The following is a 288,358-nucleotide window of genomic DNA, read 5'->3' as shown; positions in this document are numbered from 1 at the left end:
GCGTCAAAAAACCAATCCCATTACCATGTTTCATCTCTTTTTTCATATTTGGTACAGAATTCTGGCATTTTTTTCATTTTTCGTAATTTTCGATATCGGAAAAGTGGGCGTGGTCATAGTCGGATTTCGGCCATATTTTATACCAAGATAAAGTGAGTTCAGATAAGTACGTGAACTAAGTTTAGTGAAGATATATCGTTTTTTCCGCAAGTTATCGTGTTAACGGCCGAGCGGAAGGACAGACGGTCGACTGTGTATAAAAACGGGGCTTGGCTTCAACCGATTTCGCCCATTTTCACAGAAAACAGTTATCGTCATAGAATCTATGTCCCTATCAAATTTCACAAGGATTGATAAATTTTTGTTCGACTTATGGCATTAAAAGTATTCTAGACGAATTTAATGAAAAAGGGCAGAGTTACGCCCATTTTGAAATTTTCTTTTATCTTTATATTTTGTTGCACCATATCATTACTGGAGTCGAATGTTGACATAATTTACTTTTAAATTGTAAATATATTAAATTTTTTGTTAAAATTAGACTTTAAAAAAAATTGTTTAAAAGTGGGCGTGTTGTCATCCGATTTCGCTAATTTTTATTTAGCACATATATAGTAATAGGAGTAACGTGCCTACCAAATTTCATCATGATATCTTCAACGACTGCGAAATTACAGCTTGCAAAACTTTTAAATTACCTTCTTTTAAAAGTGGGCGGTGCCCCGCCCATTGTCCAAAATTTTTCTAATTTTCTATTTTGCGTCATTAGGTCAACGCACCTACCAAGTTTCATCGCTTTATCCGTCTTTGGTAATGAATTATCGCACTTTTTCGGGTTTTCGAAATTTTTGATATCGGAAAAGTGGGCGTGGTTGTAGTCCGATTTCGTTCATTTTTAATAGCGATGTGAGATGAGCACCCTGGAAACTACGTACCAAATTTCATCAAGATACCTCAAAATTTACTCAACTTATCGTAAAAAATTATTATTAAAAATCAAATTTTGGGGAACTCGATCATTATCAATTTGTAAGCGAAACAAGTTTTTAAAATTTAGATTAAATATTTTTAAATTTTCAAAATTTCCGAAATTCAAGGATTCAATATTTTTTACTTAAAATTTACTGGCAATATTTTTGAGTGTGTAAATATTTCACGGAAACAACTTGTCGGAATGTATTATAAAAATTATTTTTAAAAGTCAAGTATTGGAGCATTAGATCATAAGAAATTCTAAGACGAAAAAAGTTTTTAAAATTTTAATTAAGTATATCAAAATTTCTGAAATTTAAAAATGCATAATTTTTAACTGAATATTCAATCATTGAATCAAATTTTGATACCGAAAACTTCGCTAGTTCGGAAATTTTCAATTGTATATCACTGCAATTTTTAAATTATTTTTAAAATCAATTTTCCGAGAACTTACAATTACCAATTTTAAAGTAAAAAAAATTTGGGAAGTTTTAAAAATTTTAATTATAATTTGAAAATTTTCAAAATTTGAAAATTCAATATTTTTTACAGAAAATTCAAAATAGGCTGGCAAATCTTTTGAGTTTTACGAATATTTTAAAAATTTAACTAAAAAAAAAATTAGCTAAAAATCTTAAATCAAAATTTTTAAGTTAAACAGGCAATGCTTTTTAGTTCTGATGTGTCGCAATGTATTTTAAAAATTATTATTAAAAATCAAATTTTGGGGAACTCGATCAATATCAATTTTTAAGCGAAGCAAGTTTTTAAAATTTATATTAAATATTTTTAAATTTTCAAAATTTCCGAAATTCGAGGATTCAATATTTTTTACTTAAAATTTACCTGGCAATATTTTTGAGTGTGTAAATATTTCACGGAAACAACTTGTCGGAATGCATTATAAAAATTATTTTTAAAAATCAAGTATTGGAACATTATATCATAAGAAATTCGAAGACGAAAGAAGTTTTTAAAATTTTAATTAAGTATTTCAAAATTTCTGAAATTTAAAAATGTATAATTTTTTACTGAAAATGTAGGCCATTTATATGCAAACATTGAATAAAATTTTGATACCGAAAACTAATTCTAAAATTTTCAATTTCTTACAGCTTGCAATTGCATATCAATGTAATTTTAAAATTATTTCTAAAAATCAAGTCTCCGAGAACATGAGAATTACCAATTTTAAAGCAAACAAAGAATTTGGGAAGTTTTAAAAATTTTAATTATAAAATCTTAAAGCTAAATTTTTTAGTTAAACTGGCAGTGCTTCTGAGTTATATATATCGCAATTTATTTAAAAAAATTTATTAAAAATCAAATTTTGGGGAATTCGATCATTCCAAATTTGTAAGCGAAACAAGTTTTTAAAATTTAAATAAAATATTTGAAAATTTTAAATAACTAGAATTTTAAAATTCATAATTTTTTACTGAAAAGTCAAGCCATTTAAATGATATCATTGAAATCTGAACTTTTCATTTTCTTGCAACTTGTAACTTTTTTGCTTTAGATTTTAATAAATTTACAAATTTAGAATTTTCAAATCGGCCCACATTTTATTAAAAAAAAATTGTGTGTTCGTAGAATTTTAAAATTTTAAAATTAAAAAATTTATAAATTTACAAATTTAGAATTTTCAAATCGGTCCACGTTTTATTAAAAAAAATTGTGTGTTCGTAGAATTTTAAAATTTTAAAATTCATATTTTAAAAAATGTTTACCATATAAAAAATTTAATTACAAACGTTTAGATGACTAGAAATTTTCGCAAGACAGTTACGCGTACAAAAAAAAAAAAAAACAAAAAAAACAAAAAAAACCAAATAAAATTCATGTTAAGCATATAAAACGAAAAAGGTAATTTTGAGATTAGAGAAGTTTGTAACTGTTATCATACATTAAGTTAGCGGAAATGACACCAAAAAACGCAGCACGCGCACCTTTGACTCTTGATACCTGTTACAAAAGCTGAGGGCAAAAATTTCTCACATTAACTTTTATAAAAGAAAAAGGAGACCAATATCGCTTTCAACACACATTTAAGTGTGCGTTTTGGTATTGTCACCACTACATATGTACATATACTTATGCGCGATTCCTTTTTCTTTGTGCTTGGTAGCACTCATTTGTGACATTAAATTTAATTATGCACTTTTTCAATGACTACAAGGCATTTGCTTTTCCCTATTACACACACAACCTGGCGACCCTTAACAGAAGTCCGCATGGCTACTGTGTATTTAGGTATGCAGTAAAGAAAATTGATTGACATGGCGTATGAGCAACAAGTACAGGAAATTACTGAATTTTTTGACGTAGAATGCGACTTAGGTTAGGTTAGGTTCAACTGGTCGATCAATAAAGGCCTCACTTAGACTAAATGTGTCTACGGGAACCAGGACTTATGTTAGAAAATAAGTCCGTCCTCGTGGAAAACACTAGAAGGTTTCTACGACCGAGCTTAATTGCTTCCTCGAGATCTAGCAACTATGCAGCCTCAAGCAGCAGGAGCCTTAACATATATTTTAACAATAACTTATAAGCATGTGACGCCGGAAGGCAGTGTCTAGTTAATATGCCCATTGTGAGCCTTAACTCTTATCTCTTTAGAGATATGAGCAACTCTGTGAGTAAAGCATATTATTTTCACATTATCTTAGCAATTTTGTAACCCCAAACTTCTGTGAGCGATTTTTCCGCTTGATGAATCATATGCAACCCTTGTCACCCTTTTATTTCTCCCAAATGGATTGTGACACCTACCGTTGATTTATCGAGCCAACTCATCGGTCTTTTCGTTCCATTCTATGCTTTTATGACCGGAAATCTAGTTTATATGTATGGGTCGGCCTGAGCAAACTCTCTCCACTTACTTTTTTATATACCCGGACTCTTCTTGATGAAGTACTATTTTGAGATTATCGCACTAGGGTCCGCCTTACTTTCAATGTATATATATTGACGCGACTGTAGCTTAAGCACGCTTCCTACGAAATTTCTGCATCTTTCTTCACAGCCTTTCCGCCTTAACAATACTGCAGCGACCTGGTAGCTTGTAGTATCTACTTATTTGTGGATCGACATCGTAAACCGCAGATGCGACACCTTGTATTTGCATCTGCCCTTTTCACATCTTTGCGCTAATCCTAAGCTCTATTATGCTCAAAATATCTTTTTGGAAGGTCGTACACGGCAGCATATAGTTCATGGCGCTATACTGCTATGACCATACGGCTTGCACTTAAGCTGCCCTGGGGCCTTAAGCCTCGTTGAGGTTGCTAATCTGCATACTACCTCAAGTGTTTGTGTGACGGTTCATCAACCTAGCACCCCATAGTGAAGTATGGGTTTGCCAGTTGCCGTTGGCTTTTTCCTCCAAATGGAGTTTTCACGTCAACTTACTATCTTGTACCATTCCTATATATTTGTGCTGTATTTTTCTTGTAGAGGTACCCGTCCAAGCTTTTTACTCCAATTAGGGAGCTGGTGTTAATTTGTCAATAATACTGCAACATTTTTTCCGCGTTGGCAATTAACCTAACTCCAGATGCCCAGGCATGTACATCCCGCAGCGCCTGATATATCAGAGAGCTGATTGCTGATAGACAACTGTTCCTTATAATGACTGAAACGTCATTTGTATACGCTGGGGTTCAGACTAGGCCTCTGTCGAACCGCGCAAGCCATGAGTGCACAGCATTGGCGATAATACCAACCCTGCGTCGTTTCTTTGCTAACAGATTTGGTGGTCTCGCATAGGCCTTATTGCGACGTAATCATTCTGCAGCGCAACATGGAGCCGATCCAATTTGTTAAAGCCACATGAACCTCAGTTTAGGCTGCCCATGATTGATCTTTCGAGACATTGTTGAAAGCTCCGGCAAGGTTCAGAAAAACACCTATGGCATATTCCTGGTGTTCCAGTGCTTTCTCTATATTTATGACCACCCTACGCAATGCAGTATGGACTGGCTCGCCTTTTGTGTAAGCATGTTGTGCTATAGAGAATTATTCCTCATTTATATTTGGTTTTATATACGAGTATATACCTGTTAATATCTCTAGGTAGAAAAGGTGTCATACCAATAGGTCTGTAGTCTTTCGGTTACAGACTACTGGTACTTCCCTCTTCCGGTAAGAAGGCTACTCGAGCAGTTCTCCAAATTACGGGACTAGTTTAAGTTTCATGCAACCATCGAAAATTTCTCTAGGCGATTTCAAAATTGCTACACGTGCCATCTGTGACATAGCAGACAAAATCCTATTTTGAGCCTGGCGAATTGAACTTGCCAAAAGTTTTTATCACCCATTCAATTTTGGCATTTGTCACCAAGCGTTTTGCTTTAGCTTGTGTCATTATTGACGTAAATCGTAACTGCAGTCCGGTTTAAAGAATTTGTTAGCCCGCAATTGCATTCATTTTCGATTCATATAACTTGAAGCTTAGCACGTATACTGTCCTTAAGTTTAACTGCCGTATGACCGACACAGCACACAGACCAAGCCAAAACCGCAGGACAAAAATTTTTTTTTCGCACAAGCAGCTTAGGTAGCCTAATTTCCCTTTTGTTTTCAATGTCAGCACACTGCCCGTGAATTTTGCTTTTTGTTTTTGTTGCTCTTTTACTAGCGCTACCCTTTGTTAAGTTTATTACAGCAAAGTATTTGTGAGTTTTTCTCTTTAAATTTTTCTACTTTCCATTGTGGCTTGAAAATGTTGCGTATACGCCATGGCGCATAAGCAAGCCGGCACTTTACTTGGCCATTTATTGTTGAGGGCACATTATGGGCTGCATATGCATGAAAATGAAAGCGTATACTAAATGTAGGCAATTAAGGCGCTTGTTTTCCATCGCCTTCAGAATATTGCCTGTTAAAGTAGCCATAAATATTAAACAAGACATTGTTTCTAAGTGAGTAATGAAATAAGTTTATAGAATATGCTGCTAAATAGGATCTCATTAAAGTTCAATACCAAAGTAGATTGTTCGTTGTATTATCCGAAGGCATTGAAGCAATGCTTGCATACTACTTTATCGCATGTTATATTTAATTATATGTTTCACTTCATTAATTACATTAAAAAAAAAATTAAGACTGACTTTTTACTTGGAACTTATTTGCTCTAGTTTTGTTAAGACTCTTCACTATTCCTAACTGCAATAGGAAATAATGTCATTAAAAGCAATTGAATTCTTGTTAATGTAATTTTGTAGGGACTTTGGAAATTTCTCTTCAGTTGAAATTGTTTCTTTAATGGTATGCGCTTACATACTTTTAGGCGCAAGTGTTTAATTATTAACGTGTTTCTTCAAAATACTGCTGCATACTTTTGGGCGGTCTAAGCAATGCAGAGAATAAGTTTTCATTTCAAATATCCCCTGTATTTTAATCTATTAGATTACACTTACATAGGTGAACTTTCTCACAGTTCCGACCTCTATCAGATCAATTGCGAAGATCGCAGCATGTGATGCTCTAGTTTTGTTAAGATTCTTCGCTATCGCTAACTGCAATAGGAAATAATGTCATTAAAAGCAATTGAATTCTTTTTAATGTAATTTTGTAGGGACTTTGGAAATTTCTCTTCAGTTGAAATTGTTTCTTTAATGGTATGCGCTTACATACTTTTAGACGTGTTTAATTATTAACGTGCTCCTCTGAAATATTCTTGCATACTTTTAGGCGGTTTAAGCAATGCAGATAATAAGTTTTCAAATCAAATATCCCCTGTATTTCAATCTATTAGATTACACTTAGGTTAACTTTCTCACAGTCCCGACCTCTATTCCATCACTTGCGAATATCGTAGCATGTAATTCCAGGCTGACAGTTTAAACATTTTCTTGGTTTCTCCATGACAGGAAAATTCTTGTGTTTCTTGCGCTTAGTTCCATGTCATTATACTGCAAGAAAAAACTGCCAAATGATAGAGACGCCGCTACCAAAAGTAGTATGAATGGAGGAGGAGTCCCTGCAAAAAAAACTTACAGTAGCTGGCGTTCTTATGTATGGACGGCGTCTTCAACAACGGGAGGGCTGAAGCGATAGACAGATATTTGGACAGCTGAAAACAGCAAGATATCGTCTCTACTTCTTAACCGTAATATATGCGCTGAGATCTGGCTCGTTTCTATAAATGACATCTTTGTAAAACAGATTGTAGGACGAATTAAATATCTGGTCTCCTCCCGCAACTAACACCATCACTTATCCCAGTGGTCTACGACTAACAATCAATTGTTAAAATATATGTTGGTAGAAGGCATGCCAAATACTATCTTAAAGGAAGGGAGTTCATATGAGCAAATTATACATGGTATTTCTATTACTGTGGAAATATATCACCCTCTGATACTGCATCGGTCTTTATATTGTAGCTACTATTAAACGCAAAAATCAGACGTAATGTCATGCTCCCAAAGCCTAAATCAAAGCTCTTTATCTACTTTTAAAACTTTTTGCACCCTTTTGTGGAAACCTTGGGATGGGAAACTAAGGGAAGCGTATAGAAGGTGGACGATGAGAGGTAACGATTTTTTTGGATTTCTAATAGCCTTGCATTTTACGTATTTCCAAAAGGCATAAGACCAATTGGCTTGTCCTTGTCCTTAAAATACTATATTGTTTGTTTAATATTTACATATAGAACAAAATTCGTCGAGAGCAATTTTTGGTATTTCAAGACGACCATTATCAAAGCAGTTCGACGGAAACAGCTCTTTATTCGGTTGTCCCAACTTAAAAAGGTTTCCCACAAGAGCAAAGAATTTGTTCTGAATACTATTCTGAACATCCGAAGGGGCGTAACAATGTCTTACCACCGGCAATTTTAATGGAATAACCAGACTGTCGAAAGATGGGGATAAGCTTCCAGCCCTAGCAAAACGAAGCTCGTTTTGTTTATGCGGATGTTGAAGATGCCTGAGTTATGATCACGGGTTTCCAAAAATTGTAAGTGATTGCCTTTTCGCATACGCAATGAGAGCACAAATGGAGTATGGTATGCTGACCCCCTGAATAAAATCACCTTCTATTGACAGAGTACGGCTGATGTAGTTTGACAGGGTTCAGTACCTTAGGATTGTTCTCGGAATTAAGGTGCCATGGAAGCTTAATATGATGGACAAGACTAGGAAGGCTTCATTTGCCTTAACTTTACTAGTGTCAAAGGCAATTGGCAAGTCAAATTTATGCTATTGCGTTCTGTTCTGTTGGAGAGTACTAGACTCACTTGGTACTTAACGTAATACTGGATTCAAAATGGAACAGTTGAGATACTATCCGCCGTTTTTTCTATGCGGGAATTTAAAAGTTTTCCTGCGTGACGTCGAGGGCTATGTGGGATTGTCCTTGTCCTAAGGCATAAGTATATTCCTGTCAACTTCTAGGCTGTTATCTTAGCCAAAGTAGCAAAACGTGACTGGCAGTGGAGACTTTGGGAATCCCCTGGCCATTTGCTTTCCGTTTCTAAATAGGTCGGGTTCTAGCTAGTTACGCAAATGCATGGCCAGTTATTTACTTCAAGCCCTCGGGTCATTAGATTTTACAACAACTCTATTGTCAATGATTATTGCAGCGTAAATAGTGCACGACCCAATGGGAGTTCATGTGCCTCGCTTAAAATACTAGACATCCCCAGCTGTGTTAACGGTATGAAGGACGACGAAGTGAAGTCATCCAACCGATCCCTTGCGAGCTGTAAACATCTCGGTTGAGACGTATTCCACTCTTCGGAGCAAATTTCAAAAGTCTATTGCCTGTGCTAAGCAGCGATTCTCTAAATACACAATGGAATAATACATTTCTTTGGTAATTTTCGATTCTAATATGGATTTGTGTGGGCGCAAAGTCCATGAGCCCAATGAACTTCAGTGTTTGGTCCCAATCAGAGTCAGTAAAGGCAACAGAAAAGATATGAAAACACAGCTTTTCTTTGGGTTTATGGACATTGAGCCATTAAAAAATCAAATTTATACATTTTTTTTATCCAATTTTCTTTTAGCATACTTTTAGGCAGCAGCCAAAATAAAATGGCTATAGATACATTTGTCGAATAAATTTAAACTGAAAATTGTTTTTGTTAGCTGATTATTTGTGACAAGGTCTTGTGCTTGCACAACAACTCATGAGTTGGTAAAGCAGGCAGTCGGTAATAAATAAGCATACTTCAAGGCTATGAGCTAGTCATTTTATTGGCACGTTCAGTTATAAATATCTCATTTCCCACTTCTAATTTCATTTGTAAATGTTTTATAATACAATTTAATTTCAATTTTGAGCATACGACTTGAATAGATCCAAATTTAGCACTCTTTTAGATTGTAAGTTAGTAGCATAATTTTTGGCACTGTTATCGTACTTCTTAAACCCCCTTAATTTTACACAATAACATTACATACTTTTGGAGGTTTGATATTTTCTCTTAAAACATATATATGCTCCCGAAAAAATTTAGTTAGGATATGCTCCAAACGCAGGGATTAAGAATAATATTGTAACGAATTTATTTGCAAATCCTCTTATTTGCAATCCTCTGCTAAGTTCGAATCACTAAACTGTTGAATAAATAACTCCAATTTGTAATAATGCAAAATGGCCTTTATTAAAGTACTGCACAATAACAACTGTGCAACGAATAGCTTGCTTAATAACCACACTGATTGATAGCTCAATGAAACTCTACTATTCAAAATAACACTGCTATTGCTCGCTAGATATCGTCTTAATCAAACTGCTCGACAACTCAAATCAAACTGAATTACTTCTTACTCTCCTGCCCCGCTTTTATAGTTTACGATGCATACTTCAAGGCTCTTCGATTTCCAGAACTTACTAGTTACTTTCGGCTACAAAATCGCCAGCCACAACTACGTGCACAAATTATTGCTCTCTCTTGTGACAACTCAGATAAGATATATGCATGTGTTTGTGCATTGCCGCTCCGCTGCTCGTATACGTACATGGTACATATATGTAGACGCAGTTATTGTTTCGTTTATGTAGATACATAATGATTGAATTATTGATGTGCATTCACGTCACTGGTTAGCATCGGCTTAGAGACGATAGCATCGCTCATTGCTGCTAACATTCGTTACACTGCCCTCCACCTAAGTCTGATCGTCCCGATCAGACAAATCTCTCGATCTAAACGTTGCTAGCCTTTCCAAATGGACCACCTTCATTTTGGTTCGTGGTTTACCGATGGTTTGTATGCGGTACACTACATCGTTGATCCGTTTTACAACTTTGTATGGCCCTTCCCAATTACACTGCAATTTCGGGGACAAACCTTTTTTACGTTGTGGGTTGTATAACAGCACTAAATCTCCTTCCTGAAAACCTTCTGAATTAATTGCTTTATCATATCTGGCTTTCATCTTGTCACTCATAATCTTTGTTCGTTGCCTTATCAGATCATGTATTTCTCTTAGCTCTTCTTCCAAATCACTAGTGGATTTCCTGACATTTCTCTCCGCATTGGCATCTATCCCAAACTTCAAATCAGCTGGCAGTCTAAGGTCATTGCCAAAAATTACTTTTGCAGGGGTTTGGCCCGTTGTCTCATGCACTGCTGATCGGTAAGCCATCAAGAATAATGGTATGCGGGTATCCCATTCTTTATGGTACTTGTCCACTACTTTCCTTAAGTGCTCCTCCAATGTTCTATTGAATCGTTCTACCATACCATCGGATTGAGGATGCAATGCAGTTGTCCGTGTTTTTCGAATGCCCAATGACTTACACATTTCCTGGAATACAGCTGATTCGAAATTCCTGCCTTGGTCAGAATGTAACTCCATTGGTACACCATACCTTGCAAACCAAATGTTTATAAACACTTCTGCTACCGTTTCCGCTTCTTGATTTGGGATTGGGTATACCTCTGGCCATTTGCTGAAATAATCCATAACTACCAGTACATATTTGTTTCCGCCGTTGCTAGTAGGAAATGGACCGGCGACATTCATAGCGATCCTTTCAAATGGCGCACCTGAGTTATATTGCTTCATCTGGCCATGACTTCGTGTTCTGGGCCCTTTCGCTCTGCTGCAAACCTCGCAGTTCGCAATCCACTCAGTGATCGACTGACGGCAACCAACCCAATAGAATCTCTGTTTAATCTTCTCGAGCGTCTTCGTGATTCCAAGATGACCTCCGCTTGGACCATTATGCAGCTCGCTGAGCACATCAGGAATCCTCTTTCTGGGAACAACTATCAGTTTATTCTTGTATTTACCATCCTCACTCTCCCATACTCGATGAAGGCAACCGGATATCAATTCTAAACTGTTCCACTGTGCCCAATATGACTTCGCAATGGGACTCTCTGCTGACATCTCTTCTCTGTTTGGTCTTTCATTTCGTTCGAGCCCTTGCATAACACGTGACAGATCTGCATCTTCTAGCTGGCACTTTCTTAGCTGTTCCTTGTCCCATTCATCTGTACATGTTATAGTCATTAGCCGGACATCTATAATGTCTTCTTTAGCCTCGGCTTTTGAACAGCGCTTGCATTCCAAACTACATGGTCTTCGTGACATTGCATCGGCATTTCCATGGGTACTACCTTTTCGATGCTCAATGGAAAAGTCATAGCTTTGTAGCCGCTCGATCCACCGTGCCAATTGTCCTTCCGGATTACGGAACTGCAGTAGCCATTTTAAAGCTGCGTGATCTGTCCTGACACAGAATCGCTGGCCGTAGAGGTATTTGTGAAAATGTTTAACGCACTCTACCAATGCCAACAGCTCTCTCCGCGTAACGCAGTAGTTCCTCTCTGGTTTTCCAATCGAACGGCTGTAATATGCAACTACCTTCTCCTGTCCATCGACCAGTTGTGATAACACGCCTCCTATAGCATATCCACTCGCATCTGTATCTAGAATAAATGTTGCTCCTGGAATCGGATATGCTAACATTAGGGCAGTGCACAAACGCTCCTTCAATGTTTGGAAAGCCACTTCTTGCTCCTTCTTCCATTCAAAAGCTTTATTTTTTCTTGTAAGCTCATGGAGGCTATGGGCTACGCTGGAAAAATTTTGTACAAATCGGCGGTAAAATGTGCACAGCCCAAGGAAACTTCTCAATTCATGCAGATTATGTGGTCTTGGCCAATCCTTTACTGCCTCTATCTTTTCATTCGCTGTACAGACACCTTCTGTCGTTACCTTGTGGCCCAAATAATTTACTTCCTTTTTAAACAGCGTACACTTTTTGGGACTTAACTTCAGACCAGCGCCAGCTATTCTCTGGAAAACTTCCTCCAAGTTCTTAAGATGTTCATCAAAACTCTTGCCCAATACGATGATGTCATCCAGGTACACCAAGCATGTTTTCCAATGTAGTCCTTTCAGTACCTGGTCCATGAGTCTCTCAAAAGTAGCTGGTGCATTACAAAGTCCAAAAGGCATCACTGTAAATTGCCAAAGACCATCACCGACACTGAAGGCTGTTTTCTCTTTATCTTTCTCCTTCACCTCAACTTGCCAGTAGCCGCTTTTCTAGTCCAGTGTGGAAAACCATTTCGTACCAGATAGCGAGTCCAGAGTGTCGTCAATTCTTGGTAACGGGTAGCTATCCTTTTTCGTAACGTCATTCAACTTCCGGTAGTCCACGCAAAACCTCATTTTTCCATCCTTCTTCTTTACAAGTACTACCGGTGAGCTCCATGGACTAGCTGATGGTTCGATGACGCCGCTGTCACTCATTTCTTGTATGATTTGACTCACAACTTCCCGCTTCGCCAGTGGAACACTACGTGGAGCTTGACGGATCGGCCTCGCATCTCCAGTGTCAATTTGATGTTTCACAACATTGGTGCGGCCTGGTTTGGAACCATCCTGATCAAATATGTTCGCGTATTTTATGAGCAGTTGTTTTGCCTTACTCTGATAGGCTTCCTCTAGCCCATGCGTCCATGCCGTGATATCATTTGAAAGATCAGTATTTCCAGATGAAACGTGTTCCTGGAGCTGTTCACAGTTAATAACTACTTCGGCCTCTTGGCATCTTCCCAAAATATCTCCTTTGGTCAAATTGAATGGTGACTTGAACTCATTGAGTACTCTTACCGGAATACGTCCATCTTGTTTTGTCATAGCCAGGGTTTTTCCTACAAGTATGTTCAGTGCTGATTTATTTGCTGCTTCGACAACCCACAATTTGTTTGTCCCACAATCTCCATCAATCTTAGCCCAGATGACTGCTTCTGATTTTGGTGGTATTTGCTGACTCTCTTCCACCAGCACTCGTTTACTGCTGTAGCCTCTCTCGTAGCCGAAATTAAGTGGCACATCCATGTTCTTATATCGCATCGTCTTGCTTTGCATATCGATCCTGATGCCTTGGTTGATTAAAAAGTCCACTCCAATTATGATTTCATCAACAATACCTGCCACTATAAAATTGTGTACTACCGTGACGTTCCCAATTGCGACTTCACATTCTACTTCTCCAATTACCTGGGTGTCCTCTCCCGTGGCTGTACGTAATCTTGCTCCAAGCAATGGTCTTATCTTTTTGTTGACTAAACCCGCTCGAATGATGGAATGAGATGCACCCGTATCTACAGTCAGTAACCGTTCCTTTCCGTCCACATGTCTTCCAACAGTAAGATTGCTCGATCTTCTTCCAATCTGCGAGATAGAGATTATGGGGCATTCAATTGCGGGAGCCAGCTGTCGCCCCTTGCGGCTGACTCGATTTAGTTTAACGATTGAGTGGTCTTGGATATTTGCTCATCACCTTCTGCTCTGCGTTTACGACCACCCACATTGTTGGAGCTATTGGGACCATTGCTGCAATGTCGTGCAATATGACCTGGGTTGCCGCACTTGAAACATTTAATAACTCCGGCATTTTTCTGTTGTGATCCCTTCAGTGCTTCCAAAATAGTGTCTACCCAATCTGGTCTTTCCACTTCTACACGATGAGCTTTGTATGCTGGTTTACTCAATAGTGAGGCCGTTTCCTGAGTCAATGCATGTGATACCGTTTCAGCAAATGTCAGCTTTGGGTTTGCGTATGTAGCTCGCTTCGTTTCCACGTCCCGTATGCCATTTATGAAACTCTGGATTTTTACCCTTTCAGTGTATTCCACGGGTGCGTCCGCATTTGCAAGATGAGCCAATCTTTCAATATCTGAAGCAAACTCCTGCAATGTCTCATTTGCTTTTTGGTAGCGGTTTTGCAATTCTATTTGAAATATCTGTTTCCTGTGTTCGCTTCCGTATCGCCGTTCTACAGCAGCCATCAATGAGTCATAACTGTTCCGTTCGTACTCTGGAATAGTCTTTAAGATTTCGGCAGCTGGTCCTTTCAATGCTACATAACAGTGCAGCAACTTTATCTTCCACATTCCAGTTGTTCACTGCTGCGGTCTTCTCAAACTGTAGCTTAAAGACCTGGAAAGGAACAGAACCGTCAATGGTGTTTTTACCTTTGGATTACTCGCTGAAACTGCTGGACGATTTAATTGTAACTGCTGAATCCGATCTTTCAAAGCATCCATCTCAGCTTCCATTTTATCTTGTCGTTCACTAAAACCCTCCAACTGCGATGATATGCGATCCTCTTGCGCTTTCAACTGCTGAGCCAACTGAGATATCATATATGTCTTCTGTTCTTCCAGTTGCGATGCCATATATGTCTTCTGTTCTTCCAGTTGAGATGACATTTGCGACGACATTTCTGAAATACGCGTTTCTTGTGCTTCAATTTTCGATGTAATCTGTGTCGACATTTCTGAAATACGCATTTCTTGTGATTCCATTTGTGATGACATATACGTTTTCTGTTCTTCTAGTTGAGATGACAGATGAGATGTTATATCTGTCTTTTGCGATTCCAGTTGAGAAGCCACTGTCGATGTTTGAGCAGATATTGCAGCCAAAATCATGTTCAAGTCTGTGCTGGTAACCGTCTGCGATGTTTCGTTTTTCTCTTCAATTTTTGTTGTCTCCTCGCCATCAAGGTGAAAGACATACTCTTCCACATCAATTCCTTCTGCTTCCATTGCCTCTCGTAGCCGTGCCTGAAGTTCGAGTTTACCGCCGCTTGTATTCAATCCACGGCTCTCCAACTCCTTCTTCAGTTGCTGGATCTTTAATTCACTGAACTTTGCCATATCCTTGTTGTTTTCTGGAATTTATTCAACAATTCCTCTTCTGACACCAATTGTAACGAATTTATTTGCAAATCCTCTTATTTGCAATCCTCTGCTAAGTTCGAATCACTAAACTGTTGAATAAATAACTCCAATTTGTAATAATGCAAAATGGCCTTTATTAAAGTACTGCACAATAACAACTGTGCAACGAATAGCTTGCTTAATAACCACACTGATTGATAGCTCAATGAAACTCTACTATTCAAAATAACACTGCTATTGCTCGCTAGATATCGTCTTAATCAAACTGCTCGACAACTCAAATCAAACTGAATTACTTTTTACTCTCCTGCCCCGCTTTTATAGTTTACGATGCATACTTCAAGGCTCTTCGATTTCCAGAACTTACTAGTTACTTTCGGCTACAAAATCGCCAGCCACAACTACGTGCACAAATTATTGCTCTCTCTTGTGACAACTCAGATAAGATATATGCATGTGTTTGTGCATTGCCGCTCCGCTGCTCGTATACGTACATGGTACATATATGTAGACGCAGTTATTGTTTCGTTTATGTAGATACATAATGATTGAATTATTGATGTGCATTCACGTCACTGGTTAGCATCGGCTTAGAGACGATAGCATCGCTCAGTGCTGCTAACATTCGTTACAATATGCTACTTTCGCGCATGTGATATATGTGAGTATGTGCGCCTAATTTTAGACCATATGATCATAAAATTGATATGCCGGTAAGTTTCTTATATTAGAAGTGTGATATACTTTTCTATTCTATATAATAGATACCAACATTCACCTCAATTGAAAATTTGAATTTCTTCTTTATGATTGTTCTGACCAAAATTCTTCAAAGTTTATTGCCTGCTTTCTTCTGTGAATCTTTGTGATCGTTTCACTTTATAACAACGCTAATTTACTGAATCTAATTGCATAATTACTTGTCTGCTAAATAAGCGTTCATCATACCTCAGACGCCAAATAATTATTCAGCTTTATTGTTTGACTTGCTAAATAACAAATTGGACTCATTAAAAATAAAGCTAGCATACATTTAGGGTTGCTATGTAAATGTAGCTACAGTTGGTATAAATTTAAGCATTATTCTGACTTACCGTTTTGACCTCAAAATATTAATGCTATATTTTTTTGAATATTACCATCGTTACAAATTAGCGCATAAGCAGCCAATGTATTAATTTAGTTTGAATTTAACTAATTGCATACTTTTTGGCTTAAACAATACACAAATTATTCGCAGCATGACAAGACAAAACTTTATTTTAAACATGTTTGCGAAACTAATGGCAATGAATATTTATTTTCAGCTACTAACTTTTAAGCAGTATTACTTCACAGCTCATAAAAGTATGTTATGTTATTTGGTAGCATATACACAGTTTTTTATCTTTCGCCTGAAAGTATGCATTACTTTATTTAATATGCTCTGAAATAAATAAAATTGTCAATACTCATTTATTTTTTGTTAACAAATATCTCTAAGACGGATCGAAATATTATTTTATCTATGCGGCATGAATTTACTTTATTAAGGAATTTACCTAATTTTTCAAATAGTTAATATATGGCGCATGAAATCATATTATTATACTACTTCGAAGCATTTCAAGTTAAGATATTTATTCGCTACCCATTGCAAAAATTTCACTATTTTTATACTCAGTTGAGCAGAGCTCACAGAGTATATTAACTTTGATTGCATAACGGTTGGTTGTACAGGTATAAAGTAATCGAGATAGATATAGACTTCCATATATCAAAATAATCAGGATCGAAAAAAAATTTGATTGAGCCATGTCCGTCCGTCCGTCCGTCCGTCCGTCCGTTAACACGATAACTTGAGTAAATTTTGAGGTAACTTGATGAAATTTGGTACGTAGGTTCCTGGGCACTCATCTCAGATCGCTATTTAAAATGAATGATATCGGACAATAACCACGCCCACTTTTTTGATATCGAAAATTTCGAAAAATCGAAAAAGTGCGATAATTCATTACCAAATACGCATTAAGCGATGAAACTTGGTAGGTGAGTTGAGCTTATGACGCAGAATAGAAAACTAGTAAAATTTTGGACAACGGGCGTGGCACCGCCCACTTTTAAATGAAGGTAATTTAGAAGTTTTGCAAGCTGTAATTTGGCAGTCGTTGAAGATATCATGATGAAATTTGGCAGGAACGATACTCTTATTACTTTATGTCTGCTTAATAAAAATTAGCAAAATCAGAGAACGACCACGCCCACTTTTTAAAAAAAATTTTTTTTAAATTCAAATTTTAAAAGAAAAGTTAATATCTTTACAGCATATAAGTAAATTATGCCAACATTCAACTCCAGTAAGGATATGGTGCAACAAAATACAAAAATAAAAGAAAATTTCAAAATGGGCGTGGCTCCGCCCTTTTTCATTTAATTTGTCTAGGATGCTTGTAATGCCATAAGTCGAACAAAAATTAACCAATCCTTGTGAAATTTGGTAGAGGCTTAGCTTCTAGGACGATAACTGTTTTCTGTGAAAAAGGGCGAAATCGGTTTGAAGCCACGCCCAGTTTTTATACACAGTCGACCGTCTGTCCTTCCGCTCGGTCGTTAACATGATAACTTGAGCAAAAATCGATATATCTTTACTAAACTCAGTTCACGTAATTATCAGAACTCACTTTGTATTGGTATAAAAAATGGCCGAAATCCGACTATGACCACGCCCACTTTTTCGATATCGAAAATTACGAATAATGAAAAAAATGCCATAATTATATACCAAATACGAAAAAATGGATGAAACATGGTAATTGTATTGGTCTATTGACGCAAAATATAACTTTAGAAAAAAACTTGGTAAAATGGGTGTGACACCTACCATATTAAGTAGAAGAAAATGAAAAAGTTTTGCAGGGCGAAATTAAAAGCCCTTGGAATCTTGGAAGGAATACTGTACGTGGTATTACATATATAAATAAACTAGCGGTACCAGACAGATGATGTTCTGGATCACCCTGGTCCACATTTTGGTAGATATCTCGAAAACGCCTTCACATATACAACTAAGGGCCACTCCCTTTTAAAACCCTCATTAATACCTTTAATTTGATACCCATATCGTACAAACACATTCTAGAGTCACCCGTGGTCCACGTTTATGGCGATATCTCGAAAAGGCGTTCACATATAGAACTAAGGCCCACTCCTTTTTAAAATACTCATTAACACCTTTCATTTGATACCCATATCGTACAAACAAATTCTAGAGTCACCCCTGGTCCACCTTTATGTCGATATCTCGAAAAGGCGTCTACCTATAGAACTAAGGCCCACGCCTTTTTAAAATACTCATTAACACCTTTCATTTGAAACCCATATCGTGCAAAAAAATTCTAGAGTCACCCCTGGCCCACCTTTATGGCGATATCTCGAAAAGGCATCCACCTATAGAACTAAGACCCACACCCTTTTAAAATACTCATTAACACCTTTCATTTGATACCCATATCGTACAAACAAATTCTAGAGTCACCCCTGGTCCACCTTTATGGCGATATCTCGAAAAGGCGTCCACCTATAGAACTAAGGCCCACACCCTTTTAAAATACTCATTAGCACCTTTCATTTGATACCCATATTGTACAAACGCATTCTAGAGTCACCCCTGGTCCACGTTTATGGCGATATCCCGAAAAGGCGTCCACCCATAGAACAAAGGCCCACTCTCTTTTAAAACATTTATTACACTTTTCGTTTGACACCCATATTGTACAAACGCATTCTAGAGTCAACCCAGGTCCACTTTTATAACGATATTCCGAAAAGGCGTCCACCTATAGAACTAAGGCCCACTCCCTTTTAAAATACTCATTAACACCTTTCATTTGATACCCATATAGTACAAACAAATTTTAGAGTCACCCCTGGTCCACGTTTATGGCGATATCTCGCAAAGGCGTCAACATATAGAACTAAGGCCTACGCCCTCTTAAAATACTCATTAACACCTTTCATTTGATACTCATATCGCACAGACAAATTCTAGAGTCACTCCTGGTCCATCTTTATGGCGATATCTCGAAAAGGCGTCCATCTATAGAACTTAGGCTCACGCTCTTTTAAAATACTCATTAATACCTTTTATTTGATACCCATATCGTACAAAATAAATTCTAGAGTCACCCCTGGTCCACCTTTATGGCGGTATCTCGAAAAGACGTCCACCTATAGAACTTAGGCCCACTCCCTTTTAAAATTATCATTAACACATTTCATTTGATACCCATATCGTACAAACAAATTCTTAAGTCAGGCCTGGTCCACCTTTATGGCGATATCCCTAAATGGCGTCCATCTATATATCTATGGCCCACTTCCTCTTAAAATACTCTTTAATACCTTCCATTTGATACACATGTCATACAAACACATTCCAGGGTTACCCTAGGTTCCTTTTCGATATCGCCGTAGCAAGAATAAAGGAATGGCTGACCAATACAGGACTGGAGTTGGCTAGCCAAAAGACGGAAGTGTTATTAGTAAGCTCCAAACGGTCGGCGAACGAGTTAGTCTTAACTGTCGGGGATCATCAAATCACCTCAAAGGATTCCTTAAAATACTTAGGAGTGCACATTGACTCTAAGTTAACTTTCAAAGAGCACTTCAGAGCGGTGGGGGAGAAAATTACCAAAGTTAATGGATCACTTATGCGAATAATGCCTAACATTGGTGGTCCGAGCGAAGCTATACGTCAGCTATTGTCCACAGTAACCAGCTCAATAATACTATACGCAGCACCAGTGTGGTATGGATCTAAACAGACCCATCAAAAATATATATTAGCAGCGTACCGACTTGCTTCTTTAAGAATAGCAAGTGCTTATCGGACGGTGTCCGACGACGCGATCCTGGTTCTAACCCGGAAAATCCCAGTGGACTTACTGGCAAGCGAAATGGCCGATCTGTATAACACTAATATCGAGCGACCATCTGAAGAAGACAAGAAAAGAGCAAGGACACAAACAATAGCTAAGTGGCAAGAACGGTGGGAGGCCTCGAGTAAAGGGCGTTGGACTTTCACACTAGTTTGGAACGTAGCTCAATGGAATGAGCGGAAGCACGGCGAACTGAACTACCATCTCACGCAAATAATGAGTGGACATGGCGGTTTCAAAGAGTATTTATGGAAGCGTAGGATAGAGGAAGATCCTCATTGCCCAATGTGTACCACAGAGTTAGAAAACGCAGAACACGTCATGTTCTACTGCCCCCGTTTCCACGAAGAAAGACTCACCTTGCATGGAGTCTTTGGGGAGGAACCTACCACGAGAAATTTAGTTTCACATATGTGCAGCAGGAAAGAATGCTGGACTGCAGTGAGCAAAATGGCATTTATAGTAATGACACGCCTGATGGATGTTGAGAGGGAGCGCAGAGAAATGCGCATGCGAAGCAGTGGTGATTAAATGGACACTCAGAGCAAATAGCGGGAACCTGGACGCAGGGACAACAGTAGGCTCTTAAAAAATGAGAAATATGGAACGCCACCCTGAAGTAATGCGAAAGTGGTGCCGGGGTGGGCGACGGTTCCAGAACGGGGCTGTTTTTTAGTCTACGGACACACGGTTGCTGCGACGGCAGCAATTATGGTGCATTAGGCATTTTTCAGCCTCCCCGCAAAAAAAAAAAAAAAAAAAAAAAAAAAAAAAAAAAAAAAAAAAAGGTTCCTTTTACAACATGGTGATTTCCCTTACTTTGTCTCCACAGCTCTCAACTGAGTATGTAATGTTCGGTTACACCCGAACTTAGCCTTTCTTACTTGTTAAACATCGCCTTAAAGTATGCATCATTTATGGTATTAGTTGGAAAATCAGTATAAAAGTCAGAGCTTACGTTAATTTATGTTAAATAACGTATTTGTGTTGACTGCTGCGTTCAGATATAGCGCGCATAAAGCGCCTGGGGTCTTTGTAGTAAAATATGGTGGCAATTATGAATGTATTCTGCTGCCATAACAACAACAACAACCTGAATGTATATAATCATTGGCAAAGGAATTTAAAAATTTTAGGCCGAGCTTGTCTTCCAATTTGCGTTGTTATCTTTCTCGATGTCACCCTAGTCTCGGAAGATGCGGAGGAGTTGGTCAGAAACTGGAGGATCCTTAAGGACCACTCATTCCATGACTATCGTTACATCCAATTCGACCTAGACTTGGTGAAAAAGCAGAGTGCTGCCACCAGAAATATTAGAAACACAAACTGGCAAGAACACAATAGGGAAATTGTTAGGATAGTGCCACTAGAAAGCGTACCCGATACGCCAGGTAGCATACCAGAACTGGAAAGACTGGTAAATAGCTTCACGAGGGCATGTCGTAAGGCACTGGATAAAGTATGTCCCAAGAAAATTCAAAGGGGTAAAAAGAAGCCACCATGGTGGAAGTGACAAATCGAAAACCTTCGCAGGTTAAATAGGACTGCTTTCAATGTAGCTATAGCCTCTGGCGTTGAGCAGCATTGGATAGGTTACAAACAACATATTAGAAATTATAAGTTTGAGTTAACGAAAGCCAAAAGATGTTCCAGGCGAGATTTCTGTAGCAGCATGGAAACAGTGTCTGAAGGGGGGAGACTCAGGGGAGACTCTCCAGATCGGCTAACACGACCCAGGATGCTTGCAAAGGTCTGATGGTTCGTTGACCGAAACTGGGGAGGAAACCCTGGACTTACTGCTGAATACACATTTTCTAGGTGTAACTAGGAATGAAGCAGGGGATACACAAAGCTCGACACAAGTAACAGTGCAACCTATACTGCACAAGCCAATTAAAAGAGATAAGATATCTTGGGCCATCCAATCTTTTGAACCATTCAAAACTCCAGGGCCAGACGGAGTTACACCTATACAACTGCAGCAATCACTGGAATGCAGCACTAACTAGCTATATGCTATAATAGGAGGTGTTGTAACACTGAACCACATCCCACGTATATGGCAAAGATGTAAAGTGGTATTTATTCCCAAGGCAGACAAAGCGTGCCACGCGAAATCTAAAGACTTCAGACTTCAGCCTATCTCCGTTTCAATTAAAGGTGATGGAGAAACTGATGCAAACATATATCAGAGAGGCAGTGAACGACCAACTCTCCGAAGCACAACACGCCTATATGAAGGGGAAATCAACGGAAATGGCATTGCACGAAATTACATCGTGCAAAGAGAGATCGTTCTCCTTCAAGGAATACTGCCTGGCAGCCTTCCTAGAAATAGAAGGAGCGTTCAATAACATCAAACCTGACACAATCACTAAGGTACTGACTGTTCTAGGTATCGAATCTCAGCTGGTGGAGCTTGTGCAGCAATTGCTGATATGCAGGGTAGCACAGGAAGACCTTGCAGGGGTATCGGGGAGCAGGTTCGTCAATAGGGGAACTCCACAAGGTGGAGTCCTATTCCCCCTACTGTGGGTCTTGGCGGTGAATCAGCTGCTAAGGGACATGGAGGAGGGGAGCGGCTGTAAAGCTGTAGCGTATGCTGACGACCTTGCCTTGGTGATAAGTAGGAAGTTTCCACAAACTCTGCGATATGATGCAGGTGGAACTCGATAGTTCCAAAAACGATTCGTTTTTTTGACAACTTTAAATGTTTTTTTTTTTAAATCTAAAGTGATGGGTCCAGCTGGACGTCCAGCTAGACCCCCCCCCCCCCCTCGTAAGCACTAGGCCAAACAAAACAATTTAAATGTGGGAATTATGTGCTATTTACGTGCTCAATAGTGCCAAAAAGAATTCGGTTTTTTGAGAACTTTTAATGATTTTTTTAAAACTTCAAAAGTAGGGGTCTAGCTGGACGTCCACCTAGAGCCCCCCCCCCCCTCCCCCCATATAAGCACTAGGTCAATTCTTTTTGGCACTATTGAGCACGTAAATAGCACATAATTCCCACATTTAAATTTTTTTTATTTGACCTAGTGCTTATGAGGTGGACGTCCAGCTAGACCCCCCACTTTTGAAGTTTTCAAAAAAATAATTAAAAGTTGTCAAATAACAGAATTCTTTTTGGCACTATTGAGCACGTAAATAGCACATAATTCCCACATTTAAATTTTTTTATTTGACCTAGTGCTTATGAGGTGGACGTCCAGCTAGACCCCCCACTTTTGAAGTTTTAAAAAAATCATTAAAAGTTGTCAAAAAACCGAATTCTTTTTGGCACTATTGAGCACGTAAATAGCACATAATTCCCACATTTAAATTTTTTTATTTGACCTAGTGCTTATGAGGTGGACGTCCAGCTAGACCCCCCACTTTGGAAGTTTTCAAAAAAATAATTAAAAGTTGTCAAATAACAGAATTCTTTTTGGCACTATTGAGCACGTAAATAGCACATATTTCCCACATTTAAATTTTTTTATTTGACCTAGTGCTTATGAGGTGGACGTCCAGCTAGACCCCCCACTTTTGAAGTTTTCAAAAAAATAATTAAAAGTTGTCAAATAACAGAATTCTTTTTGGCACTATTGAGCACGTAAATAGCACATAATTCCCACATTTAAATTTTTTTATTTGACCTAGTGCTTATGAGGTGAACGTCCAGCTAGACCCCCCACTTTTGAAGTTTTAAAAAAATCATTAAAAGTTGTCAAAAAACCGAATTCTTTTTGGCACTATTGAGCACGTAAGTAGCACATAATTCCCACATTTAAATTTTTTTGTTTGACCTAGTGCTTATTAGGGGGTTTAGCTGGACGTCCAGCTGGACCCACCACTTTTGAAGTTTTAAAAAAATCATTAAAAGTTGTCAAATAACAGAATTCTTTTTGGCACTATTGAGCACGTAAATAGCACATAATTCCCACATTTAAATTTTTTTATTTGACCTAGTGCTTATGAGGTGGACGTCCAGCTAGACCCCCCACTTTTGAAGTTTTAAAAAAATCATTAAAAGTTGTCAAAAAACCGAATTTTTTTGGCACTATTGAGCACGTAAATAGCACATAATTTCCACATTTAAATTTTTTTATTTGACCTAGTGCCTATGAGGTGGACGTCCAGCTGGACCCCCCACTTTTGAAGTTTTAAAAAAATCATTAAAAGTTGTCAAATAACAGAATTCTTTTTGGCACTATTGAGCACGTAAATAGCACATAATTCCCACATTTAAATTTTTTTATTTGACCTAGTGCTTATTAGGGGGTTTAGCTGGACGTCCAGCTGGACCCCCCACTTTTGAAGTTTTAAAAAAATCATTAAAAGTTCTCAAATAACAGAATTCTTTTTGGCACTATTGAGCACGTAAATAGCACATAATTCCCACATTTAAATTTTTTTATTTGACCTAGTGCCTATGAGGTGGACGTCCAGCTGGACCCCCCACTTTTGAAGTTTTAAAAAAATCATTAAAAGTTGTCAAATAACAGAATTCTTTTTGGCACTATTGAGCACGTAAATAGCACATAATTCCCACATTTAAATTTTTTTGTTTGACCTAGTGCTTATGACGGGGGGGGGGGGGGGTCTAGCTGAACCCCCCACTTTTGAAGTTTTAAAAAAATCATTAAAAGTTGTCAAAAAACCGAATTCGTTTTGGCACTATTGAGCACGTAAATAGCACATAATTCCCACATTTAAATTTTTTTGTTTGACCTAGTGCTTAAGAGGGGGGGGGGGGGGGGGTCTAGCTGGACGTCCAGCTGGACCCCTACTTTTGAAGTTTTAAAAAAATCATTAAAAGTTCTCAAAAAACCGAATTCTTTTTGGCACTTTTGAGCACGTAAATAGCACATAATTCCCACATTTGAATTTTTTTATTTGACCTAGTGCTTATCAGGGGGACGTCCAGCTAGACCGCCACTTTTGAAGCTTTAAAAAAATCAATAAAAATTGTCAAAAAACCGAATTCTTTTTTGCACTATTGATCACGTAAATAGCACATAATTCCCACATTTAAATAGTTTTGTTTGGCCTAGTGCTTACGAGGGGGGGTCTAGCTGGACGTCCAGCTGGACCAACCACTTTTGATGTTTTAAAAAAAACATTAAAAGTTGTCAAAAAAACGAATCGTTTTTGGAATTATCGAGCCCATAAATAGCACAAAATTCTGCACCTATCCCGTTTCGATTTTTCCGTCTGGGGTTATATGCCCCCGCTCCCCCCTTGTCACCCCTCTGTTTTTCTGGACAGACCGTAGCTTTTGTTGGAGCACATAAATAGCACATAATTCCCAAATTTAAATTTTTTTGTTTGACCTAGTGTTTATGAGGTGGACGTCCAGCTGTACCCCCCATTTTGAGGTTAAAAAAAAGTACTTAAATTTTGAGCACAAAATTTTTTATTTGGGGAACAAAATAGCATATAAATAGCACATAATACCTGGCCTACCAAATTTCGCATCCATCGTGGGGGGGTCCAGCTTGACGGACCCTAATAATTCCTTCATATTTATTTGATTTTGAGTTGTTTTTAGCTTATATTTCCAAATAGTTTCTATATACTACCTCTAATATGGTTGCAGCGCCTAAAAGCATGCAATATGTTTAAAGAAAATCTATACTTTATTGAATACACAAATCATGTTGGATAAAGTCTACACCTCCGTCGAAGCCATTAAAAGGTTTTGCTTCTAAATAATTGCAGCTAATTATTCAGAGAGAGCCTTATATGAATTAATTCATTGAATAAATTAACCAATACCCTAAAGGCAATCATTTCTTTAATCTGCAGACATGAATTTATTTATGTAAACGATATAGTCATTCAGTTACAGGTACCGATACAACTTTTGACATTGTGTGTGTAATAATATCCGGCTTGTGTACTCACGCTCTGACAACGGTTATATTTCCGGCGTATGTGTGGCATATATATATATATTTTTTTTGTCAGCCAACTTGAAATTTTCACCTGAAATATGATAAGCGAAAAATTTAACAGCAACAACAAACAGTTGCCTGATTTAATGAGCTGTCCTAAATTTAACAAAAAAAAAAACCAATTATTTTTTATCTGCAACGTTGTCAATGTAAGGTACAGGACATAAATAGGAGCGCCTAAAAGCATGTCACAAAAACTGATTTACTCTCACTGCATTGCAAGTTTGAATGACTTGAACTTGGTGTGCAATTTAAGAGCTGTTTTTCATTACTCTTTTTTTTAGGCATTAATCTACAATCTACCACAACAACAAAACGAAACTTTAAATTGTGCTTGAATGAAGATTGAATACTCTCACATCAATACAGTTATACGCAAACACTCATCATTGTTTGATCAAAGTTAAAGTGCTTATTAGATTACCCTGCGGGTAGCAACAATAAAAATTCACAATGGCTTTCCTTTTCCAGCCGCTTCAAGCTGACAATAAGTATCTGCGTGAATTTCTATCTCATCTTTATCTGAGTTGCATCATACGCTATCAGAATGAGACCAGCTTGGGGACAAATGAAACAGATGATGATGGTAAGTTAAAATTACATAAATTAAGATTTAGTAATAAACGCAAATGAGTGTCACGGTGTATGAAAGACGTAATGGAAATGCCGTAGCATATACGAAATACGATATTTATTCCATGAGTAATATAATTTACGATATATGTGAAATGTGAGATGTCGTGCAATATACAAGGCTCAGTATACGATATACACTATTTAATATCTTTCAGACAATACATAATTCAAAGTGCGAAACCTTAAAACGATACACAAAATACGATATGCGTAATACGATATGCAATGTTCTATAAATGAGCAACGAAATATCACAATGGGGTGGGATATAATATCTACGATATATGCAAGCAAACTATTCATTGTACGTTGTTCAATATACGATATATGATATATGGCAAACCAAATACGATAAGCTACATACGATATTTGATGTTCCGATGTACGATTTTTGAACTAAGAAAAGCTACAGCGGTATAAGTTGAACTATATGTATGCACTAGTCCAGTACAAGTTATATTGTACGACATGTATGATATTAGTTAGGTTAGGTTAGGTAAGAGGGCTTGGGTGGGTATTTCCCACACTTGCACTCGGAGATTTTTCAGTGAGTGCCGAGTGGCGGCGCATTTTTACCAGATTACTTCATGGTTCTTCCTAATCTCATATTCCTCGATATTACTCAGGGGATAACCTAGCGGTGGTCGTACAGAGCTGTCCATCTCTCATATATCCATTTCGAAACCTTTTGACACAATAAAGTGAGAAATTTACGAGCCTAATAGATTCCAGATAGGCTCGACACCTCCGCCAGCTGTGCTCGACACCTCTGGATGATATTCGACTTTATCGCTTTGAATCCTAATACCTTTAAAGGGGCCTAGCTGGCAACAAAGATGCTGTAGTTATGTCTGGGCCGCACTATCCAGGAGCAGTCTGTTTGCTCGCTCTATGGCATAGACCTCCACTTGAAAAACACTGCATAAGTCAGGAAGTCGGCCCGACTATTTACCTACAGATGCTTTGCAACAAAGACGTTGCATTTATGTCTGGGACCGCACTATCCAGGAGCAGTCTCGTTGCTCTCTCTATGGCATAGACCTCCACTTGAGAAACACTGCATGAGTCAGGAAGTCGGTACGATTATTCACCCACAAATGCTTTGTGTATATTTCAGCTCCTTTTCTATTTTTCGAGCCGTCTGGGTAGATTGTAATGCCGCTACCACTATCTGAGACCTTCGCGACCAATCCCAGTACGAACAATTTAAGAGACATCAACTAAAAAAATTACATTTAACTTTTTTTGAGGTGCGCTGTTCACTGCGCCTGACATACCCAGGCATGCTAGCCTTTTTTTCCTTCCCGGTCCTATGTTGGTTGCTCTTTTTATCTAGCGCCTTCCACCAGACAAGTGCTCCATACGTAAATATCGGTCGTATGACTGTTTTGTACATGGCATGGATGATATGTGGTGACAGACCCAATTCCTTCCGAGATCCCTGCCTATCGCGAAATGCCGAAAGAGCGGTATCCATGGGATCGCTAACTTTGGCAGGAATTAAACTGTGATCGCAATCACTCGTCGTGAGCGTATGCAACTATCCTCGTTGAGGGATGACTCTGGTAGCCATTTTACAAACTGAGCTAGCTCCCAAAGTCACATTGATGACCCTGCTCCTGATCATAGGATCGATCCATGAGTTTTGGGTTTCATGTCGTATAAATATCTGGCAAATGACCTGAGTTTGAATGTTATTGAAGACACCCTCAATGTCGAGAAAGGCTACTAATTAAGTTGTATTCTTTATACTTCAATAGTTTCTCGATGACGCTAACTACTTCATGAAAGGCGTTTTAAATTGATTTGCCTTTCCGGTATGAGTGCTGAGCTGCGTCCATCTTGCAGAAATTTGCTTTGTATCCTTTATGCGGGACGAAAAGTCTCTCCAGTGCTTTAAGAATAAAAGAGGAGAGGTTTATTGACCTATAGTCCTTACGTTTCGAGGTTTGGTTTCCCTGTTTTAGGAATAAAAACCACCCGTTCATGTCTCCAGGCTTCGGTTACATAGCCTTCATGTGGGCATCTTGTAAAGATGTCATGTCGCTAGGGTAGCACCACTGGACTTACGACGTATGTATGTACGGCAATCTTAAGATGGTATCACGTACGATATAACATTAGATAAGAAAATTTTAAAATTCCATATACGGTATAATTTATACGAATACGAGTTATGAATAAACCTTTAAAATTTTCAAAATTGTTCACTCTCACTGCTCAGTCTATGTCTTTTCTTCTTTTTTTCCTATCGCAGCCACATATGTAGGCGTTCCACGCTATCTCGAAGAGGCTGTACTCAACGAAGGCAATATTGACCTAACAAATGTCAATGAAGCGCAAGCAGAGAAGAATGAATTATACGCTCACATTACCAGGCATAGGTTGCATACAACAACAACAACAACAACAGGAGATGACAAGACAAGCAGCTATAACATAAATAATTTAAGTTTTCGCAACAGTCGCTTTGCAAAACAAATAACAAACAATATGACAACAACTCCGTCAACATTTTCCGCCATTACAACTTTGTCCACTTCCACAAACAGCAGCGCTGAGTTGCGTTTTTGTCCTTTACGATTCGATGGATATCTCTGTTGGCCACGCACACCAGCTGGCACTGTCCTGAGTCAATATTGTCCAGATTTTGTAGAAGGCTTTAACCACAAATTTCTAGCGCATAAAACGTAAGTGCAATTCAATTTTCAAAAATCAACAAAAATTTATTTTCACTTGATTTGAACTTTATTGCTTCGTTCTGATTTTTTGTGCAAGAAACTGCGTGATATGCACTTGAAGAAATGTGATTTATTTTGAGAGTGCACAAAATTTAGATGTGCAAGAAATTTTATTTATCTATATTTTTTGTTAAGGGTGTTTCAATTTGAAAACTTGTGCAGCGTGATTGGACTTTTATGATAAACAATGTTTGATTCTGCGGCATAAGGGTTGAGCATATGTTAAGGGTATAACGGCTAAACTTGAACTTGGGATGAGTTGATATGAAACAAGTTTTTTAAAGTCGAGTAGTAGAGTAAGCTCGATTCAAACATATCGTAACGAATTTACTGCAATTCCTCTTATTTGCAACCTTCTACTAACGTTCGTATCACTAAACTGTTGAATAAATAACTCCACTATTCAACAATCCAAAATGGCCTTTATTAAAGTTCTTCACAATAACACTGCTATTGCTCGCCAAATAGCGTCTTAAATGAAACTGATTGTCGCGCCTCTACTGTTGCTGCTTTTACACTATGTGGTTTCCTCGTTCACATATTTCTAGGCGCTTCCATTTCCAGAACTTACTAGTTAGTGCTATATAATTATAACTACAGATGCACGTGTATAGCTTCTCATATGCGCGTGTATTTGTGAGCGACACTTCCACAATTATAATTGCATACTTTTAGGAGCATCTCAGATAAGATATTTGCATGTGTTTTTGCGTCTCTTCTATAGTTATGGTTCGAATCACTGAGCTTCGACAGCTAATCAAACATTCTGTATGCAAAATGCTTGTTTTTTGCAGCTTCACTATAAGAATAGCATCTCACAATTAAATTTTTCGCATACTACAATTACAACGTGGTAAAATGAAGTGAGTGGCCATCACTTGGACTGCTTGCTGCTTTTGTAGTACTTAGCTACCTCGTTCGCCCAATTCTGCCAGAGTCTAGACTCTTCGCGAACAGCCTTCTCGATTAGTTACTTATTTGTTTCTCTAATTTCTCTGCATCTCATATTCCCTATTATCTACTATGCATATGTGTGTGGTTGAACTAATTTCATATGTGCTCTTAGTTGCTGTGTACATGTGTGTGTACCTGTTTTTGTTGTTGTTGCAGCGATAAGGACACTCCCCTAAGGCCTTGGGGAGTGTTAACGATGTCGATGGTCCTTCGCCAGATGCAGATCCGGTACGCTCCTGGACCAAGCCCGACCATCTCGGAAACGATTTGTTATGACCACATGCGACCTTCCAGGCCATAACGCCATCCCACCCCCTAGATCCGTGAGGAGTTCGGGGTTGCCAAAGCCCCGGTTATTAATGAAATAGGATTCGCCACGGATAGGTAAGGTTGATAATTTCGTTTGGAGAAGATATATATTGCGCTGGCAACCTGTAAGGGTTGCGCTACACAACCCCTTGAATCTGTTTAGTATTTTAGTCGCCTCATACGACAGGCATATCTACCGGGGGTATATTCTAACCACCTAACCCGCTGGGGATGTGTGTAACTGTTCGTTGTGTCATCTTCTTATATTGCATTGTTATTGTGCAGCACTTATTTACTACTGGAATAGTGATGTGTCGAAATAGCTAATTCGCAACAATCCCGATCAGACCAATTTCTTGATCCAAACGCTGCTATACTCTTCAAATAAACTACTTTCATTTTGTTACGTTGTTTGTCAATGGTTTGTATGCCGTAAGCTACATCGTTGATCCAGTTCATAGCCTTTTACAGACCTTCCCAGTTATACTGAAATTGCTGGCACAAAACTTTCTTTCGCTGTAGGTTGTATAACTTGTTACTAATAACCCTGGTTTATTTTGTCACACGATCGTGTATTTCCAGCATTACTTCTACCAAGCCACCAATGGATTTTCTGGCATATCTTGCCGCATTGGCATCCATCCCAAACTTGAAGACAGCTAGCAATCTTAAGTCATTGCGAAAAACTACCATTGCGCTGCTTATCCTCTTGCACTGCTTTACGGTATGTCTGTGTTCCAATCTTTATGGAAATTGTCTACTATATTTCCTAAAAGCTCTTCCAAGGTCCTATTGTAACGTTCCACTATACCTCCGGAATGAGGATGTGTGTGTCCCAATCTTTATGTAACTACTTTTCTTAAGTGATCTTCCAAGGTTCTATTGAATAGCTCCAACATACCATAGGATCGAGAAGGAAATGCAGTTGTCTGAGTTTTACGACTGAACAACGTTTTAAACATTTCTTGGAACACAGCTGCCTTGGTCAGAATCTAACTACACCATCAAGTTCATTGTGCGAGATCTTGCATTACATGTGCCGAATTTGTGTCTTTTTGCTGATTCTTCCTTAGTTTTTCTATACCCCCATTAATTCGTTGATGTCATTAGGTGAACATCTCGAATGTCTTCTTTGGACTCAGTTTTTTGAGCAGTGCTTGAATTTTAATTACATGGATTTCATGACATTCCATCAGCATTGCTATGGGTGTTATTCTTGCGATGTTCAATGGTAAATTCGTAGCTTTGCAGCCGCTCGATCCACTGTGTCAATTGACCCTTCGGTTCTCAGAGCCCTGAAGCCATTTCAATACTGCACGATATATCCTCACTTAGAATCGCTACCCGTAGAGGTACTTGTGAAAATGTTTAGTGCACCCTACCAATGCCCACAGCTGCCACCGTGTAACGCAATATTTCCTCTATAGTAGTCCAATTGATCAGCTATAGTAGGCAACTACCTTCCCCAGTCCATCGACCACTCTCTCCTGTGTCTAGAATAAACGTGGCGATGCGACTTGCATTGTGAGGAGTATCAATGAAGCATATTTATGGGTGGTTGTTTTTTTCTACGGGCTCAGTTCAGATTTCTCTCAGTTGCACTGCTAACTCACATTAAAGTTTAGCAAGCGTACTTCTGACAATGACTGTTTTTTTTTTTTGTATGTGAAACTTTTCGTACAAAATTGTGTACTACAATTATGCTCTCTTCATCCTTCTAACAGCTAATTCGAAATAGTCAAGTGCGTTATTTCGCTGGAAGTTTTTTTTTTTTTTTTTTTTGCAATTATTTTCACAACTTTTCTTTGACTCCAGACTGCAGTTCTTGTTCAAAAACTATTCAATAAAACTTTCTTAGTTTTTCCCATGTTGTCAGTGCGAAAAAATTTCTTTTTGGCTTAAAGCAATATATAAATATACTTTGTATAACACAAAAAAAAATACCTGGCAACAAACAAAAATACAAAATAAATACGGCGAAGAACTTTATAGACAAAATATTATCTATCAGCCATCAAAGTTTTCATGACGCAAATATTAGGAAAATTAAATTGACGCTTAAAAAGAATAATTATCCAGACCATAACATATCAAATTTAATAAATCAGAAACAAATGGAAATAGAAAATATAGCCCAAAAAACACAGTCTTCAGATACAAATAACCAGACAAAGCGATACTTCAGTGTCACTTACATTCCTAGGCTCACAGAAAATTTCACACATGACTTGACAAAAACATCAAACACAAACACTACACTAGCATACAGGTCAAACTGCACTTTGGCAACGTGCTTTACAAAAACAAAAACACCCATAGATCTCCAACAACGTAGCAATGTAGCTTACGAAATTCATTGTAAAGGGAATAAAGAAGATAGCTGCAATAAGGTCTACATTGCGACCACAAAGCGGGCGCTCGGCACGCGGGTAGCTGAGCACGAAGCAGATATACGTAAACAAAAACAAAGCACAGCTTTGGCACAGCATGCAATAGAAAACAAACACACAGCTGATTTTGAAAACATAAAAATAATAGACACCGAAAGGAGAGAAAAAGCGCGTTACACCTTAGAAAGCCTAAGAATTTTGCAGAAAAGAGGAAACACAATAAACAAAAAAGAAGATACAGACAATATCGCCGCCGCGTACCTATTATGTTTGTAATTTAATTTTTAGTATGACAAGTTTACCGCATGTAGGTGGTATCGATTTTTTGTACTTTATTAACTTTCCGCAATTTTTTAATATTCAAATGTTTTAAATGTTTAAATGTTTTAGTAAAAATTGTGTTTTTCGTTAATCATTGTAAGTAAGAAAAATTTTGTGCAATCAATATTTATTTGCAATATTTTAAATTTCAAATCTATATGTATCTGATTGTGTTCTTTGTTGTTTTATTAAATAAATACAGTGTCACGCTCCTGAAGATGCCAAGGAAATTTGGCGAAACGTCGAGCTGAAAAGTGGAATAATCTTTATTCTTATTTTTATTTGCACCCAACACAATAGATCTGCGTAGCTTAAAATATACATAAACAAAAATCGACTTATTTAATTTTCGATAAAAAATATCGCTAAACGATTTGCAAATGTTATCCCACTTCCAGCTGCTTGGAAAACGGCACTTGGTATCATCATCCAGTTAGCGGTCGTGAGTGGTCCAATTACACAAATTGCATTGACTATGATGATTTGGAGGTAAGTGAATATTAAACTACTATTAACCCATTAGCAGCCATATCATGCTCAAAACGTGCACATTGCGTAAAGTATGGCTGAGTGTTTTAGGCTGCCTATTGCAGACTTTTAATACAAATATCCAATACTTAAAACATGGAATGAAATCCATCATGCAGTTTTATAATAAAATGAAAAATATGAAAAAATTTCTTACGAATAATGAAAACGTGACGTCACATTTTTTTTCCCACGAAAATAATACACAATTTGGGAAACATATTAAATAAGAAATCTTTTACACAGAGTTGCTAAAAGATCAGTGACTAGCTGTGGAAGCGCGGTCATACTATCAGCTTCGATACTCACGAAAAATTCTTGTTGTTGGGTTAAGAGTGCTCGCCATCAAAGTCCTTCTATGGGAGTATATGGATGCTAGCTGTTTCAAAAGGCTTAGGTCATAGGAATAATGCTCTTAGAGGCGTAGGTTCCACATTATAATTGGAAAGATGGGAGGAACAGATGTGTCATTTAGGCCACAGCGAATTAAAAGGCAGCCGCTACGCTGGCTAGGCCATGTTATGCGAATGAAAGATGATCAGGTGGAAAAAGATTTAAACCTTCTATGTCTTGGGGTAGCGTGTAATAGTTGACTGTACCGACAGCTTCTGGTCAAGCGCCACGAGCATCGTGTTATGATGGGGATGTCGCTGGTTTAGTCAGTAATTTATTTGTGTGTTTATGGCGTTCGGCGCGCTGGTAGTGCTATGCATTTTGCAGAGGACATGCTGATGGCTGGCTTAGCGAAGATTTGCAGTTAAATGGGGGCGCAGTTTGTATCCAAATGCTACTGTCAAGAGGAGTGATATCTTTCGATATGACTCACCTTCGTTAACTTGTTTCAAAGGCTTTAGAAGTGAAATTATTCTTGCCGTTTTTCAGCGTTTGGGAATAACGTGAAGATCCAACGCCCTTTACTCGAGGCCTCCCACCGTTCTTGCCACTTAGCTAATGTTTGTGTCCTTGCCCTTTTCTTGGCGTCTTCAGATGGTCGCCCGATATTAGTATTATACAGATCAGCCACTTCGCTTGCCAGTAAGTCCACTGGGAATTCCCAGGACCAGGATCGCGTCGTCGGACACCGTCCGATAACCACTTGCTATTATATGCTAAAATATATTTTTGATAGGTCCGTTTAGATCCGAACCACACTGGTGCTGCGTATAGTATAATGGACCTGGTTACTGTGGACAATAGCTGACGGGTAGCTTCGCTCGGACCACCAATGTTAGGAGAGAGCTTCGACTGGGGGTGGTGGTAATGAGCGGCACGTCTTGTTTGTGTTTATGTGCAAGTGTGTTTGCATGACGTTTAGCATTTTCTACTGAAAGACGCATTAGAAATTGCCGACAGAAAGTGCTAGCACATTTTTTTGAGTTCCTTCTTTCGCGAAAAATTGTCTGACAACTTATGGACTTTCATCTATTATTTTGATGAGCTTCTGGGTTGAAAGAGCGGCTAAGTATTTCTGACTTCAGGCGTTACATATAACGCACTTTTGAAGTAATTTTATATGATAAGTTCAGGTTACCTACTTTAAGTGAATATTTTTCTCTCCCCCCCCCCCCCCCCCCAAAAAATTAAAAATTTAGTCAATACACTTCACTGTCTTCTTCTTTTCTCTTTCTTTTCCTCCTTTTTTAATCCACTTAATAGTTTCGCAGCTTTGTAAATGAATTGTATGTCCAAGGATATGCTGTTTCCTTAGTCGCATTAGTGCTCTCACTTATCATATTTCTTGGCTTCAAGTAAGTATATCACATAAATATGTATATTTAACAAATTTAACAGTTATAAAGATCAAGTTAACTTTTACTTAAATTTGTGTATAAATATTTAAGTCAATCTAGTAATTTTTTCTTTACAACGCACATAATTGTAAAGCTTTCATTTACGCTTTATCCTCTTTTACTCTTCCTCTCATTTATAAACTTTTAAAATATGTAAAAACCTTTCACCGTAGATCCTTACGTTGCACTCGCATACGTATTCACGTACATTTATTTGCCTCATTGGCATTCACGTGCACTGCTTGGTTGTTCTGGTATAAATTTGTGGTCGAGCAGCCAGATTTAATAGGCAATAATCCGGTGAGTAATAATGAGATTAGAATATGAGCACAAATTCGCTGGTTTCTTTATTAAAACAATTTTATACATTGAGCATAAATTTGCGTTTATAATCAAATCACGGCATTTGCCCTTATGCATAATTTAATTTTTTTGTTTGGTTTTTTTCAAATAAATAATTAAAAAAAAAAAATTTCTCCCCGCAGCCCTGGTGCATAATACTTCACTTAATAGTGCATTATTTTATGTTGGTGAATTACTTTTGGATGTTTTGTGAGGGCTTGCACTTACATTTGGTGCTCGTTGTGGTAAGATTAAATTCTTAAAATAAGAAAATGTATGTATGTATATGTGATATGATGAATTTCATTGGTCGCCATTAACAAATTAAATTTCATTCGTGATATGCAAGATATCGAAAGCAAAGTGTTGATACGGTACTTACTTCAAGTATCGATATACAAATTTCAGGTACCTGATAGTGTCCAAGTAAAAACACCCGATACACAAGTAAACGAAATGGGGCGAACATATAAAGTATTCTAACCTCTCTGCTTACTAACTTAATTGGCACTTATTCATTTAACGGTCTGAAATCCACCGAAGAATTAGTCATCGTACAGCAGCATGGACCATGACAACATCAGATGTAGCGTCTCTTTTAGCGTTTGAGAGAAAAGTGTTTCGAAAGATTTACAGACCTCTACGCATTGGCGATGGCGAGTACCGGAGAAGATTTAATGAATCTGTTTAAGCTTTACGCAGATATCAACATTAAAACGTAACGCCTACGCTGACTAGGCCATGTTATACGAATGAAAGATGATGCTGCGGTTAAGAAAGATTTTTTGTCGTAACCCGCCTATGAAAGCAGTGGAAGGGGGCGGTCCCCACTACGCTGGAAGGGACCATGTGGAAAACGATTCAAATTCACTTGGTATGACCAATTTGCGCCAGTTTTCAGAGCGAAGAAGCGACTGGCGCACCTTGTTGGACGCCAATAACCGTTTCAACGGTTAAGCGCCAATTAAGTAAGTTTGCGCGCGCCTGAATATATGCAACAATGAAAAAGCAAAAGTTTGATTAGCATTAAGTGCCGGAACAAGAAATTCGTAACAAAAAAGCCCAACACAAATACGAGCACAATAAAAACGAAATACAAATTTAAAATAGGCCGGAAGCTAGAAATATGAAAGAGAATAAATTAGCATGAATTAGTAAACTAAATAAAGAACAAACGCGTAAAGAATAGAATTTTTAAGCGAATTAATATTATCGTAAAAAACAGCCTCGTTAAGTATGGCAACAAAATTGTAGAGGTAATAAAAGCAAAATAACATAAAATATGAAGCATGAAGGAAAAATAAATACCGGCCTAGAATAGTGAAAGTTAGTGACAGCTTATTCTGTTAGGCAGTTTATACCATAAGTCATAAAAATGCTATGCTGGAATTTTACTACGAATATCGGGGAATATTTCATGGCATTCATCATAGCTCTAAGTGACGAATTGTTGAATTCGAATTTATTTATAGTCACGAAAAAAAATAATGCAATACCAAAATGCTGAGAGCATATATATATATATATATTTGTTTGTTTTTTTTAACATTTCGCTAACTTCTACATATTTTACAAAATACGATAAAAAAAGAAAAAGTAGTCTCGATGTTATGAAAAAATATTCATATAACAAACTAAGTTTTTGAGAAATCCGGTAACAAAAATTTAACAAAGATAAGACGAGTATAGACAAGGGCCAGACGATTGGGGCAGGCTACTGTCGAACAAGGAACAGAACAAGCCCCTGAAGGCCGCTATTAGTAACAGCAAGAAGCGGAAATGGGAGGAGCTTCAAGAAGATGTCAACAGAGAAACTTGGGGCATGGGTTACGAAATAGTACTAAAAAAGATTCGAGCCAGAATACTGATACCGAAGCTAGATACAGCTGAAAGGGATAAGACAAATGCTCGACACAGCCGAAAAACTTTTCAAAGGCTTCTAAAGCCACGTATCGCGATAATACATAAGATTGACTTAAACGCATCTATATGAAAAACTGTTTATGTAACGGGGCTTTCAGACTATACACTTTTATTTTTCTTCTCCTCTAGGTATTCGTTAAGGACACTGTAGTGATGCGCTATTTCAAATTGTTTGCGTGGATGTCACCAATACTGGTCCTTTTGGTTTACAGCTTGGCACGTTTTTTTCATGTCGACGATAATGCACAGTAAGAAATTGTAATATTAAACAAATTATATTTTATTTTCTACTTTTTATTGACAATTTTCATTCGGGAAAAATCTTGTACAGAAATTAAATTACTAACGGGACAACTGAGATTTCTTCTTCCACCCACTTCTCCCAATTTAGGATGTCGATAGGAGCACTTCTTCGGGCTCTAGCGCCTTCGTGCAACATAACGTTTTTAATGCTGGTTCCCAAATAGATGCACTTCTTCACACTCCCGAACTTATAACTTGTCAAGGCGCAACTGTTCTTGTTGTTCCTTGAATGACAGTAGCGTACTTCGCTTTGTACTCATTCGCCACAAGACCCACTTTTTTGACTCTTTTCAAATCCACAGATATATTAGTATGAGCGGAACTATTTACTGATTAACTGGAAGTAGAGTTTACCAACGTTGGTCGCAGTATTAATATAAATAATTTTGTGAGATATTGCTTCGAAAGAATTTGTTTTCCATTTTGAGGTGCACTAGTTTTAGATATTTCCTAGAAATTGGTGCAACCTACAATTTCTATTCCATCTCGCCTAATGTGCTTAAGCAGGTGAGTTTTTCCTGAGAGGCTATTCATTTGAGCAGTACATCAGAGGTTTTGGAAAAACAACATCGCTGAAGGGCGACACTTTGGAACTGAGGATGAGAAGCTAAAGCAACATATTGCACGGTACCCGGACATTGTGTGTTAAGAAAGACAATTTTGTGAAACATATAAAATAAATAAATGTAAGTCACCTCCGAGGAGATTCTAGGCCAAGCTACTCTTCCAATTTTTCCTACATTTTTCCTACGGGACGTGACCTACATATTTTATGCTGACTCCGAACGGCATCTGCAAGGCAGATGGGTTTTCACTGAGAAGCTTTTCATGACAGAAATCACTCGGAGTGCTTGCCAAATCACTGCCGAAGGGTGACCCCGCTTATAAAAACTTTCTTCTAATTGAAAAAATTTGTTTCTAAAATTTTGATGTCGCTTTGCCCAGCGTGTGCATCCCGGATCTTCGCGGCGCAGCACGCTACCAACACACCACGGCGGCCGCCAGCGGAACATATAGAGTTTCAGGAGTCAACTTAGTTTTCGGAGGATATTGGTCACCCACCCTGTGCTGGCTTTTAATATATACCCGCTAACAACGTCCCGAGTAAAAGTTAAATTTTAATTAATAGTTTCAAACTGTTACCTCTTTTCTTAAAATTATATTTTCTTTTTCTAAAAATAGTTGCTGGATGGACGACAGTTATTTGCTTTGGATCCTCTCCGTACCTATTTGTGCATCATTGTTGGCGAGCTTTGGTAAATATATTGTCGTTACACACCCAATAACAATTCTTCATATGAATATATTTCCTTCGCAGTTTTTCTAATCAACGTTTTACGTGTCATTGTTCGTAAATTGCATCCACAATCAGCGCAACCCGCACCACTGGCCATAAGGAAAGCTGTACGAGCCACCATAATATTGGTAAGTTGAACGAAATGGATAAAGGAATTTCTATGCGCAGGTACAGTCAATGTCATGATTTAATGTAAAAATGATTGACAGGAAATTTGCAAAATGTTTCAAAGTGCAAAAAGCAACTGTCAAATGCACAAAGAGAGCTAAAATATGTGATAGGAAGACAAAACCTCATTTCAATACTAAAAAATGTCATGAACTTTGCAATATAATAACAATACAGAAGCAATTTCGAAAGTTACTACGCTGGTTCAGCAGTTTGTGCTGTCACTAAAAGCCACATCACAAAGCATCGACCCTTAGAGCTTTCGCTTCAAACTCTCACAAGCTTTTATAGAATACTACCATTGGTCAAGTGTAGTACAATGTCATTTTCATGTAGTAGATCTTCTATTAGGTGGAATACTGTCAAACTCGTAAGTGCGTTTTCTACAAAATGTAAACTGTTGAAGATTTGATGCACGACACCCTAGGTATTTTTGAAAAACTCCAGTTCAATTTTAGATATCAGAAGCACTTCTTAGCATTTCTAACTACCAGGAACAATATCGTCATTCTTGAACATATTTTCCCCATTATTAAGAAAATCCGGTGATCGAAAAATGGTCATAACCAGCACTAGGTAAAGATATACATGAAGCTGAAGCTATATGGCTAGGCGCCGATCGAAATACATGTTACTATATCGATTACGTTGTGATAGGTGGACGGCATGTGACGAGTGTTTTCGCACGATTCGATGACGTAACATCGACTCGGATCACTGTCTCGAAGAAGCCAAAATACGCGCACGTCTTTGCGCGCCTAAAAGCACATGCCTGCTTTATGAAAGCACTAGTCAGCCCAAGGATGCTGTTTACAGTGCTACTTGTAAAGATAACGCAACAAGAAGAGTAGGTGAACGCTTTGCGAGTTCAAAAAACAAAAAAGAGCAATGGGGAATCTTGCAAACAACTTTTGTGTAACTTTCCGGGACTAAAAGTCTTGAAACTTGAAGCATACGTCAGAACCTAATGACAATTTAATTTTGTTAAGTGGTGCAGGAATAGTGAAAATTTAAAAAATCGTCCGTTATTGGAAATTTTGCGTTCGAGTTTTAAGGAACTTCCCGCTAACTTAGAGACCTGAAACTTTGAGTTTGAGCCGATAGAATAACCTACATAAATACAACGAATGCAACGTTATATAAGTCACTTCCTCGTTACATTTTCACGGCAGCCGCTGCGATGTGGTGATAGCGTGCTCCATCTACCCATTGTGTACAGTACCAGTGTGTCAACTAAGCGATAAATGTCAAAATTACAAACAGCCTCGCTCACCTGATGCAAATCTCAGGTCTAGAGTTGCATTTTTGGTACCTAAGAGTACTTTAAGCTGAGTTGCATTTGATAATTTAATAAAACTTTGTAGTATTTACATATGAAATAGTTGCATATATTTCCGCGGAAATAAGAATACTAGAAGATTTGTAGCCTGCAACAATGCGGAAACATACGGAAAGCAAAATTTATATAAATTAGAGTCAAAATATAGAGCGCCACACGTTTAACATAGAAAAATTTCACTTCTAAAGCTGTTTACACAAATGCATAACGGCAAAATTACATAAACGCTTTGGTCGCTTCAAAGCAAAGATAACGTACGGCGTTTCATTGTTTTTCGTATGGCGTTGTCAAAGCGTAGGCACGCAACCAAAGCATTTATGTAAATTTTTCGATACTTCGCCCGACAGATGAATTTATGAATGCAACACAACCAAAGCGTCTGTGTAAATCCGCCTTATTATAAGCTTTTATTTAGTTTCACTTTTGTTGTCTGTAATGGAATCTTGCAAGTTAAATTTGATACACTTCCCGGTGTCCGATTGAGCTGAAATTTTGCAGACATGTATAAATCCGATGACAATGCAATATTACTTTGTTAGAATTCGATAAATTAATCGATAACACAGTTATCGGTAAAGATTTGTATTTACTTTGGCATAACAGCCTAAGTCCCATACAAACCCGCCGGTACCTATCCGTGGATTGTGATATTTGGACGTGGTGAATCACGCGTATCACGCGTGGTGAATCTCAACGCTTTCGAAAAGCGGAGACACAACACTCTGTTGTATTTCTGTGTATAACCAACATAGCTGAATTTTTAAGGCTGTTTAACTCTGTAATCTTTTCTGTAATTTATTTTGCTTTTGAAAAAATTACCTATTTGAAAAAAGCTGGCTGAAAAATATTGGCATAACAGCTTAAGTTAAATCAAGAATGGAAAATCTTGGAAAATCTTGGAAAATTTGAGCAGATGTGGCAATTTCGCGCGTCCGTTGAAGGAAATATTGACAATCTGCTGATCATCGCTAGGAAAATAGCGACATTCCATCAACTAAGCAGCACTTTAGCAATACTACTGTTATTATTTGGCCGCTCAAACACACACATATTAATTGTGCATTAAATCTAAAATATACAAATACACCATAATAATTTACACGGCCAAAGCCATAATAGTTTACACGGGTCATCATTTCTTTCTCTGATTCAAAATCTGAACTACCAGCGCTACCGTCAACAGCTCAGTGTCATCATTGCCAGTAGCGCCAATAACACCAAACTCGTGCCTGACACACAAAAGTCGTTTCACTCAATAGCGCAAGTAAAATGTACTACGCACTCACTACTAAGTAGCGTCAAAAATTCGCTTGGAGTCATTTCGTCAATGAGCTACCATTGAGCTGGCACCGCATTGGCGCTGGCGCCATGCAATTTACATCACTAAAATTGCGCGAATGCCCAGGCTCATGACTTTGTTAATCCAGATGGTGAAAACGAACACTCAAAGGAATGCAACCTTGCAAACAACAGCCGTCATTTTTAAAGTGTAAAAATTCTGTGATACAACGAACGCTAACGCGGTTATACTGTTTTCACACAGAAGGAACTACTCGATTAGTATGAAGGATGAGACAGACAATCATGGCGGAACGATACAAGGTGGGAGCATGGTGACATACCTACAAACAAAAAAAATTCCATGTATTTGTAAATTCGATGGACAAATGTCAAAATCGTACTGCGCCGGTAGTTGATGTATCAAATCAAATAAAAAAGGTTATAATCAGCTGTTCGATGCGACCACCTTGTATCGTTCCGCCATGCAGACAATGACATTTGCTTCGAAAACTAAGAAGCGGAAACGGAAGCGGAACGCTGCCAACAGAGTTGCATTGTGCTTTTGATTTCATTAGGCATTCGATTAGCTACTAATGAAATAATAATAGATTCGAATTTTGTAGGGAAGATTGAGCTCAATAAGCGTCTTAATGTAGAAAACTGCCTTTATTATTCAATAAGCCGTCTGTGTGAAAACAGTATTAGCCTCTTATCGGTAAGTGTTGCATACTTTTCTGCGCACTTGATTTTGTTTTACAGATTTTTGGCGATGGAATTTTAGCTAAGCGAAAGTTGGAATATTAGCCGTGTTTTTTTATACACGCGTATAGGTTTACGTTTGCGCGTGAAAAAAAACGCCTATCGCTTACATAATGCTTAGGAGACCCATCTAGCGGCAGTGGTTAAACAACTAGCTACGGCTACAGCGTGTACCGAAAAGCGGAGACACGACCCTCTGTTGTATGCCTGTGTATAACATATAGCTAAATCAGTTGCGATGAATTGTGGACACACATAGAATACATAGAATTAGTGTAGGGGGTGAAACAAAAACACATATTTCAGTTACATCTGCGTATAATGCGTTTTGGAATATATTAGTACACATTTTATGCGCAGCAACTTCAGAGGTGTATTTAAAGTTTGGCGCTAAGCAGTCCATATAAATTATAAGCGTATAGATGTTTACGTGTAAAAAAAAAATTCGGCTATTATTTTAAAAAAGATTTAACACGCAGAGCAGAGATCTGCAATGAGTAGTTGTAAACTGAATGCCACATAGACCAAGTCACAATAAAATATGATTTTAAGTTAGTTGACACTGTTTGACACAATTTTATATGTGCTCTCTGTCAAAAGCCGAGTTAGGTCTTTAGCAGGTATTCGAATCGAAGAACTTGACTGTTCAAAGTTGACTTCGAAGAAACGCTGTAATGTTGATGCATTAAAAGAAATGTATAGAATGAGAAACGTTACAAATAACTAAGTAAAGTTTACGTAACTAATTTAAACAATATTTTACCCTATTAAATTAAAAAAAAAAATTTATATTTAAATTAAATTTAAGAAAAAGGCTTTTCTAAGAACAAGCTTCTATTACTTGTTAATAAAACGAACTAAAAAGTAAAAAATAAAATTAAAGAAAAAAAAAACCTTTTTTAAAAATAAGCTTTTATTATTTTGGTTAATAAAATTAACTAAAAAGTAAACAATAAATTGACTCTAAAGAAATATAACACTTTATAAGTTCATTGTAAGCTTAAACGATAATTAGGCTTTTTCGTCTGCGACAAAAAAATTCTATATTGTACATAATTTTATATTTTAACATTAAAACTTTACACCTAAATTATTAAATCTTACGGTTTATATCCCAGTCCCAATTGATCTAATAAAAGCGTGTTACACTGTGATAGCAAGAAAAGGAGGTCCTAAATGTTCTTAATTATACCATCAAAATTTAACACGTTTTTTATTAGAACAATTTGGACTGGGATATAAACTGCAAGATTTAATAATTTAGGTGTAAAGTTTTAATGTTAAAATATATAATTATGTACAATATAGAATTTTTTTGTCGCAGACGAAAAAGCCTAATTATCGTTTAAGCTTACAATGAACTTATAAAGTGTTATATTTCTTTAGAGTCAATTTATTGTTTACTTTTTAGTTAATTTTATTAACCAAAATAATAAAAGCTTATTTTTAAAAAAGTTTTTTTTTTTCTTTAATTTTATTTTTCTTGTATTTTCTGTTATATTTTTTGTCGAGGGAGCCAATAAGGTTTCATTACTGGTGTAAGTGTATGTATGTATTGTATTTATTTGAAAATTTTTTCCTAGCACAACAATTTTGACAAATTATTTAACAGTGCTAGTCATGAATAGCTGAGTGTGTGAAATATATTTAAAAAAACTAACAAAATACAAGAAAAATACAATTTAGTTCATTAAAAATAAACAAGCCAGTTTGTATTTCGATAGGGTTTTTTGAAATTAGGCCGTTTTTTCTTAATTTTTTCTGACAAATGAAAATTTTGTTTTTAGTTTCAAAATTTTGTGCATAAAAACACAACTAAATTCAAAGTGTAAATTGTGTATGCAAATGAGTTTTCAATAAGTGTACATTTTTCAGTTTTTCATAGTTAAGGAATTGACCTCCAGATTCTTGTGTTACACAAATATAGTGAACTTGGGTACAGAAATTCAAATTAAAAAGTTTTTCACAACAATTTGAAAAACTCTACGTTTTATCTGCTTTTCACACTTAAAGGAGTAACCCTCCGTAATAAATTAAACTTTTAATGAAAATCAATAACTCTGAACTGAACACTTTTCGCCATGATATAAAATTAAAATGTTGTAGACAAGGAGCAACACTTTTGTGACTACATAAACCCTGTTTCAATCTGTTACGTCTCTGCACAGAGCCCTAATTGACCGTTTTCAACCGAAACAACAATGGCAACCCAGATTTTCCCGTTATGCTCACTTAAGGGAGTGCCTGTCAGAAAGAAGTCAACACACTTGTACTTGTACACTATGCATCAACCCCACCGAAGGTGCTGGGTTCAAGTTCCGATCAAAGGAAAATCGAAAATTAAAAAAAAAAAAATATGGCATTTCTATTTGAAAACAGTTTATCTAAGCATGGTTGCGCTCGGCGTTGGTTCTCACTGAAAACTCATCTACCTTGCAGATGCTGTTCGCGGTTGGCATAAAACAAGTACCGTTCCCTCAATTTATAGGAAAAACAAGTAAGGAAGGTTAAGTTCGGGTGTAACTGAATATTAAATACTCAGTTGAGAGCTATGGTGACAACATAAGGGAAAATAACCATGTAGGAAAATGAACCGAGGGAAACCCTGGAATGTGTTTGTATGACATGCGTATCAAATGAAAGGCATTAAAGAGTATTTTATGAGGGAGTGGGCCATAGTTCTATAGGTGGACGCCATTTAGGGATATAGCCATAAAGGTGGATCAGGGTTGACTCCAGAATGCGTTTGTACGATATGGGTATCAAATGAAAGGTGTTAATGAGTATTTTAAAAGGGAGTAATCCTTAGTTCCATAGGTGGACGCCGTTTCGAGATATCATTATAAAGGTAAACCAGAGGTGACCCTAGAATTTGTTTGTACGATATGGGTATCAAAAGAAAGGTGTTAATGAGTATTTTAAAAGGGAGTAATCCTTAGTTCCATAGGTGGACGCCGTTTCGAGATATCTCCTTAAAGGTGGACCAGGGGTGACCATAGAATTTGTTTGTACGATATGGGTATCAAGAGAAAGGTGTTAATGAGTATTTTAAAAGGGAATGATCCTTAGTTCCATAGGTGGACGCCGTTTCGAGATATCTCCTTAAAGGTGGACCAGGGGTGACCATAGAATTTGTTTGTACAATATGGGTATCAAAAGAAAGGTGTTAATGAGTATTTTAAAAGGGAGTGATCCTTAGTTCCATAGGTGGACGCCGTTTCGAGATATCGCCATAAGGGTGGACCAGAGGTGACCCTAGAATTTGTTTGTACGATATGAGTATCAAATTAAAGGTATTAATGAGGGTTTTAAAAGGGAGTGGTGGTAGTTGTATAGGTAGTCGCCTTTTCGAGATAACGCCATAAAGGTGGACCAACAGGGGTGACTCTAGAATGCGTTTGTACAATATGGGTATCAAACGAAAGGTGTTAATGAGTATTTTAAAAGGGAGTGGTCCTTAGTTCTATAGATGGACGCCTTTTCGAGGTATCGCAATAAAGGTGGACCAGGGGTGACTCTAGACTTTGTCTGTACGATATGGGTATCAAATGAAAGGTGTTAATGAGTATTTTTAAAAGGGAGTGGGCCTTCGTTCTATAGGTGGTCGCCTTTCCGAGATATCGCCATAAAGGTGGACCGCGGGTGACTCTAGAATATGTTTGTACGATATGGGTATCAAATGAAAGGTGTTAATGAGTATTTTAAAAGAGCGTGGGGCTTAGTTCTATAGGTGGACGCCTTTTCGAAATAGCGCCATAAAAGGGGACCAGGGGTGACTCTAGAATGTGTTTGTACGATATCGGTATCAAATTAAAGGTATTAATGAGGGTTTTAAAAGGGAGTGGTGGTAGTTGTATAGATGGTCGCCTTTTCGAGATATCGCCATAAAGGTGGACCAGGCGTGACTCCAGAATGCGTTTGTACGATATGGGTATCAAATGAAAGGTGTTAATGAGTATTTTAAAAGGGAGTAATCCTTAGTTCCATAGGTGGACGCCTTTTCGATATATCGCCATAAAGGTGGACCAGGGGTGACTCTAGAACCTGTTTGTACGACATTAGTATCAAATTAAAGGTAATAATGAGAGTTTTAAAAGGAAGTGGTGGTAGTTGTATATGTGAAGGCGTTTTCCAGATATCGACCAAAATGTGGACCAGGGTGACCCAGGACATCATCTGTTGGATACCACTAATTTATTTATGTATGTAATACCTGCCAAGATTTCAAGGGTTTTTTATTTCGCCCTGCAGAACTTTTCCATTTTCTTCTACATGATATGGTAGGTGTCACAACCATTTTACAGAGTTTTTTCTAAAGTTATACTTCGCGTCAATAAACCAATCCAATTACCATGTTTCATCCCTTTTTTCGTATTTGGTATATAATTATGGCATTTTTTCATTTTTCGTAATTTTCGATATCGAAAAAGTGGGCGTGGTCATAGTCGGATTTCGTTCATTTTTCATACCAAGATAAAGTGAGTTCAAGTAAGCACGTGAACTAAGTTCATTAAAGATATGTCGATTTTTGCTCAAATTATCGTGTTAACGGCCATGCGGAAGGACAGACGGACGACTGTGTATAAAAACTGGGCGTGGCATCAACCGATTTCGCCCATTTTTACAGAAAAGAGTTATCGTCATAAAATCTATGGCCCTACCAAATTTCAAAAGGATTGGTTAATTTTTGTTCGACTTTTGGCGTTAAAAGTATCCTAGACAAATTAAATGAAAAAGGGCGGAGCCACGCCCATTTTGAAATTTTCTTTTATTTTTGTATTTTGTTGCACCATATCATTACTGAAGTTGAATGTTGACATAATTTACTTATATACTGTAAAGATATTAAATTTTTTGTTAAAATTTTACTTTAAAAAAATTTTTTTTTTAAAAGTGGGCGTGGTCCTTCTCCGATTTTGATAATTTTTATTAGGCGTACATACAGTAATAGGAGTAACGTTTCTGCCAAATTTCATCATGATATCTTCAACGACTGCCAAATTACAGCTTGCAAAACTTTTAAATTACCTTCTTTTAAAAGTGGGCGGTGCCACGCCCATTGTCCAAAATTTTACTAATTTTCTATTCTGCGTCATAAGTTCAACTTATCTACCAAGTTTCGTCGCTTTAGCTGTCTTTTGTAATGAATTATCGCACTTTTTCGGTTTTTCGAAATTTTCGATATCGAAAAAGTGGGCGTGGTTATAGTCCGATATCGTTCGTTTTAAATAGCGCTCTGAGATGAGTGCTCAGGAACCTACATACCAAATTTCATCAAGATACCTCAAAATTTACTCAAGTTATCGTGTTAATTGACGGACGGACGGACGGACGGACGGACATGGCTCAATCAAATTTTTTTTCGATCCTGATTATTTTGATATATGGAAGTCTATATCTATCTCGATTCCTTTATATATGTACAACCAACCGTTATCCAATCAAACTTAATATACTCTGTGAGCTCTGCTCAACTGAGTATAATAAAAATGAAGTGTGACGATAATTGGAAGGGAAGCTCAACCTAACTCTCCGCCAAGTATTTATTTCTCTAAACAAATAATGCATGCTTGCTGTAAGGACTAATTGTCTATGAACTTAACTACTTACCTTACTTTCTTAAGTAAAAAACGTCTTTCCTTAAATGCGTACCCTTTTCCACTTCTTAAATTTTGAACAATAAACCTTTGCTTCTTTCGATAATTCCATACGACAGCATGACATTCTTAATAGAAACGCATCCGAATCGGAAATTAAAAATTTTGCTTCTAACAAGAAATATTGGCAAAAAGAATTCTAGAAAGGAACTATTTTGCGTGGTTATAATTTTGGGTCTACAACCCATTACACCCACATATGGTAATTTTTTGTAGGTTCGGCCCGAGGCGGCCAATTCAAAAATATGTTTACCATGGATCCCATCGCCCCGACATAATTTTCCGGATTGTTGGTAATATCTTTTGAAATGTTTAATATACGATTTCGGATTCGCGACATTGCATTCAAAACACGTCTTTTGATACCACCACTCCCGATACTGGACGTTCGTTGGGAGCAGAGCTGCTCAACCCCTATACACTTGTAATACTTTTGTTTTTGTTTTGCCCTGAATCATAGGCACTGATTCAAATTCACACTTTGAATGTAAAAAAAAATTTCATAGCACTCGCATATGCCCTCCCATATAATTTCGAGTCATATGAAAATGCTTGAATTTCTTATGAACGTGCCGTATTAGTTCGTTAATAGCTTGGTTTTCAGTTATAAAATCGACAAAAAACTGCTAAGAGCTTTAACGAGCTGCGGCTACATATGAGTATGCTTCTTTCTCAACACTATTCCGCCAGTACGTAACTATTGAAAAAGTGCCAAAAAGAAATTTGTATACAATTACGAACTAGTGAAAAGTTAAAGCAGCAGGCACATTTTCCACCGCCTAGGACACCACCTAGGAATTCGCCAATTGAAAATATGTAAAAGAGATAGATAGCGAACTATTAGTGGTTCAGAATGGAGTGGAAATGCACTTATTTGGAACTAGAGATTCTCCGTACGGGGTAGTTTCAGTGGCTTTTTATTTCAATTCGGTATATTATTGTTCTTTGTTATGAGACATTTTTTGGCTGGAAGTGGAGGGAACCGTAAAGGAACCATGCCTATCATTTACTTGTTAAACATCTTATTAAATTCAAATGGTATTTCAGCACCTCAGTAATATCTGTTGCTAATATATTTATGTAAATTTAAACACAAATTTAAAACAAACCACGCGGAGCCTTCTAATTAACCATTTCAAAAGTTTTCAAATTCATTTCCAATGCAACATTCACGGAAATCTCTACATTCACTTTTAGTATGATTATTGAAAACCAAATTCCGACAAAATAAGTGTGCAGAATATGTTCCCACAAAACTTGAGGTTAGAGGTCAATGTAATTTTTCGCTATTTTGAGAATTAAATTTATTGGCTCTTGTATGTTGGTGATATAACTATTGACGTAATATTTTAAGCAAATATTTTGTAACTTGAAACCAAATATTCAACTTTTTCCGACCTCAAACAATTAAAATTTTTTAAATATATTTTTTTAAATACAAAAAAAGTTTCAGTGCACATACAATTTTGTGCATGTATTGTGATTTGCACATCCATATAAAAAATTCTGAGCAGCACTCGTTAAGAGAATCATGCTGCCGTATATGATTACCATTCTTTCCAGCCACTTCATCTATGCACACTAACATTGACATTTCACTGGCTTTACACTTTAAAGCGGAGGCAATGGTGCCGTTTGTCGTATCGCTGTAGTCGTATCCCTAACGTAACCCTATACGATACATTGTTATTGATTAATGGTGCCTTAACCTAAAAATCGTGAAAATTTCATAAAAATGAAGAAAACGCAGAAAATTACAATTCCACAAAAAATTAATCTCCTAGTCATAACGTATCCAAAACAATGAATAGAATCTACAAAAAGTTATTAAATTCACCAACTCAAATATTTTGAGGTTATGTATGTATATGGCGAAAAACCAAAAACCAATTGGTTGGCTACGATACGGTTACGATCTTAGCGTTACGTTATGGCACCCATAATCGATTACATTGATTCCCATAAGGTTGGTCGAATCAGCTGTTATAAGATTATCGATACGGTTACCGATAACGCACCAATGTCTGCAGCTTTAAACGGCATTCGGCATTCCAACATTTTTATATACAAACACACAAGTAGGCACATTAGATTGTTTCCTAAGACTATTTTCGGTTAAAGACAGCAAAATCAAAAGCAAAAAATTAGTAGCTCACAAAGCTTCAGCTGTTAAAAAAACGACTACAAGGAAGAACAAGTAAGGACGGGACTGCTTTCGGCTGTGCCGAAGGCTTCATACCTTTCATGGATGGGGCTGAACAATAATCTTATCCCGTTCGTAATCTCCAAATAATCGGATGTATAAGATAAGAAATATATAGTGAACAGATGTACATACCTAAACGATTTTTAAGATAAATATAAAATAAAAAATAGCAAAAAACCCCTTATCTGAACGATCGGTTGTATGGGATATATATTATATATAGCTCCGATCGAAATGATTTTTACAGGAAATCTTCTATGATATTGTAACGAATTTACGGCAAATCCTCTTATTTGCCCGTTTTGCTAAGTTCGTATCACTAAACTGTTGAATAAATAACTCCAATATTGAATAGTGGAAAAATGGCCTTTATTAAAGTACTTCACAATAACACTTATACTTTGCAACTAGCTGGCTTAATAACCAAACTCATAGCTTAAATGAAACTGACTTTCAAAATAATGCTGCTATTTCTCGCTAGATAGCGTCTTAATCGAAACTGCTTGACAGCTCAAATCAAACTGAATTCCAGCGCCTCTACAATTGCCGCCTTTTATACTCTCTGATTTCAACGTTCACATCTTCTAGGCGCTTCCAGAATCTACTAGTCCATCAGCTCTCAAACTTCTCAGCTGTGACTACAATTGTACGATTTATAGCGTCTCTCATTGCATACTTTCAGGAGTATCTCAGATATATGCATGTGTTTGTGCATTGATTCTCCGCCGCTCGTATACGTACATGGTACATATGTGTAGACGCAATTATTGTTTCGTTTATGTAGATACATAATGATTGAATTATTGATGTGAATTCACGTCACTGCTTAGCATCGGCGTAGAGATGGCAGCACTCCTTAGTTTTGCTAATATTCGTAACACTGCCCTCCACCTAAGTCTGATCGTCCCGATTAGACAAATCTCCTGATCTAAACGTTGTCAGCCTTTCCAAATGGACCACTTTCATTTTGGTTCGTGGGTTACCGATGGTTTGTATACGGTACACTACATCGTTGATCCGTTTTAAAACTTTGTATGGGCCTTCTCAATTACACTGCAATTTCGGGGACAAACCTTTTTTACGTTGTGGGTTGTATAACAGCACCAAATCTCCTTCCTGAAAACCTTCTGAGTTAATTGCTTTATCGTATCTGGCTTTCCTCTTGTCACTCATAATCTTTGTTCGTTGCCTTATCAGATCATGTATTTCTCTTAGCTCTTCTTCCAAATCACTAGTGGATTTCTTGTCATTTCTCTCCGCATTGGCATCTATCCCAAACTTCAAATCAGCTGGCAGTCTAAGGCCATTGCCAAAAATTACTTTTGCAGGGGTTTGACCCGTTGTCTCATGCACTGCTGATCGGTAAGCCATCAAGAATAATGGTATGCGGGTATCCCACTCTTTATGGTACTTGTCTACTACTTTCCTTAAGTGCTCCTCCAATGTTCTATTGAATCGTTCTACCATACCATCGGATTAAGGATGCAATGAAGTTGTCCTTGTTTTTCGAATGCCCAATGATTTACACATTTCCTGGAACACAGCTGATTCGAAATTCCTGCCTTGGTCAGAATGTAACTCCATTGGTAGACCATACCTTGCAACCCAATTGTTTATAAACACTTCTGCTACCGTTTCCGATTCTTGATGGGGGATTGGGTATACCTCTGGCCATTTGCTGAAATAATCCATAACTACCAGTACATATTTGTTTCCGCCGTTGCTAGTAAGAAATGGACCGGCGACATCCATAGCGATCCTTTCAAATGGCGCACCTGAATTGTATTGCTTCATCTGGCCATGACTTCGGGTTCTGGGCCCTTTCGCTCTGCTGCAAACGTCGCAGTTCGCAATCCACTCAGTGACCGACTGACGGCAACCAACCCAATAGAATATCTGTTAAGTCTTCTCGCGCGTCTTCGTGATTCCAAGATGACCTCCGCTTGGACCATTATGCAGCTCGCTGAGCACGTCAGGGATCCTCTTTCTGGGAACAACTATCAGTTTCTTCTTGCATTTACCATCCTCACTCTCCCATACTCGATGGAGGCAACCGGATATCAATTCTAAACTGTTCCACTGTGCCCAATATGACTTCGCAATGGGACTATCTGCTGACATCTCTTCTCTGTTTGGTCTTTCGTTTCGTTGGAGACCTTGCATAACACGTGACAGATCTGTATCTTCTAGCTGACACTTTCTTAGCTGTTCCTTGTCCCATTCATCTGTACATGTTATAGTCATTAGCCGGACATCTATAATGTCTTCTTTAGCCTCGGCTTTTGAACAGTGCTTGCATTCCAAACTACATGATCTTCGTGACATTGGTACTACCTTTTCGATGCTCAATGGAAAAGTCATAGCTTTGTAGTTACTCGATCCACCGTGCCAATTGTCCTTCCAGATAACGGAACTGCAGAAGCCATTTTAAAGCTGCGTGATCTGTCCTGACATGGAATCGCTGGCCGTAGAGGTATTTGTGAATACATTTAATGCACTCTACCAATGCCAACAGCTCTCTCCGCGTAACGCAGTAGTTCCACTCTGGTTTTCCAATCGAACGGCTGTAATATGCCACTACCTTATCCTGTTCATCGACCAGTTGTGATAACACGCCTCCTATAGCATATCCACTCGCATCTGTATCTAGAATAAATGTTGCTCCTGGAATCGGATATGCTAAAATTGGGGCAGTGCACAAACGCTCCTTCAATGTTTGGAAAGCCACTTCTTGCTCCTTCTTCCATTCAAAAGCTTTATTTTTTCTGTAAGCTCATGGAGGCTATGGGCTACGCTGGAAAAATTTGGTACAAATCGGCGGTAATATGTGCACAGCCCAAGGAAACTTCTTAATTCATGTAGGTTCTGTGGTCTTGGCCAATCCTTTACAGCCTCTATCTTTTCGTTCGTACTGCAGATCCCCTCTGTCGTTACCTTGTGACCCAAATAATTTACTGCCTTTTTAAACAGCGCACACTTTTTGGGACTTAACTTCAGACCAGCGCCAGCTATTCTTTGGAAAACTTCCTCCAAGTTTTTAAGATGTTCATCAAAATTCTTGCCCAATACGATGATGTCGTCCAGGTACACCAAGCATGTTTTCCAATGTAGTCCTTTCAGTACCTGGTCCATGAGTCTCTCAAAAGTAGCTGGTGCATTACAAAGTCCAAAAGGCATCACTGTAAATTGCCAAAGACCATTACCGACACTGAAGGCTGTTTTCTCTTTATCTTCCTCCTTCACCTCCACTTGCCAGTAGCCGCTTTTCAAGTCCAGCGTGGAAAACCATTTCGTATCAGATAGCGAGTCCAGAGTGTCGTCAATTCTTGGCAATGGGTAGCTATCCTTTTTCGTTACGTCATTCAACTTCCGGTAGTCCACGCAAAACCTCATTTTTCCACCCTTCTTCTTTACAAGTACTACCGGTGAGCTCCATGGACTAGCTAATGGTTCGATGACGCCGCTGTCGCTCATTTCTTGTAATTTGACTCACAACTTCCCGCTTCGCCAGTGGAACACTACGTGGAGCTTGGCGGATCGGCCTCGCATCTCCAGTGTCAATTTGATGTTTCACAACATTGGTGCGGCCTGGTTTGGAACCATCCTGGTCAAATATGTTCGCGTACTTTAGGAGCAGTTGTTTTGCCTTACTCTGATAGGCTTCCTCTATCCCCTGCGTCCATGCCGTGATGTCATTTGAAAGATCAGTATTACTAGATGAAACGTGCAGCTCCAGGACTGTTCACAGTTAATAACTACTTCAGCCTCTTGGCATCTTCCCAAAATAGCTCCTTTAGTCATTTTGAGTGTGACTTGAACTCATTCAGTACTCTCACCGGAATACGTCCATCTGGTTTTGTCATAGCCAGGGTTTTTCCTACAAGTATGTTCAGTGCTGATTTGTTTGCTGCTTCGACAACCCACAATTTGTTTGTCCCACAATCTCCATCAACCATTGCCCAGATGACTGCTTCGGATTTTGGTGGTATTTGCTGACTCTCTTCCACCAGCACTCGTTTACTTCTGTAGCCTCTCTCGTAGCCGAAATTAAGTGGTACATCCATGTTTTTATATCGCATCGTCTTGCTTTGCATATCGATCCTGATGCCCTGGTCGATTAAGAAGTACACTCAAATTATGATTTCATCAACAATTTCTGCCACTATAAATTTGTGTACTACCGTGACGTTCCCAATTGCGTTTTCACATAATACTTCTCCTAGAACCGTGCTGTCTTCTCCAGTGGCTGTACGCAATATTGCTCCATGCAATGGTCTTATCTTCTTGTTGACTAAATCCGCTCGAATGATGGAATGAGATGCACCCGTATCTACAGTCAGTAAACGTTCCTTTCCATCCACATGTCCTCCGACAGTAAGATTGCTCGACCTTCTTCCAATTTGTGAGATATAGATTATAGGGCATTCAATTGAGGGAGTCAGCTTACGCCCCTTGCTGCTGACTCGCTTTAGTTTAGCGATTGATTTGTCTTGGAGATTTGCTCATCTTCTGCTCTGCGTTTACGACCACCCACATTGTTGGAACTGTTAGGGTTGGTGTTGCAATAACGCGCAATATGCTCTGGCTTTCCACACTTAAAGCATTTGACTGCATCATTATTCTTCTGCTGCATCCCATTAAATGCTTCCAAAATTGCGTCTACCCAGTCTGGCTTTTCCACTTCCACGCGATGAGCTTTGTACGCTGGCTTACTCAAAAGTGAGGCTGTTTCCTCAGTCAGTGCATGCGATACCGTTTCAGCAAATATTAGTTTTGGATTCGCATATGTAGCCCGCTTCGTTTCCACATCTCGAATGCCATTTATGAAGCTCTGGATTTTTACCCTTTCAGTGTATTCCACGGGTGCGTCCGCATTTGCAAGATGAGCCAATCTTTCAATATCTGAAGCAAACTCCTGCAATGTCTCATTTGCTTTTTGGTAGCGGTTTTGAAACTCAATTTGGAATATCTGTTTCCTATGCTCGCTTCCGTAACGTCTCCCTAAAGCGCTCATCAATGTTTCGTAGTTGTTCCGCTCGTACTCTGGGATGGTCTGTAAGATTTCCGCAGCTGGTCCTTTTAAAGCTACGAACAATGCAACAACTTTATCTTCAGAATTCCAGTTGTTCACTGTTGCGGTCTTCTCAAATTGTAGCTTAAAGACCTGGAAACGAACAGAACCGTCAAAGGATGGTGTTTTTACCTTTGGATTACTCGTTGAAACTGCTGGGCAATTTAGTTGCAACTGCTCGATACGTCCTCTCAAAGCATCCACCTCGGCCTCGATTTTTTCTTCAAACTGTAAAATTTTTGTATCTCGCGCCTCCAACTTCGAGGAAATACGTCCTTCTTGCTCTTCCGACATTTCGGATATCCGTGCCTCTTGTGCTTCAATCTTCGCTGTTATACGGTTCTCCTGCGATTCCAGCTGAGATGACATTTGCGACAACATTTCGGATATACGCGTTTCTTGTGCTTCCATCTTCGATGTAATCTGTGTCGGCATTTCTGACATACGCGTTTCTCGTGCTTCAATCTTCGATGTTATTCGTGTCTCTTGGGATTCCATCTGTGATGACATATACGTTTTCTGTTCTTCTAGTTGAGATGACATTGTCGATGTTTGAGCAGATATTGCAGCCAAAATCATGTTCAAGTCTGTGCTTGTAACTGTCTGCGATGTTTCGTTTTTCTCTTCAATTTTTGTTGTTGTCTCATCCCCATCAGGATAAAAGACATACTCGTCCACATCAATTCCTTCTGCTTCCATTGCCTCTCGTAGCCGTGCCTGAAGTTCTAGTTTACCGCCGCTTGTATTCAATCCACGGCTCTCCAACTCCTTCTTCAGTTGCTGGATCTTCAATTCACTGAACTTTGCCATGTCCTTGTTGTCCTCCGGAATTTATTCAACAATTCCTCTTCTGACACCAATTGTAGCGAATTTACTGCAAATCCTCTTATTTGCCCTTTTTGTTAAGTTCGTATCACTAAACTGTTCAATAAATAACTCCAATATTAAATAATGGAAAAATGGCCTTTATTAAAGTACTTCACAATAACAATTATACTTTGCAACTAGCTGGCTTAATAACCAAACTGATAGCTTAAATGAAACTGACTTTCAAAATAATACTGCTCTTGCTCGGTAGATAGCGTCTTAATCGAAACTGCTTGACAGCTCAAATCAAACTGAATTAAAGCGCCCCTACAGTTGCCGCCTTTTATACTCTCTGATTTCAACGTTCGCATCTTCTAGGCGCTTCCAGAATCTACTAGTCCATCAGCTCTCAAACTTCTCAGCTGTAAATGCAATTGTACGATGTATAGCTTCTCTCATTGCATAGTTTCAGGAGTATCTCAGATATATGCATGTGTTTGTGCATTGATTTTCCGCTGCTCGTATACGTACATGGTACATATGTGTAGAGTTTATGTAGATACATAATGATTGATCTATGGATGTGAATTCACGTCACTGCTTAGCAGCGGCTTAGAGATGGCAGCACTCCTTAGTTTTGCTAATATTCGTAACAATATATTAAAATATATATCACCGAGTTTCACGTCTATACTTTCAAAATTGCGGCAGGAATGACCAAAATCGTCTTATCTGAACGAGCGGTTGTATGGGAGATATATGTTATAGTGGTCCAATCCTACCGGATCCGACAAATGTCTTATATAATACAAAAATACATCCTTGTGCCAAATTTCATTGAGATATCTCAAAATTTGAGGGACTAGTTTGCGTTCAAACAAACAGACGGACGGACGGACAGACATACATGGCTATATCAACTCAGTTCGTCGCCCTGATCAATTCGATATACTTAATGGTGAGTCTATCTTCTATATTTCTCAACGTTACAAACATCGGACCAAAGTTAATATACCATTACATGTTCATGAAAGGTAGAAAAAGGAGTACGACGCACATCGGAAGAGAAGCTCGACCAATATCCGCCAAGTATTTATTTCTCTAAAAAATACCTACATAGATGCCGTTAGGTCCAAATATCTAAAACCTTAAATACTTACCTTTCTTTATTACGTAGAATTATCTTTTCTTGAATGCGTATCTTCCACTTCTTAAATTTTGAACAAAAAACTGTTGCTTCTTTCGATAATTATATACGACAGTATGACATTGGGATTCAAGGGGTTGTGTAGCGCAATATATAGCTTCTCCAACCCAATTGTCAACCTCACCTTCGAGCGGCGAATCCCGTTTCACTAACAGACGAGGCTCTGGCGACCCCAAGCTCCTCATGGAACTTGGGGGTGGGGAGGGAGTTATGGCCTGAAGGTTTAATGTGGCCATATAAATCGTTCCCGAGATGGTCGGGCCAGCACCTTAATGGTGCTGTGTTACCGGAGCGTATCGGATATGTATCCGACAAAGCACCATCACATCGAAAACACTCCCCAAAGCCTTCGGGGAGTAACCTAATCGCTACAACAACAACAACAACAACAGCATGACATTCTTAATGGAAGCGTATTCTAGTCGGGGTTTCAAAATTTTCCTTCTGTCGGGAAATATGTATTTGCAAAAGATAAAAATAGTGTAGAAAGCTTCCTAGTATGCTCGATTATAGTTTTAAAGCTCTACCGAAGGCCGCCAGTGCAGAAAGGTGTTTTGCGCAAAACTACCATTAATACCATCGTCCGACATAATTTTTCAGATTGTTGGAAATATCTTTCCAAATGTTTAATGTACGATTTGGGATTCGCGACCTTGCATTCAAGACACGTCTTTCGACACCACTACTCCCGATATTGGACATTCGTTAAGAGTATCATACTGTCGTATATAATTTTCATTCTTTCTAGCCACCCAACACTTTTATATGCAAACACAGTGGTAGGCACATTAGATTGTTTCCTAAGACTATATTCTATTAAGGCAGCAAAATCAAAAGCAAAAAATTGCTGGCTCATAAGCTTGAGCTGTTTAAAAAAAAAAGTACTACAAAGAAGGAAAATAGCGGACATTTTCAATAATAATAATATTACTTACGAAACAGTCTAATGCACCCGCATACATATGTACATACATACTCAACACGTATGCATGTACATTTAATTTTTCAGCACTTCTCACTCGTTCTTTTTCAACGAGTACACTTTCAGCCATCGCGGCTTATTCACATTCAATTTGCATAAATAAATACACGTAAACTTTTTACACCCATTTCAAATTGATAATTTTATACTTTTAATCATTCTTTTATAATATTTTACATCTTTTCACAACAATCACACTAATTCATGTAGCTAGAAATTTACTAATCACTTGCCGCAAAAAAAAATTACTCGCGCACACGTGTTTAAAGTTTCGCGACGCAACAAGAACTGGCAATTGCGGAAAAGAGCTTCACGAATATTGCACTGCATTGTTTTTTTTTTTTTTTTTTATTGAACTTGCTATGAGCGCTACAGATCCTATAAAATAGTTTGGTTTAGTTTTAAATTTGCATACTTTTAGGCCAATAGTTATTTTAAATTGCAAATTTTAAGCATTCTTCGGACTTCCGCCGCCAGCCCCAGATTCCAAACTTCGTTAACGCTAAAACTCCATCGCTAAAAATTTCTAAACAGTATCAAGTGCGCAGAAAATTATGCAACAAAAAAGCCTTACTTTTTTACCTTTACATAGGACTTGGTTGGTTATTCCTTATAACCATAATATGTGACCCGGCCTATGAAAAGGTGGCTTATGACTCAAAAAAGAAATTGCGAGAAACAGCTGTTAAAGATAAACAATGCATTTCTTCAGTTTCTTAGTAGTTTTTCTTTTGCATTATGAACAGTCATGCCCAAAAGGCAACCAAAAAAGGTAAAAGTGCATAAATGAGATAAGATCGTGTGTGTATATAAAGAGCGGTGTTTTTTTCAATGCAAAGCACAAACTAATTTCTGACCGAAAAGAAATCGTGTGAGTACTCAGATTTAAAAGCAATGCTGAACGAGTGTGTCGCTTGTGAATAATGTCTTTCGAAGAAGAATTTAGCGAGGCTCTTCAAACACATTTCTGTGAAAACGAAGAAAATGATGATGATTCTTTCGATGATGTTGGTATCAATTACGAGGACGCACTACAAGCACTGTTTCAAGCTGAAGGTCAAATGGAAGTGGATCAAAAGATTTTTACAGTGGACTTGTGTATTACAGATAACAAAGAAAAGGAATTGGTAAAAAAATACAGTTGGTAATTTTATAGCTCCTAACTAACTAGTAAATTCTGGAAATAGAACCGCCTAGAAATATATCAACGAGGAAATCAAACACTATAAAAGCAGCAACAGTTGAGGCACGAAAAATCAGTTTCATTTAAGCAAGCTATCAGTTGCGAAGTATAAGTGTTATTGTGAAGAACTTTAATATAGGCCATTTTGCATTATTGAATAGTGGAGTTATTTATTCAACAGTTTAGTGATTCGAACGTTAGTAGGAGGTTGCAAATAAGAGCAATTGCAGTATATTGGGGTCAGAAGAGGAATTGTTGAATAAAATCTGGAGATTTTGAATACAACTTGGACATGGCAAAGTTAAGTGAATTAAGGATCCAGCAAATGAAAAAGGAGTTGGAGAACCGTGGATTGAATACACCCGGCAATAAGATCGAACTTCAAGCACGGCTACGAGAGGTATTGGAGTTGGAAGGAATTAACGTGGACGAGTATGTCTTTTATCCTGATGTGGAAAAATCAACAACAAAAATTTAAGAGAAGAACGAAAAATCGCAGACAGTTACAAGCACAGACTTGAACATGATATTGGCTGCAATATCTGCACAAACATCGACAGTACCATCAATGTCCTTTCAAATTTCATCTCAACTGGAAGAACAGAAGACATATATGGCATTACAATTCGAAATACAGGAGGCACGCATTTCAGAAATATCATCACAAATGTCATCTCAACTGGCATCGCAAGAGACACGCACAACATCCATGATGGAATCACAACAAGCGCGTATTTCAGAAATGTCGACACAGATTACATACAAGATGGAAGCACAAGGGGAGCGCTTATCATTGCAGGTGGCACAAATGTCTTCGCACTTATAATCACAGGAAGCAAGGGACACAATTGATGCCGAGATAGAAGCTTTGAGAGGTCGTATACAGGGTTTGCAAATAAATCGTCCTGCAGTTTCAGCGAGTAATCCAAAGGTAAAGACACCATACTTTGACGGTTCTGTTCCTTTCCAGGTCTTTAAGTTACAGTTTGAGAAGACGTCAGCATTGAGCAACTGGAATCCGGATGATAAAGTTGATGCATTGCTCGTGACGTTGAAAGGGCCTGCAGCTGAAATCTTACAGACTATTCCAGAGTACGAACGGAGCAACTATGAAAAATTGATGAACGCTCTAGAGAGGCGATACGGAAGCGAACACAGGAAACAAATATGCCAAATTAAGTTGCAAAACCGTTACCAAAAAGCCAATGAGACTTTGCAAGAGTTTGCTTCGGATGTTGAAAGGTTGGCTCATTTGGCAAATGCGGACGCACCCGTGGAATACACCAAGAGGGTAAAAATCCAGAGTTTTATAAAAGAGTTGTATAAATGGCATACGGGACGTGAAACGAAGCGAGCGACATATGCAAACCTAAAACCCCTATAATTATGCAGTCAAATGCTTTAAGTGTGGAAAGCCATGGCACATTGCGCGTTATTGCAACACCAACCCTAACAGTTCCAACAATGTGGGTGGTCGTAAACGCAGAGCTGAAGGACATGAGCAAATCTCCAAGACCAATCAATCGTTATACTAAAGCGAGTCAGTCGCAAGGGGCGACAGCTTGCTCCCTCAATTGAATGCCCGATAATCTCTATCTCACAAATTGGAAGAAACTGGAGCAGTCTTACCGTCAAAGGAAATGTGGATGGCAAAGAACGTGTACTGACTGTAGATACGAACGCATCTCATTCCTTGATCCGATCTGATTTGGTCAACAGGAAAGTAAAGGCATTACCTATAGCAATGTTGCGTACGGTCACTGGCGAGTATAACCAAGTCCAGGGAGAAGTGATATGTGAAGTCCTAATTGGTAAGGTCACGGTTCTATACAAATTCGTTGTGGCAGAGATCGTTGATGAAGTCATATTTGGAGTGGACTTCTTAGTTGCCCATAACATCAGGATCGATATGCAGAGAAGGATTATGCGTTATAAGAACAGGAATAAGTGGCACTTCAGTTTGGAAAAAGGGTTCAGCATTAATCGAGTACTGGTGAGAGGACTCGACAAAGACCACGAAAGTCAAAGGTAAAGGAACGAATGGGCCAAACAAATCAAAGATATCTGCGAGAGAAACACTGGCATTGACAAACCCAAATGGACGCACTAAAACGAAGGAAAGAATTTCGCAGAAAGTGTGCAAGGGTGGTTTCAAGTCAGGGCACATTACTGTTATAAAACGTCGGAACGATACTGATTATGCAAAGCCAATCCGTCAAGCGCAAGCTCTTCGAAGTAGTTCATTGGCCAAAGAACAGACTGTGAGGGAACGGCCCAGAGTAATGAATAGTAAGATGAAACACAGGTACGACGAGAGCAAAAATTCGGAAGGTTTTGTGGAGGGAGATTTGGTACTGTTATACAATCCTCACCGGCGGAAAGGTGTTCCATCTAAATTTCGGTGCAGTTGGAAAGGCCCCCACAAAGTTGTGAAGAGGATCAGTGATACCATCTACCGCATACAAACCATTGGGAAACCACGAAATAGAAGTGTGGTTCATTTGGAGAGGCTAGCCGCGGTTAGATAGAGGGATTTGTCTCATCGGGACGATCAGACTTAGGTGGAGGGCAGTGTGACGAATATTAGCAACACTAAGGGATAATATCATCTCTAAGCCGATACTAAGCAGTCACTTGTATGTACTTAAACAAATCAATCATTATGTATGCACATATGTGCATACAAGCAGCGGAGACACACGCATATGGCTATGCGAGAGACTATAAACTACAAATTCGCATGCATATATCTGAGATACTCACAAAAGTATGCAATCATCGGTGGAAGTATTACTCACTTATACACGCGAATATGGCTATGCGAGAGTATATAAACGTGCATATGTAGTTTATAGCTAGTAAGTTTATAGCTGGTAACTAATTAGTAAATTCTAGAAGAAGAAACCCCTAGAAGTATGCAAAAGAGACAGCAGAGAGTATAAAAGGAGCGAAAGCTGAGTAAGCAGAGCCAGGTTGATTTAAGCACGCTATCAGTTGCGAAGTATAAGTAGTCTAATGAAGCCCATTTTGCATTATTGAATATTGGAGTTATTTATTCAACAATTTAGCGATACGAACATTAGTATAAGGTGGGAAATAAACGAAGTTTCCTTAAATTTCTTATGAAAGTGCGAAAAAAAAGAACTCCCGTATGAAGCTCAGGCACTTGTGTATGATAAAAAAATGTACACTAACAATTTGACAACTAAAACTTTCCTCACTTACCTTACCCTCAAGGAAAGTCAGTAACTAGTGATACAAAATTCTGGTGCGGAACTATACCTTACGTGCCGATTAAGTACTAGTTCGTTAAAGCTTGATTTTCAGTTATAAAATCCACAAAAAAACTGCTACCAGCTTTAACGAGCTGCGGCTACATATGAGTATGCATCTTTCTCAACACTATTCCGCCAGTACGTAACTATCGAAAAAGTGCCAAAAAGAAATTTGTATACAATTACGAACTAGTGAAAAGTTAAAGCAGCAGGCACATTTTCCACCGCCTAGGACACCGCCTAGGAATTCGCCAATTGAAAACATGTAAAAAAGATAGATGGCGAACTATTCAGTGGTTCAGAATGCAGTGGAAATGCACTTATTTTGAACTGGAGCTTCTCCATACGGGGTAGTTTCAGTGGCCTTTTATTTCAATTCGGTATATTATTGTTCTTGGTTATGAGACATTTTTTGGCTGGAAGTGGGGGGAACCGTAAAGGTACCATGCCTATCATTTACTTGTTAAACATCTTATTAAATTCAAATGGTATTTCAGGACCTCAGTAATATATTTATGTAAATATGAACACAAATTTAAAACAAACCACGCGGAGCCTTCTAATTAAGCATTTCAAAAGTTTTCAAATTCATTTCCAATGCAACATTCACGGAAATCTCTACATTCACTTTTAGTATGATTATTGAAAACCAAATTCCGACAATATAAGTGTGCAGAATATGTTCCCATAAAACTTGAGGTTAGAGGTCAATGTAATTTTTCGCTATTTTGAGAATTAAATTTATTGGCTCTTGTATGTTGGTGAATTAAAGCGCCCCTACAGTTGCCGCCTTTTATACTCTCTGATTTCAACGTTCGCATCTTCTAGGCGCTTCCAGAATCTACTAGTCCATCAGCTCTCAAACTTCTCAGCTGTAAATGCAATTGTACGATGTATAGCTTCTCTCATTGCATAGTTTCAGGAGTATCTCAGATATATGCATGTGTTTGTGCATTGATTTTCCGCTGCTCGTATACGTACATGGTACATATGTGTAGAGTTTATGTAGATACATAATGATTGATCTATGGATGTGAATTCACGTCACTGCTTAGCAGCGGCTTAGAGATGGCAGCACTCCTTTGTTTTGCTAATATTCGTAACAATATATTAAAATATATATCACCGAGTTTCACGTCTATACTTTCAAAATTGCGGCAGGAATGACCAAAATCGTTTTATCTGAACGAGCGGTTGTATGGGAGATATATGTTATAGTGGTCCAATCCTACCGGATCCGACAAATGTCTTATATAATACAAAAATACATCCTTGTGCCAAATTTCATTGAGATATCTCAAAATTTGAGGGACTAGTTTGCGTTCAAACAAACAGACGGACGGACGGACAGACATTCATGGCTATATCAACTCAGTTCGTCGCCCTGATCAATTCGATATACCTTATGGTGAGTCTATCTTCTATATTTCTCAACGTTACAAACATCGGACCAAAGTTAATATACCATTACATGTTCATGAAAGGTAGAAAAAGGAGTACGACGCACATCGGAAGAGAAGCTCGACCAATATCCGCCAAGTATTTATTTCTCTAAAAAATACCTACATAGATGCCGTTAGGTCCAAATATCTAAAACCTTAAATACTTACCTTTCTTTATTACGTAGAATTATCTTTTCTTGAATGCGTATCTTCCACTTCTTAAATTTTGAACAAAAAACTGTTGCTTCTTTCGATAATTATATACGACAGTATGACATTGGGATTCAAGGGGTTGTGTAGCGCAATATATAGCTTCTCCAACCCAATTGTCAACCTCACCTTCGAGCGGCGAATCCCGTTTCACTAACAGACGAGGCTCTGGCGACCCCAAGCTCCTCATGGAACTTGGGGGTGGGGAGGGAGTTATGGCCTGAAGGTTTAATGTGGCCATATAAATCGTTCCCGAGATGGTCGGGCCAGCACCTTAATGGTGCTGTGTTACCGGAGCGTATCGGATATGTATCCGACAAAGCACCATCACATCGAAAACACTCCCCAAAGCCTTCGGGGAGTAACCTAATCGCTACAACAACAACAACAACAACAGCATGACATTCTTAATGGAAGCGTATTCTAGTCGGGGTTTCAAAATTTTCCTTCTGTCGGGAAATATGTATTTGCAAAAGATAAAAATAGTGTAGAAAGCTTCCTAGTATGCTCGATTATAGTTTTAAAGCTCTACCGAAGGCCGCCAGTGCAGAAAGGTGTTTTGCGCAAAACTACCATTAATACCATCGTCCGACATAATTTTTCAGATTGTTGGAAATATCTTTCCAAATGTTTAATGTACGATTTGGGATTCGCGACCTTGCATTCAAGACACGTCTTTCGACACCACTACTCCCGATATTGGACATTCGTTAAGAGTATCATACTGTCGTATATAATTTTCATTCTTTCTAGCCACCCAACACTTTTATATGCAAACACAGTGGTAGGCACATTAGATTGTTTCCTAAGACTATATTCTATTAAGGCAGCAAAATCAAAAGCAAAAAATTGCTGGCTCATAAAGCTTGAGCTGTTTAAAAAAAAAAGTACTACAAAGAAGGAAAATAGCGGACATTTTCAATAATAATAATATTACTTACGAAACAGTCTAATGCACCCGCATACATATGTACATACATACTCAACACGTATGCATGTACATTTAATTTTTCAGCACTTCTCACTCGTTCTTTTTCAACGAGTACACTTTCAGCCATCGCGGCTTATTCACATTCAATTTGCATAAATAAATACACGTAAACTTTTTACACCCATTTCAAATTGATAATTTTATACTTTTAATCATTCTTTTATAATATTTTACATCTTTTCACAACAATCACACTAATTCATGTAGCTAGAAATTTACTAATCACTTGCCGCAAAAAAAATTACTCGCGCACACGTGTTTAAAGTTTCGCGACGCAACAAGAACTGGCAATTGCGGAAAAGAGCTTCACGAATATTGCACTGCATTGTTTTTTTTTTTTTTTTTTATTGAACTTGCTATGAGCGCTACAGATCCTATAAAATAGTTTGGTTTAGTTTTAAATTTGCATACTTTTAGGCCAATAGTTATTTTAAATTGCAAATTTTAAGCATTCTTCGGACTTCCGCCGCCAGCCCCAGATTCCAAACTTCGTTAACGCTAAAACTCCATCGCTAAAAATTTCTAAACAGTATCAAGTGCGCAGAAAATTATGCAACAAAAAAGCCTTACTTTTTTACCTTTACATAGGACTTGGTTGGTTATTCCTTATAACCATAATATGTGACCCGGCCTATGAAAAGGTGGCTTATGACTCAAAAAAGAAATTGCGAGAAACAGCTGTTAAAGATAAACAATGCATTTCTTCAGTTTCTTAGTAGTTTTTCTTTTGCATTATGAACAGTCATGCCCAAAAGGCAACCAAAAAAGGTAAAAGTGCATAAATGAGATAAGATCGTGTGTGTATATAAAGAGCGATGTTTTTTTCAATGCAAAGCACAAACTAATTTCTGACCGAAAAGAAATCGTGTGAGTACTCAGATTTAAAAGCAATGCTGAACGAGTGTGTCGCTTGTGAATAATGTCTTTCGAAGAAGAATTTAGCGAGGCTCTTCAAACACATTTCTGTGAAAACGAAGAAAATGATGATGATTCTTTCGATGATGTTGGTATCAATTACGAGGACGAACTACAAGCACTGTTTCAAGCTGAAGGTCAAATGGAAGTGGATCAAAAGATTTTTACAGTGGACTTGTGTATTACAGATAACGAAGAAAAGGAATTGGTAAAAAAATACAGTTGGTAATTTTATAGCTCCTAACTAACTAGTAAATTCTGGAAATAGAACCGCCTAGAAATATATCAACGAGGAAATCAAACACTATAAAAGCAGCAACAGTTGAGGCACGAAAAATCAGTTTCATTTAAGCAAGCTATCAGTTGCGAAGTATAAGTGTTATTGTGAAGAACTTTAATATAGGCCATTTTGCATTATTGAATAGTGGAGTTATTTATTCAACAGTTTAGTGATTCGAACGTTAGTAGGAGGTTGCAAATAAGAGCAATTGCAGTATATTGGGGTCAGAAGAAGAATTGTTGAATAAAATCTGGAGATTTTGAATACAACTTGGACATGGCAAAGTTAAGTGAATTAAGGATCCAGCAAATGAAAAAGGAGTTGGAGAACCGTGGATTGAATACACCCGGCAATAAGATCGAACTTCAAGCACGGCTACGAGAGGTATTGGAGTTGGAAGGAATTAACGTGGACGAGTATGTCTTTTATCCTGATGTGGAAAAATCAACAACAAAAATTTAAGAGAAGAACGAAAAATCGCAGACAGTTACAAGCACAGACTTGAACATGATATTGGCTGCAATATCTGCACAAACATCGACAGTACCATCAATGTCCTCTCAAATTTCATCTCAACTGGAAGAACAGAAGACATATATGGCATTACAATTCGAAATACAGGAGGCACGCATTTCAGAAATATCATCACAAATGTCATCTCAACTGGCATCGCAAGAGACACGCACAACATCCATGATGGAATCACAACAAGCGCGTATTTCAGAAATGTCGACACAGATTACATACAAGATGGAAGCACAAGGGGAGCGCTTATCATTGCAGGTGGCACAAATGTCTTCGCACTTATAATCACAGGAAGCAAGGGACACAATTGATGCCGAGATAGAAGCTTTGAGAGGTCGTATACAGGGTTTGCAAATAAATCGTCCTGCAGTTTCAGCGAGTAATCCAAAGGTAAAGACACCATACTTTGACGGTTCTGTTCCTTTCCAGGTCTTTAAGTTACAGTTTGAGAAGACGTCAGCATTGAGCAACTGGAATCCGGATGATAAAGTTGATGCATTGCTCGTGACGTTGAAAGGGCCTGCAGCTGAAATCTTACAGACTATTCCAGAGTACGAACGGAGCAACTATGAAAAATTGATGAACGCTCTAGAGAGGCGATACGGAAGCGAACACAGGAAACAAATATGCCAAATTAAGTTGCAAAACCGTTACCAAAAAGCCAATGAGACTTTGCAAGAGTTTGCTTCGGATGTTGAAAGGTTGGCTCATTTGGCAAATGCGGACGCACCCGTGGAATACACCGAGAGGGTAAAAATCCAGAGTTTTATAAAAGAGTTGTATAAATGGCATACGGGACGTGAAACGAAGCGAGCGACATATGCAAACCTAAAACCCCTATAATTATGCAGTCAAATGCTTTAAGTGTGGAAAGCCAGGGCACATTGCGCGTTATTGCAACACCAACCCTAACAGTTCCAACAATGTGGGTGGTCGTAAACGCAGAGCTGAAGGACATGAGCAAATCTCCAAGACCAATCAATCGTTATACTAAAGCGAGTCAGTCGCAAGGGGCGACAGCTTGCTCCCTCAATTGAATGCCCGATAATCTCTATCTCACAAATTGGAAGAAACTGGAGCAGTCTTACCGTCAAAGGAAATGTGGATGGCAAAGAACGTGTACTGACTGTAGATACGAACGCATCTCATTCCTTGATCCGATCTGATTTGGTCAACAGGAAAGTAAAGGCATTACCTATAGCAATGTTGCGTACGGTCACTGGCGAGTATAACCAAGTCCAGGGAGAAGTGATATGTGAAGTCCTAATTGGTAAGGTCACGGTTCTATACAAATTCGTTGTGGCAGAGATCGTTGATGAAGTCATATTTGGAGTGGACTTCTTAGTTGCCCATAACATCAGGATCGATATGCAGAGAAGGATTATGCGTTATAAGAACAGGAATAAGTGGCACTTCAGTTTGGAAAAAGGGTTCAGCATTAATCGAGTACTGGTGAGAGGACTCGACAAAGACCACGAAAGTCAAAGGTAAAGGAACGAATGGGCCAAACAAATCAAAGATATCTGCGAGAGAAACACTGGCATTGACAAACCCAAATGGACGCACTAAAACGAAGGAAAGAATTTCGCAGAAAGTGTGCAAGGGTGGTTTCAAGTCAGGGCACATTACTGTTATAAAACGTCGGAACGATACTGATTATGCAAAGCCAATCCGTCAAGCGCAAGCTCTTCGAAGTAGTTCATTGGCCAAAGAACAGACTGTGAGGGAACGGCCCAGAGTAATGAATAGTAAGATGAAACACAGGTACGACGAGAGCAAAAATTCGGAAGGTTTTGTGGAGGGAGATTTGGTACTGTTATACAATCCTCACCGGCGGAAAGGTGTTCCATCTAAATTTCGGTGCAGTTGGAAAGGCCCCCACAAAGTTGTGAAGAGGATCAGTGATACCAACTACCGCATACAAACCATTGGGAAACCACGAAATAGAAGTGTGGTTCATTTGGAGAGGTTAGCCGCGGTTAGATAGAGGGATTTGTCTCATCGGGACGATCAGACTTAGGTGGAGGGCAGTGTGACGAATATTAGCAACACTAAGGGATAATATCATCTCTAAGCCGATACTAAGCAGTCACTTGTATGTACTTAAACAAATCAATCATTATGTATGCACATATGTGCATACAAGCAGCGGAGACACACGCATATGGCTATGCGAGAGACTATAAACTACAAATTCGCATGCATATATCTGAGATACTCACAAAAGTATGCAATCATCGGTGGAAGTATTACTCACTTATACACGCGAATATGGCTATGCGAGAGTATATAAACGTGCATATGTAGTTCATAGCTAGTAAGTTTATAGCTGGTAACTAATTAGTAAATTCTAGAAGAAGAAACCCCTAGAAGTATGCAAAAGAGACAGCAGAGAGTATAAAAGGAGCGAAAGCGGAGTAAGCAGAGCCAGGTTGATTTAAGCACGCTATCAGTTGCGAAGTATAAGTAGTCTAATGAAGCCCATTTTGCATTATTGAATATTGGAGTTATTTATTCAACAATTTAGCGATACGAACGTTAGTATAAGGTGGGAAATAAACGAAGTTTCCTTAAATTTCTTATGAAAGTGCGAAAAAAAAGAACTCCCGTATGAAGCTCAGGCACTTGTGTATGATAAAAAAATGTACACTAACAATTTGACAACTAAAACTTTCCTCACTTACCTTACCCTCAAGGAAAGTCAGTAACTAGTGATACAAAATTCTGGTGCGGAACTATACCTTACGTGCCGATTAAGTACTAGTTCGTTAAAGCTTGATTTTCAGTTATAAAATCCACAAAAAAACTGCTACCAGCTTTAACGAGCTGCGGCTACATATGAGTATGCATCTTTCTCAACACTATTCCGCCAGTACGTAACTATCGAAAAAGTGCCAAAAAGAAATTTGTATACAATTACGAACTAGTGAAAAGTTAAAGCAGCAGGCACATTTTCCACCGCCTAGGACACCGCCTAGGAATTCGCCAATTGAAAACATGTAAAAAAGATAGATGACGAACTATTAGTGGTTCAGAATGCAGTGGAAATGCACTTATTTTGAACTGGAGCTTCTCCATACGGGGTAGTTTCAGTGGCCTTTTATTTCAATTCGGTATATTATTGTTCTTGGTTATGAGACATTTTTTGGCTGGAAGTGGGGGGAACCGTAAAGGTACCATGCCTATCATTTACTTGTTAAACATCTTATTAAATTCAAATGGTATTTCAGGACCTCAGTAATATATTTATGTAAATATGAACACAAATTTAAAACAAACCACGCGGAGCCTTCTAATTAAGCATTTCAAAAGTTTTCAAATTCATTTCCAATGCAACATTCACGGAAATCTCTACATTCACTTTTAGTATGATTATTGAAAACCAAATTCCGACAATATAAGTGTGCAGAATATGTTCCCATAAAACTTGAGGTTAGAGGTCAATGTAATTTTTCGCTATTTTGAGAATTAAATTTATTGGCTCTTGTATGTTGGTGATATAACTATTGACGTAATATTTTAAGCAAATATTTTGTAACTTGAAACCAAATATTCAACTTTTTCCGACCTCAAACAAATAAAATTTTTTAAATATATTTTTTTAAATACAAAAAAAGTTTCAGTGCACATACAATTTTGTGCATGTATTGTGATTCGCACATCGATATAAAAAATTCTGAGCAGCACTCGTTAAGAGAATCATGCTGCCGTATATGATTACCATTCTTTCCAGCCACTTCATTTATGCACACTAACATTGACATTTCACTGGCTTTACACTTTAAAGCGGAGGCATTGGTGCCGTTTGTCGTATCGCTGTAGTCGTATCCCTAACGTAACCCTATACGATACATTGTTATCGATTAATGGTGCCTTAACCTAAAAATCGTGAAAATTTCATAAAAATGAAGAAAACGCAGAAAATTGCAATTCCACAAAAAATAAGTCTCCAAGTCATAACGTATGCAAAACAATTAATAGAATCTACAAAAAGTTATTAAATTCACCAACTCAAATATTTTGAGGTTATGTATATGGCGAAAAACCAAAAACCAATTGGTTGGCTACGATACGGTTACGATCTTAGCGTTACGATATGGCACCCATAATCGATTATATTGATTCCCATAAAGTTGGTCCAATCAGCTGTTATAAGGTTACCGATACGGTTACCGATAACGCACCAATGTCTGCAGCTTTAAACGGCATTCGGTAGTGATTTTTTCAGAAAATATTCTATGATATATTAAAATATATATCACCGAGTTTCACGTCTATACTTTCAAAATTGCGGCAGGAATGACCAAAATCGTCTTATCTGAACGATCGGTTGTATGGGAAATATATGTTATAGTGGTCCAATCCTACCGGATCCGACAAATGTCTAATATAATACAAAAATACATCCTTGTGCCAAATTTCATTGAGATATCTCAAAATTTGAGGGACTAGTTTGCGTTCAAACAGACAGACGGACGGACAGACGGACATGGCTATATCAACTCAGTTCGTCGCCCTGATCAATTCGATATACTTAATGGTGAGTCTATCTTCTATATTTCTCAACGTTACAAACATCGGACCAAAGTTAATATACCATTTCATGTTCATGAAAGGTTTAAAAAGGAGTACGACGCACATCGGAAGAGAAGCTCGACCAATATCCGCCAAGTATTTATTTCTCTAAAAAATACCTACATAGATGCCGTTAGGTCCAAATATCTAAAACCTTAAATACTTACCTTTCTTTATTACGTAGAATTCTCTTTTCTTCAAAGCGTATCTTCCACTTCTTAAATTTTGAACAAAAAACTGTTGCTTCTTTCGATAATTCTATACGACAGCATGACATTCTTAATGGAAGCGTATTCTAGTCGGGGTTTCAAAATTTTTCTTCTGTCGGGAAATATGTATTTGCAAAAGATAAAAATAGTGTAGAAAGCTTCCTATTATGCGCGGTTATAGTTTTGAACTACAAACCGGGAGTGGGCCCACATAGGGTAATTTTTTGTAAGCTCCACCGAAGGCCGCCAGTGCAGAAAGGTGTTTTGCGCAAAACTACCATTAATACCATCGTCCGACATAATTTTTCAGATTGTTGGAAATATCTTTCCAAATGTTTAATGTACGATTTTGGATTCGCAACCTTGCATTCAAGACACGTCTTTCGACACCACTACTCCCGATATTGGACATTCGTTAAGAGTATCATACTGTCGTATATAATTTTCATTCTTTCTAGCCACTCAACACTTTTATATGCAAACACAGTGGTAGGCACATTAGATTGTTTCCTAAGACTATATTCTATTTAGGGCAGCAAAATGAAAAGCAAAAGCTTGCTGGCTCATAAAGCTTGAGCTGTTTAAAAAAAAAAGTACTACAAAGAAGGAAAATAGCAGACATTTTCAATAATAATAATATTACTTACGAAACAGTCTAATGCACCCGCATACATATGTACATACATACTCGACACGTATGCATGTACATTTAATTTTTCAGCACTTCTCACTCGTTCTTTTTCAACGAGTACACTTTCAACCATCGCGGCTTATTCACATTCAATTTGCATAAATAAATACACGTAAACTTTTTGCACCCATTTCAAATTGATAATTTTATGCTTTTAATCATTCTTTTATAATATTTTACATCTTTCCACAACAATCACACTAATTTATGTAGCTAGAAATTTATTAATCACTTGCGGCAAAAAAAATTACTCGCGCACACGTGTTTAAAGTTTCGCGACACAACAAGAACTGGCAATTGCGGAAAAGAGCTTCACGAATATTGCCCTGCATTGTTTTTCTTATTCTTATTGAGCGCTACAGATCCTAAAAAATAGATTGGTTTAGTTTTAGATTTGCATACTTTTAGGCCAATAGTTATTTTAAATTGCAAATTTTAAGCAGTCTTCGGACTTCCACCGCCAGCCCACAGATTCCAAACTTCGCTAACGCTAAAACTCCATCGCTAAAAATTTCTAAACAGTATCAAGTGCGCAGAAAAGTATGCAACAAAAAAGCCTTACTTCTATACTTTTACATAGGACTTGGTTGGTTATTCCTTATAACCATAATATGTGACCCGGCCTATGAAAAGGTGGCTTATGACTCAAAAACAGAAATTGCGAGAAACAGCTGTTAAAGATAAACAATGCATTTCTTCAGTTTTTTAATAGTTTTTCTTTTGCATTATGAACAGTCATGCCCAAAAGGCAACCAAAAAAGGCAAAAGTGCATAAATGCGATAAGTTCGTGTGTGTATATAAAGAGCGATGTGTTTTTCAATGCAAAGCACAAACCAGTTTCTGACCGAAAAGAAATCGTGTGAGTTCTCAGATTTAAAAGCAATGCTGAACGAGTTTGTCGCTTGTGAATAATGTCTGTCGAAGAAGAATTTATCGAGGCTTTTCAAACATATTTCTTTGAAAACGAAGAAAATGATGATGATTCTTTCGATGATGTTGGTATCAATTACGAGGACGAACTACAAGCACTGTTTCAGGCTGAAGGTCAAATGGAAGTGGATCAAAAGATTTTTACAGTGGACTTGTGTATTACAGATAACGAAGAAAAGGAATTGGTCCCCCCAGCGGGTAAGGGGTAAGAATATACCCGCGATAGGTATGCCTGTCGTAAGAGGCGACTAAAATACCAGATTCAAGGGGTGTGTAGCGCAACCACTCAGGTTGCCAGCGCAATATATAGCTTCTCCAAACCTAATTGTCAACCTCACCTATCCGCGGCGAATCCTGTTTCACTAACAGACGAGGCTCTGGCGACCCCAAGCTCCTCATGAAACTTGGGGATGGGGAGGGAGGGGATGGCCTGAAGGTTTAATGTGGCCACATAAATCGTTCCCGAGATGGTCGTGCTAGCACCTAAATGGTGCTGTGGTACCGGAGCGTACCGGATCTGTATCCGGCAAAGGACCATCACATCGATAACACTCCCCAAAGCCTTCGGGGAGCAACCTTATCGCTACAACAACAACAACAAAAGGAATTGGTAAAAAAATGTATTTCGCAAGATTGATACATTATTATTTGGAAACGTGTTGCAGTTTTTCGGTTTTTTCAAGGCCAGGTATGATATCACTAATATGGGATTTAAGGGGTTGTGTAGCGCAATATATAGCTTCTCCAACCCAATTGTCAACCTCACCTTCGAGCGGCAAATCCCGTTTCACTAACAGACGAGGCTCTGGCGACCCCAAGCTCCTCATGGAACTTGGTGGTGGGGAGGGAGGGATGGCCTGAAGGTTTAATGTGGCCATATAAATCGTTCCCGAGATGGTCGGGCCAGCACCTTAATGGTGCTGTGTTACCGGAGCGTATCGGATCTGTATCCGACAAAGGACCATCACATCGATAACACTCCCCAAAGCCTTCGGGGAGTAACTAATCGCTACAACAACAACAACAACATATCACTAATATTGATACATATTGTGACGAATATTCGTGACACTAAGTGAAACTCACATCACTAGTCTGATGCTAAGTAAATGAAGCCACAACAACAATAAAGCAGGCAGTCACTTGTATCTACATAAGCGAATCAATAATTATGTCTACACATATGTACGTACACGAGGGAAAACGCACAAACACATGCATATATCTTATCTGATATGCGCTCAAAAGTAGACAATAATTTGTGCAAGTATCACTCACATATACTCGCGCATATGAGAAGCCATAAACGTAGTTACAGTTGGTAATTTTATAGCTCCTAACTAACTAGTAAATTCTGGAAATAGAACCGCCTAGAAATATATCAACGAGGAAATCAAACACTATAAAAGCAGCAACAGTTGAGGCACGAAAAATCAGTTTCATTTAAGCAAGCTATCAGTTGCGAAGTATAAGTGTTATTGTGAAGAACTTTAATATAGGCCATTTTGCATTATTGAATAGTGGAGTTATTTATTCAACAGTTTAGTGATTCGAACATTAGTAGGAGGTTGCAAATAAGAGGAATTGCAGTATATTGGTGTCAGAAGAGGAATTGTTGAATAAAATCTGGAGATTTTGAATACAACTTGGACATGGCAAAGTTAAGTGAATTAATGATCCAGCAAATGAAAAAGGAGTTGGAGAACCGTGGATTGAATACACCCGGCAATAAGATCGAACTTCAAGCACGGCTACGACAGGTATTGGAGTTGGAAGGAATTAACGTGGACGAGTATGTCTTTTATCCTGATGTGGAAGAATCAACAACAGAAATTTAAGAGAAGAACGAAACATCGCAGACAGTTACAAGCACAGACTTGAACATGATATTGGCTGCAATATCTGCACAAACATCGACAGTACCATCAATGTCCTCTCAAATTTCATCTCAACTGGAAGAACAGAAGACATATATGGCATTACAATTCGAAATACAGGAGGCACGCATTTCAAAAATATCATCACAAATGTCATCTCAACTGGCATCGCAAGAGACACGCACAACATCCATGATGGAATCACAACAAGCGTGTATTTCAGAAATGTCGACACAGATTACATACAAGATGGAAGCACAAGGGGAGCGCTTATCATTGCAGGTGGCACAAATGTCTTCGCACTTATAATCACAGGAAGCAAGGGACACAATTGATGCCGAGATAGAAGCTTTGAGAGGTCGTATACAGGGTTTGCAAATAAATCGTCCTGCAGTTTCAGCGAGTAATCCAAAGGTAAAGACACCATACTTTGACGGTTCTGTTCCTTTCCAGGTCTTTAAGTTACAGTTTGAGAAGACGTCAGCATTGAGCAACTGGAATCCGGATGATAAAGTTGATGCATTGCTCGTGACGTTGAAAGGGCCTGCAGCTGAAATCTTACAGACTATTCCAGAGTACGAACGGAGCAACTATGAAAAATTGATGAACGCTCTAGAGAGGCGATACGGAAGCGAACACAGGAAACAAATATGCCAAATTAAGTTGCAAAACCGTTACCAAAAAGCCAATGAGACTTTGCAAGAGTTTGCTTCGGATGTTGAAAGGTTGGCTCATTTGGCAAATGCGGACGCACCCGTGGAATACACCGAGAGGGTAAAAATCCAGAGTTTTATAAAAGAGTTGTATAAATGGCATACGGGACGTGAAACGAAGCGAGCGACATATGCAAACCTAAAACCCCTATAATTATGCAGTCAAATGCTTTAAGTGTGGAAAGCCAGGGCACATTGCGCGTTATTGCAACACCAACCCTAACAGTTCCAACAATGTGGGTGGTCGTAAACGCAGAGCTGAAGGACATGAGCAAATCTCCAAGACCAATCAATCGTTATACTAAAGCGAGTCAGCCGCAAGGGGCGACAGCTTGCTCCCTCAATTGAATGCCCGATAATCCGTATCTCACAAATTGGAAGAAACTGGAGCAGTCTTACCGTCAAAAGAAATGTGGATGGCAAAGAACGTGTACTGACTGTGGATACGGGCGCATCTCATTCCTTGATCCGATCTGATTTGGTCAACAGGAGAGTAAAGCCATTACCTGTAGCAATGTTGCGTACGGTCACTAACGAGTATAACCAAGTCCAGGGAGAAGTGGTATGTGAAGTCTTAATTGGTAAGGTCACGATTCTATACAAATTCGTTGTGGCAGAGATCTTTGATGAAGTCATATTTGGAGTGGACTTCTTAGTTGACCATAACATCAGGATCGATATGCAGAGAAGGATTATGCGTTATAAGAACAAGAATAAGTGGCACTTCAGTTTGGAGAAAAAGTTCAGCAGTAATCGAGTACTGCTGGAAAGACTCGACAAAGACCACGAAAGTCAAAGGTAAAGGTTGATGGAACGAATGGGCCAAACAAAGCAAAATCAAAGATATCTGCGAGAGAAACACTGGCATTGACAAACCCAAATGGATGCACTAAAACGAAGGAAAGAATTTCGCAGAAAGAATGCAAGGGTCGTTTCAAGCCAGGGCACACTACTGTTATGAAACGTCGGAACGATACTGATTATGCAAAGCCAATCCGCCAAGCGCAAGCTCTGCGAAGTAGTTCATTGGCCAAAGAACAGACTGTGAGGGAACGGCCCAGAGTAATGAGTAGTAAGATGAAACACAGGTACGACGAGAGCAAAAATTCGGAAGGTTTTTTGGAGGGAGATTTGGTACTGTTATACAACCCTCACCGGCGGAAAGGTGTTCCATTCAAATTTCGGCGCAGTTGGGAAGGCTCACACAAAGTTGTGAAGAGGATCAGTGATACCATCTACCGCATACAAACCATTGGGAAACCACGAAATAGAAGGGTGGTTCATTTGGAGATGCTAGCCGCGGTTAGATAGAGGGATTTGTCTCATTGGGACGATCATACTTAGGTGGAGGGCAGTGTGATGAATATTAGCAACACTAAAGGATACTATCATCTCTAAGCCGATACTAAGCAGTCACTTGTATGTACTTAAACAAATCAATCATTATGTATACACATATGTGCATACAAGCAGGGGAGACACACGCATATGGCTATGCGAGAGACTATAAACTACAAATTCGCATGCATATATCTGAGATACTCACAAAAGTATGCAATCATCGGTGGAAGTATTACTCACATATACACGCGCATATGGCTATGCGAGAGGCTATAAACGTGCATCTGTAGTTTATAGCTAGTAAGTTTATAGCTGGTAACTAATTAGTAAATTCTAGAAGAATAAGCGCCTAGAAGTATGCGAAAGAGACAGCAGAGGGTATAAAAGGCGCGAAAGCTGAGTAAGCAGATTCAGTTTGATTTAAGCACGCTATCAGTTGCGAAGTATAAGTAGTCTAATGAAGCCCATTTTGCATTACTGAATATTGGAGTTATTTATTCAACAATTTAGCGATACGAACGTTAGTATAAGGTGGGAAATAAACGAAGTTTCCTTAAATTTCTTATGAAAGTGCGAAAAAAAGAACTCCCGTATGAAGCTCAGGCACTTGTGTATGATAAAAAAATGTACACTAACAATTTGACAACTAAAACTTTCCTCACTTACCTTACCCTCAAGGAAAGTCAGTAACTAGTGATACAAAATTCTGGTGCGGAACTATACCTTACGTGCCGATTAAGTACTAGTTCGTTAATAGCTTGATTTTCAGTTATAAAATCGACAAAAAAACTGCTACCAGCTTTAATGAGTATGCATCTTTCTCAACACTATTCCGCCAGTACGTAACTATCGAAAAAGTGCCAAAAAGAAATTTGTATACAATTACGAACTAGTGAAAAGTTAAAGCAGCAGGCACATTTTCCACCGCCTAGGACACCGCCTAGGAATTCGCCAATTGAAAACATGTAAAAAAGATAGATGGCGAACTATTAGTGGTTCAGAATGCAGTGCAAATGCACTTATTTTGAACAAGAGCTTCTCCATACGGGGTAGTTTCAGTGGCTTTTTATTTCAATTCGGTATATTATTGTTCTTGGTTATGAGACATATTTTGGCTGGAAGTGGGGGGAACCGTAAAGGTACCATGCCTATCACTTACTTGTTAAACATCTTATTAAATTCAAATGGTATTTCAGGACCTCAGTAATATATTTATGTAAATATGAACACAAATTTAAAACAAACCACGCGGAGCCCTCTAATTAAGCATTTCAAAAGTTTTCAAATTCATTTCCAATGCAACATTCACGGAAATCTCTACATTCACTTTTAGTATGATTATTGAAAACCAAATTCCGACAATATAAGTATGTAGAATATGTTCCCACAAAACTTGAGGCTAGAGGTCAATGTAATTTTTCGCTATTTTGAGAATTAAATTTATTGGCTCTTGTATGTTGGTGATATAACTATTGACGTAATATTTTAAGCAAATATTTTGTAACTTGAAACCAAATATTCAACTTTTTCCGACCTCAAACAAATAAAATTTTTTAAATATATTTTTTTAAATACAAAAAAAGTTTCAGTGCACATACAATTTTGTACATGTATTGTGATTCGCACATCGATATAAAAAATTCTGAGCAGCACTCGTTAAGAGAATCATGCTGCCGTATATGATTACCATTCTTTCCAGCCACTTCATCTATGCACACTAACATTGACATTTCACTGGCTTTACACTTTAAAGCGGAGTCATTGGTGCCGTTTGTCGTATCGCTGTAGTCGTATCCCTAACGTAACCCTATACGATACATTGTTATCGATTAATGGTGCCTTAACCTAAAAATCGTGAAAATTTCATAAAAATGAAGAAAACGCAGAAAATTGCAATTCCACAAAAAATAAGTCTCCTAGTCATAACGTATCCAAAACAATGAATAGAATCTACAAAAAGTTATTAAATTCACCAACTCAAATATTTTGAGGTTATGTATATGGCGAAAAACCAAAAACCAATTGGTTGGCTACGATACGGTTACGATCTTAGCGTTACGATATGGCACCCATAATCGATTACATTGATTCCCATAAAGTTGGTCGAATCAGCTTTTAGCCGGAGTCATTGGTGCCGTATGTCGTATTGCTGTATCCGTATCCCTAACGTAATCAGCTGTTTATGGTTACGACGGTAAACCAAAACCCAATTGATTGGCTACGATACGGTTACGACCTTAGCGGCACCAATAATCGATTGCATTGATTCTCATAAGGTTGGTCGAATCAGCTGTTAAAAGGTTACCGATACGGTTACCGATAAAGCACCAATGTCTCCAGCTTTTATAAGGTTACCGATACGGTTACCGATAACGCACCAATGTCTGCAGCTTTAAACGGCATTCGGTAGTGATTTATTCAGAAAATATTCTATGATTTATTAAAATATATATAACCAAGTTTCACGTCTATACTTTCAAAATTGAGGCAGGAATGACCAAAATCGTCTTATCTGAACGATCGGTTGTATGGGAGATATATGTTATAGTGGTCCAATCCTACCGACAGACAAATGTCTAATATAATAGAAAAATACATCCTTGTGCCAAATTTCATTGAGATATCTCAAAATTTGAGGGACTAGTTTGCGTTCAAACAGACAGACGGACGGACAGACATACATGGCTATATCAACTCAGTTCGTCGCCTTGATCAATTCGATATACTTAATGGTGAGTCTATCTTCTATATTTCTCAACGTTACAAACATCGGACCAAAGTTAATATACCATTTCATGTTCATGAAAGGTTTAAAAAGGAGTACGACGCACATCGGAAGAGAAGCTCGACCAATATCCGCCAAGTATTTATTTCTCTAAAAAATACCTACATAGATGCCGTTAGGTCCAAATATCTAAAACCTTAAATACTTACCTTTCTTTATTACGTAGAATTCTCTTTTCTTCAAAGCGTATCTTCCACTTCTTAAATTTTGAACAAAAAACTGTTGCTTCTTTCGATAATTCTATACGACAGCATGACATTCTTAATGGAAGCGTATTCTAGTCGGGGTTTCAAAATTTTTCTTCTGTCGGGAAATATGTATTTGCAAAAGATAAAAATAGTGTAGAAAGCTTCCTATTATGCGCGGTTATAGTTTTGAACTACAAACCGGGAGTGGGCCCACATAGGGTAATTTTTTGTAAGCTCCACCGAAGGCCGCCAGTGCAGAAAGGTGTTTTGCGCAAAACTACCATTAATACCATCGTCCGACATAATTTTTCAGATTGTTGGAAATATCTTTCCAAATGTTTAATGTACGATTTTGGATTCGCAACCTTGCATTCAAGACACGTCTTTCGACACCACTACTCCCGATATTGGACATTCGTTAAGAGTATCATACTGTCGTATATAATTTTCATTCTTTCTAGCCACTCAACACTTTTATATGCAAACACAGTGGTAGGCACATTAGATTGTTTCCTAAGACTATATTCTATTTAGGGCAGCAAAATGAAAAGCAAAAACTTGCTGGCTCATAAAGCTTGAGCTGTTTAAAAAAAAAAGTACTACAAAGAAGGAAAATAGCAGACATTTTCAATAATAATAATATTACTTACGAAACAGTCTAATGCACCCGCATACATATGTACATACATACTCGACACGTATGCATGTACATTTAATTTTTCAGCACTTCTCACTCGTTCTTTTTCAACGAGTACACTTTCAACCATCGCGGCTTATTCACATTCAATTTGCATAAATAAATACACGTAAACTTTTTGCACCCATTTCAAATTGATAATTTTATGCTTTTAATCATTCTTTTATAATATTTTACATCTTTTCACAACAATCACACTAATTTATGTAGCTAGAAATTTATTAATCACTTGCGGCAAAAAAAATTACTCGCGCACACGTGTTTAAAGTTTCGCGACACAACAAGAACTGGCAATTGCGGAAAGAGCTACACGAATATTGCCCTGCATTGTTTTTCTTATTCTTATTGAATTTGCTATAAGCGCTACAGATCTTATAAAATAGTTTGGTTTAGTTTTAGATTTGCATATTTTTAGGCCAATAGTTATTTTAAATTGCAAATTTTAAGCAGTCTTCGGACTTCCAACCTTAGACTAACACAGTTGCTTCTATCATTAAAAAGAGAGGACTGTAGACTCATGACGGGTATTCTGACTGGACACTGCCTTCTGGCGTCACATGCCTTTAAATTAGGCTTGGTCAGTGATAGCAGATGTAGGAAGTGCGGGTTGGAGGAGGAAACGATTGAGCATGTTCTGTGCTCGTGCCCTGCACTTGCCAGGCTAAGACTCCAGCTATTAGGAGTGATACAGCTGTCAGATCTAGAAGCACCAAGTGGCTTAAGTCCTAGGAAGCTCCTAGTATTTGCCAAGAGGACGGAGTTATTTTATAACATAGGTCCTGGTTTTTGATAGGGTTTTTCAGTTTGGTCGTTAAAACAAACTTCTGGTAACACTACGGACTCAATCAGTCTATGTGAGGACCTCATGGACCGGCCAGTTCAACCTACCTACCTTCGGACTTCCACCGCCAGCCACCAGATTCCAAACATGGCTAACGCTAAAACTCCATCGCTAAAAATTTCTAAACAGTATCAAGTGCGCAGAAAAGTATGCAACAAAAAAGCCTTACTTCTATACTTTTACATAGGACTTGGTTCGTTATTCCTTATAACCATATGTGACCCGGCCTATGAAAAGTTGGCTTATGACTCAAAAACAGAAATTGCGAGAAACAGCTGTTAAAGATAAACAATGCATTTCTTCAGTTTTTTTAATAGTTTTTCTTTTGCATTATGAACAGTCATGCCCAAAAGGCAACCAAAAAAGGCAAAAGAGCATAAATGAGATAAGATCGTGTGTGTATATAAAGAGCGATGTTTTTTTTAATGCAAAGCACAAACCAGTTTCTGACCGAAAAGAAATCGTGTGAGTGCTCAGATTTAAAAGCAATGCTTAACGAGTGTGTCGCTTGTGAATAATGTCTGTCGAAGAAGAATTTAGCGAGGTTTTTCAAACATATTTCTGTGAAAACGAAGAGAATGATGATGATTCTTTCGATAATGTTGGTATCAATTACGAGGACGAACTACAAGCATTTTTTCAAGCTGAAGGTCAAATGGAAGTGGATGAAAATATTTTTACAGTGAACCTGTGTATTGCAGATAACGAAGAAAAGGAATTGGTAAATAAATTTATTTCGCAAGATTGCTACATTATCATTTGGAAACGTATTGCAAAAATGTCCAAACAATTGTACTTTTCTGCGGTAATTGTGTTGGACAAAATAAGAATAATGTCATGATATCATATCTGCAATGGCGGCTGGTTCGAGGACTCAACACTACCATTTTATTAAATTTCCAATTGACGGGGCATACTAAGTTTGCCCCAGATCGGTTTTTCGGTATTTTCAAGGCCAGGTGTGCTATTACTAATATTGATACATATGAAGAGTTGCTGCAGTGCGTCGTACAATCGTCACCAGGTGGCCATAATACAGCTGTTTCGTCGAAAAAAGTCGTTTGGTATGAATGGGATAGTTATTTTAAACCATTCTACAAGCCACTTAAAGGTATTACACAATTCCAACATTTTACATAATGGGCAAAAATTCTTTGAAAACCAAAAAATTTGCTGACAGTAAAGATGTTGAATCATTTCAACTGTCATTAATACCAGTTGGTGACACCATGCCGAAATTATTCAACCAGTCCGTTTATCTCTACAGCGTCAGTGATACATTTATCAGAATCTAAGAAGCTTGGTTTCAGACGCCACGAATGCGGATATTTTAGCTCCATTGCCATCGAAAAAAATGCTATCAAAAGTATCTGAGGATGCTTCACCAGCCACCAAAGTGGTATCGAAGGAATCAAAGGCTTCATCGTCAAAACCTAAACCGAAGAAGTCTGTAGCTTCATCTTCAAATCAAGATCCAAAAAAGAAAGAACTGGAGAAACCTGCGACTTCAGCTGCAATAAAAAAATCAAGAAAACGTAAGGCCTCATCTCCAGAACACTTCTAAGCAAGTTAGGACTTTCTAGTTTTCACCACGTGAAAGAGCGTCTCAAAAACTATCGGAACCAGAAAAAAAGCGGAACAATTTTTTTTGAGTCAAAAGCCACCTTTTCACAGGCCGGGTGACATATAGTACTTGAGGTTGGAATTTGAAGGCTGATCTATCAAATCGGTATTAATAATGAGGCCTTCTTAAGTTCGAGAACAATTTTTGTAAAAAGATTTTGGTCCACGCTTACTTACCTATGAGATTCAATCCCTTCAACAGAAACGTAGTAGAGTATCTTCAACTGAGTGCAATGCATATATCACAAATAAGGTGGCGGGTACCTTGTTATAAAGGATAGAGTATTGGTGTCATATACAAGTGGCCCCATTAGGAACATAGCGCCATACAATGTCAAGCAATTTCAATCAATTGGTCGAATAACTCTGCACGCTGCAAAGCGCTTCCTATAAAAGCATTAACTGAAAGGGGACTCGCCTTACAACGCGAGCTCATTACGCTTTATCGATCAAACCGTATTTTATTACTAACTCCCTTCATTTTTCTTCCACAGATTCCGCTCTTTGGCCTCCAACATTTTCTTTTACCATATCGTCCAGATAGCGGCACTACTCTAGAGCGCTTATACCAAATACTCTCCGTTATCTTTGTGAGCCTACAAGGATTTGTGGTTTCATTTCTCTTTTGCTTCGCCAATCATGATGTCATATTTGCCATACACAACCTACTGAATCGTTTAATGCCGAAATTGATACCACCACCGCCACCAGGTACTCATACAGGGCAAATGGCTACAACAACACCGAGTCGTGAGCTGGGAGTTTGAGGAAATTAAGGACGTTGAACAGATAGCAGAGGCGTGCGTACTTTGAGGCAAACGGAGCGTTCAAAGAAGCTTGTGGATAGACTATTATATGTAAGAGTGGGTTAAGATAATAGAAGTAAGAAAAAGATAAGGATGCTGTAAGTTAAAGAAAAGCCTTTTTGTACATTGTCAACTTTATTTTAGATTCCATAGATAGAAGTTTACGCTATGTTGTTATTAAGTTCCATCATTAACCCTTCAAGGAAAAAATTTGAATTTATCGGTACACAAATGACCCAGCACCTAAATTGCCCTATATCCCTTTAACCGAGTAAGATTTACCAAACTACTATTTAGCATTATATAGTCACCTGTTTGGAGACTAATCAACAATTTGATTTCGAAAATCTTGCTCGGTTCAGGAAGCATAGGGCAATTAAGTGTTGGGTAATTTGTGTACCGATAAATTCAAATTTTTGCCTTGAAGCTTGAAGGGTACATACATATGGTAAAAACAAAAACTTTGTCATTTAGATTGCTTCAAGCGATATACAAAAATCGACAGTAGTTATCGATAAAGCAATTAGCCCCGCAACGCCTTGACTGTTTATTTAACCAAACAAGTTCAAATCAGTATGTCTTTCTGATGTTACATTAGCAAACTTAATAAATCAACCAGCGAAATTAAATTATTTTTTACTTTTTTTTTTACTTTGATTTTTAAGGTTTTTTTCAATACCTACCCACATATGTATAACCTGTCCGACCCAAAAAATTATATTTATTTATATTTATTTATTTATTTACCAACGTAGTACAGGCCAAGACCAGATATAGTCTTTTAGAAGTACTTCAACTATGTTATTAAACATAAAACAGTGCAAATATGTATATCCTAACTTAAATCTAAGTAAAAAATTTAGAATACATCAAACCTTAACGAAAGAAAAGATAGTCAATATCAAAGTGAGAAAAGGGGAAAGAAAAGAGAAGTAGGGATCTTAAACACCCTTACAATGTTTTTGCATTGTTTTTATACAGCTTTGAAGTACTTGAGTATTACATCCTTGTAGTTTAATCTATTTAGTCCAGCCTTCACATTATCTGGGATTGAATTCCATAATTTAACCGCGCTAATGAAAAATAGTCTAGATGAGGTTAAGTAATTATGCGATGGTACGACCAGACTCTGATGTCTCAGTGATCTCACTGGTCTCAACCTTTCGAAAAAGTAATTTGGTGTCTTCCACAATAATAATTTGTATATAAAGATACAATTCCTGGCGGCTAGATAATTTTCAAGGCTCCACCCAAGAATTTTCGTTCGCCAGGCAGATATGTGATCATATCTACCTATCCCGTAAACGTATCTCGTAGCATTGTTAAACGCTACAGCAACTTTGTTGTATGACACTGAGTCCATTTTACCATATACTGTATTAGCGTACGTTATAAGTGGCATAATTAACTGCAGCACAAGTTTTCGCCTGGTTTCAACGGGTGTGAATGGGCTGAAACTCTTAACTTCCGTAATATGGCATAAACATTGGTAACTACCCTGTTGACATGGTCACTACAAGTAAGTTTAGAGTTCACAATAAAACCTAGACTTTTTACTTTGTCAACAAATTTAAGTGGACTAGTTCCAATATACAACGCAGGAAGGTCAATATTATATACAACACTATGACATATAGGCAAAACATAAGACTTGGATGCATTCAAACTCAACGAATTTTCACTAGCCCAAACAGAGATTGCAGACAGATCATTATTGATTTTGAAACATAAATCTTCAACAAGACCGATACGACTTGACAAATATAATTGCATGTCATCGGCATATGCATGAATATTGTCATAATGGCACACATCGAAAATATCATTCACAAAGAGACTAAACAGAAGTGGACCAAGGACCGGCCCTTGCGGTACGCCAGCATACACAGGTTTAGACTGCGACAAAGAATTTCCTGATTTAAATTTCTGCGTTCTACCCTTAAGATAACTGGCAATAAGCTTGACTGAGCTATCCTCAAATCCGAAGAAATACTTCAGCTTCGGACATAGCAGCTTATGATTCACAGAATCAAATTGGAGAAATCCAGTAAACAAAGAAGTGTTAGGTCGCCACTATCAAAACTAGTTCTTATATCATCCAATACTTTAACCATTGCTGTAGAGCAGCTGTGCTTTGGTCTGAAGCCTGATTGCAACGGACTGAGTAATTTATTTTGCTGGATAAAGTAAGAAATTTGTACTGCCATTAAATTTTCATATACCTTCGAAAATGTAGGCAATATGCTGATAAGCCTATAATCACCTGCACACGTAGCATTAGTTTTTTTTTGCAATAGGAAGAATAATTGCTTTCTTCCACATCGTGGGAAACATGAAGAGCTGAAGCAGAAATGTATTATGTGTGTAAGCGGACTTAGTATATACTCTATTACGATCTTAATAAATCTTAGAGAGATTCCATCCTCCCCCAAAGAATTCGATTTTATACTTAATAAAGGCTTCAAAACATCAACCTGCCTGATAATAGCTGTTGTTTCATTTCGCACTTCTTTGTATCGACACCAGGAAATATTTGTCCTATTTTTACGCCACTTACCATAGTATTTTTGATGTTTCTTAATAGCCGATCGAACTCTCGAATTGTACCAGGGACACGAACTGTTAATAACACTTGTGCAACAAATAGGCACATGCACATTAAACAATCTGGTCAAGGTATTATTAAGAGAATCTAGCTTGGTATCAACCGTGTTAGCACTATTGACAACACATAGACCTGCTGTTGCAAGCTGGTCAAGTAGTTTACTACTGTAGGAATCATTAACAAGTAGGTTCACATTAAAATCACCACAAATCAAAATACGTTCATAATCAATCACAAATTCGAACTAATCAACAAAAAATTATTTTAATGAAAAATTTTTTTTGGGGTTGTAAAGACATATTACCATAATTTTATTTACTCCATCAGACAGTTCAGTGAAAATATATTCAACATCGAAGGAATAAGAAGTTTTTAACAGTCTAGATTTGAGTGTTTTTTTTACAGTACATAGCAACTCCCCCTCCTTTTTTGTACCTACGATCATTCCGAAATAGATTGTACCCAGTAATCGAAAAGTTGAGATCAGGAATCTCACTGCAGAACCATGTTTAAGAAACACAAATCACATCCACCGCAGAATGCTCAAAAACATACCTAACAAAATCAAGTTTGTCATGGCTAAGGCTACGTGCGTTAAAGTGTACTGCATTGAAGCCACGATTTTGCTTACAAAAAATATTGTAACGAATTTACTTGCAAATCCTCTTATTTGCAATCCTCTGCTAAGTTCGAATCACTAAACTGTTGAATAAATAACTCCAATTTGTAATAATGCAAAATGGCCTTTATTAAAGCACTTCACAATAACACTCATACTTTGCAATTAGCTTGCTTAATAACCAAACTGATAGCTTAAATGAAACTGACTTTCAAAATAATACTGCTATTGCTCGCTAGATATCGCCTTAATCGAAACTGCTTGACAACTCAAATCAAACTGAATTCCAGCGCCTCTACAATTGCCACCTTTTATACTCTTTGATTTCAACCTTCGCATCTTCTAGGCGCTTCCATAATCTACTAGTCCAGCAGCTCTCAAACTTCTCAGCTGTAACTACAATTGCTCAATGTCATAGTTTTTCTCATTGCATACTTATAGGAGTATCTCAGATATATGCATGTGTTTGTGCATTGACTCTCCGCCGCTCGTATACGTACATGGTACATATGTATGTGTAGACGCAATTATTGTTTCGTTTATGTAGATACATAGTGATTGATCTATGGATGTGAATTCACGTCACTGCTTAGCATCGGCTTAGAGACGATAGCATTGCTCAGTGCTGCTAACATTCGTTACACTACCCTCCACCTAAGTCTGATCGTCCCGATCAGACAAATCTTTCGATCTAAACGTTACCAGCCTTTCCAAATGGACCATTTTCATTTTGGTTCGTGGTTTACCGATGGTTTGTATGCGGTACACTACATCGTTGATCCGTTTTACAACTTTGTATGGGCCTTCCCAATTACACTGCAATTTCGGGGACAAACCTTTTTTACGTTGTGGGTTGTATAACAGTACCAAATCTCCGGCCAAGAAACCTTCCGAATTAAAGTCCTTGTCATTCCAGTGTTTCATCTTACTACTCATTACCCTGGGCCGTTCCTTCACACTCTGTTGTTTGGCTAATGAACTACTTTGTAGAGCTTGCGCTTGACGGATTTGCTTTGCATAATCTGTATCGTTCCGACGCTTCACGAGAGTAGTGTGCCTTGGCTTGAAACCACCCTTGCATTCTTTCTGCGAAATCCTTTCCTCCGTTTTAGTACGTCCGTTAGGGCTTTTCAATGCCATTGTTTCTCTCACAGGTACCTTCGGTTTTGATTTGTTTGGCCCATTTGTTCCAATTTACTTGCAAATCCTCTTATTTGCAATCCTCTGCTAAGTTCGAATCACTAAACTGTTGAATAAATAACTCCAATTTGTAATAATGCAAAATGGCCTTTATTAAAGTACTTCACAATAACACTCATACTTTGCAATTAGCTGGCTTAATAACCAAACTGATAGCTTAAATGAAACTGACTTTCAAAATAATACTGCTATTGCTCGCTAGATATCGTCTTAATCGAAACTGCTTGACAACTCAAATCAAACTGAATTCCAGCGCCTCTACAATTGCCGCCTCTTATACTCTTTGATTTCAACCTTTGCATCTTCTAGGCGCTTCCAGAATCTACTAGTCCAGCAGCTCTCAAACTTCTCAGCTGTAACTACAATTGCACAATTTTATAGCTTTTCTCATTGCATACTTATAGGAGTATCTCAGATATATACATGTGTTTGTGCATTGACTCTCCGCTGCTCGTATGCGTACATGGTACATATGTGTAGACGCAATTATTGTTTCGTTTATGTAGATACATAATGATTGATCTATGGATGTCAATTCACGTCACTGCTTAGCATCGACTTAGAGACGATAGCATTGCTCAGTGCTGCTAACATTCGTTACAATATCAATCAAAATTCTTTCATTTTCATTAGCGCCAGGGCGAGATCTATGGAATGACCCCATACACATAAAGCTGAACCAAAACAGAACGAACCAAAGGCAGGCAAGCAACACGCGTGTGTGTACAAAAGACCATGGCAAAAACAGTAGAGGAATGACAAGATAAAGAAAGACAGACAATTAAACATATGATTGAAAAATAGAACGAAAAACGGTTGTGACAACAATTAAACATATTGTGACGAATATCAGTGACACTAAGTGATACTCCCATCACTAATCTGATACTAAGTAAATAAAGCCACAACACAATGAAGCAAACTGCTACACTTGTATGTACGTAAACAAATTAATCATTATGTCTGCACACATACATGCGGGGCAACAGAGAGAGATACTCACAAGCGCATGTCATCATCAGCCGCGCACATATACACACGCATATGGATACAAATTGCAAATATACGTGTATATAGCTATACCTTACGAGAAATGGGTGAACGAGGAAACCGAAGAGTATAAAAGCGGCACAGACTGAGGCATGAAGAATGAGTTTAATTTGTGCTATCAATCAATTTGGTTGTTAAGCAAGCTAGTTGCAAAGTATAAGTGTTATTGTGAAGTACTTTAATAAAGGCCATTTTTCCATTATTCAATATTGGAGTTATTTATTCAACAGTTTAGTGATTCGAACTTAGGAGAAGGGCAAATAAGAGGATTTGCAAATAAATTCATTACAATATGATAGGATGAGAGTGTAGGAGGACAGTAGAATGTTTGAAAAAGATTAGAGAAAAAATAAAGAGAATATATAATATCAGATACACTTAACATTAATCATACATAATCAGGTGTCTGCAGCAACAACACGCTCAATACTCTTGATATCAGTCACTTTGACAGCTTTACAATTTGGACGTACACGAACATACACATATCCACGAATTGAGAAAGCAGCAACGAGCTTTTTCTCTCTTCCCAACTGCAATGCAAAATGGATTAGCTCACGATTGTTTTTGGTTAGGCACTCATGTATGTGTATTTTCCCGTCCGAATTTATTCCTACATCACGATGCATTAGTGGACGCTTATTCTCTTTGGAAAAACGGGCCACTGCTTTGAAGAGTGTAGACCGATTATCAGAAGAGCTCAGTCGTACAATGACATATGCAGGTGTTTTGCTGTTGTTTTTGTTAGCACACGAAACGCCGAGGAAATAGGCAATGCTGGCACCTTCACTGATTGGCACATTTTGTTAACAGTGCCTTTAATGTTTTCACCATCACTGAACGGGAGGCCATTAATTATTATGTCATTGGAGACAGATTTGTTTTGGCATTCATTTAACTCTTTTTTTAGCAGCACAATTTCCTTTCGCAGTTGTTCATTGCATTCAACTTGGGCTTCTGCTTTAACCACTCTTTCCTCCATTTTGCTTAGCGCCTTCTTTAGGTTTGACATTTCAGCCATAAGCCGATCTGCAATCTCTTCAATGATGGCCGTTCTCTGCATCTCCAATTTGTCTTCAATAAGCTCAATCCAAGATGAAGGTAACGAGCTCTCTTTTAAACCAGATCTGCCGACTGCACTCGCATTTTTGTTGGGAGTAAATACCACTTGGCGGGAAGCTCTAGTATCGGGCATCTTCGATAAATTTGTTGTTTGTTATATTGTTGTTGTTTGTTATATTGTTTGCAATTAGGAAAAAATAAATACTATACACAAAGAGCAGAATAGCTTCGTATCGAGTGATTGAGTAAAAAAACAATTAAAATCAATACGCAAAACCCGCAAACGCCAAAAAAGCAAGTACAATGACAAAATAGATAACTAAATAGACAATAACTGCAGCGCACCAAAAAACACGTCTACTCGCGTTGAAGACACATACTCTCACAAAAATGTTGTCGATAACAGTTAAAAAAAAAAAACAATATGTTTGGGTCGGACAGGGTATACATGAAAATTTTACACTCAAATGAAAATTTTTTTTAGTAGGTCATGAAAAAAAACTTTAAAAATCAAAGTCGAAAAGAAGTCAAAAAAGTAAATTTCGCAGGCTCGAAAATTATTTTTTTGGGTATGCGTAGTGGAGTCTAATGTGTATGTATATATTTTTAAAATCCTTTGTAAAATATTTTTATGAAAAAAAATAAATTTAAAAAAACTGTTATACCTAAAATTTAGATATTAGATTCCATAAGCAAAACATTCAAAAACATAATAAAAAAATAAAAATTAATGTCCATTAAAAATTATCTGTATTATTAATTTACTAGCGGACCCGACAAACTATTGTTTTTCTCTGTTGTTATTCTGTATTCTGCTACATTTACAAAATGGGTCTTCTAACCGAAGTTACAACCTGGAACCAGGAGCCATGCGCTCGTTCAGCAAAAGTTTTATGTTGCATCGAATGCCACTTCCTTTAAACATAATCGCGTGGTGGCATATATTTTCCATCCCGAGATATTGGCATGTCGTATTCGACACTCCTGCATTCGCCGTATTTCTGGTAGAATTTGCGAGTAGGTCGCGCTTATTAGTTCAATCAGTTTGTTGACTATGGGCTTCAGTCTTTCGCACAGTACGCCAGATAGAACTTAATTCCTGATATTAAGCAGGCTGATTCCGCGCTAATTGGCGCAGTTTGCGGTATAACCTTTGTTGTGGATTAGGTAGACCACACTTAAATACCAATCTGAAGGGATGCGCTCATCCGACCATATTTTGCACAGGAGTTGATGGATGCTCTTTACCGACCCTTCGCCAACGTGTTTGAACACCCGTCTCACTTCGCCATAGTAGTGTGCGGGAACGATTTTCCCGTTATCGGCGAGTAAATTATGTGATTTCTCTTCTCCTCCACAACTTAAACACTCTCTGTACCACAGTCACCATATTTTGGTAGAATTTTCGGGCATTATTCCTATCACCCATCATCTGAAGCTCCTCGCACTTAGTTTTTATACTCAGCTGAGCAGAGCTCACAGAGTATATTCATTTTGTTCGCATAACGGTACCCTGTAACGGCGTAAAGTAATCGAGATAGATATACTTCTATATATCAAAATGATCTGGGCGAAAAAAGAAATTCATTTAGCCATGTCCGTCCGTCCGTCTGCCCGTAAACACTATAACTTGAGTAAATTTTGAGGTATCTTAAGGAAATGTAATGTATGTAAGTTTCAGGGCACTCATCTCAGATCGCTATTTAAAATGAGCAAAATCGGACTACAACCACGCCCACTTTTCGATATCGAGAATTTCGAAAAACCGAAAAAGTGCGATAATTCATTACCAAAGACGAATAAAGCGATGAAACTTGGTAGGTGAGTTGATCTTTTGACGCAGAAAAGAAAATTTGCAAAATTTTGGACAAATGGGCGTGGCACCGCCCACTTTTAAAAGAAGGTAATTTAAAAGATTTGCAGGCTGTAATTTGGCAGCTGAGTATGTAATGTTCGGTTACACCCGAACTTAGCCTTCCCTACTTGTTTCTGCCTCATTTTTATTTCTTCTAAATATGCGTTTCTCTTTCTTCTGCGCCTTACGACAACTCTTTAATATACCGGCAGCGTCCTTCTTTTCCGAGGCAGCGCAACATTGCTCATCGTCCTAGTTGTTTTTGCGGGTTCGCTGGAAACCTATGTTGTTAGCAGCAGACCCCACTGCACGGCTACATCGTTAGGTCGAAGATTGCTCCCAGTACGCTGGTATGAGAGCCGAGTGGAGTAAGCAACTTTTCGTGTTCCCTTACCCTTGTATTAAAACAACTTTTTAACCTTCTAGGTTTCTTTTTTTTTTTTAATTTTTTTTTTATATATGAAAGAGCAAAAGATTGTAGAACAAAAGTAATACATAAAATACAAATACATAATAATTATACATTTATATAATTTATATATTTGTATATATATTGTAAAATTTTGTTAATAATATTATATGTAATCAAATGTGTATATATGCATATATATACCAGAATACACATATATATATACGTCATATTCATGAATGGTCGAATTAGAGTGATTTCTACGCTCTTTTTTTTACTTTTTCACGTTAGTTGTATATAAAATTAAGTACATATGTACTTGTTTTGTGTAAAAGTGTATATGGTATGTATTTGTATAAATTTTGTATTTGTATGTGTTTATGTATGTAATGTTTTTTTTTTTTTATGTATTTTGTATGCTATATTTATGCGTTAATTTTACTCACAACTTTATTTTACTTGTTTGGGTATTTTTTTAAGTGACTTACATACGAACATTTGTCACTGTGCGAAACACATGTTTTTTTTGTGCGACAGAGTGTGTGAACAATAGAGTGTGTGAGAAAGTGAGCGTATGCACATGTGGGAAAGGTTGGAGAAAATTAGAAGTAGGGTAGGAAGTGGTAGTTATAATTTTAGTGCCATTTTGGCAGATCATAGAAGTTGTCACTTTGCAGTTGTCATGTCAAGCTTTTAACGCTCGTCACTTTCGAACGTTACTAAACTAAATGCATGCGCTCACCTTACACGCATTTTCACATTCTTGCGCACTCTTTGTACGCGCTCTGCTACACAAAAAGCAACCATGCGTTTCTACAATTAGTACGTTTGATTTTTTTGAGATTTTTTTTTTTTTTTTTTTGTTGTTAGATGTTTTTGCAGCTTACGAATTTTTTTTGTATTTGTATTTGTTTCTTTTGGAACTTTTCTTATCTTTTGCTGTTGTTGTTGCAATTTATTTATTCTAGCACTTTTTTTACGCCGGCAGTTTTGTCACAATGTTTGCAATGTTATTGATTTTTTTTAAGTCATACTTCAAGCTATTATCTACTACTTATTTGTTTAGATTGGGTTCACATTTATTTCAACAATAAACATTTATATATATATATATATTTATTTATATAGTTATTTAGCATTACTTGTTGTTTTATTTTATTGTTGTAACTAATTATATTTTGCTGCTATTTTTATTTTCAAATATTTTGCTTTTGTATATTGTTTTCTGATTAGTTATACATACCTGTTTGTTTTATTATTGAAAGTAATTATTAAGTAATGCAATTAGTAATCAATAGCTTTAAGTAAATACAATATATAAATCCTTAAATACACAGCAAGTTTTTAAAAATTAATTTCATACTAATGCATAAATGTTTACATAAATATATTTTTGTGTATTTCAAAGCATTACAAATTATATTAGAAGTAATGCAACTGCTTTAGCATTACAGTTTGCCAGCAAAGGTTGTTCATCATTTTGTGTGAAGGTATATTGGTGCGTTATGATGTTGCGCATGCCTATTCACTAAAAACATTATAAATTATATTAAAAGTAATGCAATTGCCTTAGCATTACATCCTAGCAGCAAGAGTTATTAACATCGTTTTTGTGTGCATGTAGAATGTGCGTTATGTTGTTGCACACGTCTTTGCAGTTATAATACGTTTAGTATTTGGTAAATGAAATATTGCATTACTTGCTAAAGTGTTAAAATTACTTTGCATTACTGTTTTAATAAATATGCTTAAGAAAATTATGTTTTGCTTGCTTTTTACTGCAGTCATTTACTTAACTAATCAATATGTAGAGTTATATCATGCATTAATATATGTGTGTACTTAAATTAAACGGTCATTATAATCAATTATATAAGTATGCTGTTATGTACGTAAATATGTGTAATTAAAGTAAATATGTATTTACTTGCGTAATCAATTACCATTAAGTATATATGCGTATGTTTGTTGTGTTTATTTTTATAAGCATAAAATCTAAACACAAATAATTCATTTTATTTTTAATTACTACTTTTATTTAATTACTTACTTAATATATAAGTATATGTATGTATAAATAATTGTTTCATAAAACTGCTGAAGTACACAGTTTTCAACAGGTCAAGCCAACAGACGTTAAATATATAATTTTGTTTAAAACGTAAATGCTTCAAATTTTTTTTGTTGATGTTTTGTCTAATTGAAGTAATTACGCAATTATTTAAGTGCAAACGTTTTGCAAAGTTGGAATGAGATATAAATTAAACTTACAGCATATATGTATATTTTTTTTTTTTTTTTTTTTCAAGCTTATAACTAATACTTTCATTATTTTACGTTTTTTTACGCTTAACTGCTTTGCTTTCGTGCATTCATATTTATATGATATTGTTACTTTTTCAATGTTTTTACTTGTCATACTTCATACACATTCCGTACGTCACTACCTTGTCTGCTATTACACAATCTAACGCTCTCTTATATTACGCTCACTTTATCTTTCTTTATTTGTTCTCACTCTTTCTCTTAGACAGTCATTTCAGAGCGTATTAGCTTAATAAATACTGAAATTCAATTTTCTAAGCACCCGTTTACTTAAATTTTTTCGTTTTTTCGATAGAACACAAACGCGTACGAGTACCGTTATACGTAAATATGTATCATATATATTTAAGTATATATATATATATATATTTTTTATCTATTGCACACACAATTTCTATATATGCATATTGTATATTTCGTTCACCTGTTTTTTTGCATTACCTTTGCATTACTTCTGGTTTGTTGTTGTTTGTATTGCATTTATTTAATTTTTGCATTATTTGCTTTATGTGTTTTTTTAACATTTAAGAGAAACATGAAACTGTTTTTTTATTATTGTTAAGTATATATGTTGTAGCGAGTAAATTATATAGAATTTTATAGTAAATATATATTTATTGATGTATATAAATTTGATTTTTTGTATGCATATTTCATTTTACTACACACTATTTTGTTCTTGTTTTTCATTCTTATTTGGTTTTCGTTATTTTCTTAAAATAAAATAGTTTGCGCCGTTTTTTTGCAACGCACGCCACTGTGCGCACGTCATGCGCTACAGGGTGGCTCATTGGCGCTTAAAAACTACAAATAGATAATTTTATTATGACTACGCTATATATATATATTACTTTTTGTATAGATATATTTATATATATGTATATATAAATTAATAAGTATATAAATTTATGTTTTCTCTTTGTTTTGGTCTCTCATTTGGTTTTTTATTTTTCTGTTACATATCGCACATTTAATATATATATATATATATATATATGCTAATTTAAAAAAAATATATATATATATTTATATATGTATTTTAATTAATAAAAATCTACAAATATATATATGAAAAAAAAAAAAAACAAAACATATGTGCAAATTGCAAACTGTAGATACCATTTTCTTGTTTTTTTTTTTTTCTTTTTTTGAAAAACAACTAAAACTTAAATGTTTGCGCTTCATTGCTGAATTTCTACCACATATACGATTTGTTAATTTTCTTCGTCTAATAATAATAAACACTTATGCTGCTAAAATCTAATAAATTATTTAATTGGAAGCTGCATTAATTTTCGAATTTTTGTGACTTTACTGAATTTTGGGTTAAAACTTTTTTTTTTAATTTATTTGACTCCTGCTTTTGCTTGTAATATATGCTACGCTTTTGCAGTTTCCTCTATTTACTTGTCTTTGAATTATGATTTTTATTATTACTTCAAATTGGTTTAGTTCTTTTTTTTTAACTTTTAAACTTTTTATGCTATTTTCTCATATTTCACAGTTTTGTTGTAAATTTTTGCTAAGTGGGATTTTTTGGTGTCAATTTCAGTACAGTTTTTGTATTTTTTGGTATGGTTTATTTTAAGTTTTTTGGGATATGGAAATGCTTATTCAGTACTCGCTCTTCGTTTTATTTAAAATTTGTTTGCATGCTTTTTTGTATTCTTTTCTCTTCTTCTTTTTTTTTTTGTATGTATGGTAGCGCTTGGATTACTTTTGTTGGCCTACGGGGTTTTTGTGTCTTCTGTAAATATCAATTTTCGTTTTTTATTTTGTTTATTTCATAAATGCATTTTAGTGGTTTTACTTCTTACACTTTTCACTATTTTTTTCTAGCTCATTTGTTTGCTCTTTTGAGTCACCCTATTTGTGCAGGTTGCAGTTGAATTATGGTTTGTGTCGAGGATTGTGCATAGACTTAACTTAATGCAGGTAGCGCGAAGAGGGCCAATGCCCCGTGCATAATCATTTATGTTTACCCAATTTTTTTTATAACGGTCAGCATTGTTTGACAATTTTAATTTTTTTTTTTTTTTAGGAGTGAAATTCTGGTATTAGTTGGAATAAATACATTGATTCCCATACCAGCTTTTGAAAAAGTTCAGAAATTCTTAATACCAGTGATTCATGAGAAACATGTCCTAAAACATATCGACTGCTGAATGGAATATTACCCTATCCCAGCGGCCGTTTCGAAAACGCCCTATTCCAGAAAAGTTTGAATAACGCTTTCTTTTAGAATTTGTTGCAAATACGCCCTATCTCAGACCTCGGCAGAACAACGCCCTAACTCAAAATCTTGTTCCTAAACGCTATTGGTAATGTCAAGCTGCATTGAGCTTGAGCTCAGATAGGTCGTTTTTGAAACAAATTATAAGATCGGGCACTTTTCAACCGAATTCTGAGAGTGGGCGTTTTTGAAACAGATTCTGAAATATGCTTTCTGAGATAGAGCGTTTTTGAAACGGCAGCCGTTATAGGATAATATTCCACTAAGCGGTCCATATTTTTACGAGAGTGAGGAAAGGGGTTTTTATGACGAAAAAAATTCATCTATTTTGCTTATCAAAGCACGACAATCCACATCTTCTCTTGTGCATGTGTCCCAAGATAGCTAACGCGCTCTCTCTCTCTCTCTCTCTGTATAATCGTTTTCAAAAAGCTTTTTTTATCGACCCTTAGCAGCAATGTCAAAAAATAAAGAAAACTCCACTGAGAGCACGGCTCCAGTTTTCCAAGTCATCCTATCGTTCAATTGCTGGCCAAACTGATTCCATATGTACCTATTACTTTTCTGTAGAGTTGTGTTTAAAAAATTGTATTGCCTACTATCAGTTTTATTATAAAAAAATATATAGTATTTATGTATCCGATAGATCGCAACACAGCTTTTTAAAGTTCACTCCACTGAGAGTTCGATTTTTGAATCAAAATTTGTTCAACTCACTCCCGTCACTTAACTCTTCAATCAAACTGACTAGCCTACCTCTTTGTAGAGTCGTTTTCAAAAAAACGGTTTTGTTGCCTATTAGCTTCAATATCAAAAAAACATATTCTTTACCTCGCTAATAGGCCACATATTTTGAAAATTGTTCCAGTAAAAGCGACAATCACTTTGATCGAAATTTTTTTGCTTCAAGTTTCAATGACTAAAATTTGAACAACTCTCTTCTGGCTTAAAGTGCTTGTGCGCACGAAGCTCACTGAAAATGTCAAAACCGTATACCAGTAAACGATAGCTACTTTTATTGTGTTTCGAGATGCCTAAAAGAGCAATTTTATACAACAATACGGGGTGTTTACCACTCGCTAGCCTTCATTGTGTATAAAATGTATATGTATGTTATACATCTGTAAATTTTGTGGAAAAGCTTTTAAGTAATCGCCTTATTCCTTTTCTTACACTTTTCTTTATTTTTTTCTAGCTCATTTGTTTGCTCTTTTGAGTCACCCTATTTGTGCAGGTTGCAGTTGAATTATGGTTTGTGTCGAGGATTGTGCATAGACTTATGTAACTTAATGCAGGTAGCGCGAAGAGGGCCAATGCCCCGTGCATAATCATTTATGTTTACCCAAATTTTTTTATAACGGTCAGCATTGTTTGACAATTTTAATTTTTTTTTTTAGGAGTGAAATTCTGGTATTAGTTGGAATAAATACATTGATTCCCATACCAGCTTTTGAAAAAGTTCAGAAATTCTTAATACCAGTGATTCATGAGAAACATGTCCTAAAACATATCGACTGCTGAATGGAATATTACCCTATCCCAGCGGCCGTTTCGAAAACGCCCTATTCCAGAAAAGTTTGAATAACGCTTTCTTTTAGAATTTGTTGCAAATACGCCCTATCTCAGACCTCGGCAGAACAACGCCCTAACTCAAAATCTTGTTCCTAAACGCTATTGGTAATGTCAAGCTGCATTGAGCTTGAGCTCAGATAGGTCGTTTTTGAAACAAATTATAAGATCGGGCACTTTTCAACCGAATTCTGAGAGTGGGCGTTTTTGAAACAGATTCTGAAATATGCTTTCTGAGATAGAGCGTTTTTGAAACGGCAGCCGTTATAGGATAATATTCCACTAAGCGGTCCATATTTTTACGAGAGTGAGGAAAGGGGTTTTTATGACGAAAAAAATTCATCTATTTTGTTTATCAAAGCACGACAATCCACATCTTCTCCTGTGCATGTGTCCCAAGATAGCTAACGCTCTCTCTATCTCTCTCTCTCTGTATAATCGTTTTCAAAAAGCTTTTTTTATCGACCCTTAGCAGCAATGTCAAAAAATAAAGAAAACTCCACTGAGAGCACGGCTCCAGTTTTCCAAGTCATCCTATCGTTCAATTGCTGGCCAAACTGATTCCATATGTACCTATTACTTTTCTGTAGAGTTGTGTTTAAAAAATTGTATTGCCTACTATCAGTTTTATTATAAAAAAATATATAGTATTTATGTATCCGATAGATCGCAACACAGCTTTTTAAAGTTCACTCCACTGAGAGTTCGATTTTTGAATCAAAATTTGTTCAACTCACTCCCGTCACTTAACTCTTCAATCAAACTGACTAGCCTACCTCTTTGTAGAGTCGTTTTCAAAAAAATGGTTTTGTTGCCTATTAGCTTCAATATCAAAAAAACATATTCTTTACCTCGCTAATAGGCCACATATTTTGAAAATTGTTCCAGTAAAAGCGACAATCACTTTGATCGAAATTTTTTTGCTTCAAGTTTCAATGACTAAAATTTGAACAACTCTCTTCTGGCTTAAAGTGCTTGTGCGCACGAAGCTCACTGAAAATGTCAAAACCGTATACCAGTAAACGATAGCTACTTTTATTGTGTTTCGAGATGCCTAAAAGAGCAATTTTATACAACAATACGGGGTGTTTACCACTCGCTAGCCTTCATTGTGTGTGACGGCCTTGCTACGCCACTGTGCGCATATACTGCTCGGGTTGTGTCTTTGCTAAAAAACAGTGAAGTGAAATATTAATGCAGTAAAACTTATGTCCATACAAAGAATTTAAAAACAATGTAAGTCCGACCGCAAGGCTTTCCCGCCTATAAAAACTCATTCAATAACGTGCAAGATAAAGTGAGGGCGTAAAAGTCGTCATGCTCACTCACGCTCTGCTTTTTTTTTTTTTCTTGGTTAGCGTATTAGCATATTTAAATTTTTTATTTGTATACAAATTTTTTGTGAATATTTAAACTCATTTGAATTCTTTGTCATCTGATATCTCTTACATAAGCATAGCACTCACGTAATCTTAAAAATTATATGCAATATTATATGTAAGTATATTATTGGTAGATTTTCGTTTACCTCAAAGATCATGCTGAAACCGTTTCTTGTTTTAAATTAGCTCTAATATCAAGCTTCTTGACATTTAAACTCATCTTCTCTTGCTTACTTTTTTTTCGTTTCGAAGCATTCTCTTTCTAGCTTATATTTGGCCGTCCTATTTTTCATAACTTCAACTCTTCACACCTGTCTTCATCACTACCTAATATTCTTCTTCCATCTCAATGGAACTGAAAATTCATCTACTTCAAGTCCTATTACTAACTCATTTTAATGTTGTGTTTTGTTTTGTTTTTTTTTTTTTGTCATAAAAGAGCGCCTACTTTAACGACAATTGGAAAGATCCAACTGTCAAAAAGCACGCCTCTTTTTATTCGTTACACTTTGTTTCTATCGTCAATGTATTGAGTTGTCCTTGTTTTCTTGGTAAGTTCGGTTTTTTCACTTTCCACTTTTTAAATTTTTTTAAATTTGTATTTTTAATTGCGTAGTTTTTTTTTTTCATTGAATTACCGCAGTTTCACTTATATGAATTTTTTAAATACATATATAAAATGTATATGTATGTTATACATCTGTAAATTTTGTGGAAAAGCTTTTAAGTAATCGCCTTATTCCTTTTCTTTTGTTTCGTTTTGTTTCGTATTGTTTTCTTTTTAGAGTTTTCTCTTCTATTCCTTCTGCTGTTGCTTTTTTTTGGTTTATTAACTACATTTTGTCATTGCCCCATGATCTTCGTTGAGCAAAATCTTTGTTGTTTTAATGAAATATATTTCATTTTTTTTTGTCATTGCCCCATGATCTTCGTTTAGCAATATCTTTTCTTTTTTTTTTGTTTTAATTTATATTTATTCATGATCTTCGTTGAGCAAAATCTAGTTTTTTTAGTTTGTTTGTTCTAGTTTCCATCCTTTTTGCTTTTCTGTTGTTGTCTCCTTCATTTTGTTATCTTTATCTTAAACTTATCAGCTTCACCGTTTACTTTTTAAATTGCTTAAATTGTATTTTCAATTGCCTACTTTTTTTTCAGTGAACTACTGCAAAGTTTTCTTATATGAATTTTTTAAATACATACATATATACAATGTATATGTATGTTATACATTTGTATATTTTGTGGAAAAGCTTTTAAGTAATCGCCTTATTCCTTTCCTCTCAAGTTTTGTTTCGTATTGTTTTTTTTTTAGGGTTTTCTCTTCTATTCCTTCTTCTGTTGCTTTTTTAGTTTGTTTGTTCTATTTGTCATCCTTTCTGCTTTTTCCGTTGTTGTCTCCTTCATTTTGTTATCTTTATCTTATACTTATCCGCTCTTGTTTGTCATAATTTTTTTTTCTATCGTCATTGTATTGAGATATCTTTGTTTTCTTGGTAAGTTTGGTTTGTTACTTTCTACTTTTTAAATTTTTTAAATTTGTATTTTTACTTGAGTAGTTTATTTTAATAGAACTACTGCAAAGTTTTAGTTATATGAAGTTTTTAAATATATACAATATATGTATATTATACATATGTATCTTGTGGGGGAAAAGTTTTTAGGTAGTCAGTCGACTTATTCCTTTCCTCTTATTTTTTTCTTACTGTTGATTTTTTATCTTATTAACTATATTTAATCTTTGCCCCATGATCTTCGTTGAGCAAAATCTTATTCCTATTCTAAAATCTATATTTATCCATTACCCAATGATCTTCGTTGAGCAAAATCTGGGTTGTGTTAATAAAATATATTTCTTTTTTTATGGTTTTTTTCTTTTATTTTTTATTTTTTTTTTGAAACTATATTTATTAATGATCTTCGTTGAGCAAAATCTTTTTTGTTTTATGTAGATTGTATTCTTTTGGTTTCCATTGCCCCATGATCCTCGTTGAGCAAAATCTTTTTTGTTTTATGTAGATTGTGCCCTTTGTGTTTTCATTGCTCCATGATCTTCGTTGAGCAAAATCAAAGTTGTTATTCCTTGGTTTTTGTTTTAAATATGTAGCTTTATTTTCTCATTGTCCCATGATCTTTGTTTAGCAATATCTTTGTTGTTTATTTATGTATATAGGATGACATAGCATTGTTTTTTTATCTTTTGTATTGTTTTTTACTCTTGTAATTTAATGTTAAAATAGTTTTTTTTTTACTTTGTAGAACAGTTGTTTTGGTTGTAGTTCCGTTTTTGTTCGTTATTGTTTTTCATTTGTTGTTGGTTTTTGTCTATTGTTTTTTTCTTTTAGTTTATTGTTGTTTTTGCTTTATTGTTGTTATCTTAATTTTTATTTTTTTATTGTTGTTGTTTTTTTTAAATGCCCCTTTGAATTCCTTGCCGATCACAATTTTTTATATTTTTTGTTTTTTTGTTCTTTTTAGCACATTATTTGTACTGTTTGTTTTATTCATATAATCTTGTTGATTTTTTATTGTTTCAATAAAACTGTTCATAGTTCTTAGTAGCACAGTATTTTTATTGTTTTTTCTTCTTCTTTTTTTTATGCATCAGCATTGAAGTTATACCATATATATGTATACCGTTGTTGTTGTATAACATATCCAGCAGCCTCTTTATTTGTTCACATTTTTTGTTCTAACTTGTATGTCCAGTAAACTTAAATACTAATAGTCTCTTTTAAGTGTTTCCTAAGCTGATTATGTTATATGTCAAAGTTATTCAGCGTCTTTTATTGATCTATGTAGTCAACGCATATTTTATATAGCTGAAATCATAAAATCTTAACTTTTCTACTTCTTGTTGTTACCTACATATTTCTCCTCAGCATGATTAACAAACTACTCGCATATTCTGCTTTTCATCCTTTCTCTTTCAACTGTCTTCAAGCTTCACTTAACTTCATCAACATAATATTCTCTTTCTCAGCATAACTTCCTTTAGCTTCGCCATTAATATTAATAACCGCTTTTTTTCTACGTTCTTACCTTCTTCCTGTTCTTTCATATAACTTTCCTTACATCCTCTCCACTTTTCCTCTCATTCTCACATTCATCATCGAAACACTCTTCAGCTCCATTTTTCTTCCCTTTATCAGTTTCAACTCTTTGCAATCACCTCCTCTAAACTTCTTTCACCTACCGCTGTACCTTCACTGCATTGCTCTCATTGGAATGTTCACACCTTAATAGCCCCTTCTAAAAGCTTAAGCGCTAACCTCGAAAATATGCAAGTACTTCCAATAGAGTTGTCAGACACGGAAATATCTAGACACGCAAAGTCAGCACCTTTTAATATTCGACAAAGTAGTATCAAATCTCTTTCTGATAACCATATTTTCCGATATTTCCGCGTATGACCACTTTTTTCTTATTCTAGGCTGCAGTTTGTTTGCTCATTTGTCACGACTTTTGGTGTGGCCCTATTGAGAGTGCTTAATCTAGACCAGGCGCTGTACTCAGTAAGTGTTAGTTTTGAAAGTAGATTTTTCATTCATACAATTAATATGAAAAAAGTGTACATTTTGAAACCAACTTAATTTACTCCCAGCGGTCTGCCTTTGTTACAATTTTTTAGACCCATGGTCTACATAAACTATGCTCTAGTTAAGAATTTTGCAAATACCCGCCTATTATGTAGTTGGTAGCGCTTGTCGCATTAGCTCGTTAATCTTTATGCTTATTTTGCATACTCGTACACTCAATATTCTCAGTTTGAAGCACCCATTATGTTGTTAAATTTCTTTTTTCGTCATACTTTCTTCTTTCTTGTTCTTCTCGCACAGTGCGTGAAAAATAATGGTTTATGTTAACACAATTTATAACGAGTACGAGCTGTGAGTCCACCATTACTTTCTCTAATCTTCCTCATTCACTGCTTACAGATAATCTCATTTCCTTTTCCATATTTCCTCCTCCCTTTACGGTCTTTTCCCATTCCTTCAAAACTTTGTCACATTCTCCACAAGCTTTCCCTGGTGCTCTGTCTTCTTCCTCTGCCTCTAATTTATCTCAGTTTTCTACCGTTTACTTTTCCTTCTCGACTCTTTATCATCTTCTCCCACTGTCGCTTTCATAACTTTGACATTTTCTCCACAAGCTTTACTTGAAGTTTTGTTTGCTTCCTCTGACTCTACTTCATCTCAGTTCTCGCTCGTTTCCTTTTCCTTCTCTACTTACATATATCGCTCTCTTCAGTTTTATTTTCCTTTCCTCTCTGTCACACATCCCCACGTATCATTATCTCACTTCAGTTACATATATGTATTTATAACTACCAAACATTCTCCTCAAACTAACCTTCAACATCGCTTTCTTCTTCTCCCTCTAAGTTTTTCCATTTGCTTCTCTTCCTTCAATCTGATTTTTATCTACTTATCTTTAAGCTTCCATTCTTCATTACCCTCCTTTTTAATCACCCTCATCAGACAAATCTTCAACACCGCTTTCTTCTTCTTGCTCTAAGTTTTTCCATTTGCTTTTCTACCGTCAATGTGATTTTTATCTACTTATCATTAAGCTTCCATTCTTCATTACCCTCCTTCATTACCCTCCTTTCTTCTACTTATATTTACGCTTTCGTGCTTCATTGTAATCCTTTCCTCGATCACTTTCATCGGTTTCATACTCTCTCTTTCTCGTTCTTTATTCTTACCCACTTTTTCCCGTTTTTCTTTCTTTTTCTTTCTCAATTATTTTCTCTAACTTGCATCGCGCCTCGTCCTTCGCTTGCCAATCATCTTTCATTTTCCCCCCATGTTGGCCATTCTGCCCATACTTTACATCTCTCTTTTATAAATCTCTTAATATTTTGACATTTCTGTCATTGCCTGCCGGTTTATTTACATTTTATCCCCCACCCAACATCGTTCTGCACTCTTAACTCAACTCAAATGACTTACGTTTCTTCGCCTTCAAGCAGTTTCTTTGCTGCTCTATGCATACCTATTCAGCTTATACGCTCTCCTTTTTTAGCACGCGTACACCTTTTTCTCTTTCAGTTGCTCTCTCACATTCTTGCACGTTTGCCGCTTAACTGTCGCATTAACCCTGCATTGCTGCAAGCACAATCCAAGACAAACACCTTTTTAAATTTATTTTTATTGCATTTGGATTTGAGTTTGTTTTGAGTTATTTTACGTTACGGTTGTACATTTTCACACAGTGTTGTGCAAAATATTTGTAGCTATGTTCATTTATTTATGCTTTGTTGCCTATTTTCACCATTTTTTTTTTTTCATATGAGTAGCAGCATCCGACTAATTAATGTGGTTTGTTTCTTTTATGTTTTTTCTTTTAAACAGCAGCCTCTTTTGTACGATCTCCATTTCTTTCTATTGCATAACTTTTTATATATTCTGTCTCTCGTTTCATAGTTTACTGGGTTTATTTCAAGGTAATGGACAATGGTAATGTTTCGTTTTATTTTTGTTTGCATTGTGATTTCGTGTCGTTATTAGAATATAGCGGCGTAAATATTTAACATGTATTATGTAATTATGTTAAGTTAATTAATTTTATAAATTCTGTTTATATTTCTTTTTGCAAATTATTTGTAATGTTTAATGATTACTTTCATTTTGTGCGTATATATGTATATGTATGATTTGAATAATGATAAATATATAATGAACAATGAATGTGTTGAGCATTTTCCATGTCAAATTGTTGTTGTTTCTTTATTAGAACACTTCTTATACAAAAATATTTGCTTACATAACTATAAACCTATATGACATATGTGTAGTGGCTTAATTTGAAAAAAAAAATCGCATCTAATATGCGTAATTCGTAAATATTTTTGTTTTGTTGATTACTAAGCTAAATTTGCAACTGTTTATGTATGATTTGAATAAATATTTAGTAAATGTATTTAAGTTGTACGTAAAGAATTTATAGAGAATAGATAAAATTTCAATTTCAGCACAGTTTCAAACCGCCTGGGAGCAAAGTCAGCCACTTACAGGAACAAAAACAAACTGGCTCTCGCATAGCGCATCGGTTTGAAACTGTGCTTAAACTTTGTTTACTGTAATTGCGTTTGCTAAAAATGTTACATATTACTCATGTGGTTAAGAAAATCTGGCGCAGAAGCAACATCACGGCCGTTGTCTCACTCTATCAATTTCTATGTTGAAGCAAAGATCATTCGGTGCTTAAGCCATACCTGCAATGCTCTCAATTCAATACTCGCATTGTACTCACTTCGAGCTAGTATGTCTGACAAAACAACAAAGCCATTGTGTTAAACTTAAGAGCTAATGTTCCCTTGCATTGATTCAACGTCGAAAACTTGCCGAAACAATGGTTAAGAAAATTAGCTGAAGCATCAGCACGTTCGTTGTCTAACAGAGCATTAGGTGCTTAAGCCATACTTGGAGTGCTCTCTAAACAATACTCGCATTGCACCCACTGGAACTAGATTGGCGAACGAAATAGAAAGGCTGTTGTGTGTTAGCCTAAAGAACTAATGTTTCTTAGCCTTGCTTTTACGTCGAAAACTTGGCGAAACGGCACTATGCAGTGCACTCACTTTTAATGCTTTTTACGACTCGCTTGCAGTCTACATCAGTAGTCAACAAAATTGTGCTCTGATTGCGTATGCGAGAGGGCAATCACATAACATTTTTGAAGATCCAGGCTCTAGATCAGACGTCGGCAAAATGAAAATCCAGATGTGTTAGTGAGAGCGCGATGATCGCGCACATAACTTGATGCATCATATGAACAACATTCGTCAATATTGCGAGCGACGCACACAATCGATGTCACTGCGCCAAATGATCAGCGACTACAAAACGACAGAAAATAAGAATATGTGTGAATTGAGTGCGAACAGTTGTTTCAGTGTTAGCCGACGTTTGCTCTAGATCAAAACTCTGTCAAATCTGCATAAGTATAACCCACTGCTTACTGTCTTCTCAATATTCGAATTGCACCTATTTTTAACGCTGCTCTTCTCATTACTCATAGCTGTAAAATTTGCTGAAATACCATAGACGTTGCGTGTTGAGATCATGCGCTCCCATTTTTTTTCATGCACTATTCTCAGCAGTTGAATTAAACTAGAGAGCTCTGCATTCCATAGCACAATTGTGATCTTATTGCGTATGCTAACTTTTGGTGACCCATGAATTAAACACACTTGCCACGTTTCTCTTTCCCACTACCTAAAATATTTGTCGGAATAGCATAACCGCTGCATGTTCGAAGTTAAGTGCTCGCATTTCTTGACATACATTTGTACAATATTCTCAACACTGCCATTGCTCGTAAAAATGTACCATATCAACATATCATTCCGATAAGTGTGGAAGAGATCTTAGGGTTATTGACACACTCGCGCTGCTATTTTGGCCGCGCTCGAATTGCTCTTATTTTCAGTGCGGCTCTTGATCACTCTTTATTGAGATCTCTGGAAAGTTTACTGGAACATAGCTATCTCGGTAGCTTTCACAAAAATGGCGAACTTTTGGATCCGGTCTTAGAATGCAGAGGTTTGCGCCCTACTTTATACCCGCATTTGCAACTCAAAGCTTATCGGAGAATCATCCTTTTCTATTTCAATTCACTTTTGCGGGATTCCGTGCAAAATTTCGGACATCAGTTCTCCATATATGTACGGAAAACTCGATTATTTTTACTATTTATAATTCTATTCAGCAATCGCTTTTAGTGGTTCAAGTGGTTTTTGCATCTCTGCTACTCCTTTCCCACTAGTTGCTTGCTATTGCAAACTGATTGATGCCTTGTTGCCAAATTTCTCTACACAATAGCATGTGTGTCAGTTTTCAGCTTATAATTTTGCATCGCAAAGAATTCTTTTCTTATATTTTCGGCTTAAGAAGTTACACTTCTACTTTTTCAGTAGTGGTTCAAATTTTTATCCAGTTGTTCAACTCCTTTCCCACCGGATTTTTCCTATTGGATACTGTCTTGTTGCCATATTTCTCTGCTCTTCGGCATGGCTACCAATTTTCAGTTGCCAGCTTATGATTTTGCGTCGTAATGAATTCTTAGATTCATTTTATTCAGCGCTCGCGTAGTTCTAACTTATACTATAATGCTATGTTGCCATGCTGGTTTCACCATTAAAGCATTGTTGCTGAATTTATCTTCGCTTCGTTGGTGCCTTTATATATACATACATATATATACAGTTACTTCAGCGCCGTTATTCGTGCGAGACACTTAAGCAATGCTACCACATTTCAGTTAACTGCAGCCTTGTTGCAAATTTGCCGCTTTTGCCATTATAATGCTATTTTCCATGTCTGAAGGTAAGACTTATTATGAGACATTGCTGACAGCTTTTGGCGCTTATACTCCAATTCAGTAGTGGCTTTCTTCGTTGTTATATCTTGCTGACAAGCTATGTTACTACATTGCTGTGTATAGCAGCATAACACTGCTCTGTTGCCAAATTTCACCTTGCTGCCAAATCTCACTATTTTGGCTGTTTTGTTAAAAATTGTTGTTCAGAATTCTCTCATCTTTTCATCTCTTATACTACATAGCTACTAAGTATGCAATGATGGCATGTGTGTTGTAGTAAATTTACTAATGCATTGTTGCCAAATTTCACTTTGTTAGAGCTTTGTTGCTTACAGTACAGTTACTTTTTGTAAGCACTTAGGCTAGTTGTTTTTGTTGCTGATGGTCTTTTGCAATTTTTGTTCTATTACTGCATTTTTTTATTTAAATTTTTTTATTTTCAGTCAGTAGTTACTTGGCTCTCTTTAGCTAATTGTTTTTTTTTTTTTTTTTGTGAGTGTAGATAAATATATATTAAAGAAATTCTTCAACATCCAAAAATATTACCTTTAAATTTTTTGGTATGAATTTTTTTTGTTTTTTGTTTTTTGTATTGCAGTTTCCCGACTGAATTTATAAGTTTAATTTTTTTACACTCTTACTACTGGGTATCAATTTGTATTTTACTTTACGCTCTTTACCCACGACGTCTTTTTACTCTACACATTTTTGCTCCTTCCATTACTTTCTTCAATCTCTTCGCTTATTGCTTTATTCAAACCAGCTAACTTTTCTCATTCTCTATGCTCTCTTGTTAAATTATTGCTTTTCACATCTCCATTCTTCATTCTCTCTCTTTGGTCAAATTCTCTTCTACAACATCTCCATTCTTCATTCTACATATATTACTTTAGTAATCACTTTTCTATTTCCTCTCCTTCTTTCGAAGTCATCGTACTTCACTCTTGCCAACCCTTGCTCTTTGCTTTCTCTTTTACCTACCAGTCCTTCTCTTTTTCTCATTAGTTATAAAAAAAATTTTTCTAGCTTGGCATTTTTAAAACGTTTTCACGTTTGTTGTATTTTGGATTCTTGCACGAAAATCGCTGCGCTCTTCAGTACTTTTGTTTCCATAACTTCTTATGCTCTACGTCTCCCTTATGCTTGACTTCTCTTTTTAGCTAAGCGCTTACTTCCATTGTGAATTCATACAAGTGAAAAATCTTTCTATTCCTTCATTGCCATACCTACCAACTGAGAGGAGAATGACTGTCGCGTATGGCCAGAGAATGGAAAAAGGTTTGTTTTTTGCTCACGGTAAATAAATTGAATTGACATGAACTCCCCATTTTTGTTTCAAACAAACTTTTTTTTTAAAAGTGTGTGCAGAAAATTTGAATATATATTTATTTATTTTTATTTTTTTTAAATCTAGTTAATAGAGAAAATATGAGCGTCTGGTTAAGCAAACATGTAAAATGTTAGTGATGCAATACCACTCGTCGCTATTGAGCAAATCACTTAAGCATTCGAACAGCGATTTAACAGGTGATCCATCATCCCGTTTACTATTGTGAACTTTTTTTTAAACATTCGCCACTTGTATGAATTCACAATGGTTTCTTCACTCTCTCTCTCTGACATTGCGCGAAAATCGGTTCGCTCTTCAGTTCTTTTGCTTGCACGACTTCTTTTGTTTTCACCACTTCTTATGCCCTGTGCCTCCATCATTCTTGACTTCTCTTTAGCTAAGCGTTTGCTTCGTTCTCTCTACTGTTCGATGCATTGTGTTTTTTCGTGGATTTCATCGACATTATTTTAATTTTAATTTTACTATATAAGTATTAAAAAAAAAAATCAAATATTCAAAGTTGGTGTTTTGGTTTTGCCTTCATTAAATATCCATGCTTCACTTAAAAAAGTTGTTTCTTATAAATTTTTCACTTACTAATACTAATTACTAAATTAATTACTCAACTATATGTAAAAGCATAATTTAAATCATTTAAATTTTTTAATGTTGTGCTTTTATATAATGCTCTAATGTTTCACATTCAATCGCGTTTATTTTTTATCATTAACATTAATTTTTTTTTTTTATTCAGACACATTTCTTCTACTCATTTAGCATAGATTTGCTGTACAAATTAACTAACGAATAATCTATTAAAAAAAAAACACATAAAAACTTGTTTCACTAATTACTGCACATATAAGATTTTAGTTATTCATTTATTTATTTTTTTGAATAAAAATTGTTGATTACTTTATTAATTATTATTAGTAATAATTGTGATTGATAGAATAGAGTGATTAGTGTAAATAAATTAAATAATTACAAAGAAAAATAAAAATTTTATCTAAGCGTTGTTCTAGAAATCTTAACTATTTTATTTCCATGCTTTAACTTTTCTTTAAATTACACAAAAAGTTTAAATACGAACGCACAGTTGTGAGAGCAAAGCATTGTTGTACAAGAGAGTAAACATTTTACAAAACAAGCTCAAACAAAAATTTCACCACGTGCGTTTAATGAAGCACGCACGCAAATAGTTTGCCTACGTTGCTACCGACATTAGCTGGCGTGCGTCAGATCGAACTGAATATCAACTTCTGTGCAGAAAGTGGTTAATGTGCCGTATGTTTAGTATGTGAATGAAACAGTTAAGTGACGGCTTGCGTGTATACCAAACAGAGAGTGCCCTCTTATTAAGAGGACCTTAGTAGTGGCAAAAAATTTTGAATATAAAGATATTGCATGCGCGAACTTCGGTGGAAAGCAGCGGAGCGTAACAAAATTCTAGTAGGTCACTTTCACCACACCAAAAACTTTAACACAATTTTTAACATAATTTAAGCACAGAAATACACTGATTGGAGTTTTATTGAGTAAAAGTTAAAATTCTGAACACATTAGCTGAATAAAAAGTGTACAAATAATTATTAAATAACAAATACAGACAGTGGTAGTTTAACAAATTCTGCTGTGGTAAGTGGTGAATGTGACCTACTATAATTTTGTGAAGCTTGCCTTACACGATTTTTCGTCTATGCAATGTCTCTATATTATATCGTTTCTGAGCAACGAGGCAGATACATATATGCACGCATCTCTGTTAACTCTCAACGCAAAACAAAAAAAAAAAAACACCAAACAGCTTACTCTGTTGTTGCTACAACGTTTGCTTAGCGGCTGTTTAGCACCATACACCCGCTTGTTTCATAGAGCAGAGATGCGCAAAGCCAGAAACGATATAATATAGAGACATTGCATAGACGAAAAATCGTGTGAGGCAAGCTTCACAAAATTCTAGTAGGTCACATTCACCACTTACCACAGCAGAATTTGTTAAACTACCACTGTCTGTATTTGTTATTTAATAATTATTTGTGCACTTTTTATTCAGCTAATGTGTTCAGAATTTTAACTTTTACTCACTAAAACTCCAATCAGTGTAACAATAAAGATGTACATATGTCTAACAGGCAATATGCAGTTGTAAAACTTAGTTTAACTGTCAAACTTGGTTTTAAACCTGCACTCAAAAGCCATGAGATCAACTTCGGTGCTTGAAAATATCTTTTTTCTTCTGACAAAAACAACAGTCTTGGCTTTTGACAATCATTTTAAGGCCTCCTGGCGTAAACAATTTCTTTCATTCAAGCAAATTTTGATCATCCACCTATATTCAGGGTGTTTCAAATATACTCATACACTATTTTTAATGCAGCTTTCTTAAATCCTAACTTCATGCATGCAGTCAATCGTGAGGTATGATTGAGCTACATATACTTGAAAGTACCAAGCGTGCTGCCAGAGTGCAAATATGTTTAAACCTGAAAAATGCGCAATGATTGGTAATTATGACAGATTTCTTGTTGGACTTATACAGGATTTTCAAACATAATTCATGCTTGAGCCACTTTCAAGTTTTATTAACAAGTTCTAAAACTATACACCGCTATTAAGACGAAAGCTCCGCTCTTGAAATAGTCAGTATATTTGATTGCTGTGTGTTTGGCAATAAAGCTGTAAGCTTTCAGCCTACGGAAAAATTGGTAGCGTGGTTTTGAAGTTCGAATAAGATCTAACAATCATAAAACTCACGCTTTAACCAAAATTCTTTTCACGCATAGCTTTCGCTCTCTTCCTCATAGACCTCAATCTCTCATTCATTATATGGCCCAATAAGCTGTATCGTTTTTCATGACAGTCGTGCGGTTTATTCAGTTGCTGTCTTTCGTTCGTTTAGTTAGATTTATGTGTTGGTGAACATAAAAATATTGCGCAACAAATACCGAAACTTGTGTTAAATGCTTTTCTGGGCTAAGGATGAGAATGTTAAAAGAGAGAGAGAAAGAGAGAGGAGGGAAGTTGAAAATAGATTGTGCAGTTTCCATTGGGTTTCGTGCGAGCTATATTGGTGTGACATAAAATTAGACTTGACATAAGAAAGAACTGAGAGGCCACCTATTTTTTCGACGAACGTTACGCATTTTTACTAGGATTTATCCTGTCCCCTATATAATAACCCATCCCTCAACTTACACCTTATACCCATATCCCAATTTACCTTTCCCATATCCCAATTTCCCGTTCTCCTATAACCCCATAAACCATCACATATTTCTAAATCCATATTCCCTATCCCATACCCATTTCTATACACTCATGCTAAAATATCGCATGTCCCCTGTCCCCTAAGATTCCATACCCTATCACTTATCCCCTAACCAACATCCCTCATTTCATACTAATTTCAATTCTCCGTTCTTGCTCTTATCATTAATTTTCTTTAAACAAAACTGTTTATAATCCACATCCACTTCATTCTGCCTACATATCCCCCACACTATTTCTCACTACTCGCACACAGAACTCAAATCCCAATTCACTCCTACACAAACGACCTTCAAAGTAAGCCCCATTCTCCGTACAGCACACAAGCCACTCATCACAAGACACTCTTCCCCAATCTTCAAACACATGCATTATGCTATCCACATCACATTACCTGTCACCTACACATTCAACTAAAACCTACGACCAAAACCACATGTTGTACTCTACACACATCGCACTAAACACCCATCACCCTATACGCTTTCCTAAACACTTTACAGTTCACATGCCTGCAAATAGATACCCTGTTTTACCCGTAAGCCGCACGACCTACACCACAAGCCGGTCTTTCCAATAGCCCCACATTTACCAAAACTTCAAGGTAAGTCCCATTCTCTGGACAGCACTCAAGATACTTATCACAATACACTCTCATCCCCTATACCCGCGATCTTCAAAGTAAATCCCCTTCCCCGTCCAGCACACAACCACTCAACACTTGCCCAAACATACAACACGTGCATTATTCCATCCACAACACATTACCTATGAATCACCTACACTCAACTCAAACCTAGTTTTCCTGTCAACCCTACTACTATAACCACATGTTGTACTCCTCACACACAGCAGACTAGACACACATCAATCCTCATCATTTCCTAAAACACCTAGGAGCCACACGCCTGCACTAACCCTGTTTATCTCGTAAGCCCCACCACCTATACTCCGCTCTTTCTATTAGCCCCACATTTACCCAAAACAACGCAACACCCAACCGCCACACTTTACACCACTCCCTGTTGGCCCTTATCAATATATATCCAAATTTTTAACACTCACATCACACACTACACTCACCTTTTGTGTAACTGACACCCCGGCTTCTCTCGAAACATATTTCTCCCCACACGTCCCCACCGTTTTTTGTAACTGACACCCCTTCTTCAATCGAACCACATTTCTCCCATCACCGCACCCAACTTCCATTCTTCACACCCTTACACATTATTCCTCATATCTCACCATTTCACCGTCAACTTCTTTTTCACACATTCTTTTCTCTTTCCTTTATTTTTCCCTTCTGCGATTGCTCTACCCGTTACCCTTTTCAACCTCTTGTGCATCCTCTCTTTCCATTCTTATTTTCGATTTGTCTCACATCCCCTTACCAATATCTATCCCCAGTTTTTTACACTCACATCACACATTACACCTACCTTTTGCGTGACTGACACCGCTGCTATTCTTGAAACCAGGCATGCTTAACGAACGAAACGATATCATTTCGTTACGATAATCAACGCTAATAAACGGAACGAAGTCACTTCGTTTCGTTTATTAACGTTAAGGTCGTCAAATTAACGTTAATTTGACGTTCTTAACGTTAATAAACGAAACGAAGTGACTTCGTTTCGTTTATTAGCGTTGATTATCGTAACGAAATGATATCGTTTCGTTCGTTAAGCATGCCTGCTTGAAACATATATTCCTCCCATACATCACACCGCACTCAGTATGCGTTCTCCAAACCTTCACTAGTTATTGCTCACATCTTACTGTCCACCTCTTTTTCACACATTTACCTTAGCAACAAAGAAAGTTGCATTAAGGTACGTCCACACCGGTAACGAAATAGCAAAGTTGTATAACGATTGTTTTAAAACAATTGCAACTTGTTATACAACCAAGTTATCTAATTCCTTTGATCTTTACCGACAACCTCTGGGTAACATGTAACCTGCTATAAAAACAGAAAACAAAAGTTACACAACATCGTGTTATACAACATTTTTCAGTTGAATTTCTTACAAGTTACATAACACTTCCTATATAACTGTTTGTAACACGTTTTGTTTCTGTTGTGGACGCATCTTTATTCTTCCTTATTTGTATGTCACTAAATTCTTCTCTCTTACCTCTATAACTTTCTTTGCCTTGCGCTTTTTTTGCTTGGTACCCTTTGTTGTGCTTTCTCTCTTTCACTTATTCTTTCAAATATCGTATTGTAGTTGCCCTCTCTTTCTCAACACCAGATCTATACCTGAACTCTCACCGCACGTTCAACTTATATGTATTTACGTATGTGTAACTTATGCTCACCTTCTTCTTACGCTCTCATCGCCTATTCAGCCAATTAGCGACGCATTTTACTGCGCGTCGTTGCCACATTTCTTTTACATAATTTGGACTCAGTTTTTAAAATTTCAAATAATTCACACATTTATTTAGATAATTTAATAGCAATATCAATTAATAAATTTATATATAATAATACATAATATTAATTAATAAATTTATAATAATAAATAGCAAGTAGCTTAGTTTTGTTTATTATTATTATTTTATTTTTTTTTTGGTAGTTATGGTTGTTATGTAATGCATGTATATTTTTATTTTACTTTTATGCTAACTTTTTTGTTATTTTTTCTGCTGTAAAATATGCGTTTCTGTTGCTTTACCTTGTATTTGTGTTTATTACTGTTTTGTAAAACATTTTATTTGTTTTTTTTTTCCTTTAATGTTTATATGTTGCATGCAATAATTAATATGGAAATTTTTTATTGAATATCTTTTTTTGCTCACAAATTTTCTTATGGTTTTTGCTACTACGAATTAAATTAAATTAATTACGAAAATGTATAATTAATATATATATATGTATATATGTGAATATATAATAGACAAATACAAATACTAATACCAATACAAATACAATTCAATTAATTAAGTACAATGTAATTAGTTTAAAAAGAGTTTTTGTTTTCATCAAGTGTGACTAAGTTTTTTTGTATAAATAAATTTTGTTTAAATATTTTCCACATAATAATTTATAGTTATTTAATTATAATAGTTTCAATAATAATAAGTAATAAATATATGTATATACGAGTATAAGTAGTTATATGATGTGAGTTGAGAATTTTTAATTTTTTTTCGGTATTGTTACGCGTTTTTCTTGCAATGTGTGTGTGTATGTGTAATTTTTTACCTATTTTCCTTTGCATGCTGATTCTATGTAAATTATTTGCAATGTTGTTCCCGTTTTTTATTGATTTTTGCCCTGCGTTGATGTTTTTTACTGCAAAATTGTTGCTTGTTGTTGTTGTTGCATTACTGTCTCTCGCTTAACGGCGCTTACGCCAATGTTGCCTTACTTTATTGCTTTCAGCACGCTGCTCTCCCATGACCGTTAAGCTTTTGACAAGTGACACACGCATTACTTTTGCTATTTATACTCTTTTTTCTTGCTGCAACAATTAGTTGCCTACTACTCGCTAATCTCATACTCTCAACTACTTTCGACGCTCTTGAACACACAATAAATATTGCCTAGAAAGCAACACTGTTTTCGCTTTCTTTCGCTCCCGTTTTTTTGTTACCAAATCTACTAAGCCATTAAAACTATTTTTTCTTTCTATTTTAGCTAACGAATTTTTAAATTTAATAGTTTCAAACAAAACAAAAAAAAATTTTGCAAAAAAATTATAATTTTTACTAATTTTTTATGTGAAAGTGTGTGACTAGTGTTTTATTTTATTTTCAACATTTTTTTATAAATTTTCCAATTTTTACGCCTTCTTTCTGCTACTCATGTATATATAATTTATGTATGTGTGTAAATTTTTTAAATATTTTAAATTTTCCATATTTTTATTTTGTTTAGTTTTACTTAATTTTTCACTTAAGTTGAACTGCGGTGTTTTTTGGTATTTTTTGCTATTCGCCCTCAATTTTTACCTACCAACATTTTCCTGTTGTTGCTTTCTCTATAAATTTCAACCTTTATTCCTGTTCCCTCTCTCTCTCTCTTCGTTACTATATAAATAAAAAGTATATTTACCACTTAACCGGTTTTAGTTTTATTTGTCTTAAAGCTAACTTGCAGCACCCTGTTGCCGAGTGTATAACCGTTGAGTGATTGTATTGCCACAACCGCTTCGTCGTAATTTGTCATGGTAACAAAACCGAAACCCTTACATTTGCTCGTTTGTAGATCGCGTATAACCTTCACCGATTGGACGGCACCGAATGGGCCGAATAGCTGCCATAAAACATTCTCTTCTGTTTCGGGTGCGAGGTTGTAAACGAATATACACCAACCGGAACCGGTCATTGCATTGCCTGGCAATATGGAATTGGCTAAAAGATCACCAGCCAGTGGTGAGTATCTGTGTGAGAGAAAAAGAGCGAAAAAGTAAGTTATATGATTAGTTTAGTTTTAAAAAAATATTTGTTTGCGTCTAGTAATCAAGATGAAATTATTATTTTTTTATTTAGAATTAAAAGCAGTCTCTACGCCCGACCCTGGTACTACCACGGAGAAAATTGCACAGAAAGCAACTAACTTTTGTTGAAAAATTAAAAAGTGAGAAACTATGTTCACAATTGTTTTCTGAAAGTTTTCCTCATATTATCACTAGTCCGCTTAAAGTATTTGACCACTCTTTGCCTATGACATGCCAAACTTTGCCTTCCGACAAAATATGGCGCACGAGCAGGACGACTACGGTAGCCATAGCTATGCCAATTAATTCATAAACTCATCTATAAGAAACTCTATATTTGGAATTAAATGTAATTTCTGCGCGCTCGACACAGTCACCACCATAAAGATTGCAGTTACATACACAACGAAAATGTGCGCAGATAGCAGGTTACGAGCTGACGAAACATACACCCACGCGCTACAGCTTTTACTGTGAAACTAAAAAGTGTGAGACTATTAACACGATGGCCTTCTGCAAACATGAAAAACATTGCTTTCTCATAAAATATGGCGCCCGAGCAGATTACGTTATCAGACATATGCGTGACGCGAATGTCTCGGCAGCGATATCTAGGTAAAGTAATGCATTTAGTTGTCGACATGCAGCACTTCTTAAATGAAGCCTCTGTGCGCGACTCGCCTACTACCAAAGAAATTGCGGCTAAACAGAAAGCACTGTGCTATTCCTTTTATTGAATGTGTTAGTCGTCGCTGAACAAGCGGAGTAATAACATCGGAGAAGACTACTTTTTACTCACGCATTTCAAAATAACATATTTTGCAAACAAAGGATTATGCGCGTAATTTTAAGCTTTAAATGTTAGCGTTATATTTTACGTTCATGTCAGAACATATTTTTTTTTGCATATTTTCGAAATATTTTTTGAATAATACCAAACAATGCGTGCGTTCGTCTTGCTTGGTTACTCGTTAATTGACGATTAAATCTCTAAGATTGCGATCATAATCCTCTTACTAACACAGTCACAACTTCAGTTTTGAAGAGTCCTGATCTAAATTCGTAACTGTTATGCTATGATAGCTGTGTCAGCCTATGGCTAATTACCAAATCTTCAAATTCGAAATTTTATTTTAAAAAATTGTATTTTTAACCACGTAGTGGTTATTAAATCTTACAGATATTTGCATGCCTTCCAGTGGAGAAATTTCGTCTTTAACAGTAACATAAAAAACAACAAATAAATGTTTAATTGTGATTTGAAGTAGTACAACAGCAACGTGAGGAGGATACATTAAAACAAAAAATTAATCAAACAATGGACAAAAAATATAAATTTCAATTTCATTAACCTAATATTTTATGTAATAAATAATATACCATAACTAAATGTCAGCCATAAAAAAGCCATTTACATAATAACAAAAGAAAGTCTGAGCCACACCGATAAGGTGGAAAATAAATAGCAGCACAATTAGAAAATTGCTAAAAATTAAGAAAAAAAAACTAACATTTGTTAAATAAAATCGAAACAAACGTTTTCGAAACGCACTACCAACTTTCCAACATAAATACTGACGTATTATTAGAATATAAAAGAACAATAGTATAACTTTTTTAATACGGTCTAATGTTCTACTGCACTTATCAATAATAAACAAACACCTGACTCAAAAAAAAAAAAAAAGATTAACAAAAGCACTGAATAAATGGGACAGAGGTTTTCAAATTCAGGAAAAGGGAGAGGTTTCAGCACTAATTTTACGCTATACACTGAAAAAAGTTTATATTTTTAGCATTTATGTAAATTTAAATTCGTTGAAATCGAATGGAAACTAAAGCAAAAATTCCAACAGCACAATCCGTTATGTTAACGTTTAAATGCAAGTTTTTATGTGTGTTTGAAGTATATTTTATTTAAAGAAAAAACACAATCAAAGCATTACAGTAGTAAACTAACTAAAATTAATAAACTTAATTGGCGCTACTCAACATAATAAGCCTTTAACGAATACTACTTTTCGAAATTGATTTAAAAAATGTTTTAATTTATTACAAGTTTATTTTGAAACATTTTTTGTTGTAAATTTTTCGTTTCATCTTATGCGTTTTGTTATACTCAGTTGAGCAGAGCTCACAGAGTATATTAAGTTTGATTGGATAACGGTTGGTTGTACATATATAAAGGAATCGAGATAGATATAGACTTCCATATATCAAAATAATCAGGATCGAAAAAAAATTTGATTGAGCCATGTCCGTCCGTCCGTCCGTCCGTCCGTCCGTTAACACGATAACTTGAGTAAATTTTGAGGTATCTTGATGAAATTTGGTATGTAGGTTCCTGAGCACTCATCTCAGATCGCTATTTAAAATGAACGATATCGGACTATAACCACGCCCACTTTTTCGATATCGAAAAACCGAAAAAGTGCGATAATTCATTACAAAAGACAGATAAAGCGACGAAACTTGGTAGATGAGTTGAACTTATGACGCAGAATAGAAAATTAGTAAAATTTTGGACAATGGGCGTGGCACCGCCCACTTTTAAAAGAAGGTAATTTAAAACTTTTGCAAGCTGTAATTTGGCAGTCGTTGAAGATATCATGATGAAATTTGGCAGGAACGTTACTCCTATTACTATATGTACGCTTAATAAAAATTAGCAAAATCGGACAAGGACCACGCCCACTTTTAAAAGGGCTCCGCCCTTTTTCATTTAATTTGTCTAGGATACTTTTAACGCCATAAGTCGAACAAAAATTAACCAATCCTTTTGAAATTTGGTAGGGGCATAGATTTTATGACGTTATATGTTTTCTGTGAAAATGGGCGGAATCGGTTGATGCCACGCCCAGTTTTTATACACAGTCGTCCGTCTGTCCTTCCGCATAGCCGTTAACACGATAACTTGAGCAAAAATCGACATATCTTTAATGAACTTAGTTCACGTGCTTACTTGAACTCACTTTATCTTGGTATGAAAAATGAACGAAATCCGACTATGACCACGCCCACTTTTTCAAAATCGAAAATTACGAAAAATGAAAAAAATGCCATAATTCTATACCAAATACGAAAAAAGGGATGAAACATGGTAAGGTAATTGGATTGTTTTATTGACGCGAAATATAACTTTAGAAAAAACTTTATAAAATGGTTATGACACCTACCATATTATGTAGAAGAAAATGAAAAAATTCTGCAGGGCGAAATAAAAAACCCTTAAAATCTTGGCAGGTATTACATATATAAATATATTAGCGGTATCCAACAGATAATGTTCTGGGTCACCCTGGTCCACATTTTGGTCGATATCTGGAAAACGCCTTCGCATATACAACTACCACCACTCCCTTTTAAAACTCTCATTAATGCCTTTAATTTGGTACCCATATCGTACAAACTCATTCTAGAGTCACCCCTGGTCCACCTTTATGGCGATATCTCGAAAAGGCGTCCACCTATAGAACTAAGCCCACGCCCTTTTAAAATACTCATTAACACCTTTCATTTGATACCCATATCGTACAAACATATTCTAAAGTCACCCCTGGTCCACCTTTATGGCGATATCTCAAAAATGTGACCACCTATACAACTACCACCACTTCCTTTTAAAACCCTCAATAATACCTTTAATTTGATACCCATATCGTACAAACAAATTCTAGGGTCACCCCTGGTCCACCTTTATGGCGATATCTCGAAACGGCGACCACCTATACAACAACCACCACTCCCTTTTAAAACCCTCATTAATACCTTTAATTTGATACCCATATCGTACAAACACATTCTAGAGTCAGCCCTGGTCCACCTTTGTGGCGATATTTCGAAACGGCGTCCACCTATAGAACTAAGGCCCACTCTCTTTTAAAATACTCATTAACACCTTTCGTTTGATGCCCATATTGTACAAACAAATTCTAGGGTCACCCCTGGTCCACCTTTATGGCGATGTCTCGAAACGGCGTCCACCTATGGAACTAAGGATTACTCCCTTTTAAAATACTCATTAACACCTTTCTTTTGATACCCATATTGTACAAACAAATTCTAGGGTCACCCCGGGTCCACCTTTATGGCGATATCTCCAAACGGCGTCCACCTATGGAACTAAGGATTACTCCCTTTTAAAATACTCATTAACACCTTTCATTTGATACCCATATCGTACAAACGCATTCTAGAGTCACCCCTGGTCCACCTTTATGGCGATATCTCGAAAAGGCGACCACCTATACAACAACCACCACTCCCTTTTAAAACCCTCATTAATACCTTTAATTTGATACCCATATCGTACAAACACATGCTAGAGTCACCCCTAGTCCACTTTTATGGCGATATTTCGAAACGGCATCCACCTATAGAACTAAGGCCCACTCCCTTTTAAAATACTCATTAACACCATTCGTTTGATGCCCATATTGTACAAAGAAATTCTAGGGTCACCCCTGGTCCACCTTTATGGTGATATCTCGAAACGGCGTCCACCTATGGAACTAAGGATTACTCCCTTTTAAAATACTCATTAACACCTTTCATTTGATACCCATATCGTACAAACGCATTCTAGAGTCAACCCTGATCCACCTTTATGGCTATATCCCTAAATGGCGTCCACCTATATAACTATGGCCCACTCCCTCATAAAATACTCTTTAATGCCTTTAATTTGATATGCATGTCATACAAACACATTCCAGGGTTTCCCTCGGTTCATTTTCCTACATGGTTATTTTCCCTTATGTTGTCACCATAGCTCTCAACTGAGTATGTAATGTTCGGTTACACCCCAACTTAACCTTCCTTACTTGTTTTTATACTCAGTTGAGCAGAGCTCACAGAGTATATTAACTTTGATTGGATAACGGTTGGTTGTACAGGTATAAAGGAATAGAGATAGATATAGACTTCCATATATCAAAAGAATCAAGATCGAAAAAAAATTCGATTGAGCCATGTCCGTCCGTCCGTCTGTCCGTTAACACGATAACTTGAGTACATTTTGAGGTATCTTGATGAAATTTGGTATGTAGGTTCCTGGGCGCTCATCTCAGATCGCTATTTAAAATGAACGATATCGGACAATAACTACGCCCACTTTTTCGATATCGAAAATTTCGAAAAATCGAAAAAGTGCGATAATTCCTTACCAAATACGGATAAAGCGATGAAACTTGGTAGGTGAGTTGAACTTATGACGCAGAATAGAAAACTAGTAAAATTTTGGACAATGGGCGTGGCACCGCCCACTTTTAAAAGAAGGTAGTTTAGAAGTTTTGCAAGCTGTAATTTGGCAGTCGTTGAAGATACCATGATGAAATTTGGCAGGAACGTTACACTTATTACGATATGCCTGTTTAATAAAAATTAGCAAAATCGGAGAACGACCACGCCCACTTTTTAAAAAAATTTTTTTTTTAATTCAAATTTTAAAAGAAAAGTTAATATCTTTACAGTATATAAGTAAATTACGTCAACATTCAACTCCAGTGCAACAAAATACAAAAATAAAAGAAAATTTCAAAATGGGCGTGGCTCCGCCCTTTTTCATTTAATTTGTCTAGGATACTTTTAATGCCATAAGTCGAACAAAAATTTACCAATCCTTGTGAAATTTGGTAGAGGCTTAGATTCTAGGACGATAACTGTTTTCTGTGAAAAAGGGCGAAATCGGTTGAAGCCACGCCCAGTTTTTATACACAGTCGACCGCCTGTCCTTCCGCTCGGCCGTTAACACGATAACTTGAGCAAAAATCGATATATCTTTACTAAACTCAGTTGACGTACTTATCTGAACTCACTTTGTATTGGTGTAAAAAATGGCCGAAATCCGACTATGACCACGCCCACTTTTTCGATATCGAAAATTACGAAAAATTAAAAAAATGCCATAATTATATACCAAATATGAAAAAAGGGATGAAACATGGTAATTGTATTGGTCTATTGACGCAAAATATAACTTTAGAAAAAAACTTGGTAAAATGGGTGTGACACCTACCATATTAAGTAGAAGAAAATGAAAAAGTTTTGCAGGGCGAAATCAAAAGCCCTTGGAATCTTGGAAGGAATACTCTTCGTGGTATTACATATATAAATAAATTAGCGGTACCCGACAGATGATGTTCTGGATCACCCTGGTCCACATTCTGGTCGATATCTCGAAAACGCCTTCACATATACAACTAAGGGCCACTCCCTTTTAAAAACCTCATTAATACCTTTAATTTGATACCCATATCGTACAAACACATTCTAGAGTCACCCCTGGTCCAAGTTTATGGCGATATCTCGAAAAGGCGTCCACATATAGAACTAAGGCCCACTCCTTATTAAAATACTCATTAACACCTTTCATTTGATACCCATATCGTACAAACAAATTCTAGAGTCGCCCCTGGTCCACCTTTATGGCGATATTTCGAAAAGGCGTCCAACTTAAGAACTAAGGCCTACGCCCTTTTAAAATCCTCATTAACACCTTTAACCCATATCGTACAAACAAATTCTAGAGTCACCCCTGGTCCACGTTTATGGCGATATCTCGAAAAGGCATCCACCTATAGAACTAAGGCCCACGCCCTTTTAAAATACTCATTAACACCTTTCATTTGATACCCATATAGTACAAACAAATTCTAGAGTCACCCCTGGTCCACGTTTATGGCGATATCTCGAAAAGGCGTATACATATAGAACTAAGGCCCACTCCTTTTTAAAATACTCATTAACACCTTTCATTTGATACCCATATCGTACAAACAAATTCTAGAGTCACCCCTGGTCCACCTTTATGGCGATATTTCGAAAAGGCATCCAGCTATAAAACTAAGGCCCACGCCCTTTTAAAATACACATTAACACCTTTCATTTGATACCCATATTGTACAAACGCATTCTAGAGTCACCCCTGGTCCACTTTTATAACGATATTCCGAAAAGGCGTCCACCTATAGAACTAAGGCCCACTCCGTTTTAAAACACTTACTAACACCTTTCGTTTAATACCCATATTGTACAAACGCATTCTAAAGTCAACCCTGGTCCACTTTTATAACGATATTCCGAAAAGGCGTCCACCTATAGAACTAAGGCCCACTCCCTTTCATTTGATACCCATATAGTACAAACAAATTCTAGAGTCACCCCTGGTCCACCTTTATGGCGATATCTCGAAAAGGCGTCCACATATAGAACTAAGGCCCACGCCCTCTTAAAATACTCATTAACACCTTTAATTTGATACTCATATCGTACAAAACAAATTCTAGAGTTACCCCTGGTCCACCTTTATGGCGATATCTCGAAAAGGCGTCCACCTATAGAACTTAGGCCCACTCCCTTTTAAAATTATCATTAACACATTTCATTTGATACCCATATCGTACAAACAAATTCTAGAGTCAGGCCTGGTCCACCTTTATGGCGATATCCCTAAATGGCGTCCATCTATAGAACTATGGTCCACTTCCTCTTAAAATACTCTTTAATACCTTCCATTTGATACACCTGTCATACAAACACATTAGAGTCACCCCTGATCCATATTTATGGCGATATCTCGAAACGGCGTCCATCTATAGAACTTAGGCCCACGCCCTTTTAAAATACTCATTAATACCTTTCATTTGATACCCATATCGTACAAAACAAATTCTAGAGTTACCCCTGGTCCACCTTTATGGCGATATCTCGAAAAGGCGTCCACCTATAGAACTTAGGCCCACTCCCTTTTAAAATTATCATTAACACATTTCATTTGATACCCATATCGTACAAACAAATTCTAGAGTCAGGCCTGGTCCACCTTTATGGCGATATCCCTAAATGGCGTCCATCTATAGAACTATGGTCCACTTCCTCTTAAAATACTCTTTAATACCTTCCATTTGATACACCTGTCATACAAACACATTAGAGTCACCCCTGATCCATCTTTATGGCGATATCTCGAAACGGCGTCCATCTATAGAACTTAGGCCCACGCCCTTTTAAAATACTCATTAATACCTTTCATTTGATACCCATATCGTACAAAACAAATTCTAGAGTTACCCCTGGTCCACCTTTATGGCGATATCTCGAAAGGGCGTCCACCTATAGAACTTAGGCCCACTCCCTTTTAAAATTATCATTAACACATTTCATTTGATACCCATATCGTACAAACAAATTCTAGACCTAGTCCATCTATAGAACTATGGTCCACTTCCTCTTAAAATACTCTTTAATACCTTCCATTTGATACACCTGTCATACAAACACATTCCAGGGTTACCCTAGGTTCTTTTTACAACATGGTGATTTTCCCTTACTTTGTCTCCACAGCTCTCAACTGAGTATGTAATGTTCGGTTACACCCGAACTTAGCCTTCCTTACTTGTTAATTTTATTTTATGTTGCTTATTTTATTTTTATACTTTTTTTACATTTATTACATATTTTTTTTAATACTACCTCAAGCCAGCTAAAAAAAAAAAACAATTAAATAAGTAAAAAAGTAGCAAAAAGACTTATAAACTTGTTTTGCTTATTTTGTTTTATGTTATTGCATTTAATGTTATTTGTTTTTTTTTTTATTTTTTACTATTTTTTTTTTATATATTTTTTCATTTTATTTTGTTTCATTTTTTTTTATATATTTTTCATTTTATTTTATTTCTTCATTTTTTTGGTTTTTTTTTTCTTTAGTTTACTTTTACTGTTTTATTTCTTTCTATTTATGTATTTCATTTTACTTTGTTTAATGCTTTTTATTTTATTTTATTTTTCTTATTTATTTTGTTTCATGCCATTTAAATTAATATTTTTTATAAATTATTTTTTTTTCATTCATTTTTTATTTTGTTGTATTTTATTTTATTTATTATGTTTGTTGCTCCTTTTTGATTTTTTATTTTATATTATTTTACTTATTTAATTTTGATTTTTTTCATGCCATTTTAAGTATTTTTTTACATTTTATTTGTATTGTTTTCTTTTTTTCATTTAATTTTATGTTATTTTATTTTATTTTAGTTTTTTATCTTATGTATATCATTTTATATCACCTTACTTTATTAAAGTTATGTTATTTTGTTTTGTTTTATGCCATTTATTTTTATTTTTTCTATATTTTATTTTTTTATTTGCTTTGTTTTTTTCATTCTATTTTTTAATGTTTTAGTTTATTTTATTTTAATTTAGCTATTTTTATTTTACTTTACCTTACATAATCTAACATATTTTATTTAATTTTTTATGATGTTTTAATTATTTTATACTTTATTTTTTTTTATTATACTATTTTAGTTTTTTTCATTCTATTTTATATTATTATACTTTATTTTAGTTTGGTAAATTTTTATTTTTTTTTTTTAATTTTATTTAACTTGTTTTATTTATTTTTTTTAGTTTATTTTTTTATTCTAAATGGTTTTATTTTGGTTTATGTTATTCTAATTTTTTGCATGCTCAGCTTTATGTTCTATATTATTTTATTGAGCTTAATTTATTTTGAAATGAAAAATATAAAATAAGTAAAATTTGAAAATTACAATTTTAGTTTCGGCTTTCAAATTTTTTGTCGTGTTTCAAAATTGTTCAAGAACTTTTTAAAAATGTCTGAAAAACTAGTTTGTTTGCTACAACGCATATGGTAACTTAAAGATTTTTAAAAATATATAAAATATTAGAATAACAACAAAAAATATTCACCTTTGTAAACCTTTGTTAATGGCTAACATCGGACTTTTTCCCATGCTAACAACGGAAATGTTCGTGTTTTGAGTAAATATTTTTTGGAAATCAAGAATAGAAAAAAAAACGAAAAAGAAGGAAAAATCAAATAAGTTCGGCTTCTGAAAATAAGAAATCAGAAGCTAAAAAATGTTCAAATATTAGCAATGCTGCATTTTTTTGTAATTGGCTAAAATCAAAATTTTTTTTTTTATTATCATTTTTTTATTAGAATATGAAGAAACCATAAACGTACATATGCTCTCTCTTGGAAAACAATTTTAACAAAACTTCATAATTATTTTTTGTTTAAAAGTTAAAAATTTCTAACGAACTTTTAAAATATAATAAGACAACTGACTCAAATGCCTCATAGCCATGAAAACCTCGTAAATAAAACAAATTGTCCTATAAGTTTACTAGCAAGACGAATTCAGTACCACATGTAGTTATGCGATCAGCTGATTGCTTCCCCTTGGATCAGCAATACGTCAGTTAATCGCAATCAATGCAAATTTTTCTTCTGACTTGACATTCTTCTGAGCGGTGAATTGATCACCTTGTATGGATTCGCGTTGGTTTACGAGTTTTCAACAGTTGTTCTTATACAAGTGATGGCAAACCGATTTCAACCCAATTAGCCGTGCAGAAGAATGCCAATCGAAGGAGTATTAGCGCATTGAATTCTATTAACTGACACTTTGCTGAACCAAGACGTTGCGTGGAAAATATCAAGATGAAGCAATCAGCTGATAGGATAACACCACCCTATACTGAATTCGCCTTGAGCTAGAAAATCGAAATTTGAAGCTTTTTAGTGTTCCTTCTTAGTGGCTGCTGGAGCTTGCGAAAATTGCAATGGTAGAATAAAAAACATAGCTAACTAAAATAGTTTTGAGAAATGCTTATCAAAATTTAAATACAAAATTTATAATTTATTAAAAATTATTTTTAAAAAATTTAAATTTTTAGTGAAGTATTAATTTGAGATATTTTTTAAAAACCATATTTTTTTAGAATATTTAAAGGTGAAAAATATTATAAAAAATTATTGGTGTTGTCAAGGCGAATTCAGTACAAGGTGGTGTTATCCTATCAGCGGATTGCTTCTGCTTAATAATTTCCACGCAATGCCGTGGTACAGCAATATGTGAGTTAAACAAAATCAATTCTGATTTTCTTTTCATTTGACATTGTGCTGTACGGCGGATTAGGTTGAATTTGTCTTGGGGTTCTACTTTTTTGCGAACTAATATACAGATTATTGCTGAGAAGAAAAAATATAAAGAAACTTAAATAAACTGGAACACTTATTTCATCACAAACATATATGAAATATAGTTTTGATGTATTTTTTGTTAGTGGAGAAATGCGAATAAAGCTTCTCAAAGCTTACTAATGGAGTAAATATACATAAGTGAGCTTTAAAGCTTCACTTCGGAAGGTGTAGTTGACTTGGGTAAAGCAAAGATGTTTATAGGGTAAATTTTCCGGAAAAAAGGTTTTTTTTTCTGTAAAGCTCAATAGTTCACTTTTTTAGGTTTGTAAACAAAAAAACTTTAAAAATAATTTTAAATTTCGTTTCCTGTATAAACTATCTAGTCCTTCTAGTGTATACAACTTTTCATACATTTATTTTTTTTATTACGCGCTGAACTTTTTTCAATCTTTACACAATATTTCACACTCACCTTATACGTCCAGCCGATGGCAGTGCGCCAGCGAGGCGACGCGTTGCGGCAGCCGCTTGTGGTGTCAAGTATGCGGCCAATGGTGGTGGGAGTTGAGCCTTGGCGCTATTGCTGGGATTATTAGCAAATTTAACAGTTATCGGTTCGGTATAACCTTTGGGCGTTTTGCCATTTAACTCCTGTATAGCGCGTTCAGCTTCGTTGCGTTGATCGAAACGTATAAAACCGACACCTTTCGATAGACCTGACGTAAGAATTTCGGACAAAGAGATAGAAAGAGAAAAAAGTAAAATAAAAAATTTGTTTGTAAGATTTTGAAATAAAAATGTAACATTTATTTTTTCTCTGTATCGTCCGTTTCTTATTGTTGTAAATTATCTACCGTCTCCATTTGGCACACATGGCGGAACCAGGAACAGGTGACGGCCAGAAATCAGCTGCTTGGTACTTTTTTAATATGAGTTGACACTTCAGCTTCAGGCGCAGTACGATATTGACATTAGTCCATTGATTTACACAAGCAAAGTACATGGAATTTTTATGTATTATTTATGTATTTCTACGCGCCGCCAACTTGTATGGTTCCGCCATGATAACATATACAAACTTTCTTATCATACTCACCAGAAATATTATCACAGAGTATACGAGATGTAATTATTTTGCCATATGATGCAAATAATGCCTCCAAGTCTGGTTGTGATAGATTTTTGGGAAGACCCGATACATACAAATTAGCACCCTTTATTGATTCCGAACTTGGACGGGCGTATGATACTTTAATCACTTTATTTTGCAAGCGTAAACCATTTAGCGTATTAACGGCCTTCTCAGCATCCTCAGCGCGTACATAGTTAACAAAACCGTAACCCAAGCTTTGACCAACTGCAAATCAAAGTAGAAATTGTATTGTAAAGAAAGTTAGAGTAAAAAAAATGCATAAGATCATACAAACCTTGCTGCAAAGCCGGATTGAGCGCAGTCAACGAAGCTGGCAGCACTGAAAATGGAAAAGATTAGTTTTAGAATTTTGGTTAGGGAACAGTGCCTCAATGAACTTTACTTTCTTAAGTACTTAAGTTTTTCTTAAGCATAAAGGTATCTTAAGTTCTCAACTTTGCAAACAATTTTCATAAATTTTGCTTGAGGTAGCTTTTCATATTCGTTACATTCAAAGATCCTTCTTAGCGTGTTAGTTGGTTGGATTGCTTTGCCGCATAGATACCAGCAACCCGAGCGTATGGTGTGGCATTTTGATGCATACTCTCTTGGAACCAATTGCTGCTGGTATGGATAGTCGGTCTTCCGTTCAAACCGTTTAGTATGAACAATGAACCTGCTGATATTTTTTACAGAGCTAAACTTCATTCTGAAATTTCGCCAGTATATAAGTTCCCTTAGATACAAACCCAGACTGAGCTATGGCTGAGCATTAACGCAGGTAGTGCGCGCCTGTTTCTTAGCTGCTTTCCTGGGCGTAGCTTCTTCAAATGCTGTTGAAAGGATCCCTATTATCCCATCATGTAGGCCGAGCGACCAGTATACCGTAATTGTGGTAGCAATCCTAAGGATTTCTTTCCTTGGCCGTCTGCCTTCTTGTAGCCCTCATTGCTCCTGTGAATACAAGGGTTATATTTGCGAAGTTAGCTGTAGCTTGAAGCGACCTCTTGCAGGCGGTCTCAGACGAAATGATGGCTAACTGAGTGAATGTATACCTGCCGCCACCTCACCGAGTCCTCCGAAAGGAGCGCATACCCAGAACTTCCATTTGGAAGATACTAGCCAAATTAGGAAGACAGGCTGTTAGCGATACTTTTAGATGCTCACAGAAGACACCCGCTCCCACACCACATTCCACTAATGAACGCAAGTTTCTACTGACGATTCTTTTACACAAGAGAAGGTTATCTCAGCCTTTTCGACACTACATTTGATATTAGATTCGCCCAGATACCTGAATTAAGGCAGTACCATTTAGAGGGCAGTCGAAAATGTGGTATTTTGTTCTTGTTACTAAACATTATCTGCTCCGTCTTACACTAAGTATACGTTAAGGCCGCCTTTGACTACCCAGACGTAAAGCCTTCGAAACGCCCCTCTCTGATGTTTCACATCAAGTCGTGGGGAATGAACCTGATACAGCGATTACGACGGCTTCTGCATATGCGACTACCGTCACCCTAATTTTATTGAGCTGCAGTAGAATCTCGTTCAGCGTAACTAAGCACAGAAGCGGTGAAAAAATGTCTGCATGGGAGGTTCCTCTGCTCACAAGGCGGGTAGTTACAACCGAACCCATGTTTTTTTGTATTAGCCTATTCTGCAGCATTGATTTCCATTGGCAGATAAGGCTATTTATTCCTCTATAGCTATGAAGGCAGCCAGAGGGTATTTTTTGTTGTGTAGGCATTTTTTTATGGTACCTATGAGCTGTTTCGGTAGACCTGCCCTTCATAGACAAGGTTCAAAAAAAGAACGTTACTCTGCCTTAACCAACACTTAATTATCACATACACACTCCTTATAAACAAACATATGTACATACAACTACATGAAATGTATTTTAAAAACAAATGTATGAATCGCTAATATTTACCCAGCGCATTACCTGAAGCTTTATCGCGCACCAACTTGCAACTCTCCAATTCGCCAATGCTCGAAAAAAGCGAACGCATCTCTTCCTGCGTCATCGTTTGTGGCAAATAATTAACAATCAAGTTGGTACGCGACTCATCCGAGCTGCCATCGACAGAACCGTTGGCGCTCCCGTTCTTAACAATATCCATGGCATTGGTCATTTTTTTGCCGGTTTGTTGTTGCGGCTGCGTTTCCTTCTTGATTGTTGTTATGGTGGCGTTTTGCTTTTGGGGCGTAATTTTGAAAATTTTCTCACTCAACGGTGACGTAAGCACAGGAAGAATTCTCTTGACTTAAGTTTGCGCTACTTACAAGCTCTCTTGCTATTGCACTCGCTTTCACTTTTTGCCTAAGCTTTTAAGCTCTTTGCCTGCTGAACTTTGATCTGAATTATGTGAAGCGTGTGCTGCGTTTCGCTTTTATTTCTTTTTTTTCTCTCTCTCTCGCTTTTTGTTGTGCTACTTTCTGCTTTTGTATCAAATTTTGTTGTTCTTTTCTTGCTTAGTAATTAATCTCACTGCTTGGTAAAACGTTGCTTAAAATTTATATAATTTATTTTTATCAAACTTTTTTTTATAATTTAAATACTTTTTTTATAAGAGCTTTTATTGCGCTTTGCACAAGTCCCGCTGGAAATTATTTAAGTAAGTTATTAAAAAAAGCTTTCGCTAAACGAAAATAAGTTTACACAAATTTAAAGAATCTTTTTTGACTAGAAGACTTTTAACTGTAATTATGATGCTGGCGCTGAGCTTTCGCTGGCTACCAATTTGAGCTTTCGTGCTTTTCTTGTTAGCTTTCGCTCTGCGTTGCTGCTTGGTGTACTAGGTTTTAGATCAGCTATGATCGTTTTTTGCTTTTGTTATGTTATAAATGTGTTTGATGATTTTTGCTGCACTAAAAGTTTTCGTTTTTTTTTTTTGGTCAGTAAAATTTTTTTGAATGATTTTAAGATAGTTGTGGGTTTTTAAATGTGTTAAAGTTAAAAGAGTAAATTTTGCTAATATTATTTTTTTCGTTAGATGTATCTTTTTTTCTGCCTCAAACGAATATTCGTGTTGTGTGATTTTTTTAAATTTCAAATATATATATATATATAAATTTCTTATTTTTGTTTATTTATTGATTTGCTTTTTTTTCTTTTATAAAATTGCAAAAATGCAAAAAGACAGCAATATTTATATTTTTATATAATTTTTATAATCGTATATGGCTGACTTGCTCCCTTTCTCACTAAGAATTTATTTAAAAAATTTTACTTTAAATTAAGTTCTCTTTCGTTTTACTCTCTTTAAACAGCTGTTGGTGCTTTTGCTCTCTGGATTTGATGTGCTTTATGGAACATTGGTATTTGTATGCTTCGTTTTCTTTTAACAAACTGTTGTTTTTGCTTTTGTATAAATTTAATATGATTATTCGTTAGGTTCTCTTTAGAGAAAATTTCTTTTGCTCTTCTACTACTTTTTGTTGTTTAGTTAAGTTTAGTTGGTTTTCTTTGGTGGTGTTGATTTGCAAGTTTTCCCTCTTCTTCTGTTGCTTGATATTGCCAACTCTCAGAGTTTTGTTGTTCTCTCTTTTTTGACAACTGCACGATTGCGCTCACGTTGAAATAATCGATCTGCAATTAAAGTATAAATAAAGAGAGTGGTTAAGAGTAATGTTATTACTAGCGGAGAAAACAACTTTTATAAAGTTTAAAACAAATATAATGGTTATGACCAATTAAAATTAGGCTGATAATGGTACTGGTAATGGAAACTGAATTTCCCCATGGCCTTACTGGCCAAACAAAAAACAAGAAACTTGAAGCATCTATAGTTAGTCTAGTAATAAACCTGGCTTATAATTTATTTTCTACGTATTTTCTAATTCCATTGTACTGGTAATGGTAATGTTAAATGTAATTCTTGTAATTGTAGTAATAATCGTAATGATAGTTTCACTGATAAACTAGTTGCAATGGTAATGGAAAAGAAAGTTCCTTCAACTATAATGGTTGTTTTTATTTGTAATGGTAATGGTAAAAGAATTTTAGTGGTAATAGGAATATAAGTGATACTAATAATCGCAGTGGTAATGGTTTTTATGGGGAGTTTTATCATAATACAAATTTAAAATGTTATAAAAGTGTTAGTGGTAACAAAAACTATTATTGTAATAGTAATGGTATAATGATAATGGTAATGCTAATATAATGGTAGGGGAAATACAAATTATTATACTCGAGGAAAAATAGAAATAACAGATATAATGTAAAAGGGGTAAAAGTAATAAAAACTTTTATTGTAATGGTAATGCTAATATGAAGATAGGGAAAATGCTATATAAAATGGTATATATTTTTAGAGGTAATGGCAGTGGTAATACTTAAAGTGACGGTAAAAGTAGTTTAAAAAAATTAAAAATGATAAAACAAAACGAAAGTTGATATGATCATGGAAAATCATAATTACAGGAGTAATTCTAGTAATGGTCGTGGTAATGCTCAAAGCAGTGCTAAAAAAAAAAAAGAAATTGGAGTAATATTCGAAAAAGCAATTATGCTTGATTAGACAGAGTAATCTTTACGGTAATTATAATTATATTGGTTTAAAATATGGAACATTCTCAAAATAAAAAGTAATGCTATATTTCGAATTACAATTTTAAGAAATTTGCAATATGGGTAAAATTTTGCAATCCAGAACGAAGTTGAGCGACTCCAAGCGGGTCAGGTGCTTAAAATATACCTGCAGCTGGTAAGCGAGGCGACCAAATTACCCAATTATTTCAAGGGGTTGTGTAGCGCGACACTTTCAAGAGGATGCCAACGCAATTTTCAGCTCCTGCAACCTAATTGTCAACATCAACCACCCGTGGCGAATCATATTTCCCTACCAGCCGAGACTATAACGACCGTAAGTTCCTCATGAAGGGTGGCAGGCGTGATGTCCTAGAAGGTTTAATGTGGTCATAGTAAAGCTTTCCTGAGATGGTCAAGCTTGTACATTTATGGTGATTGTTATCAGAACGTACCTGCAAAGGAGCATCAACATCGACAACACTCCAAAGAACTTTCGCGGTGTATCTTTATCGCTACAACAACAACAACAAGTTGTGCCAGAGTAACGCGCGTCCTCTGGGTGAGATTGCTTTTCTCAACTGCGACTTTTGGGTATTTGTCATTGGGAACGTGCCGAACATTTATTGGTAAAATAGTTTGTCGACTCTTTGTGGATGTCTATGAGGGCATTTATGTGCATTTTTCTTACGAATAAGTTCCTGAGAGGTGGGGCCTCCCCTATCAGATGTCTGTTGGGTTGCCCAGGTTTGTTCAGCATTTAATTTCTCTCCTTTATAGGAAGTATTCTCGCCTCGGTATAAGAGGACATCCCATGGCACTTATGTGCGCGATATTTTGTCAGGCTTGCCGTTACCTCCAGTGTATATCTTTAGGCTCGGCGATCATTACAGAGATGATTAGCACACAAGCGGCTGGCCAATTGCTTTAAGTAGCTATGATATATTCAACAATGAGACAACGATAAAAATAATTGAAACTAAAATCTGGTATTTAGCTTTCATCGAAACCACTTTTTTAAACTCCCTCATGTCCCTCATCTTCTTCCCCGCCCACTTATACGCAATTACTGATTTAATTAACTTAACAATTGTTTAAATTGTTTGACAACAATGAAGTGGAAATAAACACAAAGTCTTGACTTTGAAAAAGTGCTCAAATAAACAACAACAAAATAACGCTTGTTTAACCATGCATTCATATAGTAAAGATATACAATCATTCATACCATACTATACCCACATGCATACTTCAGCATCAAGTGTAATGCAATATTATGTGTGGCGCTCCTCAGAGGGATATTTCATAAGCGCAAGCTACATAGCTATGATGAGATGTGAGGGAGTGCGTCTACATATGACATGATCTCATATATACCACCGATATTTATAGCCACAAGGGAATTAATCATTCTCCTTGTATATATGTGAGCTCTTGTGTATTCATAAGACCATATGTCTGTCTGTCTGGTTGCACTATATTGGGTGTAGTTGAGTTTCGTAGAACAACCCTTAAAAATCATTGACTCATATGCCACCCTATTTTATTTATTTTGATTTTTATTTTCTTTTTTTTTCAATTCCCTTGAAGTCCTTTATTATTACTTTTTTGTTGCTTTTTTTATAATTACCATAACCATATGCGGATTATGACTTCAGCGCCGGCGTTGCCACACAAGGCCGAATAAAATGTGTTTTTGTTTTTTATTTTATGATCTTTTTTTTCTAGCTGAAGTGCAGCTTGTTGCAAGTTGTTTTTTGTGTTTTTTGTTTACTTGCATTTTTTTTCCTTATGCACCCGTGTTTGTATGGCAAACTCATTGAACGCCACTCTTTGTGCAATTGTCGGGAAATAATGCAGTAATCGCCAGTAGGATATTATTTCATTTGCATATTTTGCAGTTTTTCGCTTTTTTAATACTTTTCTTCATCTTTCCTTTAGTGCATACAGACGATTGGGGAAGGAGCTATTTAATTAAATTGCATTTTTCATGCTAACAGGGAAAAGCTAACCCCAAATGGTTTTTGTGATGAAAAGCGGTCAGTTTGAGTAAGCACTTGTCTCTATTCTTTTGTTTTTGTTTGAGCAATAAAACACTTCCCGAATGTTTAAGAGTACGTCTGCGTTGAAAACTGGGTACCCATGGTACATACTAACACCCTTTGGTACTACCCTAATGTCGCAGGTAGGATTTTTTCGATCCCGTCAAGCCTTCGATAGTCCTCCTTGCTCATCAACTATTATTAAAAGATTTTTCGAGTTAACAGCTACACCTAACGTAAAGAAATGCACGAAGTCAAAGGTGAAAGGAAAAATATTATTATCAGCCCAATTCTAAACGAAAATTCCGTGCGAGTTTTTTCCCTTCTCCCATTCCTCGTATTCTAAATAAAAATTCCTTGTGAGTTTTTTCACTTCTCCCTTTCCTCCTATTCTAAACAATGTTCGAAAAAGCGGAAACCGGTTACGGGAGAAAAGTAGGTATTATGAATGTGAGTGAGAGGGAGATTTCTCTGCCATTTCTTAAATTAAAGGGAATGCATCAAAATAATTAAAGAAGAATGGTTCTTTTAAGAAAGAACACTTTTCTGTACAAATTTGTGCTAAAATATGTACATTTTAAGTCGAAAAGTATATCATAAGCAACGGAAGAGCTCTTGGTATATTTGATGCAGCCATCCAGAAATTGTGCAAGGATTTTTTAAGAAGGCTTAAATAGATTTTGGCATATGACGAAAGACGAATTCAACTCGACTTGTCCGCCAGAAAATTGCTTTGCTGAATGGAAGAAGACAACTCCCAACGGATTTGTGTTATCCCGCCGTCTGTTTCTTCTTATGCTCCTTTGTCGATGTTGCTGTGGCACCAATTCATTACTAATTTTAGTCAATTCCATATGAAATGCAATATTTGTTCATATTTTATTTCTAAATTCTAAACAAACTCGCAGCAATAATTAAACTTTTTAATTTCTTAAACAAAAATAGGTAGGTAGGTTGAACTGGCCGGTCCGTGAGGACCTCGCATAGACTGATTGAGTCCGTAGTGTTACCATAAGTTTGTTTTAACCAAAACTGAAAAACCCTATCAAAAACCAGGACCTATGTTATAAAATAACTCCGTCCTCTTGACAAATACTAGAAGCTTCCTAGGACTTAAGCCACTTCCTGCTTCTAGATCTGACAGCTGTATCACTCCTAATAGCAGGAGTCTTAGCCTGGTAAGTGCAGGGCACGAGCACAGAACGTGCTCGATCGTTTCCTCCTCCAACCCGCACTTCCTACATCTGCTATCACTGGCCAAGCCTAGTTTAAAGGCATGTGACGCCAGAAGGCAGTGTCCAGTCAGAATACCCGTCATGAGTCTACAGTCCTCTCTTTTTAATGATAGGAGCAACTGTGTTAGTCTAAGGTTGTAAGACCTACACATAATATTCGACACTTTACAGCCCCGTGCTTGAACCCACGCCTTTCCCGCTTGGTCTCGCCTTCGCTTAATCTCGCCCAATCTAATTAGGACATCCACGGAGTAAGCTTCAAGGGATGCGCCCTTTTTAGCTAGTTCGTCCGCTTTTTCATTCCCATCTATTCCCATATGCCCTGGGGCCCAATATAGATGTATGCTTCTCCCTGTCCCGATTCTCTCCAGAGACTGCTTACACTCTAACACGCATTTAGATGCTGTGCTATGCGAGATTATTGCCTTAATTGCTGCTTAACTGTCAATATAAAAGTTAACACGGTTGCAGCTTAAGCTATTCTCTTCCAGGGTTTCTACTGCTTTGGTTACGGCTAATATAAAAAGTACGTCGCCGTGAACGGTTGTGTTTTTTCCGTGCTCTAAGTTTTTCTTCTATTTTTAATTTAATTTTTGAGTTTTTAACTTTTTTATTTAATGCCGCTTAACAATCAATAATTGTTAGAGACATTGACTCTTGTTTGCCTTTTTTTCTGTGCATATCATATTTTAACATTTGATTTAATATGCCTTGTTTCTGTGGCCACAGAGTTGAGCGCGCTCAAACTTCAGTGCAGTGTGAAAATTGCAGAGAAATTTATCACATGAATTGTGTTGTTGGTAACATGCCTGCCGAGTTCAATCATCTTAATAATGCTGATAATATATACATCTGTGGTTTGTGTGCTCCCGCTCAGCAAGACGAGTCGTCGTTACAACAACAACAAGCCACACAAGTGCAAATGCCAATTCCGCGCTCTGATATTGTTAATAATTTTGCTGAGTTAAAAATTGTCAATACTCAACTTCTTTCTGCTGTGACTGCTTTGCGTGAAGATAATGAGTGCTTACGTCATAAAACCGATTCTCTTCAAGCTGAAGTTAGTGACTTGCACTGTAAGCTCAACGAAAATAATTCTTTATTATCTCAATTGCTCACGCAATTTGAAAGTTTTTGTAGTGTAAACAAAAAAAAACTTTGCTACATCAATGCAGCCAGCCTCTGCGTGCGCCCCAACGGTTGCTACTGGCTCTGTCGACGTCGCTTCTATTGCCGACGTATTATCAGCTGGTATTTGTACTGCTGCTCAACCATCGTTGTTGTTGTTGCCTAATGATGCTGCTGTTGTTAACAATGTTTCAACTGTGACGCCAATTTCTAACGCCGTTGCTTTGCATTCTTCTTCGCCTACTTCGTCTCCTGCAGTTGTTGGTAATCAAAACGAATGGAAGACAGTGCAAAATAAAAAAAAATTCAAACGAAGAAATAAAACTCAACATAACAAAGAAAGCGCTTCTAACAATGATAATGCTGATGCAGGTACCACAGGTACTAGTTCAATTCCGAATAATGCTGTAAGCAACAATAACGCTGCCAATGCTAATGATAACATTAGACCCTCCCCCAATTATGGTAATAAAATTAATTCGCGCTTGCTAGCGCCACCTTTAGTTGTTGGGTCGGGCATTAATAGTGACTTAAGTGCTGCTTCTAAAAGGAAGTGGCTGCATATTTCGCCTTTCTCTGCCTCGGTCACATCCGATAAAATAAAACTTCATATTTCTCAACATACTGGCATTGATGTTAACTCCATTGTTTGTTTTCCGTTGGTGAAGATTGGCGTGGATTCCAATTCTCTGCGTTATATTAATTTTAAATTGGGTGTTGAGGAAAGTGTACTACCTAAGCTTTTGGTGCCTGACTTATGGCCTTCAAACATTGCCGTGCGTCCTTTTAATTTTCGTTCAAAAAACGACAAGGTCCAACCGATGTCCAATGGCAATCGGTTGGGTCAGATGGTACAAGGAACCGTTTAAACATTTCTATACAAACCTCGACGCGGGATGTAGCTAATATTCATTCTTACAAGGATCTTAAAATTTATTTTCAAAACGTATCTGGCCTAAGAACCAAGTCTGACTCACTATATACGATGAGTTCAAACTTGGATTTTGACATCTTTCTTATTGTCGAGACCTGGCTAAATGACACTTTTATGGATGGTGAATTTTTCGATGAAAATGTATTCTGCGTTTTTCGAAAAGATCGCGATGCATTAAAAACTGGTCTGTCTAGAGGAGGAGGCGTTTTAATTGCGATTCGGCGAAAATATCGAGCGACTCTGGTGCCATTGCCGAATGCTGATTCTCTTTTAGATATGCTTTGCGTTTCTGTACATGGAGTTTCTAAACTTTTAATTTGTGTTTCTTATGTACCGCCTACTAGTAGCGATTTACTTTATAAAGAGCATGTTGATAATATTTTAGCCTTAGCACCTAGTCATGAAAATGTTTGCGTGTTTGGCGACTTCAACCTCAGTAACCTAGAATGGTCTGCTTTTGATAATAGTCGGGGGCTTCTTCCTATGTCTTCAAATGCGTTTGCTGAAACCTATTTGATTGACGGCTTCTCAAGATGTGACCTTAGTCAGATTAACAGTTTTAATAACAGTCTTAATATAATATTAGATCTCATATTTTTAAGTGATAATATGAAAGCAAAGTTTTGAAGCGGAATTATATAAGTAAATTTGAAGACGATATTAAAGTGAATCCGAAGGCTTTTTGGCGTTATGTGAAGTCAAAGAGATCGTGTTCTAGTATTCCCTCTGCTGTATTTTACAAAGATACACAAGCGGATTCGGCTTTAGATGCTGCAAATCTTTTTGCAGATTTTCTCAGCACGAATTTCGAGGCTGACCCTGTCTTGAGTAGGGGTGGTTTTTTTAGTGCCTTGGATGCTAGTGGTTTTTCACTAAACTTTGGGGCTCTTGAACTCTCGTTAGATGATATTGAACTTGGGATTCGTCAAATCAAGATGTCGTCTCAGACTGATGTCGATGGGTTGTCGTCTCACCTTTTTAAAAACTGCGCAGCTCTCGCCTACCCGATCTGGCTGCTTTTCAATAAATCCCTTGAGCAAGGCGTCTTCATTGATGCATGGAAAATCTCCTTTATCACGCCAGTTTTTAAATCTGGCAATAAAAACGATATTTCCAATTATCGCCCTATTTCTAAGATTTCCACTGTCTCAAAACTTTTTGAATGCATAGTGAAAAATAAAATTCTTTTCTCCATTCATCGTCTCATCTCTGTTGATCAGCATGGATTCATGTCTGGGAGATCAACCACTTCTAATTTAGCAGTTTTCTCCGAATACTGCATTGAAGCCTTTAGTAACCGCGCCCAAGTTGACACAGTGTATACGGATTTTTCGAAAGCGTTTGATAAAGTTAACCATCGTATTTTGTTATCAAAGTTACAAAGTTTTGGTTTTCATTCAAATTTTTTAAATTGGATTAAATCGTATCTTTCTAATAGATCATGTGAAGTTGTAGTTGATGGGGTGTCCTCGTATTCTTTTATTGCCTCCTCTGGGGTTCCTCAGGGAAGTATATTGGGTCCGATTCTTTTTGTGATGTTCATCAATGATATTACTACTTGTTTTAAATATTCTAAATTTCTCTTGTATGCTGATGACATGAAGATTTTTAGCAAAATAACGTGTTCCTCTGACTCGACGAAACTTCAGAGTGATCTTGACAATGTTGTAGCTTGGTGTCAGAAAAATATGCTTCCCTTAAATATTAAAAAATGCTCCCATGTCTCCTATTCCAAGTCCCGTACTCTTATCCCTACTTCATATTTTATTGGTGGCTCACAACTAGACATTGTTTCTAAAATCACTGATCTTGGGGTGGTCTTTGATTCCAAGTTTACTTTTCATAGCCATCTTAACTATACCATAGCTAAGTCGTACTCTATGCTGGCTTTTGTCAGACGTTTCAGTTCAGATTTCTCCGATCCGTATACTTTAAAGACACTCTTTACTTCACTGGTACGCTCGAAACTAGAATATGCTGCTTTTATTTGGCGTCCGTATTATTCTTGTCATATTGTTCGATTGGAGAGAGTTCAGAAAATCTTTATTAAGTATGCTCTGCGACCCCTTCATTTTGAACTTCCGGTTCCCGCTTATGAGTCTAGATGTTTGCTTATCGGTCTTAAGACACTAAATTGTAGGACAACCTTCTTATCCCTAACTTTCATTTTTAATTTGATATCTGGGGTGGTGGACTGCCCCTTTTTACTTGAACATATTTTCTTTGTTATTCCTAATATTTGTTTAAGGAATCATGCCACATTTTATGTGGGGCTGGCGAGGACTAATTATGCTGCCAATGCTCCTGTTGTCAGAGCTCTTAAAGAGTTTAATTTGCTTCCGAAATCTTCAGTTTTGGATTTCTCCTTTTGTGAAAATAGGTTTAAAATGCTACTTAATGACCAGTTAAGTTAGTTGGTATTTGCCTACATTTGTAATTAGTCTGTAAGAAATGTAACAATTTCAAGATTAAATAAATAAATAGATAGAAATAGATAGAAATAGATAGAATATTTCCTCTTGGAAAACGCTACAGTAATCCGGCAGCCTGTAGGATCTGCTTATTTCCGGATCAGCGCAGTATACCGCAGACCCTACTCCTTCCACTACTTTGGAACCATCGGTGTATACATGTATCGCCTCGTCCGCCATTTGCGCACCCTTGCGCCAACCGTCCACCTCTATTGTGGCCTTAAGATCTCCCTCGAAGCGCAGATAGGGAATCAAGCGCAGATAGAATCAACAAAAATAGAAATGCGCACCAAAATTTCAATTGGCAAAACAGCTGACTTCGAAAATTCGAATTTCCTATTCCACAATTATTATTCTCCCTAGGAGAACAGAATTGGAGGAATTTTTCCGTGAGAATAAAAAAATCCGCGAGAATATTTAGAATTGGTCTGTATATGAAAATGAGCCACCGAGTTACACTACCCTACTTTGGTCATCCCTGAAACATAGCGAGGTTGTTACTAAAGCCTGTAGAACCAGCCAAAGTGTGATACTCATATCGCTCTATATCTCTCCTAGCGCTAGTAACCAAGGCACTTGAAACTGTCCTACTTTCCTATTACATAGCACTCCACCGTGCCTAAAGCCATCAACACAAATAAATCGTGGATTGAACTAAGAATCCTTGCATTTGACGCCAATCAATACACAATAATGGCAAAAGGTACTTGATAAGCATTGCTGTAAAATTAGCGACTATCTCCACAGCCTTTCCAGTTTTTTCACCTCGCGAAATTTGACGCTGTCACCGCCCAAATCCTCGGTGACCTTATTTGCAACGCGTACGTCGCAAATGACGGCGACAATATTAGAGATCCACATTGATGGCATCATGCTACCGACTGCCTTACACCTCACGTCCATCAGGACCTACAATGTGGCGAGCATACTTATAAAGCAATTGACCAGACGCTTGTATGCTACGCGTCGCAAACATGTTCGCCGAGCCTAAGCGCAATACACTGGAGGAAATTGCAGGCCTGTCAAAAAATAGTGCTCAGAACTGCTCTGCGAAGTCTTCTTATGTCCACAGAACATCATCTACACAGTGAGGCGAGAAAACTCCTTATAAAGGTGAGAAGTACGTAATGTTGAACAGTTTGTATTGAATACGCAGAAACCTGGGTATCCTAACGGACATCTAATTGAAGAGACCTCGTCTACCAGGAAATTCGGCACAAACAAACAGCGGTCTGAATAAAAAGATCATAAAAATGACCTCAGAGCTATACAAAAAGTGTAGGCAAAGTTCTATGCCGCTAAATTCCGGGCGAACCACGTTCTCAGTAGAGAAAATCTGTCTTCCCAGGGAGATGCGTGTCACTCTTGCTCAACTTTGATCTATACACTGCAATAGGCTAACCTGTTAGCTAACCAGCTTCAACCCCGAAATACCCAATGTATGTATCGCTTTATCGCTTTCAACGTATTCCCAAATGACACCAACCATCTTTTCTCTTTGGTCATTTCTGTTGAAACTGCAAAGTCTTTGGACTCTTGTTGGATCATATTGATGATGATTTGTGAGTGATCGCACGTATTCAATGAGGCCAAACGGCTACAACAACAAAAAGCGTCCATCAAAAATATTCTGAAATAGCGTTTTTATCAAATAAATTCCAAGTTATGACCCTTTCGAAATGTTAGCTTAGAAAGAAAAATTTTTCACTCAGCCCACAATATGAAAGTGTTATAACCGATCAATGAAGATAATGCTGGAAGTATTATTCAGGAAGACTAGAGAGTTGTTGCATACTTTAAGGGGAATTTTTCGCCTTAAAATACTTGTAGTGAAATTTTGCAACGAAAATTTCCACATTCCACAATATTTTGGAAGTCATTTCTGGGTCACTTTAAGAGAATGCTAACATTCTTATAAGCCGTCCTTCGACTTCTACTTTTACGCCAGTTCAATTGCTATCCTTAACATTCCTTACACAGCTGCTACAATTCCAATTTGAAAATATATATTTTTCCTTTGTTTTCCATTACCCTTTTTTTACTCATTTGCATTTACGATTTACTACATTATTGGATTTTCTATTTTTTGCCTTAACTCGTTTTGCATATCTCATTTTCAATCAGAATTACTGCGTGGCATGCAATTAGACTGCCTGCTTGGCGGATAGGGCTGTTATCCTTGCAAAGTTCAGTTCTGCTGTAGTGCTCGTTAGCAGTGCCAGCGAGAGGACTGTTATCCTTGCTGTGTAATGAGCGTGCAGTGTACTCGTATGCGTCGTATTTGAGGGTTGCATGCAATATGCATTTTTATTATAGCACCGACATATAAGTAAGTTACGGTGGAGCAAAAAATAAGCTTACTTTTGAGGTGAGCTTCCCTTCGGTCTAATCGACTCCTTTTCAAATTTCAGCTTCATGACTTAACAAGCCGTAGGAATATTCTCCTTTGCTTATCGGCTTTCATTGCTTTTTTTACAGGGTCCAATACTTCCCTGAAATTACCTTGATGACTTCTAAACAGATCCGGAAACAATCTCCAAACGATCCGGCGATAGTCAAGAAATATTCCGTAACATTTCTTCCCATATGATTCTCGAACAGCCTTGAAATGACTTGGAAACCTTTCCCGAAACCGTCCTTAAAAGTCCTGAAAAAAGTCCAGGAAATTCATTCGAAACTGTCGCAAAAAGATCGCGAATACAATATCGGAAAGTCTTAAAATAGCCACGAAAAGATTCCTAAAATGGCGACGACATGTCCTAGTATGTTTCTGAATTTCACTTCTTCATCAGCTAGCTTTTCGGGAGCTGAGCGTTGAATTGAATCTCCAACATTCATATCAGTGCAAGCAATGTTACTAAGCTTTCAAAAGCGCCTAAAAAAAATCATATCCACACCATTAGGAATAAACTACATACAGAGTGTATGTGCCTACATGGTGATCAAAAAGGAGTATAAACAAAAAGGCAATTCTTAGAGACCAATTGTACAGCGAACAACGGGACATTCATATGGCTTAGCAGCTAAAAAAAAGGCTTGAACTGATATGAATGTTGGAGATTCGAGTTCAACGCTCAGCTCCCGAAAAGCTAGCTAATGAAGAAGTGAAATTCAGAAACATGTCCTAGTAACCATCGCCGTTTGTAAACTTACAATTTTTCTCTAATATCAATTACAAAAACCATTGTATAAAGCAATATGAGCAAAGCTCGCTAATTAAATACATATGATTCCTAAAACAATCACGAAACGGTGCCTAAATAGTCATGAAAACAATCTCGAAACGAAAACGTAGATAATTGTGAAACAGTCATGAAAAGGTGTCAGCGATATTAATACGAAAACAGCGCAGAAACTGATCTGCAGAAATCCCAAGAAGATCTCGTGCACAATCTCTAAACGGCACCGCAGTTGTACTAGAAAATCTTGAAATAGCGCCGCAAAGATTCCTGAAATAATCATGAAACGGTGTCTAAATTGTCCAAAAATAATCTATAATTAGTTCCGAAACGATTCCGTACACAGACTCGAAGCGGTCCCGAAAGTCCTGAGGTAAACTGGAAAACGTTCCGAGTTTATTGCGTTCACATTCCCGAAATTACCCAAATAGTTTCGAATTTATACTGAAAATCATCAAGTATAGTATTGAAATAGTGCCGGAATGGCCCCAATTTGATTTCAAAAACAATCCAAAAATTATCCCAAAATGGTTTTGAAATTACCATAAAACAGACCGTATAAACCCTTGAAATGATCCGCAAATACGCAGAAAATATTGATTATATTTGATTCATGTTCTTAAATGTTTTCGGTCTCTATTATAATATTATGAATTAATTTATATTTTTTTTCTTGATATTTTTTAGGTCAATGCCGGTTTTCGGCCTGTTTAAGCATCCCTTACACTTGTATTTGCTAAGTAAGCTATACTTTTCACATAAGAAATGTGCTCCAGATTACAATACGTTTTTTTAGGGTACAGAATCACAAACTCTAACTCGAAATACTCTATTGAGTACTCCATGGAATACCTACGTAGGAGTTTTCTCGAAAAAAAAAACCAAGCCCAAAAACGAGCTACTACTTTTCATAAGCTTTTCGGTTCGCTAAATCTGAGTATGAAATCAGATTTCTCATTTTGGTTCTTATCTTGGAGATATTCTTACATAAATGTTCGGCTGCATTCAACAATTTCTCTCACAAACGCTGTTAAATGTTTGCCGATTTCTACTTGTCATATATTGATATGTACGTTTTTGTACTCTATGTCCTTGATTGTTGCGAACAAAAGCAAAATATTGTGGCGAATCTTAGCATCACTATTAGTGAAGTATAATTGCAATTGTGAAGTACTACTCCCAAAGTAGTCTAATAAAGACCTTTTCGACAGTTCAGCGATTCGAACGTTAGAAGGTGTATAATTATCAGGAACTCGCCAAAATTCGTTACAATATGTAGCATACTTTCAGGGAGACTTTCTTATAATGGGTTTGGAGTTTAGTAGCAGATGGAGTAGTCGATATAATTCTATTAAATGTAACTTGTTTTATTAGTTTAACATAATTTTATATCGAACATGCATTTTTTACTGAAGCCGCCTACATGCAGTTATTAAGCGCCTAAAAGTAGACCACAAATTTGTGAAAACAATATTGTATGGACAAAATATCTCAAACCTAATAAAAGTTTAAAGAGCGCTATTTCAAATCGCGAAATTGGACTTCCAAAATATAAAACTAGATTTTCAAGCAAAATATTAACGTTTTCAATTTTTTTATGTTGTTTTGTTATAAAGGGAAGCTTTCGCAACGTAAAAGCGAAATATAAAAAGAAGAAAAAACGTGTTTTAAGCACTTTCAGGTACAAAAATCTCCAAAACCTGAACCAATTTAGAAATTCTGACACCGCTTTCAGATTCAACTTACCGAAGACCTTCAGAATAGTACAAGCTCATTTCTGGGTCTAAATTTTTACGCAGAAAAGTTAAAAGCTAGACTTTTTTGTGTTAATTAAGTAATTAAATTGTATGAAAACTTTTATTTAAAGCAATTTTTAAGGGTAAGTTTACAACAACTAAAGCATGACGTGGCTGAATGCGTTTGTAACAGCTCAACGAACGTAGGAGAGAAGAGATTTACAAAGCATAATCGAAACAGCTGTCGCCTTTCTCGTCCAGGTGTCATGTTGTTTAAATTTTTCCTAAATTATTAAGCAATGTTAAACTTCTTTTTTGTTCGCTACACCCTAATGTTTATGTATAGTAAAATATGTATGTATGCGTATGCTTAATCAATACTATTCAGGCAATTTTATGCATAATGCGTTGTTGCTGCGCTGCATTTTTGTCAGTCGTGCTGAATTTATTCATTCATTACTGTTGTTTTTTTGTTTTGTCGTTTATTTCTATCGAAATAGTCAAAATTACCTAAAATCCTTGCGCCGAGCATTATTCACATGTTACATTGCATGCTAAACTGAGCATAAAATTTATTATATTACATATCTATCTTTTTGTTGCTCAATCCTGCAATCGCTAGCTCACTCTCTTTACCCTCTCTCTCATTTTTCATATAACTTTATTGCTATGCTACAATAAACATTGCTATGGTGACAGCTGTAACTTCATAGGCAAGAATTCATAGAGACACACACACATGCACATACATATGTATTTATATCCTTATGTTTGTATCCTTGCACAAAATGCATAACTGCATTTGACTTCTGTATCTAGGATAGAGTTCATTAACCTCACCTATGCGGCACATCTATTTCGTTGTATTTTGTTTCTTGTAAAGCGAATGACTTTTGTGGTGGTGAGCCATTGAACATATTTGATCATTTTGCGAATTGTGATATCCTTTCAGTTACAGATAGATATATTGATAAATACTTGTTTAAATAGGAATATTAGATAATGCATGTGTTGAAAACATGCTAGCGCATACACACACACATACACACACACTAGAGGTGTTTTTGTTTACTCGGTTGTGTAATCGATTGTTATGGTCGCAAACACCGGTTGATAGACAAAGAAAAAGAGATTAAGCACACACATTCACATACGTACACAATTTTTGGAATATAAATAGCCATTTTAAGTATCAGCAGCAATTTTTTTGTTTAGAGAAAACAAAGCTTTTAGGAAGCATAACAATTGTATAAAATCGATTCGAATCAATAGATACAGAAAACTCCTAATAGGTTAGGTTAGGTTGAACTGGCTGGTCTGTGAGGATCTCACATAGACTGAACATGAGTCCACAGTGTTAACGGAAGTTTGCTCAATGACTAAACTGAAAACCCCTATCAGAAACTAGGACTTATGTTATAAAATAGCTGCATCCTCTTGCCAAATACTCGAAGCTTTTTAATCTGACGGCTGTTCATACCTAATAGCTATAGTCTTAGCCTTGAAAGCGCAGGGCACGAGCACAAAATATGCACCCCAGCGGGTTAGGTGGCTTAGAATATACCCGCGGCAGGTATGTCTGTCGTAAAAAGCGACTAAAATATCAAATGGATTCAATGGGGTTGTGTAGAGCAACCCTTTCAAGTGATTTCCAGCGCAATATATAGCTTCTCCAACCCAATTGTCAACCTCACCTACCCCTGGGGAATCCTGTTTCTTTAACAGTCGAGGCTCCGGCGAGATCAAGTTCCTTATGGATCTTGGGGCTGGGAGGGCGGGATGGCCCAGAAGGTTCCATGTGGTCATACCGACTGGTTCCCGAGATGGTCGGGCTAATACCTTAATGGTGCTTGTTACAGGAACGTACCAGATCTGAATCCGCCAAAGGACCGTCAACATCGATAACACTCCCCACGGCCTTATGGTGCTACAACAGCAACAACAGCACAAAATATGCTCGATCTTTTTCTCTCCAACCCAAACTGCCTACATCTGCTATCACTATACAAGGCCTAATTGAAAAGCTTTTATCACTGCAACAACAACAACAACGCGACTACGGTTTAAACTATTTTCCACCAGTGTTTTTTATTGCTTTAGTAACGGCTGCGACTTCCGCCAAAAAACCACAAAAGGAATCTTGCAGCTTGTAGGACTTGTTAATTTCCGGATCAGCGCACCTCTATTGTGGCTCTAACAGACCCATCGAAGCGCAGATAGAGTACTAGGTAGTGATGACGCTATACTACTATGGCCATATGGTCTGCGCTCAGGCTATCTCGATATATTGAGTCCCGTTGAAGTTGTTAACGCTATATTTTTCGCGCTACTAGGTGTACAGGTGGAATGTGCAAAATGGCATACAGTGTACTTCAGCGCTTTCGTTATTAGTTTCCTGTAGGTTCTCTTTTGTGTAGCCGTCCACCAAACAAGGGCGGCATAGCATAGGATCGACTTTACAATCGCTGTAAATATCCAATGAGAGGAAGAAAGAGCGATAGACCCCTTGTAAAGCCCAGTATTCTTTTACATGCAAAAAGCGCTGTCGGGACCTTCTTTACTCTTTCCTCCCGTTGAGCTTCCACGACAACTTACTGTCCAAAGTGATTCCTAGATATCTTATGCAAAGTTCCCCCGGTAGGGTCACATCTCTTAGCTTAGCCGTAGTCCGATGCATACTGGTCCTCTGTCGAACCGCTTAAGCAATTGGTTGAAAGACGTTCACAGCATAGGTTACGGTAAAGTGGCTGCCCGCCAACAAACTGAGGGACACACTTAGGCCGGCTGACACATTGTGATACCATTATGTTGGCTATAGCCCTTTCTCCTTTAGATTGTCCTTCAATGTAGCGTAGAATATTTTCGATTTCCGCAAAGCCAAGTTCTGCTATGCAGTCGATGAAATACTTATTCAGACATTCCATGAGTATACTCTCCAGAGCAGGGCATCTACAGAGGAAGATATGGACGCTTTCTGTTTCGTCCTCATCCCCGCAGCGCCGACACAAATCGCTGGTTGGAATTTCCCTGCGTTCGCCGTGTATTCCCATCAAGCAGTGGCCCGTTAGTATCCCGATCAGTGGACCTAAGGGGAGAGCGTTGAGCGTCATTTATTGCAGACCAGTTTTGTTTGGACACCTCGCATGTGGCTTCCAGCGTTCATCTGGATTTTGCCTTCTTGATGAAAAATTATGTGAGCCAGTATTTGCAGACAGCAAGAGGATAGGGGGAGCAATGCGCTTCAGCTGGCTTAGCTCTGTCTGTTTAGTAGCCTTCCTCGCTAGTTCATCGGCAGCACAGTTCTCGGGTACACCGATGTGACCTGGGACCCGCATCGCGTTGCAAGTTCGTTTAGGGCCTGTCTGCATTCTATTGCTAATTTCGATGAAGTATTCTTGCCTTGGAGGGCTTTCGTTTCCGCTTAACTGTCAGATTAAATTGCCACTGATGTGGGATTTTTAGATAGCAGCCAATGGGCGGCTTCTATTATTTCAGCTAATTCCGCCTGGAAGACGCTACATGCTTAGGGAAATTAAAAGATCCTCTGAATGGATCTACCCACGTTACCATTGAGCTTGGAGCCATCCGTGAAGATGCTGGTGCACTCGGGGTTTAGGTTAGTGGCGTTATCCCATATGTGCCTCTCTGGGATTCTGATTGAGAATTTGTTGTCTATAGAGAGGATCAATGTGGTGTAATCTAGTTGACGTGAGTTTTCGGGGATGGTTCCCAAAATGCTGGTATGGCCGAATCTGATGTCCCTCCAAGGCAGTATAGCGTTCAGCCTTGGATTTTGCCACACAGGTCTATTGGAAGAAGGTTGAGCATTACTTCTAGGGCCTTTGTGGGCGTGGGCGGGAGTGTCCCTTTAATGAGCATTGCTCACAGCATTGGAGATAATACCCAACTCTACGATGTTCCTCTGTTTACCAACCTAACCGAAATTATTTCAGCTCGCTCGCAAAATAACTTTAGTGAAATATCAGTCAAACGAGCGAAGTTATACCCATTTACACCCGAAACGCCCCTACGCATATGCTATGATTTTTAATTTAAACGGCTTATAATCGTATTTTTTTCAAGTAATAACTGAGAGAGTAAAGCACGACTGCTGATTTATTGCTTATCATTAACTATTGTGCTCTAGACGTAAATATGTATGCAGTCACAGTGTGCGCCATAAGTATGCAAACAAACTACAATAATTGTATAAAAATAAAATAATTGCTATGTAAATGGCGCACAATGAAGCAGCTGACTTGTCTAGCAAAAAACATGGAGAGGGTGGTTAAATGCCCTTTTTTGTGGTTTTATAATTACAATGCTCATAATAAAGAAAAAACACATATTCAAGCGCCTAATTATATATGCACTGATAAAAGTTATATTTTTGAATTTGTTAGTATGCAAAACACTTGATTTCTTACATTGTTTTCCGTCACGTGCCCCTCACGTAGGCAGCCCTCAAAAACCACAGCCTTTCATTAACAGAAATTCTATGCAGTATCCACTAAATTGTCTCTTTTTTTTTGTTCTTTTTTTCGCTTCGAAATCCTTTTTGTCGTATCCATTACAATTTGTAACTGCACGATTCTTATCTCATGCGCTCTTTAAACCCACCTTTTAGCATTCATAAATTATCAGATATGACTATTCAAGGGTTGCTTTTGTTTTTCACACTAACAAATTGTACATGAAACCCATAAAGGCTTTGTTAGCGCGTGTTCTTGTTATTATTGCAAATGCTGATAACGGGCGTGCAATTCTTAGAATATGTAGCAAAAACGAAAACAATAAAAAACCAATGAAATATTGCTCTATAATAAATTATACCGTTTTAAAGTTGTGAGGGTGCAGCTGATAACTGCGTTTTTTGCGCGCTATTTGTGAATTTAAATAAGGGTTGGTTTTAGGTGGGTGAGTTGTTTCATAGTCGGCTGGGTCAACAGAAAATCTTATACATATTGAAACGAATTTAGTGCAATTCCTCTTATTTGCAACCTTCTACTAACGTTCGAATCACTAAATTGTTGAATAAATAACTCCACTATACAATAATGCAAAATGGCCTTTATTAAAGTACTTCACAATAACACTTATACTTCGCAACTGATAGCTTGCTTAAATCAAACTGATTGTCGTGCCTCAACTGTTGCTGCTTTTTATACTGTTTGGTTTCCTCGTTGACATATTGCTAGGCGCTTCTATTTCTAGAATTTACTAGTTAGTTATCAGCTATAAATTTCTCAGCTATAACTACAGATGCACGATTTTATAGCTTTTCTCATAGCCCATGCGCGTGTATATGTGAGTGATACTTGCACAAATGATTGCATACTTTTGGGAGTATCTCAGATATATGCATGTGTTTGTGCGTTACTCTCCTACTGCTCGTATGGACATATGGGTAGACATAATGATTGATTTGTTGATGTGCATACGAGTCACTGCTTAGTATCGGCTTAGAGATGATAGTATCCCTTAGTGTTGCTAATATTCGTCACAATATGTAAACATTTTAAAAATTTCTCGTTAGAAGTTACGCTTTTGCGCCGTCATCACTATGCAAGGGCCACAAGAGCAATAATGGTGTGCAGACGTATTCCATGAAGATACTGGGGATGCAGCCCAAAGATCCTAAGATGGATGTACACTAGGATAGTGAGACCTACCGTAGTGTATGGAGCAGTTGCGTGGGCATCAAGGACAACTATGGGACCGTACAAAAATCACTCTCGAAGTTTCAACGCTTGACATGTGTCTACATTACGGGAGCCAAGCGAACATGCCCGCAGGCGGCAATATAGGTGCTGCTTAAGCTAACGCCTCTACGCATAATAATTGAGTAGGCAGCCAGGAGTACTTTAGTAAACATAGCTAAAGAGGGATGTGGAAAAGGCACAGTGATACAGTCACGGAATATGGATAAGCTAAAGGAGCATATTCCACTCATCCAACTTCTCAGGGATGACACGAGGAAGCCAATTAAGTTTGAGAAGCGCTTCAAAATAGAGCTGGAGAACAAGTGTACGTGGGACACCTCCATAATTGAAGCGCTTCACCAGCAACACACTATAATATGGTACACTGTTTTCGCCATAAGCCGGTGTGCAGAGATAAATTTACAGCGGGGTTATACAAACGACAGGATCGCTATACTCAGCGACAATCAGGCTGCGCTCAAGGCACTATCTTCAGTTGACATTAAATTATCAACAGACCTTGAGTGCGTAGAGAGATTCAACAGTCTAGGGGCCAATAACACCATCCGTTTAGCCTGACTACCTGGACACAGAGGAGTGGATAGTAGCGAGCAAGCGGACGAACTTTCCAGATTGGCGGCGGCCGAAAAGCCAATAGGACCCGAGCCCATCATGCCGACAGGCTCATACACAATTAGGACAGAGTTCAGGCAAAAAGTGGCGTGCCTCAGAGAACAACACTGGCGCTAAAGCCCAGGACTTCGACAGGCAAAGGCACTAATAGGAGGGTACAACTCAAAGCGATATAAAGCCATGATTAACCTCCCAAAAAGCAGCCTTAGAATTAGATAACAGGCATACTCACAGGTCACTGCAGGCTAAAGAGCCACATGCATAAACTAGGTATATCGTCTAGTAGCCTCCGTCGATTCTGTGATCGCGAAAATGAGTCTGCAGAAAAAATCCTGACATTCCTAATAGCTGGAGCGTAAATCTGGCGAGCGCAGGATAGAAATACAGAACGTGCTGAACCGTTTCTTCTTGCAGCTCGCACTTCCTACATCTGGAAGAATAAAAGTAAGTAAGTAATTGTGAGAGTGGGTTAGTGCCCAGCCTTCTTTTTGAAATTTTTTGAAACTTCGTTAGGCCAAGATGACCACATCATCTGATACTTGAGCGAATGTGATTAGTACTTGTGATAAATGAAGATGTATCTGTAATACATCGTAGAAGTTTTTTACAAGGAACGGATATTTCAATCCTGTGTAAATGTTATCAATTTACTGTAGTAGTAGTAGATGCTACAGTGATGCATTTCTATCAGATGTGTTTGACAGGTTGTAATCACATCCCTAAATTGTGATCCAGGTATTTCTTGGTGCTCAGAACGGGTCCCCTAATACTTGTATTAAAATTGTGGAATAGTATCATGTATCTGATGAGCCCTAACATCAGAACATGTTACTGCGAAATACTTGTGCATAGAATAGAATGGTTGTGGAATCAAGGTGGAGTTCCTTACAACCAGATGCCATTGTCCTTAAAATGGCGGGAGTTTGATAGACTTCTTATCAAACCAAGGTGGGAACTTGCAATTAGAACACCCGATTACAAGCTAAGCTGGTATCAATGATTCGCCTAAGAAGTGTTGAGGAAGGCAACATGGAGCCGATAGTTGGACCACCGATCATGCAATTAGATCCGTGTCTGACGACGTGGGTTGAGTCTTCCACTGACAGGTACTCACGTTAAGCACCTATCGTAATTCCTACATCAGCTCTTACTTACGAGCCCTAAATTTTAAGCATGTGACGCCAGAAGGCTGTGTCCAGTTAGTAAAACACAGTCATTTTTTATTTTTATTTTTTTTACTACCTCCAAGGGGTAAAATTGTGTGCTGTTTACTTTTCGGCAGCAAACGTGATTTCAAACTGCTGTAGGCTTTACTGGCAGTGATAACTAATAAATTTCGTTTCATAGTAGAGCCACAAGAAGCGCCTAGAACGGATGCAATTAGAAGCACACGCAGAGCAAACGTAGTGAAGCTAGACGCTGAAGCCCTCATTGCTGCGATCGATGCATTCCAGCTAAACAATCGGGTCTCATCCTGTTAAAACTACCCTGCTGGGCGTCAAACTAGCATGGAACAAATCTATGTCAATACTATCAATTAACCAACGAAAAAAATCCGTATACTGGCGGACAGAAAAATTAGCAGAGGTAAGGTAAAACTGCCTATGCTTAAAGCGATTATATACAAGGACCAGACGCTTGGGACAAGCTACTGCCGAAGCAGATACACGCAAGAAACGGAAAAAGCACCCGAATGCCGCTTTTGTAAACGGCCAAAAGGCGAATATGAGGGGAGCTTCGAGAAAATGTTAACAGGAACATTTGAGGGGCTGGCCGACGTCGGAGCTAGATACAGCTGAAACTAATAACATAGTAAAAGCAATCTTCCATAACCACGAAATAAAAATAAAATTACCTTAGCAAAATTAGATGGTGTTCCAACTGAAATAGAAGGTGCCCTGCTGAATATGTATAAAGCATGCGTTAAAGACGGATTGCCCCTAAAACATGGAAATAGTGGCAGCTTCTGCTAATTGGTAAACGCAAGGAGGGCACGCATTCACCATCTGCATACCGGCCGTAATACATGTTGAACACAGTAGGGAAATGCTTCTAAAACTACATATTGCAGATGCCGTAGAAGAAGCTGGTGAACTATTACCCAGGCAACATGGCTGCAGGTCCACAAAAATGCGTTTAAGATGCAATCTAAGACGTTTTTACAATCATAGAAGTAGCACAGAGAGGTAATGCCAAATCTTAGCCTGTTGTCCTCCTGGCAAACTTAAACATAGGAAACGCTCTAGAGCCGCGTTTACAAATACCACGCTACCTACAGTGCTTCCTCAGAAGCTATGTATATAAGTGATCGCATCCTTATATAACAACCTTCAGAGGGTCCTCGTAACATGAAAGTCACATGCGGAAAGTCGGTGCTGACCTGTGGAACGTTAGTTACGATGAAATTTTCAATCTTGAAATGCGTGATAATTCATTCTTAGTTGGATACGTAGATGAGATTCGCCCAGTCATTTCAGCCCGAAAAAAGCACACATAAAGCTTAATCTGGACAGGAAAAGCAAAAATAAGTGGCTAGGCTCATGCGGGCTATAGGTGGTAGTAGAAGAAATAGTTTAATACTCCTTACACAAAAAAACATATATCGCTAGAAGTTAATTTTGGAATCTTCTGCAGAAAGATAACATCAGAAAGTAGTTAACTTAGTATTTAGGAGTAATATTAGACTTCCGACTAACATATTGGTTGCAAATACGACTGAGAAAGCATCTAAACAGTTATCCTTGCTAAGCAGGCTGATGCCAAACAATGGAGGAAGCTGATATCTATCCACGTTACTGTACGGCTTCGGAAAAAGAATCTCTGTAAGTCTGGAAAACGTTCCACTTCAGGTTTACAGGTTTGAACACGTTACTATTAATAATACTAATAGTGAAGTTGAAACATAACTATGGATTTTGCTTAGTCCGATACACATGCAATCTGATCTTACCTAATCAAATCTAGCCTTACTTCAGCCAAAATTTTTTTGAAAAAATGAAATCAACAAAGAAAAAAATTATTTAACACTAAACCACATTCAATATACCGTAAAGACATGCAAAAATAAAAAGCATATATGAATATGCATAACTTCAAAAAACAAAAATAATAACAAACACTCTATAAGAAAAACGAATAAAAACAAGTAAGGAAGGTTAAGTTCGGGTGTAACCGAACATTACATACTCAGTTGAGAGCTATGGTGACAACATAAGGGAAAATAACCATGTAGGAAAATGAACCGAGGGAAACCCTGGAATGTGTTTGTATGACATGTGTATCAAATGAAAGGCATTAAAGAGTATTTTATGAGGGAGTGGGCCATAGTTCTATAGGTGGACGCCATTTAGGGATATAGCCATAAAGGTGGATCAGGGTTGACTCTAGAATGCGTTTGTACGATATGGGTATCAAATTAAAGGTGTTAATGAGTATTTTAAAAGGGAGTAATCCTTAGTTCCATAGGTGGACGCCGTTTCGAGATATCGCCACAAAGGTGGAACAGGGGTGACCCTAGAATTTGTTTGTACAATATGGGCATCAAACGAATGGTGTTAATGAGTATTTTAAAAGGGAGTGGGCCTTAGTTCTATAGGTGGATGCCGTTTCGAAATATCGCCATAAAGGTGGACCAGGGTTGACTCTAGAATGTGTTTGTACGATATGGGTATCAAATTAAAGGTATTAATGAGGGTTTTAAAAGGGAGTGGTGGTTGTTGTATAGGTTGTCGCCTTTTCGATATATCGCCATAAAGGTGGACCAGGGGTGACTCTAGAATGCGTTTGTACGATATGGGTATCAAATGCAAGGTGTTAATGAGTATTTTAAAAGGGAGTAATCCTTAGTTCCATAGGTGGACGCCGTTTCGAGATATCGCCATAAAGGTGGACCAGGGGTGACCCTAGAATTTGTTTGTACAATATGGGTATCAAAAGAAAGGTGTTAATAAGTATTTTAAAAGGGAGTAATCCTTAGTCCCATAGGTGGACGCCGTTTCGAGATACCGCCATAAAGGTGGACCAGGGGTGGCCCTAGAATTTGTTTGTACAATATGGGCATCAAACGAAAGGTGTTAATGAGTATTTTAAAAGGGAGTGGGCCTTAGATCTATAGGTGGACGCCGTTTCGAAATATCGCCATAAAGGTGGACCAGGGGTGACTCTAGAATGTGTTTGTACGATATGGGTATCAAATTAAAGGTATTAATGAGGGTTTTAAAAGGGAGTGGTGGTTGTTGTATAGGTGGTCGCATTTCGAAATATCGCCATAAAGGTGGGCCAGGGGTGACTCTAGAATTTGTTTGTACAATATGGGTATCAAAAGAAAGGTGTTAATGAGTATTTTAAAAGGGAGTAATCCTTAGTTCCATAGGCGGACGCCGTTTCGAAATATCGCCATAAAGGTAGGCCAGGGGTGACTCTAGAAATCGTTTGTGCAATATAGGTATCAAACGAAAGGAGTTAATGAGTATTTTAAAAGGGAGTGGGCCTTAGTTCTATAGGTGGACGCCTTTTCGACGTATCGCAATAAAGGTGGACCAGGGGTGACTCTAGACTTTGTTAGTACGATATGGGTATCAAATGAAAGGTGTTAATGAGTATTTTTAAAAGGGAGTGGGCCTTCGTTCTATAGGTGTTCGCCTTTTCGAGATATCGCCATAAAGGTGGACCAGGGTGACTTTAGAATATGTTTGTACGATATGGGTATCAAATGAAAGGTGTAATGAGTATTTTAAAAGGGAGTGGACGCCGTTTCGAAATATCGCCATAAAGGTGGACCAGGGGTGACTCTAGAATGTGTTTGTACGATATGGGTATCATATGGCTTGTATCGGAATGTACACAAATCCGCTTAGGTACGTATTTTTCAAAAAGACAGTAAATGGTATTGTAAAAGTGAGAAAAAAAAAATTAAAGGTATTAATGAGGGTTTTAAAAAGGAGTGGTGGTTGTTGTATAGGTGGTCGCATTTTCGAAATATCGACATAAAGGTGCACCAGGGGTGACTCTAGAATTTGTTTGTACAATATGGGTATCAAAAGAAAGGTGTTAATGAGTATTTTAAAAGGGAGTAATCCTTAGTTCCATAGGTGGACGCCGTTTCGAGATATCGCCATAAAGGTGGGCCACGGGTGACTCTAGAATTAGTTTGTGCAATATGGGTATCAAACGAAAGGAGTTAATGAGTATTTTAAAAGGGATTGGGCCTTAGTTCTATAGGTGGACGCCTTTTCGAGATATCGCCGTAAATGTGGACCAGGGGTGACTCTAGAATAAGTTTGTACGATATGGGTATCAAATTAAAGGTATTAATGAGAGTTTTAAAATGGAGTGGTGGTAGTTGTATATGTGAAGGCGTTTTCCAGATATCGACCAAAATGTGGACCAGGGTGACCCAGAACATCATATGTTGGATACCGCTAATTTATTTATATATGTAATACCTGCCAAGTTTTTAAGGGTTTTTTATTTCGCCCTGCAGTACTTTTTCATTTTCTTCTATTTAATATGGTAGATGTCACAACCATTTTATAAAGTTTTTTCTAAAGTTATATTTCGCTTCAATAAAACAATCCAATTACCCTACCATGTTTCATCCCTTTTTTCGTATTTGGTATAGAATTATGGCATTTTTTCATTTTTCGTAATTTTCGATATCGAAAAAGTGGGCGTGGTCATAGTCGGATTTCGTTCATTTTTCATACTAAGATAAAGTGAGTTCAAGTAAGCACGTGAACTAAGTTCATTAAAGATATGTCGATTTTTGATCAAGTTATCGTGTTAACGGCCATGCGGAAGGACAGACGGACGACTGTGTGTAAAAACTGGGCGTGGCATCAACCGATTTCGCCCATTTTCACAGATAAGAGTTATCGTCATAAAATCTATGCCCCCACCAAATTTCAAGGGGATTGGTTAATTTTTGTTCGACTTATGGCGTTAAAAGTATCCTAGACAAATTATATGAAAAAGGGCGGAGCCACGCCCATTTTGAAATTTTCTTTTTTTTTTGTGTTTTGTTGCACTATATCATTACTGGAGTTGAATGTTGACATAATTTACTTATATACTGTAAAGATATTAAATTTTTTGTTAAAATTTTACTTTAAAAAAATTTTTTTTTTAAAGTGGGCGTGGTCCTTCTCCGATTTTGCTAATTTTTATTAAGCGTACATATAGTAATAGGAGTAACGTTCCTGCCAAATTTCATCATGATATCTTCAACGACTGCCAAATTACAGCTTGCAAAACTTTTAAATTACCTTCTTTTAAAAGTGGGCGGTGCCACGCCCATTGTCCAAAACTTTACTAATTTTCTATTCTGCGTCATAAGTTCAACTCACCTACCAGGTTTCGTCACTTTATCTGTCTTTTGTAATGAATTATCGCAATTTTTCGATTTTTCGAAATCTTCGATCTCGAAAAAGTGGGCGTGGTTATAGTCCGATATCGTTCATTTTAAATAGCGATCTGAGATGAGTACTCAGAAACCTACATACCAAATTTCATCAAGATACCTCAAAATTTACTCAAGTTACCGTGTTAACGGACGGACGGACGGACGGACATGGCTCAATCAAATTTTTTTTTTCGATCCTGATTATTTTGATATATGGAAGTCTATATCTATACCGATTCCTTTATATATGTACAACCAACCGTTATCCAATCAAACTTAATATACTCTGTGAGCTCTGCTCAACTGAGTATAAAAATTTGAAGAAAAGTTAAGTGTTGCATAAAAATGAGGTCAACCACAGTGAGTTGGCAAAAAAGTGTCAATTACAAAGTAGACCGCCGCCAATACTTCACATACTTTGTCAGTTCTAAAGAAGCATGGTGCCACATATACCAAGTGGTTTTTTTACCTCTTCTTTTTTTCTTACTTTGTTTTTATTTTTTCATTTTCATGTATTTTTAATTACAGCTGACTTCATTCATATATGAGCTACACTTGCTGCCTTGCCGCTTTTTATAAAAGGTCCTACAATAAACGTGCAATACCTTGTTGCAAATTTTCTTCATCCCTTTTTCAAGATATTCATACACCCTTTTTTTTGTTACCATTTTGCATGTGTGTAGATAAATAAATATATCACTCTTTTTAATTTATAGCCTCATATCTTTATGTGTCACTTTAGCTTTTGTAACTGATTTTTCACACTTCTTTCAAACGTATAAGGACATACATATGTTCATGTATGCGTTTGCTTCTGATTTCTCTTAACTGCCTGCTACCTAGTTCATATATATATTTTTTATTATCTCTTGTTACTTTATTTACGCCTCAATACTATTCATAGCACTTATCCTCCCTTTAAGATTTCATCTGCTTTGATATTTGTTTATACTAAACATGCATTTGTGTACCCGCTGTTTGGTTTGTATGTTTGCGCTATTTATAACTTCCTCACTCACTCACTCACCCTCTCTTTTGTTGTTTCCTATGTCGTCACCTCTTTTCATATGCGCTCCTTTCCTTCATTGCTATATTGCAATGCTTCTACAATTTTTCTCACTTATTAATTGAGACTTTCTTGCATATGTTCTCAAGGATCTGTGCATTTTTCAAAGCGTTGGTCCTGTAATTTTTTATGTTGCATGGCAGCGTGAATTATTATTTTGTTATTTTGCTTTTCTAACGTTCTTTTTCTTCACTTTTTTTCTTCTTTTACTTCATCCATTATAAGTGTGTAACCTCAAGTTATTTTTTCGTTCCTTTACAATTTTTAGAGTGTCCTTATTTCTTCCTTCTTGCGTTCATTGACCTCACACACTGGTATGCTATGACAGCGAGTTTGTTACTTTTGTTGCATTGTCTGTTGCTTTGCGTTCAGGCGCCTGTGACAGTACAACAGTGACGTGCCATAGCAAGATATGCAGTGGATATTTTCTATGCTACGTGAAGGTGGAGAGCTTAGGATTGGGTGTTTTTCAAATATTTGAATGCACATATAAAACATGTATGCAGAAACAGCTGTTTTTGTATGTACTCTAATAATGGCTAATGATTTGGTCACATATTTTTGGTTTAACGAAGTGGAAGACTTTTCACAATAGCTATTGTTTGCTGTGGAAACAAAATTATAATTTATTATATTATGTTGTCAACGAAGCTATATAATCGCATACTGTGGTATAATTAGATCCGAGGGGTAGCTGGTTTTTAGCAAAATTCTTTTTCACTAGCAAACTTTGAAAAGTAGTGAAATTGAAGACTACATTATACATGCTAGTCTGGAACGAAGCCAAAAATACTAAGAGAATGTAGCTCTACCAATAAACTTCCTTATTTTCATTTGTTACAAGGATTTGCTTTAGATTAGCTCAGAAAAGAGAAGGATTGTGCACTTCCAGTAAAAAAACTGAGTCAAACTTAAGAGGTCCTTGTCTGATGTGAAATTAGAAGGGTAATGGCAGACGTACTTAAGCCTTTAGCAGAGCCGCTGGCTTGTAGTCATTCAACTATGGAATAAGTCTTTGAAAACTAAACGGCTGTGGATATAACCAAGAGAGGAATTGAGAAAAGTTGAATTTTGCTTACTTAACCCGTAAAACAAACGACACGTCTTATTAGCCAAGAAGTACTGCTATCGGAGAAGATAATTCTAGCAGCACAACTATACCGTAATGGTACAATCTATTATAAGAGCGTACAATGACTGGCGTATGCTGACGATATTGATATTGTGGGCCTCAACGCGCTGGGAGTTCTGTCTTCTCGGGATTAGATAAAGAAGCAAACAATGTAGTTCTTGCGGTAAATGAGGACAAGTCGAAGTACTTGTTGTCATCCAAGAAAGTATTGGCGCATTCGCACCTTAGCAGCCAAATCACTGTTGATGGTAGGAGTCTGTGAAGGATTTCGTATCTTTGGTAACCAGCACTAACAGCAAAAACAATGCTAGCTTAGAAATAAAACGGAGAATAATCCTTAACAAGTGCTACTTTGGACTGGCCTTCGGGGATTGTCCTTACCGCTACAACAACAACAACAACAAGCTTTCTCGCAAGGGCTGAGAGGTTCGCTACAATTCATGTCCTGTAGCTCAACATTTTGGATGTTTACGTTGAAAGCTCTTTTCCAAAACCCGAGGAACCTAAGATTCTAGATGCTTTGAAGTAAGATTTTCAAGATTCGTCACTTTGTGACACATTTTCAAATCCTGAATAAGTATAACTTTCACTCACTTAAAATTTACAGCCTTCCGGATCGTTTACGCCACCCATTTTCCTCTCAATCCTCTTAACTAATCCACTGAAATTACGAAGGTAAAATGAAATATGACAAAATTATTAATAGCAGTTGTTGGCATGACAATTTTGTTTTTTTCAGCATAAATAAGAGAACTAATAAATAAATGGAAAAATGATTTAATGAAATACATGTAAGGGTGGCAAAGAAAAGCCACTGAAGGGCTGTTTTGGTATTTTTTTAAATATGAAAGAATAGGTAAAAAAGTTAGCTGAAAACGTGTAAAAAAGCAGTTAGAAAACGTAAAAAATTTAATAAAAAATCTGATGTAGCAGAAAAAAACTGATGTCAAATTTTTTACTATAGCCAACGGCAATTAGCGCCAATAAACTGTAAAAGTAACGCTTGGTAGTAAAATTTATTACCATATCAACGCACATTCATTTCGCCGCCTTGTTTTATACTTAGATTTTTTGGTAACTTTGATAGCGGAGCTGCACAGTAGGCCGTACTAATAAATAAAAATTTCGTAAACGTGGAGTAGATTTTCAAAAAAATTGTTAAAAACGCAATAAAAAATTACCATCTTGGCGGTAGTTATCCAAGCCCAAAACATTAAACATCACTATTTTTGTTTCGGAAAGACAATGTAGATTACGAATGATCATTAGACAATGGTACTCCGGTATATAGATATCAACAGATCCGGAAGATATTGTTCTGTGTGGACTTTGGCTTTGCTTTTCACTTGCAAGAAGGTTTTATCCCTCACTTAAATAAAGAATCCACTTATGTTTCTTTTCTTCTCCTCCTATCACTACTTTAACCTTTGCCTTGTACCCTATCTCTACCTTCACCTCTACCTCTTGCGGAGTACAATTTTTTTTTTTTAATAAAAGTTTAGATTTTCTCATGCTTTTTAATGTTTTCATGTTACTAATTGAATTAAATTTTTATTGCTTGTTTTTTTTAATGAAATATTTTAATTTTAATTCCTTTATATAAATTTTGTTTTTGATAAAACTGGTATTTTCTTAACTGTTAAGGAAATAGTTTAAGTTTTTTGGTTATTTTATTATTATTTTTTTTATTGTACTATTTTACTTTTAATAAAAATTTTTCATCATTTAATAAAAACGTTTTGTAATTTTTTTAAAATTTTTTTATGTTTATCGTTCAATTTTTGTATTTTTAATCGGGGTTATTATACAAGTTTTACTTAATTTTTTTTAATAAACATTTCAATTTTAACGCCTTTATATGCAGTTTTTTTTTATAAAAATGCTCTATCTAGTATTTTTTGGTTATTTTATTTATTTTTTCTAATAATATTTTGTTTTCACTCAAAATGTTAAAATAATTTTTTGTTAGATTTTGAGTAAAAATTATTTGCCAATCTTTTAAAGCGTTTTTTTTACGAAATATTTAAATTCTTCCTTCTGAAAAATTTTTTTATGTATCTCGTTGGTCGTTTTTAGATTTACTGTCGGTTTTTTTTTATAAAAATGTTGCTTAAATTTTATATTGGTAAACTAAAGAAAAGACAATTTTTGGTGTTTTAATACTAAAAATTGGACCTAAAGCCGGTTAAACAAATACCTTGTTAAATTTGTTTAATATAATTTTTTTTGTAATATAAATTAGTTTGTTATTTTTGTTTTTATGAAAGTTTTCTTTTTATTTTAATGATATTTTTCTTTGAATTGTTGTGCAGTTTTATTAAAGTTATTATTTTTCTGTTTTTTAGTGTAACTTCTTTATGTACATATATTTTTGTGTTGTTTGCAGTTATACTCTGCCTTAAACACCAGTTATTAGTTTTTATTATTATATATAATATATAATAATATAACAATAGTTTGTCTTTTATATAAATAATTATTTTAACTTTGTTTTTAAGAAATAGTGTTATTAATATCTTTCGTTATTTTTCCTTCAATTTATTTATTACAGTTTTTTATTGAAGTTTTTTTTTTTTTGCTTTTTTAGTTTTAAATTAAATTGACCTTAAATACCAGTTAATGATATTGGCTCATTATTATTATTACAAAAAAGTAAACAAAATTTTACAACATAAAAAAACAAAAAACATACATTTTTTTTCTTTTTTATTTAGTATTTTTTTATTTTTAGCCGTTTTTTGTAAAAATTTTACTTAAATCCTCTTTAATAAAATTTGTTTCTTTATATGAATAATTTTGTAACTTTGTTTTTAAAAAGCAGTGTTAATATATTCTTTTTTAGTTTTATTATTTTATTTTTACTTGAAGTTTTTTTACTACCGTACTATAGTATTTTTTTGTATATTTGTAAGTAATCTCGAACTTACCAGTAAATTTTATTGGTTTTTCATTATTATTACAACAAATAAGGAAAAAGCTATACAACATTAAAAAATATTTATTTTCTTCGCGTTTTCATAATTTTTTGTTTGGTTATTTAATAAAAATTTTTGTTTTTCTTTTATTTTTTACTAATGAGGAGTAAATATTTCAAAATCTTCCTAACCAAACAGTTTTTGTGGCAGCGTGCATACAAATTTTTAGTTTTTTATGTAAAAGAAAGTTATAAAAATGTAAATGTAATTTTTGTTAATTTACAGTTTTTTTCCCTGATAATAATTTCTTTAACTAAATTTTTTTTTTAGAAAAAGTGTTAATATTAAATTTTTTATTTTATTTAAGTTTTTGTTTTTTTTTAGTATTACTACTTACTGACTTAATTGGCGCTTAACCGTTTAAACAGTTATAGCCGTCCAACAAGGCACGGCAGTCGCTCCTTCTCCTGCCAACCGGTCACACCAAGGGAGTTTAAATAATATTATTACTATAGCAAAAAAGTAAAAAAAAATTTCAATAAAGTTTTTTTTTATTTTTCATTTTTTTATTTTTTTATTATTTTTTTTATTTTTTTATTTTTTTAAATTGTTAGGTTTATTGAGCTAAAAGGCTTCAAGATGAATACAACTTATTTTTTAGTTTATATTCATTTTTGGTCGATATTTCAACTTCAATCTGAAGTCATCATCAGGACTGGGGACAAAACAAAACAATAATAATAATTAATTTAATATATACTTAAGTACATATTCAAAACAAAGTCACCACTTACACATATGGATATGTATGATCGACTGATTGGAGGAATCACAGAAAAATAACAAATAAGGTAAAAATGCAAAGAGATTAAAAATAAACAATTTGGAAAAATCCCGTAAGTATAAACAATTTTCATCAACCGCAAGTATAAACAAAGAATACAATAACAACATACATAACAACATGACTTAGTTTAACACTTATGTGTGTGTGCATGTTCCCCTGTTTGGATTGTTGTACTGCTATCAAATGACCGCCTTATGATGTTGTTGTTTCAAAACCAAATTTCTGTAGGCTTGTGCACAATTTTCTGTGCCGATTTTAAAGTTCTTTCTTTGTTCATTAGGGGTGTTCAAAATATGTAGCATTTCTAAAGTGAATCGTTTATTATAATGTTTTTCATTCTCTAGAATGGCTACGTTTTCAAAGTCAGGGTAGTGTCCTGTGGCCTTGCAATGGGAAGTTAAAGCCGTCTTGTTGTCCGAAGCATTATTCCTTAATTTTATATTGGACCTATGAGCGGAAATCCTTGTCTTGAGTTTGAGTTTTGTTGTCCCAACATATACTTTGTCGCATACGTAGGACCCGTCACCATTGCACGGGATTCTGTAAACAACATCAGATTTCTCCTGACTTGGAATTTTGTCCTTCGTTTTGCTGAAAATGGTTTTCAACGTGTTATTGTACGTGAACGCCAACTGATACTTTTCTTTGTCGAACATATCGGATCTCCTAATCCTTTCCGATACTCCTGGAATATAAGCCATAGATTTGTATATTTTACAGTCTTTATCCTTTTTCACCGGTTCTTTGGCGCTCGTTGATTGATGATTTAGGATTAACTTGTTGATCAAGTTCTTAGGAAAATCATTATTTTCCAAAGTTTTCTTGATTGTGCCAATGTTCTTATTGTGAAACATCTTGTCACTAATTGTCAGAACTCTTCTTATATAATTCTTCGCAGTGTTCAAGATAGTTCTACGTTGATGTTTGGAATGATAATTTATCAGTCTTCCGGACGCCGTCGGTTTTTTATACCAATCCATGTATAATTTATTATTATTTCTAATTATAAGTGTGTCGAGTAAAGGAAGTCTATTATCATTTTCTACTTCAATAGTAAATCGAATTGTTTTATAATATTTGTTGAGCAATTGAAGCATGTTATCTAACTCCTCTGTTTTAGCGATTGCAAATATGTCGTCTACATATTTTGTTAACAGACGTGGCTTGGTTGTTGATTCTTCCTCGAACTTAGTTAACAACTCCTCCAGAACTATATCCGCTATGACTGGGGAGGCTGGTGATCCCATTGGCATACCTCGTTGCTCGTAGATTTTGTCATCATACTTAAAATAACGGTTTTCTTTCACACAAAATTTTACTATATTAAGGAATAGCTCCTTTGTTAAAAAAGTGTTCTCTTTAATATCACTCCACTTCGAAGAGATAATATCAATAGCTGCATCTACGGGAATACTGGGGAACAAGGACACCACGTCGAACGACACTAAGCTCTCATCATCATATATATGTGTAAATTTAATTTTATCTTTAAACTCCGTGGCATCTTTGACGTTGTATTTTGAACATTTTGTAACATTTTTTAGTATGCCGACAACATATTTACACAGCTTGTATGAAGGAGAATCAATGGACGAGCATATCGGCCGATTATTTAATGATTTTTTCATTTTTTACTAATCCACACCAAATAGTGTTTGTGGCAGCGTGTATACAAATAATTAAACAAAAATTTTTTATGTAAAAGAAACTTATACAAAACTTAAGTAAAAACAAGTAAGGAAGGCTAAGTTCGGGTGTAACCGAACATTACATACTCAGTTGAGAGCTATGGAGACAAAATAAGGAAAATCACCATGTAGGAAAATGAACCTAGGGTAACCCTGGAATGTGGTTGTATGACATGTGTATCAAATGGAAGGTATTAAAGAGTATTTTAAGAGAGAGTAGGCCATAGTTCTATGGATGGACGCCATTTAGGGATATCGCCATAAAGGTGGACCAGGGCTGACTCTAGAATTTGTTTGTACGATATGGGTATCAAATGAAAGGTGTTACTGAGCATTTTAAGAGGGAGTGAGCCTTACGTCTATTGGTGGACGCCTTTTCGAGATATCGCCATTAAGGTGGACCAGGGGTGACTCTAGAATGTGTTTGTACGATATGGGTATCAAATGAAAGGTGGTAATGAGTATTTTAAAAGGGAATGGGCTTTAGTTCTATAGGTGAACGCCTTTTCGAGAAATCGCCATAAAGGTGGACCAGAGGTGACTCTAGAATATGTTTGTACGATATGGGTATCAAATGAAAGCTGTTAATGAGTATTTTGAAAAGGAGTGATCCCTAGTTCCATAGGTGGACGACGTTTCGAGATATCGCCATAAAGGTGGACCAGGGGTGTCTCTAGAATGTGTTTGTACGATATGGGAATCAAATGAAAGGTGTTACTGAGCATTTTAAGAGGGAGTGGGCATTAGTTCTATAGGTGGACGCCTTTTCGAGATATCGCCATTAGGGTGGGCCAGGGGTGACTTTAGAATGTTTGTACGATATGGGTATCAAACGAAAAGTGTTACTGAGCATTTTAAGAGGGAGTGGGCATTAGGTCTATAGGTAGACGCCTTTTCGAAATGTCACCATTAGGGTGGGTCAGGGGTGACTCTAGAATGTGTTTGTATGATATGGGTATCAAAGGAAAGGTGTTACTGAGCATTTTAAGAGCGAGTGGACATTAGGTCTATAGGTGGACGCCTTTTCGAGATATCGCCATTAGGGTGGGCCAGGGGTGACTCTAGAATGTGTTTGTACGATATGGGTATCAAATGAAAGGTGGTAATGAGTATTTTAAAAGGGAGTAATCCTTAGTTCTATAGGTGGACGCCTTTTCGAGATATCGCCATAAAGGATGACCAAGGGTGACTCTAGAATGTTTGTACGATATGGGTATGAAACGAAATGTGTTACTGAGCATTTTAAGAGCGAGTGGGCATTAGGTCTATAGGTGGACGCCTTTTCGAGATATCGCCATTAGGGTGGGCCAGGGGTGACTCTAGAATGTTTGTACGATATGGGTATCAAACGAAAGGTGTTACTGAGAATTTTAAGAGGGAGTGGGCATTAGGTCTATAGGTGGACGCCTTTTCGAGATATCGCCATTAGGGTGGGCCAGGGGTGACTCTAGAATGTTTGTACGATATGGGTATCAAACGAAAGGTGTTACTGAGCATTTTAAGAGGGAGTGGGCATTAGGTCTATAGGTGGACGCCTTTTTGGGATATCGCCATTAGGGTGGGCCAGGTGTGACTCTAGAATGTTTGTACGATATGTGTATCAAACGAAAGGTGTTACTGAGCATTTTAAGAGGGAGTGGGCATTAGGTCTATAGGTGGACGCCTTTTCGAGATATCGCCATTAGGGTGGGCCAGGGGTGACTCTAGAATGTGTTTGTACGATATGGATATCAAATTAAAGGTATTAATAATAATAATAATACCCAACGGATTAAACCCTCCAAAGCCCGCCTGACCGGCGCGAGGGGCGCATCCGCATGACGCACGGATTTGTTATTGCCGAGTTGTTGATAGGCGGAGGTTTGTTAAGCGTCGAGATCTAAAACTGCTCAGCTACAGAATAAAAATCATCAGCTGAATACTATACATAACAGTTAGAAATTACATAGAAATTATACATATATATACTACATTGTTTTATTGGTAAATTTAATAGCCTTGTTTAATATAATTTGATGATTTTGATTGAGCTTTAGGCCAGATTATTGAATAAAACTTCTTTTTTAGTAGTATTCAAAATATATTTATTTTTCGATATTTCGACTTCAATCTGAAGTCATCATCAAGAATCTACGAAAAGAAAACAATTAACATTTTTAAACATACATTTCCGTAGCAAAAATACGACTTACACATATGGATATGTATGATCGACTGAACAGAAATTATGACAACATAATTTTAGTAAAAACAAAAGAGCGAAAAATATAAATAAAGATAAATCAAAAACTCCCGCGAATATAAACAATTTCATGTACCGCAAGTGTAAACAAAAAACATATGTATACAATAAAAAATGTGTCAACAAAAAATAAATATATATATATATATATATATGTATGTACGTATTTAATGTATGTTATGCTCTCAGCATTGCTAGAGTTATTGTTCCAGCTTAAGTTTAGTGAGTGTGCTTAACTAACAGCAGCGTGATGTTGTTGTTTTAAGACCAAATTTCTGTAGGTTTGTGCACAATGGTCTACATCTGATTTAAAATTCATTTTTATATCATTAGGGGTGTTCAAAATGTGTAAGGTTTCTAAAATGAAGCGCTTATTATAATGTTTTTCATGTTCCAGAATGGTTACGTTTTCAAAATCTGGATAGTGTCCCGTTTCTTTGCAATGAGCAGCCAATGCTGTCTTGTTTTCTGGATTATTATTTCTCAATTTAATATTCGATTTGTGGGCGGAAAGCCTCGTCTTTAGTTTAGTAGGGACAACTAAACTTAAACTAAAGACGAGGCTTTCCGCCCACAAATCGAATATTAAATTGAGAAATAATAATCCAGAAAACAAGACAGCATTGGCTGCTCATTGCAAAGAAACGGGACACTATCCAGATTTTGAAAACGTAACCATTCTGGAACATGAAAAACATTATAATAAGCGCTTCATTTTAGAAACCTTACACATTTTGAACACCCCTAATGATATAAAAATGAATTTTAAATCAGATGTAGACCATTGTGCACAAACCTACAGAAATTTGGTCTTAAAACAACAACATCACGCTGCTGTTAGTTAAGCACACTCACTAAACTTAAGCTGGAACAATAACTCTAGCAATGCTGAGAGCATAACATACATTAAATACGTACATACATATATATATATATATATATTTATTTTTTGTTGACACATTTTTTATTGTATACATATGTTTTTTGTTTACACTTGCGGTAGATGAAATTGTTTATATTCGCGGGAGTTTTTGATTTATCTTTATTTATATTTTTCGCTCTTTTGTTTTTACTAAAATTATGTTGTCATAATTTCTGTTCAGTCGATCATACATATCCATATGTGTAAGTCGTATTTTTGCTACGGAAATGTATGTTTAAAAATGTTAATTGTTTTCTTTTCGTAGATTCTTGATGATGACTTCAGATTGAAGTCGAAATATCGAAAAATAAATATATTTTGAATACTACTAAAAAAGAAGTTTTATTCAATAATCTGGCCTAAAGCTCAATCAAAATCATCAAACTACATTGTTAAATAAGTGAACATTTTTAATTTATTTGATTTTTTTTTTTTTTTTTTTTTTTTGTTAAGAGTTAAGATAGGATAAGACAGTTTTCTTTATGGTAAAAAGTGAATCCGTTATATCAAATGAATTAGAATGAGTGTTAAAATCATGACACAAACACCGAAAAGATTCATTTAATTCGAAATTAGTTCTACACTGCCTCAAAAGAAGAGGTTTGTAATGTCTTGACACCCGTGATGGGGCGTTGAAATTTACTTCGTTCAAAAGAATTGGACTAGAAATCAGTCCATTCAGGAGTTTAGCCATAAATATAACGCCTAGCATTTCTCTACGACTTGCAAGAGTTGGAAGATTGATAAGCTTTAACCGACTAGTATAAGGTGGAAGATTATACGCAGAGTCCCACTGAAAATTCCTTAAAGAGAAAAGTAGAAATTGCTTTTGTATTGATTCAAGTCTATCTGCATGAACTCGATATTGTGGATTCCAGACTATTGATCCGTATTCTAGTATCGGTCTAACTAAGGTGATGAAAAGGGCTTTAGTTACATAAGGGTCACTAAATTCTTTGGACCACCGTTTCACGTATGAAAGAACACCTCTAGCCTTATTGACAGTAGCATTAATATGAAGGTTGAAACTAAGTTTAGCATCTATCGTGACTCCCAAGTCCTCAAAATAGTTTACAGATAGAAGACAAAAATTATTAATTACGTAAGAGGCTGCTGGCAAAGATCTTCGAGATAGGCACATGAATTTGCATTTATTGAGGTTCAGCGGCATTGAATTTACGTTGCACCAAGCAACTAGGCAGTTTAAATCCCCTTGAAGCAAGGGACGTTCTTCGATAGACGCATAAGACCTAAAAAGTTTTACATCATCAGCATACATTAAGATTTTGGAATATTTTATAGTGGTACAGATATCATTAATAAATAGCTAGAACAGAATTGGACCAAGGTGGCTGCCTTGTGGGACGCCAGAGGGAACATCGATGACATTTGAAAAAGTATTTTTAAAAATAACTTTTTGCGTTCGACCGCAGAGATACGACGAGATCCACTGGGTGAGACCAGGTTGGAAGCCAAGCCGATCCAGCTTGTAGATAAGTAAGGAGTGGGATACTTTGTCAAATGCTTTACTGAAATCAGTATAAATAACATCTGTGTGAAGATTTTCTCTAAATCCCTTAGAAACATGAGTTGTGAATTCAAGTAGATTAGTAATGGTAGATTTGCCTTTACAGAATCCGTGTTGCGGTTCTGCAATCAAAGTAGAAATGGAAAATGTTAGCTGATTGGTAACGATAGCTTCAAACAACTTTGGGATGGCCGACAACTTTGCTATTCCTCGATAGTTCTCTACACACGACCTACTACCACTTTTGTGAAGGGGTATGAGAAAAGATTCCTTCCAAGCAGAAGGAAAGACTCCACTTTTTAGGGACATATTGAATAAATCAGTTAGAGGCTGATAAATGTGCTCAGCGCATTTTTTAAGAAAACAAGTGGGAATTAAATCAGGACCGTACTTGTAAGATTCTTTCAAAGACGCTAAATATGAAAAAACTTCATCCGGATATATTTCTGGAATATTAATGGTGTTAAGTGAGTTAAGCTGAAATGGATATTCATTTGAAAAAGTATTAAATTCATTGGAATAGTTGGACTTGAAAAATTGTGCAAAGAAGTTAGCAATATCTTGATCGTCGCTAGACAAATCACCCTGGTATTTTAAAGCAGAGGGAAACCCTTTAACCCTACGTTTAGAGTTCACGAAATTATAGAAAGCTTTCGGATTGCAAGTTATTTTCTTTTTCATCTTACAGATGTACGTATTATAGCACTTTTTGTTTAATTCAAAATATTTATGACGCAAAATAGAGTAATGCAAGTAATCGGAGTGAGAGCCCGACCTTTTGTATAATTTGAAGAAGCGAGATTTTCTGTTTTTTAAGGACTTCAGCTCTTTAGTGAACCATATTTGGACTGATTCGGTAGACACACGTTTTCGCTTAGGTACGTGTTTTTCCAAAATACCGTAAATGGTGGTATAAAAGTCAGAAACATTTTTGTCAATATCAACACCATATTTGGGCCAAGCCACTGTAGATAAAGTTTGATTAAGTTTACTAAAATTAGCCTTCGCGAATTGAAATCTGAAACTAGAGTCGTATTTAGTAGCAATGCTACTCGGAGAATTTCTTTCGAATTCGTATGCTATTTCCAGGGAAGGATGGTAAGGGTCTTCAGGTACAGTAAGAGGTTCACCCCGGCTTAGAGTATATTTTGAAGTATCATCGACAAATACCAAATCAAGGGTCCTCCCGAACATGTTAGGAATTATATTTATCTGTTTAAGGCAAAGCTCAGTTATTTCGGCTAAAAATTCGTTGTTGGACAGGTTAGAAGAAATAGGTACAATATTCTGATCAGATATGGTCCATAATACATGCGGGATATTAAAGTCGCCCAGGACTATCATCGAATCAATGGGCTTCATCAATGAATTAACAATTTTGAGCAGGGAAATATGATCCATATACACCGAAGGATCAGAAGATGGTGGGATATAGCAGACCGCGATATAGACACAACCCATTCCGAGATTGATTCTAATGCATTTGAATTCTGTAGAATCAATAATGGGTAAATTAACCTCAGCTGAAGGTACAGAAGAATGTACCGCGAGCAAAACTCCACCTCCAATTCTGTTCAAGCGGTCATTTCTGTATATTTGGTAATCATGGCAAAGAATCTCTGAATTAAATACATGAGGTTTTAGCCAAGTTTCAGTTAAAGCGATAATGTTGTAATTGCAGTTAAACGATTTCAAATACAATTCAGTTAGTTTAGTGTTTAAACCTCTAACATTTTGATAAAACAAATTTAGGACCGATTTAACATTCAGTTTTTTGATGCAATATTGTTATGTGGAAGTGTAGCAAGATTTGAAATATTAGTATTACGCCTACGCTCGAATTCCCGCACAAAAGCACCGGGCGGCCAAAAAGAATTATTTAATATAGTATCAAAATGTTGTGCGGATACATCAATCCTAAAAGACGAAATATCCCTAGGATAGTTAAAATTGAATTTTCGAACTGTCACGTTTTCAAATTTAAGCTTAGCGATGATGTACGACTTTAGGTCCTCTTCTGTGGTGTCTTTATCAAATCTTGACACAAAAACAGATTTTTTAATAGGGACAACAATAAGATTGTTAGACGGCGGTTCGGATTCCGTAGAAGGATTTGGGGATCTTGATTATCTTTTGCAGAATATTTTTTAGGTTTTGTTAAAGAAACCTTGGATGAAGATGGCTGAGCTGGTAAGGGATTTGGAGATGCCAGATTTATTAATTCGATAGTTGGGGGTGCTGTAACTACGGGTGGAGGAACTTCAGCAACGGCATTGAGTGTCGGAGCACTTGAGGAGGCATTACAATTTCTATGTTGGTTTACGTTAGTTAAGTCATCCGGATATTTGAAAGACTTAAATAAGTTTTCATACTGGATGAATTTCTTGGACAGTGCGTCAATTTCCCTGCCTATTTCAGAGAACCCATCACGAGCCTGTTTGAAAACTTTGAAAAGATCAATCTCAGTTGGTCTACATTTCAAACAAGCCCAACGAACTCCCTTATCACTATCGTTGAGAGCGTCAACCACTCTTTCTGACAAACCGGCACATTTCATATGGGCGAGCCCGTCGCAAAGCCAGCATGACACGAAGGGATGGGAATCACTTTTTATCAAGCAGTTCGCATATAGGCAAGACATTTTAATAAAAATTAAGAGACAGAAAAAAGAAATTAATAAAATAGTGAGAGTAAGTTGATTAATTGAAAAATAGCACAGCGGGTTATATAGAAAAAATAAAAAAAAAAACAGTTTGGCTGCACTGTATGAGCAGTTTGAGATGCACTGTGATAACACTGAACAAACCGCGCAAACAGCTGTGACACTAAGAAAGAGAAATGAAGTGTGCGCGCAAAATCAAAAATAAAAACAATTACACTATTAAAACTGATGCCTATCAACAGCAACAACACAATGCAATGCAGAAAACATTCGGCAAATCAATTGTATGTAAATAAGTGTGTGTATATGCAAATTAATGAAAAATTAGTTTTTATATTAAATATTTAACTAAAACAACTGAAATTAATTGAATTTCTTTAATTAGCACACTCAATGAATTCACTTCATTACTTATGTCAACAATAAAACTATCTTTAACAATATTAAACAATTTGTTTATCAAAAAAGACAAGAGCACAGATACAAAACAAACTATACAGCTTGACGTTTTGCTGATAGTTTAATGAGGGTTTTAAAAGCGAGTGGCCCTTAGATGTATATGTGAAGGCGTTCTCGCGATATCGACCAAAATGTGGACCAGGTGATCCAGAAAATCATCTGTCGGGTACTGCTAATTTATTTATATATGCAATACCACTAACAGTATTCCTGCCAAGATTCCAAGGGCTGTTGATTTCGCCTTGTAGAACTTTTTCATTTTCTTCTACTTAATATGGTAGGTGTCACACCCATTTTACAAAGTTTTTTCCAAAGTTATATTTTGCGTCAATAAACCAATCCAGTTACCATGTTTCATCCCTTTTTTCGTATTTGGTATAGAATTATGGCATTTTTTCATTTTTCGTAATTTTCGATATCGATAAAGTGGGCGTGGTTATAGTCGGATTTCGGCCATTTTTTATACCAAGATAAAGTGTGTTCAGATAAGTACGTGGGCTAAGTTTAGTAAAGATATATCGGTTTTTGCTCAAGTTATTGTGTTAACGGCCGAGCGGAAGGACAGACGGTGGACTGTGTTTAAAAAACTGGGCGTGGCTTCCACCGATTTCGCCCATTTTCACAGAGAACAGTTACCGTCATAGAATCTATGCCTCTACCAAATTTGAGAAGGATTGGTAAATTTTTGTTCGACTTATAGCATTAAAAATATTCTAGACAAACTAAATGAAAATGGGCGGAGCCACTCCCATTTTGAAATTTTCTTTTATTTTTGTATTTTGTTGCATCATATCATTACTGGAGTTGAATTTTGACTTAATTTACTTATATACAGTAAAGATACTAAATTTTTTGTTAAAATTTTAATTAAAAAAAATTTTTTTTTAAAAAGTGGGCGTGTTCTTCATTCAATTTTGCTAATTTTTATTTAGCACATATATAGTAATAGTAGTAACGTTCCTGCCAAATTTCATCATGATATCTTCAACGACTGCCAAATTACAGCTTGCAAAACTTGTAAATTACCTTCTTGTAAAAGTGGGCGGTGCCACGCCCATTGTCCAAAATCTTACTAATTTTCTATTCTGCGTCATAACGTCAACCCATCTACCAAGTTTCATCGCTTTAACCGCTTTTGGCAATGAATTATCGCATTTTTTCGGTTTTTCGAAATTTTCGATATCGAAAAAGTGGGCGTGGATATAGTCCGATATCGTTCATTTTAAATAGCGAACTGAGATGAGTGCCCAGGAATCTACATACCAAATTTCATCAAGATACCTCAAAATTTACTCAAGTTATCGTGTTAACGACGGACGGACGGACGGACGGACGGACATGGCTCAATCAAATTTTTTTTCGATACTGATGATTTTGATATATGGAAGTCTATATCTATCTCGATTCCTTTATACCTGTACAACCAACCGTTATCCAATCAAAGTTAATATACTCTGTGAGCTCTGCTCAACTGAGTATAAAAAAAATTCTTTTAGCAATTGATAACTTTTGTTGCTTTATTTTTTATATTTATTTTGAATCATATTACATTCTTTATTTTTTCTTTCCTAAAATACTCACTTTTTATCATTCAACAACTATAAATTAAACTGTAAAAAAATTGGCATAGAAGAGAAAAAAATAAATCTTGCAATCGTTGTTTTATGTTTTTTTAGCTTTAAAAATAACAAGTACTATTTTATAAAAAAATATAATTGTGTTTTTTCGCATTTTTTATAATTTCATTTTTTCCTAAATTACTTCCATTTTATACCTCAGTAACTCAAAATGGCACTATGTGATTCGGTTTTTTCGCCTTTCTCTTGTTACTATTTTTGAAATTTTTGTATTACTTATTTTTGTCATTTACTATGCTATTTTTGTTTTTGGAATCGTTATCGCTAATTTTACTATCAGCTAACAATAAAACTTGCGACCCGGTTCTAGCCATACCTACACACACACACACAATATATATATATAAAGATAATGCATACACAAATACAGTCGCACATTTAATACATTCTATTTTCCTTCATTCCATGCTAATTCCTTGCTAGCTGAAGCGCAAATTTCCCTGGCAAGGTTGTGGTGTTGTTGTTTCATTACTATCGTTGTTGTTGCTGCAATGCCTACTCGGCTTTATCGCCGGCAGACAGATAGTTTCTCGTTGCCGTCTTTGTCGCCTGCATGGAGGCAAGCAGGCTGCAGGCGGAAATCAACAGAAATAAGAGCAATCAACCGTTGCAAACCCACCGGAGCTATAACATCGCCCAAAAGTCCAAAGCACTCCCACTCACTTCACCCCACCTCATATAACAAAGCTTCCTTCTAACAACAAGCTTATTCAACCATCAAAAAAAAACCCCCCTCTCTACTTTAATTTTACCTCAACCCCAACTTCCGTTAGCGCTAGCTCTTCCCACTACTTTCAATCATTTTCGTTTTGCTCAGCAAGAATTTCTATTTTCGGTGGTTGAATTTTTGTTCATTCAAAGCTTTTCCTCGTTTGGTATCTGTCGTTATGGTTCATATTGATTATATTTTCCTATGCAAAGTGTGGCAGGGGTAAGCTCAATTGGGTATGGAAGAAAAGCTACATGGAACGCCGGTATATAATGCGGTTTTTTGTTAAAATGATGTAAGTCTACTTTTTTAAGTTTTTTTTTTCATTATTGAAATTTTTATTACTTTGTATCAAAGTTAGCCTACAAACTCTTTTTTCAAAATTTGTTTTTGTGAAACTTAAAAAAAATACGATTCATATATTAGTGGTTGCTTGAAAGTTTGTATTTATGTGTGTATTTCATTTCGTGTTTTTACTTTATATCCTGTATGGTGAATAATGGATAATGGCATCGAGTACATAGAAAATTACTGCACATGTTTGTAGGTGTGGGTGTTCATCGCTACCAAAGCATTGTAGACAATGGCCGTACCCAGATATGGTTGGGCGTATTAGTTTTGTGCCGACCAGGGCATGCCTGCCCATTTATAGCTAGTGCTACAGTTTTCATCAACTAAAAATGACTTTGAGGCAAGATATACAACAGCGTTAAATAATATAACAACATTTTGCTTTAAACATTTTTCAACTAGCTACAAATTTTCTTACAAATAACTAGTTGATAGCTAGTTGAAAAAAAATTGAAAAGTAGTCAATTAAAATACTGTTAAGAGTACAATTCAGATTCACTTCAACAGTATTGCTGTAATTTTACAAAGACATAACTCAGCTCTGGCACGTCTGAGTTTAAAGCTATAAAATCATATAAAATGTCCTCTCTTGGATTCTATAGTCTGCGATTTCTGTTTCTTCCCAATTTATTGGAGCACTCAGTCCGCTTCGCTATCAGAGCTAGTTAAGGTTGAACTGGGCGGTCCGTGAGGACCTAACATAGAGTGAATGAGTTCACAGCGTTACCAGAATGAGTTCATACCGTAGACCCTACTCATCACTTACTCTGGAATAATCGGTTTGCATGTTTATCGCCTCGTCTGCTGTTTAAGCGCCCTTGCGCCAGCCTCGCATCTCTATTGTGTCTCTAAAAGGCCCATCGAAGCGCAGTTAGGGAACTAAGTAGTCTGCCCATCTGATAACGATGTGCTATTATGTCAATGCTTTGTTCTTCTTTTTTCCCGAGTTCACTTACCACTTCATTTTGTACTTTGTTTCTTTAAAAATAAAAAAAATAAAAATGCAGAAAAAACACACCCTATTTTTCCCACTCCCATGCTTCACACCCGCTTGCTTTTTCCCTTTTCCGGCGACTTTGGTGCTAACGCGTGCACAGCTGAATATATTTGAATTTGTGCTTTTGCTGCTTAGCGCCTGCACATATGCAATGACATTGATTAATTTACTCAAATTATTTACATTCGTGATAAGAATACTTCGAAGTGGTTATTTCATCCACAAAGTTTAGATATAGATAAGTTAATTTTTTGTTGTTTTTCATTGTTTTCTGAATTCTTTGCCGGAGGGCCGAATATTATTTTGATCGAAAAAATCCAAAAGCTGCTATTAAAATTTTATTTTTGTATATTTTTATGTATCAAATAGTATCAAAAGTAAAATAACAATAAAAATTGCTTTCATGATCAGTCAAAATTAAAAAGTTTACTTAGTTTCTTTGTATTTAATTAGAGAGTGAACAGCGGAAGCATTGCAAAAAATGCACTGCTAGAAAATCCATGTCGCTGATGAAGTTCTGTTGAGCGAACCTCAAAATATTCCCCACAATTTTTATTACAAATATAGGGTGTATTTCTACCAAATTTTGTATAAAAGTAATCGAGACAAATTTAGCACCCGAAAAGTTAGCTTATAAAGAAGTGGATTTCAGAAACATAGTCGAGTAACCATCGCCGTGTGTAAATTTTGTAGTTTTTCTCTAATATCAGTTTTGATTTCCTTTAAGGATAGTTTCAATTTTTATTATAATATAATTTTAATTAAATTATTAAATGAAAAAATATTTTCCGTCTGAGCTTTGGAATTGAAATTTAGAAAGGAGCTGCTAAATTCGGTCAATGTTAAATTACGCTTGAAGAAAAGCTAGTAGAGCCTTCGTATATCTTTCATTTCCAAAATCTTTGTAGGGCTTTATTTCAATTATTTTTATATATTTGTTAAATTTTTTTTTGTTGAAATTTTTCAATTTTATTGGCTTCACTTTTTGAATTATTTCTTTCTTTTTTTTTGCTTGCATATGTTTTTCGCTTATTTTATTTGTCAGCTTATGAACTAATTTCAAAATTTGTTGAACTTTAATTTAGAGTTAGATAAATATGTGAATTGATAATTTAATTTAATTTAAATTAAAAAATTGTTTAATATCTTTCATTTTTTATATATTTGTTTATTTATTTATTCAATGAATTTCTATTCACTATTATTCTTTGCATTTATAAGCAATTCGTTTTTTGTTTTTTTTTTTTTTTAATTATTTTATTTTTATAATTGCTACGTTTTGCTTGTTTTATTGGCCTGAGATAAATTAAAAATAAAATCTAGGAAATTGCTGCTAAATTTTGCATCTTTCAAATTCTGTTTGAGTAAGGTCTTCTTGAAACTGTCAATGTCCGTCCACATTGTCATCAGCATTTAATTTGAAGTTTTTGTATACCTTTTTCCTTAATATTTCATCTTTTTTATTTATTTTGTCGTTCTGATTCTTTTTTTTTTTGCATATTTTATTTCTGTTTTTATTTCTATGTTTCTTTATTTGGTGTTTGTCTCATGTAGTTACTTTTTGTGTTTTTTATTTTACATTTACGCAATTCCTTAATAAATATTGCTTTACTAGAAAAATTGAATATTGAACTCAGATATAAATATATTATTTCTATATTTTATAATTTTTTTATTCTTTTATATTTTCTTAAATTTGTTTGGCATTTATTAAAAATTAACTTTTCTTTTGTTTTAATATTTTTTGTTTTAAAATTTTCTTTAACATTTCAAAAATAAAGTTTTTTTTGTCTTATTTTATATACAAATTTTTTTCTTTGCCTAATATTTACATAACTAAGTTGTTTCTTCACCTTTATAATTTTTTTTCATATTTTCTTTAATTTGGCATTTTTTCGTTAACTTATTTTGGTTTTATTTTAAGTTTTTCTTAAATTTACTGGTGTTTTTCCAAATTTAGTTTTTTGTCTTATTTATTTTTTTGTTTTTTTTTTTTTGTTAATATTTATCTTACTAAGTTATTTTTTGTTGTTTATTTTACATTTACCAATTTCAAGGTTCGATTCGAGCTCAATTTAATTTTCTATAATTGAAAAATTGTATTTTTTTTTGGAATAGTAAGTCGATTTTTCTTATTATTATATGTTTTTTTATTTTATCAATTTAAAAAAAAAAATTTTTTTTCAGATTTTCTTAGATTTTTTTGGCTTTTTTCCAGAATCTTCTTTTTTTGTTTACCTAAATATCTTTCTCAAACAGTTACTTTTTTCATAAAACACTTATTTTTTTAAATAATTTTTTTTTCTTTATCAATGTTATTAATTTCTATTTTTTTGGGGAATTTTGATATAATTTTTTTTTTACTTCTCAATTTATTTATTGTTAATAGTTTTTAATGTATTTTTTATTTATTTTATTATTACGGTTTTGTGTTGTATAAGATATTTTTTTTAATTTTTTGTTTTAAATTATTTTAAAATAATTTTTTTGTTACTTCTATATTTTTTACATTTTTTTTTTTATAATTTTATTCTCCTTATTAATATTATTACTTTTTCCAGTATTTTGTGAAGTCTTGGTTTTAATTGTTTATTTTTCAATCTATTTATTTTTAATATTTTTTTAATTTTGCTGTCATATATTTTATTAATTTCGTTTTATGTTGTGTATATGCGTGTTTTTTTTTTTAAAAAAATCTGTTTATATCTCAACTTTCATGAATTTAGAAATGCATGCTCAACAAAATTGCCGAAAATACGGTATAAAGCCGGCAGAACTGAAAATTCACATCCCAAAGACTCCTTACTTAATGCTGGATACCAAAATTTTTTACTCGGATTTTACTGGTGTATGCAGATGTGCAGAGAAAAAGTGTGGGTGTGCTTTGTTATACCATAAAAATTTCAGGCAAATTAATTTTTTCACAAAATAATACATACATATACATACATATATATATTTACATATGCCAGTTTGCTTCCATACTTACAAAATTTGAAAACTGAGCGTTTGACACAAACTAGTCGTCGTACATAAATTAAGTATTCAAAAAACCGAAGAAAATTTTCCGCAATAACACAAAATATTTAAGTTTTTATTTAAAAAAATGTTTGAATACATAAATTGATATATTTTTAATTATTTTGCAGGTGCAGGAGTCAAAAAATTATAAATGAATGTTCTCGAAAAACGAACCAACGAACTAACGAACGAACGAACGAAAGCAACGAACGAACACGCACGACTGACAACAACGATGATCCTTATGGTTTGCCGATAACTGACGATATGCCATAAGCTGGTAAAAGGATATAGTCACCAACGTCCTGGTGGCCCAAGCTACAGCATACAATTTGCAAAAGCAGCAGAGAGAATAGAAAATAATATGTGAGGCGGCAGAGTAAGAGCGCGCCTTTTATTTTACAGGGAGAGTTTAATAAACTAGCTGAACTGCTTACACCAAAGTAAAATGAATGCAGTAAGAGAGCATAGAGCAGAAATCTAGGTGAGTGAAATTGAGTGTGGGTTGTTTTTATATTTTAAATGTAATAGAAATAACAGTAACTGTGCAGCAGCAACAAAGTTGTGTTCTGTTTGTAACAGTGCAAACGTGATGCCGTTCACGTTCTTTGACAGCTTCGTCCTTTTCTCTGTGTTATATGCGACTGCGCTAATTTTGATAAGCACTACATACACAATTTTGCACTTATTCTAGTTGGAAAAAAGTACATATCGATACACAATGAAGTTTGTGACACAAATGTGCGCTTGTATGATTTGAGCGCTAGAAATGGGCACGGAATGGAGCATCGCGAAATCAGTTGAGAGTCAAAGTTGGATGGAGAGCTTCGGTGTTTTTTTTTTTTTTTTGTTTTTTATTGGAAAATCTATTTTAAGCAAGGGAATGAAAAAACGGCAGTTTTACTTATATTCCCTGGTTAGTACAGCTCTTGAGGGGTTTGACAGTGTGAACAGGGTGTTCACAAGGTTAGAGAATCGAAAGCTGGTTTTTTAAGGAGAAAAATACTTTATTATTCAAAGTTTGGAAAAGCGTACAAACATTTTAATTCTTTATAAAAAGTTTATTTTTTTTTTATTTTCTAACTTTTCCAGCAAAAAATATCAATGCTCTTCGAAAAATTTAGCTAGCTTTTTTCGAAATTTATTTTATTTAAATTTGTAACACAGAAAATTTGTTTTCTATAGTGCTAAAGTTGTGCTACTTTTGTTAAGTTTATTTTCTTTATTTCAAAACTTTTTTTGCAGGAAAATGCCAAATGCCAGAAGTTATTTTTAAACGAAACGAAGTAATTAATTTTTTTTTTTTTAATTTATATCGAAAGAAGTTAATATCCACAATTTATTTTTACGCAAAGAAAAAGTTAATATTTTTTTTTAACTTTATATTGAAAAAAAGTTATATATCCAATTTTTTCTAAAAAAAAATTCTAAAAAATTTCTACTAAAGTAAAATTCCAAATCTACATATTTCAGAAAAACAAAGCAATCGTTTTTGAATAAAAAGAGTTTTTCTTGGGAAAAATATACAAACCTCTTGAACTGCCGAACACTGCCCCACGCTTTGGATAATTCTTAGTGCTGCGCGGTACTGAGAGAAAGCTCTTTTTTTCGTCTGCTCCGCACCCTTCACCACTCTCTACCTCTCCGTTTGAATTTGTATGCTTTTCCATAACGGAAAATTATTGAAATAAGGTCTTGAGTCGTTCCTCTTGGTCGTACAACCACCTACCAGGCAAGGTGGACTCGACGGTCAAATATTAAATAGGGGAAGAGAAATGTCCACACAGCAGCGCCCCCTTCGGTGGTAAAGCCATCAGTTTTACCCGAGGTGACCCGGCGCTGCACTGCCGATTATATCTCTTGGCTCCAAATCAACTGATAGGCACGGCCCGAATAACATCCTGGATTAGGGGGTTGACAGTTCTTAGTTAGCGACATCCCGCCGACTTCCTATGAGGCGGACCCGCGTATATAAAACTCCCTAAACCACTCAGTCACTCAGTCTTTGGATTTTGAATGAAAATTTACCACTGTTCTATTTGCATACATTCAGGCGCGCGCTCATAAAATAACTCGCGCTCTCACAGTATCATATTTACTTTGTATCTCTTTTTCTATTTCTCACGCTATTATATGTATGTACACATTTGAATTTATGTATATACTCGTATGCATATACATACGTGTTTATATCTATTTTAAGGTATATAACAGTGGCGCACCCAAAACTTACCCTTAACTAAATAACGTGAGTATAATAACACCGACCAATTTCTGAGTTTTGTATGCCTTTACATGAGATTACAAGGACTCAGCGGTGGCAGGCGACAAGCGGCAACAACAACCGGCACAAAACGTGCCTGGATGTAACGATGCGGTGCACAAAGCCACACACACAGCCTATACAAATATACAAAAATACACGCGGCGCGTTTGTTTGGTTTGTGTATTTGTTTGCGTTGCTGACAGCGGCCGGCGAAGTAAAACCAAAATTAAAGCGGCTGCAAAGCACAGCATGAGAGCTTTAACTGGGATGAGCGAAACGCTGTGCAGCGGAGTGGTAAGGGGGTAATAAGGATTGATGTAACAAAGTGGGCAAACCGGATACGGAACCAGCATAGGACAAGCTAAATTAGAAAGCAACTACTAAGGAGAGTTGCGAAGATGTGCGAGGATGAGGATGACATGAAATGCGAATGAAATTAAAAAAGATGTTGTGTTGCTAGGATGATGCTAACACAGTCGATCTGAATGACTAGAATGTCCAGTGGGTATAGAACAAGCTGCAGCTGATGTCGTTTTAATAAAGCATTGGTCAGTTAAAGCTGCAAAGAAAGCAGCACAGTCGACGTTGGCAGCAGTGCAATAACAGCAGAATGATTTGGAGGCAGAAACGAGTGAACGAACTTTGAGTGTAAGTAAGGGTGAGGCAAAGAACGGAAGCAAAAAAAGAGGTGGATGGGCGCGTAAGGGATAAGGAAGTATAGCTGCTGCATATTCAAAACGAATCGTTTCAGTCCTGAGAGCTCTCATCAACTTAGCTTGGGTGCTGCTTTGAGCACTACACAATTTTTTGGGGCTGTTGATGGCGCATCGTGGTTGAATGCAGCTCAATAAATATGTCCAAAGGGTTTTTGTTGAAATGCTAGTTTGGGGCGATTTAACAAGCAATGTGCAAAATGCAACAACAATTACAATTTCAATATTCTGCATGCTCAACTGCACAAACACTTTCGGTTGCACAACACTATAGCTCACTTGTAATATCAGCCTTTGGTTTAGCACTCATTCCCGATACGTCACCTTTTACGCCGCCATTTTGGTCAGATGCTCCAGCTAGACATGACTGACGGTCATTTGCAGAATATGCAATATTCGTGTGTTGTTTAAATTTTCAGACAAGCTCACATCAATAGAAGCTTTGGTTTACTTTTCCTATGGGCTGAGTCGGATTAATCGATGTATGTATGTACGTTTGTCAAAAGATACTTGGGAAATTTTCCTGCAACTTTTCTGGAATTTATTAAGCTTGTTTAATCTTTTACTTATAATAAAACTGCTATGCATATTGTTGTAAACTAGCAACTTCTTTGTTAAAAAAAAAAAACTAGACTCCCTGAAGAAGATGCGGAAGCATCGAAACGCGTAAGAGAACAAAGGAAAATATAAAAAATTTTATAAAGACAGAAAAGTTAAAATATAGGGCGGAACCGGCCAAGGTTGGATACTAGGCCCGGATCTCTGGAACATTGCTTAAGACAGTCTTCTTTGATTGAACATGACAGAAAGTACATTCCTAGTTATACAGCACGAAGCTGCGACCAGGCACAGCTTTAACTAAACCAGGTAAGGTGCAGTGTAAATAGATGGGTGACTGATCACGGTCTTCAGCTGGAAACAGCAAAAATGGAGATCGTCATCCTCACGAAGAAGCGTATTCCCACTTTTATTAACCTTAACGGTTGTAAACCAGCAAATATAAACACACACCTCAAAGAAATATCTAGGGTGAAGTTAGACAGTAACCTCACTTTCTCAAAGCACATTCGAGGAGCCTGCGAAAGTGCTGCGCACACAACTGCGAATTTGGGCAGATTGTTAGCAAACTCGGGCCGTCTAAAGCCATGTATAAGGAAGCTGCTTGCATCAGCCTCGGATTCAAGACTCTTATACGGTACAGAAATCTGGGCGGGCGTATTGAAATACCGGAAGAACCAAATTTCCCTCACCTCAGTCCAACGCAGAGGCGTGCTGCGAATAGCTTGACCTTACTGGACGGTCGATATATCTTCTCGCTGGGCGGGCGGATCGGAAGCGAAAATATTTTTGTTTGGATGTGAATGTGGATGTGAAAATTGAAAGAACCTAGTGTCCAAAGAGTGTAGACCTAAGTAATGTTTTTGTAAATTAAAAATGTTCATTCAATTATTTCTTTTTTCTTGCTGAAGTTACAAAAGTGAGAGAAATTAAAAATTGTTTTTCAATCAATTTTAAACACTTTTTTATTTTAAATATGTTGTGTATTCCAAAAAAAATTCAGCCAAAAGGGAGCTTTCATGCAATTAGAGCATTGAAATGAGTTTCAAAAGCATCGCTTCTAAAAGTAAAAGTCTTTTATATTTTCAAAGTATTTTTGTTTATGTGAATGTGTGTTTTTTTATTATTAAATTTCTATATTAAAATTAAAAGTTGGAAAGGAATTTAGAAAAAAGAAAATTCGAAAAAAAATTGTTTTTAGTTTCGGCAGAAAATAAATATTTTATAATTTTAAAAACAGAAAAACTCGCCGGAAAATAAATATTTTTTAATTTCCAGAACAGAAAAATTCGGCAAAAAACAAAATTAAAATTAAGCAAAAAATGTATATTTTTTAAGTTCAAAAAAAAGAAGCTCTGCAAAAAACTAGATTTTTTTTTAATTTTAAAAACAGAAAAATTCGGCAGTAAGTAAATATTTTTAAATTTCACAAACATAAATATTCCAAAATGTGGACCAGGTAACCCTAAAATGTGGCCATGCGATATGGGTGTCAAACGATAGGCATTGACGAGGATATTAATGCAAGGTCGTTTTAATTTTGTTACCTTAGTTGGTTTGGGAGATATCGAAAATATGGACAAGGGTAACCTCAGAAGGCTTATATACATATTGTGACGACTATGAGTGACACTAAGTGATACTCACATCCCTAGTCTGATGCTAAGTACACGCAGCTGAGAAGCAAAGCACAACCATATGCAGACATCTTATTTGAGATGCTCCTAAATGTAGGCAATTATAATTGTGGAAGTGTTGCTCACACATACAAGCATGGGGTATGAGAGAAGCTACAAAATTGTGCAATTTTAGTTATAGCTGAGAAGTTTGAGAGCTCATGGACAATGCTAGTAGATTCTAGAAGATGCGAACAAGGAAACCAGAGAGAGTATACAAGGCCGCAGATGTAGAGGCGCTGGAATTCAGTTTGATTTGAGTTGTCAAGCAGTTACGACTAAGACGATATCTAGCGAGCAATAGCAGTATTATTTTGAAAGTCAGTTTCATTTAAGCTATCAGTTTGGTTATTAAGCTATTCGTTGCACAGTTTGAGTGTTATTGTGAAGTATTTTAATAAAGGCCATTTTTCCATTATTCAATATTGGAGTTAATTATTCAACATTTAGCGATACGAACCTAGCAAAAGGGCAAATAAGAGGATTTGCAAGTAAATTCGTTACAATATATTATGGGTATCAAAGATATATGTATATATAAAAAATGTTAGTTACACTATTTATAACTCAAGAACGGATGAACCGATTTGGCTGAAAATTGGTGGAGAGGTAGCTTAGAACCAGGAGACGAACAAAGGATACTTTTTATCCCGTTCTGGATGGGGTCTTGAGATCAAAACGTGGACCTGGGTAATCCTGGATATGTTTGTACCCCTGGGTTACTAAGGTCGCGAGATATAGGCCAAGACGTGGACCCGGGTACCCCTAGAATGTGTTTAGAGAATATGAATAATAAATGAAAACTGTTGATGAGTGCTTTAGTAGAGGGTAATTTTCATACCCCTGGGGCCTTATTCGCTAACTGTGAGTTTTAAAGTGTACACAAGAAATTGTGTAAACTTTTAAATTCTGATTCTGTAAAGCAAAACTGTGAACAAAAAACTCACTGATAAAAACTTCGTGAGTTTTCTTGGCAGCCAGTGTACACTATTCTGACATTCAAAATTCATACGCACTGTTGCAGAATGACTTTTTGTTTTCACTGCGTTTGATGAATATTTTCTCACTGACATAAGACTTTTACATTCAGCGCTCATTCAGCAAAACAATGTACACAATAACTTTCAGAATCGCATGAAACTTGAAAGTGTAAATTGTATGTGCAAATGAGTTTTCAATGAGTGTACATTTTTCAGTTTTTCACAGTTACGGAATTGACCCCCTGGGTGACTAGGGTCTCGAGATATAGGCCAATACGTGGGCCCGTGTACGCCTAGACAGTGTTTATACGATATGAATATCAAATGAAAGCTGTTGATGAGTGCTTTAGTACAGGGTAGTTTTCATACGTATTGGTGACTAGTGTCTCGAGATATAACCCAAAACGTGGATCAGGGTAACATGTGTCATGTGTTTTTACATTATGGGTATCAAACTGAAGGTGTTAATGTGTGTTTTAGTGCATAGTGATTTTTATACCGCTGGGTGACTAGGGTCTCGAGATGTGTGTGTAATATGGATATCAAATGAAAGCTATTGCTGAAAGCTTTAAAGTAATTTTCATTGTAATATTCGATTTAGTCGCATCAACCTGGCAAAACTAATAAATATGCATGCGAAGCCGAAATAACGACATGAATTAATAATATCCACATACCTATTTACTACGTCCTATTCGATTTGCCTGAAATTTGGTATATAAATTTGCCTATATTAATATTTACGATCCTTTTTTCCGGGAAGTAGACCAGAGACGGACTGGGACTGAGACTCGGAGTGGGACTGGGACTCGGAATGGGACTGGAACAAAATACATACCACCCTCTGGGACTGGCAATAAGGGATGAAGAAGAATGATAAGAACTCGAGAGAAGAGAAAAGAGAGAAGGAGACTGAGAAAGAGATAGAGTGAGACGAAGATAGAGATAGATGAAGCGCAAAAGACGGAGTGAGGAGTGGAATTAGGGGATGGCCTAGAAGGTTTAATGTGGTCAATCTACCTTACCTACTCTAGAATCAGTTAAGAGCAATCTACCTCACCTACTCCAGAATCAGTTAAGAGCTATTTCAGTATCTTAAATTAGTTATCAGAAACTTCTCAGAAAAAAAAATTGGGATGTTGTTCTGAAAGGCCTGCAACTTCGCCCAAGATAATGTCTTACAGCACGTGTACCTTGTTTGCTCTAAACCTATTAGGTCTCTATTAAATTTGTGTTAGTTGCAGGCCTTGAAGAAAACATTTACGCTCACTGCAAGACATTCGCTTGAGTCTGTACCATATCAAGGTTGGATTCATACGGATTAGGTTCCCTGCTTTATAATATCGGGCATCTGTTTGTTTACAAAGTGCCGGGAAGGAAAAGTCTTTGAATTCTAAAAAGCCTTCTCAGTTAGCTTTATTGAAGCCCTGCACCCTGATACACAGAGGACCTATCCGACACTATCCGTAGGGGTACAAAGATGACATGTCGAATAGTGCCTGCAAGGGTGTAAAAGAGAGCAGAATAAGAATCTGTCCGACAGTACCCGTAAGAAAACCAATCTTACTCAACACATTCAGGCACAAAGAGGTATAATTGGTCTTCGTAGGATAAGCTCAAACAAATGGGATAACTCCAACTCATAAAAAGTGATCGAAATTGCGTTCAATGCAGGGAATCTACCTAAGTTTACGTTCTGTGATGATAACGTCAGCTGGTAGCTTCAGTTCAATATCTCGTCTGATTATGCATTTTAGCTGCCTTAAAGTAGGAGCGGCGAATGATAAATATGTTATCTTGTTTCGACTATTTCTATCGCTGAAAGGCAATCCGACTTTTCTCAAACAGACTAGCAAAATTTCCCTTCATTTAATTTCCCATTTAAAATTTTATTTACATATAAATTTATCATAACTATAGCCCCAGTGGAAATGTATTCTTAATATATGCTAATGAAGACATATGGCTGTATTTTCCTAAAATTAAAACAAGTAAACAAAAAAATATGAATTATTCGAAGAAATTTTATACTATGAGCAAAGTTACAACAAAGGGTTGTTGAAGCTTATAAACTTACAAACACGTAACTAAACCTTAAACAAGTTTTCAAATGATTTAAATTGAATTTCTCGGAACTCTTTTTTAATCTCTACTTATATGCATTTAATATGTATACAACATAGAAGGGCATTTTGCTCTTACGCTGAAAAAATGTCTTAAGTAAAACATAAAATAAATTTAGCAATAATTTGTGTTGTTATATCGGCCTACTGATTTGTAACTGAACATTTGTTTTCACATATTTATTGTGAAATTGAAGAAGATACAAAAGTGCATACACAAAAAACTTATAGATAAACTCGGCAGACTCGGCAGACATTGCTCTGCCCTAGCTTTGGTCTATCTGCATAACTTTTGAGTAGTTCTTGCATTTTATTCTCCCTTCTCCTCTCTCCCGTTTCCCTTATCTTTTTATTCACTTTTCCCTCTGCCCTTCTATTTTTCTACGTCTCTTTCTCCCTCTCCGCCTTTGTCAAACCTTTTTCAGCTCCATCTATCGATATCTTTCTATCTTCGTCTAACTCTATCTCTTTCTCTTACCCTCTTTTCTCTTCTCTCTAGTTCTTCTCAATTCCTCTTTCCCAGCCCCAGTCCCACCCCAAGTCCATGTCCCGGTCCCAGTCCCAGTTCCAGTTTCAGTTCCAATCCCATTTCCAAGCCCAGTCTCAGTGGCACTCCCAGTCCCAGCCGATCCCTGTCCGTTCCCCGAAAAAAGTGTCATAAATACTAATCTAGGCAAAGGGCTACCTATATGCTCAATTTCAGGCAAATCGAACCAAGAACAAAATTTGTTCGAAAAGATCGGTCCCTGCTCCTTTAAATATGCGAATGTTTACACTCACACTACGAACGCAACATGTGTTTGATGTTGTTGTGTTGAGAAAAACAGCATTCAGACGAGTTCAGATTTGATCTCGCAAGCAAATGAGGGAATTGAGTTGTTTTGTTGGAAGTATAGGGCGAAAGTCAGCAAATATGAGTAAATGTGTAATTTTGTTTGCTGATATTCAAAGTGTTTACAAAAACAAGCGTAGTCTGTTTTTTGGTTGCAAAAATTGTATGTACTGCTTCGTTAGTAAATAAATGAAATAAAATAAAGAAATAAAATAAAAAATAAAATAAAATAGAATGAAAAAATTAAATAAAACAAAATAAAGGAAAAAAGAAAGAAAGGAAAGAAAGTAAAGGAAAAGAAGGTAAAGGAATGGAAAAGGAAGCAAACGAAAGGAGGGGAAAGAAAAAACGGAAAGTAAAGGAAAAAAATGAGATGAAAGGAAAGTGAATCAAAGCAAAAGTATTGTGCCGTCTATAGTGGTTGAAATTCAACCACATTGCGAAATCTGGTTATTTATAGAAAGCTACAAAGGAGTATACATGTATGCCTGTATGCCTCATCACATAAGCCTTTAAATTTTGTGTATTTTTGTTAGTAGCGCAAAGTGCCCATCTATGGTCTGCATATCTACTTACATGAGTGCCGACAGGTAATTTGATATTTTCGAAAGATTATTATATAACGTATAAGAATAGAAGCTACACCGTTCAAATCTATGCCTGAACCAATGCTTGCATTTGAATGAAGTCAACGCTCTTTTATCATTCCCCTTCCTATCTCTCTCTTTCTGTTTTTTTTTTTTGCTGCTTGACTACAATAAATGCTAATGAAGCTGTCACATTTGTTGCAAACTGTCAGTGTCAATTGTTATCATTTGACAGATATAAGTAAGTATGTATTTATGTTTGTTTTGCAAGCAAATAGTTTGCACAATTTTTATTGGAAGTCTATTAAGTGTTCGAAGGATTTGGGAATCGTTATCGATGTTGATGGTTCTTTGCCGTATATATGTAGAACAAGACAAGCCCGACCATTTTGGGCACGATTTAATGTGAGCACATTGAAGCTTCTAGAAATTTGGAGTCGCCAGAGTCTCACCTGCTAAATATGTATATGATACATTAATATTTGAAAAGGCTTCGCCTCGCGTAGGTCAGGTTAACAATAGGGCTGCGGAAGCTTTGAATTACGCTTATCAACCCCTTGAATACCGTAAGAGCTTCTTTCATTACTTTCTGAGCTATTAGCCATGTGATAGTTGCAATCGACGTCGCCGGTGCTCGAAACATGGTCATACCCAGCACAAGGCTTACGCATAAAGATAAACATCAAGCTACATTGCTGTCTCCGGAATGTTGTGATAGACGGATGGCATGCCTCCAGTGTTTAAGATGTACACAAGATGCGAGGAACTAACATCGACTTGTATTACTATCGCCTCGCAGCCAAAATAAGCACCTGTCTCTTCGCGGCTAAAAGCAAGAAACAAAGAACACAAGGAAAGCTAGATATCGAAAGGCTGCATCGCAACAGACTGCCAATGTTTCGCAACTCGACTCTCACACCTGCTCTTTGAGAGCATATCTAAAACACTTCGTACCGCCGCCGAAGGGATATTTGGTGACCGGCGACCACAGAAAAACAACTGCTACGTCGAAAAATGCCACTTTACAATCTAAAAAAAAACAGACGTTGTCGTAGTCCTGGTTAAAAGCGAACGTGTGTGAACGCTACGGCGAATTCAAAATGTAAGTGAGACGCTTTTAAAGGTTGAAAAAAAACAGAGATAGAAAGGCGTGAGTGCGTGGAGCTTCAGCTGCTAGCCACCAGAAATAACGACCGCAAGTGTTACCAACAAAATCGGCGTCAGACAGAAGGTTTAAGCCGGCGGCAAACTACTTTAAAAGCGAAAACAGCGACTTTCTAACCGATGTGCAGAAAGTACTTAGATTATGGAGGAAATACTACTTTGCCCCCTAAATAGAGACAAAGCTGTGTATCGTCCACGCATGATATGAAACCGAGCCTGCAATCGATGGTGATGGAAATAATGTCACCCAACCAATTCTGACGAAGTCACACACACAAGGAGGGGTATCTTGACAAACTGCGCCAACTATCATGGAATTAGGCTTCTTAGAAACGCGTATAAGCTCTTGTCAAAAATATTGTGCGAAATATTGAAGCCCTCTGTAAATCGGCTGATTGGACCTTAATAGGCCTGCTAAATGTACCATCGATCAGATTTTCACTATGCGCCAAGTCTTGGAAAAAAGAAAGAAAAAAAAGATTTGACACATTACCTTTTCGTCGATTTTAAGGATGCCTTTGACAGCACGAAAAGGAGTTGCCTACATGCTGTCATTTCTGCCATGCGGCTTTGTGAAATTACGCTGAGCCATACCACCAGCTTGGTCAGAGTTGGGAAGGATCTCTCCGAGCCGTTCGCAACTAAACGAGGTTTCAGTCAGGGTGACCCCCTATTGAGCGATTTCTTAAATTTGAAAAATGATGCTCCAGCCATAAAAGTATTCTTATCGGACGACCCAACCCAACGAGGAAACTACTGACGCGCCTTGTTGGACGCCCATAACCGTTTAAGCGGTTAAGCGCCAATTATGTCAGTAAGCAACTGTAAACTTGAAATCAATCATTATCTCTAATCATATTCGTTTGTATTTGAATTTGTTTCCATATTTTTTGTTCGTATTCCTTTTATATTCATCATCGTCGTATGCTTTATTCATATTCGATCTTGATTAAGCACTACGTTCAACAATTTGTTTGCGACTAATTTAATCGGATTATGCAAATCAAGTATGCTTATTTGTACAACAACAATGACTGCAATCAAAAAAGCAACAACAACAACGATGAAAATTACAAAAGACATGAACGTGCCCAAATTTATGCCTGCAGATAAGGCGCATACATATTTTGTTGAAAAATACCCTACCACCAAATTCACTCTCTATGACACCCTTAGCCGCGCTCTCTCTCTTCGGCACTCACACTTTCTATAGTAAATTTATTAGCAAAACGACTTATTGACATCTCTTAATGCGATCAGTTTATTTGAATTTCTTGTGTTTTTTTTGTCATCCTCACGTATCTTTTTGTTGTTGTTGTTGTTGTTACAGTGCCTATTGTTTTTGTTTATGGCCTGTGTCAAAGTGCACTGAACTCACTGCATGGTTTAACGGTATTTTCGTGCGGATTTATATTTATTATTTATTTTTTCCTCATTCTCATTTTTTTGCAACAAATTTTTGCAGCGCTTAGCTGACATGTGGCATGCAACAAAATGCAGCAGTTAATTAAGTGCACAACCAAAGCAAAAGCATACAACAACAACAACAACAAATCCATATAAACAAAAGCGATTATTTTTTTGCTTTTGTTTTGGGTTTTTTATGCCCTAAAATGCGAGTAAAGTGTGAAGAAAAGTGACATTGACTGCCTTTTGGCTGGGTGACTGCCGGTATTGTATGGCTCTGTCTATGTGTACTGGAGATATACGCCGCCGATAAACGCCGCCGCCGCCGATTTTAGTCGTTTTTCGCACGCCGCTGCCGAATGTCAAAAATATCGGCACGGCGGCGGCGGTGGCGTCCGGCGCGGTACTATATTTTCTACTCATTTAAGGCTGTTTAGGCCATTTATTATTCATTTCGAAAATTGGTCGGATATGGTCGAAAGTGGTATCAACGGATGCGCATCACTGCCAGTTATAAGAAACTAATTGCGAATTTTAACTCTTTCTAACTGTTCATAAGTTATTAAAAAAACAGGCGCCAATTCACCAAGTTATTAAAACAAACCCAAACCCAATTCACCAAGTTATTAAAACAAAACACTAAAAGAAAAGTTTTATAATAAATTTATATGCTCACTTTGCTTATTTTTTTCAAAAAATTTATAATGCACAATGAATTCAAATAAAATGACCCAAGGCGAACATGTTTTCGAATTGTCCTCAAGTTGTTAAAAAAGGCAAATTACCCAAACAAGGTGCCGATTTTTAAAAATAATTTAAATTGCGATTGGAGTGAATCACATTGTTTATAGGCTACCAACCAAGTTTAAATATAACCTACGCGTTACGGCTCCTTTTACAAATGTGAATATGTAGGCACATATATTTACCAGGTGAGGCTTTGTGCTTCGCAAGAACACTCAAAGTGGTGAAGCAAAAGCTTTCCTAAGACAGTCGAACTAATGACCGTGTGTGCTACTACCCTAACGTAGTGGACGGTCGAACTAGTCTGAAAACTGAAGCTACGAGGTCATCCATTCTAAAATATCGTTTTGATTTAACGAAGGCTATTGAAATCAATGTTGTGAACACAAACGTCTGCAAAATTTGGTCTACATTTCAAAAATTGTATCCAGGGTCCTTGTAAAATTTTAATTATGTAGATGCGCCGAGGATTATAGTTACTGCCTGAAGTTTCAACGTGTTTCTCTGGTGAAGCTCGGCAGCATAGCGCGACAAAAACATCCGTTAGAAAGTCTTCGGAACTACGCCTAGAGCTTCTAGAAAAGTGACGTCGACGAAAGTACATATGAGTTCGAAGTCGCAGTCCTGTAGCTTCTGTGCTGGCATATGGTGTGAGGGTCAGGAGGCATGGTAGCGACTGGTGGTCGGGATTGCTGCTGGTCGCACATCGGGAATTGTAGCTCCTAATCATCGGGAATTGTAGCTCGAAAAAACTGGATGCGTCCTGTACCACGAGAGTCATGAGTATTAATAGACCATGAATAGCAACCGTAAGTCGCCTTTGTGCGTGGCCGTCAAGGAGCCACAAATGATTTAAAGAAATTGTGTTCGCGACGATTATTAGGAGTTAACCCCAGGTGAAACTATGCTTTGCACGAGATATACAGACAAAAGTGTGACCATTTTATGTATCCCTATTTCTTTTCAGCAAACGCAGCAGTACCAATTCCAAAATCAGGGGTTAGGTTGGAAGCCGCCCTGGAGTAAGTAAACGAGGGACAATCCCTCCGCAAAGAGCTACTCCTGTGAATTTTTGAACAATCTGAGTTTTTGAAGCAAAAACCCCGGATCTTTCCGAAACGGCCAACACTTTAATTTCCTTAAATACATACAAATAAAACCTTTCCTAAATACTATTTTTTTAAATAGAAAAATCAAGCTTTTTAAAGTAAGAACATCGGCGTATGCCGCCGCGCCGCCAACGCCACCGCCGCCAATGAAGTGATCGGCGTAAACCTCTAATGTGTACATGTGTGTGTGTGTGCGCGCGATTTACTTGCCCGCAGGGCGAGTTGGATATAAAACAATAGCTATAACAACAATATGAAAATGAAAAGTGTGCTTCCTGCAGGCAGCTACAACAACAATTGAATGACATACACAAAAACGAAGCAAACAAAAGGCAGTTAAGTCGCGTGCCGCCTCACATTTAAGCTCACCTGCTGCTCGCGTCCTTCCTTCTTCAAGTGTCATTGCACTTTTTGGCGTTTTTATACTCAGCGTACTTTGCAGAGAAAGTATATTAACTTTAAATAGACTACCATATATCAAAGCGCTCAGGATGAAAAAAGGAATTGATTTAGCCATGTCCGTCCGTCCGTCTGTCCGCCCATCTGCTTGTGCACGCGATAACTTGAGTAACTATTAAGATATCTTATTGAAATTTGGTTTATTAGTTCATAGGCACTCATCTCCCAAACCTTTTTAAAATGAGCAAAATCGGATGATAACCACGCCTACTTTTTATATATACAACATTTTGGAAAACACAAAAACCTGATTAATCTTACAACTTTAAACGAGCAATTCTTGTTTGTTTGTATAGCTGAACGATCTCGGGAACGGCTCAACCGATTTAAATGAAATTTGGCACAGAGATAATGTATAACCTTCGAAGACTTTCTACCTAGGTGTTGCCACTCATAATGTTTCACAAGGTTGCCACCTATTCGAAATTAAAAAAAATTGCATGAGATATGCGGATATGGGTATCAAACGAAAGGTATTTCACTCCGCATTACAATAGGGACATTTTTGAGTAGGGTTGCCATTTAGGGTTGCCACCTATTCGAAATTAAAACAAAAATTGCATGTGATATGCCGATATGGGTATCAAACGAAAGGTATTTCACTCCGCATTACAATAGGGACATTTTTGAGTACGGTTGCCATTTAAGGTTCGTACCTATACGAAATTAAAAAAAAAAAAACGTTGCCTGCACAACAAAACGTTGCCGAGCAAAGCTCGGTCGCCCAGGTACTTAGTAACTAATACACCTAGAATGTTGAAATTTGACATGTGGACTGATACCAAGATCCTTTAAAAATATTTGAAAATGGGCGTGGTACCGCCCACTTGTGATAAAATCAATTTTACAAATATTATTCATCATACATCAAAAGCTATCATAACAGAATTCGGCCTTTTAAAATAAGGTATGCATCCAACAAAAGTCGCGAAATAGGTTAAGGACCAAGCCCACTTTTATATAAAAGATTTTTTTAAGTGTTGTGGACGAATAAAATAAGCTATATCTTTACAAAAAGGAGCTTTATATCAATAGTATTTCTATTCCCAAGTGGAATTATAACAAAAAATAGCAAAAAATTGGACAGGACCGGTTAAGGACCACGCCCACTATTATACAAAAGATGTTTATAAGGTTCGTAGACTACAATAATAAGCTATATCTCAGCGAAAAAGAGTTTTGTATGAATGATATTTCATTATTGTAAGAGGAAATTGGGAGACATTTGTTTTAATGAGCGGTACCACGCCCGTATTCCGCTCAAGCATTACACAACATTTCTTGAGCCTCAAAAAAATAAATACCTCATAAAAAAATTCGAAAAAATAATTTATCTGAAATGAACTGTACAATTGCAACTCACGCTGAGTATATAATGTTCGGTTACACCCACCCGAACTTAGACACCCTTACTTGTTTTCGCATAATTTAGGAGACTCGCAGAAGCTATAATATAATATGAATGACATTTCTTGCAGCATATTTAATGGAAATGTCACTTGCTTGCCGTTCTCTTAATTTTGCCACTTCTTTGCCAAATTTCTTTTCTCAATTTTTTTCCCCCTTCTTAATTATAAATATTTTTCTCATTCAAATGAGATTTTTGCACACATGTTGGTATCATCAACACTGTCATTATTTTTAACCACAAACACTTGACTATACACCTCACCCTTCATTACCCTCCTCCTGTTCCACTTGTATACCCTCAACTGGTTTCATACAAAATATTTTTTGCTCTACGGGCTCCTTTGAAAAATGTCAACTCATTAACTCGAATAAGGGGCTTTTATTTTGTATTTAGGAAAAAAATAACAATAAAAATATTTGGTAAATGTAGGACACTTTGTAAGAGTGCCTGTAGGTTATACACAAACTCACATCTCATATTCAGAGCATTTTACCCAACCCTTAACCCAGGTCAGGAACTTTTAACACGTTTCTGTGGGCATTTCAGGCACCTCTCCTCACCATATTAACCGATGGACAAGCGAACCGTATAAGTGAATACTGCAAAGATATGCTTGGCGCTATATAATTAAGTTGAATTGGTCGGTCAATAAAGACCTCACTTAGACTGAATGTGTCCATAGTGTTAACAGAATGCCTTTGACGAAAAACCCCAATTAGGTACCACGACCTATGCTATAGAATAACTCCCTCCTCTTACAAATGCTAGAAGTTTTCTAGGGTCTAGATTAATTGCAGCGTCGAGATCTACCAACTCTGCTGGTTCTAGTAGCTGGAGCCTTGGCGTCGCGTGCACAGGACATGAACACAGAATGTGCTCAACCGTTTTTTCCCGCAGATCTTTAGAGATATGAGCAATTTTGTGAGTCTAACGTCGTAGGATTTGCTCATGATCTCATGAAATTTTTCAACCCCGCGCTTGTGTCCACACCTTTCCTACTGGATGGATCGATCATATGCAACTCCTGCCTCTTTTGGATTTCTTTCAAACGGATTAGAACGTCTACCGTTGATTCATCGCACTATCATTTGCTAATTCAGCGGCCTTTTCGTTACCTTCTATCTCCTTATGAACGAGAACCTGAGCGAAGTCTCTCCAGTGCTTCTTTGCATTCCAGGACTTATTTATGAAGCACCCGACGAAAGGCTGTACAGTATAGACCCGTTTAAACTATTAAGTTTCATTCTTGTTATACACGGGATGTCTCGCAGGCAATTAGTAGACCATCTCTAGGGAAGAAGGACAATACGGTTCTTTACGCATGTGAAGGAATGCTCGGGTGTACAAGGGTTTATCGCCCTTTATCTTTCTCATTTTGTATTTTTGCGAATATTAAGCCTATGATATAATATGGAGTCCTTGTTTGGTAGACGTCTACACAAATAGGAATCTACCTCAAAAAATTAGGGGGTTATGCAGGCTATCAATGATTAGCATAACGGAAGCGCTGAAAACCCCGATGGCTGTACTATAATAAAAGAAGGATGATTTTGAAATAAGGAACATTCAGAAAAAGAGTATACCAAATACCATAAAAAAGTCCTAATCATTCTTGTCCTTCTAATGTGAGTGTGCGTGTGTGTGTGGAGGACTAAATAGATAAATGCTGAAAGATTACAAAACTAATTTATTAATAATAATAATGAGCATATTGTGACGCGTGCAGTACATGCCCACACATATGCACACACATATACAATTTCCAAAAAAAAAAAAAAAAAAAAAACATTTGTTTTGTCCTTTCACAACGCCTTCACAGTAACACCTTTTAAGCCCACACACGCACACATGCACCCCGACACACATTAGTAACTTCATCCTAAACGTGTGTCCTGTAATAATTTATTTGTTTGCATATTATATAAATCGCCATTAACTATCTGATTACATAATTGCTGTGTTAGTGTTAGTGTGTTTGTCTTCATAATTACTTGGAATGTTAAATTTAGTAGTACCAACGTACAATTTTCAGATGCACGCGCCAAGCAGACGAGATAAGTCCGGCATTGTTGAGGTGCAAGCCATAGCAATGTAAGTAAATATGTAATTTAATTTTACAGTTTTGATGTTTGTGTGCTGGGCAGTTGGTGGTCAGTTTGTTTAACAAAATAAGGGTCAATGGACTTCGAGGTGAAGCATAAGAATGACAAAAGTCCGCTGTCTATCCCAGCACGTGACTCTACCATGGAAGGGCATCAGTCCGCCACCACTCGTTCAGCAGTAAACAGGCACAATTGGTCTCTCCATAGAACATGCTAAAATAAAAGCGATCACTCCAACCCATATAAAGATATCAAAACTGGCTATAGTCGCATACTCCCTTGCGACTCATCCCGGATTCATCCTAGACTAATAGCATTTTTGCCAAGACACTGATTTAGCTGCCAAATGGGTACATGAACGCAATCTCAAGGCGAATGCAAAACCGGGACATTTCTACCCTCAGGTCGTCTTTGTCGCTACCTTTTTTGGAGGTGCTTTTAAGTTAATACATGGGAAATGTGCTTAGTGCCAAAAATTACTTCTATCATGCGTCTATCCTCGCAACGTGGGAATCTTTCCCTACATAAATTTCTTTCAGTTTGGTGCATAGAACTGATTAATATTTGGTGAGATCCTATATTGAAGCGGTAGCCGAAGGTGTTATATTGCATAGATTGAACTTTCCTCAAAAAAGAGAACTCTCTCATGCTGTGTAAGAGTTAAGAAAAGGTTAAGGCGGTTTCGAGAACCTTACCAGGCAAGTGTGAGTCTAGCTAAGTAGACTAATGAAGTCTCTCTTCTAAATGTTGTACTGATGGGAAGGCGTCAAAGGTCGGGTTCTTTGAAAATGATACAATTGTCCTTTGAGTTATAATAATAAGAAAACTCAATTCAAAGCCAGAAGACAGTAGGTAGCTGGTAAAAACGAAAAGGTCAGAGAACGGTCCTCCATCAACATAATTTTATTTATATTATCCCGCAAAGGGTCAATTTTGGTAGCTTCACTACATATATGCATACCCATCGAAAAAGCTGAGGATTGATATTGGAACTTCAAAACGTATTCCTTAAATAGCTCATGTACATAAGTACTTCCAAATCTTAATGGTAAAGTATTACAATCAATAGTCTTACGAAGGACAACATCTACGCCGAAAGCTTAGCGTAAGTTTCGAAGTTACAGAATACTTCTTTGAATGTTTTTATTTGGCAACTACCGCTCGAAACGGATGAGCTAGCTAAAACGGGCGCATCCCTCGAAGCTTTTGCCGCAGATATTCCATTTAGGTTGAGCGAAATTAAAAGAAGGCAAGAGCTGCACATGATCGGCGCAGAAGGAAATGCAAAGGAATGCAAGGGGTTGATAAGCGCAATACAAAGCTCTATAACTTCAGAGCTTTCGCAGCCCAATTGTCAACCTCACCTACACGAGGGGAATCCTGTTACAAATATCGTCGGTAGAATGCCAAAGTCACGCATGTGCCATTTTTGTTTAGACGAAATATTATATATGTTAAATTTTGCAAAGCCAAAACGAATGTGCAATTTTTGGAAAAAAAATAAAATAAAAATGAACATTTTTCAATTAGCATTACTTAGTGGTTTACAAGAGTAAACCTCCCAATAGTGCTTGACATATACAAAATTAAATCTCTATTATTTAAATCTCTATTTTTAACAATGTCTTCAAGGTTTGAAACGCATTTTTCACAAAACATCAAATATTCACATTCGTGATTTTGGCATTGGACCGACGATATGATATCTTACACATATTAGAAGGCAGGGCTCTGGCGACCCTAAGTTCCTCTTGGAATTAGGGGGCAGGGGATGGCCTAGAAGGTTTAATGTGGTCAGGGTCCTTTTTGCCGGAACATACCGGATCTGTATACGGCAAAGGACTATCAACATCGATAACATACTTCAAAACTTTCTGGAAGTGTATTTATCGTTAATACAACAACAAAAACAGGGACTGCAATGTGTTAAAGATCATGTGCGGGTCTTCCGACTTTTTATGTGAGGTTGTTATTGTCTGCCCAGTTCAACCTGACCTAAGCTACACTTCGAAACCAAAGACAGTGCGAAACTTTCTATCGACATCAGTACTATTCCGTTTCTATAAAGAGTTGTAGAATGCTTAAAAGAGGACAACTCTACTATATGTTGTCTATGTATTCATGCAAGTGATTAATACCAGGGTAATAAGGTCGGACGAGCTCCTCTTACTCAGTTAGCATATCGAGGGAAAGTTTGGAAACTAAAGCGTCGGTTTAATTCAAAACATAGTTTTATAGCTTAATAGTTTCTTTAACAGATTGGTCAGCCTCGTCGCCAGGCAAATTTTTGTAGGCGTGATTCTGCCCACCCCAAGCTCCTCGCATATAGCAGGGAGGTTGGTTGATGTAGAAGATGCGAAGTGATCATATCATAACGTTGCCTAGATATTTGGGACTATCAGCATCGTTAGCACTACCTACGTTTTCAGGGAGAGTAATTATTGCTACTAGTGCTAAAAGAACAAGAGAAAATGTGTCCAAATTCGTAAATATTATATGTAACAAGGAAAGCACACAAACTTCTTGCGCGATCTCATAAAAAGCTTAGAAGTATGTGTAAAAAATTTTTGGGAGTTCCTGATGATTACACACCTTCTGCCAGCGTTCGAATCGCTAGACTGTCGAATAAATAACTCCAATATTCAGTATTGCAAAATGATCTTTATTAGACTACTTTGGGAGTAGTACTTCACAAATACAATTATACTTCACTAATAGCGTGCTTAAATCAAACTGATTAGTTATTCCTCAGCTTGCGCTGCTTTTATACTCTCTGTTGCCTCCTTCGCATATTTCTACTAAGGTCTAGACTTTTCACGAACATGGAACAGTTGTATCGCATACTTGGTTATTTGGCTGTATGCGTGGGTATGTGTGAGTAGCAACTTCTGCTCTTAGCTGATGACTACATATGTATATGTGAGATATATCTTTACTTCGGGCTGCTGGTTATGTGGGTGGAATATTCTTCGTTGCCTTGTACATACGTGGGCTGCTTGCTTTAGTGTGTACATGTACACAAGTGTGGCCGCTTGCTGTTTTTGTTGTTGTGATTATTTAATAACAGCATAGTGATGACAACCTTCGCCACAGTAGGAAATTACAACACCTAGCACCACTATAGAGGTTTTAGGCAGACGCTTGTAACCCTCTCCAGTATTGGTGTGCTCCTAGTTAGCTTATCCCTGGAACAAATAGCGGCTATTGTTGTACGATATCTTATTTAGTTTTACCCCTTGAACTCACTGCACACATGAACATCCACACGTCTTCTGGGTGTGCGAAAATAGGGCAGCCAAACATCTTAGCTGTCATCCTTCGTGCCCCCAATTCGATTACTCAACGCACTCAGCCATGTTAGCTCAATGGTTTCGTTTATTTTGTAGCGGAAACAAAGCAAGCTAAACTGCTTTGCCGGAAAGGAGTAGCGGGTCAGATTGTCTATCCCATCTGGTAAAGAAAAATTGCAGTTTTTTCAACATCATTACTTTTTTCATCATATTTCATTTGATTTTTTTTTACTTCTTGTTTTACTCTTTTCCCATTGTTTATGCGTATCACGTATCCTGTGAAAGGAAAGCAATTCTATACCTTTTTTTTTAGCTATGGTGTATCAACTATCGTCATGTAAGCTTGCTAAAGTAAACGTTAATCCAGTTGTATTGAATTTTGGTGCTGCTTGCCTTTATTCCAGCATCTAACTATTTTTTTACTTTTTTCTTTTGCTTCATATTTCACTTAATTTTTCTTTTCTTTTTTGCTGACAAAACAGAAAGAAGCTTCTATGCTGCCTTATTTCCTCTTTGGTACGCATACGAAATTAAGCTTCCAACCGCACACTCACAAATGTACACCCACACGCACACGCCGACATACAAAACGCAGTTAGCAACCAACCCCCCAACACCGTTATCAAAATTCTATACACCTCACACCCTTGCTTTCTCGCCTGTCAAACTACCTTTTTTACCAATTCACGCACGCTTTGTATTTTGATTATGATTTATGTCAGACGCATTGCCTGTAAGAATATAATTGTCTAGACACACATACACACAAATATGAACGCAACCACTCTTACACCCACCATATTATGCACATAACAAATGTTCTCGTTAACAAAATGTTCTTTTTTCCAAAACAGCTGACTCTTCAATTTTTTTTTTTGTTTTTGTTCCTGATTTCTTAGTACCACACCTTTGAAAATTCATTTATTAATCCAACCACGCGTGTAAACATTTTTGGTTGCTGCTTTTTTCTTTCTAATCATTGAAACATTCTGTTCTCTTACGCAATTTTTATTGACGTTTTTGCTTCGTACATTAATTCATCCCCAAAAGGAAATTTTGTCAAACCACCTTTAGACCTCCTGGCGACAGCGTTTGTGCTTATTGTTCCTTTTATATTTGTAATTGCTTCAAACAGTATTATGTGACAAACTCATTTAACTATATGTGCCGGTATGCATGTGTGCGTATACTTATTTATCTTTTCCCAAAGGCTTGTGGTTATCATGTGTTGGTCGAAAAGCTTTGATAAACTTCTACTACAAACATAAGAATATACCTCGATCCCCTTGGCGAGGTATATATATATATATATATATATATAGCTTCGGTTTACTGCACGGTCTTGGCTGAAGCGTATTCTGATCGTTGTAGGAACCATACCGATTTATCGATCTCGCTGAGGAAAGAAAAAGCAATATACCTATCCGCGGCGAATCCTGTTTCACTAACAGACGAGGCTCTGGCGACCCCAAGCTCCTCATGGAACTTGGAGGTGGGGAAGGAGGGAATGGCCTGAAGGTTTAATGTGGCCTCATAAATCGTTCCCGAGATGGTCCGGCTAGCACCTTAATGGTGCTGTGGTAACGGAGCGTACCGGATCTGTATCCGGCAAAGGACCATCACATCGATAACACTCCCCAAATCCTTCGGGGAGCAACCTTATCGCTACAGCAACAACAACAACAACATAGCCATAGTCGATCGGAAGCGAGTAGAGCTGCTGTTGCCATACAGGCGCGCTGGCAAGAACATTGGAGCAGCATCGCTGTAGAAAAGTGGAACACATTCCTTCTAATTCCTTCAACTGAGCTCATGGTTGAAGCGACCTGTACTGTGTAAAATTAGAGGACTTTCTTCGAATGCGAGCGCCTCACCACACAGCAAATGAGGGTAGAAGAGATACTTGGCGTTCTTTCCCCGGGCAGTGTCATCAGTAAGATGAGCTATAGAGGCGACGGATGTGAGGCATATACTTCTCAACAAACGAGAAGATGTATGCCCAGCCAATTAGCGTGAAATTAGCCATGAAGCTCACTTAGCGCGCACCTGTAGCCGAAGTAGTGTTAAACCCGGACCAGATAAGGGGAATTGTGGGGTCGTGGGAGGTTAGGTTTTAGTGGGTAGTCCTTCAAGAAAGAAGGAAGCCCTACGGGCTCGGAGTCTCCAGTGAGGACTAAATATCCCAGTCTGTTAATAGATAAATAATTTCCTTCTTCCACGAAACTCAAGCAAACAAAAAAATACAAGTTTTCAAGACGTTGATCTTGTTCCTCATTTCGTTCCATTTGAAAAATTTTCTCCTTGTCTTAATGTCTTTCTCTAAACAACCTACTTCTCTTTTTTTGCTTCTTAGTAATTCTATTGTGCTTCTTACTTTACTCATTTTTTCACTGTTCCTTTCAATGTAATGCTTAATTTCTTTTTCATTGTTCTCCTCTATTCCCTGCTTGTTCGTATTTCTATTTCACTTCTCTTTTTTACCAACTTTCTCTTACCTTCCCTTAAACCTTTCCATATTTTGTCTAAAATTTTGCTTTTTTTTGAGGTCCCCTCCTCCTTTCTCGAAGGTTCATAATCAAATTTCGTTACTTTTGTTTCCGTCTAACCCTCCATTCCTTTTCTGTTGAAGATTTCTCTTCTACGTTTATCCTTCTTCTGATTCTTCTCTTACTTTCCTTGTCTGTTCATAATCGTTTACTCCTCATCCTTCTTCTGTTCTTTCAGATTCAAAAAATAAATTATCTTGGACAAAGGTCACGTTTCTGCTTTTCGGATCTTATCTTAAATAATCCTTTTCTCTTGTTCTTTGCTTTTTTTCCTCTTTTCTTCCATTTTCACTTTTCTTTTTTCCTCACTTTTCCATTCTTTCCTTTTTTAATCTTAAGCCTGCATTTTTCTCAATTTTTTCCTCCTTCTTAATTTTTTCTTTATATTTATTTCTCCTCCTTCACTTCTAAGCTCCTTCAATCCCTTTTTTCTTGAATTTATCCTCCTACTTCTTTCTTTATTTTTCGTCAGATTTCTTCTTCTTACATTCATTGTAGTTTTAGTTCTACTTTCTGTCTCTCGGATTTTCTTTTAGGTTGAAGGGCATGTATGGTAGCTTTCCACACGTCATCTTTGATCAATATGGAAGAAGTATCAACTTGCTTAAGATTAGATTAAAGTAAAGAAGATCATAATATCCAGAACTAATTTCTTCCCGGGAATCCAAACTACGAATACCATTTCAGTTGTATATCAAGTCAAAAGACTACTAATTCCACTATGTAAGCATTCAAGGGATGTCTACTCCGCTAAGATGCGCAAAAATTAAGTTGTGCCCCCAAATCATATAAATATTTTCCACATTTTTTTGTGTATTTAATTTGTCTTATCAATGTGTTAAAAGTAAGTTACTACCAACAAGCAGGCCAACGATTGCGCTTAGTTATATTTCCGTAGAAACCTCCCTAATCCCCTGAGCACAATAAGATTTCAGTGCTCTTTTGTTTAGCTTGAGAATTTTCACATGTGCAGAGCTATAGCTCCGTTGTATGAGGCGCTTACAAGCTGTCTTAAGTCCCTATGGGTTGGATGTGTATGCATACATTTTTTTGTTCTACTTTAACCTGCATTCCAACAAATTATGCCTGTCAAGTGATGTTTTCCTGTTTTTTCCCCTAAATTATTTGCCTTGTGGTATGCAACCACTGCCAACCACAAAACCTTTTATTGCGCAATAAAAACCGTTGTTTTTCCTTGCATATTTACTTCAACTGCTTGGCAAATCTGTTTGCACGCCCTTATGTACCCTAATGAACTCGCTAGCATGGCTTTCTATATATTCCCGCATATTTATTTACCTCCTGCAGGATATTGAACTCAAGTTTTCACTGTTCGCTGCTTCTGCTGCTCCACTAAACAAACTTTCTTGCACGCTGCGCTGCGCCACCAATACTAAAGCTCAGGTGCTCAGTGCTGCAACCTGGTTTAGGAGTTGCTGCAGTCAATGTAAAAACGAGGTTGCTTGCTTTGTTTTTTACTCATACATACATACTCAGTATCACTGATGATAATCATGGTACATTTGTACTTTTTTTGGTACATTTCGCTTCCCGAAAGTACGTTGGTACTACATTGACATATTTGGTACATTTTTGTAAAACACCGCCCTACACTCCAAGTCATTTGCAAAGCAGCTCTGAATGTACAAAAAAATTTAAAACTTTTCGAAGAAAATATATAGATAGTTAAGTTGTTTTGTTGCCGAGCACAATTTGCCATTTGCAATTATGGATCATTTAAATATGCTTATGAAAAATAGTATAACTGATTCTAAAATTGTGAACAAATTTTACATCAATAGAATTAAAGCACAGAAAATAATAACTCAAATAACAGGGCCAGAAAATTATAATTGCTTTTTGTCGGAAGAATTATTACTCTCTAATAATAGATGAAACGACTATATATCAAAATATTTGGCAGTTTCGATTCGAATTTTTGATAAGAAGTGCATTGATAGATTTTTAGATTTCATACCATTGACCGATAGTAGCACGGAGGGTATTTTTAATGCCATTATTAAATCTTTGAAAGACCATTCAATACCACTTGAAAAAATGATTGGTTTCACTGCCGACAATTGCTCGGTTATGATGGGAGCAAAAAGCGAAGTGTAAGCAAGGCTGAAGCAAGTTGTTCCAAATCTGCATGTTAATGGATGTGTTTGTCACATTTTAAATTTAGCTTCAATGGCCGCTTGTAATGTATTTCCCAACAAAATTGATAAATATTTAAAAGACGTAAACTATCATTTTTGGATAAACTCCCATTAGGACGGCAGACTTTCAGAGTTTTCAAGAACATTTCGGTACAGAAATGCATGTTATAATAAAGTAAGCCCCCACAAGGTGGCTTTCTGGACAAGCAGACTAGATAGAATTCTTGAGCAATGGGATTATTTAAAACTTTAATTATTGGAAATAAAAGCAGTAATCAAAATATTAATCCTATATCTGAAATGTTTCAAAGTCCTATTTATAAAATATATTTTATATTTCTTTCTTATATTTTAATTGAAATAAATAATGTGAATATAGAAATGCAGTCTGAAGATATTCGCGTACATTTACTTATTACCAAATTAAAAATTTTATAAAAAATCTTATTTAGACTCCAGTCCTATTTGGATGTTAAATATTGATTCAGACGAAAATCACTTAATCCCAGATGAAGTTCACTTCGGTGTTAATGTGGATATTATTCTATCAAACAACCTTTTCGAAAAAGATGACGTACACATATTTAAGAGCTGTGCTAAGCAATTTTATATACAATTTTGTAGTACTTTATTAAAGAAAGTAAATTTTTATAATAGAACTGTGTTGTGGGCTGCAAATCTTTCACCAGAAAGTACTTTAAGCGGTGACACAAATAGTATTGTGCCTTTAGTTATGGACTTGTCTCCGAAATCTGCATGTGATAAAAAAGAGAAAATTAATTCCGAACTTATAGCAGAGAATGAGAGCCTTAAAAATTCAAGAATTTAAATATATGCAGCTTTTTGGCAGAATTGAGATCAATTAGAAATGAACTAAACGCGCAAATGTTTTCCAATATTTATAGAATAGTTCAAGGCGTATTGTCGATTCCACATTCATCCTCAAACGTAGAAAGGATATTTTTTTACAAAATTTAATTAAAACTAAGTGCAGAAATATACTTCAAATAAACACAGTTTCGAATTTAATAAAAACTAAAGACTCGATGAAATCAGCTAACAGTAGTTGTCATAATATAGATACGAAAAAAAGCTTTTGGTCAACTGAGGTATTTAAAGAACTCAAAGAGTTTCCTGACTAAAAATAGTTTTTGGATAAAGAAGCAGAATATAACTCTCGTTTGGTTCAAATTCGCATTCGAAAACTTTTGGTACATTTTTGGATGATTTGGTACATTTTTCCCCCTCGTTTGGTACAAAATGAAAAAATCCATTTATCATCCCTGCTCAGTATTTGTGTTTAATCCCACCGTTTACCAGAGAAAAGTCTGCAACCGAAATGTGCGCTCTCTCCTTCCCACTCACTCTTTGCTCTTCTAACTTCCACTCATGCACTCACTTACCGGGCGTGTTCGAGCATCACCCTAATGTGTACCGGCCGGCCGGGTTAACGATTCGATATTTGCAATTTGCACGGGACTCTTGATCAGGGTTGGGGCGTATCAGCATTAACCGCATAACAGATACACAATACCGCTATTACAATAACAACAGCAATTGGGAAAATCTAAGCAAAATATGGAGTGTTATATTTCTGCTCCGCAGTGCATATTGCGCAATATTGAGAGAATACATTTTTCTGTCTCCCTTTATCTCTCACGTGCTGCTACTAACATTTTGAGTCTTCAAGTCAAATTGATGTAGCCTTAAGCTTGAATAAGCTGCCGTAATCTTTTGAGCAAGAGTAACGTAGAGCGGGAAAGCAAAGGTATGGAGTCAAAGACAATAACAGTAAAAAATTGACGGTGGTGGAAGCTAGCAGTAAAGCTGAGTGTAACAGCATACTGAGTGTTAAGATAGAGATAACTACATGCAAGAAAGGGACAACTACTTTAACATATATAAACTATGAGATTATATAAAACGGAAAAAGTTGGATACTGGGTTACAGAGGGGTGGATGAAATGAGGAAGCGGCCAGAAAGGCAGCGGTCGAAAGACTTTTAGGGCCTGAGCCCATCACGGCGATGGAATCTCACAAAACAAGGGAAGAATTCTGGCAGGAAGGGGCACGCCTCAGTGAACGACACTGGCGTACAATTCAAGGCTCAGACAGGCAAAGACGCTGATAGAAGGATCCAATACAAAACGATATAAAGACATGATAACCTCCTAAAATGCAGCCTTAGAAATCTAACAGGCGTACTCACAGGTCATTGCTGACTAAATATCGAGGATGAGACAGCAGAATACATCCATCTCGAATGTGATACCGTCGCGAGAAAAAGACTAAGGGTCCTTGGATTTGGATCACCAAAATTAGAAAGTAACCATTTACACCCTCTAAAGTCGATCACCCTCATGGTTTTCGTCAGGGAGCTTGGCTTGGGTGAGTCGCTGTGAGGAGATTGAGGGCACAATAGATCGTAAGTCGCAGTGCATTACCTCACTGAGATGAAAAAAGATGACTATTGCTAAGATGAGTGTAGTTACAGGAACGATTAGAAGTCTACTGGTTATTAAAGAAATAAAAGGCCGTTTTAGGTCTAAAAGCAATTAATTGAAAAATTGGAGAAAGTTAAAGTTTTATTATTTAAACAATGTATGCAGTCAGTCAGACAAGCATACGAGATCCAGAATGTCTAGATGCCGATGAAATGCTCAAATTTCTCGAGGAAATTTGCGGAATTGAGAAGTCGGAACCTCTTCAATTAAGAAAAAATTAAGGGGTCACGTCAAACATCTCACAAATTCTCATACAATGGCAGTGAAAAAGGCCCAAAGGGAGACTTTGAAAAGTGCGTGCCCAATTTTTTTGTTGTGGTTGTATTAACAGTGATTTGTCCTTCAAGGGACGACCCTTAATAATGTCTGACGAATGACCGCAGTCGATTCCCTTTACCACGTTGAGTTAGAGCGCACTCTGTTGAACTCGATCTAGAATATAGAACCAGTACTTTAAGCTTGGGTGACGTTGGTATCAGAAGGTATGACATTCCTCAAGAGCTCTCCTCTTTACAACACTCTACATGCTCACGGTAAGCACTTTCTTTCTGAAATGGCAAACGGCTCATTTGCGCAACTATGTGTACAGGGGTTTGCTGTCTTGCTCGAAACAGCAGCGTGGATCGGTTTTGGTAGATGATCTACTAGACTATCCACGAAAGATCCTACGGAAATTAACTTAAACTACAGTTCCATTTCAACTTTTTTTGTGACGCAATGTAATCGATATTCAAGTTCATTGTTTTCAAATAGGCGCACAGCTTTTGAAACCCACTGTGCTACCCAACTCCATGGATGCTTTAGGAAAGATGAATAATTCTCAGTTCGCGTATTCAACGCTGGCCCTTTTAACAGTGTTGCTCATGGAGAACACGAAAAAGCTCAGCGCATGCGTTAAATCAAACTTTCTCTCACACAAGTGTATTTTTGTTACGCTGATATACAGCCTATCTCTTTCTTACTGCTTGAATTAATAGTTATTTTTTAGCTCTGCGCTTTATTTTCTGCAGTGTTTCACTCAACTTAAGTGCTGAGCGTAAATTTTTTATCTGACTTGCTAAAAGAGTTGATTGTCTCAACACTTGATGGCATTATAAAATTAAACCTTAGAAAAACTAAAAGTCAATTGAGAATTACACTGTGGCTGTTTTAAATTAACCTTTAGTTAGATGGTACGTTTAAGCTCTGAATATGGAAGAGATAATTTCTTTGCGGAATAATTTAAGATATTTTGGAGTACTAATGCAGGGGTAACGATTGATTGGAAGATTATAAACAGATGTAAATCTACATATATTAATTTGAAGGGAGCTTTATATATACTCTCCAATCGGCAGACTTCTGTCCAAGAACAAACTTAAGTTACATCACTTGGCCTCGAAGCTCGTGGAAAGCGCATTGAATGAGTTTGAATAAACAGAGCAAAATGCTGAGTGACAAGGAGGCTGCACGGAAGGGTTAACTCTATACTTGGGAAGACCACCGCTTCCAAATAAATCTAAGGAGCCCAACAGTAACAGAACTTTCATTCGAGTAGCCCATTATCCTTCTCAGTTTGATTTTTTGCTACCGAAGATGTTTGAAAATCTCCTGCTCACTTTAGTAATATGGCACCTGAACTCAGCCTCAAAACAGCTTCAGAAAAATACTCATGGCTTTAGCGCTTTATTGATTAAAATTTTTGCACGATATTCTAAACAACGGGTCTCCAAAAATTAAAATGAGAGCACACTCGTGCTAGTCTTCGACAATTACTTGGGTGTTTTCATTATCTTATGCCGTAAGACTCAAACGCATCAAGAATACAAGTTATATAAGATGGGATCTTATGTTGCCGGTATTGTAGGTCTAATAATAAACATTATGGGCGGACAGCCGAAGATGCTGCACATCCTGGCCACGTTCTTGATAAGTTTGTGAATGCCCAAAGAAGTAGGACGCAACCTATTTTATATCTGAGACCTAAAATTTTCTTTCCTAGAACACTTTAGCTCTTTTGTCACCAACAAAACGCAATTTTATTCGCAAAATCCTTAGACATCATTGAAACAACGAACAACCAGGGCACGAATCGTAATATAGATCACGGATCGGCAACCATACGAAAGAAAATTACGTAATATGTCAAAAGTATAAACAAAATGGGATTATAACATACGACAGCAAACGGAACGTAATTTATTTTCAATTCACAATAAATTCTACGATCCACATTAGATTGGATTGTATTTTTAGCTCACAATAGATTTTGAACTGTCAAATTGGTTGCCAAAATATAAAAAAATAAAGTAAATAACTACGATGGATCAAATTTTATTGTTTTGATTGAGCTCCAGTAATAGCGAAGGCGATGAAAAGATAGTCCGATGGCGGTTAAGAGAGCGCAGTAACCCTTGGACTTATCGAACAAAGCGCAAGCATATCATTTATGTATTATGTATATTTTTGTAACAAAAATGATTGCAGTTTCTTGAAGAGATTGCGCTTAACTTAAGAAGCTTTTAGTTAATTTCTGGAGAAATTAAATTTGAGGCAAGCGGATACAAAGCGGGTGTCTCGCCATGAATTCCGCGAATATTTCTTTTTGGCTTGGGTTGTTTGATTTCGACCTTTCTTAATAATAAAAGTTTGAAATTTGTTATTATATTTTACTTATTCATCTATTTTAACAATTTTTTTTACATTTTCAATGAAATTTGTGTGTATACGATCGCCAATTTGTGTTCGAATGAAAGTGGAACGGAACGTGTACGTTCAGTCACTCGTCACGTATGTTGTGATCCAAAATTACGATCGAAGTAGTACGTTCACGTATGTCATAATCCGTAAATCATATTTTTACGTGACGAGTTATACGATCACGGATGTTACGATTTGGCCCCTGATAAAGTTGATAGGTTAAAATATTATACAAAGTTATTTCTCGTGATTTTTTCTATATGTGCTCCATTCCAAAATTTGTCTGCAGTTGTAATCCATATTCCTCTAATTCTAAAAATAGGGCAAGGAAAAATTTCAAACGGGAAATGTCAAGTTTTTTTCGAGGTTTTATTATACGAGTCCATTTCATTCCATGTTTCATGCTAAGATGAAGTTATCACTGTTCTTGGTGACTGATGCCGTACTGGGTAATTTGCGTCTCCGCACTGGCGACTCAAGCGAGAGAGCTTAGCACAATATTCACTAGTGTCCTTTTTGGTATATACAAATTTGTATTTCAGACAAGTAATTCACACACAAGCACTCTCCATAAAATGCTCCCATTCTCACTTACGCACATTTTTCTTCTCTCACATACACACAGAAACTTCGCTCTAATGCAGCTCTGAAAGCAGCAAAGCGGCACACCCAAAAGTTGTTACAGATTTTGTAGCAAGAACTATGTACGTTTGCACATATTTATGCAAATAACGGTATATTGCGTGTGCAACAAAAAGCAAGAAACAATGCACATCTCCAGCGACATTTTTTTACGCACTTCCGTTGTGCAGTTTTTTGTTCTCTTACATGACTTTATTACCAACTGAAAATATCAATTTCTAGTTGAAACTCCTAGGCAATTTTAGTTGTTTTTAATTATATTGCACCACAGAAAAAATTCGATTGAGCTCGTATTCGGGATAGGATCTTGGTAGCATCCTAATATCAAAAAACGCACATTTTAATTGAATTACTAACTTCCCCCAAGTTTTTTTTTATTCCGAGTTCAACGGCGCAAAATACATATAAGTAAGCGCTTTGGGTTAATTTCTACAAAAATTCATATTGGCTAGAAGAATAAGCTTCAAAACCAATGCCACAGTCCTATAAGTTCTATGCTGACATACGGTGCAAAGCGTGTGTGATTCCAGGAGCCTCTGATTTTGTCTCTAATACTACTTCTGTCGGAAAAAAAGGGAAAAGCCACTTTAAAGTCTGGTGTTGGGGATTGCTGCTTTTCGAACTTCGGAGATTGTAGCTCTTAAATACAATTGGCGCCCGAGCAGGGACCCTCTAAGTCGTATAACTTACTATTCAGCGGGAAAATCCCCGAGAAAAATTCACAAGATGACTGAGCCACTCGATACAACGTGGCTGGATAACGTCGCCAAAGAGCAGCTGGTGACCATAGCCCAAGAGCTAGACATCGAGCACACAGGCACAACGCGGGAGATCCGAAAACGGATAGTTTTAACAATTTCCAAGGCACCGACCGACTCCGAGATATACGCAAAATTCATATCTATGGAGGTCACACACAGGGCCGCGGAGACCAACTCAGAGAACGAGAGTGGATCAACGATACCAATCCCACCGACTCCAAGTGGAACGGGAGCATGAGGGCCCACAAAGACACCGGAACCTACAACCAACACCCCAGTACCCACCCGTAGCAAACACTGTAAACCCGAAGGATGTGATAGTCCAAGGTAATCAGGCATCGGCTCTAGTAATCGCACCCGTCATCGATCAAGTACGGAAGTGGTCAGTGAAATACGATGGTGGACGGTATCCCCTAGCCTTCATAGAACGATTGGAAGAATTGGCAGAAGTATACATGGTAAGTGTAGACCTCCTCCCGAAAACGATGCCCGAGCTACTTTGCAACACCGCCCTCCAGTGGTGCCGTAACAACAACGAACACTGGACCAACTGGGCGGCCTTCAAGCGTGATTTCCTACGATTTTTCTTACCGGCCAGATATTTCGAGCGTCTAGAGGACGGCATACGACAGCGAAGGCAACACTCCCGGGATAAATACAAGGATTACGTCCTGGCGATACAAAACTTGATGCGGCACGCCGGTTACAGTAAGGAGCAACGGCTACAAAGGATATTTTGAAACAGCCATCCGGATTACCTACTGTATATCAGCCGACAAGATTTCAACAGTTTAGAAGAACTCCCCGCACTCGCAGAAGACTATGAGGGCATCCACGAAGGCCACCGACAGACGTCAGACGTACCACGACGTGAGATGGCGAGACAAGTCGTAAGCGAGAAAGCAATGACAGCAAGATCACCTCATCACCAGCCACCACAAGATACGATACCCAACATGCAGCACCACTCCCCACCCAGAACTCCGAACAACGTATGCAGAAGGTGTGGCCAAGAAGGGCACTACACTGACAGATGCCGAAATAGGAGAAAGTTCTATTACTCCGTCTGAGGTATTCTATAAAGAAACCATTGCTTCGACCTCCTATGTGGCTGCAAATGTTTTTGCGGACTTTTTCAGTTCCAACTTTGAGTCTGACATTGAAGAAACTGAAAAACAGGGCCCAGTTGTTGACTCTCCTATTAATTTTGGTGCTTTCAACCTAATAATTGATGACGTAATAGATGGCATTAGGAATATTAGTTACACAACACAGACTGATGTTGATGATTTATCGGCCTGCCTATTTAAAAATTGTCCAGCTTTTGCTTACCCTCTTTGATTGTTACTCAATAAATCGCTTCACAGTGGCGAATTTATCAATGCTTGGAAGATTACTTCTATTACCCCTATTTTTAAAAGCGGTAACAAGAATATTTCCAATTACAGACCCATCTCTAATTTATCTACGGTTTCTAAATTATTTGAGTACATCGTTAAACAGAAAATGTGGTTTCCCGTTAAGAGCTTGATATCACCTAATTAGCATGGCTTCCTGCCAGGGAGATTTACCATGACAAATCTAGCTATATTTTCAGAATTCTGTTTATCAGCTTTTGGTAACCGTTGTCAAGTTGACACCATCTATACGGACTTTTCGAAAGCTTTTGATAAAGTTAGTCACTCGCTTTTATTATCCAAACTAGCCAGTTTGGGATTTCACTCCATCTTTTTATCGTGGATAAGGTCGTATCTTTCATCTAAAAGCTGTGTAGTAAAAGTTGACAATACTTCATCACGTTCTTTTATTTCCTCCTCTGGTGTTCCCCAGGGTGGTATCTTGGGTTCGTTGCTCTTTATTATTTTTATAAATGACATATCAAGCTGCTTTCGACACTCAAGATTTCTTTTATATGCTGATGACCTGAAAATATTCACGGCTGCCACCAGTCACCTAGACTTTGTTAAGTTACAAGATCTTAATAACGTTGTAGCCTGGGGTAATAGTAAGCAATTACATTTGAACATAAGTGTTCTTCTCGTTCTCCCATTCCCACTTCATATCGTATCGAGGACTCTCAACTTTGCTTCCTTAGAGAAATTTCGGATCTCGGTGTTGTCTTTGACTCCAACTTCTTATTTCTTGGTCATATAAATTACATAATTGCTAAATCCTACTCAATGCTTTGGCTGAGATTTTAAGGACCCTTAAAAAGAAATGTAAGGCGCGATAACCTCCGAAGAGATCTAAGGCCGAGCTTCTCTTCCAACTTGCGTCGTGCTCCTCTTGATTTTCCCTACAAATTGGCCGGACGGGACCTACATGTTTTATGCCGACTCCGAACGGCATCTGCAAGGCAGATGAGTTTTCACTGAGAGCTTTTCATAGCAGAAATACACCCGGAGCGCTTGCCAAACACTGGCGAGGGGCGACCCCGCTTAGAAAAATTTTCTTCTAATTGAAAACCCTTCTTTCTAAAATTTTGATGTTGCTTTTCCCGGGGTGTGAACCCAGGGCATTAGGTGTGGTAGGCGGAGCGCGCTACCATCACACCACGGTGGCCGGACCCTTATACACTGAAATTATTGTATACGAGTTTGGTACGTTTAAAGTTAGAATATGCTGTCTTTATCTGGAGACCTTATTATGATTGTCATATCAATAGGATTGAACGAATTCAAAAATCCTTTATATGATTCGCTCTTCGGTCGATTGGGTTCATGGATCCGTTACCTTCGTACACTGCTAGATGCCAGCTAATTAACTTAAAATTGTTATACTCCAGAAGAATCATTCTGTCACTTTCTTTTGTTTATGACATAGTTCGTGGAATTATTGATTCCTCTGCCTTGCTAGAGTGCATTTCATTTCATATCCCAACCCGAAGCTTGAGGAGTAATGACATCTTTTTTATTGATCGAGTTAGAACAATGTATGCCTTTAATTCTCCTATTCTAAGAGCATTAAGAGAATTTAATTTGTGCTCAAGTGCACATGATGTTGATTTCTCTCTACCAAAAACTAAATTTAAATTGTTATTAAATAGGATCATTAATTAATTTGTAATTTAATGTTGTTATTCTACTTAGTCTGTATGAAAATGTATATTTTCTAGATGTCCTACAATAAAATTAAAAAAAATAAAAAATACATCCTTAAAAACTTGGGGCGACCTTTGGCGCGAAAAACAATTGGAATTTTGTCTTGCTGACTGGCCAGCATTGGTGTAAGACGTTAAACAGTGCCAAGAAGGTCATGACTACTAATAGATGCGCAGAGCTGTTAAACGAGACCGTAAGTCGCCTTTGGTCGTGAACAGCAAGAAGCCATTTGCGTCGCCGGCGAGTATTAGGAGTTAGTCCAGAACATATCTTTATGTGAAACCACGCTTTGCACAAGACACACAGACAAGAGTGTGACCGTTTTAAGTATATGTAATTTTTTTCGGCAGATGCAATAGTACTTTTTAGGCTCAGGGCTAGGTTCGACGCTTTCGACGAAGACAATTATTGAACTATATATAACTATCCGCGAGAAATGAAGCCGCGTTACATTGTAGGGTCTGCTCTTGGCCTTGGAAAAACCTTTTCTGAATATAAGAGTTTGAATCAAAAGCAAAGCGCACTGCTTCTCCGGGTTCGCCGGTATTGCCATCGCCGCCGTCCATAAAGTTAACAGCGTAAACCAGTAAGACAGACAAACGCTAACTTTGAATTCTAACCCCAATTTCACATTCCCATAAGTTGGTCTGTTTTGATTCGCTGCTTTTTTGTTAGGCAGTGTTAACACCTACTAAAATGTATTTTAACGATTTTAGCTACGCCTAAAAGTATGGAATATTTACTATGTCTCTTATATTGATGGCATACTAACTGATTTAGAAAAAAAAATTGTATACAACTTTTAACAGGTATTGCAGTGCCACTAAAGATATAAGCTATCTTTTGAAATCTAACCTCAATTTCACATTGAGCGACTGGAAATCCGCAAGACTTGGCCTATTTTGACTCTGTTTTTTTGTTAGGAATTGCTCATATCTACTTAATATGTATTCTTAAAATTCCAATTGCGCCTAAAACTATGCAACATTTAATACTATGTCTCTTACATTCTTCGCATACTAATAGTTAATAGGAAACATTTTCGATACAACTGAAAATTACATGTATACTTTTAGGCGCAACTCTTTGAGTTTTTTGAAATTGTTGAAGTTTAGTTTTTTGAAACTTGCAACTAAAATTACTTCGGATTTAAACCTATTCACTTTCACTTTCGATTTATTTACTCCCTTATTACTACTTGGCAGCCCTTAATAGTATCGAGCATATGCAGTATTTGAATGCGCCGTTTTGGAGCCACAAACCTCTACTCCCAAACATAAATAAATATCCAACATTCCCCCTTATTTAATCTCAACAAAAAAATTCTTCAAAACTTAATTAATGCTGCACAAGTGCACTTGAAAGCCTCATTGACAGCCAGCTATTGACATAACTCTTTGAGAAGCTTAAAAAAACAACGACAAGCATATTTTTTGAAATAAAACAAATTTGCAATAAAATCTAAATGGGGGTTGTGACCAACAAAAATGTCCAGAGTGAAAATGAAAATTTTTTGAATGGTTCAAGTATTGAAAAAAGTAAAAATAAAATAACAAGAAAATAAACGTTTCAATGAGAAAAAATATATAAAAAGTTCAAAAAATTCTAAAAATTTCATTGAAATCCTGTGGAAACAGTTTTCAAGTACTTTTTGTTTTTGGCATTTGCCAAATATTAATTGAAATGAACGAGTGGTCAGCTATGGCAGCCTTCATGAAACACATCAAATAGAACCGGGTGAGAGTGTGAGTTTGTACGTGTGGGAGTGTGGTATGTGGGTGTATATAAATGTGCAGGGTTTGAGTTGTTTTTGTATGACTGCCTAAGCGCTTGAGTGCTTCCATAATTTTTGTACGATTTTTTTTTTTTTGTTTCCTTTATTTAGTGGGCACATGAGTAAACAGGTTGTGCATTTTAATCAAGCTTTTGGTTACATGTGTGCGTAGGGATTAAGTGTGAGTGTTAACGGTACATAAACAGTATGAAACAAACACAAGCAGCGTCTGTAAATACCACATTTCTGGCAATGGTTTGATTATTTCCAGACATAAAGAATTGTGCGCACTGCATACTTTTAGGCGCATAGGAGCAGTATATTTCAGTGCCTGTATGCCTCATTTCTTCCAGCGGACATGCTGTCTTCTCGTCCTGGGCCTAGCTAGACCTAATGTCTTAAATGCATTAAGTAACCAATTCCATTGACCACTCCTTCATTTCAATTCATGCTGCAATCCTTTTCAAAACCCATACCTCAAAAACTTATTATTTCTCCAATCCTTCGAAAATCACTTCCATCTAACTACCGCCATGTTTGCTTCCGCCTATTTTTTTTTTATTTCCCTTGTCGATGTTTTTGTTTTTAATTTCCCTTTCACATTTACATTGTTTCCATTTCATAAATTGGCTCATTTTTTTCCAATTTCTCTATTAATATTTTATAATGTTATCCTTTGTTTTATTCTAGTTGTTAGCTTTAAAAATACCAATTAATTGTATTAATGATTCAGAAATTGTTTCAGTTGTCTGGTGATTGAAGTGGTTTTTTATTGCTTTGGTGACATTTTAAGTGAGTGTGGGCGTCTTTTGACAAATGTTGGGCTTACTAGATTGGCAGGCCACAAAAGGATATTCAATTATGGGTAGGATTTTCACTTTATTCTGATTTGCTTTGTTGGTTTAAAAATGGATCGAAGAATTGTGGCTTGATCTAGCAAGTTGTTCACCTGATTGGGGTTCTTCGTTTGGTCGCCAAACAAATTCTGGTAACACTATGGACACATTTTGTCGATGTGAGGTCTTTATTAAACAGCAAGCTCCTTTATAAACAGCATAATTTGATTATGATAAATACTCGTTTACAACTTCGCAAGCTTTCCAAGCTTTTAAAATTGCAAAGCTTTAAATATATTTCATGAAACTTACTACCTACAAAAATAATCAGGAAAGCTTCTTGCAGTGGCATTGTTTTAATAAAGGGTATAGTTATAAGATCAATAAGCTACCGATAGAGCTTTTGAAAATGTGAGTGGCTTTTAAACTCAACAAGCTACCGAAAGAGCTTTTGAAAATATTAGCTTTGTTGCATATGCCCGCATCCATGTGCCTGACTCAAAAAGTTTCAAGCTGTGAAAGGAAAGCTATATGGAAACACTATTTTGATTTTGTATTGTCATAAACTACACAAAGATCTAGAAAGCAATCGATGTGTAAATAGAAGCTTTCAATCTTTTATTGAGAAGTTTAAGAGAAAATTTAAAGGAGCTTTGCCCACATCCACATACCTTACTCAAAAAGTTTAAAGCTTTCAAAGGAAAGTCATATATAAAAACGATTTCCATTTTCCAATGTCATAGAGTACAAAAAAGATCAAGAGAGCAATCGATACGTAAATTAAAGCTTTCACGCGTTAGTTACGAAGATTAAGAAAAAATTGCAAGGAGCTTTGATGTAAGTATAAAAGTATAAAAAGTCCTTAACATTATCCTAGAAATTTTTACTTTACATTTTTCAATACAAGTGAATGTTGCTTGCACGGTAGCTTTTAAGCTTAAAAGCTTTACGATGTTTTATATTTCTTGTGTTTTTCTGATAGAAGTTTATATATTTTTGTATAATACATAAGACTAGGATTATTTTATAGAAAACTTAAAATAGATGGTTTAGAATAAATAGTGGCTTGCTTTCTCTGAGCTACTAAGCTTTCACAGGACTTAAAACTACTCGGGATTTCTAAACAATATTGACGAGTTGTTATTAACTGTAACTGAAGCTGCTAACGGCTGCATATGATCGACCAAGCAGGAAAGGCGTGGATCTAAGGTGTCGCAGTTCAGGTTTTATATCCTCATACTAAGTAACAAAGTAACTGTAATCATTAAGAGGACTGGAGGCTTATGATGGTTATTCTGACTGGGCAATGCCTTCTGGAGTCACATGCATTCAACTAAGGTCTAGTTAGCGATAGCAAATGAAGGAAGTTGGAGGATCGAACGCATTTTGTGCTCGTGCTCTGCGCTCGACATTCTAAGACTCCAGCTATTAGGAGTGATACAGCTAACGGATCTGGAAGCAGCAGGTGGCATAGAACCCAGAAAGCTTCTAGTATTTGGTAAGAGTACAGAATTATTTTGTAGCATAGGTCCTGATTTTTGATAGGGTTTTTCAGTTTGGTCGTTAGACAAACTTTTGGTAGCACTATGGACTCGTTCAGTCTATGCGAGGAAATTTAATAAATTTTTAAAATATTAAAATACATTAAAAAAATGTATCAAATAAACATTCCAACTACTGCAGAAGACCACTTAAGGTTTAATGGCATCGCAAATATAATCGCAAGAATAATCATTATTTTTTGGTCAAATTAAAAAACCCTCAACTTTTTTGAGGTTTTGCTACTCAATTACAAATCAAATTAAATTTCGCATACAACAAAGGAAGAAAAGCATTAAATTGACAAACGGAACTACACTTCCATGTTGAACATATACATATTTATGTGTGGATGTATGTTAATGTTTGTATAGGGAGTGTGTGTGTATGTATGCAAGTACAACACATATTGGCCCAACAAAAAAAAATCAACGTAAAACACTAAAGTTGTAGGCGTCTGCCTACAAATTTTGATTACTTTTCTTAAAGCCGGATGCAGAAGCAGGCCAAAAACTCAATGACATTTAGCCATTAAGGGCTGCTGCATGCAATTGAAAACTCTCAGGAGCTCTCTAGTGCTCTTAAGCGCTCTCCCACACACATAAGTACCGGGCAGTAAGTTGAGGGCAAATAAATAAAAAAAGTATATACCCAGTTGTATAATAACATCAGTAATACTACAGCACAACTGTGTGCTGTCATCAGTATGGGGGAGGAGATGCAAATGTCAATGGAGGGCGAGAGCGCTATTCGCTTAAAGTAAGGTATTCGGATAGTGAGATAAGGCATTCGAATAGTATTATTCGTATAAACGAATAAGAAGTTCGAAGAAGTATTATTCTAATTACGAATAGCTGTCGAATAAAATAGTTTATTATTCGAATAATTTATATAATTTTTACTTTCAAAAATATATATATACTTGCTAAAAGAATCTATGAAAGTTTGTACACTGGTCGAGACTTTTTCGTATGATATTTGATGAGGTAGAAAGGCCTGAGTGCGAGGAGCTTGAGCTGCTAGCCAACAGAAATAATGTCCGCAAATTTTACCAAAATATTGGGAGACAGACGGAATGTTTTAAGTCCCGGGCAAGCTTCTGTAAGAAGGAAAACGACGACCTGGTAGCCGATTTCTATTACAGCTATGTACCGTCCAGGGATGATGAACCCGATCCCGCAATCGATGATAGTGAAATCAATGACCCACCACAGGATTATGGCGAAGTCAGAATAGCAATAACCATTTTAAAAGACAACAAGGCCGTAGGTGCTGAGGGATTGCCTGCGGAGCTATTCAAATACGGGTACTAAGGCAGCGAAGTAGGTATACCCAGCTCAGATAAGGAATCACACTGCACGGAGGTGGCAATTTACACGGTGGTTTATTTCTAAAGAATCGTTGGTATTGTCAGACAAAGTTCAACTATACTAAGTTGGGACTATACTAGGCATAAAGCTGTCACTATTACTTGGCTCGCACTGGACGCTCTCAGCAAGGATTCAACCGTCGATATGAATTTTTTACCAAGCCGATGCCTTTCTATGGTGCTAGAGGCTTGATGTTCATTACAATGTACACAAAATAGGAAAAGTCTTCAACAAGAAAACAAAATATTCACTCAGACTTAGTACCTAGCCAGTGGTATTGTTCCTAGTAATTTCTAGGCTGGGGCTCTTGTCCGCATGACCACCATAACTCGATGGGCTAGTAGCAGCAGACTACTCTCGTAACAGAGGAATAGAGTGGAATTCTTCGACTTAGTGAACAGTCAAAACTATTTACAAGAATATAAAGTACTAGAGATTAAGGACAGTGGGACATGACCGTTTTGGAATCTGGAAGTTTTTTTCACTTTTACTACAACACCTCTAAAGGACTCCCAATTTCCTTTGAGTACTTGCAATATGTTCTTTTAGAAGTAATTTTTGGATCTTCTAAGCAAGCTCGACGTTAACACTATCTATTGCAAAGTGGCAGGGCCACTGACACTTTATCTGACAGAATTATATCGGTGATTTGTGGAATAAAGTACCAGTAAGCGTTGTCAAACGGCCCTTAAGTATCCTGGATTATTGGACTTTTATCGGGGCACTAAATAATAAGTGAAGATGTTTGTCAAACATAACCTATTAATTCTCTCTTAAAAAGTGCAGCTGGGTATACAATATTCGCTGCCACACAAACTTTAGCATTCTTATTAGATTTTTTTAATTTAATTTAAGTAGCAAACCTTTTTTGATAGTGAATTTACGTCAACAACAGAACCCCACTCGCTGCCACCCCTCCCGCGCTCGTTGAATCCGAAGGACAACCATTCAGTTTTCGTCCCAAATACTCGCTTGGAGCGCATGCCCCATATTGATTTTTTTTACAACAACAAAGAAATGAAGTAATGAAATAAATTTCGGTAATTCATTTGCCGAAAAGTATCAAAGGCAGTTCAAAACTTTGGGTTAAAAGTTCTGTTGCCGGTTTATAGATACACAAAAGCAGCTCTCACCAGCAAGCAGCAGAGTTTCGTTCGCGGAAAATGCAGAAAAATGAAAGAAGGCAGTAAAAGCAAAGCATTAAGAAAGTAATAACTTCAATGAAGAGAGCTTAGTATATAGTTTCGAAGTCGAGCTCTCTCTCTCCCTCCCTCTCTCTTGTTGCATCGCGAGAAAACAAAAACACCAAGTACACAAATTTTGTGCGTGCCATGTGAAATTTTTGCCAAGTTTTGTCTACACTATGGGTGGGGCAATTTGTTTTTGCCGCTTTTGTATACAGTAAATATTTCGTTGTTTTAGCACCGGTTGTAGCGCCGGTTGTCGCGCCAGCTGGTCTCGCTTGCATGTCATGACATGAGCAGATGATTTTGCGCTTAACACTCCATCTTCTTTCACACACTGCGAAACCCACTAAAGTTCAAAAACTTTTGCTTATATTCATATTTTATGATTCAGTTATTTCTGTGGATAGTGAGTTGACAAGCTCTTCAAAGATTTTATTATTAACCGGAAACCAGTATGAACTTAACCAAGGCGGTGTTTGGTATATTGGCTATGTCGGGCTTGCATCAAAAAGAAGAAATTCACTCAATTGGCTTCTTGGGCAGAACTTATTGTGGGCCTTAACTGAAGCTACTTATAGGATCCATCTACAGGCATTTAGTCGTAATCATGGAAAAGAGCATATTTCCCAATCAGAACTCACGTTGTAGCTGATAAAATAGAAAGTACTCGTCCATACCGAGTATTACCAGTATACCCGATATTTTCAGCGTCACCGTCAACTGCCACCCTTTCAAATTGTAAAAACATTGCATTGAGAGCTTCTGTGAGATGAAGTGCACACAGGCAAACCTAAATCAAGTAGAATGACCGCTTTCTCGGAACTTCCTTGTTTGAATAGTTTACGCATACCATATAGGCAGATGTATATTCGAATGGAATGTATACATTCAAAAGTGCGATTTGTTTTACAATACGAACCTTCGAGTCGAACTCATATTGATTAAAAAAATGTTACAGCTATCAGTTCCACTAAACTCGAAGGCCAGCTGACGATTGATATTGAGATGATATAGACGTTATGTCCGTGGATCAGCCTCGAGTCTCAAGTTACTACCTTTTGCGACGTCATATCGGATTAAAGATTTTAGCGTTCCAAAAAAGGTGGAAACGGATACGATACTGTGAAGGACTTTGTCTATATGGGAAACAGCATCAACAGCGAAAATAATGTCAAATTAGAAATCAAACGGAGAACAGCTTTTGCTCACAAGTAGCTTTTTTGACTGCAGTTATGTATGGCTCAGAATCATGAACGGTGTCGAGAGATGATGAGATGGCTCTTTGTAGTGCTCGATAGAAGTCTTCTGAAAGACTTATGGTTCTGTCCGTGGTACCGACGGCGAATATCGAAGAAGGTATACTGATGGGCTGTATGAGATTTACGCAGGTATATAGATAGTGTAACGAATAAAAGCGCAAAGGCTTTAATGGCTATTGCCACCCATATTTGAAAACTGAGAAAGTGAGAGACCTTCCCTAAATTGGCAGAGGTGGATGGAAGAATAATTCCTCAGTAGTGCCGAAGGCCTTGGGGAGTGTTATCGATGTTGATAGTCCTTTGCCGGGTGCAGATCCGGTACGTTCCGGTAAAAAGCACCATTAAGGCACAAGCCCGACCATCTCGGGAATTATTTAGTATGACCACATGAAACCTTCAAGGCCATACCGACCTCCCAACCCCTAGATCCATGAGGAACTTTGGGTCGCCAGAGCCTCTGCTGTTATAAAACATGATTCGCCACGGGTAGGAGAGGTTGACAATTTGTGCCTTTTTTTCTTACTAAAATGTATAACTATCCTACAGCATTCCATCAGCCTCGCCACCGTACCCAGGTATTCCTGCAGTATGATCGATAAGGCGCCCGGATATTTCCTCTTGCCGATGATTGTTGGCTCGTCAGCGTAGGCCACCACTTGACAGTAGCTATGTTCAATGTCAGCGTTTAGGGCCACGACATAGAGGAGAGAAGGAGTTCTCACTGCGGCCACTGCTCAAGAACAAAAAAAATCCAATTTTATTGTAATTTTTTATACTCAGCTGAGCAGAGCTCACAGAGTATACTAACTTTGTTCGCATAACGGTAATCCGTAACGGCATAAACTAATCGAGATAGATATAGACTTCTATATATCAAAATGATCTGTGCGAAAAAAGAAATTTATTTAGCCATGTCCGTCCGTCCGTCCGTCCGTAAACACTATAACTTGAGTAACTTTTGAGGTATCTTGATGAAATTTGGTATATAGGTTCCTGGGCACTCATCTCGGATCGCTATTTAAAATGAACGAAATCGGACTATAACCACGCCCACTTTTCCGATATCGAAAATTTCGAAAAACACAAAAAGTGCGATAATTCATTACCAAAGACGGATAAAGCGATGAAACTTGGTAGGTGGGTTGACCTTATGACGTAGAATAGAAAATTAGTAAAATTTTGGACAACGGACGTGGCACCGCCCACTTTTGAAAGAAGGTAATTTGAAAGTTTTACAAGCCGTATTTTGGCAGTCGTTGAAGATATCATGATGAAATTTGGCAAGAGCGTTACTCCTATTCCTATATGTGTAATAAAAAAAAGCAAAATCGAAGAACGACCACGGCCACTTTAAAAAAAAAAAATTTTTTAAGTCAAATTTTAACAAAAAATTCAATATCTTTACAGTATATTAGTAAAGTATGTCAACATTCAACTCCAGTAATGATATGGTGCAACAAAATACAAAAATAAAAGAAAATTTCAAAATGGGCGTGGCTCCGCCCTTTTTCATTTAATTTGTCTAGAATGCTTTTAATGTCATAAGTCATAAGTATATATATCGTACAAACACATTCTAGGGTCACTCCAGGTCCACCTTTATGGCGATATCTCGAAAAGGCGTCCACCTACAGAACTAAGGCCCACTCCCTTTTAAAATACTCATTAACACCTTACGTTTGATTCCCATATCGTACAAACACATTCTAGAGTCACTCCAGGTCCACCTTTAAGGCGAATCTCGAAAAGGCGCCCACCTACAGAACTAAGGCCCACTCCCTTTTAAAATATTCATTAACCCCTTACGTTTGATTCCCATATCGTACAAACATATTCCAGAGTCACCCCTGGTCCACCTTTATGGCGATATCCCGAAATGGCATCCACCTATAGAACTATGGCCCACTCCCTTCTAAAATACTCTTTAATACCTTCCATTTGATACCCATGTCATACAAACACATTCCAGGGTTACCCTAGGTTAATTTTCCTACATGGTGATTTTCCCTTATTTTGTCTCCAAAGCTCTCACCTGAGTATGTAATGTTCGGTTACACCCGAACTTAGCCTTCCTTACTTGTTATATATTATTTGTATACCTTTCATGAACATGAAATGGTATATTAACTTTGGTCCGATGTTTGTAACGTTGAGAAATATAGAAGATAGACTCACCATTGGCGGCCACCGTGGTGTGATGGTAGCGTGCTCCACCTATCACACCGTATGCCCTGGGTTCGCACCCCGGGCAAAGCAACATCAAAATTTTAGAAATAAGGTTTTTCAATTAGAAGAAAATTTTTCTAAGCGGGGTCGCCCCTCGGCAGTGTTTGGCAAGCGCTCCGGGTGTATTTCTGCCATGAAAAGCTCTCAGTGAAAACTCATCTGCCTTGCAGATGCCGTTTGGAGTCGGCATAAAGCATGTAGGTCCCGTCCGGCCAATTTGTAGGGAAAATCAAGAGGAGCACGACGCAAATTGGAAGAGAAGCTCGGCCTTAGATCTCTTCGGAGGTTATCGCGCCTTATATTTATTTTTTTTTTTAGACGCACTATTAAGTATACCGAATTGATCAGGGCGACGAACTGAGTTGATATAGCCATGTCCGTCTGCCGTCCGTCTGTTCGTCCGTCTTCTGTTTGAACGCAAACTAGTCCCTCAAATTTTGAGATATCTCAATTAAATTTGGTACAAGGATGTATTTTTGTATTATATTAGACATTTGTCGGATACGGTAGGATCGGACCACTATAACATATATCTCCCATACAACCGATCGTTCAGATTAGACGATTTTGGTCATTCCTGCCGCAATTTATAAAGTACACTCAGAGAAAAACGCCGTTCTAAAATCCAGCACCACTGGACTCAACTCAAGCTTTTCATGTTCTTACTTTTTTGTTCTTGAAAAACGAACGACCTGTTCTTAAAACAACAACCTTGTTCTTGAACTGACACCATTTTCTTGAAAAACGAACGGCCGGTCTTAAAATATGAACAAATGTTCTATTAATGAGAACGATGTTCTTAAATCAAGCCCAAGAAAAAAAAACGGTACAATTCGTGTGCACTAGAATGTTAAATACAACATTTGGCAGCAGCTATTAAGCAGTTGTAGTGGCCCAGCGGCTATGATGTTGCGCTTGCGATCGTGTTGCGCGAGTTCGATCACCACCAAACTCTGAATTTTTTAAAACAATTTTTTTTGTTCTATTTTTTTAACTCTTATTTTTCGTTCAGTTCCATTCACATATCCACAGGTAATTCTCAAACTTGTTATGAAATGTTTTAAGTATATATGCAGATTACATCTTTAAATAAGAACAATTTCTCAATAAGAGAGATGTATGAGAAAATGCTTATTATGCATTTTTTTCTTAAACTTTTGAATTTTAATAACAATTTTTTGTTGTAAATATTCTTTATTTATGACAAAAATATTATTATTAATAAAAATTAAATAAATATATTTAAAAAAATACTTTCCCTCCCACCAAAGATCAAGCACGAACCGTTCTTAAATTGAGACCGAAAAATGTTAAATCGGCCCCAAATCTTTCTCGAAGCGTGAGAACGAAAAATCTTATTTTAAGCACAAATAGTGCTTGAAATGAGCACAGAAGGTTCACACATCAATACCAAAGTGGTCATAAAATACGAACGGTGTGCTTGGAAAAACTGTTCTTAAAACAAGCCCATTGGTCACAAGTTAAGAAAAAACGTACTTAACAGACTTTTGTCAACGAATGTTTTTAATTTTGAACTTGTTTCGTTCGTTTTAGAACGATTTTTTCTCTGAGTGTATAAACGTGAAACTCGGTGATATATATTTATAATATATCATAGAAGATATCCTGAAAAAATCACTTTGATCGGAGCTATATATAGTTATATCCCATACAACCGATCGTTCAGATAGAAAGATTTTTGGCCATTTCTCCCTTAATTTAGAAAGTAGAAACGTGAAACTCGGTGATATATATTTTAATATATCATAGAAGATTTCATGAAAAAGTTATTTCGATCGGAGCTATATATAATATATATCCCATACATATTTTGTATTTTATATTTATCTTAAAAATCGTTTAGGTATGTACATCTGTTCACTATATATTTCTTATCTTATACATCCGATTATTTGGAGATTACGAACGGGATAAGATTATTGTTCAGGTATGAAGTCTTCGGCACAGCCGAAGACAGTCCCGTCCTTACTTGTTTTCTATTCAGTTAATTTAATCAAAATTTCATTTTCACTTAAACATTTATCCACCCACCGCCTGCTATCTATTTACGTTAATAGAAAGCAAAAAAGAAAGAAATTGTCCTCTGATAGGAAAAATCCATTTTCATAATATTCAGCGTCAAATCACATAATTTCCTTTAAGAGCAAAAAACACTGAATTTATTGGCAATAAAAATGCGGACCTAGTAAAGCAAATAATATTAAGTACAAAAGAAAAGTCGGAATCAAGAATAAAGCGATAAATGCGCAAGAAAAATAGTAAATGTAAAACAGGCTTACATAACGGCATGTGAGGGTGTATGCAGTGTGTAAGTGGTCGGGTCATAAATGTGTTTCCGGGAGAAAATATGGAAGTAATTATTTTAAATGGACATTGACTATGGAAGCTTGAGCAAATGGAAGATTTCATTCACACGTGGAAGTATAGAAATTAAATAGAAAAATTTTCAAGTAAACTTACGATGTTTGTAAGTACAGTGGTGTCAATACAGTTGCGGATCGGGGTAGCAGATGCTCCCAAAGAGTAGGAAACACAGCAAAGGTCATCTTAATGATAGCTAGCGGGCGTAACTGCTGTTCAAACTACAGAAACAAGATGTAGCGCATTATATCCAGAAAAAGACAGATGGGAGCTACACAAAGCAGCTGAAAGAGACATGTAAGCTCTTACTTAAAACTCACTTTCCGGACTGTATAGCAGACTTTCACCACTCAAAAAAAAAGGAAAAAATCCTGGCAACAAATCTCACCACTGTCTTAAGCGAGTGAAATGGGCTTTGTCTACTTTCAGCCCATTTAAGTTACCACGATCGGATGGGGTCTATTGCTGTCTGCTACAGCAGGGAATGAACCATACAGCCCCAGTCGTATTCAACCTATATAAGGCATATCTACTGTGCGGTTACGTTCTAAACAGGTGAACAGAGTTTAAGTTAGTATTCACATCAAAGCCAGGGAAACACGAGCAACTGCGCTGTCGTATCCATCATTTAGCCTCAGTTCTTTTCTACCAAAATATTAGCATATTAGGGAGTTCGACCTTAACAAACTTCCTCTTAGTAGGACTCAATTTTCCCATCAGCCAGGAAAATCCACGGAAACGTGTGTGTATATAGCCTCATGAAAAAATTCAAAAGGCTTTGGAGTCTAAAAATATAGCCCTCTGCGCTTTTATTGGCATCAGAAGCTATGATTAGCAAAGATAAAAGTGCAATAATTATTCGCTGGGTGCTATCCATACTAATGAGAAGAAAAATCAGTCTTGAGGTGGAAAGGAAAGAGTTGGGAGGAACAAATGAGTCAACTGTGGCCACTACAAGGGAGTCTACTGTCTCCTCTCTTGTGGACCCTAGTCATAGACTACCTCCGTCAGTTACTGAAATCCAATGGATTTAACACAAAAGGATATACAAATGACTTAGTAATCTGCATGAAAGGGTTGCAGGGAGAAACAATCACCCCTATTCGGAGTGTCGACTGAGAATAGATAATCGACTATTAAGCGATTATCGATTATCACTCCTATTGCGAATGTCGATCGCTCGCTCATTTATCGACTGTGAATACTCTTTTGATCGATTGTCTTTCTACAGCCATTTTGCAGTCGTTGAAGCGTTTAAGTGATAGAAAAAAGTGAAAAAATTTAAAAATGGAAGAAAAAAGTAAAAAAAATTTGAATAAAAGTAAAAAATGTAAACCTAAATAATAAAAAGTGGTTATTTTAATTGCAGGTCAAAAGTTGTAAGCAATAAATGGCAAATCGCAAGACTGGTGCAGCTAATGCAAGAACATCCTGATTTAGGCAAAGGCGTGTGTGGGAAAGCCCAGGGAAAATCAAGATGGGAATTGATAGCGGCTGAGCTCAATAGCTTGGGACCACCGATGCGTTCTTGGGAAAAGTGGTTAAAGGTAAACAAATTTGTATATAGCGGCCCTAAAGAAAGTACTGAACATTCCTTTGTAGGTGTGGACGGACTTGAAAAGTAAAACGAAGAAAAAATGTTCGCAGATCCGACTGGAGTACCAAGCAACTGGTAGAGGCCCAAATAACGTCCATACGTTTTCGGCGATAGAGGAAGCTATTATTAGTTTTTTAAGTATTGACGCCTATATTGATCCCCCTGGCGAAGAAATTGGAATGGGCAATGTGGTGGTCCAATCAAGAGTTGGTGGTAGGTCGACTGAAATTGTTGAAGATGAGCAGGAAAATGAAGTACCTGAAAGAAGCGTATCATGTGAGATCCAGGAAAGAGCTGCACTACAGGCAACTCCAGCAAGAAAGTCGAAAAATATAAGCGAAAAGGAAAAAAGGTTAGCACTGTTGGAGAAGCAGATTGACATTCAAAGTAAACATTTTAAGGCCCTGAAAAGAAATACATTAGGTATTAAGAAAAGTGTTGTAAATATAGAAGGATACATGAGGAGGTTAGTTGCGCTAAATTTTGAAGCAAGAGAAACTAGAAATTGAAAAAGAAAAGTTTAAACTGCTAAAAGGAGAATGTAAATAGTAACTTTGAAATAATTTGATTTTTTATGTAGATAGTAGTTTTAAGATACATTTTTTATTCACACCTGAATTTGTGATATTTTTTTACATGAAGTGATATTTTGATTTATGTTAATAAAAAACATGAATTTTTTTTAGTTAGCCTTAGTTAATTTAAAATAAGTGTACTCTGAATTTAAAATGGACTGAATATGAATTTAAATAAAAATTGTTTGTTATCATCGTAAAACTAGAACTGCATATGTTGTAAAATATTATTTCTAACTGCCCTAGCTTCTTCCTTTGCCACTGAACCACCTTCATATGTTGTGCTATCTTGGAAATCGTCATTCGGGTTTTGATAGTCAGATATTTCTTCATCTGATAATTGAACATTATAAGATAAACAAATGTTGTGAAGAGCTGCGCATACGTTTATTATTTGTGTAGCTTTCTTTGGCTCATAGTGGAGCGCACGAGCCCCTAACAAACACCTAAATCGATTTTTAAGAACTCCAATAGTACGTTCCACAATATTCCTTCCTTGGGAATGTTTTCTGTTAAACATACATTCTGCTGTTCCATCTTCTGGGTTTCGGTATGGCGTAAGCATATAAGGTTGTAGGGCGTAACCTGCATCGCCTAAATGTTTACATAGTTTACAACCATAAAATTATGAAAATAAGTTAAGCATTAAGGACTCCATACACCTCCTTGCTAACGTGAATATATTTCTTTTGTCTAATATATTTTTTGTTACACCGCTTTTTACAACACAAATATCTTTCTAATTGTTATATTCAAAACAATGAATATTCTTATTTTCAAGCTCACACTTAAATTTGTACGTATGCAATGCCATTGCATGTAAAAATCTAATGTTCGTATTACCGCCCCAAATTTCTAGTTGAATCACAGATTTTGTTGAAAATGGAATCTATTGGCTGCAGTGCTTTAACATGCAAAGGGATTTGTTAAATCTATACGACAGCAAATTACCCTGGCTGAGTTTAACACAAAATTTTTTTGTGTGTACAACAAGCACATAAAAATGTTCAACTTCTTTTGCAAATATCTCTTGACAAAAGCAACATTTTTTATTTTATATTTCGGATTCGCAATACTGGGTCCAAAACACATCTTTTGACACCCCTCCAAATATTTTTGGGCGGGTATTAAGAGCGTCATGCTGTCGTATTCATTTGCTAAGAATTCATATGGAATACTGTGCCTTTGGGTAGACTTCAGAAATCACCAAGGACAATTTTCGCGTTCACAAATAGGTGTATGGAGTACTTTACATACCTAATATTATATTTCTTTCACCCCTACGGTAGTCATCTTCCAATCATGGTTTCAATGTGGACATGTTGAAAACGTTTGCATCGTGCGTTGCCCCCGGATACTTGGCATTGACATAGCATAGCGGATTGTCATGGCATTATCGCAAACCTATGAAATAACAAAAATTATCAACTCCACGATATTTTCTTTGTAAAATACTTACTATCATTGCATTCAAACTATAATATCCTTTGCGATGTCCTTGCTGAATGTCCTTTTTTTGAGCAACAATTTTGACATGCGTCCCGTCTATGCAACCTATCACGCCTGGTATTCCACTTTTTTCAAAAAAATAAAGCTTTGCTTGACGCTTTTCCTCCTCAGTATATTGAATTGTCACCCAATTTCTGCAAACGTATTCCTCCAAAGCTGGGAATACTTCAGATAAAACTAGGGATACTGTAGATTGGCCGAATCCTATATTAAAGTCATTGCCTACACTCAGCTGGTATGATCCGTGAGCACAGAACCGTAAAGTTGCTGCAAGCTTTAAAATTGTTGGGATAGATGTCTTTCTAACACCAGGTTGTAGTTTGGCATCTAGCAATGCCAGTAAATCCACAAATGCAGCTTTCGGTAAACGAAAGTTTTTCAAAAATCTGTATAAATGGGAGCTTTAATAAATTTTTAGCTTTAAGACAAATTAAATCCAGATAGTTGCATGTGATCTTCCATTTCCAAAGGATTCGACGAATCCCTCAGCTTGCGTCTTTCCCTTGCCAGCTCTATTAGCCTTGTATGTGCATCTTCATCTTCCTCACTATCACTTAACCACAGCTCAACACAATCCATTTATAATATTTATTATAAAATATCTAATTTAAATTTATTTTAAAAATGTTTTGTTATTTTGGTTTTATCAAACACGGCAAAAATGTAAACAAATGGTAAACAGCTGATTGCAATTCAGCGAGTTTTCTTCTTTCTCGTCTTCTTGCAGCGAGTTATTCACAATGGTACAAATTTTTTTCGATCGAGTTACACAATACGAAAATAAAAGACAATCGACTCGGTCGACAAATTTCTATTCTACTGCTGATCGACACTCGCAATAGGGGTGAATATCCTCGCATGCAACAAAGCTCTACGCATCGTGGAAAAGTGTTGTAATACCAAAGGATTGTCTATCAGTCCTAATAAAACTTTTCTAGTGCCTTTTACTTGAAGAAGAAAGCCAAAAGCATTCCTAGGTGGTCAAAGCCCCGATTTTCAATGGAAACGGAATTGCTAAAGGTTATACTGGATACAACCCTCACATGGAGTGCTCATCTAGATTCTACCTTAAACAAAGCAACAAGAGCTTTCTTCACCTGCACACGACTCTATAGCAAAACATGAAGCCAAAAGCCACTTATACATACTTCCATAGTTTGGAGGCTAAAGATCTCGCAAAGAACAGCAAAACAAATTTAAGTAAACTGCATCGACTACTTTGTATTGGCATAATGGGTGCGATGAGAACGTCCACTGCTGATCTGTGTAACGGATGGATCAGCGGCCGAACATCAAGAAATCGATACCAATGGGATGCCACCACCCCATGCATTAAAAGTTTGCGGTAGAGAAGGTGTATGAAGTGGCTAATCGCGGAGAAATATCCCCATTATATCAGGCAGCCTGGCAGCCTACGTGACTTTCAGTCTTGCACAATTACTTCTAGGCTAATGGATTAATGCATTGGAGAGTCCTTAATGATCTGAGAGTAAAACACAAGGTTTTATTAGAATGGATTCCCGGGCATCATGAGTTTGATTGAGTGCCCAGTGCAAAGCCAAACCAAACGCTTGATACTGCCAACAACGAGAATATCAGCGAAACTCAATAATCTAAACAGAGCGGACCTGCGAGCTCTCACTGGGTACTATACGTTACACTGCAGTCTACAATATCACCTTAGTAAGGCAAATCTATGCAATACACAAATCTGTCGCTTTTAGAGGATAAAACACCGGTTCATATTCTCTGCGAATGCGTCGAGCTGGCAAAGCAGATACTCTCCCATCTAGATGGAGTGAGTCTTAGTCACTTCGTTATATGAAGCAAAAAGTCAGAAGAGATACTTAAATACATTAAAAGCCTTCACATACAATAGCAGGCTGAAAGGTAATGCACAGTAGATCTAAATTAAGGTCGCAGTGCATCGAGGCTTAATAATAATAATAAAAAAAGTAAGGAATGAGTATTTTAAAAGGGAGTGGGCCTTCGTTCTATAGGTGGGGACGCCTTTTCGAGATATCGTTATAAAGGTGGATCAGGGTTGACTCCAGAATGCGTTTGTACAATATGGGTATCAAACGAAAGGTGATAATGACTATTTTAAATGGGAGTGGGCCTTAGTTCTATAGGGGACGCCTTTTCCAGATATCGCCATAAAGGTGGACCAGGGGTGACCCTATAATGTGTTTGTACGATATGGGTATCAAATGAAAGGTGTTAATGAGTATTTTAAAAGGGAGTGGGCCTTAGTTTATAGGTGGACGGCTTTTCGAGATATCGCCATAAAGGTGGACCAGGGCTGACTCTAGAATTTGTTTGTACGATATGGGTATCAAATGAAAGGTGTTAATAAGTATTTTAAAAGGGAGTGGGCCTTACTTCTATAGGTGGACGGCTTTTCGAGATATCGCCATAAAGGTGGACCAGGGGTGACTCTAGAATGCGTTTGTACAATATTGGTATCAAACGAAAGGAGTTAATGAGTATTTTAAGAAGGAGTGGGCCTTAGTTCTATGGGTGGACGCCTTTTCGAGATATCGCCATAAAGGTGGACCAGGGGTGACTCTATAATGTGTTTGTACGATATGGGTATCAAATGAAAGGTATTAATGAGTATTTTAAAAGGGAGTTCGCCTTAGTTCTATAGGTGGACGCCTTTTCGAGATACCGCAATAAAGGTGGACCAGGGGTGACTCTAGAATTTGTTTGTACGATATGGGTATCAAATGAAAGGTGTTAATGAGTATTTTAAAAGGGAGTGGGCCTTAGTTCTATAGGTGGACGCCTTTTCCAGATATCACCATAAAGGTGGACCAGGGTTGACTCTATAATGTGTTTGTATGATATGGGTATCAAATTAAAGATATTAATGAGGGTTTTAAAAGGGAGTGGTGGTAGTTGTATATGTGAAGGCATTTTCGAGATATCGACCAAAATGCGGACCAGGGTGACCCAGAACATCATCTGTCGGGTACCGTTAATTTATTTATATATGTAATACCATGAACAGTATTCCTGCCATAATTCCAAGGGCTTTTGATTTCGCCCTGCAGAACTTTTTCAATTTGTTCTACTTAATATGGTAGGTGTCACACCCATTTTACAAAGTTTTTTTCTAAAGTTATATTTTGCGTCAATAAACCAATCCAATTACCATGTTTCATCCCTTTTTTCGTATTTGGTATAGAATTATGGCATTTTTTTAATTTTTCGCAATTTTCGAAATCGAAAAAGTGGGCGTGGTCATGTCGGATTTCGGCCATTTTCTACACCAATACAAAGTAAGTTTAGATAAGTATGTGAACTGAGTTTAGTAAAGATATATCGATTTTTGTTCAAGTTATCGTGTTAACGGCTGAGCGGAAGGACAAACTGAGAAACTGGGCTTGGCTTCAACCGATTCCGCCCTTTTCCACAGAAAACAGCTATCGTCATAAAAGCTATGCCCCTACCAAATTTCACAAGGATTGTTAAATTTTTGTTCGACTTATGGCATTATGATTTTATGGCGGCCACCGTGGTGTGATGGTAGCGTGCTCCGCCTATCACACCGTATGCCCTGGGTTCGCACCCCGGGCAAAGCAACATCAAAATTTTAGAAATAAGGTTTTTCAATTAGAAGAAAATTTTTCTAAGCGGGGTCGCCCCCCGGCAGTGACTGGCAAGCGCTCCGAGTGTATTTCTGCCATGAAAAGCTCTCAGTGAAAACTCAGCTGCCTTGCAGATCCCGTTCGGAGTCGGCATAAAACATGTAGGTCCCGTCCGGCCAATTTGTAGGGAAAATCAAGAGGAGCACGACGCAAATTGGAAGAGAAGCTCGGCCTTAGATCTCTTCGGAGGTTATCGCGCCTTACATTTATTTATTATTTATGGCATTAAAAGTATTCTAGACGAATTAAATAAAAAGGGCGGAGCCACGCCCATTTTGAAATTTTCTTTTATTTTTGTATTTTGTTGCACCATATCATTACTGGAGTTGAATGTTGACATAATTTACTTATATACTGTAAAGATATTCAATTTCTTGTTAAAATTTGACTTTAAAAAAAATTTTTTTTTAAAGTGGGCGTGTTCGTAATCCGATTTCGCTAATTTTTACTTAGCACACATATAGTAATAGGAGTAACTTTCCTGCCAAATTTCAGCGTAATATCTTCAACGAATGCCAAATTACAGCTTGCAAAACTTTGAAATTACCTTCTTTTAAAAGTGGGCGGTGCCACGCCCATTGTCCAAAATTTTACTAATTTTCTATTCTGCGTCATAAGGTCAACCCACCTACCAAGTTTCATCGCTTTACCCGTCTTTGGTAATGAATTATCGCACTTTTTCGGTTTTTCGAAATTTTCTATATCGAAAAAGTGGGCGTGATGAGATGAGTGCCCAGAAACCTAAAAACCAAATTTTATCAAGATACCTCAAAATTTACTCAAGTTATCGTGTTTACGGACGGACGGACGGACGGATATGGCTAAATTAATTTCTTTTTTCGCCCAGATCATTTTGATATATAGAAGTCTATATCTATCTCGATTAGTTCAGCTGAGTATAAAAATAAAGAGGTCTTATGGCGCTACCCTTGTATTTTTTGAAGAAACCCTCTTCACAAATATAGTCGCCAATTCTTGACAAATCCCTGGAAAGTAAGATACTCTCACAATTTCTTTGAAGTTTTTGTCAAATGTCGATCACGGAAGGTAACGGTTCTGGTTTAGGATCCTGGTATTTCAAGCAGAGAGTGTTCGATCAGCATTGGAGATATCGCCGTTGCTTTTTGCTTGATTTCTCTGGTGGAAGTCTAGCCTTATATCGAAGGATATTATTGGTAGGTACAAACAACTCCTCTTTTTGAATCAAGAAAATTATTTTGGAAGTAAGTGGAGGTTTTCAAAAAATCTCGGCTCAGGGTTTTAATGCTCAGAAAGAGCTGTTTCATGCAATCAAATAAACAAATATAAAATAAAATAAAAAACTTATCAAAAAACCCTCTTACGTTTCAACTGCTAAAAAAAAAACTAATATTTTAAATGTAATCTTTTCAATTTTATTGATCAATGGAATCTCAAATAACGTCAAACAATTCTTTTGAAATGTTATACCCTGCCGTCTCTCGTTCAACACTTAATAACATATGTCAATTGCACATGTAAAACAATAATGTAGACATAACTATAAACAATGTAAATACGATGTAGATATGTATGTATTAAGTATTTGTGTTTTTGCCTTTATCGTTTCAGTAGCAAAATAATCTGCCTTCAAGGCATTACAAAGAGAATTTGCATATGCCAAATAAGCTTATGTACATATGTACATACAAATCAACATATACAATATATGTACAAGCATATGTGCATTTGTATATGTTTATGTATTTTGCACAAAACAACAAAGATCCGAAGCAATCAAGCAAATTATGAAAGGCAAGCAAACAATAAACAAATAAATCAGCGCTGTTAAACAAATAGAACATAAATAATTCGCTACCTTTTGTCAGCGACTTGCAAAAAAAGGCTTACACGTTAAAAAAGTACCGAAGCCTAAATGCCTTTTTCTCCAAGAAAGTAGGGTTTACCGAACTATGGCATAGTAGGTTTATTCCTCTTTGAGTTATTGCTGGCGAAAAATTTGATATTTTTTGTGACAAAAGCGGCGGTGCTACGCCCAATTTCAGAATTGTAGTTTCTTACACTTTGGGAGTCAAATGGCATTGATATAAAACTAGTTTCCGCATATAAATTTGTACAAGATCGTATTAAACGATCCTTTTATATACAAGTGGGCGCGGGTATTAAATGATCCTGCATAATTTTAGGAGCGACCCCACACCGAGTCTCAAAACATAAAAGTTTTCAAATTTAACATTGACATTTTTCGCAAAATTCTGCCTACTATAGCCGTGTACTATCCTCTAAAATATCTTTTATATAAATATGGGCGTGGTTCTTGACCAATTTCATTCCTTTTTTCTCAGGCACATTTCCTAAGAGACATGCAATTTGGTAAACCTCCGATAACAAGTCGATAGCTTTTTGATAATAAATTGATAAATTTTCGATAAGTAATCGATATCTTTTCGATAACAACGTTAGTTTTTCGATATCAAGTCGATAGTCTTTTAATACCAAGTCGATAAATTTTGTAAAAGCAAGTCGATAATTTATCAATAACAAATCGATACACGCCGATAAAAAATTATAACACTCTGATAACAAAAGATGATTTTTGATAACAAATCCATAACTTTTTCATCAACAAACGATAACTTTGTGACAATAAATCGATAACAGGTCGATAACTAGTCGATAAAAGCACGAAACTCATTGATAATCGCTGTTAACATTAGCAAATTTCTAAAACTTCGATAACAAACTGATAAATCGTTAAAAAGAAATGGATAACACGTTCATAATTTGTCGAAAAACCCCGTACCCTTTACCACGTACATTGTTCATAGATTACGCTACACTGTAGTAGTTACACTTATGCTTACATTCTGTATTCCCCATATAGCATATTAATCCTAAAAAATACGTCTACACCTACCCCCCTGTATTCTCTCATACTGCATACCCATACCACGCACTACGCTTACAATACACCCAAGACTTATGTACATTCTCTACTCCCCCATAGAGCATATCAATTACATCCATTGCCCTGCACTACATCCTACGCTTATATTCTGTATTCTCCCATATAGCATACCGTAGGCCAAAGATTACGCTTACGCTTACATTCTTTATTGTCCTATATAGCATACCGTAGTCCAAAGACTACGCTTACATTCCGGATTCTCCCATACCGTGAGCCAATCTGTTTACACAGCAAAAAGAAAGTAACAAATTTGTATTAGACTTAGAAGTTGCTTAAAGTTTCTAAGTGAAAATATTGCATTATCAATTCTGTATTTTATGTAAAACAATTACACATACACTAGTCCATGTCTTACCAATACTAGATACGTAAGAGTATACATATGTGTGATTCCCTGTTTTTACAGTGCTTTTTTATATTTTACATATATTCTTGTGTGGAGAGTGGGGCCGTGTGTAGAAGTCCACGAAAGTGGGGAAAGCTTCTGACCGCCATTCACCTGGGAATGGCCAGAGCGATTCTTTTGCATGCGGTTCAAGCAGCTCACTACTGCCGGTCGCTTGCGGCCAAGTATCCTCTGGGTAGCCGCTAAACACCCGTTTAGCGGTGAGCTAATGTGAGAAGGCGACAACCTGGCTAGGCCACTCTGACATAATCGGTTTAAGGGCTAGCCGGGGGAGATTTCATCGGCAGCGTCTGTACACCTCTAGGTGCGGCTGCAAGCGGGCGTCTGTCTTGGAGCAAGCGGCTCGCTATATAAACGTGCCAAGTAATATTTTCACCCCCGCTGAGCGGGTTGTGCGCTGGGCTTGGGACCCGCCACGTAAAACCATACTCCAATGAAATATAACAACAAGCCTCGGATAAATACACTCTCTATTGATGACGACCATGGCAAACGTTTGAAGGACAATGAATTGAGGGCATGCACCTGGAACGTCCGCTCCCTGAATGGGATTGGTGCAGATGCCCGGCTGGTTGATGTCCTCGTCAAAGCAAAATCTGACATCACCGCCATCCAAGAAATGCGTTGGACGAAGCAAGGAAGAAAGAAGATCAAAAATTGTGACATATATTGGAGTGGCCATGCGAATAAGCGCAGTTTCGGCGTCGGATTCGTGGTGGGAGAGAGACTTTGTCGCCAAGTGCTGGCGTTCACGCCTGTGGACGAGCGTCTCGCCGCTATTCGAATAAAAGCAAAATTTTTTAATATATCATTCATATGCGCCCATGCGCCGACAGAGGAGAAAGACGATGAGGTGAAAGACACTTTTTATGAACAATTAGAACGCACATACGAGCGCTGCCCCCGTCATGATATAAAAGTCGTGCTTGGCGACTTTAACGCCAGGGTGGGCAAAGAAGGTGTTTTTGGCCCTACAGTCGGAAAGATCAGCCTACACAATGAAACTTCTCCTAACGGACTGAGGCTGATTGACTTTGCCGGTACTCGAAACATGGTCATATCAAGCACGAGGTTCATGCATAAAAAGATACATCAAGCTACATGGCTGTCTCCTGATCGAAATACTCGCAATCAGATCGATCACGTTGTGATAGACGGACGGCATGCCTCCAGTGTTTTAGATGTGCGAACGATCCGAGGACCTAACATCGATTCGGACCATTATCTCGTTGCAGCCAAAATACGCACCCGCCTCAACGCGGCTAAAAACAAGGAACAAAAAACACAAGGAAAGCTAGACGTCGAAAAGCTTCAATCACAACAGACTGCCAATGATTTCGCAACTCGACTCTCACACCTGCTCTCTGAGGGCACAACTGATCCTGAAGGAATACAGGAGCAGTGGGAGCATATCTCCAAAGCACTTCATACTGCCGCCGAGGAAAAAATTGGTTACCGGCGGCCACGAAAAAACAACTGGTATGATGAAGAATGCCGCGTTGCAACCGAAAGAAAAGACGCTGCCTGCAGGGCTACGTTAAAAGCGAGCGCGACAAGAGGAGTGTGTGAACGCTATCGTGAGTTGAAAAGGGAAGCGAGACGCCTTTTCAGGAAGAAAAAAGCAGAAGCAGAAAGGCGTGAGTGCGAGGAGCTTGAGCTGCTAGCCACCAGGAATAACGCCCGAAAATTCTACCAAAAAATACGGCGACAGACGGAAGGTTTTAAGACCGGGGCAAACTCCTGTAGGAATGAAAACGGCGACCTTGTAACTGATGTCCAGAGAGTGCTTAGATTATGGAGGGAACACTTCTCTGCTCTCCAAAATGGAGGCAGCAATTCACGGCGCAGAGATGAAGAACCCGATCCCGCAATCGATGATGATGGAATATATGTCCCCCCGCCCGATTATGACGAAGTCAGAATAGCAATAACCAGATTGAAAAACAACAAGGCCGTGGGCGCTGATGGATTGCCTGCGGAGCTATTCAAGTTCGGCGGCGAGGAGTTGGTAAGGCGCATGCAGCAGCTTCTTAGCAAAATATGGGCGGACGAAAGCATGCCCGACGGTTGGAATCTAAGTGTTCTTTGCCCAGTCCACAAGAAGGGGGATACTGCAAAATGGACCAACTATCGTGGAATCAGCCTTCTTAATATCGCATATAAGGTCCTTTCAAGTGTATTGTGCGAAAGATTGAAGCCCACCGTGAACCGGCTGATTGGACCTTATCAGTGCGGCTTCAGACCTGGTAAATCTACCATCGACCAGATTTTCACAATGCGCCAAATCTTGGAAAAAACCCGTGAAAAGAGAATCGACACACATCACCTCTTCGTCGACTTTAAAGCCGCCTTCGACAGCACGAAAAGGAGCTGCCTATATGCCGCTATGTCTGAATTTGGTTTCCCCGCAAAACTTATACGGCTGTGCAAAATGACGTTGAGCAACACCATCAGCTCAGTCAGAATTGGGAAGGACCTCTCCGAGCCGTTCGAAACTAAACGAGGTTTCAGACAGGGTGACCCCCTATCGTGCGATTTCTTTAATTTGATGCTGGAGAAAATTATACTAGCTGCAGAACTTAACCGCACTGGAACAATATACTATAAAAGCGTGCAATTACTGGCATATGCTGATGACATTGATATCATCGGCCTAAACACCCGCGCTATTAGTTCTGCGTACTCCAAGCTGGAAAAAGAAGCGGTAAAGATGGGTTTGATGGCGAATGAGGACAAAACGAAGTACCTGCTGTCATCGAGCAAAGAGTCAGCGCATATGCGCCTTGGCAACCACGCTACTGTTGGCAGCCATAATTTCGAAATAGTAAAAGACTTCGTTTATTTGGGAACCAGCATCAACATTAGCAACAACATCAGCACTGAAATCCAGCGAAGAATCAATCTTGCCAATAAATGCTACTTTGTACTAGGTAGGCAATTGAAAAGTAAAGTCCTCTCTCGGCGAACGAAAATCATACTCTACAAGTCACTTATCGTACCCGTCCTGCTATATGGGGCAGAAGCATGGACCATGACAACAGCAGATGAAGCGGCTTTGGGAGTGTTCGAGAGAAAAGTTCTTCGAAAGATTTATGGACCTCTACGCGTTGGCGATGGCGAGTACCGAAGAAGATTTAATGATGAGCTGTACGAGCTATACGCAGACATCAACATAGTCCAGCGAATTAAAACGCAGCGGCTGCGCTGGCTAGGCCATGTTATGCGAATGAAAGATGATGCTCCGGCCAAGAAAGTGTTTCTATCGGAACCCGCCTATGGAAGCAGAGGTAGAGGGCGGCCCCCACTCCGTTGGAAGGACCAGGTGGAAAACGATTTAAACTCCCTTGGTGTGACCAATTGGCGCCGGTTGGCGGAGCGAAGGAGCGACTGGCGCGCCTTGTTGGACGGCCATAACCGTTTAGACGGTTAAGCGCCAATTAAGTAAGTAAGTAAGTATATTCTTGTGCGTATGTATGTATTTACTAGATATGAACATACATTTATATTTTCCTATTTTGTTGCTGTCAAAAACTTTGATTTACAAACTTAGGCGTTTAGAATATGTAGGTACGTATGCGTACGATGACAGACACACACACAGCAAAATAATTCATTTGTATTGGCTTCGAAGCGGGCAATAAAATAGATGAATTTTTTTTACAAGTAAGTATGTATGTAGATAAAATTAGGAAACAAAGTAAAACTTTATTGAAAAAATTAATTTGATTCGAGTTTATTTGGTGTGTGACATAAGAGGAAATGAATAAAGCTTAACAATTGAAAGGGTTAATTTAATCGCTTACATCTTTTTATTTCACCAACCAATAACGTCTGTCCGAAGGCTGTAATCAATTCCTTACTACCTATGTAGGCCACTTGTGAAGTTCATAGAGCAACTTCTGTTGAAAAGAACTATCCTATCATGTCTGGGAGACTCCCCCATAATACGTTAAGCATCCAGGAGGTGTGTTATCTGCACTACTGTGGTTCCTAACATTGAACGCCTTCCTATAGAAGCTACAAAGGCATATCTAACAGCAACCCGACAACATTTTTAGACTCCAGACGCATCACTGCAGGCCGCATTGGTCCTGTCAGAGAACTGATCTCGCGCAACCGGCTCAAAGTTAATCCTGCTAAGACTGAAAAGATTCTATTGAGTGGGCGTTGAAAAACGGAATCAATCGGGGGTTTTTGCTTTCACAAGCGATTAAATATATCGAAGTCATTTTAAGCAATTGATTGACTTTCATTACAATTTACACCTGTAGTTAAGTAGACAACAAAGTTCTTCGGGGCAGGAACATTTCATCAAAAGGAACAATAGAATGCAGACGGTGGGCAGAAATTTCAAATCCAGTTCCGACGAAGTAGCTTTCCACAAATATTCCCGTGCCTGAGCTTCGAAAAAGAGAGAGCTTGTGACCACAATAGAGCCGGAAGGCTGGCGCAAGGATGCGGAAATCGCAGAACGTACTCCACGCGTATATACCTATGATTCCGAATTAGCGGTAGAGGTTGGATTTTTTGTTTATTGTGTCGATGCAGAAATAAGTAGTGTCCCGGAATGCAAAGAAGCATTAGAGAAACTTTCCTCAGGCCGACCATACATCTGTATTGGGTTCCCAAACATAAAGCGATAGAACGTAACGAAAAGGCCGTTGAGTTGATATGGGAGGGTGCAGCACGCGATGAAACGACGATGGTCCGCTATCCGCTAAATCCGTTGGGGAAAGAGAGTTTCATAGGATCCATCAAGCAGGAAAGGCGTGAATAGAAACGCGAGCCTGTAAAATTACTGAGACCAACTGCAAATCCTAAGATATTAGAATCACACAAAGTTGCTTGTATCCCTAAAAAGGGAAGACTTTTATGGCTCATGTTGGACATACCAACTGAACACTGCTTTCTGAAGTCATATGCTTATAAATTGGGCCTTGTCTGAAACAGCAGATGCAGCAAGAGCTAGCAGCAGGAAGAAACGGTTGAGTACGTTCTGTATTCGTGGTCAAGGTTTCAGCTACTAAAGGCGGCAGAGATGCCAGGTCTTGAGGCAGCAATTAAGCTAGATCCTAGACACCGTTTAGAATTTTCCAAAAGGACAAAGATACTCTTTAACATAAGTGCTGGTATCTAATTGGGGTTTACCGTTTGGTTGTTACACAAATTCCGGTAACACTATGGGCGGATTCAATCTATGTAAGGTTTTTATTAATCGACTAGGAAACCTTTTCTCAACCTAACCTTTCCACAATTAGTTTACCATTTGTTCATTTCCACTTGTCAGTAGTAACTTGTCAGTAGCTGAATCCTTTAAGGGAGTTGCCAGCACAATTTATAGCCTCTGCAATTCAATTTTCAATCTCACCTACCGATTAATCATCGTGTTGCTTTAGCAGGCGAGATTCTTGCGGCCCCACGTTCGTCATGGAACTCGGGGTAGGGGCGGTATGGCTTTGAAGGTTCAAACGATTCAATATGTCTAGAATCGTTCTCAATATGATCGGGCTTGTATCTCAATGGTGCTTGTTACCGGAACGTATCGCGTCTATATCCCGCAAAGGTTTATCAATATTGATAACATTTGCAAAAACCTTCGTGAAGTCCGGAGTACTCTTTTTGGTTGTCAGTATTTCCTGCTACAAAATTTCGCTCCTTAATATTTCCTTTAACAGAACATTTGCCAAATACAAAAGATGCGTCGAAAAGTCTTCTGCATAAATGAAATTAAGATTAAAAAGGCACGAAAATTGCCAAGTAAAAGGAATCTTAATAGAGGAAAATTTAATAATAAATAAAGTATATAGGTACATCGGAAGCTATTAAAGAAGGAAGCGCTAGCAATAAGAAGAAGAATAAAAAGAAAGAATGATTGAGGGCGGAAGCTATACATTGGCGGTGAAAAAATTTCGGAAATGCAAAGATGCAGTGGGACGACAAAAAGGATAAACAAGAAGAAAAAGAGTGGTAAAGGCAGGTGGAGGAAGGGAGATGTTGATTGAGTGAGTTACTATTTAAATGAGTGGGTGGATTTGAGTGTGCATGGAACTTTATGTATATAGAAGTTTTCATGACTGATTTTCATTAAGTGTGGAAGGGAAAGCAGAAATAAGACTTGGCGCACAAGTTTTGCTATTTATTTGCACAGACGCGAAATTGGAAACTCTCGAGTGAACGAGTAGAAAAAAGTTGTAACAACAGCACAGCTGTATAAATAAAACATGAGCGCAAGCAGGAGGCGGTATGAAGCCGGCTACGCAGAAGCTATTGCAGTCGTGCCAAAAGCGCATTGGAAATGTGAAACTTTGAAATTCAATTTCTCGACTTAATTTTATTTGTTTTATGCGCGTGGGTTATATGAGACTTTTCTAGCCATATCACACTCGCCTCACACTCCGACAAGCTACACGTTGTCAAAAATGTTCTCACTTTACAAATCCCTTACGTGTTTCGGTCGGGATGACAGCATGGGGCAAAACGAGAAAAATATGTTTTGTTGTACCAAAAAAATTGGAGCTGTGTTTGATAATGGAATGTGTAAAGGGGAGTAATGCAAACATAGAAAAAAAACTTAAAACATATTTTGAGTGCCTGTGAAATGCGTTCAAGGCGCTAAAGCAAATATGCTGGAGAGCAGTCATAAAAGTTTCATATGTTGTTGTTCATGGCAGTGCTACACTGAAAGAAAAAGACTGGTAAAATCAACCGAAATATGGGTCAATTCAACAGAGATGTCTGTTAATTTTTATCCATCGCAACAAGATGTTGAATCAACTGCGCATAAATCGTTGATTCGTAATTGACAGTTTTAGTAGTCAAATGAACAAAAAAAGTTGTTGCGACAGCTTTGTACGAAAGTACCTATGTTGCCATATACATAAATAAATAAATAAATGTAAGGCGAGATAACCTCCGAAGAGATCTAAGGTCGAGCTTTTCTTCCAATTTGCGTCGTGCTCCTCTTGATTTTCCCTTCAAATTGGCCGGACGTGACCTACATGTTTTATGCCGACTCCGAACGGCATCTGCAAGGCAGATGAGTTTTAACTGAGAGCTTTTCATGGCAGAAATACACCCGGAGCGCTTGCCAAACACTGCCGAGGGGCGACCCCGCTTAGAAAAATTTTCTTCTAATTGAAAAACCTTATTCCTAAAATTTTGATGTTGCTTTGCCCGGGGTGTGAACCCAGGTCATACGGTGTGGTAGGCGGAGCACGCTACCACCCCACCACGGCGGCCGACAAGTCAACTATAGGCATCATTAAATAATTTTTTCCCTCTTTCTTTTTTTCAGTTAAAAGATTATGCGACTCGAGCTGCAAATAAAGTGCAAACATCAGGGTGAATTCCATTTAAAAAAGACGTGCCCACGGACCTTCAAGGTATGAAAATCCCACGAATTACTGGGAAGGAGGTAGTGGACCCAACAATTTGAGTTACCGCTAATAAGTACACCAGCGCCGATGGAGTGCCAAATATTGCCCTTAAATCAGCGTTCAACCAGCAGAACATCAGCTTTTACAGTTATTTTCAACGCCTGTATCTTGCAAGGCATCATCCCGCGCTCATGGAAACGTCAAACATTGGTTCTTTTGCTGAAACCTGAGAAGATACCTGACCAGTCATCTTCTGACCTCTACTTTGTAAGTTGGACTCGATAGTACAGATTCTCGAGCATATTATTAGCAAGCGTCTACAGCGAGCCTGGAGAACGCATGTGTTTTGTCAAATAATCAATTTGGATTTCGAAAATAAAGATCCACGCTAGATGCAATACAAACAGTTGTCAATATAGCCCGTGGAACCTTAACCGGGTCAAAGTAAAAGGAAGCTCTGTGCACTGATTACTTACTTTGGATATTAGAAATGCTTTTGATACTGCGAACTGGACGCAGATAATGAAAGCGCTATGAAACTTGGACACATTTGCTCTTAACTGCGCAGAATAATTGGTAGATGCTTAGGTGTTTTATCTCATCGACGGCGTCCCTCAGTGGCAAGTTCTAGGGCGAACGCTATGGAATGCGATGTATGTAGGTCTGCTATAAATCGACCTTCACCGAGGCATGCAAATTTTCGGCCACGAAGATGATATAGTAGCCAAGAAAATGAATCCACTTCAAGCATTATGTAATGACATCATAAGAAGAATAAAGGAATGGCACGATTATTGGGCTATACATGGACAGTAATATGAATGAAGTGGTTTTGGTGAGCTCAAAACGAATTGTGGATGAGTTAGTCGTAACCAACGCTATGGAACACAGTGCATGATGGTGTGCACCAAATCGACCTTCGCGGAGGCATATAAATTGTCGGCTACGAAGATGATATATCGACCAAGGAACTGAATTTACTTCAAGCATTATGTAATGACGGATTAAGAAGAATAAAGGTATGACTAACGAATATGGTGCTGAAGATGGCCAACAATAAGCCTTGAGTGTTTTAGTGAGCTCAAAGCGGACTGCGGATGAGTTATCCTAAACCGTAGGAGATTATCAAATAAATTTAAAGTCTTGCTTGAAATATTTAGGAGCAAACATTGATTCAAAACCAACTTTCAAGAAGCACTTCAGTATGGTGGGGTAGAAAGTTTCTAAAGCAAGTAAAGCTCTAATGCGAAAAATGGTCGCCTCCGGCAGCTACTGTCCAACTTAACCAGCTCATAATATTATACGAAGCACCATTGTGGCACGAATCTAAAATGAGCCATCAAAAAGATATACTAGCAGTTTACCGAATTACTGCAATGCGAATACCTAGTGCTTATCGGACGGTGTCCGACGATGCGATCTTTTTTTATGGCGGTTTCAAGAGCTATTTTCATAAACATAGGATACAGGATGATAGTTTCTGCCCTCACTGTCCCACCGAAAGGAAAAACGCAGAGCCGTAATCTTTCATTGCCTACGTTTTTTCGTCGAAAGACTCTCTGTACACAGAGTTTTTGAAAAGGAGAAAATTCAGCGTAGAAAAAGCGAGAGAAAGTTTTAGTATAATGTGAGAAAGAGAGATTGACCAAAAAAGGAAGTAAATAAATTACTATTTAGTTGTTCGGAAAGACGGTAGCTTTAGATTGTGCACACTCAAGGCAGAGCTTTCTGGGAGCTCCCTTTCTGCATAATCTGTGCCTTTATCGGGTCTTCAAAATGGTTCGAAGTGGAAAAGTAATGGTGGCTTCTCGTGGTAACACAACGGGTCTAATGTCACTGACCTAATTTCCAAATACAACAATTTTATACTGGGTCTTTCGCTCACTTGCTAATAAATAAGATTCTTGTTGTTTTTGTAACGGCAATGCAATAACGGTCAGTCAGAGATCACACAGCATTGCAGGCAACAAAAGTGAAATTAAAAAACTGCAAAAACAACAACAAAGAAAAATATATTATGAAAACAAAAACGATGCATGCAATAAAACATTAATGAAAAATTTAAAGTGCTGCTGTAACCCAGTGAAAGTTCAAGTATTTGTTAGTATAGCGAGCGCCACTATAGGAAATAGCAGGAATGAGGGGATAGGGACGTTTGAGTTATGGCAAAGGAGGATGCTGAGCTGCAACAGAAGAGATGGAAGCTGAAAATACGGAAACGCCATTTTGACAAAGTGGAAAAACGAGCGGAAGCTGAAAATCGTTTGTACTGCCAGAGGTGGAGCAGCAGAAAGGCAGCGTGCAGAGGCCAGAAATATGGCTAGAGGAAGTACAAAATTGCGAATGGAAGTAGGTGAACAAGCGAGGTGAGCAATGGAGTACAATACTGTGTTATATATATAAAAGAAAAAAATACAAAAAAAAATGTTTAATAAAAGGGAAGAGAAGCAAAAGGAAAGACTAGGGCAATGAGTTAACAAGCGATGAAGTGGGAAATTTTTAGTGGGAGACGGGGAAAGAGGGCGGTCAGGGCATAATGGAAGCTTGTGGCTGTAGTCTGCATTTGGCAATCACCCTGTAGTGTGTCCTTTGTAGTAGGTGTGTGCTTCACTTTTCTGCTGTATGTAGGTACATTATGTACGTTGCAAGAGTATGTGTGCGTGTGCTTTTGTTAGTAAGTGTGTATGAGTGTAGGGGACGAGTGTAGCAAGTGCAAATGTGTTGCCTGCAGAAAAGGAATGATTTTGACTAGATCGCTGCTTTTGACTATATTGCTTGACCAAAAAACGTTATGGTCAGTTTGGTTTGCATGCGGGTTGGTATACAAATATGCATACTTACAACCACACACATATGCACATGTGCATACAAGTACTCATGCATATAAAATCACATATATTTTAAGTCGGAATATTAACAAAAATGCATGTAGGTATTGCGAAATAAAATTACTTTAACAGTACATTATGTATTATAAAATTCTTGCCAACATTTCCCTGTCATCCTTTGCCTTTTATTTATGCATTTGTGTTAGTGCTTTGCTTTGTATGCATTTTCATGTGCATGTTTGTGTTTGTACGAATGTGTAAATAAAATATTTATTCTATGACTACATTTTTCAATTTTGGTAATTTAATTTTCATTTGGCTTTGTATAGTACAAAGTGCAAGCGCTCAAAAGAATTTAAAGCGACGTATACATTGGACTGGGTTGAAAAAAAAGTTGCTAATGTCCGCCCCTAAATTTAAAGATTACGTTGAGACGGTTTCGGAAAAAAAATTTTTTTTTTTTTTGATCCTTCGAAATACAGCCGAAAAGGTTTTTTCGTTGTAACTTGGTTATTTGACGACCGACTTTTAAAATTGATATGTCATTATTTTGGCCTTGAGAAGCTTCACATTTCCGTTTAATGTCCTTTTAAGCTATGAAATCGTTTTCACATGATAAGGTCAGCTAAAAAAGTTGTACCCCCCCCCCCCCCCTTTATCCTTACCAAACAAAAGTACTTAAAAATTCAAGAAAATGTTGCTTTTAAACCATATTACTAAAATAATAAACAAAGAAGTTATAGCACTTTCAATATTTATTGCAACTGTTATTTTACCTGATTCTTATTATACTTAGACCTGTAACTCGTGATATTTTTGTAGGAAAAATTATTATTAGGGTTAATAAAGATATGCCAAATATCATAAATAGGGGAAGTCAAAGTAAATAAGTGAGTCAAACCTGTTGTTTCGTATTTATAATAATAACACTATGCGACAAAATCAACTTTTTTTCTGGGTATTGGACAAACCCCACTTTTTTGTAGAGATTGAGACTTCAGTAAACAAAGTACTATCTGCGTTTTTCGAAGTCAGCCTCCAAGAAATAAATATCGGTACAACTTTGTTAGCTAACCTAATCATGTGAAAACGATTTCATAGCTTAAAAGGACATTAAACGGAAATGTGAAGCTTCTCAAGGCCAAAATAATGACATATCAATTTTAAAAATCGGACGTCAAATAACCAAGTTACAACGAAAAAACCTTTTCGGCTGTATTTCGAAGGATAAAAAAAAATATTTGATTTTGAATTTGTTTAAATTTAGGGGCGGATATTAGCAACTTTTTTTTTTATGGGGACCAACCCAGTCTAGTATGCATGCATACCAATACATATGCAAAATTATTTTAATTTTTACTATGTTTTTTTAAATTTGCTTTGGTCTTGAATTCTTGCAAAGTTCTGGCTCTTGAAAAACATTGTTACTACTGAACAACTACTTCTATAAAGGCATTCTGAAAAGTGTAGCCTATCTTTAGGCGCTAACTGAATTTACTGCGAAATTTTAACAAATTGAGTGGTATTTTGGAAGAAAAATTGTATTCATATGACATAATGTAGGCAATGATATTAAATATCAACTCTTTGTGCATACTTGAAGTAAGCTGACAGTCGTCACAAAACATTACAACAGTGGGTGAGACTGTCATAAGAAATTTTTTTAAGTCGTAGCCTATCCTTAGGCATCAGCAGATTTGTACAGCAAAAACTCCGCTTTTTTACAGATATTTGAAAAAAAAGTATAGGCCTATTGTCGGGATTTTCTATTTGATAATACTCTTTAAAGATGTCTGTTTTGAAATTCTGAAAAATATACTTTCTTTTTGAATATTTTAATCAAAAATGTGATTTTTATTATTGTATGTATTAATTGTTATTAAAATTTTTATTATTTAAAATTAAATTAATTAAAAATAAAATGCAACTTTTAGTGCATACTGTCGGGAAACATTACAACAGTGGATGAGGCTATGTCATAAGAAATTTTTCAAAATCGGGGCCTATCCTTAGGCAACATCAGATTCAAAACTCTTTAATAGGTATTAGGAAAAAAACTTCAGGATTTTCTCTTTGATAATACTCTTTACAGATGACTATTTTGAATTTCTGAACACTATAGTTTATTTTTGAATATTTTTCCATAAAAAAATAACACTAAAGATGGGACAACGGCGAGTTTGTCTTCAAGCCAAATTTTAATAGAGATGACGGAAAATCGTTCCAATATACGTCATTAACCCACTCTGTCGGAAAATCAACGAAACAAAATTAGTCACTCTTTCATAAGTAATCCCTCAAAATCGAAGTCTATCCTTAGGCGCTATCCAATTTATCATTCAATCTCTGTTGTAATAGAGATTTTTAAGGTATTTGTTATCTAATGGATATTTCATTTACTAAAGATTGGTGTTTACAATTTCCGAAAAATTTTAGTTCTTCTTGAACACTTGCTTCAAAGATTTTTTAAAGTGCTGAAATCCGTTTATTGAAGTTTTGGTGCATAATTGCTAGAAGGTTCTAACGCCGGAACAGACTCTTCTATGAAAATTGTTGAAAATCGTAGCATAACCACAGGCGCATTTTATAATTAATGCATTAAGGCCTTCACATTCAAAAGTATTTTTTAAGAGAAATTGCATACCAATGGTTCAACACAAAAGCAGTCGTAAAATATTTTTCTAAGGTAAATTATTTTAGCTTAGAAAAGGACTGCAGAATCCAGAACAAAAGTGTTGGCAAAATTTTGTCCATTTTTTATGATATTTCTGTTGATTATTCATTTTCGCTGATTTTTTGGGTTTCATTCATAATTTCGCCATCTGTTAATTATAGTTGCTAGAAAACAGTCTAACACCGGTTGAAGATCTACTGTGAAAATTTCTAAAAATCGTAGCATATGTACAGGCGCATTCTATACATACTTCGAAAAAAAATTATATGCCAATGGTCCATGATAAAAGGCGTTGTAAAATATTTTCCTTTTAAGCTAAACTCTTTAAGTTTAGAAGAGGATTATAGAATTCACAACAAAAGTTTTGTGAATATGTTAGTAATTTTTAGCATTTTCATGTAGATTACTTCTTCACGCCTATATTGTTATAAATTTTTACAGATTTTGTGACAGCAATAGCACCAACTAAGCCAGAATAAGAAATGAAAGACCCATACCCATATAGTAAAATCTCAAAATCGTTTTAATGCGATTTTCAGCAATTTTTTTTTTTTTTTTTTTTTTTTGATGTTAAAATAGAAGATTCGAACACATTTGAAAAGTAGGCTCGCCCTAATGGATAGTTAGCATAGATACAGACATTTACAAATTATGTTATGCATGCTTTGTCATGTTCTATCAGAAAAAAATTGTTCTCACAATATCTTAATATACAAAAAACACGTGTCCCAACATTTTCGGGCGCGATGGACTCCTAAACTACTGAACCGATTTTGAATTTGTTTTGCACCCCGTGTGTAGTTTGATCTAACTTGAGAGATAGGATAGGTTATATCTCAGTTTATAGTCGCAATATTATTTTATTGCAAATTTTTTTATTTGTTTATATGTAATAATTAAATGTTACGTATACGCAGTGGCACTCATATTTTCAGGTGGTGCGGATATACTCCCGTGTAATTGCTTGGTGTGTAATTAAACCTCCTGCTTGTAAATAAACAAGTAAGGAAGGCTAAGTTCGGGTGTAACCGAACATTACATACTCAGTTGAGAGCTATGGAGACAAAATAAGGAAAATCACCATGTAGGAAAATGAACCTAGGGTAACCTTGGAATGTGGTTGTATGACATGTGTATCAAATGGAAGGTATTAAAGAGTATTTTAAGAGAGAGTAGGCCATATTTCTATGGATGGACGCCATTTAGGAATATCGCCATAAAGGTGGACCAGGGCTGACTCTAGAATTTGTTTGTACGATATGGGTATCAAATGAAAGGTGTTACTGAGCATTTTAAGAGGGAGTGGGCCTTAGGTCTATCAGTGGACGCCCTTTCGAGATATCGCCATTAAGGTGGACCAGGGGTGACTCTAGAATGTGTTTGTACGATATGGGTATCAAATGAAAGGTGGTAATGAGTATTTTAAAAGGGAATGGGCTTTAGTTCTATAGGTGAACGCCTTTTCGAGAAATCGCCATAAAGGTGGACCAGGGGTGACTCTAGAATATGTTTGTACGATATGGGTATCAAAGGAAAGCTGTTAATGAGTATTTTGAAAAGGAGTGATCCTTAGTCCATAGGTGGCCGCCGTTTCGAGATATCGCCATAAAGGTGGACCAGGGGTGTCTCTAGAATGTGTTTGTACGATATGGGAATCAAATGAAAGGTGTTACTGAGCATTTTAAGAGGGAGTGGGCATTAGGTCTATAGGTGGACGCCTTTTCGAGATATTGCCATTAGGGTGGGCCAGGGGTGACTCTAGAATGTTTGTACGATATGGGTATAAAACGAAAAGTGTTACTGAGCATTTTAAGAGGGAGTGGGCAATAGGTCTATAGGTGGACGCCTTTTCGAAATGTCGCCATTAGGGTGGGCCAGGGGTGACTCTAGAATGTGTTTGTATGATATGGGTATCAAATGAAAGATGGTAATGAGTATCTTAAAAGGGAGTAATCCTTAGTTCTATAGGTGGACGCCTTTTCGATATATCGCCATAAAGGTGGACCAAGGGTGACTCTAGAATGTTTGTACGATATGGGTATCAAACGAAAGGTGTTACTGAGCATTTTAAGAGGGAGTGGGCATTAGGTCTATAAGTGGACGCCTTTTCGAGATATCGTCATTAGGGTGGGCCAGGGGTGACTCTAGAATGTGTTTGTACGATATGGGTATCAAACGAAAGGTGTTACTGAGCATTTTAAGAGGGAGTAGGCATTAGGTCTATAGGTGGACGTCTTTTCGAGATATCGCCATTAGTGTGGGCCAGGAGTGACTCTATAATGTTTGTGCGATATGGGTATCAAACGAAAGGTGTTACTGAGCATTTTAAGAGGAAGTGGGCATTAGGTCTATAGGTGGACGCCTTTTCGAGATATCGCCATTAGGGTGGGCCAGGGGTGACTCTAGAATGTGTTTGTACGATATGGGTATCAAATGAAAGGTGGTAATGAGTATTTTAAAAGGGAGTAATCCTTAGTTCTATATGTGGACGCCTTTTCGAGATATCGCCATAAAGGTGGACCAAGGGTGACTCTAGAATGTTTGTACGATATGGGTATCAAACGAAAGGTGTTACTGAGCATTTTAAGAGGGAGTGGGCATTAGGTCTATAGGTGGACGCCTTTTCGAGATATCGCCATAAAGGTGGACCAAGGGTGACTCTAGAATGTTTGTACGATATGGGTATCAAACGAAAGGTGTGACTGAGCATTTTAAGAGGGAGTGGGCATTAGGTCTATAGGTGGACGCCTTTTCGAGATATCGCCATTAGGGTGGGCCAGGGGGACTCTAGAATGTTTCTACGATATGGGTATCAAACGAAATGTGTTACTGAGCATTTTAAGAGGGAGTGGGCATTAGGTCTATAGGTGGCCTTTTCGAGACATCGCCAATAGGGTGGGCCAGGGGTGACTCTAGAATGTTTGTACGATATGGGTATCAAACGAAAGGTGTTACTGAGCATTTTAAGAGGGAGTGGACATTAGGTCTATAGGTGGACGCCTTTTCGAGATATCGCCATTAGGGTGGGCCAGAGGTGACTCTAGAATGTTTGTACGATATGGGTATCAAACGAAAGGTGTTACTGAGCATTTTAAGAGGGAGTGGGCATTAGGTCTATAGGTGGACGCCTTTTCGAGATATCGCCATTAGGGTGGGCCAGGGGTGACTCTAGAATGTGTTTGTACGATATGGATATCAAATTAAAGGTATTAATGAGGGTTTTAAAAGCGAGTGGCCCTTAGATGTATATGTGAAGGTGTTCTCGCGATATCGACCAAAATGTGGACCAGGTGATCCAGAAAATCATCTGTCGGGTACTGCTAATTTATTTATATATGCAATACCACTAACAGTATTCCTGCCAAGATTCCAAGGGCTGTTGATTTTGCCTTGTAGAACTTTTTCATTTTCTTCTACTTAATATGGTAGGTGTCACACCCATTTTACAAAATTTTTTCCAAAGTTATATTTTGCGTCAATAAACCAATCCAGTTACCATGTTTCATCCCTTTTTTCGTATTTGGTATAGAATTATGGCATTTTTTTCATTTTTCGTAATTTTCGATATCGATAAAGTGGGCGTGGTTATGGTCGGATTTCGGCTATTTTTTATACCGAGATAAAGTGAGTTCAGATAAGTAGGTGGGATAAGTTTAGTAAAGATATATCGGTTTTTGCTCAAGTTATTGTGTTAACAGCCGAGCGGAAGGACAGACGGTGGACTGTGTATAAAAACTGGGCGTGGCTTCCACCGATTTCGGCCATTTTCACAGAGAACAGTTACCGTCATAGAATCTATGTACCTACCAAATTTGAGAAGGATTGGTAAATTTTTGTTCGACTTATGGCATTAAAAGTATTCTAGACAAACTAAATGAAAATGGGCGGAGCCACGCCCATTTTGAAATTTTCTTTTATTTTTGTATTTTGTTGCATCATATCATTACAGGAGTTGAATTTTGACTTAATTTACTTATATACAGTAAAGATATTAAATTTTTTGTTAAAATTTGAATTTAAAAATTTTTTTTTTTAAAAAGTGGGCGTGTTCTTCATCCAATTTTGCTAATTTTTATTTAGCACATATATAGTAATAGTAGCAGCGTTCCTGCCAAATTTCGTCATGATATCTTCAACGACTGCCAAATTACAGCTTGCAAAACTTTTAAATTACCTTCTTGTAAAAGTGGGCGGTGCCACGCCCATTGTCCAAAATCTTACTAATTTTCTATTCTGCGTCATAACGTCAACCCATCTGCCAAGTTTCATCGCTTTAATTGCCTTTGGCAATGAATTATCGCATTTTTTCGGTTTTTCGAAATTTTCGATATCGAAAGAGTGGGCGTGGTTATAGTCCGATATCGTTCATTTTAAATAGCGATCTGAGATGAGTGCCCAGAAATCTACATACCAAATTTCATCAAGATAGCTCATAATTTACTCAAGTTATCGTGTTAACGGACGGACGGACGGACATGGCTCAATCAAATTTTTTTTCGATCCTGATTATTTTGATATATGGAAGTCTATATCTATCTCGATTCCTTTATATATGTACAACCAACCGTTATCCAATCAAACTTAATATACTCTGTGAGCTCTGCTCAACTGAGTATAAAAATATTATAGCGAATGATATCAAGTATAGCACATCACCAGGCCCGCCCAGAGGGTGGGGGAGGGGGGTTTCTGAGGGGGCCCGCGATTTAGGGGTAATATGACATTTTTTTTTAATTCAGGAGATTCTTTAGTTGTGTAGAGGGTAATTTTCACACCCCTGGGTGACTAGGGTCTCGAGAGATAAGCCAAAACGTGGGCCGAATGCCTAGACAGTGATTATACAATATGGATATCAAATGAAAGCTGTTGAGTGCTTTAGTATAGAGTAATATATTATCCAGGGACGGACTGGGACTGGGATTAGGACTAGGACTGGGACTGAGACTTGGAGTGGGACCGGGACTGGGACTGGAATAAAATACATACCACCCTCTGGGACAGGCAATAAGGGATGCAAAAGAATGAGAAGAAATTGAGAGAAGAGAAAAGAGAGAAGGAGAAGGAGATTGAGAAAGAGATAGAATGAGACGAAGATGGAGATAGATGAAGCGAAAAATACGAAGGGAGGAGTGAATAAAAGGATTAGGAAAAAGTGAAGAGGGGGAGGGCAGAGTCAGACGGAAAAAGCTTATTAAAATGTATGCAGATAGGCCAAATTTAGAGCAGGACAACGTCTGCCGGGTCTTCTAGTAAATTATAATTACCCATGCTCTTCATGACTGGATATCAGATTTTAACTAAAATAAAAAAAAATAAATAAAAAAATAAGAATAAAAAACAAATATAAAATAAAAAAAATTGTTAAAAAAAAAACCCTGCATACTATCAGGCGACGCATGCAACCAAAAGCATGTAACCCGCTTATTTTCAACAGAATTTTGTTGCGGTTTTTTCTAGCGGCTAGTGTATAGCTGTGGCTAATAATATGTCTTTTTTTATTTTTGGTGGTACTGCTGGCCATATTGTTAGTGACATTTAAAATAAGCCCTTACGTTTTATCGTTAAAAAAAAAAAATAAAAAACTTTGCCTACTATCAGGCGTTGAGAACCAAATAACTCTCTCATTTTCAATGGTATTTTGTTTATTTTTTATGCTGTTACCGTCTAGCTCTAGCAATCTACCACAATAGCTTGCAGTAGCGAAATTTTTGCGGCCTCAAACATTTCTTTTGAATTTCAATATTGCAAAAAAAGGTCTAAATATTAAAATGCAAACCAAAAGTTGCAAGAAAATTAAAATATTTTTGGGTTTTATCTGCTAGCTCGAAGGAAATATATTTCCAAAATTTTATTAACGATTTCAACGAATTTCCGTCGGCCTTCATTTACAATCAGCGCGCTTACGCCTCTCCCACACCCGTAACATACCAGCAAAGCATTTTTGCTTTGTAAATTGCCTGCAGTTGCTACATCCTTCTCTTTTTTTGGCATGAAATTCAATTCAATTATCATTATTTTACCTGCAAGCGCCCGCCATGCGCTAACCTCAATCATTTACCTTGCTGCCACTGATGTATGTATGTATATGTGTACATACATATACACTTTTTTTCCCGAGCAACGAACCAAATAACTGACATCCAGTCTCATATCCTGTTTGACAAGCTACATTGCTAGTCACTTTCGTGAAAACTTACGCTCACACATTCACTCATAATAAATTAATGTAAATGAAAAAGGATTGCGAACTTTATTTCATGCATGTATGTGTGCATGAATCGCTGATTGTTTGCCATCGAAGCCCGCTTATATTGTCATTTAATGCATTTCCATTGTCCTTTCATGCATATTTGCTTTCGTCCCTTTTGACTTGTATGTATGTGTGTGTGTGTTTACGTCCTAGACAATAGCCAACAGTGTTGACATATGCAAATTATACACTTTCACCATACTAGTAAGAGCAGCAGAGCAACAACAAAGATGCGAGGCGGGTAATATTTCAAAGGATCTAAAGCCTGTTGGCGTGGAAAGCAATCATGATGATGATGATGCGATAATTTTGCAGCAGATGATGATGCTAATCAGGGAGCGTAGCGCGCTTGTGACTAATATTTTAAATTTTTAGTCCAAGATATATGAAAAATGGTTCTCCAAAGGGTGGTTATAAGGATCTAGAAAGCTTTTTCTCTTAACAGGTGATCTCGCAGGAGCTTAAGTACATTCAAATACAACCAGCGCTAACCAGATGGATCGGGTGCATACTTAATTGCAGGAAGATTACTTCGCAATGAGTACTGTATGAGGCTGCAGGATCGGTGGGCAGGGGAATGCTCCAGGGTGGGGTATTATCCCCTCTGCAATGGGCGCTGGTCATCAACCATCTGCTCAGGCAGTTCCCGAATTGAGCTAAGCTAGGAGGAAGACCCTGCAGGATAAACCTAGCTCAACGTGCAGAAGAGAGTGAAGAAGGCATCGGTGTTTCTTTACCCATATACAAGAATGTTGCGGCGTACGTGGGGTATATCGTCCTCTCTCTCTCCCTGCATTGGATATTCACAGCGATGGTAAAGCCTATCTTATGCTATGGAGTCCTTTTTTGGTGGACGGCCAGCCCTGCATTCGATATTCACAGCGATGATAAAGCCTAACTTATAGCATGGAGTCCTTTTTTGGTGGACGGCAAGCCAAAAAAGAACCTACCTCAAAATATTAGTTAGGGTATGCAGATTGTCAATGTTTAACATAACGGGAGCCCTGAAAACCAAGCCGACGGCTGCACTGCATGCCATTGCACATTTCGCCTGTAGTGGTGGCGAATAACAATGCGTTAAAAACTGAACGAGTATAGCATCATCAAGTATAGGACGAACAAACTACCTAGTTGCCCACCTGCGCTTCGGAGGGTCTCTTACATCCACAATAGAGTTTAGAAGGGCACTCAAACGGCACAAGAGGCGATACACGAGTACACCGTTGGTTCCAAGGTAATGGAAGGTGTAAGGTCTGCGGAATACTGCGCTAATCTGGAAGTAAACAGATCCCAAAAGCTGCCAGATCACTGTAGTGTTTTTCAGGCAAAAATAGCAGCCGTGCCTAAAGCAGTAGAAACATTGGACGAAAACAGCTTAAACTGCAGCCCCGTCAACTTCTATATTGATAGCCAAGCAGCAATTAAGGCAATAATCATTTAGTGCACAACATCTCAAAGTGTGTTAAGAGTGTAAGCAATCCCTGGAAAGAATTGGTAAAGGGAGCAATATATATCTATATTGGGTACCTGGGCATATGGAAATAGATGATGTGAAGCTTGTATCCTAGACGTACCAATCGGATTGAGTGAGTTTAAAAGAATGCGAGAGCTTCACATGATCGACCAAACAGGAAAGGCGTGGAACCAAGGGCAAGGCTGCAAAGTGCCGAAGACCCTATGCAGGTCTTACAACCAAATACTAACAAAGTTACTCTTATCATTGAAAATAGAGGACTGTAGGCTAAAGATAGGTATTCTGAGTGGCCATTTCCTTTTGGCGTTACATACTTTTAAGTAAGGCCTTGTCAGGGAGAAAGCGATCGAGCACGTTTTGTTCTCGTGCCCTGTGCTCTCCAAGCTAAGACTCCATCTATAAGAAATGACACAGCTATCAGATCTAGAAGCAGTAAGTAGCATAGCTCCTGTTAGCTCCTATTATTTGCCAAGATGGCTGAGTTATTTCATAACATAGGTCCTGGTTTCCTGATAGTGTTTCTCAGTTTTGTCGTTGAGCAAACTTCTTACTCAGTCCCACGGCCAGCTCAATGGTACCTAATCTATGTCAACAGCAAAAATGTTAAATCAAAAAAAAAACGTCCACCAACGAAAAATTCTGGAACACTTCAAAAAATTTCATCCCTGAGCAAAATACAAAAATCAAAAATTAATAATCATTAGTTGCAGTCCCTGATTGCAATAATGATAATTACGTAGTACTTTCCTCTCAACAGATATGTGCCAACCAACGGTGGTTGTTGTTTGAACTCTCTGCCGCCTTTGCAGCCAACTCGTTTGCCATTGTGTAAATTTGTGTGCTTTACATCCGCCGTTGCTTTGGCACTCCTCATTTTCAATTACCTTCAATGTCCATTACTTGAAGATTGAAATGAACTAATTGCGTTTCTATGCCATTATCTCTTTTTAATTTATTAATTAATTATTCTATAAATACATTTGCTCTATATTTGTGCTTGCTTTTGCAGATTCTTACGAACTCTTCCTTTAACATATGGGTGTTTCCATGCAGCCGTATGCGACGTTCATACGCTTTTGGAGTAATATAAATCTCACATAAAACGAGTTTTCGGGAAAATAAAAATGCAGTTACGTTGCAATTAAAAAGAATTATGTATGAAAAAAAATGGGTGGCCTGAAAGCTTTGGTGTTTAAAATATCCGCTCAAAATGAGGTGATAACTTACGCGACAAAAACGGAAGTGCTTATATGGCGCACATACACATATGCGAAAGTCTGCGAATCAAGCCAATTCTTATTTTCTTTGAAAATTCGTAACCTAAGCTAAATAATGCACCTTTACAATTCTGTCATATTTAAAGAGAAATTATCTCTGGATATTTTTATTTAAAAAAAAACTAAATAACGTACGCGACATAACTTACGCGACAATTTTTCTCGTATATAAGTAATAATATGTATTTTGTTTGAAATTTACACTTTAATTAGGAAGCAATATAAAAATGTATTCTTATTAAAAAAACTATATGATAATGAAAATAAAATCTAATTCATAAGATATTTGTTGATATAAATACATTATATATTTACATAAACTCTAATATTTTCTCGTAAAGAGTATGCCGTTCGAGCAGCATTTATATGTTGACTGTCGACGAATGAAAAAAAATGTTTCTTTTTTATTTGTGGAACAGGTTGAATATTTTTCCATTTTTCATTCATGCAAGTAGAAACATCTTCAATTTCTTCCGCGCATACATACAATAAATAAATGCCCTCGATATATTTACAAGCGCATTTGTAAAATGAAAAAGCATCTGGTAAAATTTTATTATTGGCTTTTACTATTTGCCACACCTTTCTCTTTATAACAGCACCTATTCCATCCACTGCACCTTCGCCATGCGAGGTGGCAAAGAAATTCCTTTCAAAATATTTGCAGCTAAATTTACTTACAAAATAAGGAATACTTGTTAAAATAAACTTATTTTTAAACTGCGCACTGCTCCCATCAGAGAATAAAAATACGCTGGTAATGCCTTTTTTTGACTTAGTATTTGAACCACAATTTTTGTAATGAAACAACAAACATCAAACTTATTATGGCTCAACTTGTCGCTAATAATAGAAAACGACTTTGTTTCTCCAAAAAGCCATGCAATGCATGTGAAAATGGTAACCTGATGATAGGAAAAGTGAGCATCTTGAATCTCATTCTGATTAATTAACCTGTAGTTTTCTGCGAAATCTATTTGCAAAATCAATTCAGAAGCCGTAATGTTTTTCCTTTTCATTGAAATATCGTTGTTGACATTGTTTAATAAAGCTATGCACCTTAGAAACCGGCAGTTGAGCTCCTATTTCATGAATCAGATCAGCCAATGCAGCAGTGGTGTAGCTTAACGTTAAATGGTTATCAACTTTCCTCCAATGTTTCCACTTCACATTTTCATGCATGTTGGTACGAAAACACACGGGAACTAAATCTTGCTCTACATCTCGCACGCAGTTTTCGCACTCATTGGTCATACAATTTTCATCCAACACATTACAGCAAGAGGATTTCAAAAATGTTTCAAAAGTTTTTGGGAACGATGGTATGACTTTTGCACATGCTTCCAATAAAAAAGCAAAGTTTGCGTGGTACTTACAGACACACATGGTGTGTGGAGTTTTATCTATCAATTTTACATAGCTGGGTCGGTACTGATAAAAAAGTGATTTACCACATATCCCGAAGTAACCTCACTTCTGTACAGTTCATATGCTTCAGACACGGTCAACAGCATGAAACGCTTGGCGACGATTTTCCCATTATAAATTACCGTATCTTTACGGCCTGGAGCTTGCACACTAACTCCCTCTCGCAAGTAAAAATCTTGAATTAAGTTAAAACTTTCAACCGAACCCATGTGTGTTTACTGTTCATTATTGGCCTGTGGTACATACTTCATGTAAAGAGCTTCAAGTACTTCCACTTTCTTATTTATGTCCATTGGCAACATCTTTTCTACCTTTCGTACTGCTTTCCCCAAAGTTTGTTTGCAACTATATGATGAACCAGCACCCACGTTGCTGACATTTTCATTTTTTTCTCTCAATTTTCGCTGCCGAATTCGATCTTTTGCCCTTTTTTCTTGGAGTAATTTTGCATCTTCTTTTGCTGCATCTGCCTTTCTTTTCCGATAGGCCGTTGCCTTTCAGCTTCTTTTTTCTGGTACTCTTTTAGCTTTGCTTCGTCTTTTTTTAACTCTTCGCGCCACCGTTTCATGGTTTTACAACTATGTATTCTGGATAATATATATAAAAAATTGCTTTTAACGTCGATTTTAATGTATTTAAATAAAATATTCATACTTACAATAACGTATGCGACAAACTTTAAAGGGTAATACAATTTTTATTACTTCGATTGAAAAGAAAATTTCAGCGAATATATTTAACCAGAAGATTTCTTGATTTGGAGTTGTAATCTCTATTACCTGCGACTGTCAGTACACAAATGACATAGACAAAGAATGTTTTTGCATAACGTACGCGACGTAAGTATACTATCAAAAGTAAATAAAAAAAATACCGTTATTCGAGTTCAAACTTCTCTTTTTCTCATTTTTTTAGGTAGTTGTTATTGTTAATTTAATTTTAAAATGTATTTGCACTACTTCAAATCTCTTAGTTTAGTTAATAGGGAAGAGAAAATAGTTGATTCAATTTGCGAAAACTGAGTTAAAGAGACCCCCAGTTTTGCTCTTGCGTTTATGAGTTTTAAAATAGCAACAAGCTGCAAATACTTCCATATAATAAAAATTCAAGTAATTTTCCATTAATAATTCATCCTAACACCAATTTTCTAAGAATTTAATTTTTTCAGTCGTGGTTGACCTTCTCATTGAAGCACCCATATGTGTTCTTTCGTATGTCTTCTTGTAAGTAATTTTTCACACACTTTCACGCCTCCCTTCGCAGTCCTGTGCTTAATTATTCTAACTTTCCACACTCACTTAACTCGCATTGTATGGTTTTAACCAATCAACATTTTAAATACTTTCAAAGAATTGTTTAGTCTATTTTTAGGCGCGGTACCTTCAATCGATAAATTTGCCATTTTTTTGCATAGATAAATTTACGTACAATGAGCAGCAAGTAATGGATGTGGCCTCGCCACACACACACATGCACTCAAACTCATCACTCACACAGTCTCATCTAAGTAAAATTTGATTGTGAGTGAATTAGCAGAAGTGAAACTTCTTTTGCTTTCTTCCGGTATAATACTTTGCCATTGCTCTTAAAACGTTAGCTGAAATATTCAAACCCAGAACAAACCTAATTTTAAAGAAGGTGGCAATCCTAATCTAAATTATATCAGATAGAAACCCCAAAAAAAAACGTTTACAATCATAAGCACATTTTGGCCATTTCATATCAAAAGAGACGGCAATATCTCCTTGTAATTTTTCAGATCACTTACAAATCCCGTTTTCTTGGGTATTTTTTTCAAGAGCTTTACCACAAAGGTTTTAATATCAGTATATATCTTACCCTGGTTCTTTTAATATATTTCTTATGTTAGGTACTCTAAAATTTTGAATTTTTTGAGGTTGCCACTTAAGAGGTTTTTGCACACCTATTTTAAAGTACTGATGAAAAGGAAAAACTTGAAAACTACATGATAGATATCTGACGCCGCTGTTTACTTCAAGTATTTTTATACAGTATTGCCATCTAATCTTAATATAAATGCCTTTTATTAAGTCGGGCTGCCCTACTTTAAGTCAAAAAAATCTTATACCTTGGAGCATTGTCAAGGAAATTACTCAACACTTTGGATGAAATTGATGTTTGTAAATTGGAATGATTTTTGACAACGGATGACAAATTTGGTTTCGAGACAAACCAGTTTTGGCGTTGTGCCATCATCAGTGCCGACTTTCGTTCAGATCTGTTATTTTCGTTTTTCTTGTATTTATAGTTCGTAGGTTCATGAGCAGGTATTGTCAAAATTGATGCTTGTGTATTTTATGTATATGTGCTGTGTGTTCATACAGAACCGAGGGTGGTTTTTACTGATCGATGACTGAGGCAGGTAAAAGTCAGTAATTCTAGTCGTTTGACCTTCTTTGTGGATTTTTTGCTTTGGTGAAATTTAGCATGCTTCGCAGCGCAGATCATAAATTGCCAAAAACTAGAGACCAATAAACCTCACATCCTTTATGCTTGAGTTCCTTGAGATGTTTTTGGACATTTATCATTCCAATCCCCTACCAAAATAACTAGTTGCCTTCCTAGGTATAGAGGGTGCATTCAATAATATAGAAACCAGCGCTATTGTCAAAGTCCTCCAGGGGCGAAATAGGCAACCACGTTTGCGGTTGAACACAATCAATGCCGGAGAACATAACTATACAGGCAGACTTGGGCTCGGTGACAAGAGCGGGAAACGTGGGGGAGGCACCTCCAGGATGGTATTCTCTGTAGCACTGTACGAGATACTACTCGAGTTTGATAAGAATGGGATTAGGTAGTAGGATATGCAGACGACATTGTTATCGCAATTTCGAAGGCTTTTCTCCACAGCGGTAAGCGAAACTCTACAGGGTGCGCTGAGCAGGCTGTATTACACCGCGGCATAAAGTGGCGTTTACTCAAGACACAACTGATTAAGTAACTTGAAGTCAAAATAGACAGCACGCTAAACTGGAAATTCAATTGAAAGAAGAGTGAAGAAGGCGTACATCGTATACTACTCGAGCAAGAGAATAGTTAGTCAAAACTGAGTCCAAAGGCCAAAATTTACGATGTGACTTTACACAGCAGTCATAAGACTAATCCTATCGTACGGAACGATAGTGTATTGGCCAGCCCTGGACAAGCAATACAACATTAAGAAGCTAAACAAAGCACAACGAGCAATCAGCAACTCGACAACACTCCCCAAGGCATTCGGGGAGTGTCCTTATCGCTACAACAATAACAGCAACAATCTATACAGGGGTAAGAGGAGCATTTATAGCATGCCAAACGGACGTGTTAAATGTTATCCTTAACAAGCTGCCACTGGACCTCCACTAACGTCTTATAGCTACTACCCCTGCCATCGGATTTACGCAGTTTAGATGCTGGAACGGGAATAGTATGGTCACAGCGGTATGCTATGAAGGCTACCCGACGTATATTCGATTACCTTTCACTTGCACTGAACCTTGACAAGAAATTAAAGGTAAGGATAACCTCGAGAAGGCATTGGTCTATCGAAATAGTATGCAAAGAGGTTGTCCCCTCACTATACACTGACGGACTCAAAATGGACTACGGTTCTGGTGCAGGGGTCTTATCCGAGCGGACAGAAGTCAAACTTTCAATGCGTCTTCTTCTGCTAGGAATAGAGAGGGCCTGCTGCTTGAGAACACCGCAATCGGTCGAGAGGTATGCATATTCTGAGGCATCCAAAGGCGCTAATTATGTTGAATTTACCACATACGCCCTCCTAGGCCGTCGATAACTGTAAGACGAAGCTGCACACTGCAGGTCCAGGAATATAGACTGCAAAGGAAAATCGGATGAACTGGCAAAGGCTGGTGCATCGTCGAATATCACTGAGGCAGTCGCGGTGCATCGGCCGCTTACATCAAAAGAAAGTCATATATTTACCTATCTGAAGAAAACTCATGTAGGATTGCCAATCAACATTTGGCAGGACTACAACCAAAAAAACAACAGACTTATTTACTAAAATTATCTAGGAAAGAAATATTTAGGATGAAAGCCACAATTATAAGACATAGCTGGTAAGGATTGCCATACAGGTAGAAAGAGGACTTGGCTGACAGTAAAAAAGGACATTTCTGACAGTGCCCGTAGGGGTACGAAGAGGATTTGTCCAACAGTACCCGAAGGAATACAAAGGGAACCTGTGAAACAGTGCCAAAAAGGATAAAAACGACCTGTCCGGCAGTACCCGTAGGGGTATAAAGAGGAGCAGTCCGACACCACATGCAAAGGGGGTCTGTCCGACAGTACCCGTAGGTAAGAAGAGGATACGTCGACCAGTACCCGTAAAGGCACGAAGAAGAGTAGAAAAAGAACCTGTTCTACAGTACCAGTAGAAGTGTAAAGAAGACCAATCTGACAGTTCTCGTTCAGAGATAAACAAGTTCAATTGGTCTCTCCATAGAACATACTCAAACAAAAATTATCACCACAACCCATGTAAAGAGATCTTAACTGGCTATAGTCTCATATTCCTTTGCGACTCATCCCGGACCATCCTAGACTAATCGCATTTTTTTTTTGCAGTGGTATTATTCCCTATCGAAAGATAAAAAATATTCACTTCAAATTTTTCTTCAACGACTCGCATATTCATAAAACACATCCTTGCGAATCCAAGTTTTGTTTTAGCTTTGCACTTTTTTTTACCCTTTGAACTGCTCAAGAACTCTAGAGGTGTAAATATTTTGCCACTTCAAGTAAGCAACAGCAACAGCAGCAACAACAACAACAACAACATGTAACCCAGCCTACAACAAAAGCTAATATGAAAAAAAATTTAAATTTTCCAGCTTTATACAAGAATCTCATTCCTCAATCTTGCTATGTCCTCTTCTTTCTCACACATTAACCTTTTCCATTGTGCTGCGCCTAAAATTATATTAGGTTCTATCATTTCATGCATTTTGTTGCTCGCTTTGTTTCTTGTTTTCGTTACATGTTGCATGCGAAAAAGTCAAGGAGTCAATGGTCGTTTGCTCTTGCCAATGCAATTACATGCACATGCATACATATTCTACCATACAATTACACAATTAGAAAAAAGTTATATACGCCCGCATATCATACACACACACACAAAGCCACTGGAAGCCTTAAACAACCGGAAATGCCCTGTATAGACGCTTATAAATGGCTTTAATAAACGATTTTGTAGCGAAGGAAGACTTTGCTGTTATAAATGTATACTTACATACATCCGTACTGCATTAATATATGTGTACGTATGTATGTAGCATGCAATTATAATTACCACCTCTTTTCATATTTTCATTGTCTTGCATCTACATACGTATTTCCGACAGTTTGAACAAACTTTTCTTTTTTGTTGTTGTTTTTAAGTCTAAGGAGTATTTCGTATTTATACCCTTCAAAGCAAGAGAAACTTTGAAAATTAAAAAAAATTTATTAAACTCAGCGAAATTTTTAATTTCTAGAATTAGAATTCTAGGCCTGTCCATTGGTATGAAAAGTAGCCTCACTTAGTTTGATATATCATGATGAAGTTTGGTAGTCAGGTGTTATATAATGTTCCTAGAATACCAAGTGGACTTTGTTCTGTCCGAAAATTTGTTTGCCTACAGTCCAAAAGTTAGCCTCCCTTCCCCTCTTCACTATCTATTCCATTCTCTTCTACTTTATCTTCCATTTTTTTTTTTCTTATTCCTGCCAATCGATTATTCTTCATATCTTTCTCCCACTCCCACTCCGACTACCACACCCATTCCTACTACCACATCTACTCTTACTTCCATTCCCACTCCCACTCCTAGTCCTGCCCTCACTTCCATTCCCACCCCAAGTTCCACTCCCACTCCCTTTTCCATTTCTACTCCCACCTCAACTTCCTCATATATGGAATTTCTATACCAAGTACGGATTACCTGCTTCACCTGACCGGCCGATCTCAATAGCATTCGTTTTTAAATATAAGATATAGATTGATAATTGAGACGTTCCCGAGCCGCATAATATTCCTCTCTGTGATGTTTCTGCATTCCCAGTAAACAGAGGCATTCGTCCATTTTTGCCCCAGCAAATGTTTTTTGTAAATACTTGCCCCTCCCTCCTTCTCTAAATTTCTAGTCCCTTTCCCGCCACCGTATCTCTCCCTTTTAATTTCTCGATGTCCATCTCTTCTACTTCCGATTAATTCCTCTCCTTCAACCTCTCTCTATTTTTCATCATTTACTTCCCTTTTCTAGGTTCTTCTCCTTCCTATACTCACGTTGCACTTTCTCTATTTTTATCTACGTTTCCTATTCCCACTTTCTGTCCTCTCTCTCTAGTTTTTTCTTCCTTTTACCCTTCTCCAATATTAAGCTTAATAAAAAGTACCAAATCTCAAGAAATTCAATTTTTTTGGAATAGCCTGCTCCTATTTTTGGTAAGAAAAATGTCTCAAGCTTTAACTTGGTCAAATAGGTATCGCAGTACCAAATTTCAAGCAAATCGCGTCAAAAATTCAACTTTTTGTAATTGATCGGTTCACTTTCCGGTAGGAAAAGTTTCTCAAACAACAAGCAGGCAAGGAGATACCCTGTGTCCAATTTCAAATATGGATATGAATTTTTTGGAACACGTCGCTTTTTGGTCCACTTTTCAGAAAGAAATGTTTATAAAGTAACCAGTGAGGGAAGTGCCTCCGTGCGAAACTTCTGGCAAATCTCACAGTTCGAATAGGTCGGTTATTGGTCTACTTAACCGGAAAGAAAAGTTTATCAAATAACAAGCCAGTCATGGAAGTATCCCTGTGACAAATTTCTAGCAAATCGCACCATTAATACGGAATTCAAAGTCTATCAAATTTTAAATTGGTCAAAGAGGCACCTCTGTAGCCTATATCAAGCAAATCGCATTTTTAAGAATAGATCGGCCCCTGGTTCACTTCCCGGAAATAATGGCAAGTTAACTTTTTCACTCAGAGAAGCTTATTCTGAATTTTAAAAAATAAATTGCCGTTCTGCAAGTGGACCTAAATGTTAAAATTTTTTGATTTTTTAATTAATTTTGTATTTGTTTGCAATTAGCTTTTAAACTTAATAAATCGAACCATACATATAAAATAAAATTTTTTGCAAAAATATTTTATATAAAAATTTTAAAGTCAACTTACCTTAATTATTCACGCTCTCAGCTATTCTCGGTGTCTATTCAGCTAATTTTAGTTGTTACTGTTGTTTTTTATCTCTCTCTATAAGTGTTGTTATATGAAATCACTTTACTGGCGCGTTTCAGTTACTTCCTCGCTGTATTCACTACTGCTCTGTTCTCATGTGCTCTTTTGCCTGTGTTGCGCTTTGTTGCCAATTTTACGCATATAAGCACCTTTTCTTTCTTTCTCTCTCGTTTACACACTCTTACTATTCTTATAGTTAGCGATAAGCGTTTGGAGCGTAAAATATATGATTGCCCTGCATTTGTGTTGTTGCCGTTTTTCGCACTAGCTTGCTTGACAATTTGCTATGTTGCCGAATTTCATACGAATTTCTTCAAGCTTCACAGTAGTTTTTAGTGTTAACAGATAGTTTTTTTGGAGCAGGATTAGTGGAAATTTGCTATTTGTGTTTTATACTAAATAAATTTTTATAGTTTTTATTTTTAATAAATTTATTTAGCTTTTCTAATTTTTTTTTAGTTTACTGATTCGTTTTGTGCTTTTTGCTAGATCTTTTTAGGAAAATGTTCTACAGTGTTTTTTAATTTTTTTATACGTTTTTCTTTATAGGTTTAAATTTGACCTTTGAACACCGTTTATGTTAACCGATTTTTTCTTTTCGCACCCACTCTACGCATGTGTTAGCAGTCTTGGCGTCTTATTTGCTGTTTCATTCGTCGTCTTACGAAAATCGTTGGAAGTCCGCTCGCTTTCGCTGGAGTTAAAGTCTAAAATCGTTTGGTGTTTAATTTTTTTCTTTAAATTATTCTTTTGCTACGTGTTTTTTAATATATTTAGTATATAATTTATAAAATCAGTTCCGTTGTTTTTATTCCTTTAAAATCTTAGACATTCATACAATAATTTTCCCTTTTATATATATATTTTTTTTTTTACTAAAAAACTGTTACATATATTTTTACGTAACATTCAACGCTCTTCGTTGCGCACTTTTCTTTGAATAAATTCTTTGATGTTCAATTGGTACTATTTACGATTTAGTACTATATATTTAGACGCTATGAAAAGTACAAACATACACAAACACCGAAAAAATCGTTATAAATTTTATAATAAATATTTATTTCTTTTTATATGTATATTAATTACGTAATAATACTGCTGTCGCTCTCTCTCTCTCTCTGTCAGCCTGTGTAAAGCTATACTCTCAAATGCAACGCTGCTTTTGTGCCGCTTTTTTGTATATACCTCTAGGTGGAATGCAAGCTTGTTTTGTTTAAATTTTGGTAGTAGAAATAATAGTAATTATTTTTTATTATTATTTTATTTTATGATACCGTACTAAATTGCTTTTCATTTACGTTGATAATGACTGCCGTTTCCGGTGTGTCGTTTATTTTCACTCTACTTTGTCACCTAAAAATTTGAAAGGCTTTGACTGCGTTTTCGCATTAGTTCACTGATTTTACCCAGCAAGGAATTTTTAAAAATTTAAATCACTTTGAATTCACAACTAGGAATCTCATTCGCATTTTTTTTTTCAATTTTTCTACTCTTTCGCTCTTTTTACGCGCTATGTAGTACCTTTAAGTTATTTGCGTTGGTGGCGCTTGTCTTTTTGGAAATTATATATTTACAACCAAAAATATTTAAATTCCAGAAAATTATTGAAAAATATATCTTTAACTATCGATATATGGAAATATATCGATTTGTAATGCTCTATCGAAAGTATGTATGCAAGAATGTCCAGAAATTGTTTTGTTTTCTCTTTTGCTTTATGCTTGTTTTTATATTCGTAGTTTTATTACTGATCCTTGATGATTATTCTCTCTTTTGCTTGTTGACTTTTCGAATCTCTTTTGCTATTGTTTGTGGTTCTAATGCGCAAGCAGCTAGAAATCAAAGAAAACAAGAGAGGGATGAAAAGGCATTATTTTAAAATCAATATGCGAGAATCCATGACGGAACTAGGAACTATACGGGTGACGGCCGGAAATCAGCTGATTGGTACTTTTTGAAACTTCAAATTACGGCGAAGTACGATTTTCACATTATTCCATCAAATTAAAAAAAAAAAAATAACATGCTGCCACCTCGTATGGTTTCACCAAGCGAGAATCACAAATTTCTTAATGAGATGATTGACAATCAATGAGAACTAAATGGTTGGCTCATCTCATCAGCTAATTTTATTTTTTTCATTTCAGTGGAGTAGGGATTGTCAACAGGAGATGGCAAACTCAAAATGAAACCAACACATTGACAACAACACACAAAAACTGCTTATTTTTATGTTTTCATTCCATTCGTCTAATACCAGCACGCAGATTTTGACAATCTGAACAAAGGTATTGTTGTTGCTGTAGAGATGAGCCAACCATAAGATTGAGCCATGGTTGTGATCCTGATATCTGTCTGGATCAATTTCTTTTTTTTGGGCAATTTTCGACAGCTAATCTTTTTTCTTGGCAACACTTACAGACGACATATGCACTAGGGTATCCAATATTTAACAAACGAGCCGAACCCGTGCGCATCTTGCGCAACTAATATAAAAGTCTCTTATCAAATATCTTTCAATTAAAACTTACAGCTTGCGCTGCCATCTAGCATATGATAGCTACTGCCGGTAATGCAGTGCAAATATTCACAATAGTGTCATAGTACAAATAGATTTCTTTGTGTGTTCACAATCGTTTATTTTTAACAAATTATTTTAATAAAATATAGCTAAACAAAAGCACTACGACCAAAATTGCACAAAGCTCGCTAACAGCCCGAATCTCTATCTTTACAACCGAAACTTTATTTATAGATTTGGATTCCAAATAAGAGCGAAAAAGGGACCCGTACATAAAAACAGCAATTAGAAATAATATATATGATTTGTTCCCATCGCCAGCCCATGAGTTTTTACCTTAAGTCTACAAACAGATTTTTAAGGCCACAAAACAATTATATATGACATTGTTTAACTAACTAGAAATACTAGATAGTTTTATAATTCGTTTTAAATTTTTAAGTAAAATTTCATGGGGCGCGTCCGAAAAAAAAGTATTTAAATAACAGGCACCCTATTATGTGTATACATGAGTTAAGTGCTACCAAGTTTCATAGTACTGATCCGGGTCGTTCCAGTGAGATTTGATCGTGATCCAGAGCTGAATGTCTCATTGGAAAGATCTAAATATTTGTTAATAGTTATAAACATGATTACTTACTTTATTTTAAGATTTTCTCAAAAATTATGAATTTTTGATTTCGTCGAATGGATGAATATTCTTTTGACAGCTTCAACCAAAAGATGAATGGGCCAAATTATGTATAATGCAAAATTTCGTACGTGGTATGATATAAGGATGAATGATAATTAGAAAAGTCATGATGACTTCTTGACGACGAACATTATAAATGTTAATCGCTTTTTAGCAGTACAATAACAAAAGGGATTCGCGATTTCATTGAAATTATGGATGACCGTAACAATTGAAACATTTGCAAAGTTGACATTATAGTACTTGGTCAAAAAATTCTTTGAAAGGATGAATATAAAATAAAATTACTTCTTTAAAAATCAAGAGCTCGATCAAATTTTCCAAACGAGTTCATCAAAACAATGTAAAACAAGTAATTTTCATTTCAACTGTAATCGAAGTAAAATTATTTAGAATAATTTCATTATAATCAGACGAATTCATACAAAGGAAGAACGTCATAAATCGATTTCGCAATTTTGGTATGTATCAATTCAATAAATTCATCTCTTTAATTATATATCTAAACTATTTCTGAATAATTGAAAAAAAAATATTAAAAAAAAGAGAAGACTGTATGAAAGTCCAGCCGAATTCATCGAATCGATGAATAGCAAAAATGTATGAAAGTCTACTCAAAATTATGAAAATCGCCAAAAGTGTTTTCTTAGAAATTTGCTATGGTGAATGATGAATGGATTTTATAAAAAACTATAATAAATAAACAGTAACTTTAAAATTTTGTTAAAGATAAATTCTAAGCTTCACATGAAACGGCTCATGGTTTTTTACTTACTTACTTACTTAATTGGCGCTTAACCGTCTAAACGGTTATGGCCGTCCAACAAGGCGCGCCAGTCGCTCCTTCGCTCCGCCAACCGGCGCCAATTGGTCACACCAAGGGAGTTTAAATCGTTTTCCACCTGGTCCTTCCAACGGAGTGGGGGCCGCCCTCTACCTCTGCTTCCATAGGCGGGTTCCGATAGAAACACTTTCTTGGCCGGAGCATCATCTTTCATTCGCATAACATGGCCTAGCCAGCGCAGCCGCTGCGTTTTAATTCGCTGGACTATGTTGATGTCTGCGTATAGCTCGTACAGCTCATCATTAAATCTTCTTCGGTACTCGCCATCGCCAACGCGTAGAGGTCCATAAATCTTTCGAAGAACTTTTCTCTCGAACACTCCCAAAGCCGCTTCATCTGCTGTTGTCATGGTCCATGCTTCTGCCCCATATAGCAGGACGGGTACGATAAGTGACTTGTAGAGTATGATTTTCGTTCGCCGAGAGAGGACTTTACTTTTCAATTGCCTACCTAGTCCAAAGTAGCATTTATTGGCAAGATTGATTTTTCGCTGGATTTCAGTGCTGATGTTGTTGCTAATGTTGTCATGGTTTTTTACCTTTTACGAAAAAAAAAAAAAAATAAATAAATGTAAGGCGCGATAACCTCCGAAGAGATCTAAGGCCGAGCTTCTCTTCCAATTTGCGTCGTGCTCCTCTTGATTTTCCCCTACAAATTGGCCGGACGGGACCTACATGTTTATGCCGACTCCGAACGGCATCTGCAAGGCAGATGAGTTTTCACTGAGAGCTTTTCATGGCAGAAATACAATCGGTGCGCTTGCCAGACACTGCCGAAGGGCGACCCCGCTTAGAAAAATTTTCTTCTAATTGAAAAATCTTATTTCTAAAATTTTGATGTTGCTTTGCCCGGGAGTTGAACCCAGGGCATACGGTGTGATAGGCGGAGCACGCTACCATCACACCACGGTGGTCGCCATAGTTAATGGAATTTCATTTACTGAAATTTGTTTGCACTTTTTTTGATCAACTCATATATGTAATACTCCTATATTGCTAATAGAAAATGCTCGCAATGTGTTTTGAATTCGAAATCAAAACAAGGCAGCCTATAAAATTTTTGTGATTGTAGCAGCATAAGTGTGACAAGAAAAAATTTAAATTTAGGTACATTCGATTATTGAATACAAAAATAAAAACGTTTAAACAGCAATATATCGGCACTCTGATGTTTGAGAATGTACTTAGCTTGTTGTAGCAATATAGGAGTATTACATACATATATGGATCAACTTATCCAAAGTACTTAACCTATCTTTACAAGACCTTCAGCTAAGTTTACGTAATCTCCCGAAATTTTGTTGGCTATAAAAATTTTTGAAAAAGTGAGGGATTCAATATTTGGTATATGAGTGTGAGTGAAATAAAATTTTTAATTCGCTATATCTCCGTAATTATTTGAAAGGCGGGTTTAATATTTGGTACACATTTTCGATATATGATGTAATTTAGGTGGAAGAGGTAGAGGGCATGGAAGTGGGAGTGAGAGTGACAAGGGGGATGAGAGTGGGACTGGAAGTGAGAGTGGTAGTGGAAGGGTGTAGGGTTCTTATTATTTTTATTTAACTTTGTGTTTAAGTTACTTTGAACTTTGTAATTTTAAAATATTTTATCAATATTTTAATTTTCAATATTGATTTTTCAATTATCAAAAATTTTCATTTTTTGAAGGTGGTAACATAAAAGAATTAAAAGGATCAAAATAAAATATAACCCAAGATACGTTAAAAAAAAAAGAATTTTTAATTATAACCTACAACTAGTGATCGCAAGCCCTCAGAATTTTATCGTTCATTAATTATATTAGCCGGGTCAAATTTTAGTGAAAATATTTTAAAGAAAATTTGGATGCGTAAACTTCCTAAAAATTTGAGTAGGATTTTGGCTAGTTCGAGTTCTAATAATATTACCGAATTAACAAAATTAGCAGATAATATTTGGGAAGTGATAAACAAAAATGAAGTATTTTCGGTTAATAATTTTTCGGATACAAAAGCACAAAATTCTGTTGTTGAAAACTTGGTTAAAACGACCTCTTTGATTTGTCAGAATTTCCAGAAACTCTCTTTAGAGTTATCTGAAGTCAAAAACCAAATTTATAGAAATCAACCTAGATCGCAGTCCAGTTCGAGATAGAAATTTAGGAATACATTTAGGCATAGATCGAATTCACGAAATAATCAAAATTGGTTGTGTAGATTCCACTACAAATTTGGAAGTAATGCCAGGAAGTGTGAACAACCTTGTTCATATAACAAAAACAAAGACTCAACAAACTAAATTCTTTCCTTGTTGCAGCGACGAACAACTGAAATTTAGATTTTTCGACACGTCGCTTATTTATTTTTGATAAAGAAAGCAAACAAAATTTTTTAATTGATAGTGGAGCAGAAATTTCGGTATTACCCGCGTCTAAATTTCCTCATACGAAACGTTCAGACATAATTCTCACTGCAGCTAATGGCTCAACAATTGCCACTTACGGGAAAAGGCTTTTAAACGTAAATTTAGGTTTAAGACGTGAATTTCCCTTTACATTTTTGATTGCGGATATAGCCAAGCCAAGAGCTGATTTTCTTTGTAAATATGGTCTTCTTATAGACATTAAACATAACCGTTTAGTAGATCCATTAACCAATCTCACAGTTAATACAGTATCTTACTTTCGTGATATTCCATTACCTAAGTTATTTGTGGTTGACAATAAATTTACAAAATTATTAAAAGAGTTTCCAGCACTTATTTCAGAGCCAGATTATACTAAACCTGTTAAACATACAACAGTACATCGACTTGTAACAGAAGGTAGTCTTCCAGGCGCTTAGATCCGGTAAAATACAAAGTCGCGAAAAAGTTTGATTTCTTAGTTAAAACAGGCATTTGTCGGCCTTCAAATTCTTCAGTAGCATCACCACTTCACCTTGGACATAAAAAAGAGTCCATGTGGTGATTTTAGAAGATTGAATATTGTAACTGTTCCCGATCGTTATCCCTTACCTCACATTCAGGATTTTAATATGAACCTTCATAATAAAAATATATTTTCAAAATTATATTTAGTTAGGGCATATCACCACATTCCTATGGCTGAAAGAGATATTTATAAAACTGCTATTACAACTCCTTTCGGTATGTTTGAATTCATGAGAATGCCTTTCGGACTTAGAAATTCTGCACAAACCTTTTAAAGATTCATAAATGAGATAGTAGGTGACTTATATTTTGTATATGCTTACATCGACGACTTACTTATTGCAAGTAAAGACGAAGAACAACATTTAAAAGATTTACGTATCCTTTTTCAACGCCCTACAAAGTACGGTCTAAACATTAAACGAAGTAAACGTACTTTTGGTGTAACAAATATAGACTTTTAGGACATAACATTTCTGGAACAGGTATTCGACCTTCCGATGAAAAGGTATCAGCTATTCGCAATTTCGAACGTCCAAAATCAGTTAAGCAGGCACAGAATCTTATTGGTATGGTAAATTATTATCATAGATACATTTCAAAACTAGCAGAATTTACAAACAAAATTTATGATCTAATTAACAAAGTAAATAAGAAACGTGACAAAACTTTGGTATGGGACGAGAATACGAATGAAGCTTTTGAATGCATTAAAGATAAATTTGCATCTACGATATTGTTAAATCATTTTAACAAAGATGCTAAATTATCTTTAACAGTAGATGCATCTAACACAGCGATTGGGGGCGTTATACAACAAAATTACAATAATAATTGAGCCCATTGCATTCTTTTCTAAAAAACTTTCTCCAACTGAAATTAAATATAGTGCTTTTGATAGGGAGTTATTTACTTAAATATAAAACATTTTAAATATCTTTTGGAAGGACGACAATTTACAGTTTATACGGACCATAAACCTTTGACTGCTGCTTTAAATTCAAAAACAGAACGAAGTCCTAGACAAACGAGACACTAGGAATTTATAGCACAATTTACTGATGACATACAATACATTAAAGGAGAATCCAATGTTGTAGCAGATACGCTATCTAGAGCTTTTGAGGTTAATGCAATATATAATACAGAACTGAATTTTAAAATTTTACAAACTGAACAACAAAAAGATGATGACTTAAATTAACTTGTATCTGATTCTCAATATCTAAATTTAAAACTAATTAGTATTCCCATTTTAAATTTTAATATTTGGTGTGAAATTTCAGGAGAAACCCCTAGGCCATTTGTACCGAGTAATTTGCGAAAAACAGAATTTGATCTTTTACATAGAATAGCACATCCGGGTACAAGAGCTACACGACACACATAGAGGTTTTTGAGCTATCTGGGCGGCCAAAAATAAATTTTTCAAAACGCAGCAAATAAAAAAAAATTATGCTTAGTAGGCCAATACTCTAGCGCATTAGAATCAATAATTATTTATTTTCATAATTCAGATGCCTAGTGTGGACATCCACTCAAAGTTGGACCATTCGTGCGTATCTTGCGGAAGTTTTTCACGTTCTTAGAGTATATACACTTTCAATTGACATTTTTACGGGTTTCAGTGAAGTTTATAAAAAAGAAGCCATGGATTCTTATGAAACAGGTAAGTGTGTATAATTTTTATGTATTTTAAGATTTATATAGTCCTTAAATCTTTCGTAATACAATTTTTAAAAAGTGATGTATTGGGGCAAAATTTTTTCCCAATTTTTTTTTTTCTAAAAGGTTTTTGTATTAGTGCCCAGCTTTGCCTCGCATTGATTCCAATTTTTTTAGAAAGCCTGTGTTTTGTTAATTTAAATAGTGGAAAGATTGATCCCGCTTATTCCCGCTTTTTGAAAAAAATTGGTAATTTTGAGCGTTGCACAGTGGTGCCATCTCCATAGGGTGAGCAATAAAAAATAGTAAACATACTCCAAATTTGTTGAAATTCGGCGCGTGATCTTGTTGTAGCTTAAAAGGAGTATATACGCAATATGGTGATGATTGGTACCATGCCACGCCCCCTACTCTTGTGGGCGGTTATATTAAAAGATGTCTAATTTTTATGGACGTTAATCTCACGTTTAGAAATGCAATTGTAGAATTTGATCTTGTTTGGTGAATCAATGTGCTGATACCGAATCCTAGATTTATTTGGCCAATATACCCCAAAAACTGCAATCGACGACTAACATTTTTTTGTATGTTCTGTACATAGCTGTATTAAGATTTTTTTAAATTAAGGTTTCTCTGGTCGAGTAATCAGCCGTAACGAATTATTCAATCACATGATCAGATGGGGAAAGTATTAACGAGAAATTAAACAGTTTAGACAAATACCTTCTAAGCTTCGGACCTTATTCAAAAAAAGATACCATTGAAACTCGAAAGAGACATACGTCGTTTGAAATCCAAGATGATGACCTGCCTGACACACCCCCTGATGATGAGCCCTAAAGAATGATAACTAACCGTGCGACTTGACTTCTGTTACAAATAACAGTGTATCGGATTGGGATACGATTTTTAGCTTTAGTATTGATTATTTACTAGTCTGGTAATACCGCACACGTAAGCCATGTATAGAAATTCACTATTTTACTGCAGACTTACATTTTTTTGATAATTACTTAATAAATTGTGTTAGAATTCTCGATGCCAGGCATATAAAAATAAATGCCAAAAATCAGCGAAAAGTGCGATCTGCTTGTAAGTTGTACATTATTATACTATAATGAATTATTATAGTAGAATGTCCGTAGACTTTTTGGACCACTGTATATATAATAAAATAAAATAAAAAGTTAAATATAACTGAAATCACCACGAATAACACAATTAAATAATTCAAAGCAAAAACAATGATTTTTTAGGAAAATTTGCTGTTCGTATACTTTTTTGGACCACTGTACATATAATAAAATAAAATAAATAGTTACATATAACTGAAATCACCATAAATAACATAATTAAACAATTTAAAGCAAAAAACAATGATTTTTTAAGAAAATTTGATGTCCGTATACTTTTTTGGACCACTGTACATATAATAAAATAAAATAAATAGTTAAATATAACTGAAATCACCATGAATAACATAATTAAATAATTTAAAGCAAAAAACAAAGATTTTTTAGAAACTTTGCTGTCCGTAGACTTTTTTGGACCACTGTATATATAATAAAATAAAATAAATAGTTAAATATAACTGAAATCACCATAAATAACATAATTAAACAATTAAAAGCAAAAAACAATGATTTTTTAAAAAACTTTGATGTCCGTATACTTTTTTGGACCACTGTATATATAATAAAATAAAATGAATAGTTAAATATAACTGAAATCACCATAAATAACATAATTAAATAATTTAAAGCAAAAAACAAAGATTTTTTAGAAACTTTGCTGTACGTAGACTTTTTTGGACCACTGTATATATAATAAAATAAAACAAATAGTTAAATATAACTGAAATCACCATAAGTAACATAATTAAATTATTTAAAGTCAAAAACTAATTTTGGCCGCCCAGATTGCTCAAATACTCTATGTGCGACGGCTCATATTTAAAAAATATTATTGGCCTAATATGAATAAGGATATTAATATTTGGTCAAAAGAGTGTCTTAATTGTCAAAAGTTTATCGTCAAACAAAATCCCCTGTTGTCAAAATTCAAATTCCCAAGAATAGATTTGAACACATCCATTTAGATATAGTTGGACCATTACCTGTTTCAAAAGGACATCGCTATATTTTAACGATTATTGAAAGATTTACCCGTTGGCCTGAGGCATATACATTAAAAGATATTTCAGCAACTACAATTTCAAATAAGTTTTTTAGAGAATATATTTCTCGTTTTGGAGTTCCGTTAAAGATAACAACTGATCAAGGTAGCCAATTTACATCGAAATTGTTTTCAGAGTTTACTAAATTACTTGGTAGTCACCAAATTACAACATCCGCATATCACCATCAAGGAAATGGTATGGTTGAAAGGTTTCATAGACAATTAAAGACTACTATAATAGCTAGAGAGGACACAACTGATTGGTACGACGAGTTACCTGTCATATTACTTGGTTTGCGATCTATTTACAAAGAAGATATTTCGGCTACACCAGCGGAAATGGAATTTACGTTCCAAAAGATCTTCAAACTTGTAAATTTGCATTTGTTCGAGTCATTAATAAACATTCATTACAACAACCACATGAAGAACCTTACAAAATTGTGGAAAAATACCAAAAATGTTTTAAACTTAAAATAGATAATAATATTAAAACTATTCCTATTGACAGATTAAAACCTGCAATAATTGAAACAACAGACACAAACAACACCAAGAATTTTCATAAAAAGAGAGTTACGTTCAATTTGTTTGATGTTAAATTATCTTGAAGGGGGAGTAATGTAGGGTTCTTATTATTTTTATTTAACTTTGTGTCTACGTTACTTTGAACTTTGTAATTTTAAAATGTTTTATCAATATTTTAATTTTCAGTATTGATTTTTCAATTATCAAAATTTTCATTATGAAAAGAAATTTGTGAAACAAAAAAGTTAAAAAGATGAAAACAAAATATAATCAAAATACGTTCTTTAAAAAAAAAGAATTTTTAATTATAACCTACAAAGGGGATTTAGGAATGGAAGGGAGAAGTAGAATGAGAAGGGCATGGAGATAAAGGAATTCCAAGGAGAAAATAGTAAAGTTGAAGTCTATTTGATGCTATAGAGAGTGATAGGGGCGAGGGAGGTCCACTTTTCAAATGTAAGCAAACCAATTTTCGGGCAAGGTAACGTTTGTAGGGTACAAATGTACGCTTTTTATGAAATAAAATCAGTAGGATATACATACAAACAAGTAAGGAGGTCTAAGTTCGGGTGAAACCGAACAATACATACCCAGCTGTACACTTTAAATGCTGTTGTTGTTTGTTTTGTGTGCTTAATAGTGTTACAAGGCTGTGCAATAATACATATACATATGGTTCTATTCTGAACTAATTTTTCGAGTTATGGCTCCCGAAACATAGAAAATTGCTTAATCATAAAAGGGGCGTTGCCACGCCCATTTTTTAAATTTCAAGTTTTTTCCTATTTATTGTTATAAATTCACTTGGGAAATGAAACACCATTGATATAAAGCCCTTTTTTGCAAAGATATAGCTTCTTTTATTCGTTCACGACCCTTTTAAAAATCTTTTATATAAAAGTGGGCGTGGTCCTTAACCGATTTCGTTAATTTTTCCTCAAAGCATTCCTTATAGTAAAGGCAACCTCTCCGCCGAATTTTGTTGCGATAGGTTTAACGATTTTTGATATATGATTAATAATATTTGTAAAATTTATTTTATCACAAGTGGGCGGTGCCACGCCCATTTTAAGAAATTTTTTAAAATTTTTATCAAGAGTCTCAATATCAGTCCACATGTCAAATTGCAACATTCTAGATGTATTATTTACTAAATAATCAGGTTTTTGTGTTTTCCAAAATGGTATATGTATATATAAAAAGTGTGCGGGGTTATCATCCGATTTCGCTCAATACCAATCTATTCTGGGTCCAGATAAGCTCCTGTACCAAATTTGGTGAAGATATCTCAATATTTACTCAAGTTATCGTGTTAACGGACAGACGGACAGACGGACGGACATGGCTCAATCAAATTTTTTTTCGATACTGATGATTTTGATATATGGAAGTCTATATCTATCTCGATTCCTTTATACTTGTACAACCAACCGTTATCCAATGAAAGTTATAATACCCTGTGTACAAGTACAGCGGGTATAAAAATGATTCAAAAATTGTTTGCAAAAGGGAACATTAAGACCCAAATTGTTAAAAATTTATAGAGTTTAGCCTCGCATATCAGGTTTACTCTGAGTAAAAAGAAAAGAAAAGAGCATAGAAAAACATAAGAAAATTGTTTAAAATAAAATTTGAAAATAAATTTTAGCATTTGGTTTTATTTATTTTTTTATTTTTGTTATTATAAAATCCTTATTATAAAGGGTTAAAAACTGAAAATTTTAAACTAATAAAAAATAATTTTTTTTGTTTTAAAATTTACGTGAATACCACAAAAAAACGAAAAAATTGTTTAAACATCATAAAAATAATTTTTTTTATTTTTTATTTTTTTTTTTTTTCAGTAAAAAGGCAAAATATTTTATAATAAATTTTTCACACGGTTGAACGAAAGAATTTTGAAAAATTTATATTAAATTGAACTTATTTTTTAAAAATAGGAATCGAAAAATTTTGTATTGACGACTTTAATGAAAAAGAGTTTTTAAATTTTTAAAATAGCATTCCATTTGTTTAAGATATTATAGCTTTCTTAGTAAAAAAAATTGGTAATATTTCAAATATTAAAGATAAATATAAAAAAATTGGTTTCATTCTAATTTTAACAGGGAAAAATTTTAAAATCTCTAATGAAATTTTTTGTTCTGCTTATTGTTTTAAAATAAAATTTGTAAATAAATTTAAACATTTGGTTTTATTTATTTATTTTTTCTAATTTTTTTAATATAAAATCCTTATTTTAAAGGGTTAAACACTGAAAATCTTTAACTATTAAAAAATAATTTTTTGTTTGCAAAATTTACGCGAATACAACAAAAAAATTATTTAAAAAATTAAATTTTTTAAACATCATTAATTTTTATTTATTGTTTATTCTTTTTAGTTAAAAGTTTACCTGTAAGTTGTAAAATTAATTTTAAAAATAGAAATTATTATTTTTTTATTTACAAATTTAATGAAGAGGAGTATTTAAAGTTTCATACCATTTTGTGAAGAAATTTTAACTTTGTTAGTAAAAAAAACGCTAATATTTTAAAACATTAAAGAAAAATAGATTTTAAGCAGGAAAAAAAATTCGGACGATAGAAAAATTTTTAAATAATTTTTTGGAATACGAAAATTTTTATCAAATTTTTAATTAGCAAATAATTTTTTGTTTTCCAACTTTGTGGGTGAAAAGTTTCTAAAATTATACCTTTTAACAAGAAATTTCGAATTGGTGCGTTGAAAAACAAACAAAAATATAAAAAAAATGTAATTACTTTTTCATACTAAAATTTAATTTTTACATTTAGTTATATTTTTTGTTAATATAAAATCGCAATTTTAACGGGGGAAAAACTTCAAATCTTTAGCCAATAAAAATTAAATTTTTTTCACTCAAACTTTCTTAAAGATGTTGGTTTTTTAGACAAATGCTAAAAATTTTACTTAAAAAGTGGGAAATAAATATATTGAAAATATTTTTCAGAAATTAATCGTTCTGATAATATATACTTAAAACATGAAATAACCTAACTTTTAAATTTTTGAATTATATAATTCAAAATAGAATTAAATTTATTTTCTGATGTCAATTTTTCTTTATTTTTTTTTAAATAAAAAATGTTTTAAAACAGTAGAACCTACTTTTTCTGTGATCTTATGTCAGCATTATTTTTAGTATTCTTACTATTATTTTTTCTTTTTTTCAACAAATTTTTTATCAAAAATATTTTATTAATAAAAAGTCTATACTCTACCAATGTGCTCTTTATTCTTTAATATGCATTTTTCTGTGTATGCATCGTAAGACCACACCCCACCACCCACCCAACAATACTTACCCTATAAACGCTGGATGATTGCTAATTGCTGCTTTCATGCGAATTGTGTTGATTGATGTTTGATTGCTTTTGTTTGTGTTGCTGTTTAGCGAAGACTTAATTTCTCAGTGGGAAACAATTGTCAATGCAAAAATTTTATGGAAACTTTGAAGTTTTCGAAATTAATTCAATTTCATAAATTTGAAAACATTTTTAAACTATCGAAAATCTAACTTTCTCCTTTAAATAATGTAGGATATGTTGAAAAGTTTGCAGTTCAGCGAAATTTTGCTCTTTTGTTTATTTTCAAAAACTCACTCAGCTGCACCCTTTTTTCATTTATTCTTTCAAATGCCGGCTATTTGCTTTCAAATTTTGTTTTTACGCAAAGCAAAAAATGTGTTTCCTCACAAAGAAATTTCTTTTACTGTTACTATTGCCGCTGATGCCGCTACTTCCGCTGCCGCTACTACTACCGTTATAGTAGTATTTTGTTTGCTTTTTCCTTTTTGTCTTTACTGCGTTTTTTTTTTATTGTTCTTCTACGAAACAAGGAGAAATTATATAGCGACGCAAATTATAAATTATATGAGTAGAATAATACAAAACGCGCTTAAAAAAGAGCCGCGTTTGCTTTTTGGATACTGTCGAAGACCGCACTCGTACTCGTACTGAAGGTGCTTGCTGATGATTGTACTACAGGACAGCTGGCTGCCACAACATTGCATTTGTTGAGGATCCTACAAAAGTCGAAGGTTCCACGAACGACGGCAGCAGCGAATCGTAACGAATAGTTGTCGATTTTCCCAGCCAGCCAGCCAGTCAGCCTGCCAATGCATTGTGCAGTCAACTTTGACGTCGTTTTAGCAAAGCGTAAACAAATAGTGAACGTAAGCGTTGGCTCTCGACTTTTGCCAGGGCACCTGTTTTGCTTATAATCGTATATACACACGTACATGCATACATCTATACGCCATGTAAGTGGGTAGGGCGCCTTAAAGTATGCAATTTTGTATTTTAACGACTGCATGTATAACT

The 288,358-nt window shown here is 36.6% G+C and overlaps 2 protein-coding genes and 1 long non-coding RNA gene across 16 annotated transcripts; 1 reads left to right on the top strand and 2 right to left on the bottom strand.

Moving 5' to 3' along the window:
* The first annotated feature begins 26,284 nt into the window (after positions 1 to 26,284).
* On the top strand, positions 26,285 to 85,769 carry hec (hector). The gene is made up of 10 exons (XM_067780970.1): positions 26,285 to 26,580; positions 28,888 to 29,320; positions 33,744 to 33,834; positions 35,530 to 35,621; positions 35,837 to 35,963; positions 36,149 to 36,250; positions 38,058 to 38,176; positions 39,414 to 39,487; positions 39,550 to 39,656; positions 84,792 to 85,769. Exons 1-10 carry the CDS (start codon positions 26,448 to 26,450, stop codon positions 85,062 to 85,064), a joined length of 1,551 nt encoding a protein of 516 aa, XP_067637071.1. The 5' UTR covers positions 26,285 to 26,447; the 3' UTR covers positions 85,065 to 85,769.
* An 8,484-nt stretch (positions 85,770 to 94,253) lies between these two features.
* LOC137249455 (uncharacterized) lies at positions 94,254 to 115,877 on the bottom strand. The gene is made up of 2 exons (XR_010952386.1): positions 111,317 to 115,877; positions 94,254 to 111,284 (listed from the first exon to the last, which is right to left on the bottom strand). It is a non-coding gene; the product is annotated as an uncharacterized lncRNA (long non-coding RNA).
* Positions 115,878 to 117,055: 1,178 nt separating this feature from the next.
* Positions 117,056 to 287,993, bottom strand: fne (found in neurons). Of its 14 annotated transcripts, none has more exons than XM_067780955.1 (9): positions 287,342 to 287,993; positions 273,760 to 274,505; positions 272,608 to 273,668; positions 132,808 to 134,466; positions 131,167 to 131,211; positions 130,836 to 131,096; positions 130,212 to 130,455; positions 128,500 to 128,544; positions 117,056 to 118,731 (listed from the first exon to the last, which is right to left on the bottom strand). In XM_067780955.1, exons 4-9 carry the CDS (start codon positions 133,007 to 133,009, stop codon positions 118,407 to 118,409), a joined length of 1,122 nt encoding a protein of 373 aa, XP_067637056.1. In that variant the 5' UTR covers positions 133,010 to 134,466; positions 272,608 to 273,668; positions 273,760 to 274,505; positions 287,342 to 287,993; the 3' UTR covers positions 117,056 to 118,406. The 14 variants fall into 14 exon arrangements, with proteins under 14 accessions (XP_067637056.1, XP_067637058.1, XP_067637057.1 ...); XM_067780957.1 differs by having other exon boundaries at positions 272,608 to 273,493; XM_067780956.1 differs by having other exon boundaries at positions 272,608 to 274,505; positions 287,342 to 287,560; positions 287,639 to 287,993.
* Positions 287,994 to 288,358: the final 365 nt, after the last annotated feature.

This window comes from Eurosta solidaginis, chromosome 4 (assembly GCF_040869045.1).
Source record: "Eurosta solidaginis isolate ZX-2024a chromosome 4, ASM4086904v1, whole genome shotgun sequence".
Lineage (NCBI taxonomy): Eukaryota > Metazoa > Arthropoda > Insecta > Diptera > Tephritidae > Eurosta > Eurosta solidaginis.
Note: the sequence above shows the minus strand (reverse complement) of the source record. Positions and strands in the feature narration are given on the sequence as shown.

Bases quoted from the DNA above. Each gene is read 5' to 3' on its own strand.
- hec (XM_067780970.1), top strand. From the start codon at position 26,448: ATGGCTTTCCTTTTCCAGCCGCTTCAAGCTGACAATAAGTATCTGCGT. The intron at 29,321-33,743 runs GTAAGTGCAATT...TCCCACTTCCAG, and splicing joins AAATTTCTAGCGCATAAAAC to CTGCTTGGAAAACGGCACTT. The intron at 35,622-35,836 runs GTAAGTATATCA...CTTTCACCGTAG, and splicing joins ATCATATTTCTTGGCTTCAA to ATCCTTACGTTGCACTCGCA.
- fne (XM_067780954.1), bottom strand. From the start codon at position 133,009: ATGACCAATGCCATGGATATTGTTAAGAACGGGAGCGCCAACGGTTCT. The intron at 130,456-130,835 runs GTGAGTATGATA...TTCTTACGTCAG, and splicing joins ACTCTGTGATAATATTTCTG to GTCTATCGAAAGGTGTCGGT. The intron at 118,732-128,499 runs GTGAATATTTTT...TCTCTCACACAG, and splicing joins ATTAACAAAGGTTTACAAAG to ATACTCACCACTGGCTGGTG.